At 44.1% G+C, this 288,358-nt stretch overlaps 1 protein-coding gene across 3 annotated transcripts; it reads right to left on the reverse strand.

Annotated features, from left to right (window-relative positions):
* Positions 14,934 to 206,747, reverse strand: ZNF827 (zinc finger protein 827). Of its 3 annotated transcripts, XM_018061582.1 has the most exons (15): positions 206,116 to 206,747; positions 166,579 to 167,634; positions 155,427 to 155,599; positions 149,164 to 149,644; positions 130,609 to 130,842; positions 103,310 to 103,549; positions 100,850 to 100,904; positions 82,531 to 82,634; positions 36,421 to 36,558; positions 32,525 to 32,696; positions 31,513 to 31,679; positions 22,859 to 23,050; positions 22,304 to 22,481; positions 20,288 to 20,320; positions 14,934 to 18,846 (listed from the first exon to the last, which is right to left on the reverse strand). In XM_018061582.1, the coding sequence occupies exons 1-14, from the start codon at positions 206,156 to 206,158 to the stop codon at positions 20,305 to 20,307; spliced, it is 3,249 nt and encodes a 1,082-aa protein (XP_017917071.1). In that variant the 5' UTR covers positions 206,159 to 206,747; the 3' UTR covers positions 14,934 to 18,846; positions 20,288 to 20,304. The 3 variants fall into 3 exon arrangements, with proteins under 3 accessions (XP_017917071.1, XP_017917069.1, XP_017917070.1); XM_018061580.1 differs by lacking the exon at positions 20,288 to 20,320; XM_018061581.1 differs by lacking the exons at positions 20,288 to 20,320; positions 206,116 to 206,747 and having other exon boundaries at positions 166,579 to 166,937; positions 167,092 to 167,208.

The following is a 288,358-nucleotide window of genomic DNA, read 5'->3' on the forward strand; positions in this document are numbered from 1 at the left end:
GGCCTCTCAACAGAAGCCTCTGCAGAGCCCGAGATCTCTCATCAGCAAGCCTCTTGAACGAAGTGGGTTCCGCTGGCTTCATCCTGGCAGCGCGAGGCCTTTAGTCCTCCACCCTCTTAGCCTGGTCTTCTAACGAGCCCCTCTTCAGAGCCTCAGCTGGCCTGAAATGTCAGAGTTCTTACCTCTCTTCAGCTCCTTCCCTACCAATTCGTAGTCTAGTCCAACTCGGCAGACAGAGGAAGGAAAAGCGATCAGGCTGCTAAACCTGACGCTCACCACCCCTTCTCATCATCATCGATGATGAGCCGCTGTCATCATCATCGTGGTGACTGGTACGAGGCAACCAGCTTCCACAGCAAGAAGAGCATTACTACCCCCAGAAAGGGCATTTTCAGATTTTACTAGAATTATCATTTGTTCCAGCATGGTCCATCCTAGAACATATTTTTGTAGGTCCTGTGATTACAGCTACTGATAGTTTATCTGAAAGCATTTTGTAAACTGTAATGACATGTTATACAAAGGTAAAAAGGAATGGATATAAAAGTAAAGAATTAACTTGCATTTCTGATTTTTCTTTATTCCCAACCTTTTAACAAATTACTTTTTAATTACAAAAATAAAAAATGAATGTAGCTCTCCTTTGCCCCCTTGATCACCTTTTGGATTCATTTTTCTTCTTGCTGGAGTACACCCTCTGGTAGGTTTTGCTCTCTCCACCAGAAAGTACCTGTGGATAATAAATTTCCCTGAAGGCTTTTATGTCTGAGACTTCATTTTCATCTCTCTCCAGTGTTAAAAATTTGGCTTATTATGAAGCTCTAAGTTCTTTTTTTTTTTTTTGAACATATCGAAGCCATTTGCCCTATTTTTTTTTTTGAAACTTGATTGATGATTGATCTGACTCATTCTTTTGTAGACTCTTTTAGGACTGTCTTTGTCACCATGATCTTCTGGAGTTTTATTATGATATCTCTGTGTGTTAATTTAGTTTTTAAGCTTATCCTTCTCAATACTGATAGGCTCTTTCAATCTGAGCACTCAAGCCTTTAGTTCTAGGATGTGGGGTGCTGAGGAATAAGCCAGAAAGGTTATATTGACCTATATAATAAAGTTCTGGGGAGAGAGAGGGGTCATGTGGCCTGAACACTGGGGGACTTGTAAGGGGTTCTAAAGAGAGGGAGAAGAGTAAGGTTTGGAAGAATTCATTGCCAGCGAGGTAAGGAAAATGTCGTCAGAGGATCTTTAAGATCTTTGGATATACATCAAGAATGTACTCCCTTCTTCGGTATTTTATGAAGAAGCTGAAGCTCGAATTGTTGTTAATTATATTTTTTTCTGTGAAACTATTTTTCTGTGATTTGATGCTGAAACTGAACCACAAGACTCTCTTGAGTTAGTATGAGTTATAGAAACAATTATTTTTTGTAAAATTTTAAGCAAATATCTTTGTTTCATTCTGTGTCTCTCTCCTCACTGAGCTTCCTCTTCTTTTATATAATGAGGAAACGAAATTAGATGTTTCCAAGTCTTGCGTTTCTCTGTAACTCTCTTTTTCTCTTTTGCTCATCCTTCATCTACCTACCTAAATATTCTTTTTTATGACTAATGGCTTATAAGAAGTGTAGGCAAATAGTTGGTTCACTCATTTCTGTAATCTAATTTGTCACCAAGTGAGCTGTCCTCAGCAGATCATAAATTTGGGTAAAGAAGACGGCACAGTGACCAAGCTTATAGCAGGCCAGGACCCTTGGCTTAAGCTCTGGTGTAGGAAGCTCTGCCAACCCCCACCCCACCCACACCATAGACGCTTACTGTTCTAGCCTGAGGAATTCATTCCATAAATTCTCCTGGGCCACCCATTGGAGCTGATATGTGGCATATAGGAGGGAGACTTGGGAAAGGCTCAACCCCAAAGAGCATCTTTGAGCCAACAAAAGCAGAAGATTCAAACAAAATTAGGTGGTTCTTCCATAAACATAATTGTTGGGTCAGTTTTTATGTATCATGTGCGTGTCTTACCTTTCGGAAAGCACAAAAGATGGTTAGTAAACACTTTAAAATATGAAGAATATAGGTGTTAACATTAGAGGTCCAAATTCTCCTAGGAGGTTTGGCTTATGTGAGGGCTGTTTCTTCCACTTCTAATATACACACTAACGTGGTTGCTGTGAAGAGACAATAAGCATATGCAGCCTGTAAACTGAATTACTCACTCTCCTGACAGAACTGTGATTGGGGCTTGAGTGGACTTCCCTGGTAGCTCAGCTGGTGAAGAATCCACCGGGAATGCAGGAGACCCTGGTTCAATTCCTGGGTCGGGAAGATCCCCTGGAGAAGGCATACGCTACCCCACCCCAGCATTCATGAGTTTCCCTGGTGGCTCAGCGGTAAAGCATCTGTCCACAATATGGGAGACCTGGGTTTGATCCCTGGGTTGGGAAGATCCCTTGGAGGAGGGCATGGCAAGCCACTCCAGTATTCTTGCCTGGAGAATCCCCATAGAGGAGCCTGGCAGGCGACGGTCCATGGGGTCGCAAAGAGTCAGACACGACTGAGCGACTTAGCACACAGCACACAGGGCTTGAGTAGCCCCAACTACCATGCAGCCCCAGTGCTCAGACAGATTCGGACCTCCTTGTTGATAGATGCTAGTGGTACTCTCACTAGCATTTGAGACCTGCCTAAGTAAGTAGAAATGCAGTATATCCTATGAATACCACTTTGGTGTGTCATCCTTTTCAGGTCACTCCAAACATAGTGACTGAACTTTGCAGGTAGATGCCTGCTGGTCTTGGGTTAGCACCAAGATGGGAATGAACTCTCACATGGTAGAAGCCTACCAGGATCAGCTCTGCTGACCTCTGCTCTTCTAGATGGAGGAATTGTTCTTCGGAGATTCTCTAGGACCACCCAGTGATGTTATGTGTGACAAAGGGGAGAGAGATTTGGGAAAGGTACCAACATAGCACTGATTATCATCAGCAGCACCTCAGAGCAAGTGGAGGCGCACAATGTGAGCAAAATTAAGGTCAGAGTCTTCTATTTTTAATGAGAGATCTGTGATGATCTTTTATTTATTTTTTGCCATGCGGCCCTGTGGGATCTTAGTTCCCTGATCAGGGATTGAACTGGCATCCCTTGCATTGGAAGCTCAGAGTCTTAGCCACTGGACCGCTAGGGAAGTCCCTCAGAGTCTTCTGAGAATGTAGGGCACATGGTGAAAACCATTCATGTGGATCCTCAGGGGAATCGGGTGTTTCTTCAAGCTGCCATCAGCATTTCTTCTTTTGTGGAGCGCAAGATTTCCTCCACTTGTGTGTAACCACTGTTCTATCTGTTTCCAGGCAGGGGCGTGTTTTCCAAATTATAGGTCTCTCCTGCCTTCCTACAAAAAAAAAAAAAAAGTGACAGTGTGAGGTTTTTAAAACTGCACTGTACTGAAAAAGAACCATGCATTTGCTTTAAATTTTCAGGATACTATATTTTCAATTTTTCGTTACTCTATAATTGTGTCTTCTCTCTAAATTTCCTACACTTTCCTTCATCTTCCCACCACCGTTTATGTTAAACAGTGAATGCTCTATACTTTTGTAGGTAAAGACGCTTCTGGAATTTGGTCCCCATGAAGAGAATCCAATGTTATTTATCATTATTTTTCAATAACCTAAAAAGTATTTATTTATTTGGCTGCACCAGGTGCAGCATGCAGAATCTTTAGATGCAAACTCTTAGTTGCAGTGTGTGGGATCTAGCTCCCTGACCAGGGATTGAACCCAGGCCCTCTGCATTGAGAGCTCAAGTCTTAGCCACTGAACCAACAAGAACTCCTGAGAATCTAATTTTAAAGGGAGAAATTCTGAAATAATCACCACCCCTTGTCTGGAAAATTCAAGTTTTCATAGAACAGCGTTTGTAAAAGCAGGCCTCCCTCCAGAGAAACACGTGACAAGTATCTGGCAGATGCCGTCACTGTAACGCACTCCCCTTAAAAACCCTTCCGTTTTTACTTGCTCTAATTTACTGCTTTAGTGGAAGAGCCCACCATGGTTACACATACACTCTTGTTTGTCAAAGTGTGAGGCCCTGCCAGATGGTCTTCTTCACAAGAAACGCGTTCAATATGATAATGTTTATATTTGTGTTTCTGGCATGAATTAATAATTTTCTCATGATATTTAATAAGAAACAGATTATTTCATTTCCAACTCATAAAACCCTGTACCTTTCTTTCCATTATGTCTGATGAGAGTTATTTTCTTCCTGTTGGCAAGCTGGCAGCGGGTGCAAGCAGGATTGCTAAGTTGTAGCTCTCTTGCCTCAACTGGAGTGTGTACAGCCCAGAAGGGTTGGAGAGCCACTCTCCGTATAAAGGCGGACTTTGCAATGCATGAAAGCGACAGGTAGCATGAGACCAGGCCTCCAACGCGAACAATCTCTGCTGAGTTTCAAGGTTAGAGCCCCGTGGTGTAGTGTTCTGGATGTTGGTAACTGAGTCTATCCTCTCTGGCCATATCCATCATGTTTTGTTTTGTTTTATTAAAGTTTAAGTCCCTTGGACTGCAAGGAGATCCATCCACTCCAGCCTAAAGGAAATCAACCCTGAATATTCACTGGAAAGACTGATGCTGAAGCTGAAGGTCCAATACTTTGGCCACCTGATGCAAAGAGCTGACTCATTGGAAAAGACCCTGCTGCTGGGAAAGATTGAAGGCGGGAGGGGAAGAGGATGACAGAGGATGAGATGGTTGGATGGCATCACTGACTCAATGGACATGAGTTTGAGCAAACTCCAGGAGATGGTGAAGAACAGGGAAGCCTAGTGTGCTGCAGTCCATGGGGTTGCAAAGAGTCGGACGGGACTGAGGGACTGAACACAACAAAATTTATTTTATTTATTCATTTTTAATTGGAGGATAATTGTTTTACAGCATTGTATTGGTTTGTTGCGGAGAATGCAATGGCACCCCACTCTAGTACTCTTGCCTGGAAAATCCCATGGATGGAGGAGCCTGGTGGGCTGCAGTCCATGGGGTCGCTAAGAGTTGAACACGACTGAGCGACTTCATTTTCACTTTTCACTTTCCTGCATTGGAGAAGGAAATGGTGACCCAGTCCAGTACTCTTGCCTGGCGAATCCCAGGGACAGAGGAGCCTGGTGGGCTGCCGTCTATGGGGTCGCACAGAGTCAGACACGACTGAAGCGACTTAGCAGCAGCAACAACAGCAGCATTGATTGTTTTGTTTTGTTTTGTTTTTTAAATTTAAAAATATTTTTGGCCATGCATCCCTAAGGACCCTCATTACCCAACGAAGAATCGAACCTGTCCCTCCTGCAGTGGATGAACAGAGTCTTAACCACTGGACCCCCAGGGAAGTCCCTCCATCATGTGTTTTAAGAGACCTATCATATTGCCTTCTAACCCTTCAACCTTTCACACTGGAATCCTTGTTTTATCATTCTGGGCGTAGTAGAAGGGTGGGAGCAGGGCTAACTTGACTATTTGTTTTTGCAGTTCTCCAGACTCTCGTGATTTAGTGTGCTGTGTGTCCTTGGTCGCTCTGCTGTGTCCGACTCTCTGTGAGCCCAGGGGCTGTCGCCCGCCAGGCTCCTCTGTCCACGGGATTCTCCAGGCAAGAATACTGCAGCGGGTTGCCAGGCCCTCCTCCAGGGGATCTTACCAACTCAGGGATCGAACCTGGCTTCTCCTTTGCAGGCAGATTCTTTACCGTCTGAGCTGGAGGGCAGTTGTATTTAGAAGTACTACCGACTTTCACCCACGCAGCCCATTTCCTGCGGATGTCTTTGACTGACAGAAACTTGTCCAGGCAGACAGCAAGAGCTGGGCATGAAGACAGACAGGATGCACTTCAAAGGATGAATTATGCCAGAAAATGATGTGGAAAATTGGTGCGGAGTATGGCTGGGATTCTAGATTACTCTTCTCTTCTTCAAAGGACTGTGAAGTGGGGATCAGGAGAGGCTAGGGCTCCCCATGAGGGAAAGGAGGGTTCAGCATCTTCAGGCAAGTATGAGGCACATGTGATTTTTTTCTTTCACTATCAAAGTTAACAGGGCTTCCCTGCTGGCTCAGTGGTAAAGAACTCGCCTGCCAGTGCAGGAGATGCGGGTTCAATCTCTGGGTCGGGACGATCCCTGAAGAAGGAAGTAGCAACTCACCCCAGTATTCTTGATGGGAAACCCCGTGGACAGAGGCACCCGGTGAGCTACAGTCCATGGAGTTGCAAAGAGTTGGACCTGACTTAATTACTAAGCAGCAACAACCGAACTTGATGCAAGAGTAGACGCTTCTCCTTGTCACCAGCTGCTCACCAGCAATTCATTCTGGAACATGTTGGAATTTGGTTTCCACCCTTAGCCTGTCACTGACGCTGCATCCTGAAAGATCACCAAGGGCCGGCAGATCATGGGTCAAGGCTGTGGGATTCAACCTCAGCCGCCTCTTCCTTGGGGATTTTGCTGAGAGGACCCTCTCGCCACAGCTCCCCGGAAGCGCTGTGCTTTGCTGTGACTTCTCTAACTGTTGCTCTTTGGACTCCCGTGGTGCCTCCCCCTCCTTCCCCTGGGCAGTTGGCATCTCCAAGGTTCTGTCTTTGGTGCACTCGCTGCTGTTGCTCTTGCTGCCGTGGCGTTATCACCTGCCTCACTGGCTCCAAAAACCACCTTTGGGCCTACAAGCCTGATCATGAGCTTTGAGCTCCAGAATAACACTTTCCAAAACCTTTACAACCCGAGAATGACCTACTCAGAGAGGAAATTACTTCTAGGCCTTTGGCAAGGATGCTGAGGCCCTGCATCCAGATGTTAAGAGGGGAAAGACAGGAGAGATTCATAAAATACTTGGCAGATAAAATGAACAGGGCTTTGATGCATTAGCTGTCCAAAGAAAGGGAACAAGAGAAAGGAAGAGGAGAGATAGAAGGGGGCAAAGTTGACCCCTATAGCTCAGGTAACTTGGAGGGTGAGTGTCCCTTATTGATCTAGCCCAGTGGTCCCCAACCTTTTCGGCACCGTGGACCGGTTTTGTGGAAGACAGTTTTTCCACTGACTAGGGGCAGGGGGATGGTTTGAGGAAGATTCAAGCGCATTACATTTGTTGTACACTTTACTTAGGACATCAGCTCCACCTTGGGTCATCAGGCATTAGATCACGGAGGCCAGGGACCCCCTGTCTAAAGAGCACGTGGTTAAGCAGCACATCTCAGGGAGACGATGGTGGTTTCAGTTTAGCATATCTGAACCTACCACGTCTCTCTGCCCTTTGCATCCTCCTTCCCTGTAGCATCGCTAGGATTATCTTCCTAAAATACAGGTCAGATCCTGCCATTCTCCTTCTCAATGTTTTTTCTTAGTTCTTGTTAACTAGAGAGTCGTTTAGATGTTCAGACTCCTTAACAAGGGACTCAAAGCCCTACCCAAGCTGGCTTTGTTTGGTTTCATTATCATCTTCTAGCACAACAGAGCCAGCCATGCGGTTTCTCACCTTCTTGCTTTTCCTCAAGCTGTTCTCTCAATCTGGAATGCCCTCCCCACTCTTCCCGCCTCGGAGAATCCTACTCAGTCTTGAGACTGCAGTTGGCTTTCTCCGTTCCCCAGAAAGCCTCCTGTCACCCTGGTTGTAAGTAGTCACTCTTTATTCAATATTTCTATAGCAATATATGCGTATTTTTTTTTCCTGGTATTATAGTGCATTTGTTCAAATGTGCGTTTCTCCTGTGGGTTGGCAGACACTTTAAAAGGGGCTTCCCAGGTGGCTCAGTGGTAAAGAATCTGCCTGTGAATGCAGGAGATGTGGGTTCCATCTCTGGGTCAGGAAGATCCCCTGGAGGAGGAAATGACAACCCACTCCAGTATTCTTGCCTGGAAAATTGCACGGACAGAGGAGCTTGGGGGGCTACAGTCCATAGGGTTGCAAAAGAATTGGACACAACTTAATGACTGAGCACCGCACATCCCAGCAAATGCCTAAATGTTAGGGACTATGTCTCATTTATCCCTGTTTCTTACCAGCTGCCAGCACATAACTTTCCACGTATCGATTGCTCACTAAATAATGAAAGAAAAGGGAGAAATTGGTCAAGATTATAGTGGAAGTGGCAGAGAAGGCAATGGCACCCCACTCCAGTGTTCTTGCCTGGAGAATCCCAGGGACGGAGGAGCCTGGTGGGCTGCAGTCTATGGGGTCACACAGAGTCGGACACGACTGAGGTGACTTAGCAGCAGCAGAGTGGAAGTGGAGTCTGGGGTATGGGGGAAGAAGTGATGGGTTGTACAGGCTTCCTTTAGAACCTAGCAACCGGGATGGGAACTTGGGTTGTGGAGAACAGGTGCAGAGAATCATGATGAGGGAGGCAGTGGATTATGGGTAATGTGAGGGGTTCATATATAAAGACAGGATCCCATGACACCAAATCAGAGTGAAAGTGTTAGTCCCTGAGTCGTGTCCAACTCTGCGACCCCATGGACTGCAGTCTGCCAGGCTCCTCTGTTCATGGGGTTTTCCAAGCGAGACTACTGGAATGGGTTGCTAGTCCCTTCCAAGCGAGAATGCTGGAATGGGTTGCTAGTCCCTTCTCCAGGGGATCTTCCCAACCCAGGGATCAAACCTAGGTCTCCTGCATTGCAGGCAGATTCTTTACCATCTGAGCCACCGGGAAAGCCCCACAAAATCATGGGTGAATACAATGTAGCCTGCCTTATGGGCAGACAGGCCAAATCATAGTGTCCCTTCATCAACAGGGAATTTTTACTCTGCCCATTTAAAAAGATACATAGCCTCGTTGTGTGACCAAAACCCTTGCATATTCAGTGATGGCTGCTGTGTCTTTGTCTGATGCCATAAAGAGATGGGACCTTGACCAATAGTATGATGATGACCCATTGCTATGCCCATTTGTTTAACTGTAGAAAAGATGGTCAAGAGGGTATTCTCTTAACAAGATTTCTTCGCCCCTTAATTATTCTTTCCACATGATACTCTTTCATTAGCCTGTATGTATTTTTAGCAGCACAAAGGAAGAATGAAAAATGTTACCTTTTAATAGTGTGAATCCCAGCATAAAACAATTCTTGGTCTTCCCTCTGGCTGCTCTCACACAAATGCAGCTGTGCATGCTGTCTGCGTGTTCTGTGTAACCATGCCTAGCCCACTCTTCCTTAGTAAAATCACCGCCAGTTGTGGGTTGTTGGCGCTATTTAGTCTCCATCATGTCTGACTCTCTGGCAGCTCCATGGACTGCGGCCCACCAGGCTCCTCTGTTCAAGGGATTCTCCAGGCAAGAATACTGGAGTGGGTTGCCATTTCCCTCTCCAGGGGATCCTGCATTGGCAGACAGGTTCTTTACAGTTGAGCCACCAGGTAAAGCCCAATTGTGGGCTACGGGTGGAAAAAAAAAAAAAGATGAAATACCTTGAATATTTCAATTTTCAACTGGGGGCTTCCCTGGTGGTCCAGTGGTTAAGAATCCACCTTGCAGTTCAAAGGGCATTGGTTCGATCCCTGGTCCAGGAAGATCCCACACGGCGTGGAGCAAGTCAGCCCATGCGCCAGAACTACTGAGCCCACGCACTGCAGCTACTGATGCTGGGGCACCCAGAGCCCATGTTCCGCAGCAAGAGACGCCCACACACCGCAAGGAAGAGCAGTCCCTCCTTCACAATCAGAGAAGGCCCGTGTGCAGGCAGAAGACGAAATAAATCAATACATCTCTACAGAAGTTTTCAATTAGCTATTTTCCATGAGAGCAGACACCTCCCTGTTCAGCCCCACGTTCGTTCCTCCGGGAGGTACAAGCGTAGAGAAAAGTTCATTCACCTGAGTTGCCAGGTGAATGCAACTCCTTTATTCTTCGATGAGTTCTGGCAGCCAGCCCTTTGTTGGACCAGCGTTCGCGATCAGTTAGGACCTCTGAGAGTCACCAGGATGCCTTTTGCTTGGGCTTGAGGCTGCACGAAGCCTGAGGCGTGGCTGCTCTTCCTGGCTTCGTGTGGGCTCTCTCGCGGCTTTCCCAGTCTAGGAGGCTCTCTGAGGTGGGGGACAGCCCATGTCCCTGTCAAGCAATTTCCTCTCAGTCAAGTCCCAGAAGGACTCGGTCTCATTAGAGAAATCAAAAGGGGAACTCCAGAGGAGGGAGGGCTCTAAAGAGATTTTATAGTTTCTCTCTGGCTATCCAGGTGGGAGAGCCTTTACTAATACCTGCTGCTCAGGTCCACCTCTTTCCTTCCGTAGCACCACAAGCCAACACTGTCTCAGTTCTTCCCAGCTCCCAGTGAGGGAAAGGAGAAAGTCTTCAGGCTAACCTAATAACGGGTTGGATGTACAGCCAGCATTGGTTTAGAGGCCAATAAAGGGATGTCAACATTTATGCCAAATATGACTATCTTATTGGATACCGATGGCTCTGCGTCTCACAGACTTATCTGCTTTTTTCCAGCCTTCGCTACAGCAACCACCTCCGGTCAGGTGTGGCTGACAGCACCTCCCCTCGGCTTCACCAGCAGCCTCTTACATGCTGCCCCACTGGCTTCTTTGCCGCCTCTGCGGCTGTCTGTGGGGAACTTCTCAGTCATTCCAAATCATGGGCAAAGCCGGAAGTGCAAGGGAATTGACACACACTGCGGCTGCTCGGGCCCCTTCTCCCTGCTCTCATGTGACTTGTCAATCCTGAGACACTCACATAGCTCCTCAGGAGGTTCCCACAGTGACGCAATGCCAGTTGTTCACTGCAGTGACTATCTTGCCAAAGCGCCCTGGGATTGGCTTTCCCCTCTTACCTGCTTCACTCTTTCTAGTTTCCCACTTTTGTTTCTGGAATTACTTCCAAAAATAAATCTCAGGGCTCAGCTTTTTAGGGGAACCCAGAAAACACCGAGATAAAAGAAGGGGGCAGACTATAAATGCTGATCAAACCCATTGTGTGGAGAATGTTCTAACAGACCTTCTATTTGAAGAGGGACATAAGGGAACGAGGGGGCTTGATTGTCCTTAGTAATACACATTGAGAAGTCTGTGGACCACTATTTGGAAATTGCAGTTAAAAACAGAACTCTAAAGTCAAGTGATGACATTTCCTATCTAGAAATCTTTGCGACTGGAGAGACATCATTCTGGAATTCAGGCTGGAAGATGGCTAGATAAACATCCCTGGTTCTAGCCCTGTGTTTGCTCTTGACTTACTTGTCTGATTAGGGGCATAGGTCAGTAATTTTCCTGTCTCTGGAAAGCACGGGTCATCTTTCCATCCAATGAAAGTGCCTGTAAGCACTGATGATGTGCTTAGAGTCCTTGGGTCCAGAGTCTTTCTAAACAAGTGACAAAATGAGAAGAATATATTCTTTAGGTTAAAACTAAAGTGTCTTTCATTACCTTTTAAAAGAAAACCATTTGCTCTTCTCCAGAAAACACCTGACACGTGGTTGGCAGAGAGCTTAGCAATCACAGCAGCACCAGTCACCTGGTGGAGGCTGGAAGCAAGAGGTGGGAAAGGGAGGGGGTGGAGTGAGAGGCGTGATGATGGCCAGGGCGAAACCTTTCCATCCCACCTGGCCACCCCCAATCATCTAAGCAGATTAAGTACCCATAGTTGGGTGAAGCATTTTGTTGTTGTTGTTTAATTGCTAAGTTGTGTCCGACTCTGCAACCCCACGGACTGCAGCCCACCAAGCTCCTCTGTCCTTGGGATTTTCCAGGCAAGAATACTGGAGTGGGTTGCTATTTCTTTCTCCAAGGGATCGTCCCCACCCAGCGATCTCCTGCTTGGCAGGCAGATTCTGTACCTGAGCCACCTGGGAAGCCCAAGCCACCCTCAAGATGACTGCAGACAATCCAAGCATGATGCCTAATGTTTAATCAGAAGACATACATTCCAAATTCTGAAGTGGGCAAAAATATACTTTTAGGCATTGTTTTCTCCCTTAAGTCTGTTGTGGCTTGAAAATGTTGAGGTGCCATTGTTGCCATAAGTGCTTTGCGAGGGTTCTGTTCGGTGACCACTTTTGCTTCAGACTGACTTCTGCTTGTTCAGCAAGAGTCATGGGCTCATCATACACGTTATCTGTTAGGGTGGGAAGGGATCTAGAGACCATCTAGTTCAGTCTTTTTATAAGGTGCTTCCGAGTCAGACTTCAAACTCAGGTGATCTAACTCCACGGGAATGTTTTATGGTTGGAAAACCTTTTCTGTCATCCAGACATTCTCACTAAAGAGGCTGGAAGACCACCTCTAGGGACTGGTATAGGGGAAAATAATTGGAAGTATGAACTGAGATAGATTCTCTGCTCAAGTTCTATAATTCTGTTAAAAACAAATTAACTTACACTTACCTTAACTCCATCAGAAAGGAATTCCAAGGCAATATAGCAATTGACTTTCCCTTTCTCCTTTGCAGCTCCTATCAACATGAGCAGGATTTACATTTTCCTGTTTTACGGATCCAGCTGGCAAGAATTATGAATGGCAGAACAGCTAACTCATAAAGAAGAGGCCCTGATGGATAACCTCAGACCATTCAGACCTTGGACAAAAGAATGGGCCCCTTGGTCCATACAGCCACACTTTATTTACCCCAGGGCCAGCATTATGGGCATTTGCTTTCTTAGTGAATTTCAATTACTTGCAAAATAAACCTCATTTTGTGTGGGATTTTTCTGTTCTGAGAGTCCTAGATCTAAGAGTGTTGCCTGGGGTCTCTTGAACATCTGAGGTTGGTGACACCTTGGGACGCAGCCTGAATCCCGAGTATTCTCTGATCCTGTGGTTTTTGCTCACAGGTCTTAAGGCACTGTTGGGAAGGATTCCAGCTTTACCTTCTCTTAGTGGGCTTTTCAGGTGGTGCTGGTAGTAAGGAATCTGCCTGCCAATGCGGGAGATGTGGTTTCCATCCCTGGGTTGGGAAGATCCCCCGGGGGAGGGCATGGCAACCCACTCCAGTATTCTTGCCTGGAAACTCCCACAGAGGAATCTGGTGGGCTACAGTCCATGGGATCACAGAATCGGACATGACTGAAGCAACTTGGCACGCATGAATGAAAAAACTGATGAAGTTGTGTGTATTTTGTATGTGCCCCTGGGCCACTTACGAACCCCTGCAAACAGATGAAATCACTCAGCTGCTGTCCCCTCCCACGGCTCCCCCTCCTTCTGTATGAGTTACCCCCAAGGACTGAACGCGCCGAGGTGACTTGATTCTGCGTTTGGGCCACTAAGGAGATGTGCCTTCTGCTGCAAATCCTGAGCCCCATGTGACCTTTGGCAGCAAGGGGCTCTCATGTGACGCTTCTGACTGTGGGTAAGGAGGTACCAGTGGTCATCAAGCCTTGGCATCTCTCCTTGTGCCCGTGACCGGCTCTGTGGCTCTATGAAATGGTCAAGGACAGTTTCTGGGGTCCACCAAACGGGGACAGTCAGCTGTAGATACACTATAGAAAACATGGCCTTGAGTCTTAGCTTACAGTCTAGTTAACATGATGGGAGTAAAAGGATGTATGATCTTGGATGAAATTCCAACAGGGGCCACACAGCTGGGTGGGGGTGCCGGGGTCCCTGAGCATCGATCTGAGTAAATGATGATGGAAGAGGATGAGGCCTGTCCTGTCCTGGATGGCTCCCATCCCATCCACTTTTCAACATTACTGAAAGCTCATTAGCAGGCGAAATGACTACCAAACTGATGATTATTTTCTTTCTATTTCTGGCTTTTCTCAACCAAAGGGAAAATGTGAGGTAGATGTGAAATCTAAGGGGAAAAAATACATACACAAAATGAGAAGTCATGTCTGCCTGTAGTGCTAGCAAAAAGCAAAGAAGTCTGAGTTATTTTAATGTTTTCAATAAATACCAAACACAACTGAGTATTTGGATCGAGGGAGAGATTATTCACTCTCCTAAGACAGTTACTGGATGAAAACACGACGTGTCTGATTAATGATTGGCCGTTTCCAAAGTGGCTTCTCCTACATTATCTCATTTTATAAAAAGTAAATTTCATCTTTTACATGTTAAAGTGAAGCAGTTTGTAATTTCTTGCAAGTAAAGGACATTAATGAGCAAGCTGTGAACCAGCAGAAGATTCTCTTCTGCTGCCTTGCATTTTTCATCAACCATCACCGAGTCACGGGGACGTTCTAACAGAACTTTAAAATGGTGTTTTTAAAAAATTGTTTGCATTGATCAGTGTGTTTGCTCGCCGGATGTCACTCTCGCTCTCTTTCTTTTGGGCTCAGTTTCTTTCTCCAGTACCTTCCTTTGAATGGAGGACTAGTACTTGCATTCAGATAGATTATTATTGAGCTTAGAAAACATACCACTTATTACAGTTCTTATAGTTGCTACACTTCATTAAGACAAATAGAATTACTCATCTGCAGTCCCCTCTTTGGGTATGCGGTCAATAAAATGCTGTCAAGCAGGAGAGGGTAAGGCTGGTGTACACTTTCCAGTGCCACTAAGTATTTTCTGGAAGGAGCCAGCTTGCAGCTGTACTGATGGATGAGAGGGTCTCAATACTAATGGCCTTGAATGATTTACATAGTAGCAGTTTGCATCAGAACCATGGCTGTTCAAATCCTGCATTTTGCAATAGTTGTGACTAGTACTGAGCACTTCCTAGGACTTCCCTGGTGGCTCAGACAGTAGAGAATCTGCCTGCAGTGCAGGAGATTTGAGTTCAGCCCCTGGGTTGGGAAGATCCCCTGGAGAAAGGAATGGAAACCCACTCCAGCGTTCTTGCCTGGAGAATTCATGGACAGAGGAGCCTCGTGGGCTACAGTCTATGGGGTGGCAAAGAATCAGACACGACTTGGAGACTAAACTGACCTAAAACACACTGAAACTGGAATATCAGAACACAGCGAGACAAAACTCAGATTAACAAGTAGCCAAGAATGGCACCCAAGAAAGAAAAAGAAACAAGAGTATAGCCAACCTTTTCTTTTTTTAATTAGAGTATATTATACTTCCAAACTGGATACACTAGAAATTGGCAATGCAACGTAAGATGCAAAGGAATATACCAGTTACTGTCAAAATGACCCTGTACAGCCTTGTAATGCAAAAAGCTTTATACAATACAAATTTTCAGTAATGTACATAAACCTTGACAGTATGATCATCTGAACATAATACGAGGAGTTAAAAAAAGGAGAGAAGAAAGTGCAGAGAACTCTAACTGTATCACTATATGGAAAAATAAGCTAGCTTTCATTGAAGAATGCATAGTGAAAACAGAATCAAAGTTAGTTGGCAGGTGACTATCTCAAAGACGTTAGTGTTTTACACGGAAAGGATATCTATGGAATACATCCTTCCCTGAGTATCAAACTGCAAACCAAATTCAGGGGTATGTATTACCTCAGTGGAATCTGAAAAATGCTGTAGATTTTTCTTTATTAATAACAATAATAATAATATAAAAAGTCAAACAAACTCCAAACACACCTTTTCTCACTCAGAAAACTTTTATAATTTACCAGAAAGATTGATGACTCTTTCCAAAGTGCTAAAAAAGTTGCCCAATTACATTAAGCATCACTAAGTCATTCAAATCCAAGTTCAGTGGCACACGTCTGAGCGGTAACCGTCTCCTTCCAACACCCCTCTTGATCTTGAAAGTTTCACCCTGGGACCTCATATTGCACAAGTGGCATGCTGTAAGATCCTCAGTCCTTCAGGGCCACCCTTCAGGTTTTTAACCTGCCGTTGCTCACGTGGGGCTCGCCCTCCTGCCAGCCTCTGTGGGTTCCCCATGGCCCTCTTTCCTGTAATCACTGAACTTGTAATTGTGAAAAGCACGTGATTAGCCAAGTGTCACATTCTCCATCACATGGGGGTAAAGACGTGACTTGAAAAAAAACACCAACCCACCCATGAGCCCAGTGTTCTTGGAGTGTATCGTCCATACCTGTCTACAATGCCTTTGACTGAAACACTGACAGGGCGACGCTGAATGGCATTTCAAATGTGGCCAAGAACAGGCGTCTCTGCCGGAGAATGAGCCAGGGTGCGGGAGCGTCCTGCCCTCCCTGGCTCAGCCTCCCTGCCCCCCGGCGACAGCTCCTTAGTGTAAACAGGTTTGCCAGGGCTGGACAACTGGCAAGGGGAGCCGAGCACACCTGCTAGGTCTGGGGGAGGAAGGGTGGGTGTGGGGGAGGACCGTGGTGTGGACAGAAGGTACAGATTTCCGGCTTCCTGTAGAACTGTACAAGGGGGAGCTTTCGGGGAAGCAAACCGACTAGAGGAAGAAAATTCGGGATGCTTTTATTTCCCTCCAGATGAAACAGATGGAAAAAAAAAACCCACCTCTAGGGTAACACATGATAGAAACCAGCAACACAGTAAGAAAGCATTCCTCCTGTACACCGGTTCTTCAACAGATAAATAATATATAAACTTTATATTCCAAACTTCCCATTATCATACAAAGCACATTTCTTCCTGCTCTTTTAGCCTGTTTCATACTGGAAATTCTGTTGTCTTAAAAATACAAGCCATTAACATGTTTAGCCAAAGATTCTTTTCTTCTTTTTACATCACCCCTGACTTTTTAAGAATAGCGAGGGGTTGTACAACCAATCCACACCTGCTTCTTGCTGCAATAAAGTGCTGCACATAAGTTGCCATTTTAATGACCACAAAATAAGAGCTTTAAATAAGTATAAAGTTAGCCTCCTAGCAGGTTATATCTACCAGGCGTTAACAAAATGGAATACAGAATTACTAATAACATGGAGAACACCGCTATAGCCAGACAATTTGCAAACACAATGGAAACGTCTCAGGGGCATAAACTGAACGGTACGACTGAACAGCACCTTTTTGTTGGGTTGTTATATGTCAAAGAGGTTATGACAAAAGTTTCAAACATACAGTCTACTCATTCCATAAAAAAGGTACATTTTCTTCCTTTTATGTTACTTTTTTTTGCAGATGAGAAACAAAAGCTAGTGCAAGACCAAAGCACTGTGCAAAACTGCCATTTCTTTTTTTTTTTTTTTTAGTCTGAGCGTTTATACCCAGAATTTATCCAAACCCCTTTTAATCTCCTCGGCTGGATTTATCAACCATAAAAATTTTCACTCATACATTGTTTTTCCTTTTCCTGCAAACAAATGGTAACCACTGACTTAATACATCACATATATATATATATTTAATCTGCCCTTAAAAAATGATGCACTGTGTGTGTACCATACACATTGCATACGTATGGACACACACACAAAACACACTTGAGTTTTGTGATGTTGGCTGCAGTGCTGCAAGCTATTTCTTCCAGGTGGGGCTCTCGATTGCTCTCTTCATAACCAGAGATGCGAGCACAAGATCTCCAGGACTCTGGAGAAATCGCAGGCAGCACTGAGTTGTCTACCATTCCTCCGTCGAGTAAGCACCAGGCCCTACCACTCTGCAGCCACAAAATAGAGAGGGGAAAGGTGATGAAGGAGCTCCGGGAGGGACTGCAGCGCATGAACCACCCAGGAGGGCAAACAACGCTCATCGCTGTCAAAGAAGCCAGTACAAAGAAGGTGCAAACGTCATGGCACACGACACACGGCTGTCTCTTTCCGAATCCACAAACGCCCACATGCCCCATTCGCCCAACGGAAAACAAAACGCACCGGTATGGAAGCTTACAAGTGCTGATTGCTATTAAGGACACTCTCTTTAGGGTTTAACAAGACAGGTTTCCTTTCAAAGTAAGGAGAAGGGCCGAGAGTGGGAGTGGGTGGCTGGGGGGGCATGCCTCTGAAGGTAGGCGGTGCAGTAGGTCACCTCTCTGAAGATTGGATAAAGCAGCTTTCAGGTCAATGCAATAGGTATACACACAGAGCCAATTCTCTATTCCTTACTAAAGATATACAGTACACGTGGTTCAGACCCGAGCGGGCCTGTAGGTTTTTGCAGCAACGTACACCTGCTGGGGTTGTGTTTTAAGTTTCGTGGGTTTTGTCTTTTTTTTTTTGTTTGTCTCTGTCTCTTGGTTTTTGGTACGGAGCCCGGCTGCCCTCAGACAGTCTCGGCTCTCTCTCTCAGTCCCAGATAGGCCAGGAAGGAGTGTTTGGGCGAGGGGATGCTGGGCGGCGCAGTCTGAGGTCGGGGAGGGTGGAATGTGAGATCCAGCTGGTTCTTGGGGTATAACATCGTCAAGGGAATGAGATGGGCGAAATCCGAGTTCCGGTACTTGTCAAAGCGCAGAGGGGAGCCGTTCAAGGGCATGGCCTTGAGTGCCAGGTTGGGCTCGGAGCCGCTGCCGCCGTGGGCGGCCGACAGGGCCACGGTCTGCAGGGCGTGGGAGGCGGACATGACCGACAGCGGAGACAGCAGGTGGCGGGCGCTCCCGACCACCAGCAGCGGGGCCCCGGGGCCGCCGGCTTCCTGGGAGGCCGGGGCTGGGCCCTTCTTGTCCTCCTCCGGGCTGTCCGCGCTCTGATGCTTCTTGACGTGGCGGCTGAAGACGAAGGGGTGAGTGGTCTTGAACAGGCACTCTTCGCAGCTGAAGGTCTGGCGCGGGGCGTGCTTCAGCTTCTTGTGCAGGTTGAGATTGTCCTTGCGTTTGCAGCTGTAGCTGCACTGGTCACAGTGGAAGGGCCGCTCCCCGGTGTGCACGCGCACGTGCTCGATGAGCTTGTTGGCGGTCTTGGACAGGTAGCCGCACTGGTCGCACTTGTAGTGGTTGCCCAGGCGATGCGCTCGGGTGTGCGTCTCCAGCTCCAGCTGGTTGGCCTTCACCGTCTGGCAGATCCGGCACTTGTACTCCATCTTGTAGTGGGTCTTCACGTGGCACTCCATGGCGGCGGGGCGGTTGGTGGAATAACTGCAGAATGGGCACCTGCCGGGGGAGGGGGGGAGGCAAGGACAGGAGAGGGTCAGCCCCGCGGGGTCCAGGGGAGTGCCCTCCCCGGCTGCTCCCCGCCTCGCCAGCCTGCCCTCGGCCACCCTCCCAGCTCCAAAACCCGACCTGGCCCCTGCCCAACCCGGCCCTGCCGCCTCCTGGGGACCCTCGGTGGCTCTGCTGCGGACAGAGCCATCCCTTGGCCTGCTCGGGGACAGGAGTCTCCTGGCTGCACCGGCGGATGCCAGCCCCCAGGAAGGGGAACAGAGCCAGCGCCGGGTTGGGGGGGCGTCCAGCTAAGCTGTTCTCCCCTCCAGTCCCCACCGCCCGGCCCCTCGGAGCCCTCCCCGCCCCCCACTGGCCACGGCCGAGGGCTCACCCTCAAGACCTCCCCTCTAGATGGGAGCAACACAAAGAATCGACTTTTCATGCACCACACCAAGCACACGCAGAAAGGCTAAGAGTTTTGAAGAACAGCTTATAGGGGAGAGCTACCTCCAGCAAACAGAGAGTCGTAGGGGTCAGAATCGTGCTGATTAAAGGGTGGTTAGGATTAAGAAGGCCTGTGTGTGTGTGTGTCTGCATGTGGGAGCAAGTGTGCTGTAGATACAGAGATCTGGACTCCTAAAATCTGTCTCTCCTACAGCACTGGGTCTCCATCGGGGAAGGGAGGTGAGAACCATCGCTGGGGCTTAGGAGAAGACCCACCCACCAGCCTGTCTAGGAATGAGGGATGGGGGAGGGAGACAGCTGCTATCTGGACCTTGAAGACATCATTAATGCATTATTAATGATTAATGTTATTACATCATGGAAATAATAGTCATCCAAAGGGATCATAAGCTCTCAGCGGGCAGGACTCCCCTTCCTTCTGCGTTCTCTGCAGTGCTCGGCAGAGGAGCCCATAGTGGGCACTGATTCCTTACTGGACTGGTCTCTACAAGTCATTTAGGCAGATTCTAGCAGAGCTCCGTCACCTGATGGGCGGACAAAGTCTGGGCCTCTCCATCCTAGGCAGTGAGGCTATGCTGCCCCCAGGCCCCCTGGCTGTCCAGAGGGGCAAGGAGGCTAAGGGAGGGGCAGGTTCACGGATGGTGCTGAGCTTCGCTCTGCAGAAGCTGCCGGGCTCGAGTCGGTGGTTGCTATGATGGCTGTAGCGTGTATGCTCTCTTTACCAAAAGGACGCAAATGCAAAAGTGGCTGCCTCGGCTCTGGACTGGCACCTGCAAGGGCAGGGCCTGGGAGTGAACTGTCCTCGGAGGGTCTGGAGAGGATTTCAGCAGAGCCCAACACACCCAGAGCCCGCGCACTGCTCCTGAGCGCCAAGCCCGCCGTTAGCCTCGGAACCTCAGCTCACAGAAGAGTGCACGCAAGAGAACTATAAAGCCCATTCCCAGGTCAGCTGCACACACAACCCCTACGCCAAGCTGGGCCTTACCTAGAGGAGTCTGAAACTCACCACTGTCCTGAGCTACGGCAAAAGAAAAATAATAGTATAATCTTATTTGATCTGCATTATGAACAGGATATAGAGTACAAGCAGTTCCATCACAGAAAAGCAATTTAGACATCAGCAGTCTGTTTCATGTTAAGGACGTTTCTGTGACCCACGGCTCAATCTTTCTTTCGCTGCTCAGGCAGAGGGAAAGGGTTTTCTATGTTCCCGTTATTTATCGTAAAGACTCTGACAAATTACTTCTCTGAGACGGCAAAGCGAAAACAAAACAAAAATGAAAAAGACTCACTGTATAGCCAGAAGGCATTAGCAATTTTGTCAAAGTATTCTTCTACTTGGTCAGCCTAGAACGTGAACTATTACAAAGGGGACCGTTAGCACTGCAGGGGAAGTGTCTACACCTGCAAAAGCATCAGGTTCACTCGGCATCCTCGCCAGTGGGTCAGAGGCTCGGGAACTCCTTGGGTCCCCGAGGGAAGGGGGTTCTAACTGGCAAAGCCACAACTGGCTGGGGCTGCAGGTAATGGGCGTGACTGGGTTTCTAGGAAGGGCAGTGAGCACTAAACCAACCAAGGAAATACGTGGCTTTCAAAAAAATACGTAAGAGTATGCTAATATTTTGAGGGGGGCAGTGGGAATAAACCAAATCAAATTCCCAAATAAGCACGTGCTAGGCATTTCCCACTTACGTAGTCTTGAATGATCATCGCCCCACTCCCCTTCCTCCTACCCACCCCACCCCACCTAATCGGCCCCAAGAGTGAACCAAAATGGGATCTAATAGTGGGGGCCACTTCCTCTGTCTGGAGGAGTGTTTGAGGAGGGTTGCCCTGACTGGGCAGGAGCCCAGGGGCTCCACCCTGCATTGCCCCCCACACTTGACTCCCGAGCTCCTGCTGGGTCGCTCCACCCCTCGCCCATTCAGGACAGTCATGCCACTTCTCTTGGCAAGCTGTGAGTTTCAAAGATAAACGTGTTTTTAAAAACAAGAGGTGTTCTTGTGTTAAGTAAAATGTCATTTTTCATTCTTTTAATTACACCATCAGTTCAGCTAAACATGAATAATTATGCTTTGAAAATGGTGTGTCTTTCTGTGCCCAGTGACAGATGCTTCTTTCTCTTTCCTAGAACACAAGTGCCTCGTGAACGGGGCCTCTGATTTCAGAAGTGCCAGGAAGATTAAACTCTGGTAGAGCTCGGACGTACATTTCCCGAGGGTGGAATTATGTTTTATTCCTTGTTTGCCCTTTAGCACCTATTATCAAGCCAGACACACAGCATGTTTTGATAATAACGGATGGGTCTCTCTTCTGACCAGAGGCTTGTTGCAAATGTTGGTTAATGATGATGCTCATTGTCTAGGTCTTTGGGGAGCTGCGAAGAACACGTGATCAGAGGTGTCAGATCTCACGAAGGCGACACCAGCGAGATCCCAATTCCAGCTCCTGGGAAGGCGTAAGGCATGTTTGCAGGAAGACACGAGGCATGTGATCTCTGCATGAAAAGTGTTGCCTCTTGCCTGTTCACACTGGCAAGTATCCAATATCTGGAGGCGGGTGTGGTTGGGGTAGTTGTAGTGCTTATTTAAAAGACTTCTGGCAAATCATCTAAAAAATAGGGATGGTGAAGTGCAGTGACAGTGTAGTGATTTGCACGTGTGGACACATTATAACCCCTAAGTCCCTTACCATCAAGTCTGAACGGAACTCGAGTGGTACCGGCTGAGTCTGCTCTTGCATGCCCGTGTTGGGCTGCTTCAGCGAGTTGACCATCTTGGGAAATGGGTCTCGTGCTGACATCTGCTGACCCCCTGGGGGACAGGTCTAATTCCTATCCAGCTACCGGCAGCAGAGGTGTGCCCGACTAATGCCCCCGCCCAGGCCAAGCTCCCCCTCTCCATGACCCCAAAAACCTTCAGGGGAGGGGATGGGGGCAGGGGTGGAGGCAGGGTGTTTAATAAAACAACACAGTAAAAGGTTCTGTACTTGCTTTCCTTACTTGAGCCCACCGGTGGGGACAGTGTGGCATTTCTTATGCTCCAGCAGCTGTTCGGGGGTCTTCATGAACTTGTGGCACACGTCGCACTCAAACATCCGGGTGATGAGGTGGATTTGCAGATGGCGCTCAAACATGTTCTTCGTCTTGCAGACAAAGTTGCAAAAAACGCATTCGAACCCTGCAAGGACCGAGGCTGGGTGTACGGGTGCAGGGGGCAGAGGGAGAGGAGGGCAGGGGTGGGACGGAGACCACCCTCCTCCTTCTCTTTCCCCCCAGCTACACTGTTCCAGGCACCGCTCCCTGCATCTCTGAGCTAAAATGAGTTAAAGACACAGTTTTGGCATCAATGTCACTCCCCATCCTTTCATTCCATTCCATATACTGATGCAAACTAACTCAAAAATCCATCTGCAAATTTTAGAGGCTAAGTGTTATATGGTTCCCAGGCCTAATATCTGCTTCCCAACATCACTCCTCTCCAGGGCTTTATCTCAAGACTGGGTCATCCCTGCAGAGTGGACAGGACTGAGCAGACCAGCCCACCTCCTCCCTTACCTTTCTCTGGCTTTTCCTCACTATTCAGGGAGGGCTGGCTCCCAGGCAGGACAGAGATGACCAGCAGGTTGCTTCCACTCTTGTTCTTCTGAGAGCTGTCTGAATCGTCCTTGCTGTTGGCTGAATCACTCAGAGCTGAGAGGGACGAGGAAGAGGGGCTATTTGATTCACTGGGGGTCTTCCTGTCTTCCCCTGAAAAATTAAAATAAAACAAAACCCAGGTCTGTTATTTAGGAGATGAAAACCCTAGAATAATAGCAATCATGGGTGGGGGAGAGTTGGGGCCTCCTGGCTACACCTTCATTCAGGGAGCACACACGGAGGTTTCCTGCTTTGCTAGTGCTGGGTCCCAGGTCCCAGTCACCTACGGTGATGATGCATATGGTTCTCGGGCCAAGAGTAGATATTCAATTGGCAAGTATTTATTGGGTCTTATAATAATTTAAATCATAGCTAAGATGAACATGTTACCAAGTTCTAGGAACGGTGTCATGCTTTAAATGCATGATCTCGTTTTAGCCTTTCAAAAATCCAATGAGCCATGACTATTATCCTCCCCCTTTTACAGAAAAGGGAAGGGAGACAGAGCCAGGTTAACATGGCCTTGGTCGTGCGGCTAGGAAGTGGTGGACCAGAGCGTCACTTGATCTGATTCTAGTGTCTGTGCTCTTCATCAGGGCACTGGGCTCTCCCTCAGAGCCAGTAGTAAACAAATCAAGAGGCCAAGACAATCTAGAATCAGGAGACTTCTGCTTCTCTTCAAGACAGAGTGTCAGAGACTGGATTTGACCACTGCTACTGAAACAATGAAAAAAAAAAAAAACAGACAAAATTTATCAAACAATAATCTTCACAACACTGGACGTGAGGCAACAAAGGGGAGTGACCCCTGCGAGAAAGGGAAGACAAGAGGCGGGCCCTCGGACTGCCCTGCTTCCCGCCTGGAGAGACTTCACCATCCAGGCTGCGGTGCAGGGATGGGGAACCACTTGGCAGACTCACTGAACTGAGGAGACGGAGCTGAGGCTCCGAGGAGATTAACATGCTGGACTTTGCAGGACAGAGCACCCGAGAGGAAAGAGAAGCACAGAAGAAGAACCCAGAGACCTGCAGATGGCCCCCAAGGACACTCAGAAGAGTCAGGACCAGAGCCCGTGTGTGAGGAAACCACCCAAAGTTAAAGGGGAAAAAGCCATCTGAAAGGCTTCAAGAACAGTGTCTGTTTCCACTAGCCAAATTAGAAAAGCTCATAACTCCCAAGGCACTGAGTAGAAAAAACATTTACTAGTGGCTAATGATTAGCCTCTCAGATGGAGCACTGGTCCAGACCTGCCTAACAAATCAGAAAAGCAAGACCCTCAAAAGATCAAAGTTGCCGAATAATGCCTAAGACAAAAGTCAAGAGTATTAATAGGAATATACAGTATATTATATTTAAAGAGTATAAAGCCCCCAACAAGGTAACCATCACAGTGTCTGACATCAAACAAAGATGATCAGGCATACCAGGAAACAAGAAGACACTACCCCAAACCAGAAAGAATAATCAACCAATCAAATCCACCAGGAACTGACACAGTTGCTAGTATTTACAGAAAAGGACAGAAGAGCACTTATTGTAACTGTATTCTATACGTTCAGAAGTTAAGTGGAGATAGAAACGATATAAAAAAGACCCAATCCAAATTCCAAGAGGTGAAAATCATAGTGTCTGGGATGAAAAACAGACTGGATGGGATTATTAGTGGCTTAGACACGGCAGAAGAAAAGATCAGTGGACTTGAAGATACTCGCAATAGAAACGATCTGAAATGAAACAGAGAGGAAAAAGAGTCACAAACATGAAAAGCGCATCCGTGAGCTGTGGGATGCCTGCTGGTAGCTCAATATAAGTTCAACTGAAGTTTCTAACAGGGTGGGGAGGGCAGAAAAAATATCTGAAAAGACAAAAACTTTTCCAAATTTGAGGAAAACCCATAAATCTACAGATCCAAGAAACATAATGAACTCTAGGCATAAGAAAGATAAAGAAATCCATACCAAGAGACATCATAATTAAACAGCTCTGCTGCTGCTGCTAAGTCACTTCAGTCGTGTCCGACTCTGTGCGACTCCATAGATGGCAGCCCACCAGGCTCCTCCATCCATGGAATTTTCCAGGCAAGAGTACTAGAGTGGGTTGCCATTTTCTTCTCCAATGCATGAAAGTGAAAAGTGAAAGTGAAGTCGCTCAGTCGTATCCAACTCTCAGCGACCCCATGGACTGCAGCTTACCAGGCTCCTCCATCCATAGGATTTTCCAGGCAAGAGTACTGGAGCGGGGTGCCATTGCCTTCTCTGAATCACACAGTTCTAAATGAGTGATAACGAAAAAACCCTAAAAGCAGCCAGAGGAAAAAAGCTACATTATGTGCAGAGGAACAAAAGAGAGAATGATGGCAGATTTCTCACTGGAAGCAATGCAAGGGAGAAGTAGTGGAGTGACCTCTTTAAAGTATGAAAGAAACAACTGTCAACCTGAAACTTTATACCCAGTGAGCATACATCTCAAAAATGCAGGCAAAAGGGACTTTCCTGGTGGATCAGTGGTTAAGGTTCTGTGCCTCCACTTCAGGGGTCATGGGTTCAATCCTTGGTTGGGGAACTAAAGATCCCACATGCTGTGTGGTGCAGCAAAAAAAAAAAAAAAAAGAAAGAAAGAAAGATGAAGAAAAAGCTAAAAGAAATCATTACCACAGACCCAAATTGTAAGAAATGGTAAAAAGAAATTCTTCAGGCAGTCGGAAAATGACATCAAATATAAAAACATGGATCTACACAAAAAGAGTGAAGACTGGAAATTATAACTGCATGGATAGACAGACAACCTTTTCTGACTATTTAACATCTCTTTAAAATATAATAAAAGTAATTTTGTTCAAAAATAATGTATTGTAGCAATTATAACAGGTAAATATATGATGACAGTAACATGAAGGCTGGGAGAGGAGAAATTATTGTGAGGTTCTTATACTAAATGAAGTGGTATAATAGCACTTGAAGGGAAACTGTAATAAATACAAATGAACATTATAAACCCCAAATAACTGTGACTGATACATTGTTCATGTTCAAGAGAGTCAATATTCAGATGTCAATTGTCCCCAAGCCAATTCAATGCAACCTCATAGTCTTAGGTCAGTTTAGCATTGCAACTGTAAGGAGACTGTGCTTCAGTTCCCTTCAGATCAGCCAATTAAGTAATTTGGCGATTGCAAACTCTTAGAAACAAACTTTATTAGGAGATTAAAAAAATAAGTCAGAGTTTGTATATGGGCATAGTGTGTACATCTAGTATATCAAATGATTAGCGTCATGCTTGTTTTTTAAAATTTGGCTTTCAACATTGTTCTGGAGTGGCCATGAATTACTTGTCCAATTAAAACGTGTGTAAAAAGAGGAAGGGAAAATATTTACCAGTATACAATGTTTTCAGTGTTTCTCTTTGAAGAGCTGTACTTATGCCTAGAGCACCCAACTCTTACTTCAGTCAACAATTTAAAAACTTTTGCTTCTGAGCAGAAATGAACTTGGTTCCTGCACAGACAGGAGGTGACCTCACTTACTGACCCACGTGGAGGGATGGAACATGCCTTTAACCCACATCCTTTCCTTGGTACCCGGAAAGCCAGCACCACGATTGCCAGTCTCTCATCTAAATATTGAACCAGTTCAGTCACATTTTGTAGACAAACAGAAGATTTTCAGTGGGGGCCCTGAGTCCCCGGCATTGCCTCACCAAATCCATCCTCTAAGACTGGTCTTACCAACAGAATATTGTGCATGATTAAACTAGCTTTTAGAAATAAACCAGCTAATTTTGGGAACTTTGCTGGTTAAGATTTTGCCCTTCCACTGCAGGGGACTCAGGTTCAATTTCTGCTTGGGGAACTAAGATCCTGCAGGCTGCACAGTGTGGGCTAAATGAATAAAAACAGATAATTTTAATTACCATCTTTAAGAACAGCCTCAAGTACCCTCAGGCTTATGGCACTGGGGAGAGCTACCTAAATTAAGGAATGCGGATTCTCCAGGCAAGAATACTGGAGTGAGTTACCATTTCCTTCCCCAGGTGATCTTCCTAACCCAGGGATCAAACCCAGGCCTCCTGCATCGCAGGCAGATTCTTTACGGACAGAACAGCAAGGGAAGCCGGCTACACGGGAGCCTCGGCAAATCCTCTGGGCTACAGCATGGGGAAGCAAGCCCAGCCCACTCGCTCTGTGATCCTCTGTCTACACGGCTTCCTTTCCCCTTCACACACCCCCCTTCGCTGTGTCCATAGGGTGTGAGCCAGGGTGCCCTTGTCAGCCCAATCCAAGGCTCACTATGATCCCAGCAGTCACTGATCTTCAGCATCGCAAAGATTTCTGGTGGACACCTGTGCACAGGTAATGCAACCTCAAACTCAAGGACGGCCAACTGAAGAGAACTTTACAAACCTAAATATTTTGCAATTTAAAATGACAAAAATTGAGCAACTGAGCCCAGAAAAAAAATACCAACCCTCTTTCTGCCTCAATACAAATACCATTACCTTTTTGGTGTTTTCATTTTTTAAAAAGTCAACATCTCAATTTAAAAATTGTTGCCATTAATTCCATAGTGGTTAAGAATAAGGACTTAAGATCCAGAATACCTGAGTTTGAATGCCATCTGTCCCACTCAGGAGCTGTATGACCTGGGACAAGGTATTCAACTTTGTGCTTCAATTATCTCATCTAAGAAATGGGAATAATATCAGTATCTCATATATTTGTTGTGAGACTCAAGTGGGTTTTTATATGCAAAGCACCAAGAACAATGCCTGGCTCATGGTAAGCATTGCTGAAGACTATATTATTGTATTATAACATACAATATTTATAAAATAATATTAATAACATTTTGTACTTTCCCATGCTGTTGTATATACCTGACATACAGTTGGCTCTCAAAAAATTTATAAAAATAATCATGAACTAACCATTTTTAAGTGACAGCATCATGTCTATGGAGAAAACTTATTCTGCATGCCTGTGTGAACATGCCTGGCTGCTCCAGTCATGTCCGACTCTTTGCAACCCTACTGCCCACAGTCTGCCAGGCTCGTCTGTCCTGGGATTCTCCAGGCAAGAGTCCTGGAGTGGGCTGCCATTTCCTCCTCCAGGGGACCTTCCCGACCCAGGGAGGGAACCCACATCTGTTAGGTCTCCTGCATGGATAGGCGGGTTCTTTACCATTAGTACCACCTGGGAAGCCTTAAACTTATTCTACTCTCCTAAAATATTGCCTTAAGATTAAATTTTAAATGAAAATTAATATTCTACTGGCTGCTTTTATTTTTCCTACAGATAAATTCCCTGAAGTGGGATTACTGGGTCACGGTACATTACATTTTCAAGGCTCCTGGTATATACTAATTAGTTTTCAAAAGTTCTGCCGCCCTGCAAGGCCCTGGCCACAGGAGGATCAGCAGCTTCTGGAAACAGTGGAGAACATTATAAGACATGCTCCTGACTTAATAGGTGACACATAAGCCACTTCTGCGTTTTAGTTTGACTGCTAGCAAGGTTGAATATTTTTCCTGATATTAAGTGATTAGTTTTTATTTCTTTTATTGTGAGTTGACTGTTCATGTCCTTTGCAAATTTTTCAACTGGAGACTAAGTGTTTCTAACCAGTTTATATGAATTTTCCATGCTGTAAATATATTAACCTTTGGTCATTTTTAGAAACACATTTTACAGACGGTGGTTTTTTAACTTTTGCTTTTCTTTTGCAAACAGAAGAAACTTTCCTGTGTCAAATCTCTCAGTTTTTTTTTTTTTTTTCCTTTGTGATTTCGTGTGTCACTCAATCTCTTACAAATCCTTCTCATTCTGGAAGTTTAATAAATATTCTATTTTCTTCAAGCCTTTCTAGGGTTGATTTGTTAACAGGGATGGGGTAAGTTATGTGGAATTATTTTGGTGTCAGCGTGACGTGAAGTACAGATGGTTGTATTTTCCAAAGAGCTGTTCAAATTCCTTAATGCCATTATTGCAACATTTAAAGACTGCAGCAAAATTTGCACTGAGAAAGCACCAGAGGGAATATCTTCCCTTCCTGATGTTCTCTGCGGGGACAAGGAGCCAGAGAGGAAGAAGGTAAGGAAGAGTCAAACACTAACAGCAGACAGTTCCTCAAATTCCTGCTCGGCACTTCATTCACCAGCGAGTCTTGGGTAGGAGGGGCCAATAAGGGAAGTGTGAAGAAGGATGTGGATTCTAGGGAGACTACGTAAAACTCTGCAATCCATGAGAGCTTATCCTGTAGGCCACGACCTCACTTAGGTAACAAGAAAGCACTCCAGCCGTCCCAGGGTACTGACAAATAAGATGCCCATTTTTATGACAGGTAAAGGAAATGACCAGGCTTCCCTGGTGACTCGGTGGTAAAGAATCTTCCTGCAGGCATCTTCCTGATACAGGGATCAAACTTTTACCACTGAGCCACCAGGGAAGCCCCATTATAGTGTATACATACTGTTTATATCACAACTTTGCAATCAGACAGCTTGTTGATTACAGACGCAGACTGACATATTTTGGGGCAAATTCAAACACCCAAAGCAGCACCTAGATACAAGAAACCCTCACTGTGAGACCATTAGCTTATAACTAGGGTTCACAAACTATAACCCTTGGGCCAAATTTAACTTTGTGCTTTTGTAAATCAAGTTTTGGTGGAACACTGCCATGCCCACTCTTTGACATGTTATCTGTGGCTACTGTCCACCCAATGGCAGCACTGAACAGTACGGACAGCAACTGTATGGCCTAAAAGCCTGAGATACTTACTTTCTGGCCCTTAAGAGATATGCTGCTTAGCACTCCTAGCTTATAGAGCAGGATAGAACCTTATTCCCTAATAGCAGCACGAAAGGCTTCTACTGTGGTAAAGGAGAAACGTCTTTAGTGCATTTCACTCTGGGCTCTCTGTGATAATAAACAGGAATCTTCCGCACTATCTCAGAGGGAACAAGATCTCGCCGTGTTCCTTGCGGCAATGAGGAGGTGAGTGAGTCTGCAGCGGTCACTCGGGAAAGTGAGGTTTCCAGTGACGACAATTAGGTGACCAAGTCCAACATTTCTCCAGGCATTAGTTTCTACGGTTTCCTTGGGGTGGTGTAGAGGGGGCGTGGATCGGGGTGGGAGGAAGAAGGTTCTCGGCTGGGTTGAGGCGCACTTTGGGGTGGAGAGGGTTAGAAGAAAGTGTAACAGAAAAGAGAAAAAAAATCTGAAAGCCAGTGGAAATGGAAGCGAGGCTGGCCTTTCCCTCCACTGGCCACTCCAGAAATGCTGAATTTAATTTGTCTTGGATGTGGGTTTCCCAGCTCACCTGCTGCCCACGGTGCTAATGTGGTTACAGTCAGAAAACCGACTGTAAAGACGCACCTCCTCGCTCAGCATAACGGCTCTCTGCAGACCTCCGAGTCAGAGCTGCTCAACTTACTGACAAAAGCAAGCTTTTATTGCTGTTGGCACCACGGAGCCATGGCGATCAGTAAAGCAGAGAGAGACGGTTCTTGTCCGTGCACGCCGCCAGCACAGCTGTCAGGGAAATGCCCCTCCCCAAATCCGTCATGGGCTGAGGACGCAAGGGGCAGATCCACTGCCTGGGGCTGCGGCTGCTGCTGCTGCTGAGTCGCTTCAGTCGTGCCCGACTCTGCGCGACCCCATAGACGGCAGCCCACCAGGCTCCCCTGTCCCTGGGATTCTCCAGGCAAGAACACTGGAGTGGGTTGCCATGTCCTTCTCCCATGGGGCTGGCGGTCAGCAACCTCTGCTAGTGACCTGTAAGCAAAAGGCAGGGGGAGCTCCTCTTCATGGTCACTTAATGACTGCACGCTGGTGTCATTCGTAACCATCAGTTGGGAGCGGGCGAGAGTGCATGGTGGAGTCAAATGTCAACATTATCAAATAGATGGCATTAACCAGCACGGCCTTAAAGGAAAGGAAAGCGTGGGCAAAAGTCTTGGCTGCACCCTTGAGTGGTTTCAGGAGAAGCTGGTTGTCTTTGTGCTTGAACAGAGCTGCCGTTCATCGCTCTGGAGGGTGGGGGGCAGGGCTGCAGTCTGAGGGAAGAGGAGGGGAGCCCACAGAGCTAGGTGCGCTGGGCTCTGACCCCAGAAAATGGAGCGGGGCAGCCCTCTGCCCAGGGTTGCCAGGGGCCATCAGAACAGTGTGGACACAGTGGGCTCCAGCAGGGAAGTGGTCAGGGCTGGCTGTGGACCTTGAAGAGAAGGCCTGACCTCTGTGAAGCCTCAGTGTCTCCCTGTGTGCTATACCCACAATAATATGGAGGGCAGAGGGTGGTTATAAGAGATCCAGGGTGCAAAGGCACAAGCCCAGGGCGTCGTCAAAGCTCCATGACTGTTACCTATGATGGTGATGACTGGGATGAGGAACAAGCAGAGCCTGTGACTATGTCAGACAGGCGAGGCATCAGCCGGGCCAGGCAATGGCCTTGGGGCTACAGGGTAGCATCCTCTCGGAAGGAAATGTCACGGTGACGCGGATGCCCCTGTCAGGCAGGGCGGTGAGGGGTGGAGGCGAGAAGGGAGGGAGGGGCCGACGGTGGGGGGTGGTCACCTGTGTGCTTGGTGCCGATGTGCGCCTTTATCTCCGCCTCCTCCATGGTGACGAAGTCGCAGGCCGTGCAGCAGATGGAGAACATCCACTGCTCCTTGTCCACGTGGAGCGACATGTGGCTGACAAACTGGACGTTGAGCTCCGTCTCAAATCCACACACGTGACAGCTGTACCGGAAGAGAGACGTGTGAGCTTCTAAACGGAGGCTACTCGGGAGCACGCGGTCCCCTCCCAAATCCCGACCTCGATGTGCTTTGGTCCCACCAAAGGGCTAGGCATTAGGAAACTCCTCCGCTTTCTGGGACGGCTCGGAAGCGCCCACCGTGCCAGATGGATTAAATGCCCGCAGAATGTAACAATCCCATCCATGCTATCATGATCATACAGTTAATTCAAAATTACAGATTCCAGATGCTCCACATCATCTAACTGACTCCTTCGGGCAAAGGGGTGCAGGACAGCCTGGCCAAGATATTAACGGAGCTGGTGTGCCGATAAACTCCGCAAGCCTGGCAACTCGGGCTGTAAATAGCAACCACACCAAATACCATCACGGTTGAATATGGAAGAGAAACAGGCAGCTCCAGGTACTAAAGGATAACACTGCGAAGGGAAAGGATGAAATACTTCCAGGGCTATTTCCTCACGGTTCTCAGACTCATTTTTCCCTTAGGATAATTCTCAGGAAGCAGTGAGTTGATCAGTGATAAAGGCGGGAGCTTCCCAGCTGTAGGGACCTCCCAGCTAAAAACCCCAAGCCTTCCTCTCTCCGGACCCCACCCCACAGCGCCACCTCCATGACCATTTCCCTTTTAATTAACTCTTCCCGGCCACCCAAGCCAGCAGAGGAGTCAGCGCCACACAGGGTTCAATCCAAGCAAAGTCAATATTAAAAGGAAGCTCAGCCCTGAGGCTGAAACGAGACACTTTGTCACGTGTGCCCTAGCAGACATGCGGGGGTGTTCAAGAAAGTCTGGGCAGCCCAGCCTGGCGGGCTCCACCGGCGGCTCACCTGTAATAATAAGGGTGCTTCTTCCCATCACTGCCTTCGGACGTGACGGCGCTGACGATGTCCTCGGTGTCCGTGCTCACCAGCTTCACCGAGTGGACGGTCAGGTGCTGGTTCAGGTTCGCACGGCACTTAGCAGCATAGGGGCACAAGTGGCATTTGTATTTTCTTTCCTCTGGGGGAGAAGGGACAGGAGAAAACCCAAACCACGCTCAGAAATGAAAGCCCAACACCTTGCAAAAGGCCACTCAGCGGTATCCAGGACAGGAGGGCGCAAATCTCATTTCCAGTGGGGACGAAGCAGACTCTCTGGAACTGTGAATATCTAGAGTCTTCCGTGATGGAGCAAGTGGTAGAGAATCCGCCTGCCATTGCAGGAGACACAGGAGATGCGGGTTCCATCCCTGGGTTGGGGAAAATCCCCTGGAGGAGGGCATGGCAACACTCCAGTTTTATTGCCTGGGAAAGCCCATGGACAGAGGAGTCTGCTGGGCTACAGTCCATGGGGTTGCAAAGAGACGAACACAGCTGAGCACACACGCACATAAAGCCTTCACCTCGTGGCTCCTACGTTGATACTTTCAAAGATAAAAGAAAATTTCAGGGCGACTGCACCATCTGCTTTTTTCTGGATACCCATAGGCCTCTCTTCCTGATAACGTGAGCCCCATACAGGCTACAAGAATACTGTGTGTGTGTGTATCCAAGCCCGCAGGTGTGTGGGTCCAGGGAGGGTGCTGAGCTGAGGAAGGGCATGGGAATCAGCCTGCCCAGGGCTGGCATGTAAGCGACATACCATCATTTCCCCTAAGCTCCAGGCCTGGGTCAGTCAAGAAATAAACACAAAGAAAATTAAGGTGCGGGGTGGGGGGGGTAATGAATCAGATGAAATAATTGAATTGGAAATTTTCACGGTACATAAATAAAATAAAAAACTTTAATTATATTTCTTAAAAGAATCCCTTTCATAAAACCGACAATGTTTCAGGGCCATTTTCAGAGTGGCATTCTGAATTCATCTGACTAATCAAGTAAATTAAAGTAAAAGGAGCTGCCTTTGCTTTTAGGTACAGCAAAAGATAACAGATGGCAGCAGAGGAAGAAAACAACTTCCTCTTCTGTCCTTAGTTCTGACTTTGTAATGCAGGGCTTGCCTTAAAGAAAATACCTGTCTGTCTTACCTGCATCACGGGGTAGAGTGCAAAGAAAAAAGCTTTTCTGCCACAAAATTTAAGGTATTATTATTATTATAGGTGGTCCCCAACATCTGAGGTGCTGGTGGCTTGGGTTCAGGCAGGGCTGGGGAGCAGCCCTATCATGTAGAGAGAATAGTCTTTTCTTTAGAATTTTTGCATTTCTATTAATAAGCGAGGTTGTTAAGCTTTGATATTAAGATTGTTAAGTTTTGGTATTAAGGTTACAATTGCTCCACAAAGTGAACCATTGAGCTTTCTTTCTCTTTTTTCCTTTTTTTGGCCAAGCCCCTGTGGAATGTGGGAGCTTAGCTCCCCAACTAGGGATCAAACCCTCATCCCCTGCAGTGAAAGCATGGAGTCTTAACCACTGGACCACCAGGAAAGTCGTTATCTTTTTCTATCATTTGGAGTAGTTTAACAACATCAGAATTTTCTAGTCTTGACAGGTTAAAAAAGAACCCAGCTGGAAAAGTTTCTGGACCTGATACTTTGTATTAATACTGTCTCCTCATCTTTCCAAATTCCCCTTTGGCAACCAGTTTATTTGAGGAGGGCATGGCAACCCACTCCAGTATTCTTACCTGGAGAATCCCATGGACAGAGGAGCCTGGCGGGCTACGGTCCAGGTTTCTTCCCACCAGCTTCGGTCAATTTTGGAAATTTTGCTTAAATTATCTATGTCATTTAAAGTTTTCAGCTTTTTTTTTTTCCTTGCCACCGAGTTGCCTTTATTTTCCAGTAATTCTTTAATAACATCTGTATTAGAAATCAGGCTTCCCAACATAAATGTCCATTAATAGATGGGTGGATAAGCAAGATGCGGTAGCTACATCAATGAAATACTGCGTGTATGCATGCCAAGTCACTTCAGTCGTGTCCGACTCTTTGCGACCTCATGGACTGTAGCCCACCAGGCTCCTCTGTCCATGGAATTCTCCAGCCAAGAACACTGGTGTGGGTTGCCATGCCTTCCTCCAGGGGATCTTCCCGACTCAGGGATTGAACCTGCATCTCCGGCACTGCAGGCAGACTCTTTACCACTGAGGAACCCCCAGAGAAATATTACTCAGCCATAAAAATAAATGAAATTTTGCTATCTGCAGCAACATGGATGGACTTGGAGAGTATTATGTTAAGTGAAATAAGCCAGACAAAGACAAATATTGTATAGTATCGATTATATGTGGAATCTAAAAATAAAGCAAAGTTATTTTGTCAAAATAATTTAACAAAAAAAGAAGCAGACTCACAGAAGTAGAGAACAAACTAGTGGTTACTGCTGGAGGGGAGGGGAAGTTAGGGGTGGGGAAGTGGGAGGTACAAACTACTGGTGTGGGACAGACTCAAAGACGCATTGTACAACACGGGGAACATTTTGTAATAACCGTAAATGTATAAAAGAAGAGTTAGGCTTCCTTTCTCATTACTAATTTTGAATACTTTTGCCTCCTTTCTTTTCCTTAAACAGACTTAAGGGGATTTATCCATTTATGATCTTCTTCCTAGAATTTGTTCTTTTACTAATTCTTTATGATGAGTGCTAAGTTACTTTATTTTTGTTTTTCTTCCCTTCTAATTAAAACATTTAAGTCCATAAATGTTCCTCAGTCCAGAGCTGCAGCTGTTTGTCCCAGGTTTAGGTATGAATGTTCCCCTTTCATTCCTCCTAGATGTCTGGAATTTGCGATTTTCTTCATTTCCTTTGATCTGATTAGGTAGGGCATTTTATGGACCCTTGGTTATTTTAAATTTCATTGAAGTATATTCAGAGAATGTGGCACACAGAAATTCTACTTTTTTGAACAAGTGAAAGTTTTCTTTGTGGCTAAGTATATGACTAAATTTAGTCTTTACTGGTTTAATATTTAAGATTCAAAATATTAAAAAATAGATACATAAAGAGAAAATTAGTCTTATACTAATACTGTCTTGCTTTTTTGTTTTGTGTGATATATAAAACTTTTATTTTATCATTTTCTGTTTGCTCTAAACAAGACACATTTGAATTTTTCAACAAGGCTGATCTTCAGTGTAAAAATTCAAACACCTCATTTTCTTATTTCCATCTTGCTTTCTGTTTAATATTGATTTTACCTCACTTCTTTTTGTCCTAGCTTATTAGTGTTGCATTGATTAAGTTACTATTTATTGGGGTTTCCACTTCCCAACACTCAGAATCAACCATAATTCTCTTATTATGCATAAATAAAGACAGACACTATTTCTCCACCAAGGTGCTCTTTCCCCTTCCTCCCACCTACCACAATGAGATGAACCCAATAAGATAGAGTGCAGTCACCCACCCCCTATGCCTTCAAGACAAGAGCAATAAACTCCTTACAGTTGAGAAATTTCACCTGAACACACCTAAATGTGAATCTTTTCTCATCAATCCTCCTTGAATGCAACAGATCCTTTTAGTACATGAAGGCTCCTTTCGAGAGCCTTATCTGAACGTATCCGGTAAAATGACTTGAAAAGGTCAGGATAAAAACATTTATACCACTTCCTGGTTTAATTAAAAAAATTTTTTTTTTTGTCCACACCAAGGGGCGTGTGGGATCCTAGTTCCCTGACCAGGGAGTGAACTGACACCTCGGGACTGGAAGCATTCTTAACCACTGGGCTGCCACAGAAGTTCAGAAACACAGATTCTTGATCATGAAGAAGCCAGTGGTCCAGAGGGGGAAGGCCCCGACTCACCTGTGTGCAGAGACAGGTGTCGGGACAACGTCTGCTGTCGGCCAAATACTTTCCCGCACACGTCACAGGGGAAGAGCTGGTCGTTGAATTTCCAGGAGGGCAACCCGTTTCCTGCCTCGAGGACTATCTTTTCTGTTTCTGGGCCAAAAGAACAAAGCAGTGTGAGGAATAAACAAGGCGACGGAAACACGTTTCAGCCTGGTCAACATTCAAGTTAATGTTCAACATTCAACTTAAGCCAAGGCTTCCTTCTAAAGATGGTGGCTGGTAAACTACAAGCAACCTCTGGTCTTCATGCTCCTCTCCTGTCTCTAAGAAGGCCATTCTTGAAAACTGTGGTGGCAAACAGATCCCTATTTTAGTCAAGTCTCGCATGGTTTCTCTCCTTCCTCACTAAAGGTCTGTGGACCCAGCCCTTCAGCAGGTTGACAGCATGGCTTAGCACTCTGCTCCAGATACAGCAGGCACTCTATAAAAGGTGCTCAATGAGTGAACGGTTGAGTTGCATGTTAAAATTCCAGAAATGCAGACTCTTGCCTGTGAGTGTGTGCTAAGTCACTTCAGTCATGTCTAAATCTTTGCAACTCCATGGATTGTAGCCCGCCAGCCTCCTCCGTCCATAGGATTCTCCAGGCAAGAATACTGGAGTGGATTGCCCTTTCCTCCTCCAGGGGATCTTCCCAACCCAGAGATTGAACCCACATCTCCTGTGTTAGCAGGTGAGTTCTTTACCACTAGCGCCATCTTGGAAGGCTGCAGACTCTTGCCATCAGACAGTAAATCAAGAATGCCAAAGCTCAGATTCTGATGTAAAAACAGATGGTTCCAATCTATTGAAAGGATTACACTTTCATTTTCCTTTACGCCCAAAACGTTTTGCCCTATGTCCTGGGTTGTGCAAAATCCTTAATGAGGAACCAGTGGCACACAGACTCAAGGATGACAACTGCGTACTACTTGCTATGGTTTGAACATGTGAGTCCCCCCAAATTCATACATTGAAACCCTAATGTTCAAAGTGGTGGTTTTTCAGAGGTGGGGTCCCTGGAAGGTGATTAGGTCATGAGGGTGCATTCTCACGAGTGGGATTAGGTCCTTAAAAAAGAGGCCCCACAGGGTTCCCTGCCCGCTCTGCTATATGAGGACTCAGCAGGACGTAGGCAGTCCGTGTCCTGGAAGAGGGCCCTTGCCTGACCATGCCGGCACCCTGCTCTAGGAGGGCTTCTAGCCTCCAGGCCTGTGTGCAGTACATCTTTATTGTTTATAAGCTACCCAGTCTATGGTATTTTGTTACAGCAGCCGGAGTGGAGTCAGACTCTACTCCACATAAAACGCCCTCATGAAAGAGTATACAACCAGAAATTCCTCAAAGGTCTCATGATGCTTGGGAAAATGAGAGCCACAAGTTATCTGTAAGTAATTCAGAGCCATGAATGACCAGCGTGGACCTTAATACCTTCTTTTGACATCTTAAAAAGGGTTTATTTTCTCATCATCATCCATGAGGTTACCTTTAATTTTCTCATCTATCCTCTGTCCATGGGATTCTCCAGTCAAGAACACTGGAGTGGGTTGCCATTTCCTTATCCAGGAGATCTTCCTGACCCAGGGATCAAACCCACCTCTCCTGTACTGCACGTGGATTCTTTACCAGTGAGCCCCCAGGGGAGGCCCATATTGCTTCTCACGGAACTTAAGGATTACATAAACATTCCTTCAACAGTAAGATAAGGGGACAGGTGACAGAGTCACCAAAAGGGGGAAGGGGACACTTTCATGAGGACACTTGTCTGGGCCCACTACAGCTTTCAGCCTCGCCCTGAAGAGCAAGACAAATAGTTTACTGAGTCAGTATCTTGTCCTTCATCTCAGTAAATTACTGTGACTGTTCCTACAGCACGGTGGTGCTTTATACAACCAGATACCACGTGGCCATAATTTTAAATGGTGGAAGGAACTTTCTATAAAATCAAGCAGGTGAAAACATTCAGACCACCGGGCAGAGACAAACATCAGAACAAAGAACCTGATTTCCCCCAGTTTGGTGAAACTGTTTCCTAGATACAAATACAGGCTTCCACCTGCATTTGGGTGAGTCAACTGGATCAATTTTCATTTGAATTCAGACTTGCCAGATAGTGTAATCTCAGGACAGAAGGCAAATATGAATGTATGTTTGGAAGGGGCGGGGGACTGATGGTGAAACTGCAAAAATGTTTGCTGGGAAGCACCTGCCAGCAATCCTAACACTGATAAGGCCCATGTATTGATTGATCCTTGTTTGTTAAATGTGGCTCTTTGGGCCTCAGAGACAAGATTGAGTCTTCTTATTAGAGCGGGAATGTGTGACTACAAACCTCTGCAGGGGAAGAGGCAGAGCTGTGGAGGAAAGAAAGGGCAAAGGGAGCTATGGGCTCTGATATGTGAGGACAAGAACCACCCTCGGATAACTGTCCTTGAGTCCGGGCTGTGAGCATTTCCACACACGGCATGAGAGGGCATTTTAGTAGCTTTGAAGTGTGTAATCATAACAGGGCTTCAAAGGAGGATGGTAGTAATAATTATAAGGAGAGATCAAGAGGGTACAGGGTCTTCCAATACACTCCCAACAAGAATGAACTAATTGGGTCACAGACTGAACAAGCTGATGCAATTATAAAGAGAGAAGTCTCTTAGTAATTCTTTCAAGTATCAGTCACATGCTTGAGAGGTTGAAGCGTCATGAAAAGTCCAATCGCCTCCACTGGTCTAGAAAGCGGTTAGAACCACGAAGGCTGTGCTGTGGGGAAGCAGGACTGCCTGCAGACATGGTGAGGCAGGTGGGGGTGTTCAGCCCGGGTCAGCGCCCCTGCCCGCCCCAGCCTGGGCCCCAAGCCCTGTCCAGGGACCAGCTCCTTCCCTCCTTGCTGTCTTCGTTTGCTTTGGCCACCTGTTGCCATTTCACACACAGGAACAAGGGAAGCAGGCCATCGCACATCCCAGAACATGGGGTGAGGCTGGGGATGGAGGTGCAGGGGCAAGAGGAGAATTAGAACTTTGCCCAAACAAGTACTGGAATCAAAGACTTGCTCTTCTTTCACCAGAGCTGAAATGGAGCCCAAGGGATGCCACGTTCTTCCACGTTTCCTGGGGATGGTGTCACCTGCCTGCTGTGAGAGAAACCTCAGAATCTGTTTTGATTCCTCCCTCCCTCTCTCTGTCTTTTAGCACATCCAAAAGCTGCCCGCCTGGTTCGAGAGCGATAGCTGAATGTGACGGACGCCCTGCAAGGCCACGTTTTAGGACCATTGTCTGCCTTCTGGAAGCAGGGCTGGTTCCAGGACCATGGAGGCCTGGCAGCTGGGGCCACCAGCTCTCCAGGACACATTCTGGAAGAGATCCAAGCACTGCCCTGCAGCTCTTGAGGATCAAAAGTTACCAAAAATACTGTAAACTATTTAAATTGTGAACCCTATAGATAAATGTTTATAGAAATGGATGTGAGGCCTATACAAATTTCTTTGCATTAGTGATACAGACTGTAGCCCTACATTAAGAAAACCACTGTGGGGACAAGTGGCAAGTGCCCCTAGGGTGTGCATCTTTCGGCTCGGTTCATAGTCACAGGTACCGTGCTCCATCATCTCCTCCTCCAGAGACCAAAGGAACTGGCCTGGCTACTGCTTAACTGAGTCATCATCGCTCACCAGGAACACTGCCAAAGCCTCCTAAACAGACTCACGGGTACCATTCCACTAGCCCCTCCTGGAGATTCCCGGATGACCTTTCTGAGGCACAAGGCAGGTCACGTCTCGTCCTGAGTTCCCAGTGGCTACAACAGGCCAAACTCCTCCTGCACAGGGATCCTAAGATCGTCCACACACTGACTCCAGCCACCTCCCCACTTCGCCTTCCCAAAGGCTCAGGGGAGTGAGCGACTCTCCTTTCGGAAACAAGCTAGTCCCTCTGGAGCCTTCTTCAGCGCTTTCGAATCAGCTATGCCTCCACCAGAAGCGACTCCCTGCCTCTGGTGCCTCTTCTGCACACAGACTCCAGCTCATTATCCAGCCCTGTCTCAGACCGCATCTCCCTGGTCAAGCCCTTCCCAGCTCCCCAGGCAATGTGTCCTTCCCCTTCTCTGTCCCAAAGCACTTTTCTTGGATACACGATTGCACCACCTTACCTGTTACATCATGTCTACATATCTGCTGCTGCTGCTGCTGCTGCTGCTGCTAAGTCACTTCAGTCGTGTCCGACTCTGTGCGACCCCATGGACAGCAGCCCACCAGGCTCCCGCGTCCCTTCTGTTAACGTATTATACGCATCATCTTAACACAGAGCACCCAGCGAGTCCAACATGTGACAGTGCTCAGTAATTATATTCTCTGGCTTCCCCTCCCAATTAGAAGGTGAGTCATTGAGGGAGGGGGTTCTGGAGGATTTATTTATTCATCCTGGGCATAGGCACAGACCTGATACATAGCAGGTGGGAAGTAGATGGTTGTTGAAGAAGTGAATGACTGAATGAAAGGACCCAAGTTTGGCAGGAAATAAACATTATTTTATTTTATACTGTGAAAGACTGAGGCTTGGAAACAGCATTAGTTAAAGCTAATGGCCAATTCAGGGTAAAAAAATAAGGCTATTTGCTTTCTGAATGGTGTCTTAACTCAACCCCAAAACCATGATTTAATGATTTTTATTAGAAATGTTTGCAGTCCTGAGCCATATCCCCAGAGGGCCTCTCTCCTTACTTCTTCCCAATAACAAGCTCCAGGATTATTCTCTTCAAGATGCATTCTCTGGCAGACACTGCTTTTGGTTAATCCAACAGTCATTCTCAACTTTCCTCTCCCTAATTCCCACTGTAGAGGCAGCTGGCGGGGGTGGAGGGGTGGTGGTCACGTGCTAAAGTTATGACCAATAAAAAGGCTTTTGCTTTCCTGATAAAGAGAAAGATATACTTGGTGTTGGCCTTCTTCTTTTTCTTTCCTTGAACACAGAGACAATGTCTGGGGTCATGGCAGCCATTTGGGGCATATGAGGCCTGAGGTGAAAGCCAACGTGTTAAGTATGGAGAAACGGAAGGGTCCTGGATGGCATCTTCCAGTAGCTGAATAGATGGCCAAAACCACCCACTCTGGACTTACTTTTTAGATAAGGAAAATAAACCACTATTTGTTCCAGCCACTGTCAGTTGGGTTTTCTTTTACTTACGATGCTCTTAATTGAAACTCCTCCCATGATTACTCTTTAACTGAGGACTTTGGAAGTTAGGTCTGCCTTTGACAAGCTGTATTCCAAAATTCCTGTATCCCGTAAAGAACCCTCCGTATTCACTGTCAACAGCAGTAAGTGTACAGCCAGCTGAGCATATTTCCGTCTTAATGATCTTCTGTTCCCCTCAAAAAAAAAACTTTTTAAATTAAGAAATTTGCTTTTTAAAAACTTTTAATTGAAGCATAACACATAACAGAAAAATTCACATAACACTAACTGCTCTGTAATCAGTGCAAAATTTGGAATACAGATATTATTTTTTAAAATTTGCTCTTATTTCCACATTCCTTAATATTAGTTTCATTATTTTAAGAAGCTGTGAATAATTTTCTTCATTTCCTTTATAGCAAAATAGTTAAAAGATTAAGCCTGGTGTGCTGCAGTCCATGGGGTTGCAAAGAATTGGACATGGCTGAGCGACTGAACTGAACTGATACTTTTTAATACAGTGTCTCAGAGGATTCTGTCTCCTACAAAGCATTTTATTTCCCTTTATCTTCTTATACTCTGGTTCCTGAGATATCCATAAATTGTTCCCATAAATTCCTGGCTACTTGGAACTATTTGAGTGGATGTTTTTCTCTCTACTTTTCCACCCATAATATTCGCTTTGAATTATCATTTGGATCTTTCCCTCTTCCTTAAATACATTTTTGTTTTAAGTGAGGTAATAACTAGGTATACAGGAGCAAGCACTTTTGTCTCCTACAGTATGGTTCAGAATATAGAAAGAGGGTATTTGGAGAGTCACCCCATCTTAGCAGTCCCGGTATAAGGCTCTTAGCTCCTCCGCTTTGTGGTGAACTGAGAACCCTCATTCAAAATGATGAGGCTCAACCGCCAAGAGATAGGATGCCAGACTCGCCTCTTGTGATCTAGTGATCTGAGGGGACAGGTCTCATTTTATGTGCAGGTCCATCAAGTATTTCTCCAAAAATTTCCATGCAATAAACCCATCCGGTACAGACTGGGAGGGAGCTTCATCAAACTCTTTGTGGCAGAACATCGGATCCAGTAGAGGACTCAGCTTTCTTTGACTCCAACTCCTTCATTTCCAGGAGGATGAAACGAAGCATAGAATTCCAGGGCCTCTTCCATCTCACTGCACCTCACAACATGTACAGGTCTGAATAAGAGAATCAAGGTTTCCAGCATAACTAAGGCTCAGGGAAGAACCTTAAGGATCATTTTGTTCAGTTCTCTCTTCTTACATATAAGGAAACCGAGGCCCAGAGGACTGAAGTAATTGTTCAGGTACCTGGCTAGTGACTCTGAGAGTGCAGTGACCAGACTGGGTCTCACTGAAGCTCCTCCAAACCACATGGAATCACAGACAATGTTTACAACAAACAAGGAAGGGATTTTTCTTTCTCCTCCTGTGTTTTGGCTCAGAGTTTAAATTCTTGGTTACAAGTGGACATATGTAATTTAGCAACGATTCACAGAAACTACGATTTATTTCCACCTCTCTCTCTTTTTTTTCAATTGGAATATAGTTGCTTTACAATGTTGTGTTAGGTTCTGCTGTACAGCAAAGTGCATCAGTCATATGTATCCATTTATCCTGCTTTTTATGGGTTTCCTTCCCGTTTAGGTCACCACAGAGCACTGAGTAGAGGTGCTAACCTGTGCTACACAGTAGGATGTGTATACATCAAATCTCTCTTCTTCAAGGTGTCAGCCTAGTCTATTTCCAGCCACAGAGAAGTTAGAGACCAGTATGTCATGAAGGAGAACAAAGAAAGAGCAAGAGGAAGGTCAAATGGGAAAACTCTAAAAGCCAAGCCCCTCTGAGGTACACTACTTCTCTTTGGGCCTTTCATTGACATTTGGGGAACATTTTTGTTAAAAACAAGCAAAACCTCTCAAAGAACAAGAGGGGCAAAGGAAAGGACTTTAGTTTGCTTCTCAGCTTTAACAACATTTAGCTCCCTGCCTGGTGTATCATCAGGCTTGGTTACTGTGTTTGTGTGAGAGGATCCCTGTATCTCCTGCCAAAATAATCCTCTCAAAGAACCATCTCTCAACCTGACTTTGGCAAGAGACACGTGGAGAGAGAAGGCTTTATTTGGTTAAAGTCGTAAGCAAAAGATTGGCCAAAGTGTGACCTCAACACATAAATAACTGTCCAGATTGACTAAATCCGCATCAGCTGCTCAATGTGGAAGAGGCTCTGGGCCCCTTGGGTTTTCCGTGATGACAGATGGTACTGTGATTCTCTCTTTCATCATCAAGCCTGGAGAGTTGCGAGGCATATCTCAAATGAACTTCTGAAACCCTTGGCATTTACAGTCCATACTCTTCTATAGGTTAGAACCTATCCGGTCATTCCCAGGCATGGCACGTGGTTTTTCTGGTAAGTCTTTTCCCTGCTGGTTCTGTCCTTTGGTTTCATGGGCTTAAGACAAGCTGCTTCCTTCTGAGGGTTGCTTGTGAATTAAGGAGGGCCAGTCATGCTTTAGGACTTTTTGGGGGTCAGTAGCTTTGAAGGGCTACAGTCCACAGGGTCACAAAGAGTTGGACACGACTGAAGCGACTTGCACCATGCACACACGCAGCATCTTTGCTATAGTGTTTGCAGTTCTATATTCTTTACAAATTTCTTGTAAGGGTCATTGCAACTTAGGGTAATCTGGCAGGTCCTAACAGATCTTTATTTTGGGGGGCTCCCAAATCACTGCAGATGGTGACTGTAGCCATGGAATTAAAAGATGCTTGCTCCTTGGAAGAAAAGCTATGACCAACCTAGACAGCATATTAAAAAGCAGAGACATTACTTTGCCGATAAAGGTCTGCATAGTCAAAGCAATGGTTTTTCCAGTTGTCATGTATGGATGTGAACGTTGGACTATAAAGAAAGCTGAGCGCTGAAGAATTGATGCTTTTGAACTGTGCTGTTGGAGAAGAATCTTGAGAGTCCCTTGGATGGCAAGGAGATCAAACCAGTCAATCCGAAAGGAAAGCAGTCCTGAATATTCATTAGAAGGACTGATGCTGCAGCTGAAACTCCAATACTTTGGCTACCTGATGCGAAGAACCGACTGACTGGAAAAGACCCTGATGCTGGGAAAGATTGAAGGCAGGAGAAGGGGACAACAGAGGATGAGGTGGTTGGATGGCATCACGAGCTCGATGGACATGAGTTTGAGCAAGGTCCAGGAGTTGGTGAGGGACAGGGAAGCCTGGCATGCTGCAGCCCATGGGGTCGCAAAGAGTCGGACACGACTGAGTGACTGAACTGAACCAAACAGATCTATTAGGTTCCCTACAACCACCTCTCTGCAGGTCTTGGTGCAACCAAATTTCCCTTTAAGACGATTCCAAATACTTTTCCAAATTAAGGGATTTTCTACTCGTCAAGATGTCAGATCAAGGAATAGCTAAGCTAGCAGAATTTAGCAAGAGTCAATCTGCGCTTGATTAAAAATACCGGGCAGAGATTTTCAGGTATAAAAGAGTTCATGGTCTTGATCTCTTTTGGGGGATCATTTCAAACTTCAGTTCAGTTCAGAAGCCCTCACCTCTATATAACCTCACCTTATCAATCAATCCACTAGAAATCTGTACGAATTTGGATGTTGCTTCTACATTTTTCCTCTACTTGTATTTCCAAGATCAGTGGACACTCCATAAATGCTTATTGAATAAATGAGACCATCATACCCCCAACATCATAACAGGTGAACTAAATGGCAACCAAATTTTACATTGCAACATGGAAGCAAACAGACAATATTGACACAGGAGTGACAGCCAAGAGGCTTTGGTTTTTATTCTTTCCAGTTACACAGACCAGTGAATACTTCTCTTCTTAATGATGATGATAAGATTGGAAGTCTTAGCAAATGCTAAGAATGCTCAGAATGTCCCAATGTGGAGAACATTCACAAATCTTTGTTAGAAAACCATCAGGCCTGGGAGCTGTCATTCTTGTGTCTTTGTGGCAGACACTGCTCATTGCTTACTCCATAGCTAGCAGAGCTACAATTTTTTTCTTTAGGGGAGCACTGTGCCTCGTTAAAAAAAAAAAAGCATGCATTTCCCTTCCCAGTTTCCACTGCTGGTAGGGTGTAGCCCTAAAACATGATTCTGGTCAATGAGATTCATACTACTTGGGCAGCTTATCTTCATTATGCAAAAGAGCATCAGAGTTTCTTAAAAGTATATTAGAACCTGCTATATAGCATAGGCTGCTCAGCTCAGTGGTCTGTGGTGACCTAGAGGGGTGGGGTGCGGGTGGAAGGGAGGTCCAAAAGGGAGGGGATATATGTATACACATAGCTGATTCACTTTGCCGTACAGCAGAAATTAACGCAACATTGTAGAGCAAGGATACTCCAATGGGAAAAAAGGTCTGTTCAGAAGATAATGCATAATTAAAGCCATAGGCTTCGTGTGTGGAGGATTTAGCACTGTGCCAGGTACTGTACTATGCATGTATACATATTATATAGGGACTTATAACAGCACTATGGTGAGATACTATTGTTACCATTCCCATTTTACAAAAAAAGAAGCATCAGGCTCAGGGAGGCTGAACAATGAATTCAAGTTCTCCCAGCTGGTAAGTGACAGCCTAGCCCAAACCCAAGTCTATATGGCTCCAAAGCCCAACCCCGCAACCACTCATTACATTACACAGTTATACAAGATCAGTGAAGAAAATTCAAGGGTTCTGATTTATTTCGCCACAGACAAATCTATCTGCTACAATCTCGATTTGTTCCAATTTAAATTTTCCTAAATTCACCAGCCATAAAGAAGAAGCATCAGGACAGCATAAATTTAAAGGGCAGTTTGTTGGGGCAACCCAAATACTGACCCCAGGGGCTAGACGGAGAGAGACTGGTGAAATGTGGAGCCCCCACCTTCCTTCTCTTGCCTGATTCCTCGTGGGTGCCCTTCTAGGTCTTTACTTCTGATGGGTTGCTGGATATCAAAAACCTGAGCACCAATTATGTGAATTTTAACAAAATCCTTTCAGGCTGGCTTTCACTGGCCCCAGAATAAGACCCTACAATGACTGTTCTTTCCACTTTTCTTAGAAACGGGACCGGCATTCAAGTGTGGTGCTACCCTATGACTATATTAGGTGACGGTGAATCTCTCTATCCAGAAGAGTTTTCTTCTACAGATTATCATCAAGTATGGGCACATATGAGAACATCTTGCGGGCAAACGTTACCATTGCTAGGACAAATGGGAGAATCATCTTTTTCCCCCTTGTATATTGCTGAACTCAGTGTTACACATTTATTTATTGAATAAAGGAGAGAATGAATAAGCTAAAAGCAGATCAACATTGTTAAAAAATTTAAACTTTCTAAAATACTCTAACATAGATTTTAGACTTCCTAAAATAAGTTCTAAAATACCAAAGAATTTAATGTTCATTTACTTCTACGTGTGATTGTAGCCAAAAGGCCAAGAAGCGTGTTCATTTACTGCTAATACTATATGATGTGCTATGGATCATGCCTACAGAGCATTTTAAAAATATTCAATGTTTCTTCTTAAATTCAAGTCACAGTCATTTCCAAATAGTATCCAAGTAAGCCCCTAGGGATTCTGCCGTTCCCTTCACTGAGACTGGAATCCGCTGGTCGTCCCAATTATTCTAGCTCTCTTTTCTTATGAACAAGCCTTGATCATATCGTCCGTTCCTTTAAAGATTTCTAAATTTCCTTAAAGCCCTTATCAGTTTCCAGACACTGCAGTATTCTTGCGTGACCACATCCAGTTCCAAATTCTCAGTCTTCTTTTCTCTCTGCTCCCAATCTATTGAATTCTGTATTAACAGAAAATATAACCCTTCAGTTTCTCTTTCTCTTGACCTTGAGTTTTAGCACATTATACAATTTGTGTTACATGACGGTAGATTTAACATTTGAAGGCAACACTCATCACAAATATTTTTCTCCTGGACCAGAAATACTATCTATTTGATTCAGCAAAGTTATATGTTTTTATGTGATGAAGATTTCTGTTTGTTGGGTTTTTTAATTCTTCTTCTTCAGGTAGGGCTTACCAATATGGGATTGGGAAGTACCTCTGTGAATAGTATTTTCCCATGAAAGTATGTTAAAATGATTGGCAGCTTTGACAGTGTGTTACCAATGATAATAAGCAACACTATTGGCAAACATTTTATTTTTAAATAAATAAAACAGGCTATCTCCACAATAATATCACTGTCAATGATTTATTCATGGCCTGTCTTTAATGAGGGAAAAAGCTGTGGATTTAGATGTAGCTGAAAGAGGAACTGGGCTTCCCAGGTGGTGTTAGTGGTAAAGAACCCATCTGCCAATGCAGGAGACATAGAGATACAGGTTTGATCCCTGGGTTGGGAAGATCGCTTGGAGGAGGGCATAGCAATCCACTCCGGTATTCTTCCTGGAGAATCCGCATGGACAGAGGAGCCTAGTGGGCTACAGTCCACGGGGTCACAAAGAGTCAGACACACCTGAAGCAACTGAGCACCTACGCATGCACGAAAGAGGAACTATAAATACAACTAGTTAGGATTTACTTAGCACTTATGTTGGGCTTCCTGGGTGGAGCAGTGATAAAGAATCCACCTGCCAATGCGAGAGATCCAAGAAATCAGGGTTTGATCCCTGGGTTGGGCAGATCTCCCGGAACAGAAAACGGCAACCCACTCCAATATTTCTTGCCTGAAAATTTTCATGGACAGAGGAGCCTGGCAGGCTACAGTCCATGGGGTTGCATGGACTTCACAGTCCATGGGGTTGCAAAGAGTCAGACGCAATGGAGCAACCGAGCACAGCAAACGCATAGCATTTATGTTCTTCCAGGCACTATAGCTACGTCTTTTATTTACATTGTATCATTTAATCCTCAAGGCAACTTGTTCTCACTGTTATCCTCATTGTGTGCAATGCATGTGCAGTCACTTCAGTCGTGTCCGACTCTTTGTGATCCTATGGACTGTATGGACCCACCAGGTTCCTCTGTCCATGGGGTTCTCCAGGCAAGAATACTGGAATGGGTTGCCATGCCCTCCTCCAGGGGACCTTCCGGACCCAGAAACTGAACCTGTATCTCCATTTAGTAGGTGGGTTCTTTACCACTAGCACCACCTCGGAAGCCATATCCTCGCTGTATGGATGGAAAAAAAAAAAATCAAAGCTCAGGATACTTAAGACATCAGCGCATTCTCACACTGCTGCTAAGAGGTGGAGCTAAGATCTGAGCCCAGGACCCCCAGTCTGGGAGAGTGCGTGCTCTGGCTTCCCTTATACTGCACGTTAACATCCAGCATGTTCCTCAGGCACCACCCTGTTTTTGTGAAGGATCTTTAATCTCTGTTTCAAAGCAGAAAAAGGCTGATAGCTGATGACCTTGACTTAGTAGGTTCTAAGGAAGCCAAAGTCATGTGTTTAATTTTTCTCATTCCTAGATGGCAAGTGTCTGCATTTTATGGTTTCAGATGAAAGTACAACCTTATCCAGCTGCCTTAGACACAAACATCCCTGTTAAAGAACAGAATGCAGCTACAGTGTGGAAGGTCTAATGTAAATTTAATCCTCTGCCAAACACATATTTTATCCATAAGGTATCTGAAGAATTGAACTTGTATCTCTGCAACCCCATGGACTATATAGTCCATGAAATTCTCCAGGCCAGAATACTGGAATGGGTAGCTGTTCCCTTCTCCAGGGGATCTTCTCAATCCAGGGACTGGACCCAGGTCTCCCACATTGTAGGCAGATTCTTTACCAGTGGAGCCACCAGGGAAGCCCATTTGAAATGTAGGGCATTACTGTTATTAATATATTCAGTTCAGTTCAGTTGCTCAGTTGTGTCCGACTCTTTGTGACCCCATGAATCGCAGCACGCCAGGCATCCTTGTCCATCACCAACTCCCAGAGTTTACCCAAACTCATGTGCATCGAGTCAGTGATGCCATCCAGCCATCTCATCCTCTGTCGTCCCCTTCTCCTCCTGCCCCCAACCCTCCCAATATCAGGGTCTTTTCCAAAGAGTCAACTCTTCGCATGAGGTGGCCAAAGTACTGGAGCTTCAGCTTCAGCATCTGTCCTTCCAACGAACACCCAGGAGTGGTCTCCTTTAGGATGGACTGGTTGGATGTCCTTGCAGTCCAAGGGACTTGCAAGAGTCTTCTCCAACACCACACTTCAAAAGCATCAATTCTTCGGTGCTCAGCTTTCTTCACAGTCCAACTCTCACATCCATACATGACCACTGGAAAAACCATAGCCTTGACTAGACGGACCTTTGTTGGCAAAGTAACGTCTCTGCTTTTGAATATGCTGTCTAGGTTGATCATAACTTTCCTTCCAAGGAGTAAGCGTCTTTTAATTTCCTGGCTGCAATCACCATCTGCAGTGACTTTGGAGCCCGAAAACACAAAGTCTGACACTGTTTCTACTGTTTCCCCATCTATTTCCCGCGAAGTGATGCGACCAGATGCCATGATCTTAGTTTTCTGAATGTTGAGCTTTAATCCAGCTTAGGTTGGTGCAAAAGTAATTGTGGCTTTGCATTGTTGAAATTTGCTGTTTGATATTGGAATACATTCCTAAATAAATATGGCTTGTTATACATCCTTTTATTTCACATTTCTCATTTTATGTTTTTTTTGCTAATGACTTTTCCTTGCTGTTTATTTTATATTTATTTTAAACTAGGAAAGTAACATTACACAAAAAGTAAATTTGAGTGATTTTCTTATTCAAATTCAAAATGGGTCATAAAGCACTGAAGACAACTCACAACATCAACAATGCATTTGGCATTGGAACTGCTAACACACATACAGCGTAGTGGTGGTTCAAGAAGTTTTACAAAAGAGACGAGAGCTTTGAAATGAGGAACATGGTGGTGGGCCATCGGAAGCTGATAACGACCAATCAGCTTCGATGATCCTCACAGCTACACGAGAAGCTACCAAAGAACTCAACACTGACCATTCTATAGTCATTTGGCATTTGAACAAATTGGGAAGGTGAAAAACCTCGATAAGCGGGTGCCTCGTGAGCTGACCAGAAAAATCACTGGTTTGAAGTGCTGTTCTCTTATTCTTCATGACAGCAACGAACCATTTACTGACCGGATTGCGATGTATGATGAAAAGTGGATTTTTTAAGACAGCTGGTGATGACCAGCTCAGTGGTTGGACTGAGAGGAAGCTCCAAAGCACTTCCCAAAGCCAAACTTGCAGCAAAAAAAAGTCACGGTCACTGTCTGGTGGTCTGCTGCCAGTCTGATCCACTATAGCTTTCTGAATCCCGGCGAAACCCTTACATCTGAGAAGTATGCTCAACAAACCAATGAGATGCCCCGAAACCTGCAACGCCTGCAGCCAATATCGGTCAGCAGAAAGGGCCCAGTTCTTCCCCACAGCAATGCCCAGCTGCACGTCGCACAGCCAGCACTGCAGGAGGTGCGCACGCTGCCCTACCGGCTGCCGTGCTCACCTGCCCTCTCGCCAACTGACAACTGTTTCTTCCAGCATCTCGACAAGTTTTTGCAGGGAAAATGCTTCCACAATCAACAAGAAAATGCTTCTACAACTACAACCAGAAAACGCTTTCCCCTTGTTTGGGAAAGTCATCTTAGGGGTTGGAACGAAGCGAAGTTTAGAAGATGGCTGCTCACCGTTTATGGATCCTGGATTTCGGTTACAACATTTCCAGCCTCTGGCCACCCCAGCTCACTTCAGACTGGCCCCACAATCCAAACGGACTCTGGCCACTCCTATTGCCACTTGCCCTGAATTCAGTGGTTTTATGCACTCACAGACCCCCTCGGTTTGTCTTTCAAGTCTGAAGTCGAGGGTCGAGCCTGTCAGCAACCAATTCTCTGTTCAGTCCTAAATGGTGGGGATTCCCTCCAATTCTAGGGCTTGGCTCCTAAATACATATTACACCACCCTCTAGGTTGTCTGGAGAAGGCAGTGGCACCCCACTCCAGTACTCTTGCCTGGAAAATCCCATGGACGGAGGATCCTGGTGGGCCGCAGTCCATGGGGTTTCTAAGAGTCAGACACAACTGAGCGACTTCACTTTCACTTTTCACTTTCATGCATTGGAGAAGGAAATGGCAACCCACTCCAGTGCTCTTGCCTGGAGAATCCCAGGGACGGGGGAGCCTGGTGGGCTGCCGTCTATGGGGTCGCACGGAGTCGGACACGACTGAAGCGACTTAGCAGCAGCAGCAGCAGCAGCTAGCTTGTCTAGTTGGTTCATACACTGTGCCGTGTTCACTGCATCCTTAAAGATTTGTGCACTTTTAAAATCTTCATTTCAAAAAGCTGAATACAGCTAAGCATATACTCTTTGTGAATTTAAAGTGCTAATGAAATAGTAAAAAAAATAAATAAATAAAGGAAAGAAAAGAAAATACTTTCCAAGAGTTGGCTGAATCCGAAAGCACAGATTTTTATGCTACAGGAATAAGCAAACTTATTTCTGGTTGGCAAAAACGTGTTTATTGTAATGGTTCCTATTTTGATTAGTAAAGATGTGTTTGAGTCTAGTTATCAATATAATGATTTAAAATTCATGATTTGAAACTGCAATTACATTTGCACCAACCTAATCACTAAATGAGCTGAAGCTCCAGTACTTTGGACATCTCATGTGAAGAATTGACTCATTGGAAAAGACTCTGATGCTGGGAGAGATTGGGGGCAGGAGGAGAAGGGGACGACCCAGGATGAGATGGCTGGATGGCATCACGGACTCGATGGACGTGAGTCTGAGTGAACTCCGGGAGATGGTGATGGACAGGGAGGCCTGGCGTGCTGCGATTCATGGGGTTGCAAAGAGTTGGACACAACTGAGTGACTGAACTGAACTGAACTGAATAACTAAATGAAAACTTGAAACCCCTTCTATTTAATCATTTAAGGATAGATCGAGAAAAGGATTTTCAGCTCACAAATCCAAAATGTAAACATCCAATAGCCTAAGGATATGTTAAGGAACAGAAAATACTCAGTAATACAACTCCAAAGTAGCTGAGCAAGAGGAGAAATTAAAAAAAAAAAAAAAAAGGATATTTTCCTTCCATTTCACTTTTCCAACTGAAAAACAAACAAATGAAATACAAAAATATTAACGCACTATTTCAGTTACAAATCAAAATTGTGAAAAATCAAATAATAAATTTGGCAACATGGAGACACAACCCTACTCCATACTGAAAATGAACTATATTTTACTTATGTGCCTTGTATTACTGTAGGTTGGTATATATTTTTTCTCATATATCCTGACTTGGTCCTTTTTGAAAGCATCTCTTCCTAGCCTCTCTTCTGACATCGATCTTAAATACAATAGACAATAAATAAATATTGGCTGATTTGATTAAAATTTCACCAGTTACAGGCAAAAGAGAGAAAATATGCATGACTTGTGTCAATTAATGTAAAGCACCTGCAAACAGATAAGGCTGAGAAGCCCCAGCCTGTCCAGCGCGGCACCACGTCCTAACCCATGACAGAAAGTCACCACCTCAAACTATTGGCTTGGCCAGAACGTTTGCTTGGGTTTTTCCTGCTGTATCTTATGGAAAAACCCAAACGAACTTATTGGCCAACCCAATATGATGACAGAGATTCAACATCCTTTGGAGACACCCTCTGCAGAATCTTGGCCCCACCTTCTGGGAACCAAGTGAAAGCTCCGACTACTGCTTCTAAATTACAGAGAACCTGAGGTGTGGGCCGGCTAATCGCCTGCCTAGAATCCGACAGTAAAATCTGGACTGAGAGTGATCCGGACTGAGAGAGAACCAGTCTTGGCTCACTGCCCTCCTCACCTCATCCCTCTGCCTCCCCAACAGGCTGAAGTTCAGGTTCTTAATCACACTACATACCAAAGGCTTTGCATATCTAATCAGTCTTCAAACCACACACTGTACTACAGAACATGTACATGGTGGAGAACAGATGTCACCATGAGAATCTTGTTTTCTGCTCCTTCCCAATTTTGGCATGTGCACATTCGCAACCTTAATGCTGCAAGAACAAAGAGTCTCGCATTTAATATTAATATGGGAACCCACAAACGCTCCGCGTGTTGGAACACTGCCATATTCCAATTACAACAGTGCACGCCTGCTTTTCTGGCATATGATTTGCCTCAAGGTTCTGTTGGTGTGGTCCGAGCTGAAAATGTGGTCACAATCTCATCTCACAGGAGACAGTGCCAGGTGAACGTCCTGGAGATCTTCATTTCTCATTGAAAAAGCACACCCATACCAAACACCCGTAAAGGCCAGTGGAAAGGCTCTTTACCAGTCAAGACCCAATTCACAGAACTATTTCTACCATTACGGAAGCCAGTAGCATCTTCAGCAGAACAGAACACTGAATAACACCAAGGCCTAAATACTGGTCTGACAGGGGACCACGGGTAAGAAATGAGTCTCCAATGGAACCTATTTCCCCTTCCAAAGCGAAGGTTTAGCCAAAACATTAATAGTAAACTCTGAAACCTAGACTAAGCCTTTCAACCACACAGTTAGAATCACCATCAGCTGCTTACAGAGAGTGACTGTGTCTGTTTCCCTCACTGCATTATTTATAGATAATATTAACCACAGTACTTAGGCACCAGGACCGTCAGAAGTATGCCTTTTTAACCTTGTTTAAAAATTTGTTTATTTTCGGCAGAGTCGGGTCTAAGTTGCGGCATGGGGGCTCTCGAGCTGAGGCACGTGGGCTCAGGAGTTGTGGTGCGCTGGCTTAGCTGCCCTGTGGCATGTGAGATCTTAGTTCCCCAGCCAGGGATCCAACCTGAGTCCCTGCACTGGAAGGAGGATTCTTAACCACTGGGCCACCAGATAAGTCCCAAAGCTAATCATTTTTGCCCTAAGTGACAGAATGTCGAAGAGCTAAATCCGATCTGATCAGGCTCCTGTGTAGGGGGGCAAAGGGAACTTATAAGAAGGGAAGTGAGAGCAACTGTCTTTTCTGAAATTCTTTGCTCTACCTGATCAGCTAGAGTGGGATGAATTACACCAGTGGCTCCTCAACTAAGGCTTCTAAGTCCCCTTCAATTGAATTTGGAGCCTGTCAGCCAACAAAGCATATAAACATATGTGAGAGAGACTTGGTTGTTGATCCTGGGCACCTGTGCGTTTGGCCCACGTGGTGAAATGACCATGTCTGTATATGCAGATGGACTTCCCTGATAGCTCAGATGGTAAAGAATCTGCCTGGGATGCGGGAGACCTGGGTTTGATCCCTGGGTTGGGAAAATCCCCTGGAGGAGGGTATGGTAACCCACTCCAGTAGTCTTGCCTGGAGAATCCCTATGGACAGAGGAACCTGGCAGGCTACAGTCTACAGTCCACAGGGTCACAAAGAGTTGGACACGACTGAGCGACTAAGCACAGCACACTCTATATGCAGATGAAATGACCTGCTCGATGCGGCAATAAACTCCAGTATGAACCATTCCCTGGGTCCCAGTGTCTGTCCATTCAAAAGGGTCCTCTATAGCCAAAGTCTTCTTTATCTTGTTAAATCAAAAAGGAGGCAACAATTTAATTCCACAGGGTTGAAAACTTGCCATCTGTAACCATGGAGGAAAGAGCCTCTTACTTCATTTCCCAGTTTCAGGGATCGGCTTGAAAGGAGATTCTTTATTCTTTGAAGTAGAGGGCTGCTTAAGAATAAATGTTCCAAAAATAAATATGGATACGTGCAGATACACAGATAGGTTTTCACTTGTTTGTGCAAACAGTATCTCTGGAGGGATGCCCATGGAAGTGGTAACACTGGTTGAGTGGCGGATAAGGGGGAAGTGGGGGAAGAGGGGGTATGGTCAGGAGCAGGGAATAGTGAACTGGCGGTGGGGAGAAAGGTGGCGGAGGTAATTATTTAATCACTTTCAAGTTGGATTTCTAACCAACTCTGAACATTTAATATCATGTCTCCCTGTACTCCTTAACACCTGTGCAAGAAATATGGCAGCAGCACCAGTAATAAAATTTACTGCTGAGAGTTAACAATGCATTGGGCACTCTCTGTGAAGTACCTGGAAGACTCATGGGCTCCTCCCAACAACTACTGTGGTAGGTACTGTCCCCCTTTCACAGATGCTAAATCAAGCCACACATACAAAGGGTATCTTCCCAAGGGACGTGCCAAGTCAGAAGCAAGGTCAAAGGCAGGCACCCAGTTATGTGTTATTAAGAATTTTGGTCTTTTAGGGGCATTAGCCCTGAGTCACACAATTCTTTGACCACTTTTGCAATAATTATTAATCAATGGAACCCTTACATAATATTTCAAAATGAAAATCAGAGGTCTTGAAGAGTCTCCCACAAACAAAGCATATGTGGCTCAAGACAGAATGTGCTAGGTAATTATCTCTGTACTAAATAACACAGGCCCCACGGAACAAAGTACAGATCCTGCTCTTACAGGTAAACTCTTTGCCTTTAGGTAAAATTACTGTAGAAAGCTTCACATTTGACCTTTACAGTCATTCCATCTACCGCCTGGATATAATAATAGCCGGAGGATTATCTTCCTATCAAGTTACAACTGTTCGCCTGGTCACTCACATGAGTCTTAGGCTGCTTTCAAGTTGGCGAAAGAGAGGTTTGTGAAGTCCTTGAACTTTAAGAGATTTGCGGCCTGCACGAGCTTTCTGAAACCGCCCTCTCCCCGTCTCGTCAACAAATGCTGCATCCCAGGAAAAGTTACGTGTCCCCCTTTTCTCTGGAGCTTGCCTGCCAGGAATGCTAGCAGCCCGCATTCGCACGAGTTCCCTCTATGATTTTCTGTTTCCTGTTTTCATTAATTTTAAAAAGAAAAAGAGTGGGAGCTTTCTTCTAGGGCTTGCTTCCTTAAGTCCTGAAACATTTTTTAAGCCTTATATTGCAATATATTGATCTTTTAAGAGACCCAAGCTCCTGTGGCAGAAATGGAAATGATTTATTCTGGAAAGTCTCACTGTAGGGCTGTTAAACTCACATGCCCTCAGAATACTTAAAGCTTTAGCCAGCCTAGTAAATATTTTGATATGGGTGAGTCTAAATAACATCCATTTCCATGCGATGGTGCAAAACTGTTTTCTTTATCATTTGGTGGCTAAAACAGTTAAGCATTGCTATAATTAGTCACCATCATTCTCCTTCACTGAGTTTGAGAATAAATGGAGGTAGAATTATCCATTAAATTCTAAACAATCATTTAGTTCCGGTTGTGCCGGGTCTTCGCTGCTGCATGGGCTTTCTGCTAGAAGTGGGCCTGGCCTTCTCAGCACGGTGGGCTTTTTTTGTCATGGAGCATGGGCGCTAGGGCGCTTGGGCGTCAGTATTTGCAGCCTGTGGGCTCAAAAGTTGTTGCAGCTCCCGGACTCTAGAGCAAAAGCTCAATAGTTTGTGGTGCATGGGCTTAGTTGCTTCGAGGACTGTGAGATTTTCCTGGAAAGTGAAGTTGCTCAGTCGTGTCCGGCTCTTTGTGATCCCATGGACTGCAGTTTAGCAGGCTTCTCTGTCCATGGGATTTTCCAGGCAAGAGTACTGGAGTGGGTTGCCATTTCCTTCTCCAGGGGATCTTCCTGACCCAGGGATCAAACCCATGTCTCCTGCACTGGCAAGTGAATTCTTTACCACTGAGCCACCATTAAACTTTCTGTTGTAAGCAACAAAGGGGCTTTGAGAAGAAAATCAAGACAAAGGTTTGTTTCCTGGAATATGGCTGTCCCACCAACTTCATATTCACATTGGAGTTTGTTACAGCCTACAGAAAATATACCCTGTATCCCATATACAATATATATGATGCGCAATTCCCTCATTTCATGGAGAGGTTAAAATATCATCCTACTTTCAAATTTATACTAGTAAAAAGAAATGACCTAACAAAGAATATGTATGGTTTGGGGGCCAAACTATATGATCACTCACACAGGATTTTCTCTAATACCCCCACAGGTAGGTATGTACATTTGCAGCTTTAAAAATGTTCTAACCTTAGTTTTAGCGACCTGTTCAGAATTCAGGGAAGGGTATCTTCTCTAAGATAATGAAATCTGAAATACTGTAGAAAGGATAACAATTACTGCCATGTGTAGATCTCCTGAGCCGCAATGTTTTCACTATGGCTTCTTAACTTCCTTTACTGAAGAGTAAAGAAAGAATAGAGTTTAATGAAATTTGTTGGATCAAAGCAGAAATCTCATATCTGTAGAGAAATCAACAGGCAATTGACAAAGCAGCTGGATCAAAACAACTATACTCCCATAAAAATTAATTGAAAAAAAAAAAAAACACAACTGAAACATCAGTTGTCTAGCCTGAATTTCTAGCTTGTCTACCAACCTGACTTGGACATAAGTGCTGGCAATCCACTGGTTCATGAGTTGGCTCAAGCGCATGTCAATCCTGATTTAGCTTTGTTTTTATTTCAAATCAAACCCCATGTTTTGATAACTTTATTGGGGGTGGGAGCTACAACTCAAAATTAGATCACAGCAATAAATCTTTATTGGGATTTCAAAACCAAATGAAATCGACAGACATGTATGTGTTTATAGTAAGTTAAGGCTCAAATCATTGGATAAGAAATCAGTACAGGAGTCCCCCACAATGATAACAGTGTTTAGCGCTCTTAGTAGGTCACGTTGCTGGGCACTGTGCTGACCGCCTCATGTGTACGACTTCACTAATCTTCACCACAGCCCTATGAGAGCTAAGTCGCTTCAGTCATGTCTGATTCTTTGCGACCTTATGGACTGTAGCCCGCCAGGAATTCTCCAGTCAAGAAGACTGGAGTGACGCCTTCCTCCAGGGGATCTTCCCAACCCAGGGATGGAATTCGAGTCTCTTACGTCTCCTGCATTGGCAGGTGGGTTCTTTACCACTAGCGCCACCCGAGACGAATAAGCCGATGAGTTACATATTATTACCATCAACAACTTACAAAGGAGGAAATCCAGGCTCAGAGAGTGGAAGGAAGCTTGCTAAAATCGACTCAGCCAGCAAGTGGTGGAGCTAAGATCTGAACCCAGGTGGGTCAGCTTCTGAGCTAGAAATGCCCTAAGAGTGATTTAGGATTAACGTAACAGAGTGAAATAACAAGCCACTGTGGACATCATGAGAGTCTGTGCCCTCTGTCCTGACCAAAGGCCAACTGGAATTATTAAACAGTCTTTGGGCTCCTTGACCTTGAATTAACCACAGACAAGACATGTGAGGCAGAGGCTGCTAGTGGCCTCCTACCTGCATGCTTTTCTTCTTCCTTAATCAAGGAGCCCCTGAGGTCTTGCTGGGCACATGTCTGCCCACCAAAAAACACTGTCAGTCTCCCTAACAGCTAGACATAGCCATGTGACCAGGTTCTGGACAGTGGGATGAGCGGAAGTGATATGCACAATCTTTAGGAAATACCCTTACAACGAGGGCCATGCCCTGGGCTTCCTTCTTTCCTCCCTGCTGTTCAGATTGTGGATGTGATGATGGGAGATTGAGCAGCCACCCTGGATGGTAACATGGAAGTTGTATGCTAAGGCTGGTAGAACAAGATAGGAAAAGTCTGGGTACCCTGGGGCCAACACATCAGCCCCAGATGGTTCACACTCTGGCTGCCATGGCTGAGAGAAATACACTTCTACCTTATTTAAGCCACTGCTATTTTGGCCTTTTTTATAGCCATCAAAACTGTATCCTAACTACTATATGTATTTTTTTTTTTTTTAATCATTTAGGCTTCCCAGGTGGTGAGGTTGCTAAAGATGCAAAGGACAAAAGAGACGTGGGTTTGAACCCTGGGATGGAAAAACACCCTGGAGAAGGAAATGGCAACTCCTTCCAGTATTCTTGCCTGGAGAATCCCATGGACCGAAGAGCCTGGCAGGCTACAGTCCATGAGAGTCTGTAGAGTCTCATGGCAGCAAAGAGTCAGACATGAGTGAGCACGCACACACATGCACACACGTGCACACACACAGAGCTACTTTACAGGGAATAATGCACCTTCTCCATTTCCTGGGATTTTAATAATTCATGAGCAAGGTTCTGTTCCTGTTTGACGCTTGTTTTTCAGGCCACTGTTGCACTGAAATAGTGTCGCCTTTGCCTAGTTGTTTATGATGAAACAAGAACAAGTGTTAAGGGAGCTATTAAATAACAAAACTCTAGCTTAGAAACTTGAAAATTTTCCAGAGGTCTGTGTTTATACACAGGTGAAGCAGTATGATTTAATTGGTATATCTGGTCTATGACTTTCAGTTTTCAAAATGCCCTTTAGATACACCTGCCAACACCTAAGGTGGGATTTCTCAACCTCAGCACTATTGACATCTGGCCCAGAAAAATTCTTTGTTGTTGGGTCTGTTCTGTGCATTGCAGGATATTTAATAGCATCCCTGGCTTCTAGCTAATAGGTGCCAGTGGTACCTGCCTTCTAGTCATGGCAATTAAAAATATCACCAGACACCCTTCAATGTCTCCTGAGGGGGCAAATCACCCCCAGTTGAGAGCCACACATCTCATATAGCCTATGTTGCAGATTTTGAGAAAGCAGACTGTGTCTATTTAAATTCTAGCAGGAACACAGGCAGGTAGGTCCTTCACACATCTTCAACGAGAGTGGTGCCCTGGTGATTACCAGGGGCAAGGAGCATGAGCCAATTCTTATTTTTTGAATTAAGAAGTTCAACTGAGCTTTCTAGAAGAAAATTCACAAGGTAGTAAAAAAAAGTCACAGGCATAATTCCAAGCACATTGAACTATTAGTCCAACTTTCTCTATCCAAGGTTAAGATGGAAATAATTGCCTATGTGAAGTTAAAAAAAAATCTTCCAGGTCTGAATAGGATTCTTTTGCAGAAACTCTAATGTTAGAAGAAAATTTGACCCTCTCAGAATAGAGAGTGTTACCCTATTAAACTTTCAGTTCCTTTAGCCTTTCTATATCTCTGGCACTATATTTTCAGACGTTTGGATATTACGTATGTGCAATAAGTGAGAATTATTATCTTCAAATGTGTAAACATTTTAAACCCCATCAGGCAAGTTATTCTACTCTGATAGACTTCACATTACTTAACATTATGAATCTACTTATTTTATTTTTTACTGGGGTATACTTGATTTACAACGTTGTATTAGTTTCAGGTGTACAGCAAAGTAATTCAGATATATACACCTGTATCTATTCTCTTTCAGATTCTTTTCCCTTATAGGTTATTACAAAATTTTGAGTATAGTTCCCGGTGCTACACAATAGATGACAAATGGAAATATTTTATGTTTCACGGGATCAACTCATTCAAAGCAAATACTATCTTCAAAATCTCTTTCCCATTGAAGAGAGTGGGGAAGAAGTACACTGTAGAAAAATACGTCAGGCCCATCACCTTCCTGAGATGGGACTTTAGGGGTGAGGTGAGGAAAAGGCTGTCACCTTACATTTCTTTTCAGATCACTGCACGCACTGGGAAGGTCCCCAGCACCCTTGGCATAACTGATGACCATCGGGGCGTGGGAAGCCGATCAATTTGATGTTCGTTGTCATCAACAGAGCAGAAGTACTACCCCAAGGGTGGGATGAAATTTCCTTGTTTTAATTGAGAGAATTCTCTCTTTGCTGATTCCTGGAGTGGGTAGAATCCAAGACATATCTTTTTCTTCCTTTAATATACATACTTTAAAAAGCTTAGCTGATTATTACAATCCATCATTTTCAGCAACTGAAAAAATGCCATTATTTCAATCTGAGCATTTAAAAATTAACATTAATGGTGGTGGTGGTGCTGGGCGGAGGGATGGTGGAGGGGGAAGGCAGGAAAGGTGATCTTCCATTCATAGGAAGAGATTATTTTTAAAAATGGGAATTAGAAGCATCAAACTGGAAAGATGGGGTTCATTCAACCCCTGTTTAATACACTGACTAAGAATCAAGGTTGGACATTGTCAAAGCTACTTACACCCAAGAAGGCACAAAACTGAAGACTAGTCTCAGATTGCAATGATTCAATTCAGTTAATGGCTAAATGCAGAATTAACTTTTTTCTTCTTTTTCCTCCCATGTGGGTTCACTTTTCCATTATTTAAAAATTTTGGAAAGCAATTTAGAGACATTTGTTCTTCCACAACATTCCCGCAAATGTAAAACATTATTGCTTTCTCATTCCTCTTGAGATACAAAGCCCAAGAGTGCAAGACCACTCTGGGAAAGGTTTGGTTCCTCTTCTGTTTTGTTTTGTTTTTAGTACAGTGGGGCACAGCTTCCGAGGTCTGGTTCAGGGGGATTCAATCATCTCAATAGGATGGCAGTCTGGATCTGCAAAGCGTTTGGCACAAACCAGCCTGCTGAGTCAAGACTAAAGCAATTGGCACCAAGGTGATAGTTCTCGGGTTTGCCAGCAGGGAACTCAAAGGCTACCCTCCAGGTAGGCTTATTGGTTAGCCCAGTGACCATTAGATTGCTGGGTGTGACCTGGCTGATCATGAAATGAACTGGGCTCAAGCAGCACTTTTTTTAAAAGGTGGAATAAAATAGGGTAGACTAGAAAATATCAGACATGGTACATGGTGAAGACTGTTCCATTTACCTCTTAATCAATAAACCAAGCTACCTCTCCATATTTTACACTGTCATTTAACACACACATGTATATACGCAAACACATGACATTTACCTTGGGTTTTTGTCCAAAAGTTTGAACGTCACCGACTCAGTACATGGTTTTACCTACTTCGTTATGATAAGGTATTTTTAAGAGTCCACGTCTATCAAAACCATTACATAAAATGACTGCAAATATCTTTTTCCTAAGTGCAGATTTTTAAATGCTTTTTGGAGGGCTTCCCCGGTGGCTCAGTGGTCAAGAGGCCACTGGCCAGGTGGGAGACACGGGTTCAATCCCTGATCCAGGAAGAACCCACAGGCCGTGGGGCAACTAAGCCCATGAGTCACAACTACTAAGACTGTACTTCAGAGCCTGGGAGCCGAAACAGCTGAAGCTGGCATGCCCTAGAGCCTGTGTTCTGCAACAAGAGGCGTCACCACAATGAGAAGTCCAAGCTCAGCAACTAGCGAGCAGCCCCTGCTTGCCACAACTTAAGAAAAGCCCGAGGAGCAACAGAGACCCAGCACAACCAAAAACGATAAATACAAAAACCCCAAAGGCTTTATTTACAAATCTTTTCCATATTACCCATCTGAGCAATTTGGGGGGGGGGAAGAGCCCAAGCTGGTTGCCATCTTCAAGAGGGTGAGAAAATCACTTCTTTGCTGGCAGGGTAGCAGTGGGATCCCTCTCATTCTTCCATTGAGCAAATAAAGGCGGTCGTGCTGGAATCCAGCTGTTTGCAAAAGGCTTTAGAAAGTGTGATGGCCCTAATCTGAGAGGAGTTAATAGCATCATCGTGAGAATGTCAACCCGCACAAGCTGACTTATGAGACTTCTCTGTCCTCATCTTCCGAGAAGAGAGAAGTTCCTCCAGTTGATTAAAGAATCCTTATGAAACAGTATATATGACTCCCCAAGATTCCAAGACAGTAACAGAGTCAGCAATATCATTTACCTTGAGCCAGTAATGATTTCCCAAAGGTCTTGCTGCAGGTTTATCCCAGCTCCCCGGTAAAATGAAAATGACTTAACTGCATTCACTGTGCTAAGCACACGGGAACATTCTGGTCGGGTTATTGATACCATACCAAAAAAAAAAAAAGAGAAAATCCAGTTTCTCAAAATGGATGTAGATTTCCTCAAATTAATTTTTCTTTGTTATTATTTGTTCTAACACATGATGTGCTACCCTGAAGAGAGGTCACTATTGCTAGGAACAATGAATCAATCAAGGACTTTCTAACTATAAAGTCTCTTAAGTGGACATTTCTATTTAAAATAGCAAAGTCTGCAAGTCATACCGAGAAAGACAAATACTGTATAATTTAACGTTTATGTGGAATCTAAAAAATACAACAAACTAGTGAATATAACATAAAAGAAGCAGACTCACAGATAGAGAGGACAAACTGGTAGTTACCAGCCGCAGAGTGGAGGGGCAATCCAGGTGGAGAAGGGATTAAGAGATATAAACTATTAGGTATAAAATAAGCTTCAAAGAAAACCTAGAAGGGCGCGATGGGGAGGAAGTGGGAGGGACGGTCAAGTGAGAGGGGACATGGGTTAACCCACAGCAGATACATGTTGATGTCTGGCAGAAACCAACACAATACTATAAGGCAATTATCCTTCCATTAAAAATAAATAAAAAATTTTTAAAAGATATATTATAAAACACAGGGAATATACCCAATATTTTATAATAACTATAAACAGAATATAACCTTTAAAACTTGTGAATCTCTATACTGTACACCTGTAAGTTACACATTAATATGGTACAACTATACTTCCATTAAAAAAATGTTAAAAAAAAAAAGCAAAATAGCAAAGCCCTTTTAGAGATTTTTGACCACTTTTGTTCTCACACACCAAAAGAAAATGAACACACACACACTCACGAGTGAAAATGGATGTAAATGGACTGCTTATAAAGGTTTCTCCTTCTCCACCCCCAACCCTTCCCCCAGGGAATTCTGAAGCTTGCATCACCCTGGAGGAAACTAATTCAGACTCACTCTCCAACTTGATATTAAGTAGTCAACCTCACAGCTTGCCAGCAAGGAATGGGCTGCTGCTTTATCACTGAGTCATATTATCTCATTCCCTATCTCAGCAAACGGGCTCTGAATGGCTTGGCTGAAAAATGATACGGTAACAGGTCTAACCTGGAGAACCCTCTGCTTTATTCTGGTGGCTGGAAAGAACTTAAAATAAAAATTTAGCCAAACAATGTATTACAGGATGTGAGTCTTGAAAAGTCTATGAAGAATCTCCATTTCCTCAGATATTACGGATGACATTACAGTATTGTTAAAACGGGATTTCAGCAACTGAGGATTGCTGGAAATTGGGGGGCAGAGGTACATATTTAGCTGGAAGGTCATCTTGAACCTGAGTTTTTGATGGGTAGTACTTGGTTGTATTTCTAATAAATTTCTTATGAAGTGCTATTTCCATGAAAGGGGAAAAGGCACCCTCCCCGACCACACACACCTCATATTAGGAGGACCCCCCTGGTAATCCGGTGGTGAAGAATCCGTCTGCCAATGCTGGGGATGCGGGTTCAATCCCTGGTTGGGGAACTAAGATCCCACATTCCATGGGGTAACTAAGCTTGCATGCCAAAACTACAGTCAGAGTTGCACTATGAGACAGCCCGAGTGCCTCAACAAAGAGCAACTTAAAATCCCACCTACTGCAACGAAGGTCAGATGTGGCAAAAGAGGTGCACAAAATTTTCCAAAAAAAAAAATCATATGATGTACGAGCACATATGACCTCTTCTGATCATCAGTAATGCATGTAGGCTGGCTACCCTCGTAGTTCAGTCGGTAAAGAATCTGCCTGCAATGCGGGAGATCCAGGTTTGATTTCTGGGTCGGGAAGATCCCCTGGAGAAGGGGATGGCAACCCCCTCCAGTATTCGTGCCTGGAGAATCCCATGGACAGAGGAGCCTGGCGGCCTACAGTCCACGGGGTCACAAGAGGCGGACACGACTTGGTGAATAAACCACCACCACCAATGCATGTAGGTAACAAATATTGAGGAGTTCTGTGGTAAATAACGGATGTTATTGTTTTACACAATATAATTTGCTATAACATTTGGAAAGAGCCATCATTAGTGGTTTTACGACTGTAGATCAGGTCTCCAAAGGCAGAACTGGCAAAAAACACATATACAATAGCCTCTAGGCATGCTTTGTGAGCGTCTGTTAGAGTAATTTGCAGTTTTATTGGTGAATTCATAGTTCCCTGACATAGCTCTTTATAAATAATGCTGGAGAAATTCTTGGATGAAGCTACATTCCCTTCTCTTATGAAGGCATTCTCTTGTCTACAATGAATTCTAAATAATATAAACATCTAAATAATAGATTTTTCTTGTCATTTTGTTTTAAAAATTATGGTTTCAAATTCTGTAACTTTCGAAGCTTTTTTATTATTGAATTTTGTAGACTTTTCTCCATAAATACTCAGTTGGCTATCTTGATAGTCAATTTTAACTGATTAAGAAAAAAAAACCCCAAATTGAACTAGGTACAGTAAAAATATTAACCCTCTTTTTTATTTTTTATATTAACATTTAAAATTTTAATTATGACTTTTTATTGAAGTATAGTTGATTTACAACATCATGTTAGTTTCAGGTATACAGTGCAGTGACTCAGTTTTATCCATGTGTGTGCATCAGTACTTCAGATACACATACACACATATATATATTCTTTCCAAGATTCTTTTCCTTACAGGTTATTACAAAATATTACGTACAGTTCCCAGTGTGAAATAATCCCTCTTTCATAACTTAATAGTAAAAAAAATTAAATGAGATAAATATTGGGCAACGCTCAGCACCACTAATTAATTATAACAGCGATATGCACAGACTTCATCCAAAAGGATACCCAGCAAATTAACTTTCTCTGACTCTCCTATCATTATTCAGGGCCTCTCTGTTTCCATTAAGCCTTTCAGGAGACTTTATTAAGCCTTTAAAGATTAAACAAGAGTGAGTCAGATTAACTTTTTAAAATGGAAGTGAGATTCTGTCATTTCTCTGCTCAAAACATTCCCGTGGTTCCTGAGATACTTGCAGGAAAGGCCCAGTCCTAGAGAGTCTCCTCCAGGCTCTGTAGGCTCTCCCCCTGCCTCCCCTCCAGCCGCCTCTCTTCCTGCTACCACTTCCCGGAGCCAAGCCCATCCTCACCTCTGGACCTTGTAGTAACTGATCCCTTTACCCAGAACTGTACCTTCTTAGGGGGAACTTTCTCTGACCATCCTACCTTTGATGGCCTCTTCCCAACCCCCCTTACCTAACGGTTTAGTTTTTTCATGATGTTATTAAATAGTATAGAAATAAAATTATATATTCCATAAAATGTAATACATTTTAATAATGCTATTATACATGTGGGTGTATATATTATAATTATTTGTGTATGACCTGTTTCTCTCTCTAGAATGTAAACCCCGTAATGACAGGGACCTGGTTCTGTTCACTGCTATTCTCTGGACCTAAAAAAGTATTCAGTATATCACAGCTGCTCCATAAGTGTTTGTTGAATGAATAAACTTTATTTTCACCTGAGGGGGTACATAAAACTCCTAATAGCTTCTCAGATGCTCATCAAATACTTAATGCTACTCAGGCCCTTTTATATTTAATCCCCATTTCATAGCATCTCAGCATCCTTTGACACTGATGGAGAAGAATGAAAATAATCTAAGGGCTGGTAAATCTGTCTGCAGCCACAAAAATTGTTTTTCTAATTGACCTCTTCTCTTGGGAAACTAAATAGATGCAACCACAATGTGAATGCTCATTCTACTTCTTGATAAAACTACTGAAAACATTCTCCATCAGCAGCTATTATTTTATTAATTATATCTAAGTGAATCATATTTATTTAGATATAAGTAAAGTACTATTTGCTTAGATATTAGATATTTACTTAGGGACCAATAGTGCAATGTAACAGAACAAAGGGCCATTCCATTACACACTATTTTCAGCAACCCAGTTGAATAAGACTGCTCCAACAGCTGGTGCTCTAAGATAAATTTAATTCATTAACCTCCCTTGCACGGTTAAAAATAAGTAACCATCCTCAAACTTCCAATCATTCCTTAAGTGAGTTTAGTATGTAGCCAAACTGGAATATGTACATATAAAGACTGTGGCCATATTTATATTTCATATGAAGATTTTATAGTTCTTTGTTAATAACTTATAGGATATGTAACTTCAATTTTTTGAAATGACTCTGCCAGTATTTGTTCATTGTAACACAAGATGTTTGGGAACTTTGTATGTGACCATGAGAATATTATGATGCAATTCAAAGTATTATGAATCTTACCTTCCTCCCTTAACAACTTACTCACTCTAATAAATCTGATTTTTTTAATAAGCGTTCCATGCTCATTACAGAAAACTAGAAGAACACAGACAAATGGGGAAAAAAACCCCAAACCATGACAGTTCTCATCATTACCCAAAGACAACTGCTATGAACATTTTGGTGAACTTTCATTTTATTCCCTTTTCATGTCCAAATGCCTTAAAAAAAAAAAAAAGACATTAATTACTATGAAAGGCTTGTAATCCAAGGCAAGTCTTAGTATGACACCAGCGATGATATTTTTAAAATACCACATTTTCGAGTGATAAAAGTAACAGTTGGGAGATAGACCGGAGTGCTTTAAAAATTAACATTTTTCATAAAAATGAAAAACAATTTGGCCAAAAATAGTGTTAAAAATAACTTTCACATACCGAAAGCATGCCTACATGTTAAAAGCATTTGCAAGAGTACACATTTTTTTTTCCTGAGTAAAATTTTCCCCTGCTTTTCTTTTGGCAAGTACCTACACAGTACATACAAAATTAGTGAGCAAAAAAAGTAATTTGTGTGAGTCATCTTGCCTTTAAGACAAAATAGTTACCTAAAATCCACATAACCCATTAATTCTTGCCTCCACACTGTAGCCAAGATTGAGAACCAGAGTTTGGACCTAGTCTTTTTTATTTTTTAAAATCATTCTACCCCTGGGCTACCTGACTCCCAGATTATTCTGTTTCCCATTCCTATTACAGAGCTCATTTCCTTGATAACCTCACCATTTCCTTTCTTGGGACTCACCCATTCACGAATCTTCCAACTAAACATCCCTAAGCCTAATTCCATTCAAGTTAAAAGAGGAGCAACTCATCAGAAGGACTCATCTCTGGATACTTAAGGCGGGAAACTCAAATCTTGAGACGGATGAGTCATTGACTGGAAAGCCCTGGATGGGAAGAAGGTCCCCGAGGGTGCATGTCATAGAAGATGAGAAAATCATGAATACCTAAGGCGCCAATCAGGGCAAGACATGAGACTGGGTGGCATCCCTTTGTCTGAAGTACTCTGACATCTTAAGATAGGTTCTGTGTTCCAAATATCCCAAACATCCCTTACGAGATTTTCCCCAACATTTTCATCTCTTCCAGCTGAAAGTATCTCTGTTCACTTCAGTATATCTGCCATTTTTTTCTGGGATTGCATTTAAATGTGGTTCTGTTGACGCTGATTGCCTTGTCCAAAGCCCCAGGCGTTATCTTCACGATAAAAACTTCCAAGTGGCGTCAAGTGTTCAGTACCAGAACAAACAACATAGATTCACCTTTGTTCAAATGATATGTCTGATGATAAAAATAATGCATGCTTACTGCAAAAACAAAAGTCCATAAAATATAACTAAAAGTCATTTGAAAGTCTAATAACCCTGAGATAACAATGAACATTTCTACATCTATCCTTCCCGAATTTTCCCCTATACACACACGTTTACAAACCATGTATGCACGAAGATTTTTAACCTGATTTATATCTTCATGAACTGTATGAAACGCTCAATTAACTCTGGCATCTTGCTAGGGGAGTTCACCAAGGGAAGATGGCTAAGAATCACTGCTTTATATGTATTTTTCTGAGTTCATTTAATCTAGACAGTATTAGGGATCCAAGCCATCATATATGTAAACAATAAATTCTTAAAAAAAAAGAAAAGTGATTTGAATACATAGGTATCTCTCTTAACTTTTTTAACTTTAAAAATTATATAAAAGTAATGTAAATTAATGCTAAAAAATAGAACAAAAGATATAAATTGAAAAATGAAAGCACCCCTTTCACTATCCCTCTTCTCCCAATCTGAGTTCTTTTCATTCCTCGTGGTAACTCATCACTGTTCAGAGTTCATACGTGGGGAGATTATGTCCACATATGCAAGCATACTATGTGTACATGAAGTGTACCACGTTTTTTTTTAAGAAAAATACAAATGAGACTATGTCAATCATGTTGTCTGTAGCTAGCTTTTTAAAATCTAACAATCTTAGACATCTTTTCAAATTAAATTCTAAAAGATCTCCTTCCTCCTTTTTTAATAGCTGTGGCATTTTCCATCAAATATCCTATGGTTAATTTCACCAGTTCTCTGCCTGTGGACACTTGATTTGTTTTCAGATGTTTATGCCAAAAGCACAGCCTTGTCTGTATACCTTAGTGCTACCTGTTCAAGTCTGTTGGTAGATGAAATTCTTAGAATGGCACATCAGGGTCCAAGTTCGTAAAATAACAGGGAACACTGTATTTCTCTGTAACATACAGAATGCATTTCTTATTAACATAGAGAATGCATTTCTTATTGATGTGTTTAGTAGAGTATTTAATGTAAAACTTGCCTCATGTAAGTTCCACAGTGGCTCATAATAGAAAGAGAGAAGGAAAGATAGGGCTGAGACAGAATGCAAAGCACTTCGCTGTTGTTCAGCTGCTCAGTCACGTCCAGGTGTTTGCAACCCCACGGACTGCAGCACATAGGTTTTCCTGTCCTTCACCATCTCCCGGAACTTGTTAAACTCATGTCCATTGAGTCGATGATGCCATCCAACCATCTCTTCCTCTGCTGGCCCCTTCTCTTCCTGCCTTCGATCTTTCCCAGGATTAGGGTCTTTTCCAATGAGTCAGATCTTCGCATCAGGCAGCCAAGGTATTGGAGCTTCAGCTTCAGCACCAATCCTTCCAATGAATATTCAGGATTGATTTCCTTTAGGATTGAGGGGTTTGATCTCCTTGCAGTCCAATGGACTCTCAAGAGTTTTCTCCAACACCACAGTTCAAAAGCATCAATTCTTCGGTGCTTATTCTTTTTTATGGTCCAACTCTCACATCCATACAGGACCACTGGAAAAACCAGAGCTTTGACTATGTGGACCTTTGTCGGCAGAGTAATGTCTCTGCTTTTTAATACACTGTCTAGAAACTGGAAACGTTTTAGTCGATCAGTTGTGTCTGAGTCTTTGCAACCCCATGGACTATAGCCCACCACGCTCCTCTGTCCATGGAGTTCTTCAGGCAAGAATACTAGAGTAGGTAGCCATTTCCTTCTCCAGGGGATCTTCCTGACCCAGGGATTGAACCTTGGTCTCTTCCATTATAGGCAGATTCTTTACTGTCTGGACCACCAGGGAAGCCTAGGAGGAGAAAAGTAACTGAGGGCAGAAACAGCTGTGGGTGTGTGTGGCAGGGGGAAGTGGGTGAGTGGGTGGGTAGGGGGATCTCCACCTCCAGGGGCCATATCTCTGCTGATTTTTGCAAAGGTGAGGAGGAAGGCGTAAGACTACGGAGGGGTGTAGCCTGACAGTGGTAGAAAGCCGTTTCTCTCTTCAGGTGTAAGAAACAATTGAGGAAACAAGAAAACTTGTAGGACATTTCCTGAGCAAGAGGGAAAAGCCATGGATCACGTTTTAATAATTTGCAAAAAAATATATTTCCTTTCCTTGGAAAAAATATATTTCCACATTCCCAAGGGCTTCAGGCCTGAATTCAAATCTGACTCACACAAAGTTTCCCATCAGTATGAATGAGAGACTCCTATGTGAACTTCTGCCTTATTTGAATCAAAATATAACACTGTCTCTCAATAAAATAATTAACTCGAGAAGAGAGGCTGATCTGATAAAGCACTTGGCACATGGATGAGAAAACAATTCTATTTGAAATAATTTCAAGCTTTGTAAGACTAATGACATAGGGAATTTTATGCCTGGGAAATTTTGTTATTACACATGAAAATCACTATTGGAGTTTCACATTAATTCCAGTGTTAGCCTTTCACATCAAACCACTGAGTGTTCTTGGACCTCCATCTTCCACTCTCTGCTCTCAGAAATGCTGCTCTGGAGCTTCTTTAGTGGCAGTCAGATCTATATCTAAGGTGAAAAAAGGAACACAAAGACCCTACAATCTTTCTCCTGTCAAGCTCAACTGTTTAATTCTAAGAAGAGAATTATGTCAGGGTAGTCACCCACATTAGCAAGAGAAACCAAACAGATTTGGAAAAAAGCTACATTGCACACCTTACATCTATAAAGGGGTCCATTTTAATCTACAGTCAAAAACAGATCTGTGTCATAATCAAAGTCTTATAGGATCTCTCTTTAGAACATTTAACACTGGCTCTACAAACAACAGAATTTTTCAGTGCTGTTTTCATCCAAGATTGATGAGCAGTTACACTTGGTGGTGGCTTCTGGGTGACGTCGTGGTCAACAGGTCAGCCTATGCCCACCAGGGAGTTTACTGCCAAGGGTAGAAGGCTGATGATTACACAGGAAATTCTAAAATATCCAAGGAGACCGAAGGAAGTGGCACCTAATCCAGTTTTGGAGTGGAAGGGAATGATTTCCAAAGGATGCTGCTGCTGCTGCTAAGTTGCTTCAGTCGTGTCCGACTCTGTGTGACCCCATAGACAGCAGCCCACCAGTCTCCCCCGTCCCTGAGATTCTCCAGGCAAGAACCTTCTCCAATGCATGAAAGTGAAAAGTGAAAGTGAAGTCGCTCAGTCGTGTCCGACTCCTAGCGACCCCATGGACTGCAGCCTACCAGGCTCCTCCGCCCATGGGATTTCCAGGCAAGAGTACTGGAGTGGGTCGCCAGTGCCTTCTGAGACTATTAAAAAACAAACAAACAAAAAACAGCCTATAGGGAGAGACTTGCAGGTATCAGTTAGACTTTATCCCGAGAGTCATGGGAAGCCACCAGGGTGGAGAGGGAGATGAAGAGATATGCCTTACAGAAAGATTATGGCCGAAGGATGGGGGGACAGGAAGACCAACCAGAGGCCACTGCTGTAACCCAGAGGGATCATGATGGGAGACGTGAATAAGGTTACTGGCGTTTGGGATAGAAAGGAAAACCCTCATTTAGGAGAAATGGAGGAGGAAGAACCACCGTGGGAACACAGGGTAACTGGGTGGAAATGGAGGGTGGAGAAGAGGCGATAACAGAAGGCGATGCAGCAAGCACTGCCACTCCCGCCTCCCCTCCCCGCCATCACCCCGGCTTTACCACTTCAGCACCCGCGGGGCTTCCTCTGGCCCGGGGAGTCTGCTCTGCCCTCCTGTGTGGTTGAGACCAGGGTGTTGGGGAACTGACTCTCCCTGGAGCAGCATGAATCCCAGCTCTCTCAGCTCCTCAGGCAGAAAAGCCCTGCGGTGTGTCCTCCACAACTTCCCAGAGTCCCCCGGGACAAGAATCTCTGTGTTGTCCACCCAGGAAACCTGTCTGAGAAGGAACCCGGTGCTGGTGTCTTCCTTTCCCTGACTGGCTTCCCCATCCCTCTCCCAGGGTCTCCTGGTCTCGCTGCCTTAAAAAACACTCCTTGCACAAATATCTGTCTCAGGATCTGCTTCTGGAGGAAGCTGAACAAATGGTGTTTAACCTTAAACCTGCCATGGGTGGTGCTGCTACCCTCTAGGCTAGGAAAGAAGACAGAGAAGAGGGTTTTCATCCATTCTCATTATTGGGGAGGGGAGGGACAGAGGGGAGAAAAATGATACATTTAACTAGGGACCTGTTGAGTCTAAAGAACTTGCAAGAACCCCTATGTGGGATGTCTCAACAGAACATGACAGAGAGGCTGTGGGGCCCGGATTTCATGGGGCCAGTGCAAAGACTGCCCATACCTCTGTGCTTCTACCTCACACCTTTCTTTCCTGGATGATACATTGAAAACAGAAATGGTAAGGACTCTGCTAAAGGAAACACACTGCATGAGAGAGAATGGCCCCCAAATAAAGCCCCTGATTGTCATTCCAACAACTGCATGGAGAAATGGCTGTGGTGTGATGCGGGGGGGAGGGGGGGAGGCGGCATCTCTTAGCACGGCGAGGTCCCCATCTGGCCTGCATGTGGGAATATAGAATGGATCAGTTTAAATGAAAAATAGATGGTCTAGTTTGCAAGTGGAATGGCTTTTCTTTTTTTCTACCCTGGTTACTGGAGGGCAGTTGCTGCCATGCAAAGGAATAAACACAAAGAAGAAATTGCGTGAAATGAGAATATGTATTTTTGATAGCAAAGGAATGGAAGAACGTATTGTATATACAGAAAAGGCCTTGTAGATTGAATTAGCCTACCCCAAACTGAAGCCAGGGTCACCACGTGGCAATTTTCAAACAAATACTCTCCATCGTCCATTACACGTACTTGAGGATTTGACCTTTTATAGCACTATTCATTCTCCAAGCATCTCAATAGTCTTTGCAAAAAAGTAAAAACACAACCATGGGCACTGCATAGGTCTTATAAATGGCATGCAGAAAATTCTATGCTCTGCTCACAGGAAGATACGAGGCCAGGGCCAAAGTGTTCACAGCCCCAGGGGAAAAGCTGTACCTGAGAAATAAAGTTCTTAAACTGGGTTCTTTTCTTTCCCATGTAATAAACTTGGAATAGTTTATTATAAGATATTGAATATAACTCCCTGTGCTATATGGTAAGTCCTTGTTGTTTATCTGTTTTATATACAGTAGTTAGTTTCTGCTAATCCCAAGCTCCTAATTTATCCCTCCCCGCCCCTTCCTTCCCTGGTAACCACAAGCTTGTTTACTTAGTCATTAAAAAAAGAAAGGAAGAAAGACATAACGCCATTGGCAGCAAAATGGATGGACCTAGGGATTATCATGGTAAGTGAAGTAGGTCATACAGAGAAAGATAAACGTTGTATGCTATCACTTATATATGAACTCATTTACAAAATGGAAAACTGGGTTTTTAAAAGGGCTTTTGTATGTCACCATTTCCCACAAACACAAAAGTGATGATGAGTATCTTCAATACCAAGTGACTCAACACTAGTGCCCTCTGGGCAGAGATAAAGGGATTTGGCCCCAAAACCACAGTGTTTTTTTTTTTTTCCTCCTCTGTCTTTGTGGCTTCCATGCACAGTTCAGGTGAGGCACTGAAGCTGGAAATAACTTTTTCCTTTGGAAAGGCTACCCCCCTCAAAAAAAGTGAGCCTCCCCTTCAGTATGTGAACACCACAATCGCTGGTCTGCAGAGATTGATTAGTTATATTTTTGAGAAGATTAACGTGGATACACAGCTGACTGTGGTTAAAGCAAGACCTTTCACTGCCAAAAAAATTTCAGTGGAGTCAACAGCTCCTCTTTGCAATTCATCTACACTCTAAGACCAAACTAGGCTAGTGAGGGGCAAATGGGGGCTGGCTGTGAGCACACTGTTCTAAGTCTCAAAAATCTAGACTTCCCAGGTGGTGCTAGTGGTAAAGAACCTGCCTGCCAATGCAGGAGATGTAAGAGACGTGGGTTCGATCCTTGGGGCAGGAAGATCCAAGAGGGAATGGCAACCCGCTTCAGTATTCCTGCCTGGAGAATCCCATGGACAGAGGACCCTGGTGGGCTACAGTGCATAGACTCGCAAAGAGTCAGACACCACTGAAGCGGCTCAGCACACAGGCAACACTATCTGGATCAGGATGTTCCACGACGATGAAAACTTCTCCCTCTAGTAAACAGCTGGACAGGCCACGTAGCCAATATACTGCACGTGCGCCAGTGACATTCTATGAGCCGCACGGAACAGTTTCCCACCTTGAAACACACGTTATGCGACAGAGATATTCCTATAAACTAAAAGTTGTCTGATTGAAGGCAGCTGGCATCATCATCTCTTTCACGTCTCTGAAGTGAAGGCGCACTCCTACTGATGGCGTGGAGGTGGCCACATGGCATCCGGACCCATCTATTTGTGAATAAGCCAGTTAGCCCTAACACACGCAGACACGGTCGTAAGTACACAGCCTGATGAGTTTTCACAAAACTACCTACCATGTAAACAGCAGTCAGATCAATAAAGCAGCCAGCTTCCCAGAAGCTCTTCTCAGCCACTACCACCCCCAATACTGTCTTTCAAGAATTATGTTTAAATTCTTGTTCCTTCCCCAACTCTTAGCAGAAGTGGTAGAATTTCTAGTTGACTAGACTGATGTTCCCTTGGACCAGCATATAGTTTTGGCTCTACAAAGGAAAATAAAGGAACCTGAGCTGAAGTTACAGTACCAAAAAGGGAGACGTGAAAGAAGCTTGAAGCTCCTATATTCTCTTTCTACTGGAACCTTAGTTAGGATTCTGATTCCCAGTTGAGAACTTTTCCTTTTCTGTCCCTGACCAGATCACAACTCATTTCAGTGCTGTGTTTTATTTAACCAGAAGGTTTTAACCCAGTTTCACAAAACTATTTCCTACAGCTCAGACCATCCATGAAAGATTACTGAAAATAAATATTGTTTCTTTAAGTTTCTTGACCAAAAGAAACACTTCAAGTGACACTGATTACCAAAGTATTAAAGGAAGAAAGAAAAGAAGTGGAAGAGAAGAGGACAGAATTAGCATCATTGTAACAAACAGTATATTCTTATCTTGTCACTGCTTTGAAGTATCTTATTTAAAGGACCACTTTTTATTCCTCACTACAAGAGGGCCATCCTTCACATGTCAACTGGGAGTGTGTGTGGGCAAACACTGGAGAGGCGTGCTCCTGTGCTCACTGCTGGGGACGTGTTATCTGACTTAGGAGGCAGTCTGACAGGACAGAAAGAGAGAAGATGTACTGTGGAGTTCTGGGGCTGCCGCTCACCAACTGGATGACCTTGAACACATAATTACAGGTGTATCTTGCTTTACTGTGCTTCACAGATTCCATTAAAAAAAAAAAAAAAACAAATTGAAGGTTTGTGGCAACTTTGCATTGTCACATGATGGCATTTTTTAGCAATGAAGTAATCTTTTAAATAAGGTATGTACACTGTTGTTTTTTTTTTTTTAATGATTTCTCTGGTGGCTTAGACAGTAAAGAATCCATCTGCCAGTGCAGGAGACTCAGGTTCAATCCCTGGGTTGGAAAGATTCCCTGGAGGAGGAAACGGCAACCCACTCCAGTATTTTTGCCTGGAGAATCCCAAGGACAGAGGAACTTGGTGGCCTCAGTCCATGGGGTCACCAGAAGCTGCACACAACTTAGCAACTAAACCACCACTACCCTCATACTATCTTTTAGAAATAATGCTACTGCATATTTAATAGACCACAGTACGCTATAAATGTAACTTTTATACACACCGAGAAACCAAAAAAATTGTGCGACTCACCTTATGGTGCTATCTGCTTTATTGTGGTGGCCTAGAACTGAACCCGCAAAACCCATAATCTCTCCGCAAAAGGGTACAAACTTCCAGTTATAAGATAAACAAGTCCTGGGGATGTATTGTACAACACGGTGACTATAGTTAGCAATACGGTATTGCATATTTGAAAGGTTCTCAGTCACAGGAAAAAAAATTTGTAACAATGAAGTGATGGCTGTTAACTAGGCTTACTGTGGGGTTCATTCTGCTATATATATATATATATATATATATATTTATATAAAATCATTAGGTTGTGCATCTTAACCTGTCAATTACATCTCAATAAAACAGGAGGAATGGTATGACATCTCTCTGAACCTCCATTTAGTTATCTGTAAGTTCAGCTTAATTCCTGCGTCTCAGGGATTCCCAAGTAGTGTAGTTGTAAAGAATCTGCCTGCCAATACAGGAGACACAGGAGACGCAGATTCAGTCCCTGGGTTGGGAAGATCTCTTGGAGAGACGAATGGCAGCCCACTCCAGTATTCCTGCCTGGAGAATCCCATGGGCGGAGGAGCCTGGCGGGCTACAGTCCACGCGGTCACAGAGAGTCAGACACGACTGAGTGCACCGTGCCTATGTCTCCACGGGTTGTTTTCAAAATTAAATGAGATGACACAGATCCTGGGCCTGACAATTTAGCAGGTCCTTGATAACCATCAACTTCCTCCTCTGCACAGGACAAATTTGTTTACTCAAAGAAGGAGCTTAAGCCACAGAATGATACACACCAACAACACCCCATGTTCTACTGTTTGTCCATGACTTAGTGTGAATTTTAAAAGAATCTGCTTTGTTTGAGAAGGGATTGAAGAAAACACATTGCTGTAATCCAGAAAAGCTTGGTATGTCTCTGTCTCGAGAAAGGAGTGGGGAAATCTTAACATACATATCTTTTAACCCACTGCTTGAGAGGTCATTCCTATCTGGCCAGTAGCATGGCAGGCGATCACTTAGCTGCTGGTGGCATTCTAATGCAAGGCACCATTAATTTAGATTTCAGAAAATTATATATGACACGGTACAACTTGTATTAGATTGATGAGCAGAACAGAAAGAGGAAAATGGATCAAGAATTGGCCTGGGGACAAGGCAGACCATTCCAAATGCATCTTTTTATTTAACATCAAACCTGATTGGCATATCCGGTCTTGAACTAGATTTGCCCATGTTCTTTACTGCTTGTTTGGATGACATAACCAATAACCAGAAAAAAAGAGTTTCTTTTTTCAAAGGGAAGTTAGCAAATAGCGGGGGAAGGGATTGACAAATACAATTGCTGATATGTTTGGCAGTGTCTAACTCTAGGCTCCATTCGAAATAACAAACAGAAGCATCGGTGACTCCAAACACATGCAAGAATCCCACGGAGACCTGCGTTTTCCTTTGCACTCGCTCTGCTTGTGTTTTTGTTTTATGGCGTAATACACAGCAAACATACTGTGACTTCAAAATCATAATAAAACGGAACTGAAGCTCCACATTGCTGAAAAGCAGTGCTGGGCTGTCAATCCTTCTTTTCATAGCCTTTGCTTCAGAAAGAGGACGGGAAGGCAGACAGAGCCGCAGATACAGCGGTTCTGGGGCTACTCCTTAAACAGATCTGCCCTTCATACCCCCCCCACAACCCCGGACCTCAGAATCTTTCCTCTATTACTGTAAATCTTTTACAAAGTGAGACAACTATCAATTAGACAAAGTACATTAAATTTTGTGCACAGTCTGTAATTTTATCTCCGTCACAATTGGAAATCTCTTTTATCTCTTTTGTATAATCCCCATCAGCCACAGCACTGCCCAGGGTGCACGCAGTCATCTATTCACAGCCTTCAGGAAGATATTTTGTCCTCCCATCCCTCCAGCAGAAGGGGACAGCAGCTTTTAACTTATTGTTTTATTACGGATTCCTGGTGCTACCTCTGTCTAAGACGTTCGCAGCAAGTAAAAATGTTAGGTCTTGGCTCGTGAGCATTCTTTGGTTCTCAGGAAAGTCAGTCTAGAAATAGTGGCAACAACCAGGGCCAGGACACCATGCAGCTCTGTGTTTATTCTATTTCTCTGGGATGGTGGCAGCTGTGTGTCTCAGAGACCATCTGCCGGAGGCAAATGCCTAGTTAACTGTGCTATTCTCGAGCTCCCCATGATCCACGGTGCTACCATCTCTCCCCACTTTGCTTTCTCCCACATCGCTCGCTTCGTTCTCCACGGAGCTGAAACACAATCACCACTTACTGCTTGCACCCCGTCGGCCGGAGCTGCCAGACCTTAAATGATCCTCTCTCGTGATATACTCCCCTGCCCCATGGTCTCACTCCAAAGGCGTCTGGGAGACGCCTTTTCATTCCATTGATAGAGGTATCTAAATACATGCCAATATATATTGTTGAATGAAGGCCAGGGGTTTCCAGCATTTGCAGAGGGCTTTCTTGGATCTGGACTAGGCACATTAAACCTCATTAATTATGGTCTCCACTAATTGAGAATCTGAGATCATTCTCCAGGCTGATGTTTATCTTTGCATGATCTGTGGCAAGAAGTTTGCTAAGTAAATAAAGAATAGAAATAATATTTTAATGGTGACGTTTAAATTACCCAAGAGAAGGTGTCTAAGGATGCTGAGGCTCTTATTTATATACTGGCAACCAATGATCTTCTGCCTAGTCACTAAAGCAGGCTTTCTCCTTCCTGGCTTCCCCATTTCTGCTCAGTCACCATCAGTGCCTAACTCAACATGCTTACAACAAAGCTAACCAGTCTTCCAAATTAGTTGACTAGCTTACTGCCTGCCTGTCCTATCCCCCTCTTTCTTTTCTCAAATCCAGGCCTTCATTTGACTCTTGAGGGTCCCTTGGACAGCAAGGAGATCAAACCAGTCCATCCTAAAGGAAATCAACCCTGAATATTCATTGGAAGGACTGATGCTGAAGCTGAAGCTCCAACACTTTGACCACCTGATGTGAACAGCCAACTCTTTGGAAAAGACCCTGATGCTGGGAAAGATAAAGGGTAGAAGGGGGCAACAGAGGATGAGATTGTTGGATGGCATCATAGACTCTATGGATATGAGTTTGAGCAAACTCAGGGTGATAGTGAAGGACAGGGAAGCCTGGTGTGCTGCAGTCCATGCGATCGCAGAGCCGGACACAACTGACCGAGTGAACCACCACAACAACAGGCCTTCATTAACAGTGCTAACCTGGTACCAGAGCATCTCCACTGGGTAACTCCTTCTATTTTCTACGGGAATTCATGATTCTTATACCCTAGAATCTTAAGATCTTTAACTGTAGCTTCAAAATGTCTTTGTTGCCAGCACTGCACTTATCAAAGTTCCAGAATAAACGTAGGTTTATGATATCTATCTGAGACCTCTGGGATCTGACACATTTTGGGATCCACACTTCTTCTGATTTCTGGGTGATAATGTGGTACATAAGACATGATTTTATGTTACACTCCACTGGGCCTTCATCATCAAGCACATTGATATTTCTGCAAAAAAATGTATGAATTTCACCCTTGGCATAATATGTAAAGGCTATAAATAGCCTCCCATTAGGTTGTGCCACCAAGCAACTTATTCAAAAAGTTGTTCATTTCAGAACTGTGGGTAAGGGATTGGGGAGCTCACGTAGGTGGCATACAATGGCCATTTATCACTGTCTAGATGTCAAAGACACGTTTTCTTGAACAGTCTCCATACTGCAAAATCCTTTGTTTAGATTGGTTTTCTCCGCAATTAGTCCAAATTATCAAGGTATTTCTTACAAAGCACATCTTCAAAGAGGTATTGCACATACCTCATATGAAGCAAAGCATATCATTCAAAGCAGATACTGAGAACTTTGTGGTCACCAGGCTGTCTTTACCACTTTTAATTTTTCTAATTTTAACTCCATTTCTACAGCATATTTTACAACAGGCCCCCTTTTAATGGTCTGTTTTGGCAAAATTTAACTATAGTCATTTTGCTTATCCTCTGCCTAAAGAAAGGCTTTTCCAAGAGGAGAGATGGGCTATCCCTCAGAATGTGGCTTTGCATTTTAAAAACCCAAGTGCTGCTGATTCTCCCCCTCAAAATAAGAGTTAACTTTTTTAAAGTGTGAATTTTATCTAATTTGTAATAAAAGTCTGTCAAGCAAATCACAGGAAGCTCTCCATTCCCCCCTCAACACAGCACACACAGTTAAACATATTACTCTTTGAGGTCGAGCTGTAACTTGACTAATAAACCCTTCTTAAAATATAGCCAAGCTAAACGTTAAGCCAGCAATGCAGGGCTTGTATATACATCACAGGATGCTGGCTGTATGGGTCACAGCACTCTGACAGGCAATTCCTAGGCAGTTATTTTGACATTAGAAAGTCACAATCCATCAACTTAACAGCAGGGTGATAATTTGGGGACCGGGGAGATAGCTATTCAAAATGACACTGTGGGAAGTAAACAGTAGTTCAAATAGCCCCTGTTTGAGAATGAAGACATCAACTAAGCAGAATTTCTTTCCACCTCTAGAACCAGGTATTATGTAATATGTTTTTGTGTAAGCATGTTATTTATGGCGTTTGAATAGCCCTGAGAGGCTAACAAGCCTGCAGCTACCGGGACCCTTTGGAGATGAGGAGAAATAGATCTGCCACCACAAGACTAAAGAATGACAAAGAGTGGCTTCTTCCCCATGGTTTGTCACGAACCACTTCCAACAACCACAAGCCAGTATCTCAGAAGATGCAACTCGGCTCTTTCTGAAACGAAAAACGCTCAGCTCTGCAGCCGTCTGCGTCCATGACATGGGTCCCTGGCATGTGAGGGGTCCCCTGGACTTTACTCTTGTGGGAATTCCCAGCCAACCACCCTGCTGCGAGCCCTTTCTGCAAACACATGGCCTTGTCTGTTTCTCCTGGACAATTGGATGGATGCAGAGGCCACCGAGAGCTTCTGCAATTCTCTCAGTTTCTGGGAGCTGAAAGTTTCCTGGCTGTTGGTCTGGGGCTGGGATGGTGATGGGGAGTGGGTAGGGAGGGCGGGTTCCAGGACAGGGGTTCTTAAATGTTCTCATTTCATGACAACCCTAAGAGGGCACACAGAAGCCCTGAGGGATTGCCAGGTTGTTGGTAAGAGGAGGGCAAGCACATCTTTCCTTCTGCTATGGAAGGGAGGAATGAAAAAGGAAACTGGGCACTGATGCTGCGGTGGCAAAAGGGAGAGGGAGATGGATCTATGCAGATCCTTTAAGAAGAGAGGTGATATCTGGGTGGCAAGACCGTCTTAACAAGCTGTGTTGCTGCCATGGAAACCAAAGAGGTCTTTGTGGTGGCCCACACTCCCCCGGGGTCATGACCTTCCCTGTCTGCGATTAGCAGTCTTGCCCTCGCCCTCGTCTATCTTCCCGGTTGCCTGCCTAAAATACTGACAACGTTGACAGCAAATTATTTCCAGGTTATACTTCGCTCTTTCAAAGGAATTCACTCTACGAATGAAGCATCAGCTGGTCAAGAACAATAAGCTCCTGCAGCAGAGAAGAATAGCCTTATCACTGTCTGCATTTTCTTTTAACAAACTTTTGTGGCCATTTAAATTGAGTTTCTCCCTCTTTTCAAAAACCAAGCTTCACATGAATACCTTCAAGCTATGAGCTAAACATATCTGAAAATCCACGCATTTCAGAGAAGCAGTTTTCAAGCAACCAATAGTAGAAGCAAAAGCGACAGTCTTTCCATACCTGGAGCTGATATCCTTCCGTGAAGCACAGATTCAGTGGGCAGCAGGTCTTTTGAATTGGAGGTGAATGGTGATTGTCTAAAGGTGTCTTCTGAAAAGAAAGGGCTGGGGGTAGGGGAGGAGGAGGGAAGTTTAGTAAATCAAAGTTATTTAAGATACCCATGCCCCCAATATATATGCACACACACAAACAAATGGGAAATAAAGTTGTTGTTTTTTTTTTTTTAATGGTGTTTAAAGAATACACGATTGTGCTTTAAATGAAGAAAAATAAAATATATTACACCAGACAAGTACCATCTGTATACTCTGCCTACTGGTTTTACACTTAAGGTGAACATATGAAACAGCGTCTCTGAAACACTGTTAGACCCACAGTCAGGACAGCTGAGCAGTATATTGTACTTTTGCACTATATGCTCTGTGAGTGTGCTGTGCCCCAGTGAACACACACCTCCTGGGTCAGGTCAGAAAAGCCCGTTTGAGGTTCTTTCCAGGGAGGAGACAGAGCGGCCCCAGCTCACCCACATTCTGTCCCCTGGTCCCTGGGGGACCAATGGCCTGTCTCAGAAGGGCAGATGGCTGGAGTCAGGGCCCACCGCGCTGATGGAAACGACTCACTGGTCCCCACAGGAACTTGAGTCTGCATCCTATAACTCTTTTGGTGTGGAAGGAGTTATAGCCAGCTAATGGGGCTGCTGGGAAGGACCCCGAGGAGCACTTTCATTTTCCAGGAAACTGAGGCTCTGACCTGAGTGATTCTAAACTCCCTTAGTGACTCAGCTAGAGCTAGACACCAGACACCCCAGGCAGGGTTTTGCCCTAACACCACAGTCACAGTGACCACACTCTGGCTGCTTTAAATCAGAGGATTTTAACCCAATCATATCATTCATCTTCCATGCCTCCAAAACAAACTGCATTGCAATCACGTGTGAGAACACTGGAATATACAACAGAGTCCAACATGGAGAAAGGAAAGCCCTATTTATTTACAACAGAGAACATTTCACTGAAGGAACTGGGTGCACAGGGGTGGAAGGTTCCTAGAGGAAAACAGTACAGCCTGGAGATAGGAGGAGCAGGAAGCCACCACCATCCTAAGGCTGGAGAGACAAAAGGAAGAGGTAAATGGAGCCCAAGGGGACTCGGTCACCTGGTGGAAGCCGGAGGCAAGGTGAGCCTGCCTAGCAGGAAGCTGGAACCACAGCTGCTGCAGGGGGCAGACAGGGAGGGAGGGAAATACCCAGGCTCCTTCTGAAACCCCGCCCCTCACCCCACCAAAGGCTCTGATTGGCTGAAAAGTCAGAGGCACGCAGCCTGCAGGGATCAGGAAGGAATGTATCTGGGGGCACACAAGCCTAGGACCCCCATGACTGATACTGCTTTTCTAAACATGCTCAATGGCCATGGGTAACTTATTAAACGTTAAAAAGGAAACACCAAAATAAAAATGGAAGACATACCTATCTTTTAAAAGTAAAACACAATTAATATAATTTCACGGGACTATTAGGCTAGACTTGATGCAACTTTGTGTGCCACGCTTTTTATTTACATCTTAAACACAAAACAGTTTAAATAGGCTTAGAAAGTGAACTGGCTACAGGCTGGTCAGTGATGGGGAGCAGGAAGACATGCTGCTTTGTGCCAAACATCTCATAACCTGCAAGTGACCCTAAAACCCGAGGAAGGCAAAGCAGCGTGGGAGCTAAGAGCGTGCACTTGAGGGCAAGCAGTTCTAGGTCCAGATTTCAGGTCCTCCACTGATGGCTGTGTGACCCTGCACAAGTTACCTAAGTTTTCTGAGCCTTCGTTTCTCTTCTATAAAGCGGAAAGACAACAGATCTACACGTACTCACAAGGACGAAGCAAACCAGCCCATGGAATGTGTTTCCCACAGTGTCTGGCAAACAGTAAGTGCTCAATCAACATACGCTGTTTGTATCTGTATCTCTGTCTAGCCCCCAGGGGAGCATAAATTAATTACCCTTTCCTTATGAATCAACAAAAAGCATAAAGTTTCCTTGTATAAAATGCATAAAGAAAAGGTTACTCTTATAATGAAGGGTCAGTGGACTGCTGGGATGACTGGTTAATCATCAAAGAACTTCTAAAGAGGTGGAGCCCTTGAAGGACTGTTGGGTCAGACCCAGAGTGTGGGAGTTCACGATTCCCCCCTCCTTAGCTCTGAAGCCTCTAGACAAGGTGAAAATGACATCCTCACATCCAAGTGGACAGGTCACTTGGGAACATCACTTGGGAACAACCACCAGTCGGCCCAAGGGCACAGGGAAAGATCAGGCAATGTGCCCTCGGTTACATTGGAATGAGCCTGGCACTAGAGAGTTCAGGAAGCTCATGCAACTGTCTGGTCTGAAATGTAGACACGTCCTTAGGGGACACCAAGAATCCCAAGAGGGGCCCCTCAGGGTATCCAGCAATATCACCTTTTCTTGCCACAGAGAAAGGCATGCATTGCCTTCTTTCCATCAGGGTCGCTGTAACCATTTATTGAGTGCCTGAGTGTGCCCGGCACTGGAAAGATAACATCAGCAAAACTGGCAAACAGCAGAGGGGCTCGAAGACCTGTGTGGGCACTCCGACCAGACTAAAGCTGTGGAAGAGAGGGCTGTGGGGTCGTACTGGGGGGTCTGGCTTGGCCTGGAAGGACAGGAACAGCTGCAGGAGCCACAGCTGAATGGAGAGTGGCGCTGTTGGGGTTCTGGGGGCGGGGACAGGGCGGGGGACATGTCCCCTGCACAATGAGAGAACAAAGCCAATCTACGAGGGGGGATGAGGCTATAGCCGCGGTGGGGTGGGCACACGGCAAGCAGGGATCACAGCTTCGTCATCCTGCCAGTGTGTTAAGGAAGGGGGCACGAAATGCGATTTCAGTTTCAGGCAGCTCTGTCCGGCGAATTGGAGAACACGAGGCAGGTGGCCAGAGCAGGGGACATGGTGACTCTGGTGGCCGACACTGCAAGGTGGCCTCGACACAGGCAGGCTGAAAACCTGTTTAAGCAGCAGGTCAGGTAAAGACCAAAGGAACGTTTCTGACCAACCCCAAAGGTTCGGGGGTGAACAGAGCAGAGGGTGCCACGCTACATGCTGGGAAGAGCATCTTAGGTTCTGCTAGCCCTGCCTCTTCACGTATTCTCTTAAGAGTTCCAGCCAGGTGTGGAATGAAGCCCTATTACCACCCAGCTGCTCAGAAGAAATTGAGTCAATTGCTGAGGGAAACAACCTTCCAAATAATTTTCTACCCTGGAGGCCAGTTTTATTCTGTATAGAAAAGATTTCTCCTGAGGGAGCGGAGAATTAGAAGGGACTCAGGCTGGATGCTGGAAAAGCACAAAAGGACTGGCAACGTGAGGGGCAAAGAACTGACGGAGAAACTTCGGCAAGTCAAGGTAGCTGAAGCCTAGTGTAAGATCTTATCGAGAAAGAGAAGATACCTCATTAACAGAGCGTCAGTCTCAGTCCAGATCGCTCTGCAAGGCTCGGCGTTCAGATCCATGCACACTGGGAGTGCTGCGGTTCAGCACTGAGTTTGGAATCAGAAGGATCTGAGTCTGAATTCCATACTGGTCACTTAATGGTTAAGTGACTTTGCTAAGTCAACAATCTTTCTCTAGCCTCAGTTACCTGTTTTATTTTTTGGCTCCGTCAAGAGGTTTGTGGGATCTTAGTTTTCCGATCAGGGATTGAGTCCTCAGCAGTGAGAGCGCAGAGTCCAAAACACAGGACCACTAGGGAATTCCCTCACACTCAGTTTCACTATTGGAAAAGAGCTTTCAAAATATCATCTTTATAGGTGAGCTGTAAAGGGTTAAGTAGGAACTTCCCTGGTGGTTCAGATGGTAAAGAGTCTGCCTGCAATGCCAGAGATCTGAGTTCAATCCCTGGGTCAGGAAGATCCCTTGCACAAGAGAAGAGCAACCCACTCCAGTATTCTTGCCTGGAGAATTCCATGGACAGAGGAGCCTGGAGGGCTATATACAGTCCATGGGGTCACAAAGAATCTGACAAGACTGAGTGACTAACACTTTTACTTTCTTTTTACTTTCAAAGGGTTAAGTAAGATTTTTCATCTCAAAGTTCTTAGTGCATGCTCAAGAAAATTGAGCTTAGTACATGCTCAATAAAAAATGGCAACTAACACAACATCACTTACTAAGTATTTGGCACTGGAGGAGCCTGGTAGGCTGCAGTCCATGGGGTTGCTAAGAGTCGGACATGACTGAGCGACTTCACTTTGACTTTTTCACTTTCATGCATTGGAGAAGGAAATGGCAACCCACTCCAGCATCCTTGCCTAGAGAATCCCAGGGATGGGGAGCCTGGTGGGCTGCCGTCTGTGGGGTCGCACAGAGTCGGACACGACTGAAGCGACTTAGCAGCAGCAGCAGCAAAGTGCTTTGTGTGTATTAACTTCCCTGAATCCTCACAAGGACCCTACAGGGTTACGACCATTGTTATTATTATCATCCATATTTTACAGATGAAGAGACTCGGGTACAGAGAAGGTAAGTAGCTGCCCATGCGCATGAGCTGAGATGGGATCTGAACTTAGGCACATGGGCCTTGCATTCTGCATCTTTGCCCATTAAGCTAGGCTACACTGCCTTCTGCTTGATCTCTTAACATCTATGGAACACATGAACAATACAGAATCACGGCTTCTTCTTGGAACAAACAGAACCAAAGGAAGAGACAGCAGAAGGAGGGGGAGTGGAGGGAGAATGGGAGCACCGTTTCAGTAGGCAGGGTCCCAGGGAACCAAAGAATGGCCTTTTCAGTTGAGAAACAGAACACAGGAAAATGATTTTAACATTTACTTCTCTCTAGAAGAGAAGACATGCCCCTTTTCTATAGGAAAGAAAACTTTCTTTTTCTAAAGAAACTTCTGCAAGCCAAGCCTGATCACTTTGCAATCCTAAACACGCCCCACTGCCTATACCCACTGCTTCTCAGGGCATCAGGGCAAGCTCATCTTTGCCATCAGGCCCAAACGAAGAGGCAAGCATAAGAAGGGCATCAGGTGTTCGGAAACCTCTATCTCAGCTCGAGACACGGCCACACTGACGTCGGTATATTCATCTTGCAGTCTCCTAAATTGGCAACCATGTTTCAGGCAGAGGAGAGGGAAGGGAAAACCAAACTTGGGAGTGTGCCTTGTATAATCTGGGCTGGCTTAACGGGACTAGATCTACAACAGCGCTGGTCGTCTACGCTGCCGGTGCTCTGAGGACAGAAGACACTGTACTGGTAGCTTAGCTCTGAGCACTGTCACTCTCAGAATGTGGACATGGTGGTCCTCAAGCCCCTTTTCTCCTTCTGTGCCCCACAGGGTCTGCAAAGTGCAGAAGCCCATCTGCTCTCAGCGGATGCCCAGCTCTGCGGTGGACAAATCGGCCCCTCGCTCAGGCTGCAGGCTCTGTGGATGGTGGGAGAGGCTGGTGGGCAGAGAGGGGAGGCCCAGGAGGTTGCCTAACACGGGATGAACCGGGTCTGCACTTTCCAGGGAGGAAAACAGACAGTGAACTACAGACTTTGCGGTGTACTCGGCTCTGAGGCGCGTGTGCACTGCTGTTCAACCGCTTAGATGGTCACTATTCTCCCAGAAAAAAAGGAGCTGGCTTGTGAATGCCGCACAGTTCTCGCTCCAACTCCGTTTAGCCATTTCACTGTGAAAAAGCCCCTCCAACAGAAAGAGTTTAGGAAGTGGAAAAAAGGCAAAATGTATCCAGAAAATGATGTATTTCTGGTTCATATTTTTGGTAAAAAGTTGGTAGAGGAGCTAATGCCTTGTGGGGGAAGGAATCATCACTTATTCTCAATTAACAACATCACCATCTACCACCTCATCTCCTCTTTGGGCTCACAGAATGACAAGTCACTCCAAGACGAGCTAACTCGTATAGATACGGGATGAATACTGAGACGTTGCATCTGGAAGCTGCTGGTATAGACTTAGAACTGTCCACCTCCTCCACGACTTTTCCTGGCTTATGTCACTTAGCAAAGACAAAACACTGTATCATGTGAACTCCTGGTTGCATCATATGGGATCTAGTCCCTTGACCAGGAATCAAACCCTGGGCCCCCTGCACTGGGCATGCAGAGTCTTAGCCACTGGATTAAGAGTGCGTGTGCTGCAAATAAAGATCACGCATGCTGCCTCGAAGATCCAGTGCAGCTAAATAAATAAATATTTTAATAATACTAATGTTTACAAAAAAGAAAAGAAAAAAACACTTGTCCTATTCAAGTTTCTTTTCTGGACAAAACGAAAAGGGACAGTGAATGCATATTTTGATTTTTCTTCTGCAGAAAACCTAAGAGGTAAACATGAAAGGGCACTGGTGTCCTTTCTGGTGTCCTGTGACTGGACAATTCCAGACATTCAGTGGCACGGGCTGTGACGTCAACAGCCCAGGGCTGCAAAAAGAAAAGATTTAAAACAAATAATAAAAGGGTCCGTAAAATATTGTGGCCCTAAATAGTGATATATTTTGCTAAGTGGCACAAGTATTTCCACCTTTAACATATGAATGCCAACAGGGAACTCAGCTTCATGCAAAACAGAAGACCCAGCTACTTACAAACCAGTCCTCCCCCTGGGCCACCACTGAAACCAACAAGTTAAGGGGAATTCTCACTCCCATTATGATAGCAAAACAAAGCAGAAAGGAACAGGAAAAGAAGGTGGATACAATAGGTAAGACAGCCTTAAGGAAAAAGACTTCACTCTTAGAAATCACAGTATAATTTTAAAGGAGCAACAGAGAAGAAATTAATTTTTTCCTTCTGAAAGAAATAGTAATGACTTTAAGGATTGAGCCTGGGGAGAGCAAATATAAAACAAAGATTAAGCAAGAAAAAAAGACTGCTCTGTAATGAATTTGTCCTCAGAATCTATAAGGATCTACTTATTTCAGGACTGTTTTATAGAATAGAAATCTACTTATTTCTATTAAATGTAAGAGTTTTGGGCAAGTCATCCTGAAGGGATATTCTGCCTTCAGTCCACACATAGACAAACTTTTCTTCAATCAGTATAAAGAGATGATGTATCTTCAAGTGAAAAAGTGAAAATGTTAGGTGCTTAGTTGTGTCTGACTCTTTGTGACCCCACAAACTGTAGCCCACCAGGCTCCTCTGTACATGAGATTTCCCAGGCAAGAGTACTGGAGTGGGTAACCATTTCCTTCTCCAGGGGATCTTCCTGACCCAGAGATCAAACCCAGGTCTCCTGAATTGCAAGCAGATTCTTTACTGCCTGAGGTACCAGGGAAGCCAAGCAACTATTTTCTGGTAAAAGTACTTAATGATCTCTTCAGCTATGTGTCAGGCAACATAACGGGGTTTCTGGATTTTTTTCCCCAAAAGCTGGGTAAAATATGTCCAAAAGAATGTTAGTTAATTTTTATTTTGCTTTATTTTAAGGAAATTTTAAGAACAGATGATCTGACATATATTTTAGAGAAGTTACATATTGTGAAAGAGCCAGAAGTCCCCTTCTGGGGTGGAAAAGTTCTGTGGGAGGCAAACTTCTCTCTCTGCAGCCACGAACTGCCTCCCAGGACACACCTGCCCCGGGGCCACCTCGCCAGATGGCCCAGGCCCCTCCTGGTAACAGGGCTGCCTCAGTCTCCACTCAGCCCCAGCTCTCAAGTCATGACACTGAACTACTAGTTTTCTGTACTGATATATCAGGTTAATTTTTTTAAGAGCTGGAATTCCCTATATTTGTCTACAACCATTGCACTGGTATTTTAAAGATAATCAGATTAATGAATTATTTAATTAATTAGACCTTGAATTATTGGATTACTTAGACCTTGAGACATATATACCCCAGAGTGACTTGCTACATTTACATTCTGAAATGAGCAGGTGGCATTAGGTCAAGGAAACAATCCTCTATGCCTCCGGAAGCCTCAAGCAGAGACAGGCTGATGGGCTAAATTCTTCCCAGAATAAATCTTACTCTTGTTCCAGGACCTTCTGACCATGTGAAATATGAATGTTGCAGACTGAAATGGATCCCAGTAACTTCTATATGGAATCTCCACCTATAGATCATGAAACCAAAGGAAATGAGAACAAACTGGAAACATTTTCTCTCAATAAAACTGAGACCTTGCCAGCAAATAATAGGCTATAGTCACTGACACAGAACACAAAGCATCGTAGTTTCCTTTTTTAAAAAAGCTTTCAAACATATTGAAAAAGGAAGAATTATTTGAAGATAAGGGGAACTATCTGGATTAGTTTTAACTATATTCTCAACATTTCCTCAAATACTTTAAGGTCAGAAGAAAGCCTCTGAGAAGCTGGACTAGCTTGCATGAAACTATGCTCACAACTACAAAAACCCTGCCACACTTTATTTTTACGTACACCATTTAAAAAAATGATCATATGACATTATTTCATTTTCAACTTAATTTTCATGATTAATGCAATTTTCTTTAGGGAGTGCTTATTTTTTTCTCAAATGGTACTGTCCTCGGGCATTTGCTAATAATTTATAATAACGGATGCTTGCTATTTCTTGTGCGTAGGTTTATGTAACTCTATGTTTTGTAACTTATTTATAAAATGATGGTATTTGAAATACATTAACTGCTTAGTTCTAGCGATTTTTGTAAGAGGATTTTGAGCAACCTTGGTAAGGTCCTTTTGCTGCAGTATCGTGATCTATGTGGTCATCCTAATTGCTCCCTTGGACCTTCATTTCATTTTGGATGAGACTGCGTAGCTGCTTCTTCTGAAACGGGCCCAGATATCAACATTTCAGATAGAAAAGTCACTGCCAGTTTCCCTGTTATAACTCCTTTGAGGTCAGTTAAAAAGGTAATATAAAATGAAAGAACACGAGGTTTTAATGGCATTCATGTACATGGTCCCTCTCGAGGACCCTTACTCTTAAGTGATTTTATTTATTTATTTATTTGAGTATAAGAACCCTGGGTGGCAGGTCAGGGGACGCGGGTGGAGCAGAGTGCTTGAGATGAGAAACAACTGCCAGTCTCTGACCTGAGGACAACCCGAACATCTGAAACAGCACGCTCCCTATTCAAGCTGAAAAGGGACGCAACAGAGAAACCCTCTTATGACCCCCATGGGCTAGGCCGAGAAAGCCGGTCATTCATCATGTTGGGTGCACGAATTTTCAAAGAAAGAAGGACTGCAGTGAGTAAAATTCGAAGGAATCACATTTATCTATAGATTGAGACTTGGCACTGCGAACTCAGTGGGTATCTAAAGAGGCTTGTGGGCAGATGGAGAGCCAAGGTCACTCCATCATTTGGCTACCCATACAGACCCCCAATTCCCTTTAATTTTTGGAGGTGATAAGAAAGCCAAGATGTGGTTCCTTTTCCTCCTCATTGACATGGCCGTATACCTGGCTGGTGCCAATCAAATGGAACCTTCTTAATAATTATAAACCAATCAAACGTATTGTCAATTTATAAGGTATGCAATGGTATTGCAGAAAATGCTCTTATTTTTTAGAGATACATATCTCAAAGAATGTGAGAGTGAATGTCATGCCTGGATGTGATCTAAAACATAAGGAGAAAAAGATTGGTGAAAGAAGTGTAACAAATATTTTTTCAACCTGGGTGGTGGGGATATGGTGGTTTATTGTATTATTTCTTTCACTTTGTTTTAAAACTTTTCATAATAAAAAAAGTCAATATCAACAATCAAACAAAAAGTTCAACCCAGACCAACTACCAGACAGAAAAATGTGACAATAAAAAATTGAAAAAAAAAAAAAACCAAAAACAAATAAAAATGCCTCCTCATGAATAAAATGCTTGGTATCACCAGAAATCAATAAATGAAAAGGTCTTAACTATAAGACATAATTTTTAACCTTCCAATTTATAAAAAACAAAAAATTTTAATGATAAATCAAAGACCTTTAAAATATTCTCTCTCTCATTAGTTCAGTTCAGTCGCTCAGTCGTGTCCAACTCTTTGCGACCCCATGAATCGCAGCACGCCAGGCCTCCCTGTCCATCACCAACTCCCGGATTTCACTCAGACTCAAGTCCATCGAGTCAGTGATGCCATCCAGCCATATCATCCTCTGTCGTCCCCTTCTCCTCCTGCCCCCAATCCCTCCCAGCATCAGAGTCATTTCCAATGAGTCAACTCTTCACATGAGGTGGCCAAAGTACTGGAGTTTCAGCTTCAGCATTATTCCCTCCAAAGAAATCCTAGGGCTGATCTCCTTTAGAATGGACTGGTTGGATCTCTTTGCAGTCCAAGGGACTCTCTAGAGTCTTCTCCAACACCACAGTTCAAAACCATCAATTCTTCAGCGCTCAGCTTTCTTCACAGTCCAACTCTCATATCCATACATGACCACTGGAAAAACCACAGCCTTGACTAGTCGGACCTTTGTTGGCAAAGTAATGTCTCTGCTTTTCAATATGCTCTCTAGGTTGGTCATAGCTTTTTTTCCAAGGAGTAAGCGTCTTTTACTTTCATGGCTGCAGTCACCATCTGCAGTGATTTTGGAGCCCCCCAAAATAAAGTCTTAGCTTCTAGTAAAATTGTAAATTCAACCTTTTTGAAAATCAATTAGACAATTCATAGAAAAGCCTGAAAACTGTGCATGTTTCTTGAGTCAATTTATCCTGGCATTGTTTATATTAGCAACAACTTGGGAAAACAAAACTAAGCCCTTAATACTCAATAATTAAGGAGACGTATTAAATAAATTAGGGCACATGCAAATATTAAAAGAATAATATTGGGTTATGTTTACTGATATGAAAAGAAATTCTAAATATATTACTAGGTAAAAGAGAAGATTATAAAACAGTACATATGGTAGGATCCAGTTTTGATAGGAAAGTATACATCTATGAATAGATAAAAATTCAACCAGGATACACACCACCATCCTAGCAGTCAGTGGCTGCCTCTGGGTAGCAGGATTGTTTATAAGTGGTTATTATTTCTTCTTTACGGCCTTCTACATTCTCTAGAAACAAAGGTTATTTTTTAAAACTTAAAAAATGAATACATTTTACAGTTTGGAATTCTTTCTTTTTAAAGAGACTCTTAGTCTTGTAAAGAATAAGCCAAGGATGACATAACTGAAGCAGTTGTAAAAGACATGGGCAAGGGAAATTGTTATCTAAAATCTGATTCCATTAATATCAGTTGATTTCAGCTGCTGAAGGCTGAAGGTCATGGAAGAAAAAGACTGTTTAAAATATTGTAGAAGAAAAGTAGGATATTTTACGAAGAATACATTTTGGTAATGTTTTTAAATTTTCTTCTCTGAAAAGGACTTCTAGTTAAGTGTATCCTAGATGGAGGCTTCTACCCCGTATAACCTAACACCAAGTTTTCAAGGAACAATGCCTGTTGCTGCAACTCGAGCGTTCATCCACGGCTGAGCCAGGAAACTTCTCAGGACGAGGAGCACAATGCCAGGCCTTGTCGACGGTGGCGGAGACAGGGAGGCCAGACCCCGGGGAGCCAGAGCCAGGCACAGCCACGGAAGTGGGCCTGCATGTCCAGATCTGTGAAACGTCAGCTCGTGGAAGGAGCCGGCTCTCCCGCAGGAAGCCGACTGTGTTCGCGAACGAGGACAACGGGCTTCTACCGAGGTGAGCAGAGCACAGATGAACTCAGTCGTCTCTGCAGTGACGCAAGAACCCTTGTCCCATTTCACTGTAATGCCCGCGAAACGTGGAGGGGCCCGGGGCTGCTTTGCTGTCCACCAGGGCTTGCCCCCTCCACAGAGGTCAACCCCAGACTGTTGGAGATATTTCTAGTAACAACTATGGAGAGACCCTTGAGGGAAAACCCCAGGTTAGAAGAGCAGGAGGGAAGGTGGTGCCTGAGCCGCACGGCACATGTGCCCTGTGTATGATCTGTCAAAGAAGGATGTGTACTTAGAGACGCACAGACTTACATCTCGTTCCTGACTGCTCTGAGCTCCACACACAGAACGCCGCTGTAAGCCAGCAGAAATAAAGATGAAAAAGGCCGCGGAAATGGAAGAGAAGAAAGGCACAGCCCTCTTCAGATCCTTGAAAGGAAGACTGAAACTCGCCTCTCCACAGTGACACTGCCTCAGCAGTCTTGGAAGCACAGTGCCTCAACTGGAACGGCTTGATGGAGAGGCCACAGATGGGAGGAAGAATAGCAGAGCGTGGTACCTACAGGACAACGGCGCACAGGCATAGAGAAAAGGACTGAGGACGGTTTGGCGCAGGAAGAAGGGGAAAAATCTCAAAGGGCAGCAAGGCACAAAGTAGTCTGCAGCTCTCTGTATTAAAAACAAAGAACCATTGTTTAAGGATGGATTTTAACTTCTTTGAAAAATGAAAACTCAAAGAAAAGCTGAAAAAGATGGACTGCCAATGGAAAACACTGCAGTCAACATTTATGTCAGGGCAGCTACAGACAGCGGTGCAGGCTGTGCACTGAACAAAGGCACCTTATCTGGGGGTGAAAGTCAAAGTCAAAGTCGCTCAGTCGTGTCCTGCTCTTTGCAAGCCCATGGACTACAGAGTCCACGGAATTCTCCAGGCCACAGTACTGGAGTGTGTAGCCTTCCCCTTCTCCAGGGGATCTTCCTAACCCAGGGATCAAACCCAGGTCTCCCACATGGCAGGTGAACTGTTTACCAGCTGAGCCACAAGGGAAGCCCTACCTGGGGGTGGATCAGTATTCAACATCACAGACATCACAGATTTACATATTTATTAAGACAGCATTCCAGTAGATGGCAGTGTCTCGACGAAGGGTGTTTTCAAAAATTTGCAATGGCCCACCAACAGCCTTGACTTGACCAAAAAAGCACTAAAAGTCTTAACTAGAGGGACCCCGTGAAATTAGCAGCAATTTTCATTTTTCAGAAACAAAGTTCTATGCCTTCAAAGTCAGAAAATATAAAGGGTAAAGCAACTATAGGCAGAGCTACTCAAATATCAATTTCATTTGCTCTGTTTCCTGTTTATTTTCTTAATTGCTTCCACGTAATCCAGTGTTCTTTATTTGTAATCTTTTACTTTTTAAGGTAATGGAACATTGTTCTCTTATGCCTCTTAAAAAACGAAAAGGGGAAATTGTACAAATTGAAGCAGTGCATCGCACTCTAACCAATTTGTGCAGTTTCTTTTACTGACTCATAAATATTTAAGGACAGGCATCCAAACCACCACCCAGGCAAATTCTATATTGGATACTTCCAAGTACATATGTCTTTTAGTAAACACTCTAAGTGCCTTTATCTAAATCACAGAAAAATAGCCCGCATTTCAAACTTTGAAAATTGGGCAAATTAAATATTGGTTGGCACAGCATGATCTGACTCTACCTTTCTGACTTTCCCACTTCTGTTTTTCATCTAGTAATGGAGGGGAAAAAAAAAAAAAAAACTATTCAGGTAAATACTTCCTGGCTCTTGGAGCAGAGCAAGCCAGGTGTGAGAAGGTTTTCTCATAGGCCTGCAATCCGATATCCCCATGGACACTGAATTATTAATGGGGAAGAGAGAACAAATAACCAAGAGAAGGTTCTTGGCAGCCATTATTTGAAGTTCACGGTGTTACGCAACATCAAGCATGTCCAATTCACCTGCCAGGAGCTATCTGATTCTTACTCTGGGGTTCCATTTTCCTACTTCGATCTTATCCAGCATCTGTCTGGGTGATGGTCCATGTCAGAAGATGTAGATCTTCTTTTGATTCCATTAAACTTTGGGATCTGGTTATGCTATCATGCCTCATATGGTTTCATCTACAAATGATCATATTAGCTGGTTATCTGCTCCCGGCAAAACCTAGGCTTGTGCCGGGAAAGGAAATCGAAAAATCAAGATTGTATTAGTCTCGTAAGCCTCCAGTCTTTCTGTTCTCCTGGGTCTGGATGGACCCATCTCATCTGTCAGGCAGAATGGCATTAAGAATGCCACGCGCTATCTCAAAGGGGACGCAGAGACTTCTTTACACTTAGATTGAATTTTCTCCACTCTAAGGTTAAACAGGCAGAAGAGCTGCTGTTTTAGCATTTACTGTGAAGCTCCAACTGAAGGACTGATTCAATGGAGGTGCCCCCAGGAGGGCACAGACGTGGGTGGAAAAAGGGTAAGGTCAAGGCATGGGTAAGCAGGACCACATGATCCAAAATCCCAGCTGCTAAGCAGATTGATTTCGCTGCCTGGCTACATGGGATGCCCTGGTGGACTGTCTTCTCCTTTGCTTTCGGGAAGATGATCCTAATTTAAGCGGCTGAGTCAAGTTATTAGAATGATTTTTTTTTAAGGCATTTTCAATCTAGTTCTTTAAATGATGTCTAGGATTTGCTTCAAAATAATCTAGGGGAAGGAAGAACAAAACGAAGGGATGGACGAGATAACATTTGTGAACTAACATGAACTGCTAATTATTTAAACTCTATCCTGGGGACATTCTCTGCTTTTGCCTATATTTGAAATTTTCCATTGTAAGAGGTTTTGAAAAATGAGACTGAGAGTCAGCGATCTAGAAACCTGCCAGTTACTGGTTTCGACCCTTGTATTTACCTAAAACCTCTTTTATGAAATAGCTAACAAGTAATGTTGTCTAACATGACTTTCTCTTTCCATGTCTCCCATCTTGTAATCGAGATATCGACAAAGAGAATTGCCAATGGACAGCTGTGATGAGGGGGGACTGGATGAGGAGAGGGGTGCAGTCATCAGCCTTTATGGGATGGGCTTCCTGTAGCCTGGGTAAACCAGCACACATCAGAATGCCAAGCTACGGAGTGTCTCACCCTGGCCTGCTACACTTTTCCTCTGTTCTTGTGGTTGCAATTACAGTGAAGATTAATAACGATAATCAACTGTGGTGGAAGTTGTGGGTTGATAAAGGACAGGGAGAGAATTATAGAGAATCAGCTTCTTTCTTCAGCACTGCACATCTCTCTTCCCCTCTGGTTCCCCTGGATCTCCAGACCTCAAGAGCAGACGCCAACGTGTAGAGGGGCTCAGGCAACCACTGGCATTTGGAAGTGCCTGATCCCAGTACTGCACCGAGGCCAGCATCCAGGGCTGCCCTTCGTAAGGAAAGCATCTCAAATGTGTCCAGGAACCCTTAAACATGGACAACTCCGAACTCTGACTTCAATCATTAGCGATCCTTCTGGACGGTCAGCTTCTTCTAGGAAATCAAACATGGGAAATCAGGTAACTAACCAAATATTCCACTTAGTACTTAAAAATATTAGGAGATATGGAAATTTGGAGGCTTGATGCAAATTGTTTTGGAAAGTATCACAAATCATACCTTAAAACATAACCCCCATTAGTTGATCTTGTGCAAACTTCTTATAAAAAAACCACAGTTCTTTCTAAAACAGGAATCAAAAAAGAAGAGATAAAACTAGTATTTTTTTCTTTTTTCTGCTATCAGTAACTCAGGTTATAGAGGATTTCTTGGCACAAGGCCGCTTGATTCTATTCCACCTTAAGTAGCGAGGTGAGAAGGGGAAAAAAAAGAGATCTCTTTGATGAGAGGCTAATTGGGCAAGTTGCCCACTCAAAGGAAAAATAAAAACACACCAAGGATTTTGTCAAAGAACAACAAACCAAGAAATCTGTAACACTGATTTCTGAACGCTACATCATGGGGTGGGGTAGGGGGCCCACAGGAAGCATCTCTTCTTTTGCTTTGGGCAAAAGATCTGATTTGGATTTCTTCTTACTCATAATCTCCCAGCAACAGGAGAATTTAAGGATTGCTTCATATTTGCCAAATGGCTTTAAAAAAATGTCTTTTCTATCCTATAATTATGCTCCAGCTCCAGCCAAGAGAACTGAGGCTATGAGGCATATTTCACTTGTTTTGGGGCTAGTTCAAACCTCCTCTTACCTCTTCCCAGGGAACATCTGAAAAGCATGCCATAACAAAGTCTCTCAGCATACCTTTCCTTTACATAAGTGTCATCATATAGTCTTAAAGAGCCAGCAGGACACCTCCAAGGAGACGCTGCTGGGGTCCTGCCCAGATCACCTTTAATGTACCGGTGCACCCACCCCCACGGTGCTGGGAGTGTTGGCTGCTCACAGCGAGAACCACCCTCATGGTTGGAGTGGCGGGCCATATATTTCCTGCTGAATTAGTAGATAATAAGGGGATACCAAGAGCCGGCTCCTTTACCTCGAGGCAGGATTTACTCTGCGGTGCAATCCGTGTCTCAGAACTCTCCGTGGAAGGAAACTGGAGCTAGAACCCAGCTCACACCCCGTTCTCGTTCAGCTTCCCCCATCTCTCCCAACCCACTGCACCCTGGCAGGTCGTCCTGAGAGCACACACCCATATGAGAATCCCGTCTCAGGCTCTGCGTCTAGGGAACCTGACCTGTGACACTTCAGGAAGCCTATGGAAGCAAATTAAAATTGACACCTATTATCTTTAATCTGCTGTCTTTCGATGTCTACCAATCTGGCCAATTTCATGTGTTTAGACAGATGAACATAGCATAGATACTTAAAAAATAGCCTTAAGATTACATTTTACGCTTTCGAATTGTGATGCTGGAGAAGACTCTTGAGAGCCCCCTAGGACTGCAAGGAGATCAAACCAGTCAATCCTAAGGGAAATCAACCCTGAATATTCACTGAAGGACTGATACTGAAGCTCCCATACTTTGGCCACTTGATGTGAACAGCAGACGCATTGGAAAAGACCCTGATGATGGGAAAGATTGAAGGTAAAAGGAGAAGACAGTGGCAGAGGATGAGATGGTTGGATAGCACCACTGATTCAATGGACTTGAACGTGGGCTAACTCGGGGAGATAGGGAAGGGGCAGGGAGGCCTGGGATGCTACAGTCCATGGGGTCACAAAGAGTCGGACATGCTTAGTGACTGAACAACAAGCTTACATGGCGAAGGCAGTTTGGAATGTCCAGCAGTTCGCACCTCCTATTTGGACATCCAACTGAACAGACAAAAGCACTTCCCTACCCCCCAGTCCAATTTCCCAACACAACGCAGAGGCCAGACCAGGTCGCAAGACTCGTTTCCCATCTGTATACTCACACATGGATCAAGGCCAAGACCATGCCTGGGTTCTGCTAGAGGCAGATTCTGTCCCTAACAGTATACAAACCCTGTGTAAAGCAAGCTGGCTCTCTTTTAATCACTGTTGGATATGTGCCAGCCCCACATTTCAATTCACGGGATTAAAAAAAAGAAAGAGCTCAGGTGAAGGTTCAAAGGAGCACTGTTCCTGTGTACTCTGAGCATCCTATGTGATGCTCAGAGCTTGATTCCTGTCACATCTTCTGCCCCAAGAATTAAAACCCTGAAATCCATCAACAGTTCCCACAAGGAAGAATCTAAGTTTTCTCAGAAAATAAAGTTCCTTGACTTAAAGCCTTCCAAGGGGGAGAAACATCCTTCCCTGGTGGTCCAGCGGTTAGGACTCCGTGCTGCCAATGCAGGGGGGACAGGTTCCATCCCTGGTTGGAGAACTAAGATCCCACATGCCGCATGGCACGTCCAAGAGATAAATAAAACACATTTTTTAAAAAAGCCTTCCAAGGGGTAGATTGTCTCTCCTCAGAGCTCCTTTTCCAGTGATGGTGTCTGCGCTTGTTGGCACTTGCCTGCCAGCTCAGATCTGGGTGGTTATAAGGCTTGGAACGGGTGGCAGACAGGCAGGCAGCCCCTTGGCTAACCTTCTCTTAAAACTCCTCTGGCAAATGGGGAAGCTTCCTTACTTATAGTTGTTAGTGATGTCAGTTTTCCTGCAAGTTTTGAAAGCACTGTCTTTCTTCTACATTTTTGCTCTCCTAACAATGCCATGAGTTAAAAAGGTGGGATGTTCCTGGCAACAAATGATCAGCTCACAGCGCAAAGCTCCTGAAGAACACAGCTGAACTCGGTCTACCAACCGAGCGAGGCTTTCCCCGAGACACAGACCCAGCTCCCAGTCACAGTCCAGCCACCCGCTTCAACCCTCAAGTCAGGAAACTTTAGCCCAAGAGGATAATAAATATCCACTTCACAATATCATTGTAAGGAATTTTTAAAAAAATAGCATAAAGAAGGCTCACAGCACAGTGCCACCCTCAGATGTTTAATAACTATGAATGGTCTTTCCCCTTGGGGTCCTTTGCTTTCCCTACTGTTTCCACCAACCAAAGTTGAACCCAAAACGGTAGAAAGGGGGTGACTTCTGAACTCAGTGAAAGAAAAAGGTTTGAGGAACACTGTTCAAACTCTGATGCAGGCCTGATGACTCCCACAGGGGGTATTCCGAGAGGACCCCACAGTGGCCTACCTGGTGGTCGTCCGGATGGTGTTTTCTTTCTGAGTGTGCTCTTTGCTCACCTTCTCTGTAAAGAGAGAGGATGAAATAGACATCTCTTAGCTTGTTCTGACTCAATCTGTGTGTTTAAGGCTGAAGCAGAAACATCCTCCACACCGCTTTCTCTCTTGTGGTTTTCTTTTGGTTTCTCTTTCAAGCATTCAAACCCTTCCTGTCTTACTGGTAAAGCAGGCAATGGAAGCATGTCAACAGCATCTACCAAAATAGTTTACTAAAAACCAATCAAAGGGAAAGAGTTACTAACAAAGTACAGGCGTGTGTCCGATTTTCATCAGGCGTCAATAAGTATATGTACATACCACACACACACACACACACACATACGTGCACAAAGATAGTTATTTCGATTATATTTTCCCCCAACTGAAAATCTGCTTTTCTCTGATTCAGCATGAAAACTGCAGTTGTTGCAACTGTTCCGCTTCTGACTTTGATGACAACCTTTAAGCATTCCGTATTGTCAGGCCCTTTTGTGAGGCAGGCTATAAAAATAGTCGTAAGACCTCTGGGTGTGAGAGTCATTGAGTGCTTATTCTGATAAATGTCACAGGGGACAAAAAAAATATCATTAGACGAGGGGAGGTAAACTCTCCCTTGCTCCGTCTTGAGGTCTGTATCTACCAGCTGTCAGAAATTATTTAATTAGCTTTCAAGAGCACAAAAGTTGACCTCTGGTCTTCCCTAACCAGTTCAGATGTGAGGCTTCTGACTGTCACAGCTCTCAGTGGCTTCTTTTAAGTCTCCAGAGGAAACCTGGCCACCTCTACAAGGGTTTCAGATTTCAACGGCAGGGCAAGCGAAAAACCCCAATCTCATGGATTCGGGGAGAAAACATAAACAAAGATTAATGCTATCTTTCCCATGCTTTTAAACACTGGTCTGAGGCTGCTGTGTGCATGTTTGCGTGGACGATTCCTTTCTGTCCACTCAACAGTGACAACGAGGGTGAATTTGGATTCACAGGCAGGGTTCTTTGAGAGAACAGGAAATCGGGGCTAAATGACTTGCTTGAGGTCACCGGGGCGGTCAGCGACAGCGCCAGGGTGAGAACTCTCAGACACAAAGTTTTGAGCTGATAGTAGACCATGATAATGTACTGCTGGAGACAGAGACTTTTTGAAAAGAGCCACACTGGCCTCACTTCTGCAAATCTGAACTGCCAAATCACTCACAAAATTACACTGTTTTTTAGAGATGTGTTCAGCCTATTTTGCCTTTTTTTTTTTTTTAAAAGAAAAGCATCTTGCATATTTGGAGCGTCTTTGGAACTTGCCAAGAACTATATGGCCTATTCAGTTTACTGACTTCACTATTTCCACCTCTCTGAGCTCTGCACAAGCGCAGTTCTTGTTTGAGAACCCACCGCCACCATTTTCAGCACCAACCAGTAACTTCACAGCTATGGGTGGTGTCACAAGGCCAACGAGAAAATGAGCTATCAGAGTGGCATGCAGATCCTAGCTTCTTTCCTTTTTCTGGGGTTTTTCTTAGTGGAGAAAAGTTAGCACTTAAATAATGTGGCATTTAAATAATGGTGTTTTAAATCTGCAAGTCATAGCAAAACAGAGTTCATGAAACATCAGTGACAAACACTACTGATGCTTGAATTTCAGTATGTAGGCCAATGCTTGACCAAAGATAAAGTATCTGTGTTTCTATATAAGTCTGAATCTTACATGAGTCGTCTCCATTCATCTCAATCACATTCAAACAGTAACAGCACATTTGATAACAACAAAGAGGATGCTGCTTGAAAAAGGTAATAAAGGGAACAACTTAGATTCTAGGACCCTTACCTATTCTATCAAGACATTTAGCTGAGCTAGCAACTGACTTCTAGACTTTGAATTTTAAGTAGTCAAAGCAGAAAAGGTTGGTTTACAGAAAATGTTCTACCAGGTTATAGCCGGGGAAAGAGTCCCTACAGTTTCATCTTTTACTCTTCCTTTTCCTTGACTTTTTTTTTTGCAGGGGCAAGATATAGTAAAATCTCATTAATTCTGACCACACTACTTTGGAATTCATGGTAATTCAGCCACTGTTAGAGTTAATTGAAGTTAATCTTTTGCACATTAGAAAAAAAAAAGGGCTGTTAATCAGATCAACTGCCTAAACAAAACTAGAGGTGAGATATTTCATCCATGCAACAGGGATCTTTTGCATGGAACTGAATAGAGTTCTAATTTCAAATGATTCTTAACTATTTATTAAAGAAAGTTTGGCAGGAGTTTGACTTGGCAACATCTGATGGACTGTTCATCTGAGTGGCGGAATCCATGTTAAAGTAACAAAATGGATTTCTGTCTAAAAAAGCCTATAATGTAGGTGTTTTTTGTTTTTACTTTGTTAGAGTGGCTTTCCCTCAAATCAGGCCCAACTATTGACTTTTATTTTTCCTGCAGGAAAACGTACCTGACAATTGAAAAAGCAGCTCAGATGCCATCTTCACGGAGATGTCCTGACTGAACAGGTTTCTCTCCGGGGGTACTCTGCCTTCTGGCAGCTTCTGCAAGGGTTCTGTTTTCTCTCGCCCGATTAAAGTGCTGTAGCCAACATTGCAGCTGGGTGATACTGAGACCTGCGAGTCCTGGATGTCAACCTCCATAGGCTCCTCTTTTATCTTCACCATCTGAGTGTCCTTGTAGCTTTCCGCTGCAATGCAAACAGGTGAATGAAGAACAAACATGCTAGAGTTTCTTAATTCTGAACCAAACCCAGTTTTTCATCACAGAGAGAACCACAAGGGAGTGGTTAAGAAGAAAGCACCATGGCACACTGGAACACAGTTTGAAAACCTTCTAGTTTAACCTTATGACCGACCCAGCAATCCTTACTCCTGGGCATATGCCCTGAGAAAAGCGTAATTCAAAAAGACACGTTACCCCAGTGTTCGCTGAAGCATTATTTTTAATAGCTAGGACATGGAAGCAACCTAGATGTCCGCCAGCAGATGAATGGATAAAGAGGTGTATACAATGGAATATTACTCACCATAAAAAAAGGAATGAAACTGGGTCATTTGTAGTGCTGTGGAGTGAACCAAGTGCTTGTATACAATGGAATATTACTCACCATAAAAAAAGGAATGAAACTGGGTCATTTGTAGTGCTTGTTATACGGAGTGAAGCAAGTCAGAAAGAGAAAAACAAGTATCATATAATAATGTATATATGTGGAACCTAGAAAAACGTTACGGATGAACCTATCTATAGGGAAGGAATGGAGATGCAGGCATAGAAGAGAGATAAGAGGACCCAGCAGTGGGGAGGAGGGGGCTGGGTGACCTGGGACAGCAGCAGTAGCATATACACCCTGCCGAGGGTGAGACAGAGAGCTGATGGGAAGCTGCTGTGCGTGCCGGGAGCCCAGCTCCGAGCTCTGTGATGGCCTAGGGGGGCGGGGGGGAGGCTCTCGAGGGAGGGGGTTTATGTATGCATATAGCTGATCCATTTTGTTGTACAGCAGAGATGAACAGAATATGGTAAAGCAATTACACTCCAATTTTTTTAAAAAAACAGAAAACTAGTTTAACTCATCTGACTTCCAGAAAAGGTAGGAAACGGAAGCTCAGAGAGGTCAAGTGACTTGCTCAAGGCCACACAAATGGCAGCAGCAGCAGGGTGGATGTCTCCCAGATCTAGACCAGGTTTCCTGACCGCAGTCTCGTGATCACTTTCACATGCTATTTCTTCTCTGCCATGCTGCTTCTAGAACGTATGGAGAACACGGCAAATATCTGCCCTTGTTTTATATTTATAACATACTCAGCTTCAGGGAATCAAGTAAGAGCGAGCATATTCATACTATGATTTTCTCCCCCTCTTTCGAAAGCTCCAATCAATATTTTTTTTCTTTCTTTTCCAGGGCACCTAAATTAATGAAGAATAAATAGGGTTGATGCAACCGAGACATTTACACCTTGCTGGGAGCTAGTAATCCTCAAGACCACCCAGGAAGTTAATTGCAGCCCAAGAAGTAACACTTAGAAAAACAGCAATCCTACAAGTTATAATAACAGTTCAACCTGCTGACTGCTCTAGCTTTAGGCGTGGCTATTGAACTTCTGGTCTCTAGCTTGAAACATACATTTACTTTGGAAGGCGAGAGTGTCTTTATGGACATGTGGCCCTTAGTGTTAATGAAAGAACACCCTGGAAACAAGGTGGGACAATCAGCCCAGCCATTAATTTGGGTTACTTTAAAAAAAGGCCACACTTTCAAATCAGTAAACATTTGTTAGCTGTTACTGTACACTGTGCACTCAAGCCTTCTGGAAAACCTAAAAAAAATCCAAAAAGGACTAGATAGATAGATGATAGACTGGATTACCTAGGCAGGCCCTGAGTCCAATGGCAAGTGTCCATATCATACACAGATGAGAACAAGGGAGAGACACAGTGGAAAAGGCCACGTGAAGACATACACTGTGCTGCCGACCGAGTGCTGGTATCCCCACCCCAAGTTAGTATGTCGAAGCCTAATCACCAAGGTGACAGTGTTTGGAAGTAGGGCCTTTGGGAGGTGATTAGGTCACGCGGAGCCATCCCCCATCCACTGGGTTGGTGCCCTTGTAAAGAAAACCTCGGAGAGCTCCCGTGCCCCTTCTTCCACGTGAGGACACAGGGCAAAGATGCCTGACAGTGAACCAGGAAGGAGGCTCTCACTTGAGCACGCTGGCACCTGGATCCTCGACTCCCAGACGCCAGATCCCTGAGAAATACATGGCTGTTGTTTATAAGCGAGCCAGTCCATGATGTTCCAGAACAGAAGCCCAAACAGACCAAGACAAACAGAGACTGGAGTTTTGCAGTCACAAGTTAAGGACTGCCTGGAGCCAACACACATTTGGAAGGAGTGCGGAAAGATTCTCCCCTAGAACCTTCAGATATCAGCCTTCTGGCCCCCATTTCTGTTGGTTTCAGCTACCAAGTTGGTGGTCATTTGTGATGGATGGATGGATGGATGGATGGATGGATAGATAGACACATACTGGGTTGGCCAAAAAGTTCATTGGGTTTTTCCTTAAGGTCCTAAGGGAAAACTGGAATGAAATTTTTGGCCAGCCCAGTGGATGAATAAATAGGCAGATAGACAGACAGACATAACAGTAAGGGGCACAAGTAAGCAAGTGCAGATCTGTGGGACAGTTAGGAAATATGACAGGGAAATCTCATTGCTCTAAGCGGGGTAGTCAGAGGAAGCTAGGCTCTCCTTGCCAAGTATGAGGCAGGTGAAAGTCAAGTATATGCAGATTATTGATTTGCAATAAAGAAGATAGAGGAGTATTTTTAATAAAACAAAATTAATAGGGTGCTACCCATAAGATTTCATGTAAGAAGTGTGCTCATCGTGCTTTTTTTCTTCCTGACGTATTACACATGCTTCTCAGAGAAAACGACCTGATTTTTGTCAGCAACTAAACTGCAGGCAACTGTTATATTTAATTTAGATCCCTCTCCCCACATTCCTGTCAAGTTGGGTTTTTTTTTTCTTTTTTCTATGCATGTCTGTGACGCTCATAAAGACCAAGTTCATTGATTTGATCATCCTAAAAAAAATAAAAAAGGAAAAGAAAAGAAGAATATAAAGCTTTCCAAGTTACATGCCTGGCTTCTATGCCTTTACTTCTAGCCCATCTGATTCTTTCTTGAGTCCTGACTGCACCCCCTGACCCCTTAAGGGACTTGGGGACTAGACAGCCATCCTGACCTTCCCTTAGATTACCAATAGGTGCAGTCACCACACACAGTGCCCTCTTTGTGTCCCCTCAAACTACTCAGGATTTGGAAAATAAACAGTGGGGTCAGTGTCACAGGTACATAATGATGTCTCTGAGCCTTGCAAGTCACCCTAAGGCCCGAGGACAAACTCAAAGGGACGCTAGAAAGGGATTCATTTCATTAAACAACAACAACAACAACTTAACAAACATAGAAAGAGCAAAGCTAGAAAGAAGCTCCATTATTTATCTCCCCAAAAGCCCCTTTTCCCCAGCTTTGCTCCTGGATTAAAAATCATCTGTCTGTTTCCACTCCTGGGTTTAATGAAATCAGTTTTGTCCACCAGCTTTCAAATGTTTTATTTTTCAAATTTTTAAACATTTTAATACAACAAGGATAAAAAAATAATATATTAGTTAAATCTGGATTAGCTTAGAGTCAAAATATTTAGTGAAATACAACACCGTGGTTCAAGGTATGGCTAACCACAGGAACTATCACATCTTCAAGTAACACTAACATTACTTGAAACACTAAAGTAACACTTCAAGTTTCTCTGCAGCTTGGGTGACATCTTAAGCAGAATTCTTAGAAGAAAAATGCCCACTATCTGCTGTGTGCTTAGTCGCTCAGTCGTGTCCAACTCTTTGCGACCCCATGGACTGTAGCCCACCACCCTCCTCTGTCCCTGGGGACATTCTAGGCAAGAATACTGGCGTGGGATGCCACGCCTTCCTCCAGGGGATCTTCCCAACCCAGGGATTGAATCCAGGTCTCCAGCATTACAGGCAGATTCTTTACCCACTGAGCCACCAGGGAAGCCCAAGCTAATTTTGCTTCCCCCATTAGGTACCAGTTTCCAAGCCCTTTGTTTCATACCAAAAGTACTTCAATCGTCCTAACGATTCATAGATGCTCTGAATAACAGATGGTTAAATTTAAGCATTTTAAGGATGATATTACTAACTGGTAACATTACTTGGCTAGTTCAGACAACCCAGTAGTTCAGATTGAAACCGACCTGAAATAACAATGAAATTAACATAGCATTCCTTCTCCCTCCATGTCGGGCACAAAGCTTCCTTATGTTTAAGCATGAGTATACTGCATAAACTCCTCTGGCTAATTTAGGGTAGAACATATTCTAAAAAACCAACTTTGGGGGGAGCTGAATTATGACTTATAGATTTCACAGATGTTTTTATTGAACTTAATGCAAAATAATAGGCCACATTTTAGTTACTTGAAACTGGTGGCATTTACTGTGGGGTGAGGAAAAAGGTGAGAGGGGAACCACAGTCATTTCAGTCTTTCAAAACTGCTCAAAGACAGAGATGGAAAATACCTTCAATCTTTTTCCTTTCTCATTGGTCACCTGAAGCAATCTGACTTGTGATGTTACTAACAAATCAGTTTTTTTTTAAAGCTACTTGGGATAATTTCAAGTATGATTTTTCCATGAAGTGCTTTCTTCTCTTTCTTATGACAACTCTTGACCTTTCAAAACTGCACAAAACACCGATGGCTGTTAAAAAACCTTTAGCATTTGTAACCTACCTGACAGACTCCAGATTCACTGAGAAGTTTTCAAACTGACAGCTCAGTGGGCAAGTGAGACATAATTCAATAAATATTTTTATAGTCCTTGCACTTCTATGCAATAGCATCGCTGCCAAGTGTTTCCTTGCCTTTTTTAAAAGGCAGGATTTCTGAACCTATGGACATTTGAAGCCAGATACTTCCCTGCCGTGGGAGGCTGTGCTGTGCATTGCAGGGTGCTCAACAACATCTCTGGTCTCTAACCACTAGACACCAGAAGCACCAGCCCTCTAATTGTGACAACCACAAATAACTCCAGGCATCTCCAAAGTCCTCTGGGGGGCAAAATCTCCCCAGTGGAAAAATACGGCTGTAAAGTTTTGCCACACTCTTTGTTTTTGCCCCTTCTCCTCTGACCCCATTTAATTAGCACCCAAGGCAAAGAAGAAAGAAGCTGCTTCTAAGTTCCAGCTTGGTTCAACAGTATCTCAGCTGGCTGAGGATGCAGGAGGTGGGCTGACTTGCGAACAAAGTTTCTGCTACATTTCTTTCTTGGTCCCCAGCTCGCTCCCTTTTGTGTGGAGCATCCTAACATAGGGGCTTCCCAGGAGGCGCAGTGGTAAAGAATCCCCAAGCACGAGATGCGGGTTTGATCCCTAGCTTGGGAAGATGCCCCGGGGGAGGGCATGGCAACCCACTCCAGCACTCTTGCCTGGGAAATCCCATGGACAGAGGAGCCTGGCGGGCTACAGTCCATGGGGTTGCAAAGAGTCGGACACGACTTAGCGACTAAACAGCAACAGCATTCTAACATAATGAGGGTTGAGTTCATCACTTCACTCACTCTTAGCTTTGACTTCCCCACCCAGGGACGTATCTAGACATTCAGGATTTTATGCTTTCCCAACATCTTCCCCTTTCACACACTTCCGATTCCTCTGCAATCTCTTCCTAAAATGATAAGACAAATGTTAATTTGACTCCAGTGGTCTCTACTGCTATTTCAACAGAGAACTTGGCATATGGGAAAAGATGGGAGAGTGTTAAAAGGAGGTGATGCCTGGGAGGTGGATTGAGGGTGACTGTTTACTGCAATGCTTATTTGTATTTTATAATTTTCTATGATGAATATGGGTATCTTGTCATGTAGTTTGTTTTTTTTTTAATGGAAAACAATTACATGCACTGGTAAAAAGCCACTACTTCCTCTTTAGAGGTGCACAGAACAGCGTGCACGCCTGGAAGCATCAGAAGAGTTGTTTGTGACTCCAACAAACTGCATGCAAACTCTGCCTGGCAACAGAGGAGAAAAAAGCAATGGGAATGCCGTAACACTGTTTTCTTTCCCGCCTTCATAAACACAAATATATATTAGCTATCAAACTGGGTTATTTCATTCATCAGTCACTCGGTCTTTCTATACTCTTTTTTTTTTTTTAATGTCTGCCATGTACTCAGAATCATGACGGCTGATTCATGGTATTCAGAGGTAAATAAGACGTGGTTCTTGCCCTCAAGCAGTTTAAATCCAAATGGACGGATGACCAGACAAGTATCAACAGCCCTCTCACACAAGAAGTAAAATTCAAATGCAGGGTGGGAAGAGGAGTCGTGGAAGGTCAGAAAGCAAAGCACAGAAGTGGAATTGTACTCGGCCAGGAGCATCCAGGGAATATCACATTGTCTGTCTGTCTGGAGCATCAAAGCTGGGAGGTGCAACTGGCTCCCTGACTGAGCAGGATTCAGGGGGCGTCAACGTAAGAGCAACTCTATCTTTGTCTGCCAGTCTTTAAACCTGCCCGGCAGGAAAACGTTCTTCTCTTGTTTCTGGGTGAAAACTCAGGCAGGCTTAAAACCTGATAATGCTTAGATAATGCAAGGCCTAACAACCCTTTAAATGGCAAAAAAAGAAAAAAAGTTCTTGTTTCAGGATATAGCAGGCTCACCCATATGGGTTAATCCACAGCTCAGCTCTTTTGTGAAGGTGATCCCTGCTCCTCCCTGGAAGGGTCCCCAGGATGCCCGAGATGGGGGAAGTGGTGGGGTCAGCTCCCTCTCCCGATCTTGTTGCCTTCTCCCCATCACACTAGCTGTCCTTCCAGACCCCAGAATCAGTGAAGTGAGGAGGTGGTGGGAGAAGAGATGAGGGGAAGGAAAGCTCACAGCCCTGTTCTAGAATGGTTTTACCCTCTTTAGGTTGGCGGACGTCTCTCCTATGGGATCCGCCCATGGGGTCTTCAGAGACCTATGACTTGGCGGTGATTGCCCCCGGCATTTCCTTTACCTGGCTGAACGCCCTCTAGCCTGGGCTCACTGATTTCCCCCACTTCCCCGGGGACACCCCTGCAGGCCTCCATCTCGTGAGTGGGCAAGGGTACCATCAAGTCTCCAGGCAGCTCCTAGACAGCATTTTTGGTAACATCCCTGGTGACCCTCCTCTGGGAATCCGGTCCACGCTGGGGCCACGGGGAACACTTGCCTCTTCATTTGATCAGAGAGAGTGAGTTCAGGCCCCACGCAGACCACACCAAGGCAGTCTGCCATCTCTCAGCCTTGTCAGGTGCCAGGCCACGAGGCTCCCCACTGAGGAAAGCATGTGACCAACTCTGCAGATGATGCCCCTTTCAGATTTGAGGTGAGAGGCTGGAACCCCTCCTCTTGTCCCCATTACCCTGCAGTGGGGGAATCAGCCCAGTTCTCTACAAAATCCCCTCACCCCAACCCTCAATAACCTCTCGCTTTTATAGTCTCTCTATTTGGCTAAGAAGTACAGGGCGTGTGTATGTGTGTGTGTAAAATACATGTAACATAAATGAATCATTGTAACTATTTTCAAGCATACTATTCAGGGGCAGTAAATACATTCACACTGCTGCGCAGCCATCACCCGCCTCCAGCTCCAGAATTTTTCATCTCCCCCCGAAACTTCACCCATAAAACACTAACTCTCCGTCTCTCCCTCCCCTCAGTCTCTGGCAACCATCATTCTACTTTCTGACTCCAGGTCAGGAGTTTTCACAGTTTTAAAAAAAGTTCTTCATGCAGAAACCTTGTTGCTGAAGCCAGATTTTCCATTTAACATCCTGGTCAGCAAAGAGCATCAGGTTATATTCCAGAGAAATTACACTGGAGAGGCAGGTCAGAGCAGAACATGGAATCTTAAAGGCTGAACCGCAAAGCCGGTCCTAAACGGGGAGCCTGCGAGGATCCAGCCTTTAGCGAGGGTTTGCTTGGAGAAGCAGTATGATCAGATGCCATTTCGAAAGGGCAATCGGGCAGGGATGCTTATACGGGACGAAGGGACTGGCAGAAATGGGAATGGGGAGTGGATGGGGACTTTCTGTATTAACAGCAATCCAAGCAAGGAGATGATGAGAGCCTGAACTGCTGTTCACAAGGGGAGAAAAGACTCCCAAGATATTCCAGAGGCTGAGCGCTGAGGCACTGGTGGCGGAGTCTGACTCAAGAATGAAGACACCAACGTGACAGCAATTGTGAAGAAAACTTGCGTACGGTCTGGGTAAGGGGGAGGTGAAATTTTTAAAAGTAACAATTCTATGACTTTTAAGCCTCTGAAATTTGGAAAATGCTACTAATAAGAATGGGCTTCCCTTGTGGTGTAGCTGGTAAAGAATCCGTCTGCAATGAGGGAGACCTGGATTCGATCCCTGGGTTGGGAAAATCTCCTGGAGAAGGGAAAGGCTACCCACTCCAGTATTCTGGCCGAGAGAATTCCATGGACTCTATAGTCCATGGGGTCACAAAGAGTTGGACACAAGTGAGCAACTTTCACCACATTCTTCTTCACACATAAACAAGAATAAGGAAAGCTGGGTTGGGGAGAAATATGAAGGGAGATTTTCAGCTCTATGTTGGCTAAGCATCTGATTCCCACAAGAAGTGGAGGTCGCGATGGCTTAGAGGCAGTAAGAGAGCAGACACACCGGAAGTCATCTGAATCCAAGGGGCTGTGTGAGATCAGAAAGGGAGGGTGAGTACAGAGCAGAGGATGGGGGAGAGCTGTTACCGTCCGCTCCTACAGAGGAGGAAGAGGAAAAGAAGGGGAGGAAGAGGCGGAGAGGGCGGGCCCAGCACAGCGGCCACGTGCACAGAGGTCGGCGGGGAAGGTGGCGATGGTGGCAGTGCAGGGGCGCTGCCCACTCCCTGCCTTTGGGCACCCACACCCTTACAAGCATTCCTTTCCTTAGTGTCTGCCCCATATAAGCCCTCAGCCCCACTCTCCCTGCCACACTGAAATCTGCCACCTGCCCAAACACACCCCACCATTCCTCACCTTGTGCTCAGCTGCTCGGCTGTGTCCAACCGACTCTTTGCGACCCCATGGATTGTAGCCCGCCAGGCTCCTCTGTCCATGGAATTCTCCAAGAATCCTGGAGTGGGTTGCCACTTCCTACTCTAGAGAACCTTTCCAGCCCAGAGATCGAACCGCCCCCCCCCATCTCTTTCATCTACTGCACTGGCAGGCGGCTTCTTCACCACTAGCGCTGCCTGGGGTTCCTCACCTTATTCCCTTCTCTCGATAATAACGTAGACAGCTTTCAAAATGACTTAGACATCCCTCTGTGAGGGCCTTCCTTTATCTCCATCAGATGGCACCCTTCCCTCCTCTGTCCTACCTCTAGACAGTTCAGACCTTGCTAACGTTGCACTGGGCTGTAGTTTTATTATTTACAGATTTGTTTCCCCTGTGGACTGAACGCTTGGCAGGGGCCTCGTTCTGATTCCACTTTCATTCCCAGGACTTTGAAGATATTGGATTAATACCTGTTTGTCGCGTGCATCGCTTGAGGCAGAGCACACAGCCGGTGTGCAACGCTTCTCCCTCCCTGACTCCTCAGTCTGCTGTGGACACTCACGCATGCCACGGACCTGCATACAGAAGGGCCCAGCACCAGCAGTGGTACTGAAGGAGACAAGGACAAGCGGCTGTGCTCCCTCGGGACTGCCACCGTGATCCGGACTCAGTGTTTTTGCATAATAATAAGAGAGCCTCTAGAAGCAACACCAATGACTCCATATGGAAACATTTCACTTTCTAGAGTGATACCCCTGTCGATCGGATGAACTGAAAATCTTTTGTCTTCAACTTGCCATTCTCAAAAAGTTCTGGGCTGGGCACAAAAATGCGGTCCAGGTATGTATGAACGGATTCCCGGAGGTGTCAGGTTTATTACTTAACACTTTGTTTAGAAGTGTGGGTGACAGCTCTCACTGCATTCAAGTGATGCACTTTAGGTAGAGCTGAATCACATTCAAATCCAGCCCCCAACTGGCCCTGAAACCAACAGTACCAAGTGGAGAAAGGGAGGGGAGGGGGCAGATGGGAAGACCCCCCCCCCCCATCTCCCTTCACTCCTCAGATTCAAAAACCAGGGATCCAAGTAACACCGGCCAAATCATCTCTCCGTGGTACAAAGATAAACAACAAGATCAGATGTTCTATCTACTTCTTAACCCATAATCCAGTTAGGATGCTGGGAAGTGATGGCATTCAGTTCAAGTGAAAAGTACACAGGGGCGCCGTCTCTCCTGTTTCTAACCCATGCAGTAAGAATAGAACTTGTCCACCCTACGCGTCCATCAGCAGACGAATGGACAGAGAAGATGTAGCAGGTGCATACGGGCTTTCCAGGTGGCTCGGGGGTGAAGAACCCACATGCAGTGCAGGAGATGCCTGGAGAAGGAAAGGGCAGCCATTCCAGTATTCTTGCCTGTGAAATTCCATGGGCAGAAGAGCCTGGTGCACTACAGCCCATGAGGTCGTGAAAGAGTCAGAAAAATATAAATATATTTATATTATAAAATTTTATATATGTATATACTTACACACATATATATGTTAAAGTCACTCAGTCATGTCTGGCCCAGAATACTGGAGTGGGTAGCCATTCCCTTCTCTAGGGGATCTTCCCAACCCAGGGATCCAAGCCAGGTCTCCCACACTGCAGGCAGATTCTTCACCAACTGAGCCACAAGGGAAGCCCACATATATATACATACATACATATATGGTGGAATACTACTCAGGCATTAAAGAGAATGAAATAATGCCATCTGCAGCAACGTGGATAGACCTAGAGATGATCATACGAAGTGAAGTGAAGTTAGACAGAGAAGTGCAAATACCCTATGATATCACTTGCATGTGGAATCTAAAATATGACCGAAATGAATGTATGAAACAGAACCATGGACACAGGGAACAAACTGGTGGTTGTCAAGGGGGAGGGACGGAGTGGGAGGTTGGGGTTAGCAGATGTAAGCTTTCCTATATAGAAAGGATACACAACAAGGTCCTACTGTACAGCACAGAGAACTATATTCAACATCCAATGATAAACCATGATGGAAAAGAATATAAAAAAAGAAAGTGTATATATATGCATAACTGAATCACTCTGCTGTACAGCCGAAATTAACACAGCACTGTAAATCAACTATACATCAATTAAAAGAATGATAAACGTCATGTGTCTCCACAGTGGTCCTCAGCTGAGTAAAAGCTCCCTAGTCCTGCTCTGAGGAACAAATCTCCTGCCCAGGGCTTACCCACGGCAGCTTCCACATCCCAGGAGAGGAAATTCAGGCTCCTACTGTCCCTACTGGATGTATCGGTCACCCCTTCCCAAGGAAAGAGAGAAGAAATGGTCTCCATGAAAGGGAACACTGGTGCAGCAATCTTTCTCTAGCTCTCATAATACACAAGAACCTTCAAGAACAGCGTTCCACTGCCTCTTCCTGGAACAGCAGAATAGGAGACTTAGTCTCTGCAATGGATAAAATGCATGGTCTCTGGACTTGAGGGTAACAGGCACAGCTGAGGGCAGGGCAGACAAATGGTGTGAGGGAGGGAACTGAATTTCCCCCCTTCAGTTAAAAAAAGGGCAAAATAGCATTTTTCAATAGAAGAGCCTTACAATGACCTCCAGTGCACACACACTCACACAGACACACAGACACACACACAGAGACACACACCCCACCTAGAACTGCATAGGAGTAACTCAGCAAATCAAGAGCAAGCCAGTATCTATGAAGAAGAAACACAAAGCTGTGCACACCTTTAAATAATTCATCAGACAATTAATTGATTGATTAAATGAGACTGGGACTTCCCTGCCAGTCCAGCGACTTTGCCTTTCAATGCAGGGGGTTCGGGTTCAATCCCTGGTCAGGGAGCTAAGATCTCAGGTGCCACATGGCCAAAAAAAACAAAAACATAAAACAGAAACAATACTGCAACAAGTTAAAAAAGAGTTTAAAAATGGTTCATGTCAAAAAAAAATATTAGACATCTTTTCCAGGTGAAAAAGACGCACAATAATCTCAACACTAGGAGAATCTTGTTTAAAGTTATGGGGTTAGGTTTTCTGTATGCCCCCCTTCCTTCTCTCTCTCTCTCTCTCTCTCTCTCTCTGTCTCTCTCTATCACACACCCCCCTCACGTGTTTTATTCCTAAAAAACTTCAAATAGTCAATCAGAACTGGCCCTTTGAATTGGATCACCAAAACCACAAGTGAGGTCGCATTTCCCCTCTCTATCAGTACACTACTTGCTAACTTAGGAAAGAGAATTAATGAAGATCTGAAGAGTGAGCTACGGACACCAGAATTCACAATTAATGGACAGGGTTAAGTAGGAGGTTAGCTCAGAAAGACACCATAAGGAACACCCAGCGTTCCATTTTATTAGTTGTTCTGAATCTACAAGGAAAAATATGCCCTAAAAAAGAACAGAACTCAAACTTTAAAGATCATAAAGAGTGAAATGAGACCTGGAAGTTCCCTTTCAGGGATCCAAGAAACATATCCTTTCTCATCAGAGCAAAGTACTTGAACTTTATTCTTCTGAGCGCTCTTCAATTAGTTTCTGCCTCCCCGGCATCAGCAAGTAACGCAAGAGGTTCCTTCCCGAGATAACTCAGCTGGGCACTTGCCAATGTTTCCAGCCACAAAACTGAGCTCAGAGCAGCAGCTCAAATTCTGGACTCGATTCAGGGCCTGACACTGCCCAGGGTTAAACTATGTAGGGGGCTCCCTGACACAAAGGAAGGTCCCTTAGACCGGCCACGTGGAAGATGATCACAAGTCAGAATACGAGCATCACACACAAGGGCTGCATTCGATTTCACTTCTATCCAGAGGACAAGAATTAAAATCTTTGAGTCACCGAGGGCTCTGGGAGATGAGCTTCTCTGGCCAGCAGAGGCTGTGGAGGGGGCCAGTCATTATCTGTTGAACTCTGAGTGTCCCGGTGTTAATGTAAAACCTCTCCCAATCATCTTGTTTTCATTTGATGATTTCACGAGAAATTAGCTAAAGAGGTGCATTTAAACTGTATGTCTGCCATTTGGTACCATTCCAAATGATCTCATTTTTAAAAAATTAACCTATTTTTCATCTAATGTCCAGAATATACTTTTCTTGTCTCACATTTTAAAAAAAGGGGGGAGAAGGGTCAATTCAAGTATCTGATCTAAACCTAAAGCGATTTAACATCATTATTCTTTGCCACTTAATAAATCTAAGTCCTGTCCACCTCATCTGTTGTGATTAATAGGCCTTTGTATACCCTTCTATGAACCTGAATGCAGGAAGGATGGGGTTGGGGGGGAAACACACAAGTAGATTTTAAACAGAACTCCTGAAAGATTCAGAAGTCCTGCTGACATTAAAAAAAAAAAAAAAAAAGACCAAAATGCAAGGTCCATCTCTGCCTGGTGGTGGGTTGGCCATTGCCTGACCCTCAATGAAGAGACAAAGCAGAGTGGGCCCTTAATGCCCAAGGAGAGGAAGGCAAACACCAAGAGTTTTATTTCAATCACTAAGAGTTTTACCAAACTTTTAAATATTTTCCACTAACAGATGGTAAAAGGGCTTTAGTATATGCAGACAAGTTTAAAATGCTTTTCTTAGGTGGTGCTAAATATTACTGAATCGTGTCCCAAGGATATCTCTGTTGAGAAGCCCTGACGGCTTCTCTTCCATCGGTCAGTGTTTCCAGAAGGCAGGGAAGGGCTGGCGAGATGGTGCAGAAAGCAGAGCACTGCATAACAACATAATAACTGGAATCCAGCGTGAGCAGGAGGACAGGATGGGACGAGAACACAGGGTCACGCAGGAAAGGACACGGTCTTGTTCACCTTGGTAGCCCTAGTGGCCAAAAGGAAGCTTGGAAATTAGTTCAGTTCAGTTCAGTCGTCAGTCATGTCTGACTCTTTGCGACCCCATGAACCGCAGCACGCCAGGGCTCCCTGTCCATCACCAACTCCCGGAGTTCACCCTTCTCGTGAAATCATCCAGCCATCTCATCCTCTGTCGCCCCCTTCTCCTCCTGCCCTCAATCTTTCCCAGCATCAGGGTCTTTTCCAATGAGTCAACTCTTCGCATGAGGTAAGTATTGGAGTTTCAGCTTCAACATCAGTCCTTCCAATGAACACCCAGGACTGATCTCCTTTTGGATGGACTGGTTGGATCTCCTTGCAGTCCAAGGGACTCTCAAGAGTCTTCTCCAGCACCACAGCTCAAAAGCATCAATTCTTCAGATCAATTGAATCAGTAATTAAATTGGAAATTAGTAAGGGCTCAATAAATAGTGCTGAGTGAACGAATAAGGGAAAGAAAACAAACACCACCGTAAGAAGTAATGGAAAGGTGTGATGAGAAGTAGAGAAGAGCTAAGGTACAGAGTTCATCGAATCCTCCAAGAAAACTTTACGAACTTTTGCCAAAAATCAAAGCCTTCATGGCAGATGGTAGGTGAGCCTCTGCTTACGACGGGGCACCAGCCTTGGGACCCAACCTGTGGGGCTCCCTGGAGTGGGGATGGGACCATGAGACAGTGGGACCCGCTCCCTCTGGGCTCTAACTCCCTGTACTTCTAGGAGACGCTGAGTGCACGGATAGTCTCCCAATGCATTCTGGCTGGTTTTCAACATTCTTTCCCACACGTTTTAAAATCAAACCTACTTGCAAGTAGCCTGAGCGACTCATCTTAATGTCCCTTCCTCTCTCTGTTCCCATGTCCTCTCTGGCACAGGTGGTGGAGAATGACACCAGCCCAATGGGGCAGGGGGATGAGGAGGGGGACCCTCAGCTGAGGAGTTGGCCCTCCTGCTTGAGCGGTCCCTGTTACACACAGGGTGAGGACTTCAGCCTCAGGGTCTTCAAGAAAACAGATGGAGTCATACCAGCCTTCTGCTATGAGCATTTTAGGAGAAACTCTTTTAAACAGTATGGTATGGGCAAGCTGTGCATGTTCAGTCACCCAGTAATGTCGCTCCTTTGTGGCCCCATGGTCTGTAGCCTGCCAAGCTCCTCTGTCCATGGAATTCTCCAGGCCAGAATGCTGGAGTGGGTTGTCATTCCCTTCTCCAGGGGATCTTCCCAACCCAGGGATCGGACCCAGGTCTCCTGCATTGCAGGCAGAGTCTTCACCATCTGAGCCACCAGGGATGCCCTTGAACAGTATCCGGGTAGGATAAGCAGGGCTTGAAAGGTTTTAGCACAAGTGATTGAAAGGAGACAACCATTCATTTCATTTTAATTATCCCAAGTCCCCAGTTTTCTTCTTTATTCCACAGCTTTTAAAAAAGTACAAAAAATATTCCCTACATATCACCCAGTAGCTTGGCTACAAGTGCTGGTGAATCCCAAGGGAAGACTGCTACCAATATTTAATTTTTTTATTTTTCAGCTATGCTGCATGATCTTAATTCCCTGACCAGGGACTGAACTCTGGCCTCTGCTTTGGAAGCGTGGAGTCTTAACCACTGGACTACCAGGGAAGTCCCTCCTACCAATATTTAAACGTGGAGGGAGGCACAACAGTTCTGCTCCCAAGATACAGTCCCACAGATCACTGCCATTTCACCTTTAGTCCCAGTAAGGCTTCAGCTTTGCTAAGGGTCTTTCACCCTCTCAACCAGAAGGCTATTAAGTTTACCTTGGGCAACAGGGCCATGGGTCACAGGAACTTCCAGAAAGGCTGTCCTGATGGCTGCGACTCCAAAAGGGCAGGAAAAATCTTGGCAGCAACAGGAGGGAAGTGTGTGTGTGTGTGTGTGTGTGTGTGTGTGTGTGTGTGTGTGTGTGTGTGTGTGTGTGTGTGTGTGTGTGTGTTTAGGTGGGTTTACAGGGCCTAGGCGGCAATAGGAGGAATAAGGAAAGAAGTTCGTGACGTATTCTTTAAACAGTGATGCTCACCGCTCAGTTTTGAAATTACAATAAATGGTGGCAGGTCACATGTATGTTTGTCATTGCCCCCACTTCTCCAGCATGTGGCAACCACAGGAAACCAGGAAACAGGCTTGAATCCAGCTGCTGGCCCATATTCAGAAAACAGGAAGTAAACCGACACACATGCATGAACTCAAGACAGCCTACGCATGGGGAAAACATGTACAACGTCAAAGTGTCAGTCTCTCAGTCGTGTCCTACTCTTGGCGACTGTAGCCCGCCGGGCTCCTCTGTCCATGGGATTTCCTAGGCAAGAATACTGGAGTGGGTAGCCATCCCCTTCTCCAGGGGATCCTCCCAAAACATACACATGTGTAAACAGAAGACTTATTAGGAAGAAGACTGAGCGTGTGCTAGGTCCCCACACTTTGATAATGAGAAAATAGCACTCTTCAAGCCTTCCTAGGAGGGTGACAGAAGCCGTAAGGGAGAAACAGCTCTCTTCGGGAAAGCGTTCCCTTCGTGGGCTAACACGGACACTGCCCTGCTCAGCAGAAACAGCCGCCGTTGCTCTCACCCCGTGTACATCTTCGGTGCTCTCTGTGCGGACCGGCCCGGGTACCACCACCCAGCTGAGCCCCAGCCCAGTGGGATGTGGCCACTTGGCAGCAGACAGAGGAGCCTCCTCTCCAGAGGTAGGTCTGTGATACCAGCCTGTGCCCAGATGGGCACAGAGGACATGGGGTTTAATTATACATGCAAATGTTCCCCTTCTGCGACACGAATAAGTTAAAAGTGAAAGGTTAATGTGGCAACAAGGAGAAAAACCATCATGGAATGAGAATGTTTTAGAGCTCTCATTGAGGAAAATAATAGCTATGCTCTGCCTCACAAGACCACGACTGTACTAACACAGCACTAAAACGTCTGAAGGGGGGAAGCCGGAAGAGGCTAGAGTGGTGTAAGAGATTCAAAGGCATGGACAAGACACACCGTCTCTACCTGGCAGGGAAACTTGTCCTCTCAGTGAAAGACGGAACAGAATGTTTGACTGGTTACTCAAATATTTGCAATCAGCTCCCTCAGGAAGAAGAGTTTCTTCTTAGAGCTGTCACCATCAAATACTATTTACTCATGGCTCCTCCATGCCACTGTTTGTGTCCTGGATAAGATAATGTCTGCAGAAATGGTTTTGTATTTCGATTGAAAAACAGAAATCAGCACAGGAATACAAGAGACCGGCATGCCAGCGGTGAACACGTTTCCTAGGTGTCATCCTCAATTCTTTTGCTCAGTATTGTAAGGGACCTAGAACCCCTTTACCAGTTCCAAATTCACCTGGCACCTCCTAGCCCTCTGGCCCTCTCTCACCCAATCTGGCCAAACAGAAAAGGAATCTGGAATGAAGGTAAAGCCCATGAAACTCCTTTCTGAGCTTTTGCCCGGTTTCTGGAACACAGGCCAATACAAATGTTCATAGCTATATTAATATATGAGCTCTGCACCAGGGGGATGATAATAAAACAAGAGCCCTTTTGAGTCCAGCCTTTCTGAGGCCCAGGTCTCAGTATGGGAGGTGAGGGAGCCGGGATAAGAAAGCTAAAGGGCGGCCCAGGGGTGAGGACTCTAAGGGAAAAAGAAGTTCCCTCTTCTTGCCCTCCCAGAACTGCACGAAGCTCTTTCCCACTCTGTCTTGTCTAAACAGCCAGGTAAATAACACCAAGGTACATCCTCTGAGCTTAACAAGATCTAGACCTTCAAGAAAGGAATTCTCTGGGTACATAAACAGGTCACATTTCTATCTTATTAAAGCAATCTATTCCCTGTTTGTATAAGAGAGCGTTTTTGCACTCCAAACCTCTGCAATTCTCACTGAGCTTTCAAGTGCTTAAAAAAAGAGTCTAATTCCTCATTTAAGATTTAACTTATGGGTTTTCTGTGTATATGTCTTATGCATACACACACAGATGCATATATCCTGAGAGTTGCTTAGGATACACATGGCAATGACAGAGTGCCCTCATTACTGGTAAGACCACCGTTGGTTATATTTATTAAAAGTCATTTAAAAAGCTGACAGAGAAAAGCAAATGTATCATATCACTTATATGATACATTGGAGTACAAAGGAGCACAATGAACTTATCTACAAAACAAACAGAATTACAGGCGTAGAAAACAAACTTATGGTTACCAAGGGGAAAGCAGGGGTAAGGGATAAACAGGCAGATTGGGACTGACATGTATACACTACTATACAGAAAACAGATAACTAGAAAGGACCTGCTGCATGGCACAAGGAACTCTGCTCAATACCCTGTAATGACCTATATGGGAAAAGAATCTTAGAAAGAGTGGATATATGGATATGTATAACTGATACACTTTGCTGTATACCTGAAACTAACACAACATTGGAAACTGACTATATTCCAATAAAAATTAAAAAAAAATAAAGCTGACATATAAATATTCTTTGCTATCAGCTGAAGTACAGAATGTTATAGCAAATACAGAAATCACAGAGGTCAACCCCACTATGGAGGTATTTATTCAATAAATTAGGTTTCATAGTCTTTATATCTGTAAACTAAATATGTTGAAAACACACATAAAGACAGGCTTTCGTGTTAATAGTAAATAAGTCTCCATTTTTTACCCAATTTTTGGAATTATGGAAATGTGATAATTCCCTATCACAAGCAACAAAACAGAGACAAATTGGATGATAAGTAAAACCTTTTGCACCGCAAATAATACCATCAAAATAGTGAAAAGCAGAATGAGAGAAAGTATTTGCAAATCATATATCTGATAAGAGACTTATATCCAGAATATATAAGAAAATTTTACAACTCAAAAATAAAAAGACAAATAATTTAAAACCAGTTAAAGAACTTGAGTAGACATTTCTCCAAAGAAGGTATACAAATGGCCAAAAAGCACATGAAAATATGCTCAACAACATTAGCCATCTGGGAAATGAAAATCAAGACCACAGTGAGATACTAGCTCACACCCAGACGATGGCTATAATAAAATAGACAGACAATAACAACTTTTGGCGAGGATGTGGAAAAACTGAAACTCCCATACGTTGCTGTGGGGATATAAAATGGTGCAGCTGCTTTGGTAAACTGCTTGGCAATTTCTCAAAATGTTAAACATAGAGCTACCATCTGACCCAGGAATTCCACTCTGAGGTATATACCCAAGAGAAACGAAACATATGTCTACACAAAAAGTTGTACATGAATGCTCTTATCAGCAAAAGTTGGGAAGCAACCCAATTGTTCAACAATAGATGAATCAATAAACAAAATGTGGTATATCCATTTTATACCATGTATAAAATTAGTATTATTGGTGTATTCATTCCAATAATATCAATGGAATATTATTCTGCCATAAAAAGGAATAAGGTACGGATGCATGTTACAAGAGAGATGGGCCTTGAAAACATTATGGTAAGTGAGAGAAGACACTTATTGAGTGATTATACTCATATGGAATGTCCACAATAGGAAAAATCTATGGAGAGGCAGTGGATTAGCAGCTGGGAGAATATTGGGAGAAGAAGCAGGTAAGGAGTAACTGGGTACAGAGTTTCTTTCTGGGGTGATAAAAATATTCTGCCACTGGAACTGGTGATGGTTATGCAACTCTGTGCATACACTAAAAGCCACTGAATGGTATATTTTAAATAGGTAACTTTTATGGTATGCAAATTATATCTCAATAAAGATGCTGAGAAAGTAGGATGGTGTTTACAAAAGCAGTTTAGAAGTCCCTTAAACGTAACAATCTAAAATACATACATGATTATGGGACTTCCCTGGTGGGCCAGTGGTTAAGAATCTGACTTGCAATGTGGAAGACACAGATTCCATCCCTGGTCAGGGAGCTAAGGTCCCACATGCCACAGAGCAACTAAGCCAGCATGCCAGAAGTAGAGAGTCTGTGCACTGCAACGAAAGACCCCGCATGCTACAGCTAAGATCCAAAGCAGCCAGATAAACAAATAAACTAAAATAAACAAAATACACGCATTATTAGAAAAGTAGGGTAGCAGCTTCAGCAGGTTTCTCCAGGTGCTTAGAAAAATTTGAAGTTTAAAAAAAAGCATTTTTTCAATTTCAGACTGATTAGACTAGGCCATTTTGACATTTTCATGCTTTCAAATTCCTCAGCATCACAGATTTGACAATGTGCTAAACAGGCAGCATTAATAAAATAAAATACTTTTGTTTTCTTTTACTGACGCTTCTAAATTACTCTTTAGCTCTTTTATAGTTTGCTAGCATGTCCAACGTGTTCACTCTAGGAGTGAGTTCCTTTCCATGGTGTGTAAGCAGGGAGAATCATGGGAACTAGGGAAAACCAGGCCTTCTGGGTTCTCTCCACCATTCAGTGAAATAACTTGTAAGTTTGAAGGAGGGCAATGTGAGATGACATTAATATAAACCAAAAATACCTATTTTCCATCCCTATAGATTATTACTGAAGTCATGAGGAAGTCATAGCTTATAAAGTTTGATACACTACAATTTTCCAAGGGAGAAATACTAAATAGAACAGTGAACAGTTTTGCCCTGAGAACTTACTTAGCTAAAATCTCTACTTTATCTCAATGAATTCTTTAGTCTCGGACATAATCTTTGATTTGTTGGGGTGAGGGTAGGGAGATTCCCCCACCCCCCGCAAAGAATGCACACGTTGCCCAGAAATAATCATGAAATTTCACAGCAAAGAACATGGAAACAAATAGTATTATCTGAGGCTCACTAGCAATGCCTTGATGTATTAGGGACATATGCCCTTCTAAAAAACATTCCCGGCTTCCATTTTTTTCCTAATAAATTAAAAAGAATCTCCACTGAAGAGAGATGATTCTTTTTTAAAAGTGAAATGTGCATTTAAGATAAGGGTGGGATGGGGGTAGGGAAGGGAGGCTCAAAAAGGAGGCAATGTATGTATAATTATGGCTGAAATAAACACAATATTGTAAAACAATTTTCCTCCAATTAAAAAACAAAACAAACAAAATACAGAGCTTTCTTCTCTGTCAGTTCCAAGCTGAGGCACTCTTTTCAGATGAACAAAACTTACATCTCTAATTAACCATTTCCTTGGCACAGAGCTTCTCAAAACTAAGCTTTCAGAATTACTTATAAAAAAACTCAGCGTTTCAACTGGGTCCATAGAAGAACTCAAGAATTTGCATTTCTATTAACTTCCCTAAGGGGCTTCCCCGGTGTCTCAGACAGTAAAGAATCCGTCTGCAATCCAGGAGACCTGGGTTCGATCCCTGGACAGGGAAGATTCCCCTGGAGACTCCAGTATTCTTGCCTGGAGAATTCTATCTTCTCCAGCTCATGCTGATTCTGCTCCTTTGAGGAGCACGGCCTCAGCATACACAGAGTTACTACTGGCTAGGTCAACTCCTGGCTGGGCAGTTTTCTCCAAAACTCCACCAGAAAGGAAAGGCAAACACCACCCAAAAGCCAAACACACTTACATCCAATATTTGAATAACAGCGGTGGCCATTCCCTTTTGGGGGCTCATCCATATTGATTCTCTTTCTGGCCTCACACCACCCTCACTCTTGCCCATCCGAGGTGTGATTCTAGGGATTCTTCTCCTCACTGCCATCCTACAGGACTGTGGCCAGGTCTGTTCAACACGTCTTTCTCCCCAGATACAGGAGGAGTTTCCTCTAGTGGGCCCCCACTGGAGTGGACACAATCAGCTGGAATAAGACATTTCTGTCCAGCTGCTCTTTTGAACAAGAGGTATACTCAAGTTGTTGGCAACTGCCATGTTCTACCATATGGGCTGGGTATCAGAAAAAACCATTTATGAGCAGAGAAGCAGGGATGAGCAAGGACCTCCTGGGCTCCATACAGTCCCCTCCCCAAACCCCTGGCTTCAGTGGAGGCCTGACACCCTGCTGTCCCCCTGCCCTTGGGTTCACTCCATGAGTCAACCCCAAATGTGTTATGTGTGCCTGCTAAGTCATTTCCGTCAGGTCCAACTCTGCGACCCTATGGACTGTAGCCCTCCTGGCTCCTCTGTCCATGGGATTCTCCAGGAAAGAATACTGGAGTGGGTTGCCATGTCCCACTCCAGAGGATCTTCCCAACCCAGGGATCGAACCTGCGTCTCCTGCAGCTCCTGCATTGCAGGCAGATTCTTTACCACTGAGCCACTGGGGAAGCACCTCCCCCCCTGCAAAATGCGCACCCCCTATTAAATCCCCTTTCTTGTCTAAACTGGATGAAAAGGGTTTGTTACTTAAAACCAAAGGGGCCCTAATTAAAACTGTTAACAAAGTCAATCTTTGGGTACCTTTCCTCTCTGTTTCAGCTCACCTCAGAGATTGAATTCACCTTTAAACTTCATCCTACCCAAGTTTACCTGCTTCTCAATATCTCTGCATTGAAGCCCTTTCTTACATAGATGACTCCCTGAACTCTATATCACTATGTATTTCAAATCCAGGGCCTACCTGGATTCCTCTACAAGAGGCAATTATAATTTACATTTCCCTCCAAGACTAGGCAGGGATAAATGAATATAAATCAGAAATGAATATAAATCCATGTGCCTTCCATCTTTGAGCACGGAAAAAAGAAACCCAATATACATGTTTTGAATTAAGATCTAATGGGAGGTTTTATTTACCATGTTCAGTTCAGTTCAGTCGCTTAGTCATGTCCGACTCTTTGCAACCCCATGAATCGCAGCACTCCAGGCCTCCCTATCCATCACCAACTCCTGGAGTTCACCCAAACTCATGTCCATCGAGTCGGTGATGCCATCCAGCCATCTCATCCTCTGTCACCCCTTCTCCTCCTGCCTCCAATCCCTCCCAGCATCAGAGACTTTTCCAATGAGTCAACTCTTTGCCAAAGGATTGGAGTTTCAGCTTCAGCATCAGTCCTTCCAGAGAGCACCCAGTACTGATCTCCTTTAGGATGGACTGGTTGGATCTCCTTGCAGTCCAAGGGACTCTCAAGAGTCTTCTCCAACACCACAGTTTAAAACCACCAGTTCTTCGGTGCTCAGCTTTCTTCACAGTCCAACTCTCACATCCATACGTGACCACTGGAAAAACCATAGCCTTGACTAGACGGACCTTTGTTGGCAAAGTAATGTCTCTGCTTTTGAATATGCTATCTAGGTTGGTCATAACTTTCCTTCCATGTTAGATTAATTTAAATATCTAGTTTTTCATTAATGTCTCTGAATAACTCCAGCTTCCCAGCCACTTATTTTTATGGGATTCATATTTTTAAATGGCATTCTTATCTGCCTACTTCTTGGTTCAACCATAGATGTGGTATATTGTACATATGCATGACCAGGGAAAAGGGGGAATTTCTTTGTTTCTTTGAGTCTAGCCACTGCTCTTTTTTTTCTTTTTTAATTTATTGAAGTATGGTTGATTTACATTACAGCGACTTTTCTTAAAGCACAAAAGAGACAGAGTAGATAAAACTTTGTGTCACTTAGGGCACTACGTCATACCTGGGGTAACACATCTGCTCTTTAAGTTTTCAAAGTCACGAGATGCTGCAAATCCAGAGGTTAACAGTGACTTGATTCTCTTAGTCTCTCTGATGTTATATAGCCTCTGAATTTGATTTCAGGATTTGGGTCTTTTAAAATCAGGACTTCTGGGAATTTTCTTTGGCAACTATATGCAGCAGAAAAGTCTGATTATCTTGGCTACCTCATGTCACATAACAACAGGTAGTCCCAGATACCCAGTGGTTTTCTTAGAGAGGGTTGCTTTCTTTATGGTAATCAATTTACTTGCCCCAGCTGCCAGGCACTTGACTGCCCAACTAACAACTAGAAATAGGACTTTAGCCACAAGGAAGGAAGAAAACTCAGATTTTCCTAAACACACAGTGAATGAAAAATTTTGCCTTGTCACTAACACCTCTGTGTTTTCCTCATGAAACAGAAATGTCAATTTGGAAAACAATATAACTACAGAGGTTTCTCTACCTAGGAAAGTTTCACATGATATCTGACCTGGCCATGAGCCCAACATCCATCATGAAGGACTTAACATAAATTAATTTAAAACCGGAAATGAGGCAGCTGAAATTGTTGACTAGTTTCCCTCTTGTTAGTTCACGGAAAAGATTGAAAGAACCTAAGCTATGGCAGATCATAGTTTTGAAAGTCAAAGATATAAGTAACAGAGAAGAAAAATTCTCTTATTCCACATTTTAGGTATTCCTTGGGTCAAAACTTAAAGAAGGAAAAAAAAAATGTACGGTGATGCATGGGACATACTTTTCTCATCCAACTCTTCTGCACCATATGGATTTTCCCCAGGGGGACAGAAGACTAGAAAAGAAAATTAGCAAGGCAGGGACTCCCACACATAGGAATTCCTGTTGGGATATCAGATGAGAAGCAGCACTGACTACCTGCATAGACGCTACTCCTGTCTATATGGGGACAGGAAATACCACGGGAAAGGGGGCCCTGAGGACCCAGACAGGTCCTCTCCTCAGATGCCTTTCAGGGCATAAACACTGAATTGCTAAAATTATAACTTGAGGAACCACAGCATAGGAGGTTTTCTTCCTAACATCTTCCTTGTCCCAAGAGTACCAATCTGTCCGTGATTAGAAACACCAATGCCCACTTTAAACCTAATAAAAGGTGAGGTCTCTTTACCTTTGTGGCTTAGGAATGAAAAGACACTTATTATTTTCAAGTCACACTCCTATTTTTAGGAATGACTTGGAGACTTCTTCACAGTTTCCTGGCCACAATCTGCTAGACTGTATAAGTACGAAGTTCCAAGTGCAAAGCACTGATTGAATGCATTCCACTGCCCTGGATTACTTCTGACTGGACCACAAGCATCTAGAAGGTAGGGACTGTGGTACATATTTCTTTAACCTAAGTCAAAGCACACAGAATGCTTGGGAAATTTTTTCAGGGCAAAACATACTTATCTTAGTCTTCAAACAAGTTTTCATTTCCACAGCATGGAGCAGAGGAGATGCCTCTGGAAATATGAACGTGTCATCCATTCAACTATTGTCTTTTTTGTTTCCAAAAAGTTTGGTTGCACCCTACGGCTTTCGGGATCTCAGTTCCCAGGCTGGGGATCAAACCAGCAATGAAAGTACTCGGCAATGAAAGCAAGGAGTCCTACCCACTGGACCACCAGGGAATTTCCGATTCAACTATCGTGGAGTCCCACAGCATGTGTATTCACTAACACTCAACATAAGCATTCAGAAGAGCCATTACTGACCACAAATATCATTAAATGTGCATGGCTGCCTAGCTGCATTCTATTTCGGGGATCTCATTACTACCCAGGAAATGATTTCATACTTCATTGTCTCAAATCGCATCATCCAAAAGAATCAGGATAAAACGATTTCCTTAGAGAACGTCTTTCCTTCGATCTTGTGTTTGCATATTATCTTTGGGGGCCACCCCAGCTTTCTCGGCTCACAATGCTGGCTACACAGCAAACTCTGAAACAGAAATATTACACACTAGAATCTTACCATTAGGAGGGGACAGGAGTCACCGTCGGAAGAGAGTTAAAGTCATAATATGCAAGTCCATGTTATGAGAGAAGGAGGAGAGAGCTGTGTGACCTCCCTGAACTGACTGGAAAGCCAATAGATTACTGGATGTCACCAAGACCGTTTGACATAGGAGGGAGGGTTCAAATTATGAAAGCATGTTGGCCTGAACAAGTTTTCTTTTAAACTTGCAGCTTTTAGCAATTAGCACAACCTTTCGAGACCTCCCATTTACATAGGAGAAACCGTACCATCAGTTTAGAAAAATGGGGTGAGAGTAAGGATGTAATCATTGTCTTGTGCTTTATCTGTAACAAAATGTTCCCTAGAAGTTCCAGTGTGTTTTAAATTCACATCAAAGGAAGGAATTCTTAATCTCACCAACTGGCAAATACAGGAATTTCAACTGTTCAGATGCAATAATTTTAAGTAAATAATTATTAATTTCTTACTCTCCAACCTACCGGTCAACCAGACACACACAACTGCTGGTGAAGTGACACTAGGAAGGGGTCTCACTAATACGTTTCTTGCTTTCATCCTCCAAGCCTCGTAAATTACAAACTGAATTTACCAGCCTCCCAGTAGGATCCATGCCAGCATTCTGACTTTCTAAAAATTATCTTTAAGCAGCCATGAACTAAGGATGGGATGTGATTTGGTAAGCATTATTATTAACATAACTTTTCTTTCCCTGTTTTTAAAGTCATACTTTTCAATTTTATACTACACGTGTTTCTTGCTCTGTGCGTGTGCTAAGGCCCTTCAGTTGTGTCTGACTCTTTGCAACCCTAGGGACTATAGCCCGCCAGACTCCCCTGTCCATGGGATTCTCCAGGCAGAATACTGGAGTGGGTTGCCATGCCCTCCTCCAGAGGATCTTCCTGACCCAGGGATTAAACCTGTATCACTTACACCTTCTGCATTAAAGAACCTGCAGGTGGATTCTTTACCACCAGTAACACCTGGGAAGCACATACTTCCAAACACACTAAATTTTCCAAAACACACTAAATTTTTATCTGTTCTGAAGCTCATGGAACAGATAGGAGACTGGGTGGGAAAAGAAATCCAAAATACATGAATTTCAAATTCTAAACCGATCTGCCAAAATTGGATAAGCTGAAATGACATTTAGATACTAATAAAAATATTGTCTCAAGAACTTAGATTAATTACTGTAATATTCCATTATGAGAAATTTCTATTTATAAAATCTCATTGCTACTCTATTGCTAATCACTTCAAGTGCCACCTTAATGGTTTATTAAGTTCAGAAAAATATTTTTAATGGTTCGTAAAGAAAACAGTACGAAAACACCAAACTGCACAAGGTCCTCTATTAGGAAGGAAAGATATTTTGATCAATTAACAGAAGTGCTTTGCATGTCATTAGAACCCATTTAAAATTATGACCTACATCATCTTAGAAAAGCAACAGTGTTTCCCAACAATTTGCAGCCACAATCAGGAAAAGAGGAGCGTATTTAACAAGACAGGTACACCGTTAACATCCACAAACAAACTCATACATGAAACACATGAATTTAAGCCAGTCATTCCTGACTTTACCTGAATAATGCGATTTTGCTGCCAACAGGCTAATGTAACCCATGGGTAGCCCAGTTGGCTTGCAAGTGATGGTATCAGTATGTGAATATTTTAGAAGAAATCAAGTACCTGATAGTTTCATGAGAAGTTCAGATGCTGCTTTAACTGACATATCCTGTCTTAGTACGTTGCCCTTTGCTTCCTGGGGCTTAAGCGTGTCCTCAGAGATGCTCGCGGCTGACACTTCAGACTCGGGGCTGAACACATAGCTGGACCGAGGCAATGTGACGCTTAGGGTCTCCTCGTCCTTAGGCTCCTCTTTTACTTTAAAATTGAGATTCATGGGCTCCTTCTGATTTGCAGCTGTCAAAAGAAGAAAGGGATTACATACATATACATATATGAGAGACCATTCCTGCTCTTAGCTGCTCCCTACTTAATGAAGTTTGGAATGCATGAACACATCAAGCTAGCACCAGAGCGACCACAGCCCCATCAAAACAGGCTGAGCCCTCGGCACAAAAATACAAGACACTCCATGAGAGCAGGACTTAGGAGGGTGTGGGCTTCTGAATCTCCGGAACGTATCCTATTTCAAGAAGTGCTATCTCTACTAAGTGTCTGGGCATTTTCTCTTTGGTTTCCCTCGGTGTCTTCTTTCCAGTATATGTCGCTGCCTCTCTGACCCCTTAGCACTCTCCCTACCTAATCCTGTTATAGAATAATGCATTCCAACAGTTACTCTGCCATAAAACATTGAATAGAAACATGTTAGTCGCTCAGTGTGTCTGACTCTTTGCGACCCCATGGACTGTAGCCCCCCAGGCTCCTCTGTCCACATAATTCTACAGGCAAGAACACCAGAGTGGGTTGTCATTTCCTTTTCCAGGGGGTCTTCCAGACCCAGGGACTGAACCTCGTCTCCCACGTTGCAGGCAGATTCTTCATGGTCTAAGCCACCAGGGGAGACCCTAAACATGAGTTCATGGCAATAATCCAAGCAAAACCCTAGACAGCAGTGGTCAGGTGAGGACGGAGAATCTGTCAAAGAGGAAAGCTCAGCACAGAGATGTGCTACTTTCGCCTTATCATATAAGCTGCTGCTGCTGCTGCTAAGTCGCTTCAGTCGTGTCTGACTCTGTGTGACCCCACAGACGGCAGCCCACCAGGCTCCCCCGTCCCTGGGATTCTCTAGGCAAGAACACTGGAGTGGGTTGCCATTTCCTTCTCCAGTGCATGAAAGTGAAAAGTGAAAGTGAAGTCACTCAGTCGTGTCTGACTCTTAGCAATCCCATGGACTGCAGCCCACCAGGCTCCTCCGTCCATGGGATTTTCCAGGCAAGAGTACTGGAGTGGGGTGCCACTGCCTTCTCTATAAGCTGACGCTACAGCCCCACAAAGAGTGGGGCAGGTATTTGGCTCTTTCTGGCCTATATCTTATAGTCCAAATTATCTCCTAGCCCATAATGGGCATTTTTAAAGGAAAAAAATATATATTATTTTCTAAATGTAATTTTAGTTTTGCAGAGAAGCTGCACAGATGATAGAAAAAGTTCCCACACATCCTTCACCCAGAGTTTCCTAAAGTTAACATCTTACGTAACCATGGGGCATTTGTCAGAACGAAGCAATTCCCATTGCTATGATCTAAGATCCAGATTGTAGTCAGATTTCACCAGTTTTTCCACTGAAGTCCTTTTCCATTTCTAGCATGGTTGGCTGGTGTGGTGTGTGTGGTCAGAGCAAAGCTGACTGGCCTATTATGGGATGGATTCTGCGGCTCGGCTATACCACAGCAAGTCTTCCCCACTGCGCTACATACTACTTCCTGGTCTTCCTGGGGAAAAACCAAGAAGGAAGACAAGCAGCCTCTGGAGCCACTTGCCACTTTCACAGGCATCTCGCTTCCCTTTAAAGGGTCATAGTAGGAAAACTTTAGGTTGGTTGTATTAGGTATACTGGTATTTTGAGAAAGAAGATCTCATCCCAATACAGAAATTTCAGAAATGCTTACTAGAATGAGCCTTAAGCTGACACCTGCTTAACAAAGAAAAATAATAAAAGGATAAATCCCCAACGCAAACACCTATCACCCCCTGCCCACCACCTGCCTCCAGTCAATAGGTAAGCACCAAGTCCTTTCTTTCTGTCTCATGCCCCACTAAGAATATTTATTCTGGAACCAGAAGTTCACACAGACCAGCCTATTTGGAAACTGGACCCCAGAAGGCTAGAGACCTTTGGAAGTTTTACTACCAGAAAGATGAAGTGTGTGTGCATGCTCAATTGTGTCCGACTCTTCGTGACCCCATGGACTGTAGCCCGCCAGGCTTCTTCATCCATGGGATTTTCCAGGCAAGAATATTGCAGTGGGTTGCCATTTCCTTCTCCAGGGGATCTTCCCGGCCCAGGGATAGAACCCACATCTCTCGTGTGTCCTGCACTGGCGGGCAAGTTCTTTACCACCGCGCCACCCGGGAAGTCCAGACAGATAAAGAGCTAGGACTGAAACCCAGGTCTGTGGATTGTCCACTTTGTACCCCTTCCCACTTCCATCACACCATCCCTCCATCTCTGGTCTCTGTGTTACACCAACACTTGAGTGGAACTTGACCTTCACGTCTTTGCTAAAATACCACCCTCTCGATGCCCTGACCATCCTAATCAAGACTGCCACCCCCACCCCCACAGTACCCCCAATCTCTCTTACCCAAATTTAACTTTCCTTTTCACTCCAAAATGTTTATCACCGGAAAACACTTCACTGTGGACTGAGTTTTATCTGCCCACCTCCCCGGATACATATACGGAAGGCCTAACTCCCACTGTGACTGTATTTGGAGACGGGGAGGTAATTGGCTAAATGAGGCCGTTAGGGTTGGGTGTGACCCCGATACAATATGTTCGGTGTCCTGAGAATGAACACGGCACAAAGGATGTGCACACACAGAGTAAAGACCACGAGGGACATGGCAAGAAGGCAGTCATCTCAGAGCCGAGGAGAGAGGCCTCAGGAGAAACCAAACCTGCCCGCACCTTGATCGCGAACCTCCAGAATGATGAGAAATACATTTCTGTTGTGTGAGCCACCGAGGCCGTGGTATTTTGCCAAGACAGCCCCAACAGATGAACCCATACTACACCATTCTCTTGTTTATTATGTTAACAATTTATGGTCTACTTCTCCAATGCCAGTGCAGGACACACAAGAGATGTGGGTTCTATCCCTGGGCCGGGAAGATCCCCTGGAGAAGGAAATGGCAACCCACTCCAGTATTCTTGCCTGGAGAATCCCATGGATGGAGGAGCTTGGTGGGCTACAGTCCACGGGTCACAAAGAGTCGGACACGACTGAGCAACTTCACTTTCTCCAGTTCAAAGATAGGTTTTCATGAAGGCGATGACCTTTACGGGGTTTTATTTCTTTTTATTTTTCTACTTTCTCCCTCAAAAAATTCTTTTTATTGTGAAATAAAATGTCATTAAAAAATGTGCATAAAACTGATATGTAGAGTTTAACAGGTAGTTACAAAGTGAATGACACTGTAAAAATCCTTTTGGGTCAAGAAATAGAAAAGTCCTGTTTACTTAACAAATAGGAAGCTCATGTGTCGGGCTGGTGGGCCTCTGGGCTCCACTTTATGAAGAGAGGTGTGTCTGTCACGGGCACCCTTCCTGAGGTCTGGGGAGTACGTTCACGCTCAGCCGCTGCAGCCGTGTCTGACTCTTTGTGACCCCGTGGACCGCAGTCTGCCAGTTTCCTCTGTCCATGAGATTCTCCAGGCACGTATGCTGGAGTGGGTTGCCATGCCCTCCTCCAGGAGACCTTCCTGACCCAAGGATGGAACCTGCATCTCCTGCATTTCCTGCACTGCAGGTGGGTTCTTTATCCACTGAGCCATCTGGGAAGCCCAGGGAGTATATGAAGCTTTTCAAAAGTGAGCTAGGATGGATAGCGGATGCTCACTGCATCCTGTCTACTTCCCATCATCACAGGCAATGACCTTTTTTTATAAATGCTGATGTACCTTGAACGTGAGGAACAGGGCCTGGAACAACACAGCAGCAGCAGTACCTTGAATGTGTAGAACAGGGCCTGGAACAACACTTAGTAGGTGCTCAACATAGATTTGTTGAATGAATAAAATATGTTGGTCACAAATCAGTGATATCTCTTGGCACTCCATTACAACTCATGGTAAACAAGAACCATGAATCCCAAAATATTTTACCAAAGGCAATCAGAAGTGCTCTCCCAAGGTATCATTAGATCTGGGATACAACTTCCCAGCCCAGAGAAAGCTAAAGGCTCTGCTACTGTACTACAGCTCTCACTGAGGTGTCTCTGAATGATCTTGGACTTCGGTATTACTAAAGGAGGAACCCAGAAGAATCTCCAGAAAACAGTTGAAAATCTAGTCCACTGGGGAGAATGCCATTGGAAACCAAACCCAGGAAAACAAAGCCGTGCCTAGAGCAATGTTCAAGCACGTGTTTTGGACCTCTACAGAAGGTAACTCCTAAGAGAATCCTGTTTGTTTAGCACATTTCTCCCCTTTCAACTACTTCTGGAGGGCTTTTTACCAGCCATCTCCTAAAGTTTCTCTCACCTAAGCCTTTCTTCCAGAATCCTTCATAAAACCTTTTCCAAGAGTATCGTAATTTAGTGGACACAGAGTAATTAAATGGATGCTGTCTATTAAGTCTGTAACTTCAGTTCTTTGGGAAGGAACAATACAAAGTGAGTGGTTATGTATTTTTAAAAATGCTTTCAGTTCAGTTCAGTCGCTTAGTCATGTCCGACTCTTTGCGACCCCATGAATCGCAGCACGCCAGGCATCCCTGTCCATCACCAACTCCCGGAGTTCACTCAAACTCACGTCCATTGAGTCGGTGATGCCATCCAGCCATCTCATCCTCGGTCGTCCCCTTCTCCTCCTGCCCCCAATCCCTCCCAGCATCAGGGTCTTTTCCAATGAGTCAACTCTTCGCATGAGGTGGCCAAAGTACTGGAGTTTCAGCTTTAGCATCAGTCCTTCCAAAGAAAACCCAGGACCAATCTCCTTTAGGATGGACTGGTTAGATCTCCTTGCTGTCCAAGGGACTCTCAAGAGTTTTCTCCAACACCACAGTTCAAAAGCATCAATTCTTCGGTGCTTATTCTTTTTTATGGTCCAACTCTCACACCCATACAGGACCACTGGAAAAACCATAGCCTTGACTAGATGGACCTTTGTTGGCAGTGCTTTAGATTTGCATATTTTATTTTTGAAACTTAAAAAAATTCTAAGGTGAGGCTAGGAAAGAGATAAGAAACTGCTGGAGCCCTAGAAGCAAATCCCAACTATTGGAGAGGACAACCATTGAGCTAATGTTCTGTGAAGGTATAAGGCAGCTTTTGGGAGCGTTAGTCAGAACACATGCTATATAAGATTTAAGTGGAAAAAAAGATATTTGGCATTGGTAGCACAACCCAAATTTAACAGAATTGCAATGACACTTAAAAAAAAATACACAAGCTGTATGTTGCTGTTTTTGTTGCTATTTTATAAATTTGCAAGGTACTTTATACCTGGTTTTCATTCTGACAATGTCAAGAATGGCATAAAATGAGCAATGTGCTAGGGAGATGTAAATGTAGCTAATGACATATCAAAAAATATGTGGGAAACCCTCATTCGTCCAAGTTTAAATTTCCCAAACACTTGGGTCTAAATAGATGATATAAAAATAGCAATATGAAGGCTACACTGCTTTCTTTCAATTACCAGAAATATTTGCACTGAGAATAGTATATAAAGCCTTATATTTTAAAATTAATGACAATAATTGCCATCATTTTTTACTATTGTACTTTAAAAAAACCTATTATCTTTTACAGAGAAAGGTGGAACTAAAGATGTTGTCTTTCTCTTTGGGGAAATTGCTAGAGAAAAGCAGTAATTTATGACTCACTGCCTAGTCTTTGCTTCAGTCTTACCACTAAGAAGATCTGAGCACATACGGAACTCAATTCATAAAGAACTTTCACAGCAACTGCCTTGACTTCTGTTTATGTATCTTAAAGGTTCCAGACACTCGACTTAACACAGCAAGGAAGCCCAACTAACCAAGAGACCCCTGTCTCTCACTGTTCAAGCATTTTGTGACCTGAGAAAATTATAACTAAAAATTATGTATATCTGTTAAGTCAATGCACTCAACAGAGCTGGGTTGCCACTGAAAGGAAATAAATCAGTTTTTTTTCTAAATCAGGATTTAGAAAGGATTCAAGATAAATGCTAATATGGGAAGGGAATGGGGAAGCCACTAGGATAAAATGATTCCAAGTTTCTAATTCTAATAGGCCAGCATTAATGAGTTGTAAAAGGAACCGTCGTTCTAGCAAGGTGTCATCAGTGTCATCAATACACATTGAGATTCCATCCAAGCCCCTCCCATCTCTGACCCCAGTACAATGCTATATAACTTCCTTAAAGACCATTATTTGGAGACTTCCCTGGTGGTACAGTGGCTAAGACTCTATGCTGGGCCTGGGTTCGATCCCTGCTTAGGGAACTAAATCCCACACATCACAACTAAGAGATTGTATGTCACAACTAAAGATCCCATGTACCACGACTAAGACCCAGCACAGCCAAATAAATAAAATATATACATTTTAAAGACCACTACTTGTTTTAATGACGCACACAAATAGCATTTGAATTGTTATACAGGAATCGATCCTTCCATCAACCACAGGAGACAAGTATTATTACCATCTTCATCTTAGAGGCGGAGAAGGCAAATGGCACCCCACTCCAGTACTCTTGCCCAGAAAATCCCATGGATGGAGGAGCCTGGTGGGCTGCAGTCCATGGGGTTGCACAGAGTCGGACATGACTGAAGCAACTTAGCAGCAGCAGAAGCAGCAGCATCTTAGAGGTGAAGGAACCAAGGACCCAAGAGGTTAAGGGCCTGACTCCTTCAAATCAGACACTAGACTTCAGGGTTTCTTGCTGAAAACACACCCAAGCTCTCTCCTTTCTCTCCGACACAGTCCAAGTGCCTTTAAGGATACTGAGCCAAGCAGTTGCACCGTGGGCGTTGGACAGAAGTGATCTGGCGTGAACTAAGCATCGTTAGTGAGAAATGAGGAAAGGGTGGGATGTAACCTGAAAGAAAGGGACATTTTCTGGTAGGGAAGAATTTTCTAAAGATCTAAGAGGGCGGGAGAAGAAGAGTTTGCAACATGACTGCTTCTGTTTCGCCTTGTCCATTCCCTCTGGTGAAGGAAAAGGACACTTTCCTTGAGTTTAATAAGACAGAGCTCGCTTTCAGTTCAGAGTCTGGCAGTTTTGTGACTACTGAGTTGCTCCATGAAAAAGTTAGGCCGTTGAGAATTTTATTTACTACCTCCCCCTAAAGCAGAGCCAAAGACTCCTGGACCAGGAAGGGACCGCAGATTGGTGGTTTTCAAAAAGTATCCCAAGGAACCCTAGGTCAAGCGTCAGGGGTTCCAAAAAATATCAGTTTCAAAGTGAAGCTTTTAAAATTATTTAACTTAAAAGCTCATTTTAAAATGTGGATCCTTAAATAAAGGATTTTATCCTTGGATAAAATGTCCTTTAACAAGTTAATTCGGTCTGGTGTATCACTTGTTCTTCCTGCCTCATAGGAGTGGCAGCATTTTGGTTATATGTGGCTTCCCCAGTGTCTCAGTGGTAAAGAATCCATCTGCAATGCAAGAGACACAGGAAACGCGGGTTTGAGCCCTGGGTCATGAAGATCCCCTGGAGGAGGGCATGGCAACCCACTCCGGTATTCCTTGCCTGGGAAATCCCATGGACAGAGGAGCCTGGCAGGGGACAGTCCATGGGGTCGCAAAGAGTCAGACACGAATCAAGCGACGGAGCACATGCGCTAATCTTTCCAAAAACCCAGGCCTATGCATGTAAGATGCACAGTTATGGCATCAGTAGGGTCTACACGCCTGCCTTAAGTCAGGCTTCCTCAGCCTCAGCAACACTGACATTCTGGGCTGGATAATTTGCTTTGGGGAAATTATCCTATAAACAGAAGGGGGTCCAGGAGCATTCCTAGCCTCTACCCATTATATGCCAACAGCATTTCCCAGCCATGAAAACCATTTCTCTGGACACTGCAACTACCCCCTGAGCATGCCTCTGGTGGAGGAACATTGCCTTAACCTAGGTGTAAGAAAAGTTTCCAGTGCGTCTACTGTGATGAAGCTTCTGACCATGGCTGACAGACGGAAACACGTTCACATATGCAGATATAGTTGGTGCCGTCATTTATAGGGCACTTAGTATGGGCTTCCCTGGTGGCTCAGAGGTTAAAGCGTCTGCCTGCGATGCGGGAGACCCGGGTTCAATCCCTGGGTCGGGAAGATCCCCTGGAGAAGGCAATGGCACCCCACTCCAGTACTCTTGCCTGGAGAATCCCATGGACGGAGGAGCCTGGCGGGCTACAGTCCACAGGGTCACAAAGAGTCGGACACGATTGAGCAACTTCACTTTCACTTAGTATGGGCCAGGGAGTATTTGGATTAATTTATCTGATCCTCTCAACAACTCCTTGAAGTAGTACTACCATTGTTCCCACTGTGTAGATGAAAAAAGAGATTAAATAAACTTTCAAATATCAGTTAAGAGAGTAATGCATGCTCATGTGTGTGCAATTGTGTTTAACTCTTTGCGACCCCATGGACTGTAGCCCACCAGGCTCCTCTGTCCATGGGATTTCCTAGGCAAGAATGCTGGAGCAGGTAAGCATTTCCTTCTTCAGAGAATCTTCCCAACCCAGGGATCAAACCCACATCCCTTGAGTCTCCAGCACTGGCAGGCAAATTCTTTACCACTAGCACCATCGGCAAAGCAACTGAGTAATAACCAAATAGTTAATATAGAATTATAGATGGCTTTAGGGCCTATTGAAAGTTTAGGATGGTTTGTGTCTGCCCTTTATTATGATAAGGAATAAGAGCAGTTGCTAAATGTGTCAACTTAGAAGCAAAAACTTTTTATTATCGTACTCTCCTTTCAAGCAGCTGAACAAATTTAATTAAAGGGATCACAAGATTACAAGGCGAATTGTTAAAAATATTATCTCATTTGTCACAATGCCCTTGTGTAAATGATATTTTTTGAAGCTGCAATCAGCAAAATAAATTTATAGAAACATACTAGATGCTAATACTGCTCATAACACTCATCATAACACTAATTTTATGTTTGGGGCTTATCACTTAGCAACTTTTTTTCTAATTGCTGGACTTTTAGAAGAAATAAATATAATAAATGAGAATGTAAAAGATAAAATTAAATTTTTAAATACATAAATTATGTATTTTTTGTGCTTTATATATTGAGTCTGCACATTAAGATTTTGCTTGATAAAAATGGATTTAATTGTTTAAAAACAAACACACAAAATGAAAATCACTGCTGTTATTCAACCCATTATTTTACAATAAGAAAATACAGTCTCAGAGAATGATACGACCTTTTTAAAGTCATACAGCTCATTCATGATAGAATCAGAGCTCAACTCTCCAGATTACAAATCAGGGCTGTTAAGAGTGACCCAAGTTCCCTTGTAACCATATGTAAGGATGTATGATCTGTTTGGGTATCTGGGATTTTTTTTTTTTTTTGACTACTTGATGCACTTGGTGTGAGAAGAAAATAAATTGCCTCCTGAAGTCATAAGGAAAGCCAAGATTTCATTAAATAATAGCTAATAACAGTGAAGCATATTATATTCAAATAGAAGGTTTCAAACATTAGCTAAATATTTTCAGATCTTGTTCTCTCATAAGGTAAACCACTTAATTGGTCTTAAGTCATTTTATATTTAGTGTTTAGGAAAGTCTTAACCATCTTATATTTCTCATTGTATTTCATTACATTTTTTATCCCCATATGAGCTAATCCTAAGTCACACTTCAGGATCTATGTCCCCAGACCAGGACCACGCAAGTCTCCTGTGAAGCTACTGCGATTATAGACATAGTAACAAAGAGAAAACAAAAGTGCCTCTGGAGCAAGGTCAAGGGTAATAACAATAAGCAACGCCACAGACCTTTAAAATAAATAAATAAAGCTTTTCTCTGTCAACCAAACTATTCCAAGCCACACACAATGAGCAAGCGTGGCTATCTGCAGTCAGCACTTAACAGAGAGGATCTCTCCCTTGTCCAAAGCAGGAAGAGCCAGTACTGAAAAACCAATCAAGCCTCAAGCCAGGAGTAAACGGGAAAGAAAACTGCACTGTAAATTCATGCTATTAACATATCCAAAAAAAAAAGATAAATTGTACAGAAAGCAGTGAAGTGACTTATATGTAGGAACAGCTTGGGGTGACTTGAGACCAGGAAGAAGAAAAACTAATGATTGGATAACAGACTTCCAGCACTTTCCAGGGAAGTCGGTGCCCATCTGCCCTGAATGACATCTCCTCTTGATGGCCCCACCTGTCATTTTAAATGACTATACGTTTGGTTCACACACCGATATTGTAATGTGTTGTTTTTTTTTTTTGTCTTCATGCAACACCCACCCAGAGAGTCTGAAGAACTCCACCAAACGATGATTGTGATTCCTCTCCCTGAAAACCCACCCGTTTTGTCATGTGACTCCACAGCTCCTGCCATTAAGAGATGGAGATTCTCCTGCCCTTTGAATCTGGGCTGCAGTTGTGGTTGGCTTTGGTCACTGGAAGGTGGTGGAAGTGATGCTGGGCCGGTTCTGAGTCCAGCCCCCTGAGGCCAGAAGCACTGCTGCTCTATCCAGCTGCCACATGGGCGAGCTTGGGCAAACCCACTGAAGGATGGAAGACCCTGGGGAACACAGAGAGGCCATCCTGGCCAGAGCCATCAGAGACCAGCCATGCCCCAGCAGCCTGGCAAGGTCCTGTGACCGATGAGTCAGGCCAGGAGAGACCGGAAGAAGCACCCTGGGCAAAGACGCCCGAGCTCATGAGCTAAGTGAACGGCCATTGTGTTGAGCTGCTGAAGTGCAGACAGGCTGTTACTTCACTGTATGCAAGACTCTGGTTCCTAGACTTGGCCCTACCAGCCGAGTTCCTGGTCAACACCAAGGTGCTCACACTGTTGGAGGCTCCCTTTTGCTTTCTTTCCATGGATCATCTTTTCCATCCAGCCTCTTGGCAGCACTACAGAGTTGGTTGTGAATTTGAAAATCTTTCTCTTCCTAAGTGAAGTAGCATCACAACCTCTGAAAACCTGACTTCCAGAATAGATATGACTAATGAAACATCTTTCTTATCATCTACCGCAGAATGCACTGTGGACGATACTGCACAAAGATAAAGACATTAAAAAGGAAATATTATCTCTTCCTGAACCCTGCCCACCCCCCCTCCACCCCGCCCAGCAATCTGAAACAGAGCTGCAGAGGCAAGACTAAGACACAATCAATAATACAACTACCAACCTGGGTCTTAAGACTCAGCGGAGGTGACAGCACAATGAGCAGAACTGGGGCGGGGACAGTAGGGGCAGGTATCGCAGCAAGGAGCCTCAATATCGCTAGGAATTCTCTACACAGATATAGAACCACGGGGGTCAGAGGCGCACTAAACTAGTTTCTTTCTTTCTTCTTTTTTTTGCGAGGATCTTTGTTCCTCAACCAGGGATCAAACATGTGCCCCCTGCAGTGGAAGCACAGATTCCTAACCTCTGGGCCACCAGGGAATCTCCTAGTTATTTTAGTTTTGATAATATTATTAATTCTTTTTAGAACCCACCCCCTCCCTCCGTTTTATCTAACAGGAGAAGGATACATGGAACTCCATGGTTCAAATGACCAGACTCCTGGAACATGAGTGAAGGCAGGTAAATGGAAATGATGGGGTGTGTCTATGAGCTGGTGAAGACTCAGCATTTTTCTTTAGAGGGGATACAGTTGCTCAGTAGAAAGGAGCCAGGCTTGGGCACAACCTGATGTCAGAAGTACTGGAAGGGTCCATTAACGCCTTGGCAGCCTGGAAGGGGGATGCTCCTGGGGTGGCGAGAGGCATCAGGGAGGGAGCCGGAGGGGCAAGCTGATTACACGTGAGGGTGACGGCCCCCAGAGAGGCTGCCCTCCAAAGGACAGACTGTGGGTGTATTTTGAAGACACAAAAAATTTAACCAGATTAGTGACTGAATTAGCATGCATTAAAAAGGATGCCATGGTTTGAAGCCAAGGAAAATAAACAGTAAAGCAGACGGAGGTCAAGACACTTCGCTCAACTGAGAAAAAAAAAAAAATTAGGTAATAGCTCATTAAGTGCTCAGGAGCCAAGCTTTGCCGTTAGGCAGTTTGCTCTATCCCTTGCCCCTGAAACTTTCTAAGCCTCAGCTTCCTGGTCTATAAAATAGGTTTAACATTAATTGGGCTATTGGGAGGGTTAACTGAGAAATTACATCGAGTCGTTGGCACAGCGCCTGGCTCACTGTAAACCCATCTGATCAGTAATAAGGCTCAGGATGATAGTAGAAGCAGCAACAAGAGTAACAACAGCAGTGAGTGGAAGAAAACGCAACTTCTGAGGGAAGGCAGAAAATGACCCGGATTCAGTTGTGCAGAAATACAGACTTTGATCAACTTTCCCAAGTCTATCAAGATACAAAGTTACTCTGTGGACAATTCTAGAACCAGGTAAACCTTATCCAGCACAGTGAGGAAAGAAACGTCTGGATTCCAGTGGCAGAGCCTCTATACTACTGACTTGCTGTCTTGATTTCCTCAACTACATGCTTGTTACAAGATAACTGTATTTGAAGGTACACTGTAACTGGCCTTACCACCACCGCTCTATTTGAACTAAACAATGGGTGAGAAGCCTAAGAGCCTTAGTACAGTTTCTAAGGTATGAGATTCAGAGAAGGGCTCCCTTGCTGGGGCCTCTGACTTTACTACAACAACAAGGACAGAGGACAGAGCCAACTTCTGGTTTCACCACTTCTTACTTAGTGATTTGGCAGAGGGGATGCTGGAGCCTGACTGCCTGGATTGGAACCCCAGTCCCAACTCCTATTAGCTATATAAACATGACCCAGTGTCTTAGCCCCTGTTTCTCAGTTTTCATCTGTACAATGGGAACACTAATAGTGTCTTCCTCTAGGGTTGTTTGAAGTTCATCTGGGTTCACTGGCTTGGAGCAGGCGCTGTGCTAACTAGCATCACTGACTCAATGGACATGAGTTTCAGCAAACTCCAGAAGACAGAGGAGGATGGAGGAGCCTGGCGGGGTCACAAAGAGTCGGATGTGACTTAGCAACTGAACAACAACAATAACAAGGCACTAAGCAACTGATTGTTCAGGAAAAACCATAAACAATTAGTCAGTGTCACAAATCCTCCATCCCTGGAAGCCTGAGCATGTGAGTGTGTGACTCCAGGCCCCATTTTCTTGTAACAACCACCTGCTCCCTTTTGTGACTCAGATCAGCCCCTGTCTCGTGGAGTTGCAAGTCACTGAAAAACAGGAAAGAGCCACATACTCTCTCTCACACGAATCACCCACCAGTTCGGTAAAATCCAGGATTTCAACAAAGAGGGAGGCCCCTTAAAGTGGCTTCTGACACGAGGAATTTTAGTCACATGATCAGTTGAGTGCTCATCATGAGAAAAGCCAGGCAGGGTTAAGAAAGGCCACACTGAAGATGCAAAGGAAGGCTGCCCAAAATAAACCTTTCTGGAAGGCATTCTTAGGCATAGGGAGAGCTCTGCCTAATGGCAGTGAAACCTGAGGTCATGAATGGCAGAAAACTGACTTTTCTTTGGAAGAAAGATGCTAAGATGTTTGACAGCCAATCAGAGTCAGCAGGTAATAAGGATGCCTCGTTTACAGGCATCTCCTGGCTCCCTCCTTCTTCGGCAGCACAAACAAAGGTATCATTGGATAAGGAGCTGCCCTTTACAGACAAATCGTATTGTAACTACAGATGCATAAAATTTGGGGAAATAGATGGAGGTGGCAGAGCAAAGGCCCATGGGAACCCGCAAGATACAACACAAACATTCACCAGCTCCCCGTTGTTGATTCAAGAAAACCTTTGCCATTTTACCGCTGAGCTCCTAACACATTTGAAACAATTCAGCTTGGACTCATTTGCAAGTCAGTGCTTTCTGAAATCCACCTCTCATGGTTAAGATGTTTTCAGCCTCAATTTTATGAAATTAATAGAATGCGGGAGACAGAACATTTTTTTGGCCAGTTTCCAAACTAAAAATAGTTGAAATGACTTGTATCTTTTTATTTTCAAAAAACCCAGTACAAGAAGATTAAAAAGATATTCACAGCCAACAACTGAGGTGCCAAGTTTCTGTCAACTGCTTGGTTCTAATTTGGAGAGTTAGATTTACATGTGATAGCTTGAAAAGTGTGTTTTTTCAGAAAGAGAAGTGATGTAAGGCCACAGCAGGCAACTTTTAATCAGGCATCTAATGATGATCCTCCCAGTTCCTAGATGTTACAGATGAGTCTCAAGATTTTCTAATTCTAACTGCAGAACATCCAGATGCTTGTTTTAATTCTCCTGTCATGTGGCCCCACGAGGGGAAACATGGGGCTCAATGACCATGACCCAGCCAGGCCTCCAGTTCAGGTCAACCTTGACCCAACCCACAGCACCAGGCCCTTTCCAGGGTCTAGGACAGAGAGAGCTGTACTGAAAAAAAACTACAACTATACTGGAAACAAACAAACAAAACAGGTATCAAGTGCAGCTTCCACGTCAGTGGTCCTTAGGCCTTGCTGCATTTTTAGAATCATCTGAGGATTTTAAAGAAAACTCCAATGTTTAGGTCCTACTCGAGACCAACTAAATCATAATTTCTGGCAGTGGGGCTGGACCCTGGCATGAAAAAAACAAAAGCTTCCCAGGTAAGTCTAATGTCAGTCAAGGTGAGCACTGCTGCTAGACTAAGGGGAGATGGCACAGAAATTGTAGGAATTTAACCTCCTCTCCCTTGCAAAGCCCTAGCCATGCGGCTACTGAAGCCCTCGCCCTGACGTGACAGTCTGCCTCTGTCTTCTGGATTCCAAGAGAGATCTGGGCAAACACACAGGCTGCAGCCCTCAAAGGCTTGTCTCCTAGGCTGAAACGCAGAGCAGAGTTTTCAAAATTATCTTTGCCATCATCCCAGAAAGCCATCAGCAAGGGCTGCCCCATCTTCTCCTCTGAGGCAATTACAGTGCTGAGCCTGGGAAGCCTTGGTCCTAGGAAACGTTAATAGCAAAGGACTAAGGAATGTTAAGGGCGGGCTCAGGCAGGAGAAGACTGGATAGCTTGGGGAAGGGGTTTGATTTCACAATCACAGACGCTGGGAAACCTCAAAATGGGGATTGGGATGGGTGGCCTTCGAGTCCCCTTAAAACAGCATTCCACCAGCGATTTTTAATACTCCTGTGTATGTTCAGTTGCACAGCGAGTCTGTGGTTCCATGGACTGTAGCCCGCCAGGCTCCTTTGTCCATGGAATTCTCTAGGCAAGAATACTGGAGTGGGTTGTCACTTCCTACTCCAAAGGGATCTTCCCGAACCAGGGATCAAACCCACTCTCTTGCATCTCCTGCATTGGCAGGCAGATTCTTTACCCCTAGCAACACCTCGGAAGCCCTTTCATCCTCCTGGGTTCTCTTAAAGTCATTTGTGTGTTGAACGTGTGTTGAAGGAGCAAGAAAGACTCCCCTTAGTCACCAAGCAAGAAAGAATCAAGTGTTCTCCATCTCGCTTTTGAAAACAAGACGATACGGACACGCTTGAATTTGTCACTGTGCTCCAGTTCTGCAGTGACGTGGCTGGCAGAGGCTCCCAGCCCCGGTGTCCACAAACAGCTGCACCCAGGGTCCCAGCAGGTGCACACACAGAGCCTGGCTCAAAAATCCAAGATGAGAACAATGGCACCGTTATGAGGCTGGGGGACGAGGCCCAATGCTAACCCGACATCTGATAAGGGAAAGAGCTAGAAGCTCAGCCACAGCTCCCCGGGGTCCGGCCCTTTGGTCCTGGGATCACAGCCACGGACACAGCCAGGTGGAGTACCCTGGCGAGAGCCGCTATCAATTATAGGACTCTGATCAACCAGACAGCAAGTGGAAGAAAAAAATAATAATCGCCCCTTCTCCCCCGAAAATGTATTCCTTTCCTTTCCATGTCTCTTCTCCTCCCGTGGGCTGCGCTGTACCGTCACCAAGTTTACATTTACATCCAAATATGCACACACACAAAAATTACCGATGCATCTCACTCCCCGGTGACTTTCTAACAGGTTGCTAGGTAACAGTGCACACAAGTCAGGTTTCAGGACCTCTAGTAAGCCACCATAAAATAGCTGCACGGGCCTTTTGCATAAACAGCGTGCATTTGTTATCTGTTTTCTTATGCCCGTTGATCAGTCGGTAAATACTGCGACTGCCAAACCCGTAAACAAGTCCCCGTTAATAGCCGACTGAGAAAACAGATCAGAGGAGAAGGCCTGGGCGCATGGCTTTCCACCCCAACCATCCGACTGGCTTTTCCTCTTGTGTTTCTCCTGTTTGCAAGCCTGGCTTGCAGCAGTCACAGGTCTTACCTCACACTCCCTGAGACTGCGTCCGTGGGGCACTCATAGCTAAGCCCACCAGAAGTCGTGTATTATCAAGCCTTCCTCCACCCTCTCTCACCTTCCTCAACATTTAAAAACTTTCTGGAGTCCTGGAGTAAAGAAGGCACCTTTTTCCTACGAGCTACTCACCCCTCCGGTTTCCCCCTTGTCTGCTAAGTAAGAAAATGTCCCATTTAGCCATCCTAGGTGAAAACGTCCACCACGGCATTCCTTCCCTTGAGGAAGCAGTAGAAGAGCCCAGAGAAGGAGCCGCTTTGGCTCTGACATGGGTGGGACATACTATCAAGAAAGAACCAGTGCTCTCCCAGAAGTGAAAATTGAAGGTTCTGCAAAAAGACGAAACCCAGAAGCCTACACTTTCCCCACATCTCCAAAGACGTTTCTATATAAGATGCAGAGTCTTCAGGAGCACATGTTCCCTAGGCTGGGACGGGAGGGAAGAATGCAGGGACCGATCACTGTTTGTTGCCGTGGTCCAGGCACCTGACTTCCTGCCGCTTGGCCATCGCGGTGTAGGGTGTGCTCACCAGTCGCGCTGGGTAGGGTGCCTCCCTGCGACACTCCATCTCAGTTCTTTCTGCGATGCCTCACTTCCATCCCCTGCCTTTCCTTATTTCTTCCAACCAGCCCTGAGCACTCCTGAGGGGCACAGACCTGGGGTGATGGGAACATTCCAGAAGACCTGACTGACGTGTCACTGAGCAAAGGGACTTCAGAGTGAAGCAGAACCTCTAATTCACCTGGCGGTGACATTTAGTGAAATTTGACTCACAGTCCATTTAAAGGAAGGTGGTCACCAATTATTCTCCATTTAAAAGGGTATTGTCAATCTCCAAAGAGCTGAAATGGCATTTGGAAATCATCGTGGGGCCTGCCGTCTTTACTGAGAGACAGAACCAATTCTCAGCCGACCTTTCCCCACCCTCTACAACGCTTTTAAAATTTTAAATCAGACTTTAAAAAAAATAATGAGGAGCCGCACAGGCCCACAATATGTTTTCTCATCACAAAAAAGTCAGGGAAAACAGTGCTCCTTTGCCATCATGACACTCCCTGTTCAGTTCCACAACTTAATCCAAGAAATTGGGGGGGGAGGAGGAGGAAAAAAAAACCTAAATGAAACATCATGTATAATTCGATGGTGAAAGTGGTATCAATTAGTAATACATTTTTATGACATACTACAACTTCTTTCTAAAAAGCATTGAGGCAGCTGCAAAAGAATATTGACAATTTGTTAAACTTCCACTTTACATGAGGTTCCTAGTGTAGTTATGTTCACAGAGACAGAAAGTACAGTAGTGATTACCAGGGCAGAGGGGAGGGAAGAATTCTTGGTTAATGGGTACAAGGCTTCAGTTTGGGAAGATGAAAAAGTTCTGAAGACAGATGGTAGTGATGGTTACAGAGCAATGTAAATGTACTTGATGCTAAGGAACTACATACCTGAAAATGGTTACAATGGCAAATTTCATATTTTTTTTTTACCACAATGAAAAACTTTCCATTAGAAAAAACAAAACCTAAAAATAATTTTATCATCTGCTCAAATTTTAAAACTCTAAAAATTTTCTAATAGTACGCTGCGTATATGTCCTTTAGAATCTTTTACATCAAGACAATCGTGAACTTGAGTATACGCAAAGCAAGATGTCCCGCACAAGCCCTTTTAAAGAACCCAGTCGAGAGACAAGTTAAATATGGTTTAAGGTCAGTGGAGAGACAAGTTAAATAGGGCTCAAGGTCACACAAAGAACTGTCACCAACCTGGCTCCCCTGTGACCTGTCCCCCACAGCAAGGACCCGTAACAGGGGAAAACCAGAAAGAAATCAACAATCTCTGTTGTTTTGAGACCCAAACCATAGCCATGCCTACTTCCACAGGACTGTTAAAAAAAAAATAGTCTCAAGGAGAAAATGTATGAGCGTGCAGACAATTGTCATTTAGAGGGACCTTGAGATCACCTGGTCCTACCAGCTCATTGTAAAGCTACGAATACTGGTAGATAGAGAGAAAATGAGAGAGAGAGAGAGAGAGAGAGGGGACACCCCTCTTCAAGTACCTGACAGCTTCATGAGAAAATCAGACGCCATCTTAACAGAGATGTCCTGGCTGAACAACGCGGACGCACTGTTGGCCGCGAACTCGGAGGGCTCTCTCAGCTTTGTGTGGTTGGCTGGCCTGTCAGTAGCATTCAGAGGAAAGGAGGTTGGCAGGCCGTTATCTTCCTTGGGCTCCTCCTTCACCAGCAAAGGTGAGACGCCAGCCCCACCCTGGCTAGTCCTCTCTGGAGTGCTGGACTTCATCATGGTCCCCACTAGCTCTGTCCCTCCTCCTTCCCTTTGCTGCCCCAGGCAGGCACTGTCACTGAGGTGGGGCGGCCCCTTGACCTCGGGGTCTGGGACCTCCTCCTTCACCTTGGCTTCTGTCCGCAGGAAGTGCTGATGGCAACGCATGTGGAGCTTCAGGCTGAAGTGGCGGGAGGACGTGAAGGGGCAGAGCTGGCACTGAAAGGTCTCTCCCCGGTCCTGGTGCTGATGGACCTGGCGGAGAAGCAACGAGAGTGAGCTGGCCGCCGCGCGCCGACACAGAACGCCCTGCGCTCCCTCCACCCTCTGCACTTCCGTGTCGCTTAGCTGCTCGGTCCCGTCTTCGCGATCCTGTGGACCGCAGCCCGCCAGGCTCCTCTGTCCATGGGATTCTCCACGCAAGGATACTGGAACAGGGCTGCCACCCCCTTCCTGGCCCACGGAGTCGTATCACCAGAGGAGCACTTCCTTGTGTGCCTCAGGTCATGAGGGTCATCCCTAAACACAGAGCGGGGTCCACACAGGTTGAGAGTCCGTTAGCAGATCCACTCAACCGGGGACTCTGTCTGCCCATGGAGGCTGTCTAGGGTAGAATCCTCCTCATGTTCTAGTCATCCCATCTCCGCTGATGTCTCCAAAGAAAACTTTATAAACCCAGCACAATTGGAACTCACATAATTACTAGTTGGGGGGGGTCAAAAGAGGTACCCTGTCAAGTAATTCCTCTCACAATATAATACGCTGCATGGACCCAGTTATTACCACCCGGAGAAGTAGTTATGCTTTGCAAACATAATCTCCACTTTCAAAAATGCTGCTCTAGGTAATTAAGACTGAGGAAAATAACGCCTCCAGGGCATTCCCGTTTCATAGAGAAATCGAGACCCTGGAGCACGTGGCGGGAGCGAAAGGACATATAAAGAAAGCAGAAGGGGAGGGACTTCCCTGGTGGTCAAGGGGCAAAGAATCCGCACTGCCACTGTAGGGGCATGTGTTCGATTTCTGGTCAGGGAACTGAGATCCCGCATGCTGTGCAATGTGGACAAAAATAATAAATAAAAGCAACTCTCTAAGCTTCTAAGACACCCTTCCTTTCTGTATTCCTCCAGCTATCTACAGGCAGCTTCTAAAAAAAAAAAAAAAAAAAGAAGGAGCAGAGGGGGAGAAAAACCAGAGGCTGATGCCCACCAAACCGTCTCAGCAAGATGAAACCAGAGGTGCCAGATACGGTTCTTTCTAGCAGGCTCTAGAAAGGCATGTCTACAGTGAAGGAATGCAGACTTGGAAACCCAGTTCCAGCCTTGCCTGCACAATACCTGTAAAAATGGGAAGAAACTTTTTCCTTTCCTTCCTGTCATGATCAAATTTAGGGCTTGAAAAAGTGAGGAAATCATTGCATTGGCCTGAGCCAGACTTGGAGCTGGCAGGTGCTAGCAAGCTTGTAACTTCCCCATTCAGCTCTGCCAGCGTACTTGAGCACTGACCTGCTCCACCCTGCTATTTCAGGACTGGCCCTCCCTCCAGCAGAAACTGCCAATGGTGTAGATCTGGGCCAAAAGATTTGGGGAGCTGTGTGACTTTTGGAAAAACGAGGGAATGGAATTCAAACCCCGAGTCAAACCAACCTCTCCACTTTGGCGATCTAGGCAGGATTTGAACCCAGGTCGAATGAAGGTTAAAGGTTCCTTAATCCACTGGGCCACCTGGCCCCTCTGCGTGGGCTTCCTTTCTAAGAGAGCAAGTTTTACTACAGCTGTTTATGCATTCTGAGTGCAATCCAAAAGCATTATTCACCAGCCAAAACATACTTTTAAATAATGTTCAGTGACCAACAAAAGCAAAGAAATTAAAAGTTAATGGTGAGATCCTGTCGCTACAGCACCCCACTGTGGCTTTTTGAAAAAAACAACAGAAGAGATTCTGGGTCCCCCAAAGCATGAATTTCTCCAAAGAAATAACCAGATACACTTAAATTCAGTTGCAGCAAAGCCTTGGTCATTAAAAGGTTTTCTGCCTGCCAGGTGGGGAGAGGCTGGAGGATGGCATGCACCCTTTGTTGCCGGCTGAGGACTGCCTCAGCTCTTTCACAACAAAAGGATTTCACTCTGGAGAGGATGGGTTCACTTGCTTTCTCCCTCACACAATCGGGACCATTCCCCACCCTCCCTTCTGCCCAGCTCTCCCCGCGCGGGAGCTGGCACCCTGTGGGGCCTCCGGTCACAGCCCCAGGGAATCCTGACAGGTGCCACCCACGGCTCGCCCCAGAGCCAGGTGGTAAAGGTCACTAGGCAGAAAGCTTCCGCTATCCCCGGGAGCAGGGTGGTGGGATAGATCCCGTTTCAGAAATGTCCTGACATCTATTGCCCTGGCAGAGGACAGGCGCTAATCCAAGAACAAAGCTCCGGAAGCAGCTTCTGGAAAAGAAAAAGGATGGGGTCCAGGTTCTAAAATCCAGCAGGGAGCCCTGGATTCAAGAGTCTGTGCCCAAGCCCCGTGCACAGCTCCTTTTCTACCCAAGCCTGGCTTGGCTATATTTAGTTGCGGGGAAATGAGTGAGTGTGGAGAAGAAAAACAGTGGATATGGTGCTGATGGTCACACTTGGCATTATATTTGGGCTAGACCTGCCCAGAGGGGCGCGAGTTCGCATTTGGCCTTGGAGGGAAGGCTTGTCCCTGCTCTCCTGACAATAAAAGCCCTTTCTGGGATCATCTGTACTCTCTTTAGCCTGACATCGCCTTCAAAATCGCTCTCGGTCGGCTACGGTCAAGAAACACTTGACTAAACGTGTCCTTCTTTCCAGGTCACATAGAGATGGGCTGCCTGCTGGCCGCCCTGCACAGAGAGTGCATGTCACCACCACAAGGAGTTTAAAGACCGCTGCGTCGGTGTGTTCATCTCCTGTGCAGCAGTCGGACAGTTTGGGGAACAACATCTCCTCCACTCACCCTGCTTAGGGGACCAGGCAGGCTGGGAGCGGGCAAGCCCAGCAGTCGCTGCCTTGCCTGGCACACCTGAGTCTGGAAAATGTCGGCGCCCCGACCCCTGCCTGCGTCGGGCCGCTTCTTCACCCGTGTTCCTGTTCTCCGCCCTCCTCACCTTCTCTTATGAATTCCGTATTGAATTCCTGTATGCTCACTCATCCAGGAAAGTTGTAAAAGACTTAATGGAAATCTAAGATAACCCTGAGGAAGCTGGAGGCATTTACAAGCTCCTTCCGAAGCAAGCCATAAAAACATTTGCATGATATATTAAGAAGAGGCAGCCTCTCAGAAAATGTACGGTGCCTAGAACCCAGTAAGTACTACAGTTGAACAAATCCCTTAGAATCCCATTGTTCCTTAAGTAAATCTATATAATAAATACAGAAGGCTACAGATTAGCATGGTAATAATGGTTATTTCTACATGATGGGATTAAGGGCCACTTTCAGATTCTTTTCATCGGTTTTTCTAAATTCTCTTTGTATCACAAAGAGAGAAAAGCAATAAAATTTAGTCATTCTTTTATGCCGTGTCATCGATTTATTTCTAAATGTCAATGTTAATATATATTCACATGGCTTTTGGATAGTAATTACTATAGTAGCCACATTTATTGAGGGCTTCTTCATGCTGGGCATCATATTAAGTGCTTTATATCTATTATTTCATTTAACCCTTATAACAACTCCATGAGATGTATCATACGATTACTATCTCTAAGAACGGAAACAGAGGCTTGGAGAGGTTAAATGATTTGCCCAAAGCTCCACAGCTACTGAGAGTCTAACTAAGGCTTTTTTGTTTTTGTTTTTCTGACCACGGGGTTTGAGATATTAACCTTTAGGCAATACTGCCTCTGCTTCTGAGGCAGGATTCATTCTAGGAAATCTGTTCCTACCATAGCCTCTGGGGAACAGAGCAAAGAATATCTATTCCTAAGGAAACCACTATGATATTTCTCTGTAGACCATGTTTTCAAAATCTAGCAAAATTAAAGTCTATCTCATCAAAATTAAATCATGAATTCTTTGATGAAAGCAAAAACCATGAGCCCGTAAGTGACGTGGAGAACAGAAAAGAAACTGTACACCGTCTGAGGAATTAAACTTGCATGAGCCCTTCTCATACATCTCTCCTCAAAAGCTCAACAGGTTAGGACACCATGCGTTTGAATAAAGTAGTCACTTCCCACAACTGCTTCATTGTACTGGTTATTGATTTGTTCTGAAAGCATTCTAGGACCCCACGACCTGCAGAGCCCTGCCTGCTCTCATCTGTGATGCTGTTGTGGCCGACCGTCTGTATCACCAAGGCACCCCACTCATCTCCCTGCAGTTTCAGGGTCACTAGTTCCTGCTACTGAAAACCCAGCCTTTATTTTTTTTTTTCCCCCATGGGTTTATAAATAGATTGTTTTAAGTGACCATGAGCTGAAACCAGGCTTACAAGGTGTCAGGCCAGATGCAAGTTTTCTGCTCACTGAAGCTTTAAATTTGTCAGGCCTGATTTCTAAACCCGAGTGTAAGGGCATAGTAATGGAAGCAAATTTTAGTTTTAAACGCACTTCTTTGAAAGTCTCCTTCCCCACTTATGCCGGTGTAAAATACAAGATTTTACTTTGGGAGAGGTGACAGAGGATGAAGAGGGTTCAAGTACAAAACCTGAGTCGGCTCATTAAAATTCTACCAACCAGAACCCCTGGTTAAATGGATTCTGATGATGAAGGGCCTGTTATACCCCCTAGAGACAAAGACAAAGGGTAGAAAACAAGTTATATTATGGTTGTTTTTTTTTTTAAACTTTCCAAGTTATTTCCTAATGTCAGTAGAGGTTCTGTCTGATCACACTCTTTTATTTCTACAGTTCTAAACAATGATTCCTGATCTATTTAGAAGTATGAGACTACAAGAATTTGAGAAAAGCAACTAGCTCATTATGTTACACTTTACATTACACATTACACTTCCTACGGCAGGATAGTAAACACTTTACAAATAATGCTGGCAGCCAGGCTACTGCAAATATCAGTAAAGATGATGGTTATTACTATTAAGGTATTCAACAACAGTTGCTAACATCAAACAACTACCACTGCACATTTCTGTGTTGAATACTTTGCCACTATTTCCTTAAATATTAATGATATCCCTTCCAGATGGACATAACTATTCCCATTTAACAGATGAGAAAATTGAGTCTAAAGACGCATTTGCTCACAGCCGGTTAGCCAGTAAGTTGCACAATAAGGTTTAAAGGCAGGTCTGTCAAAATCAAAAGTCCATGCTCTTTTGATCTCTTGCATCTCAGATACTGGATCTCTTTGCGTTTCAGACAAAATTAGCATTAACAGAGTCTGCTAAAAGGACTATCTAGCTGCCTAAGTTTTCCCCCAGCTCACTTAAGAGTGGCATGTAGTCTAGACAATTCCCTACATGCTCGCTACAGGCATAAGCCTCCAACTGTCCCTAATAGAACACTGAAAAAAATATCTTCCATGCTTGCTAACTGTGACCCTGGGAATTATGAAACTCAAACCCTGACACCTCAAAGGGACCCAGTCTTGTCAGGAATGGCCCCCAAGCCTGCCACAGCGTGGAAGTTAAAGCCCAGATGACTTTCAACTTCCTCACACTTCCTGTACGATGTCTCTGGGTGTGCCTCTGGGTTTGAAGCAACAGAAGAGGGCGCTCCGTCTAGGAAGAGGGGCAGGTCCAACAGCTCTTCCTGAACCTCTTTCCCTGCTTTTTACTCCTCCCCAAGTTTTCCTCCGAGTGCCTCCAAAAGCATCACCCTGCAAGGCCAGGTTGGGCTGCTGATCCCCAACAGGAAAGGATGGGTCTACACGACATTTATTATCTGGTTGCTGAAGCTGCTCTCTGCCTTTCAGTTCTGGGCTGTCCAATGGACATGAAGACGCTTATAACGAGATCCTTTTACCCGCATCGAACTCTACCTTAGACCCTGAGCTCAGACCCCGGCTGGTGCGAGGGCCCTGGCTGTGCCTGCCTCGCCTTCCCGTCCGCAGGGGGCTTACCTTCATGTGGGATTTGAGATTGTCCTTGCGAGCACACCGGAATGGACAGAGCGGACACTGATGACTTTTTAAACCTGTGTGAATCACCATGTGCCGCTTCCAGTAACTCTTCCTTTTTATAACCAGACCACAAATGGGACACTGGAAAGGCTTTCCGCTTTCCTCTTCAGAGGCTTGGGAGAAGGAGAAAGACAGGAAAATTAAGGAAAACAAAAAGGCACATTGCATCCAGCACTAATTCACATGCACTGCTCTATAAAGAAAACTAACAAGGAACTGGGGGTTGGGGAGGGTTTTTTGCTTGTCCTTTCATTTTTGTTGTTTTTGGTTTGGGGTTGGGTTTTTGTTTTTTTTTGTTTTGTTTTGTTTTGAGTTTTGGAGGTCTTTTTTGGTTTTCCTTTTTCGTTTGTTAGTTGTTTTTCTCATTCCAAGACTTTATCTGGGAGGAAGCTTTATTCCTGCTTTTCTTCAGGTAGAACGCTATGTTCATCTCATGACTTCCACCTGGGTTCCATTTTTTCAAAATCTGCTCATCCTGCCTTGGGAAAGTCCTGCTTTCAGAGGCCATCCCACCGCACTTCAGAAGGCATCCCACACCTCAGCCCAGAGAAACCCGACTTCAGGGCTTTGCTTTCCCGAAGGAAAGTGCCAGACTCGAGTTCATATCTGAATTACTGAACTTGGAAAATGGCAAGAAATAAAGACAAGTCAAAGGGACTGAGAATAACGCCACGCTGGAAACCAAAGAGCCATCATAAACCTCACACGCCAAACCCTAATGGAGACAAATTTCAGGCTGACTTGTGCTGTGATGGCTTGGGCAGACGCTACTGCCAATTTGGCCATTGGGGGCCTTAGGGTCAGACGCTGTCACTCTCTTATTTTTGACCCTCCACTGGCCACTAAGGTGTGCTGCCCTGCTCTGTGGAGCCTGGGGCCCACCGCCCACTTTGGGAAAAGCTACAATCAGGTGGCAGCAAATGCTTCCATTTTTCAGGAAAGCAAACAAACCAAGTACTTCCTGCAAGGAAAGCAGGGATCACTCCTCCACCAGCCCCAAAAGGGAGGGTGTCTGCTGTGACACTATGTTGCTACACTTCTGGTCTACCAATTTACACTGTACAGGGTCACACAAGCCTCTGCTATTTGGGGATAGAGGAAATAAAAACAGAATTAAGGACTCAGGCTTTCCCTTCATGAGGGATCAGAAACATATCCAAACTGGTTAAATACACTGTAATACACTCATGAAATAAAATGTAAGAAGCCCATTAAAAAAAATAAATTAGATCAATAGATGCTGATACAGAAACATGTCCAAGATAGCAGTTAGTAGATAAAGCAAGATTTAAAACTATAAGTCTAGAAGGATTATATTTTTATTCTCTAGAAAATAGGAACCAATTGCTGCTCAGACCACTAGGTTAAAGGTTGATAGGGGACTTTATAAAGGATGTAACAAGCTGACAACAGCTAGAAAACCATTACTCAATCTCAGCATCACTAAAAATGGATGCACATTGGGTGCCCTTTGATAATCCATGTATGAAATAGTCTTACAAAATATTTAATCAAGCTTCTAGATAACTAGTGAGTTTCCTGGAAATACAGGTGGTTTTAATAAAAAAAAAAAAAAAAAAGTTAAACACACCAAGAGGGATGGAATCAGCCAAATTCAGAATGTGGGACATTCTATAGAACAGATGACCCAGTTTCTTCAACAAGTAACTGGCATTTTAAAAAGGGAAGAGGTTACAGATGAAAAGACACTTAAGAGACAGATCAAGCAAATGCAAGGTGTGAAGCTTATTTCTGCTCCCGATTTGAATGAAACAATTATAAAAGGACACTTTTGAGATAATTAAGAAAATACTGATTATAGCCCGGGTGTTCCATAATATCATATAACAATTGTTGATCCTATTTCATGTAATACCAGTTATTGTGACTACGCATTTTTAAAGTCCTTGGTGGTGGTGGTGGTGGTGGTGGTGGAGGTTTAGTTGCTAAGTCGTGATCAACCTGGGACCCCATAGATTAAAGCCCACTAGGCTCTACTGTCCATGAGATTTCCCAGGCAAGAACACTGGAGTGGGTTGCCATTTCATTCTCCTCTGGGAGATCTTCCTGACCCAGGGATCAAACCAGCATCTCCTGCATAGGCAGGCGTAGGCAAGCAGACTCTTTACCAGGAAAGCTGCCAGGGCAGCCCTTAGAGTCCCTGCGTGCTGTGCTTACTCGCTGAGTCGTGTCTGCCTCTTTTCGACCATGGACTGTAGCCCACCAGGCTCCTCTGTCCATGGGGATTCTCCAGGCAAGACTACTCGAAAGGGTTGCCATGCCCTCCTCCAGGGGGTCTTCCCAACCCAGGGATCAAACCCAGGTCTCCCACAGTGCATGTGGATTCTTTATGCTCTGAGCCACCAAGGAAGCCCCTTAAAGTCCTTATGTATATGTATACTTGCAAGCAAATGAATATGAGGTCTGGGATTTGCTTTTAAATACTTGGGCAAAAAAGAAAAAAGAGAAATAGGAAGAATGCTATGAATAAATGAAACAAAAAATGATCTTTTTATTTGTATGAGAATTATCTAGAAATGTACATAGGAAACCATTAAGCAATTCATTTTAAAGGACTGTGGATTAAAAGGAAGGGATCATGGTGGGAAACTTGTTTTCATTGTATATTACTCTGTACTATTTGAATTTTTTTAAATATATACATTACTTTTATAGTTTTAAAAGGAAATATTCCCAAGTGTAAACTTTTAAATAATCTTATTATTTATTCATGGAGTCAACTGAATCTCCACATGCAAAGAACCACTTAAAATGGATGGAATCAGAAGAGTTCTGGAATAAAGCCAGGGCATTCCAAAGATGCTGTTTTTACATTGCTTATAGGTGTAAGCAATATTGGTTAGCGCAACAGAGGACCTTGAAAAAGAATTCTCCATCTGAAAACATATCCCCCAAGTCTGGAAATTCCCATCACAGAACTCCCTTTTCTGATTGGGGGACAGGGTGGAGACTGAGGATTTCCTTTTACTCTAGGAAAAGCACACTTTGTAGAGGCTTATCAACACGCTTTTTCTTAAACCACTCAAGCTCTCCTCCCATCTTACTGATCGCCTCTGCTGACCTGGACTCCTATCCCTGGTTCAGCCCCTCATTTTCTATCCTTCACCGTCATTCCCTCCACTCTGACAACTGGATCACAAAGACGGCATGTTGAATAACAGATTTGAGAGAGAAGACTGAATCAGGGGCTTCCCTGGTGGCTCAGTGGTAGGGAATCCACCTGCCAATGCAGGAGACACAGGTTCAATCCCTGATCCAGGAAGATCCCACGTGCCACAGAGCAACTAAGCCTGTGCGCCACAACTATTGATGCTGTGCTCTAGGGCCCCGGAGCTGCAACTACTGAGCCCACGAGCCTTAAGTACTGAAGCCAGCACGCCCGTGCTCTGCAACAAGAGAAGCCACTGCAATGAGAAGACTGCGCCCTGCAGCTGGAAAGGAGCCCCAGCTCTCCACAACTAGAGAAAAGCCCACATGCAATAAAAATGCAGCACGGCCAAAAGTAAGTAAGTTAATAAAACTATATATATGAAGACTGAATCAGGCCCCTAGGTGATATTACTGCCATAAGCCAAAGGGGGGAAAATTATGTCCATCTGGGGTTATCAAGAACATCAAAGTAATAAGAAAGAGATACACAAACAGGCTGCCACTAATCCCCATCTTCAGGAAGTACTTTCCACTGTCTAAACCCTAAACTGCCTTTCACACAATTGTCTGGGAGAGGAGGGAAAAGCTGAGATGTCATACCCTGACCTGAGATTTCACAGCACATCACAGGAAGGCAATCAAAAGGCATTTCCTCACAAAAAGAACACCTCTGGCTTTGCCTGGACAACTGGCTTGGCCTAATGACAGGCCTCCTATTTTTCCTGATAGCCTCCACCTCTGCCCTAATCAGCTGTTCCACATTGCATATGGATCAGACGACACTGCATTAAACCCTACATATTCATATTTCATCCACATTTATTTTATTTGGGAGCCATGCTTTCTTAGGTTTAATCAATATCAAAATATACATGCTGCTGCTGCTGCTGCTAAGTCACTTCAGTCGTGTCTGTCTCTGTGTGACCTCACAGATGGCAGCCCACTAGGCTCCTCTGTCTCTGGGATTCTCCAGGCAAGAATACTGGAGTGTGCCCTTGGACTGACTGGGGGGAAAAGTTCAAATAGTCATAATGAAGAGAAACTAACTGGAAGATAAGTAGTCCAATAGCTACACTACTGTAACTATTTGACAATTTTAACTGATCACTGCAGGAAAGGAAGACAGAAGCCAATGTAACTGGAAAACACTGATTGAGTTTAAAAATTGGAATTTCCCCTGGCAATATTTGCATTCTTATTTATTAAAAATTTATATTTTGGTAAGATGCTTTCCATACATATACGATGTTGTTAACTAGTTTTGAGAAAGACAGAAGTAAGGATGGACTCTATTTTGTATGCCAAAATATTTTCAAGGACTGACAGCTGTAAATTTCTCTCAGATTTAGAGTCTAAAGAAATATGACCACTTCCTCAGAATGAACCACAACATGTTTTCAAGGTAACAGGGTCGAAATGTTCATCATTTTACCGAGTTTACAACTTGATGAACAACTTCCCCCCAATAAACCACTAGTTAGTTATCACTGCAAAGAAAACTAAATTCCACCAAGAGCTACTAGAGCTGGTGCTGTGGATAGCTGCTGATTTGCTCCCTTGGAGAAAACGTGTTCTCTTTAGAAGCAATAATATTATTGGAATAAAACATAATAAACATGTATAAAATGCCTGTCATGGAGGCTCTCGGTAGTAGCTATTGTAATGATAGTAGCGACTGTGAACTCTTCCCTCCAAAGCAGAAAACTTACCGTCAAAGCAGGGATGAATCTAAACAACTGACATCACACAATAAACACGTAGCCCAGGGCCTAACCCAACAGGACAGATTACTCCTGGGGCCAAGAGGAAATAAAATTCAGTAGGAATCCACAGTGCTGTTCACGTAGGTCCAGCTCGGCCTATGTCAAGCTCAGCTCAGCAGGGAAAAGAGGAAGATGGAAAGGATGGAAGGGGAGAAGAAGAGCAGGGTGGAGGCAGGAATGGGCTGGGGCAGAGCTGGAAGTCCTTACCGACATGTCTCAGGCACCCAAAACAGGGCCAGGGACCAAGTACAATTCAGTAATTTGTGTTGGACCATAATGAAATTCAGTAGAAAGGGCTGGGTCAAGATAGTATCCCCAAAAATGAAACAAGGACTGGAAATAGAAAAAAAAAAGGTACAGGAATCTGCCAGTAAGTCCCAACAAAAGTAGTATTAACTCAAGAGCACATGCTTTTCACACATTATGCCAACACACATCTTGAAAGAATGAGTAGGTAAACCACGATGATCACACAGAGATGTTCACAGACTCATAGCTCACTTGTTTCCAAAATGAACTCCCAAGCAGCTTATAATCAAAATGCATGCAGTGTGACTACCTCATTTATAAAGTACAATCAGGTATGTCCATCTATTTACAATGGACAGCATCTGTCCAAGGCAGAGAGATCATGCAGGAAGTTTGAGAGTGAATTTTAAGAAGCAACATATATAACCCAAAACTTGGGGAAAAAAAAAAGTTTTGTTTTGAGTGGATAGACAAATAAAGTGAAAGAAAGTAAAAGTAAGGAATTTTAAAGCAGGGAAGAACCTTGAAGATAAATCTTAACTTGCTCAGTGTGCAGTGGAGGCAACTGAATTGGGATGGATGCTTACGATGGTCCCTCTGCTCAGGAGTGGCAGAGAGTAGTGATAACAGATAGTCTCTTCACTTCCGGTTGGTGCTCTGCCCTACTGCCTATATATAAAAATGTCACTGGGCTAAAAAAAAAAAATGGAGGGTTTTAACTGAATCACTGTAGTTCAATGCAGGTATTTTTTAAACAAATGTTAATTGTTTTATAGGTTTTGAAATCAAACCTTGCCTTGCTACATCCTAAGTGGCAATCTGTAGAAAATCAAGATAATTTGCAAGTGCGTAGTTTCTGCAAACAGACCTCTCCATACACACCGAAGGAGTTTAAGATGACAGGTGGCCCTGGGTGTCTGTAATCCATGCACCATCCATCTCGACTCTGGTCCACTAACCTACTACTGCATATCTGCGTAGGATAAGACACCCTCCTTCGTAACAACATACAGGGATTTGATATCTTTCCATGGAATTTATTGGGCAAGTCTTTCAAATCCTATTTCAGGGAAACACAAAACTCTGTTGGTCATGGATGTCACTGGGTTCTTCTGTTGTTACTGACATTGAGATATTGAGATAATTGATGCATATTCTAATAACTGGTAAATATTCAGTAAAACTTACAGAAAAGCTTGATATCTAGAGACAATCTAAGTTTAAGTCCCTAGGGAGATATTATGGAGATGAGCGACAGAGAGTTCTGAGTCTTGATTAAAAAGCGGATTCCTTTTCTAAGAAAGCCCCTGTATGCGATCATCCCCAGATTACGGCTCTAATAATGATGGACCTGAGGGGAGTATCAGAAGAGGTGACCTGTCTTTCTAGACTTTCTCTGCTTTTGCAATAATGTTAATAATATCTCATAAATAGGAATGAAAACAGCAGCCAGAAAACCCTATCTATTGACCCAGGAAATAATCTTAGCTCCCAACTGTATGAGACCAGCTTGCTTCTAAGCATATTTAAATTTTGTTCAGGAAAATAAGATTTTTGGAAGACATTCTCTGGGAAAGGCTCCTCGTGATTTCTTTTAACCAGGAGCCTGGCATCCTGGGAATCTTGGTAGCCTTCTACAAGAAACTTTGTCTTTAAAATAAAAACTATTTATTTTGTTCTGAGCTGCAGCAGAACAGTAGCTTCAAAGAGAATTGAGTCAATGTGTGACATTTATCTTTAGAGCAAACGGACATAATCTTCTCTCTTCCATGTCCCCTTTCAGAAGAGCAGTGTCGAATGTGCCGGGGCGCAGGGTCACATGAAAGAAACCTCCTACTCCAGCATCACCTCTCTTTGCAGGGGGAAAGGCTATCGAGTGATGGGCTCTTTAAGGAATTAAATACACTATGACCTGGCAACAACTGAATCCTGTTCAAAAAAGAAGAATAAGGCCAGACCTAAAAGACACTTTTTTTTTTTTCATGGTTTGGACTTCCCTTGACCTAAAGAAGGTCAAAGAAACGCTAGTGTCTAAATGACTCAACACAAGGCTGGCTTTTCTAGCACATCTCGCTTTGTAACTCCAGAATCAACTTTATATGCCCTTTGTGCAACATTTTGAGAAACAGCTTCGAAATGTAAGCCCTGCTTAGAATCAGGATGGTGTGTATTTTTGTGGACTTTTTCTTGGGGGAGTGGTTATTACTTGTTTCTTTAAGTCAGTGGGCAACAGAAACCCTTTTCCTGTGAGAAGTCAGTCCACCCACCTATTGTGAATTAAACTTAAGATTTCTTCCAAACATAAAAATGAAAGTGGTCATGAGAACTGTTTAGAAGCATGGGCGACAGCTCTCACTGCATCCCCGTAATACTTCTTAGGTAAAATCGAGTCACACCCCAATCCAGCCCGCAGGTGGCTCTGAAACCAACAGTGCCCAGTGGAGAAGGGGAGAGGGGGGAAGGTGGGGAACGGATGGAAAGACCCACCTTCCCTCCCACTCCTCAGATTCAAAAACTGGTGAGGGACCTAAGTAACACCAGCCAAATCATCTCTCCATGGTACAAAGATAAACCACAAAATCAGATATTCTATCCACTTCTTAATCCATAACCCAGTTAGGATCCTGGGAAGTGATAATATTCACTTTAAGTGACAAGTGCGCAGAGGCACCGCCTCTCCTGTTTCCAGCGCATGCAATAAGCGACAGAGCCTGTCCAGCAACCCAAACATCCACCAACAGATGTATGGATAACCAAAGTGTGGTATATACAGATACAGCCATTAAAAAGAATGAAATCATGCCATTTGTAGCGACACGGCATTGCCATATTACCTAGCGATTATCATACTAAGTGAAGTAAGTCAGACAGAGAAAGACAAGTAACACGTGATGCCATTTCCATGCGAAATCTAAAAAAATGATACAATCAACTGATTTACAAAGCAGACACAAATTCACAGCCAGAGAGAACAAACCTATTAACAAAGAGGAAAGGCAGGGAGGGATTAATTAGGAGTACAGGATTTACAGATAAACAACACTGTATATAAAAGAAACACCAAGGGTTTACTGTGTCGCATCTTGTAAGAACCTATAATGGAAAAGAATATGAAGCTATACAACGGAAAATAACACAGTACTGTAAATCAACTATAGTTTAATAAGCAGACTGTAGTTAAATTTAAAAAAAAAATTTTTTTTTTTAGTTTAAAAGAAACAGAACTTGAACTTAGGATGCGCCCACATGGATACACGGGATCATTTTAAGAGCCACCTGCTTTTCTTTGCAGCCATCTTTTCTCTTGTCTGAGTTCTGCAAAATGAATGTTTCTTTTTAAATACAATTACTCTGTCAGCGGAGCTACTTCTTGGAGTGTGAACAGAGGCACATGGGGGTCCCTGTCAATCAGCAAAAGAGGTGGCAGGGTCCCATTTCAAGTTCTTTTCCCTCCCCTTTCAACTGGAACATGGTCATTGATTCAAATAGTAAGTGTTTCAGCAACAGAATAAATTCAGTAAAGAGAAAAGAAAAATCGATATCTTATAGACCTCCATATTCAATCCTGCTGAGAAGCCCGGTGGGCGTGGTTTGTGCTGAGCAGTGCGCTGTGCTTAGTTGCTCAGTCGTGTCTGACTCTTTGCGACCCCATGGACCGTAGCCCCCCAGGCTCCTCTGTCCATGGGGATTCTCCAGGCAAGAATACTGGAGTGAGGTGCCATGCCCTCCTATGGGGGATCTTCCCAACCCAGGGATAGAACCAGGGTCTCCTGCATTGCAGGTGGATTCCCTATCATCTGAGTCACCAGGGAAGCCCGTGGACATTTAAACCAAAACGGGAACCCATCTTGTCCCTGGGTTGTAGATCCTATAACAAAACAGGCAAAAATAGTCTAGCCCACCCTGGAAGCTTGAGACCTCCCCTCCTCACATGCATCTAGTTACCTGAATGAAAAGCTCATACTTCATAACTTGCTGGTTATACCCAAGACTCTTTAAAATAACAAAGCCATTTAGTCTGCCTTCAGGAGACAGTCTTACCAGGTCCTTCTTTCCAAGCCACCAGCAAGCTGAAGTTTATTACTATTTTGTATAAGCTTTTCCAAATAACTAATGTCCAGGTGAATTTATAAGAGAAACACCATTTAATTCAGCTATTTAAGAACCATATGAAGAATACACATAAAGTAACATTTTACATAGATGGCCATACCTCTCTTTCTGCTGCTCCCCATAATGAAATTTTTATAAACCAGGAATGATTAATTCCCTTATAAAAATTACTCTGGTCCCTCTGTTTATCTCCTTGTTCCCTAATTTTAGCCATTTCTCTCTTTACCTCACCAGATGGCAGGTGAGAATTGAGAAGAGAAACTCAGCATTGATAAAATTTTTAGGATTTTATTGACACTTCATAAACCTTGGAGTGAGCGGCCTGGATCACTTGAAGAGTCATAAAAGTTCCTATATCCATTTTCCCAGTTCTATTCTGCTGTTTACACAAGTTTTGAAGCAATTATAATGAGTACATAGAGCTTATTCAGCAAGTTAAATGGAAATTTGTCATAAACGCATCAAACTGATGTTAGCGGTGATTGTTCAGTCAATGATTTGCCATTCTGAGCCCCTCTCATCAATGTGGCTGCAAACAGTCAAAAGCTGGCCAGACACACACAGTGGCAATACTTCTATTGATGATGATACACACGGCCCACTTCCTGTCCAGGTCTGGCAGGATATCCTCCAGAGACATCTGAAACGCCATACATCCATCTCCAGGACCTTGTTTTTCACCACGGGCATGATTTAAAAACAAACCAGTACAAGAAATGATGTTTCCACTGCGAGGACCCAAGTGACTAAGTTTTTCCCTCAGATGAATAACTGTGAACCTCAAGGCTCTAGAAGATTGCAACTTCTCCTTTGAAAAGACCGTCCCCATAAGAAAAACCCATGATTCACATTTCCCACATGCACATTCCTTCAGAATCTGATTGGACTGGAATAAAATAAAGAATTTGCAGGAAATGCTTTGATTACGTCTGAATGACAATATTCTTTAGAGTTCTTATACAATAAGAAATTATATAAGAACAGAGTATGGAAAGGCTTATGTCCCACCAAAATATTAATAAAAATGCTAATGGAGGCTCTACAAAAGGCATGACATGAATTGCGAGATTGGGATTGACATATGTCACTATTGATATAAATAGATAACTAATTAGGACCTACTGCATGGCAAAGCACATTGCTCTGTGTATGACCTAAATGGGAAGAAAATCCAAAAAAAGGGGATATATGTATACGTATAGATGATTCACTTTGCTGTACAGCAGAAAGTAATACACCACTGTAAAGCAACTATACTCCAATAAAAAAAATTATTTTAAAAAGTATATAGTGTGATAAATTAGGGCAGAATAGTTACTGATGACACAAAAGTCCATTTGTGATGGTAGCTGTAGGACAGTAAACTCTCTCTTGTCAACTATTTCAAAAGCAGTGAGGTTTTTTTTTCCCCCCTGTGCAGTGATGCCATGCACTCCCTGACAAAGATACTTTGATCTTCCTCCATTAAATATATCTTGTGTGGACCTAGCCTGAACTCGGTAAGAGAAAAAAAAAAAAATCGTTTCTATGAAAGGGAAGGAGTACTGTATGTGTCTAAGATTATTCATTACCTTTCAAAAATAAAGCTATTGGTGAAGTCTTTGTGTCATCCATACATGAAAGACCCACCCCGAGGCTGCTTACTTATTTTGTCGTTGCTTCTGCTTTTTTATTCCTGCCTCAGATCCGATGGGGAACCCACGCGAAGGAAGAAGGCAATGAATTAGACACTGCAATTGACAGGCAGAAAAAAAAAAAAAAGACTTAGAGGCTGATGGAAATGAAAGCATCCATACCTGAGTTGGAGGGCTTAGACACTCTTCCCTTGGGAACTGGCAGCAACAATAATTCCAAGGACTGTGGTGGTGGCGGCGGCGGCGGTGGCGGTGGCGGAGGAGGAGGCGGGGTTACTTTCTCTTGCTTCTTCTCCGAAGGCGGTGGCGGTAGAGGGTCCTCAGGCACCAGTGACGATTTCTCAGCCAGAAGGGTCCCGGCAGCCCTCGCTGCGACCTCTTTCAGAAGGGCTGCCGAGGAGGTCATGGAAGCCAGGGAAAGGAAAGAGCTGGCCGGGGGCGGGTGTTCCTGGCCAGGAGTCAAGCTTCTCTCGCTGACTTTCTTGGATAAAGCTGCCAAGGTGGAGCTGGCAGACTGGGAGCTGAAAGGGGAGGAAAAGGACTCAAATCGCACGGTCTCCTCCGTCCTGGTCAGCGATTTGTCCTGCAGGACGGCATTGGCTGCAGCTTTCAGTTTGAGGATGGCGGAATCCGGGGACAAGCCGCAGGTGGTGGTTGAGTTTGGCAACCACTTACCTTGATTCCATAGGAAACGGTTACTTGGAGGGTACTGGTCATTCTGTTCCTGCTTCTCGGCCAGCTTCCTGGCCAGCACGCTGAGCTGCTGGGCGTGGTGGGACGGCGGGGAAAAGGAGGAGAGATTCGAGCCCGCGTTGACCGGGGATTCCACCCTGCCGTTGGCCGTGGCCGCGGCATCCAGTTTGAGGGAGCCGGCTTCCAGCAGCCGCCTCAAGTTGCTGCTCAGGGGCTTGGTGGAGCCTGGGTGGTCCTCCTCGCACAGAGAAGACACGCCGGGGGAGAGGTGATCCGGACACTGCAGTGGGTCTCGTAGGACCTCCCCGTCGAGTGCCACTAGCTCCAGCGTGTGGCTGCTGGGGGTCGCGCTTCCCAAGGAGGTGTCGGGGGACGTGGACTGCTCTTGGATCCGGTCCTCCAGGCACAGCTTATAGTTCTCCTGGACTTCTCCATAGGAGGCTTCCGACGGCGTCTCCGAAGAGTTCCCATACCAGTGTTCTCCTTCACTGAGTTCTCCCTCCGCCTCGTCCTGCCTACTAACATCTGGGGGAATTAAGAAGATCAGGTTTACTCCCCAAGCAAGCAACAAGCAAGCCTGAAGTCAGGCAAAAACGGACATGCTTCCTCTGCCGTGCCCGCCCCGCCCCCACCGAAATCACACGGAAGACAGGCACAACCTTCGAGCCGGTCAGGGGCTGGGTCAGAGCCTCTGGACCTAAGCTTGAAAGGATGCTCAACGGGCCATGGCTTAAAGCACAAGCCACCTTCTACACCCGTTCATCCTTTTCTAATTACTCCAAATCAAGGGAAATGGAAAAGGAGGAATGGGAAAAACGGAGCTGGATGCAGAAACTGCTTTTCAGTCAATGGGGGAAGTGGGGAAAAGCTTGTGCCCAAGTAAAAAGTGAGCATGAGATCTTCAAGAATCACTTAATGCAAGTGACAGCCAGACACCGGGGGAAACTGGATGATGAGACCCAAGGCGATGGAAAGCCGGTTCTCGCTTTCTAACTCCACGACCTCAGGGCAGTCACTTAGCTGGCTTGATAGAACATGCAATTCATTTTTTTTTAACTGATCAAAATATGTAAATAAAAACTTGCTTATTAGATATTCTACCAATTTCACAGAGTTGTTCTGAAGCTTCCATCATAATAAACATGCGACCACGTTTTGAAAAAACAGTCGAGTACTATACAAAAATGAGATCTCACTAGCAAACACTATTCACATTCCTGATTTCTTAAAGGGACAATCTCTCCCTGACTTCTTAAAGGGACAACGCAAACTGCTTGTCTGAGATCCCAACCCTCAACATGCCGGCCCTCTCAACACAGGCAGTGATTAGTCATTTGCTCCCTCACTCCACCGAGAATCCCCTTTCCTTATTTTCTATCCATGAGTTTATCTGTCCACTCTTACTGCTCTCACTGGGCCCGGCACCAGTCAGCCGGGACTCTTTGCCTTTCCAGGAGCACAAGCGGGCTCTGCCACTTCTCTACCTTTGCACAAAATATTTCTTCAACCTGCGATGTCTTCCCCCAAAAGGCCTGACTATCCAATTCTGCCCATCCTTCAACACCCAGCTCAAAGGATTCCTCCTCGTTATTCTCCCTAGAACTCAATGTCAGAATTAATTTCTCTTTCTCATTCATTCACTCATTTATTCAACAGCTAAGGAGGGAGTGCCGGCCACATGGCAGGAGTTCAAGACTAAACAATGTTGAACAAAACGAAGATCCTGCCTTCTTAGAGCTTACATTCCGGTGAGGAAAACACATGTTAAACAAAATGAATAAATGAGCAAATCCTAGGGAAAACCAGAGACTGGTAAATGTTATGGAGAAACATCCAGAGCAGGACACAGAGGATGGGGATAATGGGTAGGAGATAAGTTGTCATGTGCAACAGTCACGGTTAGGGTGAGGCTTCACTGAGGTGGTGACATCTGTGCAAAGACTTGAGAGACATCAGCAGTCGGTCATGCAGCCGTCTCTGAGAGAGGGGGCCCAGGCAGAGGAGGGTCACTATAAATGTCCTGATGTGAGAACTTGCCTGGCACATGCGTGGATCATCCGGGAAGCCAGTGAGTGTCAGAGCAGAGGGAAAATCAGAGAAATAGAGAGAGAGATGTAAAGGAAGGAGGCCAAGCCTATCAGAAGGATGCTGTAAGCTACTGAAGGATTTTTGCATCTTTTGCAACTGGAGTGACTAGGAACCACTGGAGGAGCAGCGGCGGGGCAGTGACATGATGTGACTTATGTTTTCCAAGGTCTGTTCTGGCTGCCTGTGGAAAAGAGAATGTAGGTGCAAGGTGGGAACAGGGGGGCTCGAGGGGAGAAGCAGGTAGGTTCTCTACGTATTTTGAATGCAGACCCAACATTCCCATTTTAAAAATATTAAGTCTACTATGGACTTATCTTCTAAAAAATTAAGTGACGGGGTTCCTGGAAGGTAGGGATGGTGGCTTACTATATACAGATTCCACATATGCTTCACACAATGCCTGGTCCCTAGAGAGTTCAATGATGGTTTAGGGACGGAGCCAACATTCCCCACTGTGTCAAGTTTTGCTACGTATATTGTGCTGTTTCTTTCCTGAATAGAAAGAGCTGGAAGTAGTAATGCCCGAACTACAAGCTAATACATCGATCTTCCCATGCTCTTTAGAGAAGAAATGTCACAAATGACAAATTCTCTTTCACTAAGTTACAGTTCGGCAACTCCTTCCTGAGATTCCTTATTAAGTTATCACGAAAATATAAAATATCAAATGGGATTTGCTGGAGAAAAGCAGGCAAAATTGAGTTTTCTCTGTTAAAAACAGTCTGGCTCCTGGTGATTTACCACATTTCCTTCTTCCCATCTGATTTCGACATTTGTCATCTTTCCTGAAACCGGCGGGACCCAGAACCACTCATCTCACCAACGGCTTCTTGAAGAGATGCTCTTTACCAACCACCAAACAGCCAACATCAATTTCACAAACAGGGTTGAGTTTATGTTCCTTTTTGTAAATTATGCTTTTGTCAAACTAGAGTAGCCCTCCGTAGTCAAGATTGGTGTAGAACCTTTCGTGCATGCTAAGTCGCTTCAGTCGTGTCCAAAGGCCCACCCTTTGGCCATGGGATACTCCAGGCAAGAATACTGGAGTGGGTCGTCATTCCTTGCAGTCTGGGGCCATTAACAAGGTACATAAAATCAGGGTTTTGAGAACCACAAAGAATCACAACCACACCCGTGTACAGTCTTGTCATTTTACTGAGACTATTAAATATTCTTAAGGTTACATTGGATCTAAAGCACACACAGAGCTAACCTACTGCTAACACTGGAACCCAAAGCCCAAATCTCTCAACATCTGGCCCAATGCTCCTTTTCAAAGCCCCTGCCAGATGCCCTCTGAGTAGCATCTTCTAGAAAATCTGAGCAGCTGTCCTCCCACCCTCTGGAAAGAGAAATCAGCAAGTGGATTCTCATTGATAAAGATATCATTCACTCTTATTTTCAGATAAACCAATAAGAGCTAAGTATCCATTATTTTTATAATTTCTCCATTCCATCTCTGCCTCTTCTTTGTTGCTGTTCTCAAAAATGGATTCAAATGCCTAAAAAATTTGGCACATCTTTTGGCAAAGTCCCAAAGGCAAAGTTTAATTTCCTGCCTACTCCAGATGTGAGAAGAAAATTCACCCCCTCCAGACGTGCTGAAGTCAGTGAGTGGGTCAAAAACTAAGAAGTTGTCAATTCAGGCTCTAAGCCCATCAAACAGTGATAAGGAGATCCAAACATTCCAGACTGATATAAACAGCTGATAACTGCCTTTAAAGCAACCTCCTCAACCTCACCAAAACACAAGCCCAGAACATGCAAACAAAGCATTTCTTAAACATACCAATTTAAGTCCTCTAAAATACCCAGATATTTCTTAACCATCTACTGCTCTGTGCTTTGCAGATACACTCACTGAGATACATACACTCTTTTCTGTACTGCAAGAAAACTCAAATACCTAAAGAGTATTTTTAAACTCATTTTGGTTTTGTTGTTGTTTAGCTGCTAAGCCATGTCCAACTCTTTAGCGACCCCATAGACTGTAGCCCACCAGGCCTCTCTGTCCATGAGATTTCCCAGGCAAGAATACTGGCTGCTGCTGCTGCTGCCAAGTCACTTCAGTCGTGTCCGACTCTGTATGACCCCATAGACGGCAGCCCACCAGGCTCCCCCGTCCCTGGGATTCTCCAGGCAAGAACACTGGAGTGGGTTGCCATACTGCAGTGGTTGCTATTTCCTTCTCTGTGGGAATCTTCCAGAGTCAGGGATGGAACTTGTGTCTCTTACATTGGCAGGTGGATTCTTTACCACTGAGCCACCAGGGGAGCCCTTTTAAATTCATAATATTCCATTAATCGCTTTTCTGAAGATGCTGCTACTGCAATCGTGGTTATTTAAGTAATAAACCAGCAAATAATTGAAGTGCATGGCCTCGAAGGAGTCAGACCAGAAACCCGAGGAGAAACATCTCTGAAACTATTCTGTCATCAGCTGAGGTCAAGTAAAAGCTGGGGTATGCACTGAGAGAAATGAACACAAGAGAAGTTGGGACCCACAGAGGGTGAGAGAAAAACCCTGAAAGTCTCCAACAAATGTGCTTTCACTTCATAAAAGGGCAGCAACAAGGATTTTCTCCCACACATAAATTAATTTGGTTTCCCTTCTGCTGGGCTGCTGTTTACACATTCAGTTTCATCCAAGAGGTGTTCCTTGTTTCAGTTTTGGGGAGCTCCCCTTCAGCAAGGTCTGTGGGCCACCCCCGCCCCCAGCACCTGTCAGGCTTCAGAATGAGAAAGGCTTCTGTCACTGGGATGCTCAAATAGCATTCCTGCAATCTAAGAGATTAATTTGTTGGACATCGCAAACTTTAGAACAAATGAGGCTTGTCTTTTGACCCTCTTTCACAATTTGAGAACTCACCCCATCCCCACCCCTTCTCCCATCCCCAACCCTCTCCCTCCCAGAGCTGTGAGACTCCTGGAAATGCTGTCTGCACATCCAGCATCCACCATGGATTTCACAGTTTTTCTAACTAAGTCTCCAGGGGAAGGCTCTGAAGGGCCAATGTAAATAACTCCCTTCTAGATGCATTATTTTTAACTTTCTAGAATAGGAAGCTATTTCCATTGCTAATTTTACGACAACCTATGTCTCTGACAGCCAGGTTCACACTCATTCCTGTCAATTTTACACAACAGTCTGTTTCCGTGTTTTTCCCTTTAAATCAGAAACTCAGAAAGAATTAAGAATAGAAGCAGCGCAATTACAGAATGAAAACACGCTGAATATATTTTGTTTCCATGTGGCAAATATTTCTCCTTTGGGGAAAACAAAACAAAATTTCACTACCTAACACATTTATTTACAATTCAGTTCTCAAGCAGAGAAACTGAGTAACTTGAGATCTATCACTCTTGCTGCATTTTTTTCCCAGCTCACTTCATTTTTGGTTTGACAGTTTTAATCAGGTGCATTTAATTGGACTGATATTCAATTCAAAAGGTCCTTGTGCAGAAAGATCAGGAGGCAAGAGAGAAAAAATATATAAGGAGGCACCTATTAATTTTCATGCCTTTTGGCTGAGGTTAAAGCTAGTGGAGACGGAAGCCGAACAGCCTCAGTTCTTAATCTACCCACAAACCATTGCCACCAGTCAATACACACGAATCTCATCGGCAGTTATTGAAGAGCATCAGGATTAGGTTCTTAGGACTCGCCTGGATGGAGCTGACTCACGGTCAGTCCTCTGGCATCCAACACCCTCTTCTTGTGACCACAGGTGTGTTCACCTGATCCCTAACTTTCCAGTTTATTTGCATCTAAAAATATTGCATGTTTTCCATTTCCACCTAATACGCATCCATAGCTCAACAGGCCACTATCAGTATTATCAGTTATACCAGGAATACCCACCTTAAAACATACAATAGATTTTTCCTTGCAACTGTACACGAAAGCAGTCTGTAAAGTTTACACAACAGTGTACAAAAGCTATTAGTAAAACCAATGCTGATAATGGATTTAATTCAACATTTACTGAGCATTTACTATTAACATATTCAGGGAACTGTTCTCTGCAACAGAGAGCCTCAGAGACAGTAACAACGTCTAGGCCAACAGTTTAACAGGGGAGCAAGAATTGCACAAGCCTATGAAACACAGTGGCTGGTGCCATCACAGAGTCCTGTGTGCCTAAGAGAGCAAATCATTCATTCCAATCGTGCAGGTGGCTTTGGAAACGGACCTTGGAGGATGAAGAAGATTTCAACAGATTACCCTGGAAATTCACTTATAAGAGGGCTCCCTCCTCTGCAAACTATCAAACAGGAAATAGCCCAGTTGTGGAGTAAGCTAATATTCTGGAGACCTTGTTAGATAGTTTCACTTAAAGAAAATGTTTTCAGATTCTCCACTCTTCATATTTTAAAAACATCCCATCTATTGACTGGTTAAGGGCAGATTGACCAACTACATTACCCAACTCACTCCTTTTGAAATAAAAAAAAAACCATTAAGTTATACATGCCTGGAGCAGGACAATGAGGCAAGCCAGACCAAAGCAGGGGTAGCTGGGCTCCTGTGGTTGTCAGTGACGAGGACCGCGTACATGAACGTTCTAGGGTCATGTTCTCAGTCCCCCTATCAAACATGGAGAGGGATGCATGTCCCTACCACCAGAGAGGGTGTCCAAAGCACCATCAGGGCTCCCTCCCGTTCGCGTCTAGTCTCTTCTGGGAAATTAGCCTCCTCTCAGGCCACCTTTGCTGTGCTATGCTTAGTCAGTCCAGTCCGACTCTTTGCGACCCCGTGGTCTGCAGCCCTCCAGGCCCCTCCGTCCACGGGGATTCTCCAGGCAAGAGTACTGCAGTAGGTTGTCATGCCCTCCTCCAGGCCACCGTTCCCAGGAGGCTAAAAACCTGGTGCACAGGTTCTGGAGTCCACTCTCAATGACGTATGTATCACAAGAGAAAGGTCTTTCCCCTCTGATTGGCTGCTGGAGGTCATGTGCCACTCCCTGGACCTATCGCTGAAGCCAAGGGATGGGCTCTACAACGGGCTCCACGTGGGTCACAGAAAAGGGAAGAGGCACCCGGAGGACAAAAGCAGTGACCTCGGTAATGCTTAATGAAGGTTTAGCATGCTGCACATCAGGTTGTTCTGAACCAATTTTATGATCCTGAGCATAAAACATATCCTCATTTAGGCCGGTTTACTTGCCAATTTTTCGATCGTCCTTTTGTAGCCTAAAAGCCTCAGCACATCCCCCACACTGGTTCTGCCCTCAGTGAAGGCACCTCTCAGGGCTCTGGGCCTCCAAGTCCACAGTCTAAATGACACGCCCGCAATCGGCTCCGCAGGACCAAGCCGCAGAGACCACGGTTATTGAACCTGACGCCCAGGGGCACCCATCCCTTATCAGCATGGCCAGGAAGAAAATGTAAGAACTGCTAGTTACTTCAAACTGCCAGAGTGGAGAAGACAGCCAGATGCCTGTCACCAGTCCAGCTGGGGAAAAGGTGCCATGAGGGCAGTGGGAAATGAGTGGAAGTCTGGATAGGATAAGAGTCTGCAGACTGAGACAGCAGGGCTGCCTCCTGGGTCAAGACGACCACTTTGCACACAGCAGTGTTTGCAGATTACTGTTGGAAGTGTCCACGAAGAAAACAAAGGTAACACACATTAACACATTGCTCCGTATCTTCAGAGAGAGTTCCAAACAGTATCTAAGCCAGTTTCAATATTCTCATAGAAAGTTGCCAGGTCCTCCAGTAACCCAGGAACAACCCAAGCTCCCCCATCAAGCTGCCCATCTCAACACGAATGGCAACCCCTCCACCCCTACAGTTGCTGGGACCAAAATCCCACGGCCAGTCTCCACTAGCTTCTTTCTCTCACACCCCTCATCTAATTAATTTGTGGATTCTGTTGGTTCTGCTTTCAACATACATTCCAAATCTTGCCACTTTTCAACATTTCCACCACTCCCACCCTCGTATACTGCACTGTACCCCTGGCCTAGACTATGGCAGTAACCTTTTGATTGGTTGACTTACTTCCAATTCTTGCCCCCTCCCCACTATATTCTTAACCAGTAGCCAGAGTAAGCTTTTAAAAATATTATGTCCAATTCCACTGTGTGTGCTAAGTCACTTCAGTCATATCCGACTCTTTGCAACCCTATGGACCATAGCCCACCAGGCTCCTCTGTCCATGGGATTCTCCAGGCAAGAGTGGAGTGGGTTGGGTTGCTGTGCCCTCCTCCAGGGGGTATCTTCCTGACCCAGAGATTGGATTCTTTACCATTAGCACCACCTGGGAAGCCCCTAATTTCACTGCTTCATCCTTAAAGCCTCCACGATGGCTTCTCAGGCTTCTCAGGCTTCTCAGAATAAAATCCAAAACCTTGACCTTGACCTCAAGGCCCTACATAATCTGCATCCCTCTGACCTCATCTCCTACCACTGTGCCTGGTAGGCTGCTACCTCAGGGCCTTTGCACTTGCTATCCCCTTTGCCTGAAATCTTTCTCCCCCAAATAAGCAACATGACCGATTCCCTTACTTCCTGCAGTCTCCCCTCAAATATCATTGTTTATTAGAATAGAAGCCCCCTGAGAGAGAAGATTTTGTTCTGCGTGCCGCTGTATTCTCAGTATTGAGAATGGTACTCCCCGGATCAGGTGCTCAAATATTTGTCACATGTATGAATGAGAAAGAAAAATTGGGCTTAACAATCAGAACAGTGGCCCTTGTCGGTACTAGAAATGAGAACGGTTTTCAAAATTACAAATGACAATTCTATTTGTCTCATGTGATCAAACACAGAATAGGGAAAAGAGCCTGTTTTGCCAACGTTTCCACTAGAACCTCCTTGCTGGCCAACAAAAGACAATAGCAGTCTAGGGGAATGAGTGACTGAAGCTGAAGCCTCCTCTAGGAAGTCCCAAATTTCTTTGAGCTTTAGCTTAACATTTCAAGTGAATTCTGCACTCTATACTATAGATGAGCTTGTCCTTACTTAACAATACAGGGGCATTTCTCACAAACCATCCAAGAACATTATTCTCCTGGAAAGTGCACCATGTCTCTCTGGATACCCATCTTCTTTGGAGAAACATGTACTCTAACAAGAGGAATGAGAATGTATAAAAAGCATGTAGTACAATGTCAAGAGTAAGAAGTGGCTGGCATAGTTACTATCATCAGAAAACAGACAGCATGCAGCCTAGTACCCCCATCTTCCGAGAGCAAAGCGAATGCCCAGAGGGTACTTGCCAGGTTGATCCAACGGATCTGGGGGATATTGAGAACTACAGCTCTATTTGTTGAAGCTGAGTTTTGTTATAGGAATTATTTTAGAGAAGAAAAGCCTTGGAGACCTAGTGCCTATGTCTAGCTTCTAGGCAGAGGCTTAGAGAGGGCTGGTGATCTTTGAGCTCAGATGTCCCAATGCAGAGGTCAGAGCTTCAACTACTATATCATTAAGTGATCATCAGTGAGTAAATGAATGAGTGGTCCCTAGAAAGAGGCCTGGAACATGACAGGTTTCCAACAAACATTTGCTAAATGAGAGAACAATCATCTATAAAGCACCAGAAACATACCTGGTTCTATATTCAGTGTTTTAATAATCACCAGCAAATTTGATCCTCACAATAATTTTAGGCGGGAGACTGTACTCTTTTCCATTTACAGACCAGGAAACCAAGGTTACAAAAGGCTTACTTAATATTCACACTTAGTGACAAAGTAAGGTTTAAACTCAAACCTTCAGAATATGAATAACTTGACAAAAAAAGTAATATTTCAGGTCAAAAAGTAATATTTCAGGTAACCAAAAAGTACCAAAGTACTTTCACACAGTTGACATATTTTTTTATCTTGGTTTGATGAGATTTAAAAATGCATACATACTCAAACATGATGTGTGAAACACGATTATTATGTTTGTAACATGATTATTATTTTCTGAGAAGTGTCTCAGAAACGACTGAGCCTTTGCAGCAGCTTGCCCCCATATCAAATAGCTCCAAGCAGCGGTATTTTAAGTCATCATTCCTATTTTAACAGTTCTTATGAATTCTTTTTGTTTTCTCTATTATGCCTATGCAGAGCACTTTCCTTCTAAATTTGAGGCTTTTTGTTTGCCATAACTGAAACAACAATCACCAGGCTTATTAAAATTCTGAGCAAACTAAGGATGAAAGCCTAGAGTTGTAGGTCGAATTGCTGTTGTTGTTTAGTCACTAAGTCACGTGGGACTCTTTTGCGACCCCATGGCCTGTAGCCCACCAGGCTCCTCCATCCATGGGATTCTGCAGGCAAGAATACTGGAGTGTGTTTCCATTTCTTTCTGCAGGGGATCTTCCGGACCCAGGGACTGAACATGCAGCTCCAGCTTTGGCAGGTGGATTCTTTGGCACTGAGCCACCTGGGAAGCCCCACAGGCCAAACTGCATCCCCCATAAAGATGCTAATGTCCAATTTGCAGTACCCATGAAAGTGACTGATTTTGGAAATAGGATCTTTGTAGGTGATCAAGTTGAGATGAGGTCATTAGGGTGGGCCCTAACCCAGTATGATTGGTGCCCTAATAAAAAGGGGAGATTGCACACAGACAGACAAGCCACGTAAAGACCACAGGTGTACAGCCACAAGTCAAGGAGCTACCAGAAGCTGGCAGAGAGGCTCACAACACACCCTTTCTTAGCCTCTTTGGAAGAAGCATGGAGCTGCTGCCACCTTCATCTTGATCTTGAACTTTTGGCCTCCAGAACAGTGAGACAATACATTTCTTTTCTGACCTTCTTTTGAATCATGGGAATACAATATCTATTTGCTTTGTGTTAAAAAAGACCCAGATGCTGGGAAAAATTGAAGGCAGGAGGAGAAGGGGACAACAGAGGATGAGATGGTTGGATGGCATCACCGACTCGATGGACATGAGTTTGAGCAAGCTCTGGGAGTTGATGATGGACAGGAAGCCTGGCGTGCTGCGGTCCATGGGGTCACAGAGTTGGACATGATTGAGCAACTGGACTAACTGACAGTACATATAATTGTTACAGGATCTTACTGATTAAGAATAACTAAAAAAAATTTTCCCATCATTGAAGCTGTTCAATTGGTGGTACTTTGTAACAGCAGCTCTAGAAAATGAATATATATAAGTTGGAATGAAGAAGGCCTGAGATGCCTGAGACTGTTTTCTGGGGTTTCACCTCTGAATTCTAAACTGTAGACTCAGTTGGTACTGTAGTTTTTGTATAAGCTAGGTTTATTGTACAGAACCGGCCACCCCCACCGCTCAGTGTGAAGTCCCTTGAGGCTACAGAGACTATAAACAGACTAAAAAGCTATTTTTGACTCTCTCTAAACTTTAGCCAAATTTCTGTCCAATGAAAGATTTTGAGAAAAGACATTAATCAAGAGAAGTCTTCTATTACTACAGTAACTTAGAAATCTCCAAATAAATATATGTGTGTGGATATATATGTGGACTTTCCAGGTGGCACTACTGGTAAAGAACCCACCTGCCAATGTGCCAATGCAGGAAACATAAGAGATGCAAGTTCAATCCCTGGGTCAGGAAGATCCCCTGGAGAGAGCATGGCAACCCGCTCCACTATTCTTGCCTGGAGAATCCCATGGACAGAGGAGCCTGACGGGCTACAGTCCATGGGGTCGCAGAGTCAGACATGACTGAAGTGACTTAGCTCACATACACATATACATGTATGTGTACTCATCACCACATATGTTGTGGCCAATTAATAAGAAAGGAATAGTTCCAGATATAGCATGAATTCACTGCCCAATCAAGAGACCAAAACAGCACTGGTTAGCCCACGGATTGATTCCTTGCTGCTTCACCCTTTCAGGCACCTCCATGTTACAAAAAGCATATAGAGTCTGTCCCCTCAAGCAATCAGAAGTAAATTTACCATGGGCTCCATGGCATTATCAGAAAAATTGTCTGCTAAGGCTGATAAATCGGCCGATGATCTGCTTCCTTGACTTTTATTTCCTCTTGTATGAATGTTTTCATCCCAACATTACCAATACCTGTTCTAAGATGAGCGATAACTTATCAAACTGCTGAAATCACCGGGAAATTATTAACAGATCAAGAAAGAACTTAACAACAACAACAAAAAGCCGTAATAACATAATAACGCACTCAGCAGTCTAAGAGCAGCCCTCTATGGAAAGAAAAATGGCTACTTAGTAGAATCTTAGCGTATACATAAAATGGTACATTTCTTTGCGGATACATTTACCAAGTGTTGACAGCACCCACCTTGGAATGAAACATATCACGGTCATAATCCTTCTGCCTGCCAACAGAAAAGTTCACACAGTAAGTCCTTTATTGACTAAAAATATACCTATATCCAGAAGGAGAAGAACCTTAGGGGATAAGAGAATTTAGCAAGGGAGAGGAAATTGCTTTTTATTTAGTGATTAAATACACCTAAAACAAAAGCTGCAGAGGAAGCCACTCCCAAACCCCCTACATGCTCACAGAAGTCGACGGTGCTATGGTGTGAGAATATTTCTTTGGGTTATGCACAAGAATCTATGACACCAAAGAACACCACTTACAAGGACAACCCTAATTCAAAGTCAACTTTAAACACTGATTTAGGTCAACGATTTTAACCTTTACTCGGACCAGGCTTTGTGCCAGAGCTGCTATCTAGTGGTCAAACGTTCACTTATTTGCTGTCTCCTTTCCCTGCTCACCTTCTGGCACACACAAATGAAGTCAATGATAGCAGGCCAAAAGACAGCGGCTACAACAAACACCACACGAAACCAGCAAACAAGGGCGGTTCCAAGGGCCACAATACCCTGCAGTCAGATTAACAGCCCCTGAGCAATTTGGAGTCCACTGGTTTTGTCCACTTCATTCTCTTTCCAGAATTTCAGGGGGGACTTCCCTGGTGGTCCGCAGGTTAAGAATTCACCCGCCAGAGCAGAGGGTTCAATCCCTGGTCTGGGAAGATCCCACAGGCCACGGAGCAACTAAGCCCATTCACCACAACTATTGGGCCTGAGCTCTGCAACAGGAGAAGCCACTGCCGATGCAATGAGAATCCCAGGCCCTGCAACTAGAGCGTGGCCCCTGCTCACTGCAACTAGAGAAAGCCTGCACAAAGCAGCAAAGACCTAGCCCAGCCCCAAAAAAGTTCATTAAAACTGATCCTATTATATACACACTTTTAGAATCTTCTCTCTTACCTCGTAATATGTTTAGAACTTCTTTCCAAGTCAGTCAACAAAAAGAAACAATATTAATTTAAAAAGAAGGCAATGGACATGCCTTCTATCTCTAATCAGCTTTGATTACACTAACCAGGTTCTTGTTCTTAATTCTGTCCCAAGAAGTTGCTGACCTTTGGAGGGCCACTGACAATGAAGACCCAGCACAGCCGAAAAAAAAAGAATTTCAGGGATGATTTCCTCTCTTCCTGGGCTTTCTTCAGGCATGCCCGAAGAAACCTTAGGGTTTCACTAAGAAAGCTTTGCTAAGTCTTTCACCTGAAAGAAACCTGGCACTGTTTTCTAGCTCTCTGTCTCCAGGAGCAATGCTCCAGAGGAGAAAGCATTCATTTCTACTTCCCCAACAAAGCTTGATCCTTCTGGAAACGCATTAAGTAGTAAGGCTGAGGTCAGGGAACATGTCTACTGTTGCTGCAGATGAAGGTTCAACCTCAAGGTAAATGTTCAACAACAAAAAAATCCCTCTGTCATGCAGATGTCTGGCCCCAAAGTGACCCTGGCCATTTCCCGGGATTGACCTCTTACACTATTCATATGTCAGTTCCTCTTGTTAACCTTTTGGGAGTCTATAAAATGCCCCACTTCTCTATTTGAATAACCACGCCACTTCTTTTTCATCTTATAGATCCTATAACTCTCTGCAGCCCTCTAGCTGCAATATTCCCCCACATGTTATAAGAACTTAGTTACCCAGCTGATCCTCCAACCAACAACTAGTATTTGAAAAGGAAGATGAAAGACTGTGGGGCTTCCCCAGTAGCTCAAACAGTAAAGAATCTGCCTGCAATGCAGGACACCCGGGTCAGGTCCCTGGGTTGGGAAGATCCCCTGGAGGAGGGCATGGTAACCCATTCCAGTACTCTTACCTGGAGAATCCCATGGGCAGAGGAGCCTAGTGGGCTACAGTCCATAAGGTCCCGAAGAGCTGGACACAATTGAGCAACTAACACACTTTCACTTTTCATGAAGCGCTACAGGGCCATTTAAAGCTTTCATTGGAAAAGCTTTTTGATATAAATATTCTCAACTGCTCAGGCTTTGTTTTCAATCTACATGGTTTGAAGCTACTTAGAGAAAGTCAAATTCTTTTGGTATTTCCACACTAACGTCAACAGTAGTGAATCCTGTAAAGCAGTGTCGGCAGTCTTTTTCTGTGAACAGTCAGGCAGTAAATATTTTAGGCTTTGTGGTGCACATACATTCTCTGTCCCATGTTCTTTGTTGTTGCTGCTACCATTGCTTATTTTTTTAAACAAATGCTTTAAAATACAAAATCCATTCTCAGCTCAAGGGGCTGCACAGAAATAGGCCATAGTTTGCTGACCCGTGTTCTAAAGAATAGATATATATTATTTTCTTTATCGTCAAAGCTGAATGGCATTTAAAACAATATTGGAAATTTGGAGAGATGGCCACAAGTTTCATCACCATCTTCTTAATCTAGCCATACCTGTGAGTCACTAAGCACCTTGGTACCTCGGTTTCTTCATCTGTAAGAGGGAGTAGAGTAGATCCGTGATTTATAAACCACACTCTCAAAAAACCATAGGTCTCCAGGGAAGGGCTTGGTTGTGTGGATCCATTTACCTCCCACCCTAGCACAGCTAACCTGCAGCCCTGCTTTTTCCTCGTCTATACAGAGGCACTCTCTTTAAAGACAGCAGTTCCACTAATTTTTTTTAAAATATGTATTCATTTATCTATTTGGCTGAGTGGGGGGATTTAGCTGAGCACTCAGGATATTTGATCTTTGTTGCAGCATTCGGGATCTTTAGTCATGACAGGAAAAGCCTTAACTGCAGCATGTGGGATCTAGTTCCCTGACCCGGGATGGAACCTGGGCCCCCTGCACTGGGAGCTTGGAGTCTTAGCCACTGGAACAGCAGGGAAGGCCTTTCTTTTTTGAGTTTTAAAAACACTGTATTCAATGATCTCAGGGATCACCCTAGTGCTCATCCTCCATGAATCCATTACTGGATAATCGGTCCTTTTCCAATTGTACTGGGAAGTGTCAGATAGAGAGGAAATGATTTAAAATCCTATGCTGAAGTTAAAAGCAAGAGATCTTACACATGTGCTTACTTAGATTTGTGGGAATCCACCGGATAGCCATATCATGTGCGTGCAAACCCCAAGCATACTGATAAGAGTTCACACTGGCACCTCTCTGCTTAGGGCTCTGGAAAAGCAGGATGGTTTAGCACTGGACAGGGCAGTGAGCTCAGATCCAGAGACCCAGCTTCCAGGCTGAATTTGGTACTTACAGGTTCCCACTATAATTCCTGGTGTTTATTTAACAAAAAACTGGAGCGTCTACTAAATACCAACCCTTTGACTGGGTGTTAGGACCACAGAGATGAACCAGACAGATGTGAACACTCTGCCCTCCATTACTCAGATCCCTCATCTGTAAAGTAGAACAGTAACACCTGCTCCCTCTTGCCGGCCCTGGGCTCCTGCAGAGATGGCGAAGTTTGTGTCAGCTGCCAAGCACAGACAACATGAAACTAGAAAACTACAGATTCTCCTTCTCTTAAGTGTATAATGTGCATGCAGCTTCAAGAATTTACCCAACTGATGGGACTCCCCTGGTGGCTCAGTAGCTAAGAACCCACCTTCCCATCCAGGAGATGCGGGATCCATCCCTGGTCAGGGAACTAAGATTCCACTTGCTGAAGGGCAACAAATCCCAGCCCGCAACTAGAGGAAGCCCTTGTACCTTGCAATGAAGAGCCTAAGCAGTCAAAAAAATTAAAATTAAAAAATAAAAAAGAATTTACCCAGTTGATAAAATGAGGCCACAACACGTTTTGCCTAACCAAAAAAGCACAGCATTTCTAGAACATGAAGCAGCATGGCAAAACAGAAAGGGCTCAAGCCTTGGCACCAGAAAGTCTCACTCAAATCCCACCCAGACCCCCCTACTAAACCCTCCCAATATCTACAGGCCCACAGTTTCATTTGCAGAACAGGATATTAAGGCCTGCAATTTCACAGGGTCACTGTCAAGGTAAATCAGAATTAGATGAGTAAAGCGTGTGGTACAGTGTTAGCACGGAGTGAATATAGTTTCTCTTCTCCCTCCCTCCCAGGCACCCAGAAATCTCAGATGACGGAACACTGTAGTTTAAATAGTAGAGCTTACCTCCGAATTGTTGCTGTTGCGCCCCAGCTCTATAGCATAATCACCTCAACCAAAGAGAACAGGAAACTTCTGGTTGCTACGACCATGGAATCCAGATGTAGAACATGCCCCGTCATCAGGAAAATCTTACAGTCTTGGCACAGTGTGAGGACACAGAGAGAGAGAGAGCAGAGCCGATGACGGAGGGGAGACTCTGCAGTCTGGAATGTGCCCCAAACTGCCAACCACAAAAGGGCTCACTCGCTCTCAGGCTGCGGTGTCTCTGTGGCGTGGGCCACAGCCTCTGCTCTTCTCGGCAAGTTGCCTCAGAACACATGACTTTCTCCAGTCATCGCTAGGCCACATCCACGGGAATCCTCGTGGCAGTGCATTCCTCCACCCAGCCCAGTGAATCAGTGCAGGCCCATCCTTTCCTCATTTCTGAGAGAGGAAGACAGCAGGAGATATTTCCCCAAGTCCTTTCTCTCCCCAAAACCGTTTGATTATATGACGCATTCTTAACTTCTTCATTCGTTCAGTCATTCAGGCATGTTGATGGAACACCTCCTGTATCCTGTGACCCATTCTTTCATTCATCCATTCAATAGTTTACGGAATAGCTCCTATCTTTAATTCTGTTCTTCTCCCATTCACTTACTCAGCATATTTACCGACCATCTACGATACACCAAGTACTGTTATGTGCAAAAGTATACAAGAGTGAGGAAGAAAGAGTCCATGCCCCAAGCTCACAGTCAATAAGGACAAAGACAAATACGCTATTATAACATAGCACAAAAGGTATTATGAGAGACCCACAGGAACCAGGAGACAGGATGCCTAATTTTGCCCAAGAGGTGGGACAATGGTGGGAGGAGAAGAGGGACGAAAGGCTTCCCTCAAGACTGAGTGTTGAAGGGTAAGAAGAAGGTTATCAGGCCAATCAGATGAGTTGAAGACATCCCAGAAGTAGGAAAAAGAATATGCCAAAGTGAGGCTTCCCTGGTGGCTCAGATGGTACAGAATTTGCCTTCAACACAGGAGATACGGGTTCAATCCCTGGGTCGGGAAGATCTCCTGGAGAAGGGAATGGTTACCCACTCCAGTATTCTTGCCTGGAGAATTTCAAGGACAGAGGAGCCTGGTGGGCTACATAGTTCATGGGGTCATAAAAGAGTCGGACACGACTGAGCAACTAACACACACACAAGGAGATACAAGCATGGCGGTCTGCAAAACAGATCACTCAGTATGACTGAAATAAGCGATTACAGGAGGGCAGGAGAGAGGGGGCTCCGGTGATGAAGCATCTTCTATACTTTGCTAAGAATAACAAACTTTATCTTTTTAGGAAAAGCCTCAGTTCAGTTCAGTTCAGTCGCTCAGTCGTGTCCGACTCTGCGACCGCATGAATCGCAGCACGCCAGGCCTCCCTGTCCATCACTCCCGGAGTTCACTCAAACTCATGTCCATTGAGTCGGTGATGCCATCCGGCCATCTCACCCTCTGTCGTCCCCTTCTCTTCCTGCCCCCAATCCCTCCCAGCATCAGAGTCTTTTCCAATGATCCTAAATAAGGATTATCCAGATTGCAGGCGTGTTTTAGGAAGTCTACAGTGGTAGCAGAGTGAAGACTGGCTTTATAGAGGCTGAGGTAGAGGGAAGGCAGACATGAGACTGAAGCAAAAAAAGTTCTCAACTCTCATGGGAAACACTAAGAACATAAATGAGAGCCGTGGCAAGGAACGTGCGCATGATGAACGCTACAGAGATTTTGAAAGAACAATCAACAGACATGGCGGGCAATTTGACGTGGGAGGAAAGGAAGTGGGTGGCATGTAGGAGTGCACACAGGTGTCTGTCTTAAGTAGGTGGGTTCATGGACGGTGGGGATACCAGCCCAGGGACCGCAAGACCAGAAATCCTCCCAGCTCCCAGGGCCTGAAAACCTCAGGCATCTCTGTACCCAACAATGCACTCTCCACGATAAAGCATGCTGCACCCAGGGTACCCACCAGAGTTCTCCTTCTCTGAGGGGGGTACCCAGGAAGTCACAGGGTGAACATGGAGCATCTTCACAGATCAACATTTTGACATATGTATTTGTGGAGAAGAAAAGCAATTTAGTTGCTTAGTTTATTTATAATATTATCTTAAAACAAACATTATGTTATAGAGCAAAATGCTGATTTTGATCCAAATTTTCAGATCAAACAAAAAGACTTCGAAGATACTTCAAAGAAATCTCATAGAGCCTGAGAATACTTGTGAGGGAAGGGTCCCCTGCCTTTGGGGTTCTTCAGTGCAAACAGCCATAAAGTGCTGCACTGTAACCTCATCAAGCCAAACCAAGGACTCAGGAACCCCAAGCCTTGGCATTTCTACTCCTGTGCAGGCATCTTAGAAAGGTGGTTCTCAAAGTCTGAGCTGTGGACCCCCGGGGATCTCTCTGAGAGCCTCTCAGGGATCCTCAAGATCAGAAGTGTTTTCACAATAAAACTAAGATGCTATCTGCCCTTTTCACTCTGCTGACATTTACACTGATGATGCAAAACCAGTGGTGGGTAAAATGCTGGCACCTTGGCTCCGACTGGGACAGTGGCACCAAACCACCCTTGTAATAAATCACTGTTCTCTTTACACCACACACCCACAGTAAACACACACACAACACAATCTTGCCAGTTTCACTTAAGAATGTCTTCGATGAGGGACTTCTCTCTCGTGGTCCAGCAATTAAGACTCTGCGATTCCAACGCAGGGGACACGGGTTCAATCCCTGGTGGGAGAACTAAGAGCCTGTATGTCAGTCGGCGCAGCCAAAAAGAGCCAAAGAATGTCTCTGATGAAGCAGCAGTAGAAATTATTCATTTTATTAAAGGTTGACCCTTGAGTAAGCTTTTTAAAAATATTCAGTGTGATGAAATATGTGCATAAGGCATTTCTGCTATGACTGAAGTCAGATGGCTGTCTCAAGGGAAAGGACATGTGTGACTGAGCTGGGAACTGGACCACTTTTTTCAATTAAAACTTTATTTTTAAATCAGAGGGTAATTGCTTCACAATGCTGTGTTGGTTTCTGCCATACAACAATGTGAATTACACATAAATATACATATGTCCTCGCTCTCTTGAACCTCACTCCCATCCATGGAACATCACTTTTAATTAATAGAATAATTGACAAATAACTGAATGACTTTGGTCATTCAAATCTGGGTATTTGGCAATTTCTTGGAAATAAATGAAGTAAGGTTACAATTTTAAGGGAAAACTGACAGTATTTGTAGCCAATGATAAAATTCAAACTTTCAAGCCAGTATCAAAATTTTGGAAAATTTGTACTTACACCATGAAGGTAACAGCTTCTCAGTACAGACTTTTCAAATAACGTCAGTGTGGACAATACACTTTTTATACTGTGCAATAAAATGTATCAACATTTGGTAGGTCTACATAACTCAGTGAGCCAATAGTTTCCAAATGACCCATGCATGATGGTACCTACGGGGTGGTCCATTCAAAATGCAACATAACTCAGAGGGAGAGGGTGGGATGATTTGGGAGAATGGCATTATAACATGTATACTATCATGTAAGAATCGAATCTCCAGTCTATCTCCGACGCAGGATACAGCATGCTTGGGGCTGGTGCACGGTGATGACCCAGACAGATGTTATGGGGAGGGAGGCGGGAGGGGGGTTCATGTTTGGGAACGCATGTACACCCGTGGTGGATTCATGTCAATGTATGGCAAAACCAATACAGTATTGTAAAGTAAAAATAAAAATTTTTAAAAATAAATAAATAAATAAAGTTTAAAAAAAAAGTGGACATAGAGAATGCATAAAAGAAAAAATGAATCTGGGTTCTAATAAAACTTTATTTACAAAAAGAAAAAAAAATGCAACATAGACCAGTACATTTTAATGCAACTGAATACAAAAGCCCACTGAAATGGTTTCAGATTCCACATTACAACTAAGCTAAGAGGTGGCTTTAAGAAGCTCCCTCTTTTTGAGTCTTGGCAAAGTATCAAAGAAGAGCCGTAATTATCTGAAAAAGCTGTTACATATCTGTGTGAAGCCAGACAGTCTTCCTCTATTCCATCCAAAACAACATGCTGCAACTGACTGAATGCAGCAGCAGATATTAGCATCTTTCTATTAAGTCAGATGTTAAAGAGATTAGGAAACAATGTCACTTTTCTCCCTAAATTTATTTTTTTGAAAAAAGATATTTTTCATAAAAATATCCTATATAGTTAACAAAAAAATGATCATAACCATTATTTTAATAACAAAAATATAAATTTCTCAATTTTAATATCTAATAAGAGATGGATACAGTGCCTATATACAAAAGCTCTTTGACATCCTCAGTAACTTTGAGAAGGTCCTGAGACCAAACTATTTGAGAACCAGTGTCTTAGAGAAATTTCCCCTCAGGTTCCAGTGATATATACTTGCATGTCCACAACAGCACTGTTCCAACAGCAAAAAGCGGGAACAAACCACACACACACCGTGTCTGTGGGCAGCAGTGAGAATGAATGCCCCACAGCTAAACACACGGACGTGAATACATCTTACAAAGACAACAGTCCAAAGTGCAGAATGCATGAACACACGGACGTGAATACATCTTACAGAGACAACAGTCCAAAGTGCAGAATGCATGTTACTTGCTCCCTCTTTATATTTTTATAAATGGCAAAGATGAGTGGAACTAAATATGGGAAAGCTATAGAGAAAAGGCTTCCCTGGTAGCTCAGACAGTAAAGAATCGGCTCGCGATGAAGGAGATGCGGGTTCGATCCCTGAGTTGGGAAGATCCCCTAGAGAAAGGAATGGCAACCCACTCCAGTATCCTTGCCTGGAGAATGCCATGGACAGAGGAGCCTGGTGGGCCACAGTCCGTGGGGTTGCAAAGAGTCGGACATGACTGAGTGACTAACACTTACATACACTTACTTATAGAGAAAAAGCAAGAAAACAATCAACAGAAAATTTAGGATAATGGGAACAAGTAGCAGGAGAAGGATACAGACGAAATTTGAGAGTGTTGAAATTCATTAGACTGGACAGCAGTTTACTAATGTTCATTTAACCAGAATGCTTCATTATATATGTATGAGTGTTAGATGTATTTTGTAAATGGCACATACGTTAGGACCAGTAAAGGTAGGCACTGCATTAGAGCATTCTTTGGCAAAGAAACCAAAGAAATAAGGGGATGGGGGCCCTAAGCTCTGGCTCAGGGTCTGCAGTACTGGCCCCAGAGAAGCCCTTCACTGGGCAGGTCTCTTCCTCAGACACCTTCAAAGCTCGCATACACTGCCATCCATCTATTGGGTTGGCCAAAAACATTAGTTCAGGTTTTTCCTTAATCTTACAGAACAACCCAAATGAAGTTTTTTGGCCAACCCAATACTTTATAGTTTTTCAACAGCCTTCCCTACTTAAAAAGGCTATTTCTTGCTTCAGGCCATCATCCTCCACCTCCATTTATATAACACAATGAAAAAATGATCAAACTCCACAGTTGATTTTGTGTTGTACCCGAAGGAGTAAACTTCAGTTCAGTTCAGTCGCTCAGTAGTGTCTGACTCTTTGAAACCCCAAGAATCGCAGCACGCCAGGCCTCCCTGTCCATCACCATCTCCCGGAGTTCACTCAGACTCACGTCCATCGAGTCCGTGATGCCATCCAGCCATCTCATCCTCTGTCGTCCCCTTCTCCTCCTGCCATCAGAGTGTTTTTCAATGAGTCAGCTCTTCTCATGAGGTGGCCAAAGTACTGGAGCTTCAGCTTTAGCATCATTCCTTCCAAAGAAATCCCAGGGTTGATCTCCTTCCAAATGGACTGGTTGGATATCCTTGCAGTCCAAGGGACTCTCAGGAGTCTTCTCCAACACCACAGTTCAAAAGCATCAATTCTTCAGCGCTCAGCCTTCTTCACAGTCCAACTCTCACATCCATACATGACCACAGGAAAGACCATAGCCTTGACTAGACGGACCTTAGTCGGCAAAGTAATGTCTCTGCTTTTGAATATACTATCTAGGTTGGTCATAACTTTTCTTCCAAGGAGTAAGCGTCTTTTAATTTCATGGCTGCAGTCACCATCTGCAGTGATTTTGGAGCCCCAAAAAATAAAGTCTGACACTGTTTCCACTGTTTCCCCATCTATTTCCCATGAAGTGATGGGACTGGATGCCATGATCTTCGTTTGCTGAATGTTGAGCTTTAAGCCAACTTTTTCACTCTCCTCTTTCACTTTCATCAAGAGGCTTTTTAGTTCCTCTTCACTTTCTGCCATAAGGGTGGTGTCATCTGCATATCTGAGGTTATTGATATTTCTCCCGGCAATCTTGATTCCAGCTTGTGTTTCTTCCAGTCCAGCGTTTCTCATGATGCACTCTGCCTATAAGTTAAATAAGCAGGGTGACAATATACAGCCTTGATGTACTCCTTTTCCTGTTTGGAACCAGTCTGTTGTTCCATGTCCAGTTCTAACTGCTGCTTCCTGACCTGCATACAGATTTCTCAAGAGGCAGATCAGGTGGTCTGGTATTCCCATCTCTTCCAGAATTTTCCACAGTTTATTGTGATCCACACAGTCAAAGGCTTTGGCATCGTCAATAAAGCAGAAATAGATGTTTTTCTGGAACTCTCTAGCTTTTTCCATGATCCAGAGGATGTTGGCCATTTGATCTCCAGTTCCTCTGCCTTTTCTAAAACCAGCTTGAACATCAGGGAGTTCACGGTTCACGTATTGCTGAAGCCTGGCTTGGAGAATTTTGAGCATTACTTTACTAGCATGTGAGATGAGTGTAACTGTGCGGTAGTTTGAGCATTCTTTGGCATTGCCTTTCTTTGGAATTGGAATGAAAGAGTGCAGTACTTTCACAGCATCATCTTTCAGGATCTGAAACAGCTCCACTGGAATTCCATCACCTCCACTAGCTTTGTTCATAGTGACGCTTTCTAAGGCCCACTTGACTTCACATTCCAAGATGTATGGCTCTAGATGAGTGATCACACCATCATGATTATCTGGGTCGTGAAGATCTTTTTTGTACAGTTCTTCTGTGTATTCTTGCCACCTCTTCTTAATATCTTCTGCTTCTGTTAGGTCCATACCATTTCTGTCCTTTATCGAGCCCATCTTTGCATGAAATGTTCCCTTGGTATCTCTAATTTTCTTGAAGAGATCTCTAGTCTTTCCCATTCTGTTGTTTTCCTCTATTTCTTTGCATTGATCGCTGAAGAAGGCTTTCTTATCTCTTCTTGCTATTCTTTGGAACTCTGCATTCAGATGCCTATATCTTTCCTTTTCTCCTTTGCTTTTCACTTCTCTTGTTTTCACAGCTATTTGTAAGGCCTCCCCAGACAGCCATTTTGCTTTTTTGCATTTCTTTTCCATGGGGATGGTCTTGATCCCTGTCTCCTGTACAATGTCACGAACCTCATTCCATAGTTCATCAGGCACTCTATCAGATCTAGGCCCTTAAATCTATTTCTCACTTCCACTGTATAATCATCACCAATGCGGCCCCTCTGGTTCAACAAAGTTCCTTAGAGTCCCCTGCCTACTTTTGCTTTATTTCGATCTCTTTTGGCTGATTCTATTCATTCTGTTTGGAATGCTTTCCTCTCTTCTCAAGATCTAAATCCATCGTGTCCGTGAGGATGCTATAGGCACCACTCTCCTCCAAGAATCTTCTAGCCATCACTGTTACTCTAAGTTTCCTCAAACATTTACACACCTAATTCACATTATATTGGCTTGCACCTGTTAGCACATTGATTTGTAATTATGCTCTGTGGTTGTTTTGTGTCAACGTTTAAAAGAACTGTCAGCAGAGACTGCATTCCATACAACTTTTATGAGCCAGGTAAATGCTCAAAACTTTTCCTCAATGAACACGCACCAGGTAGGGACTCCAACTCTCAACTAACCAAATCCTCATGGCTCTAACATGTGTCGACATCCAAGTATTATTCTCAAAAGGCTTTCAATTCAGTGTATTGAAAGATGCACCTCATCCCCCCAAGCCCCCTTCCCCGCCCCCAACTAGAGGAGCAGATTTCCCATTTTATAATAGAAACCAAGCAAAGCAGCATTCGCTCAACAGAATTTTCAACATTTCTGCTCCCCATCTCACCCCCTCTTTACTTGCAATCTTTAAAAAAATCACCCCTGACATGCAGTTAAACCAGCTTCTTCATAACACACAAGATCTTCTGTTACACTTGGGGGCAATTTTATTTATTCAACAGATCCTTATCTTAAGAAATCAAAGTAATTTTCCCTCTAACTTTTACCCTATTGGTCCTAGTCTCTGTTTCTTGCTCAGCATTTCAGAAATCTATGGAAATACTTTTCAAGCTGAATTTTAATTATTTGTTTGCATCTTCTCTGCCTGCTTGGTGCTGAGATCCTTGCAAGCTCAGACCATCCTCTATTCAGCTACACAGATCCCTAATCCCTGGTAGAGAAGCACTCAGTTACTGCTGCTTGAATGAATGAATGAATGAGTCAAGTACCAGACACAAGGTTAAGAATTTAGGATGAATGACAATTCAGGGTAAGTCTACTCCCTTTTTCAGCTGACAGGACTTCAAATATTTGACTTTAGTTACCATGCACAACTTTTATCCACTCTCATTCTTTTCTTCATACTGTATGTGTGTGGATGTGTGTGTGTGTGTTACTCAGTCGTATCCGACTCTTTGCCACCCAGTGAACTGTAGCCCACCAGGCTCCTCTGTCCATGGGATTCTCCCAGGCAAGAATACTAGGGTGGGTTGCAATTTCCTTCTTCAGATCTTTCTGACTCAGGGATCAAACCCATGTCTCCTGCATTGCAGGCAGACTCTTTACTGTCTGAGCCACCTCATGTTAAGTACTCCCATGATGTACTTAACATAGGATAACTAATTCTTCACAGATGATTTCAAGAGCCTACAACATGCTAGTTGCCTCTGGCCTGGTGAGTAGTTTATCAATGAAAGTGAAAGTTCCTCAGTCGTATCCGACTCTTGGCGACCCCATTTACTATACAGTCCATGGGATTCTCCAGGACAGAATACTGGAGTGGGTAGCCTTTCCCTTCTCCAGGGGATATTCCCAACCCAGAGATTGAACCCAGGTCTCCTGCATTCCAGGCAGATTCTTTTACCAGCTGAGCCACCAGGGAAGTTCAAGAATACTGGACTGGGTAGCTTATCTCTTCTCCAGCAGATCTTCCTGACCCAGGAATCAAACTGGGGTCTCCTGCATTGCAGGCAGATTCTTTACCAGCTGAGCTACCAGGGAAGCCCCTAGTTTATCAATGTCCCCCATAAAATCAGGGCACCCGATCTGGGATCCACTATTTTGCATGTGATCTATTCAGTTTTTAACGCCTTTGTCCTAAATTCAGTACATACATCAATTCAGCCAACTCTGCTGATATGCATCCATTTTTCAAATGATGGCTGAATTTTAAATACCGCTTGTTGGTTCACAGCAGTTACCTCTGGGGGCGTAAGCTGCGAAAGGGGGCTTTCACATTTACTTTAAATATCCCCATGTGGCTTTAATTATTTATACTAAATATGCATTCTTCTTGTCATTAAAAGCCAATATAGATTTTTAAAACAAATTAATAAACTATTAACTAGTTAATTCCACAATTCCAACCTCATGGAGTATACAAATCATATTTAAAATATGTGTACTCTCTACTATGTATAAAATAGATAACTAATGAGAACCTACTGCAAAGCACAGGGAACTCTTCTCAATGCTCTGTGATGACCTAAATAGGAAGGAAATCTTAAAAAAGAGATTTATGTATACACATACCTGATTCACACTGCTGTACAGCAGAAACTAACACACTGTAAAACAACTATACTCCAATAAAAATTAATAAAAAGAAAGAAAACTAATAGAAAAATAAAACACATATTCTCTTTTTTCCTCTTGTGTATATATTTTCTTATCTATCAACAGGCATTTGAGTAGCCACTGGTACACAGCACTTCTAGGATCTAGTGGTCCAGCCAACCCAAACCTTCTAGATTATGAAACTCCTCTCTTCCTATAAATGTCAGAAAGCGGCAGCTCACTATAATTTGATTTCCCTCTTTCTTAAAGTGAAGTCACTCAGTCGTGTCCGACTCTTAGCGACCCCACGGACTGCAGCCTACCAGGCTTCTCCATCCATGGGATTTTCCAGGCAAGAGTACTGGAGTGGATGGCCAGTGCCTTCTCCGTCCCTCTTTCTTAAGGTCCGATTAAAACCCAGAAGATGTTATTTGAGGTTTGCCTTCCCCTACAAGGGAGAAATCACTCAGCACATTTCAGGAATATTTCTTGAAGCACAGTGTGTCCCACCTTCCCAGGTGGCTTGGTGGTAAAGAACCTGCCTACTAAGGCAGGAAACGATGGAGACTGGGTTCAGTCCCTAGGTTGGGAGTGTCTCCTGGAGGAGGAAATGGCAACCCACTGCAGTATTCTTGCCTGAAGAATTCCATGGACAGAGGAGCCTGGTAGGCTCCAGCCCATAGGGTCACAAAGAGTCGGACACGACTGAGCGACTGTGTGGCCACGCACAGGGTACCCCCACTTTGTTCCCTTCCAAATACAGCTGCATTTCTTGCTCTAGAGAGGTTGGCTGGATTAACAAGTAGGGTCATACAAGCACAGATTAGAAAACAACTCACAATTCTAGGCCATTACATGAAGGCAGTGTTCTCCATGTGGAGGACATAGTTCACACCTCAGAAAGTATCAATGCAAGCGACTCTATTCTGTGACCTTCCGTTTAGTCTAAGGTCAAAATAAATCTTTGAGGAGAGTAATATTCTTGGTGGCACAAGTCTTCCGGAATCACCGGGCAATGCATGTACTCCCTCAGCACCAAGGGGGCGTCCTGCACGGGAGGGTGTGCGCGGAGGTGCAGGTGGTGGAGGCACGTTCTCCAGGTTTGGGACCCCATGAAGCTTTCACAGACCCCTGAGCCCTGCCCACGGACGGCCTGGCCCTTGTTAGTACCCACACTGGTGACATCAAGCCAGCTTCTTCCTCCCTGCAGCCCAGTTTCCCTCTCTCTCTAGTTGGTAAGATGAGGAGCTCTTCCCTGCCTGCCTCACAGGCAGATGATATCAGTGAAAATGTTTTGTGGACAATAAGCATTATATAAAGAGAAGGCATCACCAATGCAACGGACATGAACTTGGGCAAACTTTGGGAAATGGTGAGGGACTGGGAGACCTGGCGTGCTGCAGTCCATGAGGTCGCAAAGAATTGGACACGACTGAGTGACTGAACAACAACAAAGAGAAGGCATGATTAATGTACTACTATCCACATGTATCCATTTACAATATAAAGAAAGCTGAATGCGGAGGAATTGATGCTTTTGAACTGTGATGTTGGAGAAGACTCTTAAGAATCCTTTGGCCAGCCAGGAGATCAAACCAGTCAATCCTAAAGGAAATCAGTCCTGAATATTCATTGGAAGGACTGATGCTCAAGCTCCAATACTTTGGCCACCTGATGCGAAGAACTGACTCATTGGAAAAGACCCTGATGCTCCAAAAGACTGAAGGCACGAGAAGGGGACGACAGAGGATGAGGCGGTAGGATGGCATCACTGACTTGACGGACATGAGTTTGAGCAAGCTTCGGGAGTTGGTGATGGACAGGGAAGCCTGGCGTGCTGCAGTCCATGGGGTTGCAAATAGTCGGACACAACTGAGCAACTGAACTGAACTGATTCATTTTACAAGATGGCACTCTGTAAACACAGAGAGGTCAGGTGACTTACCCAAGGTCACAAAGCTAGTGAGAAACCCTGGTGACTGTCGTGAGAGAAGGTGACAGAGAAGACTGAAATCTGTGCCTTCTGCTTAGTCCGGGTCCTTCCCTGAACCTCTGGTTTCCAATCTGGAGGAGTTGGAGGCGATTACTCAGAACCATGAGCTATTTTTAAAGGTTTAAGGAGTCTAACAGATTCTCATCAATAAGCTACCCAGACTCAAAATCACATGTCTTTATTTTTGGCTAAAATGGCATCAGCCCAGAGTGAGAGTTCTTGTTAGCTCAGGAGTCCTCAACTCTGACTATCCATTTACATCACCAGGGGAGCTTTTTAAGGATGTCCATGCCCAGACCCCACTCTGAACCAATTAAATTTAAACCTCTGGGGGTGTTTGCATTTTCTAAATCTCCCAGGGAATTACAATTGACTGCCAGGATGGAGAACCACTAGGTTGGCTAATGATGATCAGAAACAGACAGGCAGCAATAGATGTCTTTAACTGATTATACAACACAGTTAAAGCAATCTTACCGAGATCCTTAACTGAAAGAAATTCACAAAACAAGAAAGAAATTAACACCTCGAGTGTCTTAATGTAGCCAGTGTTTGCTGTACACATACTATGTCCCAGACATGAATCTAAATAGCTACATGTATGAACTCACTTAGTTCCCATAGACCCTACAATGCTTTCCCAATTTACAGATGAGGAAACAGGCAAACTGCAGTAACTTGCCAAAGTCACAGTTAAAACGTGGTACGGCTGGGATGGAACTCATGCATCTGGGGCTAGGATCTTTTTTTCTCTTATAGTTGCTTCACAATGTTGTGTTAGTTTCTGCTGTACAGCAAAGTCAATCAGCCATATGTACACACAGATCCCCTCCCTCGGGGACACCCCTCCCACCCCACCCCCATCCCATCCCTCTAGGTCATCACAGAGCACCAAGTTGGGCTCCCTGCATTACACAGCAGGTTCCTACTAGCTATCTACCTTACCCAGGGGTCGGGGGAGGGTTGGAGAAGGACATGGCACCCCACTCCAGTATTCTCGCCTGGAAAATCCCACGGACGGAGGAGCCTGGTAGGCTACAGTCCCTGAGGTCACGCAGAGTCAGACACGACTGAAGTGACTTAGCAGCAGCAGCAGCAGGCGGTAGGGTGGGATGAGAACTGGGAAACTGGTACCAGGGTCTTCCTCCCCACCCTAGGCAGCTTCCTGATATTGCCATCGGATGAGGTTTACAGTATCCTAGCCTCGGCGAGGACATAAAAGATTGCACAATACTGGGGAATATAGAACAACTTCTAATCCAAATGCCTGCAGGGGCCAGGACATAAGACACTTTGGCAGGGGCGCGCAGGTGTACTTGCAGGCAGGGACACGGAAGCCCCGGGGTGGGAACTGCGGCAGACTGGTGAGCACATGCCAAGGAAGGGAGACAGCCGCCACCGAGTGAAGCAGATTGCGGCCACGTGGGGAGGTGGCCCGCGCCGCTGACTCGTCCAAGTTTCAAAGGAAGCTGGAAGCCTGGATTTGTATGTGAAACCGCCTATTTCCAAACGCTGTCTTGAGTTTTAGACATACTATACGAGGCAAAACATCCCAGGAGGCCACTAGCTTGTGACCTCTAATGTCACCTGTAACACATACATAAACACACATATAACACACACACACAACACACACACATACCCCAATCTTCTGAAACTTTTGAAAAATAGATACATGTATATGTTTAACTGAATCCGTCTGCTATACACCTGAAACTCATACAACATTGTTCATCAACTATGCTCCAAAAGAAAACTAAAAAAAAAAGTTTAAATAAATAAAATTCATTTAATGTGTTCTCTTGGCTTGGTTCTCTGCAATTAGAAACACCAGACCCTGTCTTTCCTTTGTTTTGTGAAAAATGTGAACTGTTCACTGTGTGACACATGGAAAACCCAGCAGAAATTTCCCCTGGGTAATTTTAATCGGTGGGCTGACTGGTAAGTCAATGGATAAATAAACTTTTATTAAACACCTATTTTCTCATTTGAATCTCAGCCTAAGTCTGGGAACATGGATTTACTATCCTCACTTTATAGAAAAGCTCAGTCATAATTTATATGATTATTATACAATTGAGATATAATTCAGGTCAAATCACACACACAGAAGAAGTTGTTCCCCTAGTAAAAGCTGAAAGTTATATTGTTGGCCTGTGAAACAAACACTTGTCAAGCCCTATTATACAGCCTTATAAAAGAATTTTACCGTGTCATATTATTACTGTACGAGATACATGGAGAATTTTTAAAAAAAGAATAATAAATACAGATATCACCAAAAACTTCTGAGTCAGAAATATCTATAGTCTAATCACAGGCTATGCAAATGAAAACTTATTTCATACACTTAATAATAGCTAATCCTTCTTGAGCTCTTTCTACAAAGCAGCCTTTAATAAGGTATGGTTTCGTGTGTGCACATAATACTGATACTTCGGTATGTATTCAATTATTCATACAATATCCCTGATATAGGAACTGTTGTCACTACTGAAAGAAGAGGAAACCAGGGAACAGGGAAGTTAAGTAATTTGCCCAAGGTCACACAGCTAGCGGGCAGCAGAGGTTGAATCCAAACAAGCTGCTGCCAGAGGCTGTGCACTGGACCACTACTCTGTAACCTTAAAAAGCACGTCCAGTCCCTGTTTGTTTCGGTTTTTCCCTTAGGATGTACAGTATACAGTGGTGGTGGTGGTTTAGTTGCTAAGTCATGTCTGACTCTTTTGCAACCCCATGGACTGTGGCCCTCCAGGCTTCTCTGTACCTGGGGTTTTCCAGGCAAGAATACTGGAGTGGGTTGCCATGCCCTCCTCCAGGGGATCTTCCCAACCCAAGAATCAAACCCACATCTCCTGCGTCCCAGGCAGATTCTTCACTGCTGAGCCACCAGGGAAGCCCACTGTCTACAGGAGACCTAGCGAAAAGAGGGCCAAATCAAATGGTATTTTCTCCCCCTGGTTACAAAACAACAACACAAGCTCTTAAAAATACACCAGCAGACAACCCAAGACACCGGCCCCATGTAACTTTAGAAAAATCTATCGCCCTCCTCAAGTACAGTAGCTTGTTTCAAAAGCACAGATAAGCAGGCTGCTGCTGATCAATCATGGAAAAGATCACCTTCCCTGGCCTTCTCCAGTCCACTTGGAAAGCCAGCTTCTCCAGAGCACTCGAAACAATCCATCGGGAGATATAGATCTCTCTCACCCCTCGTCCTTTCCCCCTCACACCTCACTTCTCATGGGGTCTAACCACTTTTCTGACCCCTGGAGAAATTACAAGGAAGAGAAAGAGACAGACACAGGGATTATTCTGGAGTCTGCTTTTTCAGGCCCCAGCCTCGGAGAAGCCTCCTTCCTTGCCGGGAAACCGAACTTGGCTGAATTTGGACTTTCTTAAAAACAGAAGCAAAGAGCACCTAAGTCTTAGTCATTTCAGAACTTGAGATGGAGAGCTTCAGTAGTGGAGGTTTGTTTTTTAAGAAGAAGGGAATGGCCGGCTGGAAACAATATCCTTTTTAGGCACACAGAATCTGCTGCATTTAATATAACCCTGGGTCAGTCTGTGAAAAACAGGGTGGCTAAAGGCCTCATGCTGATTTCAGACCGTGGGCGTGTATCACTGTACATTTTATAAAATTAGCTACAGTGCAGCCTCTGTGTGTGTGTGTGTGTGTGTGTGTACACGCAGTGAGGCTGACTTTTACAAAGTAAACAGCAGTATGTACCCATGAAGCTGAAGATCAGTATCAAGCCCAAAGTCTGATTTTAATTTATGAAACTACCTTGTAACTACAGTGATTCTATCCCAAGGTGGGTCCTTGGGGAATGATAATAGTCACCTGAGAGGCCCTGCTTCAGCACCTAGTTACATATACTATTCTCTAATATCATAAAAGGGTAATTTACAGATGGAGCATAAAAATACAAAACTTGCTCCTAAACAGAAGAGGGAAAGCGGCTAGAAACTTCAGTCCATCAAGTCTCTCGGCTACTTCCAAGGTCTGTGCTTGGCACATTAGTTTCTTATAAAATATGACAAAAGACATTTTCAGCTACCATGAACCATAAAGTATTTTGTACACATGGCCCTAGATGGCATGCATTACTGAGCTACACCTAGAAAGCAGGAAATAGAAAACAGCCCATCAGAAACGGGGCACAGTGGGACTTCCTCGGGGGTCCAGTGTTTAAGACTCTGCCTTCCACTGCAGAGGGCACCAGTTCAATCTCTGATTGGGGAACTAAGATCCCACGTGCCAGCAAGGTCAAGAAAAAAAAAAGCAACAGGACACAGCAACTTCACTGACAATCTGCATCTCTAAAATGTGATTCTAGAGTGCCTTTACTAGGCCAAAACGGGAACGAAATCTGAGGAAGAAAAGCGAAAACAAAGCCACATGCCTTACCATCACTAGGCCTGGTCTGGATTTCTTTCGGATAAGAGGAAACTCAAAATCCACTCCTTTACCACAAAGCTCACAGTCTTGTAAAAACCTTCCGCTGGAAAGCCTTTCATGCCCCCCCAAAGTCCTATTTTGTAGGTCACACTCTCATTATCTTGTTCTGCGATCAGCCTGATTAAATTATAGAAAATTACTAATACATCACTCAGAATAGAGAGATAAGCTTCCAGCCTGTTGTGTTTGTTTCCCCATCCTCCTCTCCTAAGACTCCAGCGGACAGTCAGAAAGGAAGAGTGGAGGAGAGACAAGGCAACTTGCAAAGGGGACGGCAAAAGGGTGTCTTAACCTCCTCCCAGGACTAAGCTGCCCTTAGCTTTCACAAAGGGCGTTCTTGACCAGTCACAGAAACCAAGGGAGCTTTTTACACTGTGACAATCGGGGCTCCACCATCATTTCCTCTGTGTCTTGTCATCTTTTGAGTCCAAAGACACCACTTTGCATGAAACAACCAGGGTTAGTGCTGCTGGCTGAGTTTTTCTCTTTGGGGAAACAAAATCATTCAGACACAATCTCAACTACTGGGATTACTTAATAAATGGGTTTACCCACCAGCCAGGGTTACCACCCGCGCGCCCCCCCCCCATTTCGAATCCGGTCTTTCCTACATGGATATCTTGACATTAATTAATTAAAGCCAACTTTTAACACCAGGAGAAGCCTGCCTGGTTACTCCACCAACACAACACGATCCCTTGGCTGTCTCTATGGCCTTTGTCCATCTAATTCTATAAGCCTCGAGAGATGAAGATTTTCCACACCTCCCTAGGAACTCTCCTAACAGGCCATTCAAAGACTCTAAAACCTCAAATGCACAGCAAGCTTTAACACTGGCCGAAAGCTGTCCAATTTATACCTCCCCAACGTGATTTATTAACACTTGGTGCAGGAGACTTGTCAATTCACACCAGCTGTGTCATCCCCAGCACGAGATGGCAACACATAGACAAATTAAAAATCAATTTTTTTATTAGAAGCTATTTTGAAGCATTAGAAGGAATGCGATTTTGAGCTATCTTCCTCACTTTAACAGCAAAGCTCAGTGGACCTACTTATCGGATGAGGAATACACATAAGAACAGATGGGCATTTTTGCCCAGAATCAAGCAAGCTTGCTTTGTGGTGTCGCAGAATCACCCACAGTGAAATACTTTACTCTTTCAGATTCAGAAAATTTCCCCATGGCCCTTGTCTAGTCAGGAGGTATTGTTTGGTTACTGAAAAAAATTTAGTAAGAATAAGTAAGGGAAAGAGTCAACCTTTTATCTTTCAATAGACATACAAAGACACATAAAAATAAAAACAATATGAGATCCTGTTGCTTTTCAGTCATTTTGCTTCCCAATTTTACGAGAAAGCAAGAAAGAATTTTCATAAAGTTTTGTTCATGACGAACACAATAACCTGTTCTGGTCTTGACCCACAACTGAGTAAACAGTGAAAATACTGGAATAACAAAACAACTGTTTTATGAACTTTTCCTTTGTGCTCCCCCTTGGGAATAGGCATCGGGCAGCTTTCCAGCAATAAACAGAACAGGGTCTAAACTTGTGCACGTTTAGGGGTAAGTTGAAGCTAATGAGGAAATCTTAAAAGTGCTGATGGCACCAATGGTCAAAGGATTTACAGATGCAACCAACACACCCCTTTCCCTCTCCAGTTCGTGACCCCAAATGGAATAATGTTCACAAAGGGCTGAGCCTCAGGCCTGGCCAACAGTCCCCATGTCAGTTTCCCTCTCTTCTGCTTTCTTAGGTTGACAAACATTTTTAAACTCTGCAGTCTGGGGATTCTGCTAAAGATAAGCACATGGTATAGCTCCAAGGACCTCTAGGACATTTTTTGGAACATGGTATTGGACCCTGTTAATGGAAAGAACTTTTGTAAAAGAGCCATCAATCGCAGCAGTCATATTTAAATCCCCAAACAATAATCACTGCTCTAGGCCAAGAAATAAAGGCTTTATTTTGAATAATAATTTTGAGAGCCACTTCTCAAAAAGAGTTTAACACCCTTGGTTTGGGGTCACCTTTGAAACCTAGCGCAACTCGCCTTTTTTACTCACAGCCAGTAAGATCACCATTCCATTCTATAGGACAGACCATTTGTTTTTCTGCCCATGTATGAGGCCCATCTAACAGAAAAAAAAGAAGCCTCACATACATTTACTTCGGAGGCCCAGGAGGAAGGGACTGTGCAGAATTTTAAATCAGAAATCTAACGCTTAGGTTAGTAGTGTCAGGTTAAAGGCTCACCCATCCCCAAAGCTAATTCGGTTCTGAACGGTCCCATGGGTGTCTAGTTGAACAGAAGCAGCTAGGAAACCTTAGCAGGCCGAAGCCCAGCCTGGGGAATTGCTGGGACTCCGTGCCAGAAGCTGAGGCTCACCCCAGACTTGGTATCAGATAATACCAACTGCTAGTCTGGATTTCCAGGACTAATCTACTCGAGGTTGGAACTTCCAGGTTCCCTGGTGTCTGTGCTATACAGTGGGAGGACTCTGGGCTTTGTAGATTCTTGCTATGGTTGGCTACTATCGTATTTAATAACACACAGAAGGAGTTTATTCCTAGCGATGATTCATGGGGAAGGGGAATAGAAGCATGGTGGTGGTGGTGGGGGGAACCTAAGAGGAAATAGAAAGCAATCTAAATTTTCTAGAGATGCAGTTATCACAAGTTTCTTTCTCTGGTAATTCTAATGTGAGTTTCTTAAATGTGTTTACAGGGTCTCTAAATTTTAAAGACATTCTATCAATAGTAGCTCTTAAGCACCTGTATTTACTCAGAAGGCTCTTTGGTTTCAAAAGCAGTTCCTTCCCATCTCATCCCCCTCTGATCCTTCTCATCCTGAAACTACTCATATCACTCCTTTCTGCTATGGAGAACTGTGAAGTCTGCCTCTACAGAACTTCTTAAAAACTCAGGATGACTTCTATTAGGGCAATCCATCCCCAACTCACTGTATTTTAATTTAGATTCAAAAGGTCCTCCGGGGAAAGAAAAATACTGACACCCTTCCTCCCCCATATACACACAAATAAACAAATAAAGAACTTAGCATTCACACTGGAATTTAGGACTACAATTGTATTCTACACTAAACACAAATGAACACTAATTTTTACCAAAGTCCACCTCACTGCAAGTTCCTGCAAGACTCACTCAGCACTTAAGGCAGTCTGGGGTTACTGTCTGAATTGCAAAATACACCATTTGCCCAGAAACTGCTCTCAGCTCAAATGCAAGCTGCTTACAAAACATGTGTAAACCATGCTTAAAACAGGCTGCACACATCCACAAAAATCCATTCAAAGCAAAGGTAAGTGGAAAAAAAGCATCGCAAATTAGGCTTCTCTTTAAAAACTGGAGGCACTTTTACGGTGTTTCCAAAAGGTAATTGCTTTTTACTTCAGTAAAAGTGGCTTTATGTGACTGGGAGAAGGAGTTGATTTTTTTTTTTTCTTTAAACTGAGTGTATAACAGTATTAAATTAGAGAACTGGGTGGGTGGGAGAGCCCACTGGCAAAATCTAACTCAATCACCAGGCCCCGGCGCCCTGGAGAGGCCCACCCAACACACGAGCTAAAATGGAGCCTGAATTTCCTCTCAGACGGAGAGGGTAGTCGCACGAGGTCAGGGTCAAGGTCACCAGCAGGGCAGGCTGCAGCTGCCCGACTGCACTACCCACAACGGGAGGGAAGGCGTTCCATCTCCGTCACAACTGAACAGATAAATCCCTTCTCCGCTCCTACCCTCCCTCTCACCCCGCCAAGATTTTTTTTTTTTTTTTTTTTTAAGGAGAGAAGAAAGGAAAATGACCAAATAACCTCACCGCCCTGGTTTTCGCACACCAGCTCATCAGCGCCCAAAGTTGCCATCTAAGGGCAAGTTCGCAGAGAACACCGAAGCCCGTTTTGTCCGAGCAGGGCAAGCCTCTCCCGACCGCCGCCCCGCTCCCCAGGATTCCTGCCTCCTGTCCCTGCCCCCAAGCGCCCCCGAAAAGAGCTGGGAAGCGCGGCGGGCCGGCCATGTGCACGCACAGACTTCCACCAACTGCTGCGAGTTTTCTGTGAATCGCGGCGCGGAGCCTCCCAACTCGCCCTTCCCAGACTCCGCCGCCTGCTTCCCTCGCACAAAATTTCCCTACACACGCAGCCGCCTGCGAACGATTTTATGTGCATATATATTACATATGTGATATTATCCTCAGAACCTCTAGCGGGCAGGCGAAGAAAGGACTGCACAGGGGCATTTTTTTTTTTTTTTTTAAAGGAAGGGGAAAAAAAGCACAACCCAAGCTCTGTGCGTCGACTCCTGCGTACCGGGAAGGGGAAAGAAAGAGGAATGTTTGCCGAGCGGGCTGCCTGCAAGTGCCCTTGCTCGCCACTTCGGCCGCGGCCCGGGTGACACGGAGGCGCCGGGGGGCGCCCAGCCCGAGTCACCCGCGCCCCCTGCCCGTCCCCCCGGGCCGGCACCGCCGCGGAGATTTCGCGAGGGGGAGATCGATCGCGCTGCCTGTCTGCAGCGGAAACGCACACGCTCACACAACCCGAGCCCGAGACACCATAACCTTAACCCTTCCCCCACCCTCCGTGAACTTCAGGTGACCGACCACGTCGGCCTAACACCCTGGCGGGCGGGCGCTCCGGCTCCGCTCCCGCCCCCAGCCCGGGTTTTGCAGGATCGGGCTCCGAGCAGCGCCAAACCGCCGAGAGAGGGGAGCAGTACGGGGGGGGCGGGTTGGGGGGATTCGGGGGGAGAGAGAAGAGAAATTGACCCTCCGTCTCCCCCGACCCCTCCCTCCGGCGCCTCCGGCGTCCCCTCCTCCCCGTCACCCCGCCCCACGCCTTCTCCCCTGCCCCCTCCTCCCTGCATTCAAGGAGCCGGGCGGCCCCGGGGGATATTTTTAGTTGCTTCTTTCTCCTTCACTTTTAGCTTTAGCAGCATCTCGGAACACTCAAAGCGGAGAAAGATGGGGGGGGGGGGGGGGGATTGAGCTGGAGAGGGAGTGGGGGAAAAGTTAAGAGACTCGCAAAGAAAAGCCGGAGGGAGGGCGGAGAGGGACCGGGGGCGCGGGTGGAGGAGGGGAAGGGGACCGGGCCGTGCCGGCGGGTGTGTGTCTCCAGTTGGTGTGTGTGGCTGCAGCCGGGGAGGGCTACGATGCACTTTAGTCCTGGACTCTGCTCAGGCTCGCCGGGGAGGGGGGTCTGAGAGCCCGAGTCTCGCCCGGCTCCGTCTGCTCCGACTGACCCCGCATTTTATTGCGGCCAGGAGCCCTGCTCCTCCCTCCCCTCGGCTCTGCAGGGACCTCGCGCGCCGCGAGCCGCCCTGCCTCCTGCCTCCGCCTCGGCGCAGCTCCCGCACCCCACATCCGCCCGCCGCTGCCCGGCCTCGCCCCCCGCCCGGCCGCCCCGCGCCCCGGCGCGCCCCCTCGCCCCGGCGCCGCGGGAGCAGCCGCCCGGCGGCGCGTGTGTACCCGTGTGTTTGTGTGCGGTGCCCCCACACCCTCCTCGCCGCTCCCGCCTCGCCCGCCCCCGACTCCCCTCCTCCGCCGCCGCCTCCTCCACCTCCGCCTCCTCCTGCTCCTGCCGCTGCCGCCGCCGCCGCTGCCGCCGGCGGCTCCGGGGCCGACCAACCCCGGCGCAACCTTTAGCCGGAGACGGACCTCTCCCTGGATCCCGTCCCCGGCAGGCGGCCGCGCGCCCTCGCTCCGACACCCCCAAACGCCATGTCACGGCCCCCCAACCCTCCGTGCGCCCCGACCTCTGCACCCTCGGGCACCGGGGATCCGCAAGGAATTTTTTTTTTTTAAAGATTCCAACCTCTCCCACCTCCCCTCCACCCCCCGTTAAAAAAAAAAAAACCCCGGCATCCACACTACTCCCCTCCTCCCGTCTCTTGCCCCCTCCCCCCAGCCACCCGGAGTGAGGAGGGGGAGGGGGAGGGAAAGGGGAAAAAAGCCCGATCTCAAGGAAAAAAAGAGGGGGGGTGAGAGAAAGAAAGAAAAAGAGAGAGAGAATAGAAAGGGCACGGGGCTGATCATCACCAACATGGCTGCCTCGGCATAGACCTAGACGAGGAGTAACCCGGGCTGTGTCTTTTGTCAGTTTCACCTCTGTAACCCTAAACTAATGCAGAAAACGACGGAGGAGGCTGCGGAGAGGAAAGAGGAGAGGGAGGGCGAGAAAATGGCATGAGAGGAGGTGCAGAAGGGATGACTTACGTGAGGGAAGGCGCTTGGGCTGCTCCTGCTTCCTCCTGGGCATTTTCCCCCTTTTCTCACATTCTCCTCCTTGGTTAATGTGAGATCAAATAAACCCCCGTGGGGGCAGAGAGGCAGACACTGGCAGGAGCGGGGAGGTAGTTGGGGGGCGGGCGAGCGGGCAGGGGGAAACCCCTTCTCTCCGGTGTGTGCAATGGGTTGAAGCTTGTTTCCTGGAGCCAGAAGAGGGGTTTTCTTCTTTTCTTTCCTTTCTTTTTTTTTTTTCCTTTTTTTTTTTTTTTTAATTTTTTGGTCGTGCACCTGGCTTGTCCCCGAGCGTAATATTCTTCAATGGCAACAGATCTAATAGGTGTGAGTGTGTGTGTATGTCCTATGCTCGCGTGTGTGATGGGAGGTATAAATAAATGAGTGCCGGTGCGGCGGTGTCTATGGCCGCGCTCTGTGTCTCCGAGCCCCTAACACTAATGTCGGGATCAAAGGGCAGCGGCGGCGGCAGCACAGCTCACAGCTCGCTCTCTTGCTCTCTCTCTCTCTTTCTCGCTCTCTCTCTCCTCTCGCGCTCTCTCTCCCTCTGTCACACACACACTCACACACACACACACACAGAGGCACAGACTGAAGGAAAGAGCGAGAGCTAGACACACACACACAGAGAGCAAAGAGGAAGGTGCCCTAAGGCTCCCAGGACGGACTCAGCCTGGGATTTGCAACCGCTCTGTCTGGAAAGAATGGGGGGCGCGCGTGCGGGGGTGGCATGGACGTCTTCGAATTTATCCCGCTATTCGCCAGATCTAGGGGGAGAAAAAGTTTTTCCCACTCTTGAAACGAAGATTAGTTCATTATTCTTCTTGATTTTTCAAGAGGAAAAAGGATTTTCTCTTAACTTTCTTTTTGTTGATTAAACTACATTTTGTTCTGTATAAAAATTCTTCAGGCTTTTATCACTCAAAGAACTACTCTCTCATCTCATCACCTGAAGTCTGTGGAGGTGACAGTCTTCCACGCACTCTCCAAAAACGTTCCAATAAAAATAAAGAGAATAAAAAGGTAACATATGGTGAAATCAGTAACTAGGTGGATGGACTAAGCGCCCCGTTTTGAACTGTCCAGTGGAGTTAAAACTGGAAAATGCCTAAATGAAAATTACAGCTCCTTGACAAAGGGGGGATAAATAAGATTAGGTCACCCCGATGGTCGATTTAACTGCTACATGATACTCCTACAGTGCACACAACAATCTTGACTTCTGAAATTTACTTTTTTCCCTGCTATAATGGAGGTGTGTGAAGCTTACCCTAAAGCAATTCCAGTTTGCATTATGAGCTCAATATAGCAGTTTTCATTAACTGAGACATACTTTCATTACTTTACAAATCACAGGTCTTTCCTCAAAGAGAGACATAAAGGGGAAAAAATAGAAAAGGATGGGTCTCACTCCAGCACAAAAGGTATTTGGTGAAAGAGGACTGTTCTCTTTGTGACTTGCAGTCATTTGGATAAAAGTTCACTCAGAGGTTGTTAATGATTTAAACTCCAAAATCTGCTACTATAATTGAAGTAAAAAACGGTCTGAAGAAGAGTTGTTTCATAAAACTCTCTTTGTAAGAGAAAACTTTGAACTTAGCAGAATACATTATATGTCATGAGTCAGATGTAGCGAAAAAATAAAAAAGGTGCATTATTTAACTACATCTTCCCTTTTTAGCTTTTTAAAACCTCTGACTCATCATCTTATTATGTTAAATATTTTCTTACAAATTTTAAAATAGATTTTTTTCATCAAAGAAGGTGGAGGCACGGCAAAGATACAGAACATTAAAATGACACTCCATACGCTTATATGGATAGATAACGCCTCTTTGAGGTTCTGACTGAATTCTCACAACTGGAGTGATGTTCAAGACAGTGATGGGGGTTAATTCTGTAAACATCCCTTCAAAAATAACAATAAGCTTTCATATTGCACACTTTTCTTAGAGAAGCTTAAAAAGTGTTTTATCTCCCAAAAGATGTTTTTCATTGATAGCGAAATCTCAGGATGAAACTCTCATTGCCAACTCCCCCGAAAGATCTAGCTTCCCAGTGACAAGTAATGCTATCTGAAGCAGGTTTTGAAACACCTGCTTGAATTCAATCTAAAACCAAACAGAGAGCAGTCAGCTTTGAAATGGAGCATCAGTGCTTAAACCAACTCTTCCTTGAATATCGGCTTAAGTAAACCGATGGGCTTCTCTGTTGGATCAGTGGTAAAGAATCTGCCTGTCAGTGCAAAAGACTCGGGTTCAGTCCCTGGGTCAGGAAGATCCCCTGGAGAAGGAAATGGCATCCCACGCCAGGATTCTTGCCTGGGAAATCCCATGGCCAGAGGAGCCTGGCAGGCTCCAGTCCATGGTGTTGGGAAGAATTGGACACAACTAAGCGACTAAACAGCAACAAACCAGTAGTTAAGTCTCCTCAAGTTTCAACTTGAAGGAGAACTAGCTTCCAACTCAGATCAAATTCAACTTAGGCCATGATTTTTGACTACCATCGGTAGCATTGGTCATGATATTAGTATATGAATGGTAAATTAGATAAATTTTTACGTAGTCTCATTGCCTTGAACATATAGCATCTCTAAACCTACCACAAGATGAGCAGAGTGGTCACAGCACTTCACCACTGCTCACTCCAAGCCTGTAGCTGGGCTATGGAGGACTATCACTCTGCACAGACACACCATCACCACTTTTTGAATTGCCAGCTCTTTCCAATGCTTCAGTTCAGTTCAGTTCAGTCACTCAGTCGTGTCCGACTCTTTGCGACCCCATGAATCGCAGCACGCCGGGCCTCCCTGTCCATCACCAACTTAAGTACCCTATAAAAGAAAACACACTTTAGGCCTTTCCTCAAAGTAGAGTACATTTCCTGCAACCTTTTAAAGGCATACAGACAAATGCTATCAACATTTAATTATATAGGTGTTCTATCAACAGCCAAAAACATCTTTAATTGAATTTGTCCATACCTCTACCTCTTTCCAAAAATCATTTGAGGTAGCACAGAGCAACAGAAAATGGAAATAAGGTCAGAACGACTTATGTTTTAATCTCAGCTTGGAATCGCTGCTGCAAAGCACCCTTCAAGGGCCCTGCATCTCCCCCTCAAAGCCTAGATGTTTAGGGAACACAAACTGATTTTAACATTTGACTAACCTAAAAATATTAGGAAGATAAATAGCTGGAGGTTACTATAATGGATTTCAAAATCAAGTGGATAAATAATTCGGGAAATATGTATCTTTCGGATGCCTTTTCTCATGAACTTGGATTACTGTCGAGTATGGTCATCAAGTTGTAATATTCTATTTGATTCACCCTTGTGGCCCAAGCTTTTGAAAGCATATTTTATCTTAATAATTAAAGTAGTCTCTCCACCTCCATCTCTATCACCTCTCAAATGTAAGATTAAGATAGATTTTCTCAGAACAGTACATTCTAAGATGATGTTTCATAAACACTCACTCTCCTAGGAGTAATTCTATCCTTCCCCAAATCTTCCTAAGGGTAGTAGACAGGGGAGCACCCTCCCTAGAATAATGTGTGGTCTAGAGAAGTCCTTGAGGTCAAAACTCTTTACAGAATATTATTCGCCCTTTTATCCACGTTGACTGATGCTTTAAAGCAATCGTGATAAAATGCTGGCAACTTAGCAGCTCAAATCAAGACAATGGCACAAAAATGTGTTGTATTAGTAGTCATTCTGTTCGTCACTTAAGAGAAAAAAGAAGAGGTTCATTTAAGAATGTCCTTGATGGAGTAGTAAAAGTTATTAATTTTATTAAATCTCAACCCTTGAGTGCAAGACTTTTAAATATATTCTTTGTGACAAAATGTTAGGTACATATAAAGTACTTGCGCTGCACACTGAAGTACATCGTTATCTCAAGGAAAATCACTCTTACGATGGTTTGATACAGCTGCTTTTTCCATGGAATATTATTTTTACTTGAAAGAATGACTGATAAACTGTGATTATTCAGACTTGAGTATTTCTCCAAAAATGACTGAAGTGAGCCTGTAACTTCAAAGAAAACAATTCATGATATTTTTGGCAATGATAACATTTGTAGTTAGGAGCGAAAAGTAGAATTTTAGACAACTGTTCTATCACTGTGACTTTCAACAGCTTCCTGATATAGACTTTTCTGATGAGATTCATAGTGATATTAATGAATGTGACTTTTTGATATTGTGTCAACCTTTAGGAAGAACTGAAGAACTCAGTATCTTCCAAATGACCAATACATGATGTTACAAAATCATATTGTAGTAAAGATCTATTTAAAGTACAAGATAAACCAAAGGATTTTTAACATAACAGTGTAAAAAGGTCATTGACATGGTTTCAAATTCCACCCTGTCAGTAACTTTTAAGAAACTACCACTCATCAAGTTTTACTGTTACATCAAAGAAAAATATCTACAATCATCTGAAAAAGCTATTAAAATCTTCCTCCCTTCTTCTAACTACATATCTGTGTGAGACTTGATTTTCTTCTTGTGTGTCTTTAACCAAAGCAACATATCACAAGAGATTGAAAGCAAACGCAGATAGGAGAATCCAGCTTGTCTTCTAATAAGTCAGACATAGTAGAGATTTGCAGAAATGTAAACTAATGCCACTCTTTTCACTAATTTTTTTTTTGTTTTGAAAAGTCTATTTTTCATAAGAATGTGTTAACTTGAATTACACTTATTGTTGTCACTATATAGGAATTAATAAATAATTATTTTAGAAATTCCACAGTGGTTATATAGTAAACATCAAGTCATAACCCACATAAACAACAGTTCTTTGGTATCCTTAATAATTTTAAGAGTACAAAAGATCCCTAATTCCAAAAAGTTTGAGAACCACTGCCCTAGAAATAAGTTGAGATACAATTAAGGGACAAAAGAAATTCTACGGGTGTTTTACTTGTCTCCAAATCCAATTGTAAATATGTTACACTTTTCAAAAAAATGAAGCCCTCTTATCTCCAGGAAATGAAAGTTGGTTCTGTATGTCCCAAGACAGGCTTCTCTTATGAGATTTCTTATGAAATGCAGAGAGGATGTATTAGAATTCTCCAGAGAAAAAAACAGTTGAAAGAATTCGCCTGCAATGCAGGAGGCGCATGAGACACAGGTTTGATCCCTGGGTTGGGAAGATCCCCTGGAGGAGGGCATGGAAACCCACTCCGATATTCTTGCCTGGAGAATCCCATGGACAGAGGAGCCTGGAGGGCTGCAATCCACAGGGTTACGCAGAGTGGGACACAACTGAAGCAGCTGAGCACGCACTCTTTCATTCATTCATTTACATATTTATTTATTACAGGATTGACTCATGAGGTTATGGAGGCCAAGAAGTCCCATGACCAGCTGTCAGAGAACAGGAAAGCCAATAGTATAATTCAGAGTCAAATGGCCCCGAGAACTGGGGAAGGCAATCGTATAAGTCCACGTCTGAGTTCGAAAGGCCGAGAACCAGGAGCTGCAGTGTCCAAGCTCGGGAGAAGAGGGATGTTTCAGTTCAAGCAGCAAGAGTGAATTTGCCTTTCCTCTGCCATTTTGTTCTATTCAGGCCCTCTGTGGATTGGACTATGCCTGCCTTTGCGGGTGAGGACAATCTTCTCTACTCAGTCTGTGGATTCAAATGCTCATTTCTTCTGGAAACACCCTCACAAACACACCTAGAGATATTAATAACACCAGCTATCTGGGCATCCCTTAGCCCACCCAGTCTTATGGACATATAAAATGAACTATCATAGAGGGCAGGCTTCCCTGATAGCTCAGTTGGTAAAGAGTCCGCCTATAATGTAGGAGACCCCGGTTTAGCTCCTGGGCCAGGAAGATCTGCTGGCGAAGCGGTAGGCTACCCACTCCAATATTTTTGGGCTTCCCTTGTGGCTCAGCTGGTAAAGAATCCACCTGCAATGTGGGAGACCTGGCTTTGATCCCTGGGTTGGGAAGATCCCCTGGAGAAGGGAAAGGCTATCCACTCCAGTGTTCTGGCCTGGAGAATTCCTGGGATTGCATAGTCCATGAGGTCGCAAAGAGTCAGACTACTTCACGTCACTTCACTTCATAGAGGGCAAGTAGGTGTTCACCAAGTGCTGTCGGTACAGGTTGTTCAGCTGGGTGGAGATGCTGGTTATTCTGAACAGAGGACCCAACCCTCTTCTGATCTCAGACCCTTTAGGACAAGAACACCACCTCTCTCTCTTTCTTAAGGCCTGAGCTATCTGCCTCAAGAGTTAAAACAGGGACTCTCTTAACCCTCAAAGTGCTTCAAGTCTGACATTTTAAATAATGAGTGCCTGTCCCAAGGCAGAGATATGTGTCTGGCGTCTCTCCTGGCCTGAACCTCACATGTTATGAATCAATATCTGGTAATGATGACCAGCCATCACACACAGAGAGGGGGGGGCATTTGTTATCATGTGGGCGTATGTTCTAAAGAGGCCAGGGCCTAGCTAGGATCAGCAAGTTTTGTCACAATTTGGACTCACCGTGTTTTCAAAGGTTGTGGGTGGACAGGCACATGACCTGGCAGAGAAGCTGGCAAAGGTAGCATTTCTGGGCATTTTGGAGGCCTTCCATCCAAATTCTCATGTTTGGGGTCTTTCCCTTAAACTTCTTCCCAATAGTTCTCCAACTCAACACCAACTGGGAGTACAAGTCATATTTAGATTTAGTAAGTTCCTGATCTCTGCCCTCCGTGGCTTCTGTTTCTCTTACCTTCCTAAAATGATTGAGACTCAGTCTTTCCTTATTTATTCCAACCTTGAACCCCAGCTGAATGTTAAGCCCTTGTCTCCCAAGCCTCATTGCTAGGATCCATAACATCTCTACCAGTTTAGCTTCCCTGGGCCTCACTTTTTTTTTTTTAAATCTGCAATGGATGGAAAAACTCCCCTAAGCAACTGCCCCCCACCACCATTTTCATGCATTTTTCCAGCTGATTTGTCTGGTCTCTTAATGTACTTCTTTGCTGCCTGACCCAGTCACCCTCTGACCTGCCTCAAATCATACTGCTGTCTCCTTGCAAGACTTGCCTTGTGGTTTCTCTCAGAGCCCTTCTCTGGCTACAGTCATCTCTGATTCAGTGTCTCTACAATGTCTGTCTTCCTTGAGTTGGTTCTTCTTGCCATCTTCTTCTCCCACCATGGGGCACCCACCCAGGGCCTCTCGGTAAGGTTGTTTACCCAACTCCCAGGTCAAGGAACGCCCTGCTTAGACTATAGGACCGTAGGGCCTAATGCTACAAGAATAACATGGAACAGAATGATAACACTTTCCAGTTCATGATTGTTGGTGATGAGCAAATAAAATGGGAGCAGAAACCAATCAGAAAGTTTTCTGTGGGTTTCCCTATATTCTCTCCTCCATGATTGCTGTCTTTGTAGTCAGTAGTTTTGCCAAATTTTATGTAGTCAGATATCGCATTGACAGAAAGACCAATTTACCTTGAGCTTCAGCCATGTCTTGGTTATTGAAGGATTGGCGATTCCTTTTTTATTGGATTACAAGTCATTTCATACAAAACAGCAAATGATAATGCCATGGGAATCGGCTATTACATGCTCTCTCACTTCCATCACTTAATCTCATACTTTATTATTTTTAATAAAGAGGAAAAATAGAGCTTCGAATTAGAATCACAGAACTTTGTGGCCAGAAGGTACTTGCGGACCACTTGGTTTATCCCTGGTATTTCACAGACAAAGAACTTAGAGGGACTGAAATAGTGGGGGGTGATGCATCTAGCTGAGTTCTCATTAGCGGCTGCCTGCTATTCCAGAAAAGTAGAGCTCAAACATAGGATAATGTGATAGCTTCTTTGTCCAGCCTAATGGATTTAAGTAGACCTACAAGAACTTACAAGCATTTGATGTAGCAACACACAAAATGAGGAAACCGAGTGCCTTTAAATATTGTACCTGGAAAACTCAGCTTAGGTTTATTATTTTACTAGCTTCTAGAAGGTTCTTTTAAATGAATAAAGGACAGCTATGGGGATGACAAGAAACTTTTAAAATTACAAAGAAAAATTCACAAATCGTAGCGGTGGACTCTACATGGAGAATACAGATGCTGTTGATAAAAAATGGAAATCTTCAAAATAAAAGCAGGGGAGAGGAAGTTAACATTCTGAGCAGAAACGTTGCAAACATTTCAAAATAAAATGTTTATACCACCATGAAGAGAGAGTTTATGAAGCCCAGCTTCAGATCCCGTGTTACCCCATGGTACACTTGGCCTTCGCTGATTGTCTTACAGAAGTCTTTCAGTGAGGGTCGTAGGTACTTTGGAAGGATGTCAATGTACCAGTGCAAATCTATTACCCTTAAGGCAGAAACCATGAGTCACCAACCCCGCTCCCTGACAGCAGGTCAAAGGGTCATTTTCATGTTGGAAGAATGGGCCCTCTTACAGCAGCAGCTTTGGAAACCTCATTCTCCCTCCACGTTGCATTCAGGAGTCCCCATTCAAGGGACACCGGGAAAGTGGAACATTGTGAAATGTTCAGGATCCAAAAAAACCCCAATACCTCCTAATTGCTCAAAACAACAGGGAGGAACAGCATGGCTGAACCACAATATACACACTTGTCCTGGCATCTGAAGCCCGACTGGTTCAGCAAGTGTCCTCCTCTTAGTAAACAGACTCTGGTGAAGGGATTAACAAGTTCGTGTGGAGTTACACTCTGACACAGGAGCTGCACCGGGACGTTTTACTGTGGGAAACCAGAGGCCCAGGGGACTGGCCACCATACAGCTCCCGCTGAAGATGTCCTGAAAAACAGACTCCAGGCATCGCAGGAATTACTGAATTTCCAAAGGTCACGCCTCTAGAAATTTGCACACGAGGAGGTGCAAACTCCGTCTGCGCCAGTTGTTTGTTGTTTTAGAGAAAGGTTAGGTTGCTTCAGGCATTTTTCTTTCTTTTCTTCACATATTCCAACTTCTCAGAGACTTTGCCTCTTTGGAGGGTGTCTATGAGAAGCTTTGTTGTGCCTTGGCATAATATAAATGTTTTGTCCAGCAGTATTTCTGTCTGAGATCAACCCAGTGACACGTGGCAAAGCAGGGAAGAGGGAGGGCACACTGCACCGACAAGGGCTGTCTAATTCATCTTCACATCAACTCTTTGAACCTTTTTTTTTTTTTTCCACTTAATGGCTGGGGAAACTGAGGCACACCCATTTAAGACACTACTCGAGGCCACTTTCACTTGCGGCTATAGACATTATAATTTGATGACCAGTGATCTCTCGCCATCAATCAGGCAGAAACCCTAGTGACAGATGGGCCAGGTGTCATGCCCTAGAGGCCAAGAGATTTCAGCTTTTGCTGAAATTGAAGAATAGTTGATTTACTATGTTGTGTTAATTTCTACTGTGTAGCAAAGTGACTCCATTATTCATAATATATACATTTTTTTCACATTGTCTTCTATTATGGGTTATTCCAGGCTATTGAACATAGTTCCCTGTGCTCTATGGTAGGGGCTTGTTGTCTATCCATTCTATATGTAAGACACCCTGACTTTTTGTCTAGGAGGGAAGGGATAAGCCTAGATGCCCTGGTACTCTCTCCAGGAAATGTTTCCGGTTTCCTGAAAGACAAGTCCGAGCTCCCATGTAGACATTGAAGCAAAGAAGCAAAGTCATCTCTGCAAGCAACCAGAACGGTGACCAGCAGAGACGGACATGGACCTCCCTGCGCGCTGTTGAGATCGCATTGTACTGGCTTGTCCATCTTTGTCTCCTCCATTCTCCTCCCTCCCTGCCCGGTTCCGAGCCCTAGGAACTGACCTTTAGTGACTGCATCACCTCTCTGTCTGGCTTGATGTACAGCTGGCTCAGCCAATAGGAGGTACACTTGTGGGAGGGAAAATAGTAGGAGGGCGGAGGGGTAGGCATATTTCTTTTTCTTCCTCCCTGCTTTGATGCCTTGTCTCTGAGTGTAGCTCTGTCTCTTCATGAATACAGCGCAGCTCAGACATCACTGAACTTGTGATAGATTATTTCTTCCCCCTGTTTTTCAGCTTTAGATGTGGTAATGGCTCTCCATCATTGCCAGCCTCTGGATCCCTCATCAGCCCTCATATACTCCCATAACCTCACCCACATCCCGATAAGCAGTCCCTTGGTTAAAGTCTCATCATCTGAATCATCTGAGGTGAATTTCATTCACTGCCCAAATCTGGACTGATCCAAGCTCCTTTCATTCATTCCCCAAATATTTAATAAGCATTGTCTTTAGTCGCTCTGCTAAGTGACTAAAGTCACTTTAGTCGTGTCCGACTCTGTGTGACCCCATAGACGGCAGCCCACCAGGCTCCCCTGTCCCTGGGATTCTCCAGGCAAGAACTCTGGAGTGGGTTGCAATTTCCCTCTCCAATGCACGAAAGTGAAAAGTGAAAGGGAAGTCGCTCAGTCATGTCCGACTCTTCGTGACCCCATGGGCTGCAGCCCACCAGGCTCCTCCGTCGCTCAATCGTGCCCAGCTCTGTACAGCTCATGGACTGTAGCCTCCTCTGTTCATGGCGATTCTCCAGGCAAGAATACTGGAGTGGGTTGCCATTCCTGCCTCCAGCAGATCTTCCCAACCCAGTGGTTGAACCCAGGTCTCCCAAACTGCAGGCAGATTGTTTACTGTCTGACCCACCAGGGAAGCCCTTAATAAGCATTACTCTGTGCCAAACACTGCAGAAACTATTGGGAATACCATGGTGAGTAGATAGGCATTATCCTTGACCCTGAGAATTTACAGAACTCCAGGGCTTATTTTAGTTAACCCTTCTTTGCTATTTCCCATGAAACTAAAAACTCCCTCTTTCTTGTGGTTTTTAAAGTATGGAAATTTTCCAGGTCAGCCAAGAACTCAGAACAGGGAACAAGGCTACATGAGAGGTAACAATAGACTCTGGCCCAGTATTGGCTTCCTGAATGATGCTAGTGGTAAGGAATATGCATGCCAAAGCAGTAGACACAAGAGGCCCAGGTTCAATCCCTGGGTTGGGAAGATCCCCTGGGGAAGGAAATGGTAACCCCCTCCAGTATTCTTGCATGGAAAAATCCCATGGACAAAGCAGCCTGGTGGGCTACAGTCTGTGGGGTTGTAAAGAGTCGGACGCAGCTGACCACTTGTGAGCTCAATTGGCCTGATATTAGGCACATAATTAGTAGAAGCTATGAACTGAATTTTGTCTCCCCCCAAATTTCTATGTTGAAGCCCTCAATGTGATGATATTTAGACATAAGGTCATGAGACTGGGTTACCCAGGTCGGGATTAGTGCCCTTTGAGAAAGACACACCAAAGAGCTCTCACTTTCTCTGCCTCTTTGTCTCTCTCTTCCTCCTTCTCAGGAAAGGCCATGTGAGGGTGCAGCAGTCTGACAGCCATCTGCAAGCCAGGAAGAGAGTCCTCACCAGAACCTGGGCATGCTGGCATCCTCAGCTCAGACCTCCCAGTCTCCAGGACTGTGAGAAAATAGATGTCTATTGTTTGAGCCAGCCAGTATATGGTATGTTGTTATGGCAGCCCCAGCTGACTGATACGGTAGATGAAAAAAAAAGCAAACAGAATCAGTTTCCCAAAGGAAGTCTTCAGTTCAGTTCAGTTCAGTCACTCAGTTGTGTCCGATTCTTTGCAACCCCATGAATCGCAGCACGCCAGGCATCCCTGTCCATCACCACCTCCCGGAATTCACTCAGACTCACGTCCATCAAGTCAGTGATGCCATCCAGCCATCTCATCCTCTGTTGTCCCCTTCTCCTCCTGCCCCCAATCCCTCCCAGCATCAGAGTCTTTTCCAATGAGTCAGCTCTTCGCATGAGGTGGCCAAAGTACTGGAGCGTCAGCTTTAGCATCATTCCTTCCAAAGAACACCCAGGGCTGATCTCCTTCAGAATGGACTGGTTGGATCTCCTTGCAGTTGACCCTCTGCAATCTAGGACCATCTCAGTTCTGAGCTCTGAATAAATTCCAAGTGACCTAAACAGAACTGCCAAGGGGGCCATGTTTGTCTCCAGGACCCATTCCTTACATTTCCTCTGTCCTTTCTCCTACCCCGACTTCCACATATTTGGTGACTTTTTACCCTCTCAGCACTCCTTTTAGCCCAGGAACACCCACTGTGCTGCTCACCAAACCTACCCTCTCCTTTTTTTCTTTTGGCCATGTTTTGAGGTTTGCAAGGTCTTGGTTCCTTGACCAGGGATTGAACCTGTGCTCCCTGCAGTGGAAGTGTGGAGTCTGAACCACTGGATGGCTAGGGAAGTCCCCAAACCTACCCCTTGCTGACAGGAGGAGCTCATAGTCTTTCTTCATCCAGAATACAACTGTTCCCTTGTTACCTGTCTCCCAAGGTAGCATCATGCTTTTATTTCCCCCAAAATGATAGCCAATGGTATAAAGAGGGCTATTCATTTTTTAAAAACTTTTGGCATTATTGAAACATATTGCCATAATTAAAGTTTTTTAATTTAAAAATTGTAAGCAGTTAAGTGTATTAGCTGCTCTATGCCAGCGTCTTCAAAAGTGCAAATAGCTTATACTTTGGTTTCTTCCAATAGGGATACACATAAAGGAGCCCAAAAGTACATCACAGAATAAACATGGCCATCTTTCTGGAATGCTCCTTTCACTCAAATATTTGTTGGCAGAGAGTTATGTAATTTAATGTTCAAATAACTTAAAACATGCTTTAGGTACCTTGGTTTTTCTCCTAGAAAATGGGTAATGACAGCATTGTCTTTTCCCTAGGACACTGGCTTACAGGAATCCAGTGTGTGAAGCTGTGAGCCCAGTAACTGTTCCTTGTGGCACAGACTCTGTCATGACGGCCAAACTCTAAATGCATTTTAAGTTACAGTGCAAGGCCTTGGGACTTCCCTGGCAGTCCAGTGGTTTAGACTCTGGCTTCCAACGCATGGGGTGTGGGTTCAATCCCTGGTTGGGGTGTTAGCATCCTGCATGCTGCAGGGTGCAGCCAAAAATGAACCAACACTGGAGTGGGAAGCCATTCCCTACTCCAAAGGATCTTCCCTACCCAGGGATGGAACCTGGGTCTCCCGGATTGCAGGCAGATTCTTTACTGTCTAAGTCACCAGGGAAGCCCCAAAGACCTACACACAACATTGTAAATCAACTATACTTCAATAAAAAAAAATTTTTAATGCAAGGTCTCAAAGAAATTTTTCCCGGAACTCTCTTCAGTCTCTATCCCTACATTCCCAGAGGATGAGTTTTCATTTTCTTTGGCTACTAGAGGAAAAGTTTGAATATATTACCTCTGCTTTCTAGACTCCCCATGCTTTATCCCAGAGCAGCAACTTTAATAGCAGGAATTTTAGGCATTGTGGCATTCATTCAGTTATAAATTTCACTTATAAAACATTTATTGAGGTTTTCATGATTTGATTTGTTTTAAACCAACCTATTCTCCCTCTTCAACCCCCATTGTTGTGCCCGAAGCAAAATAAATGACCCAGTGTTATTTGGCATTCATCTGACATAAATCATAACCCACGTTGGATTGCTTGCAAGGCTGTCTTACAGTCCTATGGAAAAAGTATAGTTCTCAGAGAGGACAGCTCTTTCCCTTTTAACACTTCTCTTTGTCTAAAATGGGTAGGCAAGCAAAATCTAAAAATATAATAATAATATCAAAAACAAAATTTATTTTATAAACCCGGACTTTCTCTGAATTCAGAGAAGGAATGTTACACCAGAAAACCATATGAAACCCAAACAAAACAAAGCCCACATATACAAATTTGGATAATGTTTAACCAAGTCTTAGGTTGGAATCTTATCCTTGAAAGGACTAAGGTCACGAGACAAGTTCAGTTGTCTCCATGTACTTTCAATGAATGAATGCTTTTAGTTATACAGTATTTCAAGTACCTGTGTCACCCTGTTAGTTACTATATCAGACAACACATTTAACTTGACATGAAACATACTCAATAATTAATAGCAGAAAATGCAGAACAATAACCAATAAACATCCTAGGCCAACTAAGCTTTGGGAATACAGTATAAAAAAGGAAACATGCTTGCTACTGTCGTGAAGCAAATATAATGACAAGTCACCATCTTTTTAGTAAAATGTTTCTAAGGAAAATACCTAAGGATCTAATCCAGTTATTTCTGTTTAAAAATTAACAAAACAAAATAACTAAATGTATGAATTTGGGGAAAAATTATAAACATGATAAAATCTATTTCAGATGCGTTGGTCAAAGAGTTTGTATCTTATTGAAAATTCTTTAGGTACATTAATCACCTAAATTGACAGCTCATTTATAACTGAGTAACTTATCTAAATAGACTGCTAAGGTTGGAGGATGGCAAGTGCGTTGCACACTGTTGAACAGGTCAGTTAGGCCACCTCCTGTTTCTCAACTCCAGGAACTGTGGACCCGTTGTCACATGCCTTCCCATCTTTTAAGAGAAGCAGGAAATCTGAATATTGTTGCAAAATCTCCAAGCAGTGAGACATATATACCAAACAAATTATCAGTACAGTTCAGTTCAGTCACTCAGTTGTGTCAAACTGTTTGTCACCCCATGGACTTCAGCACACCAGGCTTCCCTGTCCATCACCAACTCTGGAGGCTTACTCAAACTCATATCCATCGAGTCAGTGATGCCATCCAACCATCTCATCCTCTGTCATCCCCTTCTCCTCCCACCTTCAATCTTTCCCAGCATCAGGGTCTTTGCCCATGAGTCAGCTCTTCGCAGCAGGTGGCCGAAGTATTGGGAGTTGCAGCTTCAGCATCAGTCCTTCCAATGAATATTCAGGACTGATTTCCTTTAGGATGGACTGGTTGGATCTCCTTGCAGTCCAAGGGACTCTCAAGAGTCTTCTCCAAAACCACAGTTCAAAAGCATCAATTCTTAAGCGCTCAGCTTTCTTTAGAGTCCAACTCTCACATCCATACATGACTACTGGAAAAACCATAGCTTTGACTAGACAGACCTTTGTTGGCAAAGTAATGTCTCTGCTTTTTAATAAGCTGTCTAGGTTGGTCATAGCTTTTCTTCCAAGGAGCAAGTGCCTTTTGATTTCATGGCTGCAATCACCGTCTACAGTGATTTTGGAGCCCAGAAAAATAAATTCAGCCACTGTTTCCACTGTTTCCCCATCTATTTGCCATGAAGTGATGGGACCAGAGGCCATGATCTTCATTTTCTGAATGTTGAGTTTTAAGCCAGCTTTTTCACTCTCCTTTTTCACTTTCATCAAGAGTCTTTTTAGTTCTTCGCTTCCTGCCATAAGGGTGTGTTATCTGCATATCTGAGGTTATTGACATTTCTCCCAGCAATCTTGACTCCAGCTTGTGCTTCATCCAGCCCAGCATTTCTCATGATGTACTCTGCATATAAGTTAAATAAGCAGGCTGACAGTATACAGCCTTGACACACACCTTCCCCAATTTGGAACCAGTGTGTTGTTCCATGTCCACTTCTAACTGTTGCTTCTTGATCTGCATACAGATTTCTCAGGAGGCAGGTCAGGTGGTCTGGTATTCCCATCTCTTTCAGAATTTTCCACAGTTTGGTGTGACCCACACAGTCAAAAGTCAATAAAACAGAAGTAGATGTTTTTCTGGAACTCTCTTGCTTTTTCAATGATCCAACGAATGTTTGCAATTTGATCTCTGGTTCCTCTGCCTTTTCTAAATCCAGCTTGAACAGCTGGAAGTTCATGGTTCACATACTGTTGAAGTCTGGCTTGGAGAATTTTGAACATTACTTTGCTAGTGTGTGAGATGAGTGCAATTGTGTGGTAGTTTGAGCATTCTTTGGCATTGCCTTTCTTTGGGATTAGAATGAAAAGTGACCTTTTCCAGTCCTGTGGCCACTGCTGAGTTTTCCAAATGTGCTGGCATATTGAGTGCAGCACTTTCACAGCATCATCTTTCAGGATTTGAAACAGCTCAACTGGAATTCCTTCACCTCTGCTAGCTTTGTTTGTAGTGATGCTTCCTAAGGCCCACTTGACTTCACATTCCAGGATGTCTAATTCTAGGTGAGTGATCACATCATTGTGGTTATCTGGGTCATGAAGATCTTTTTTGTACAGTTCTTCTGTATATTCTTGCCACCTCTTCTTAACATCTTCTGCTTCTGTTAGAAGCAAATTGTATCATAGGTCAAATCTGTGGACCACCAGTTTTCAATCTCCTCTGTATATTTGCATAGCTCCCAATAAATCATTGTAACTCATACATTGTATTTAACTTATATACATCAGACCAAAAATAAATAAGGCCCTCAAATATCATGGTGTATTACAGATTCATAGACTCTTCACATGAGGAGTTGGTTAATACCTATCTAGGGTAACTATCTAGTCTAACGTCTGGTTTGGTCATCCCAAGTAATGAGGCTGACTGTTTCACTGGACTTCCCAGGTAGTGGTAAAGAACCTGCCTGCCAGTGCAGGAGATGTAAGAAATGCAGGTTCAATCCCTCGGTTGGGAAGATCCCCTGGAGGAGGGCATGGCAACTCACTCCAGTATTCTTGCCTAGAGAATCCTGTGGACAGAAGAGTGTAGTGGGCTACTGTCTATGGGGTTGCAAAGAGTCACGCAGGACTGAGCAACTTAGCACAGCATCACACATCTCATTGGACAGAACTTATTTTGAGATAGTTCTTTTGTAGAGTCAGTCAAAATCTAACACTTCCCTCACACTCATTAGGATGGTCATTATCAAAAAAACAAGATAATAAGTAATGGTGAGGAAAATGGGAAATTAGAACTCTTGTTCATGGCTGGTGTGGAAAGCAATATGGCAGTCTCAAATAATTGGATGTAGATTTACCATTTGGTCCAGCAATCCCACAGGCTTCCCTGGTGGCTTGGTGGTAAAGAACCCACCTGCCAATGCAGAAGGCATCAGTTTGATCCTTGGATTGGGAAGATCCTCTGATCCTCTGAAGAAGGAAATGGCAACCCACTCCAATATTCTTGCCTGGGAAACTCCATGGACAGAGGAGCCTGGGGGGGCTACAGTCCATGGGGTCACAAAAGAGTTGGGCAGGACGGTAACTAAACAACAGCAACAACCCAGCAATCCCACTCCCAAGTATAAACTTGAACAATTGACTACAGGGACTCAAAACAGATATGTGTGTACCTATGTTCATAGCAGCGTGATTCACAGTGGCCAACTTCCATTGATGATTAAATGGTGGTGTACACATACAAGGGCACATTATTCAGCCTTAAAGAGAAAGGAAACTCTGACACATGCTACAACACGGAGGAAGCTAAAAGGCTTTATGTTAAGTGAAATAAGCCTGACACAAAGGGGTGAACGCCATATACTTCTGCTCTTATGAGATACCCAGAGTAATCAGATTCATAGATACAGAGAACAGTGAATGCCAGGGACGGTGGGAAGGACAGAATGGCGAGGTATTATTTTTTCTAATAATTCTATTTATTTATTTATATTGGTTGTGCTGGGTCCTCATTGCTGTGCGGGCCCTTCTCTAGCTGCGGCGATTGGCAGCTACTCTCTGGTTGATATGCTGGCTTCTCACGGCGGTTTCTTCTCTTGTTGCAGAGCATGGGCCCTAGTGTCTGGGGGCTTCGGTAGTCGTGGCATATGGGCTCAGCAGTTCTGGCCCCCGGGCTGTAGAGCACAGGCTCAGTAGCTGTGGTGTATGGGTTTAGTTGCTTCATGGAATGTGAGATCTTCCCGGACCAGGGATCTTTTGCACTGGCAGGGGGATTCTTTACCACTGAGCCACCAGGGAAACCGAGGAGTTAATGTTCTTTTTAATGAGTACAGCCTCTCAGTTTGGGAGGATCTAAAAATTCTGGAGACATATCGTGGTGATGGTTGCACAACAACATGAATATACTATTTAATGCCACTGAACTGTACACCTAAAACTGGTTGAGATGATTGATTTGATGTTATATGTATTTTACTACAATAAAAAATGTAAAAAAGAGATCTAGCATTTCCACCCTCTGCCCTTTCCTCTGCCCTCTGAAGCTACACTGCACAAGTCCCTTTCACTTGACCATTCCTCAAATATTGGCAGAAAGCAGTCCTGGTACCTCACAAACTCCCTTTTTACATCTTTGCAGTTTTCCTCCAGAGCCCGTCCAGTCTCTCTGAGCCCCTGCACCCAGGCCAGAACCTAGTGTGTGTGCAAAAGGTGGGGCAGGAGGATGACCACCCCTACCCTAAAAATAAAGTCTGGGAGGCCGCCTCTCATTGCGGGACTCAAGTGTTTTAGGTTTTATCTCATTTTCTTTGGGGCCTCGGAGGTTGGTTCACTTATTTATTTGCAAATGCTAGCTAACCTCAAAGGGAAGAAGCAGAAAAAAGGAGACATCCAGAACTGTTATTCCCTGATCAAGCAGTTTGAAAGTCCATCTATAAGCAATACTTTAATTTCTTTCTGGATTCTGGAAGTGTGGTTTGAATGGATTTGAATTTCCACTGCAGATTAACCCACAGTTGAAAAAGTCCCTGATAAAGGCTTTCCGGGTCATCTGTGGACTTTACTGTCTAGAAGCTGTGTCCGTCAGTGCCCAGATGAGGCTCAAAGAAGAGCCTGAAAAATGCTAAAACACAACTTTTTTTTTTTCCTCTACACTTTGCCACCCACTTTCCCAGCATGTTCATTACTGAAAGATAAAAGCAGTCTTGTAAGTGTAAAAGTTATAATTTCCAACCGGGCTCCTCCTCCCCGTTGGTATCAATAAAATCAATTGTCCCCCTTCCTGTAGAACCTTCTCTAGTCCTAGAATATAGTGACTTTTTAATCTTATTTCTAATTTGCTATTTGCCCATCTAGGAGAATGTAATAAAAAGTGACTTTCTGAAGACGCTTTGACAAAATCCGTGAGCCCTTTTGACCTGCCGGACTTTAAGGCATCCCAACTAATTTCCTTCTAAGAAGAAAGGCGGAAGAAAAAGCTTCCTTGCTCACACAGCCAGCTATGCAAAGGACCTTGAAAGGTCTGGGGGATGCTGGGAGCTCCCAGCTGGCCGGCTCGGGCTCCGGTTCCACTAGGTCACGTTCAATGTGAGTGTGCACACAAGAGAAGGGAGGTGACCTCAATTGTCTCAACAGGATGTAGGACAGCACAGGGGCGAGGCAGCAAGTGGCCCAGGCCTTCGCTATGAAGAGCTTTAAATATCACCGGTATTAGTAAATGAGCAGCTACAAGCCGTGTCATAAACTTTATGGGTTCACAACACGGTGTGACAAATCCTTCTTGAAATATTGGTTGTGGCTGAGGGATTCCTGAATGTGCTGGGCCTGGACACAAGGCAGACGCGCCAGCAAGAAATGTCATTTGTCTCTCAGCCAAAGTCCATCCCCGGGTAGAGACATTATTACTTCTTCTTGCTCACTACAATGACAACAAGACACGTTTTTATGGCATTTGGATATTGCAAAGTACTTCAACTCTGTTCTAAGTTATTCTACTCCACAGATGAAGCAGGTGGAAGGTCAGAAGGGAAATACCAAGCTTAGACAGAGCAGCTGAGTCTCAAAATTTGGGTGGAGTTGGAAGCCCACAGGAAGTCTTTGTTTCCAAAATGGTATGCATGGCTGCATACTCAGTCGTGGCTGGCTCTGCGATCCTGGGGGACCGTAGCCCGCCAGGCTCCTCTGTCCACGGGATTCTCCAGGCGAGAAGACTGGAGTGGGTTGCCGTGGCCTCCTCCAGGGGATCTTACTGGCCCCTGCATGCGATCGAACTCACATCTCCTGTGTGTTCTGCATCACAGGAGGATTCTTTACGGCTGAGCCACCAGGTATAGATGAATCTATTCACAGGGCAGGAATAGAGACCCAGATGTAGGGAATGGATATGTAGACATCCACCGGAGAAGGAGGGACAAATAGGAAGATTGGGATTTGAGGAATGTGCACTGCCGTGTGTAAAACAGACAGCTAGCAGGTACCTACTGTGTAACACAAGGAGCTCAGTTCGGTGCTCTGTGGAGACCTAGATGGATGGGATGGGAGGATGGGAGGGAAGACCAAGAGGGAGGGGTTATTGTTTCGCTTAGTTGTGGAAGTAACAGCTATGCCTACCCCCCACCCCAAAAGAACTAATTGGTTTCCATTGTTGAAAAGCTAAAAACTCAATAGGAGCCACTTGCTTGAGAACGCCAAGCCCAATGTTGCAATGGCAGACTTCAACGAAGTGTCAAAAAGTTCTGAGCCCTGGAATTTTCGCTCCGTCTCTTCTTTCCTTATTAGCAGTTCATTCCTCAACTCTCAACTTCAAGCCAGGGCTCTAGACTCCACCTGCCTCTATGCTTAACCAGCTTCTCTGAATTGACTGCTGGTCCTCCTCCCTCCACTCAGATGTGCCTGGTCACAAAGTCTTGCTTTTTCCTTCAACAAGATCAGTTCTTTCCTGCATTGTAGGGCCCAAGCCTGCATCATAACAGGTTCTTCCATTAAAAATTTCAAATTAAAATTTATGACTGCATGGGTATAAGGATGAATGGATGAATGTTACATATTAAATTAGTTCCTTTGATCTGAAAATTTATGTTTTCTTTCTGATTGTAAAAGGAACTAAAACATTTTCATCGGCTCCTAAAGGAATTGTGACCCTGTGTCTGCTGGGTCTGGTGCAGAAGTCAGCCTTGAGGTCTTTGCATTTGCTGTTCCCTCTGCTAGAACTGTGGTGTTGGAGAAGACTCCTGAGAGTCCCTTGGACTGCAAGGAGATCCAACCAGTCCATTCTGAAGGAGATCAACCCTGGGATTTCTTTGGAGGGAATGATGCTGAAGCTGAAACTCCAGTACTTTGGCCACCTCATGCAAAGAGTTGACTCATTGGAAAAGACTCTGATGCTGGGAGGGATTGGGGGCAGGAGGAGAAGGGGACGACAGAGGATGAGATGGCTGGATGGCATCACTGACTCAATGGACATGAGTCTGAGTGAACTCCGGGAGTTGGTGATAGACAGGGAGGCCTGGCGTGCTGCGATTCATGGGGTTGCAAAGAGTCGGACACAACTGAGTGAACTGAACTGAACTGAACTGCTAGAAGTGCTCTTCCCCCAGATGATCGCACAACACAAAAACACTTCATGTTCCTGCAGAAATGGCCTTTTTTTTCAGAGAGGCTTTCTCCCATCACCTTATCTAAAACAGGCCCCATACCTCAACTCCTGACAATCACCTCCATCCCTCAATCCTACTCTACTTTTCTTATAAGCATCTGACAGCACTGTAGATATTTACTTACATTTTACTAGTTTGTGGTCTGTCTCTCACTAGGATGTAAGTTGTGTAAGACTAGGTACTCTGTCTCCAGGGCCCAATGTGCCAAGACTCACAGTTGAAGCTCACAAATGTCTGTGCATATTGAATGAATTTGTGCTTTCTTGATTCTAAACCCTTCATTGTCCCACATAGAAAGAAAATTGAAAGAGGGCATTAAAGAAGAAGGAAAAGACTTTATTGATCAAATATCCAACCTTATGGAAGATCTTGGAAAAGCTGGAGACATGCTGGGAGCCCCCAGGTCTTCCTACCGGGCCCTGTGCTCCGGGCTGTCTGTCACCTTGTACGTTCCCCTATCTTGATGCACATCACCCGGTTCTGTAATTACTCACCGTTGCCGAAGCTGGGATTTTCGTCCCTCATGTCTTCCCCTCCTCCTCTTCTTCCCCCTCCCCGCTTACCACCTTCTTTTCCTTCTCACCTTCCTCCTCCTCCTTCTCTTCTTCATCTTCCTCTCCCTCTTCTTCTTCTTTGAAAGTGAGTATTAGTTGATTAGTAGTGTCTGACTCTTTGTGACCCTATGGACTGTGGTCCACCGGGTTCCTCCTCTATCCATGGAATCCTCCAGGCAAGAATATTGGAGTGGCTTTAATTGCATTTTATTGTGGTAAGAATACTTAACATGAGGTGTACCCTCTTAATGATTTTTTTAGGTCTATAATACAATATTGTCCATCAACTATATCCCAATAAATTTTTTTAATGCAGTATTGTTAACTATAGGTACAATGTGGTACAGCAGGTCTCTAGAACTTATTCATCTTTCTTAACTGAAACTTTTTGCTGATGCAGTATTACCTCCCCAATTCTCCCCTCCTCCCCTTTCCCAGATTCTAGCAACCACCATTCCACCAACTCTGCATTGGCCTGTTTAAGATACTACATATAAAAAGGATCATTTAATATGTGTCTTTCTGTGACTGGCTTATTTCACTCAGCATAGTAACCTCAAGATCCACCTATGTTGTGGCATATGGCAGAATCTCCTTTTTTAAGACTGAATAATATTCCGTTGTATGTATAGACCACGTTTTCTTTATTCATTTATCTGCTGATGGACATATGATTTGCTCCCACATCTTGGCTATAGTGAATCATGCTCCAGTGAATAGGAAGGTGTGCAGACAGGTCTTCGAAATTCTTCTTTCAATTATTTGGGGGTATATACTCAGAAATGGGATTTTTGGGTTGCACAGTGGTTCTGTTTTAATTTTTTCTAGAAATGCCATACTATTTGGCATACTGGGAGCACCATTTTACAACCCTACCTCCAACATGCAAGGGTTCCAGTTTCTCTGTGTCCTTGCCAACACTTGTTATATTTAGCTTTATTTATTTATTTTTTTTGATAATAGCCATCCTGAGAGGTGTGAGGTGATACCTCACAGTGACTTTGATTTGCTGATAATTAGTAACATTGATAATGTTTACATATACCTGTTGGCCACTTATGTCTTCATAGCAAAATGTCCATTTAAGTCTTTAGCTTATTTTTTATCTGGGTTATTTACTTATTTATGTTTTTACTCATGAGTTGTAGGAATTCTTTATATATTTTGGACATGAATCCCTTGCCAGAGAGTCATAAAATATTTGCTCCCACTCTGTTGGTTGCTTTTTCTCTTCATTTCTTGCTTCCTTTGCTGTGCACCTCATGACTTCTAAGAACATGTAGTGAGAACTCAATAAATTGCTGCTGAATCAAAAGTGAATGAACTGGAAAGAGAGAAAGATACAAAAGATTCTGTAAAAGTTTAAAGAACTTATACTTCAACATCAGATTGCACAAAATGAATGAGGATGGCTTTAACAAAATGGGGATATATGTTGGCTGAAGCAAGAATCATTTAGTGTGCAAAAAAGAGAGCTTGTAAATATCACAGATGTCTAGAAACAGGTCTCTGGAGTGATCTCCAAGTAGCAGGTATGACTCTTGGTTGCAAAATTCTCTCTTGAGGAAAAAGGAGACTTAATGGCTCTTTGAAAAGTCCAGGGGTAGGTTTACATCAGGCTTCCCAGATTTTGAGCTCTGCCAACTCACTGGCCTGAGTTGCTCCTCCTCCAGTTGAAGTGGTGTCATCTCAGGCTCCACATTGTAGCAACATGGAGGCATTGCTCCATCTGCTTGCCCTCCCAAATCCAGCACCCGAAGTAAGTGAGTCTCTTTCTTAGAAGTTATCTGTGAGGTCTCACTGTATTTCATTGCTTGTAATTTTACCATTTACTACCTTTGGCCAATCACAGTACCTTGGAGGAGTGTGCTGGTGCTCTTAGGGCTGGGTCACCTCATGGAGTGATCCTTGGTGTGGCGAAAGGCAGTGTGAGTGCCCCAGAGCCCTGGGGAGCAGAAATGAGTGTGCTGGGGGGTCCCCAGACCACAGTTACAGGAAGTAGGTGTATGGATGCTGAGTGGCCAAAAAACAGAAGTGCATTATGCTTGGCTCCAGAAAGAGTCATGAACTGTTTCACATCAAAGGCTGAGACTTGAACTAAGAGGTTGCAGGGAAATATGAATAATATTAAACCCCCCAGGGACAACAAGAAACGATCATTAGCAACTGCGGAGGAAAAATAGATTCCTATCCTCACAATTCCAGTGCCCTGTTATGTTAGCAATTCCTATGATCTCAGGAATGAAGAGGGGAGAGCTTCATCTTATTGAAGCATTAAAAATGACACAAGACATTAATTTAGTTTTAATGCAACTTCAGCCTTGAGACATGGGTGTGGGTGTGGGTGTGGGTGGGGAGTGAATTACCTTTCTTCAGGGAAGGGAAGGACTCTTTCACTCAGGAAAGCTGCTGTACAGAAGGAGTAGTTGGTTTTTCTACAGTTGTTTCTGACCAGATAATCTTAAGTAAGTCATTTCTGTGCCTCTGAGAAGTTGGGTCATTGCCAGATAATTTTCTACTTAACCTTACGTGTTAGGCAAGAGAGCTTGATAGATGTCTTATTTTATTTATTTATTTTTTGAAATTGAAATATGGTTGATTTACAATGTTCCAGGTGTACAGCAAAGTGATTTAGTTTTACATATATATATAAATATATATATATCTTTTCCACTATAGGTTATAATAAGATATTGAATATAGTTCCCTGTGCTAAAAGTAGAATCTTGTTGTTTATCTTTTCTATATGTAGCAGTGTGTATATGTTGACCCTAAACTCCTAATTTATCCATCCTCCTGTTTCCCCTTTGCTAACCATAAGTTTGTTTTCTCTATCTATGAGTCTATGTCTGTTTTGTATATTTATTTGTGTCATTTTTTTTTTAGATTCTACATACAAGTGATATCATATGATATTTGTCTTTCTCAGTCTGACTTACTTCACTTAGTATGATAACCTCTAGGTCCATCCCCATAGCTGCAAATGGCATTTCATTCTTTTTAATGGCTGAGTAATATTCCATTATATATATATATATATATATATATATATATATATATATATATATATATATATAACAACTTCTTTGTCCATTCAAATGTCTTATCTTACTGTGTCTTATTTTCTTTAGTGTAGAAAGGAGGCAGAGGCTCACCTAGGCTCCCTGGTAGCCACAGCCCACTCACACGAGCAAACTTTACTTCTTCCAAGTTTATGGTTTGGAATCAGGGGAGCAAGAATGTCCATGTTTGTTTCTAGAAAATCTATTGGTCACAGGCCACACAGAATTGAGAGGTCCACTCACTTCTCTACCTGCTCCAAGGAAGAAGGCCACTGAAGACCAGATCAAGCAGACAGATACTCCCCTGTTTTTCTCTCAACACCATGACTGGTGGTTACCACTGAGTAACAAGTGCTACTGAACCATAATTGCGGTATTTTGCCTGTTGAGAGGAGAAAGAAAAATCACAAAACAAAATAAATCAAACTCAGGGATTGAACCTGGCTCTCCTGCATTGCAGGCAGATTTTTCACCATCTGAGTCACCAGTGAAACCTCTAACCCCCCAGTTCTCCCTCAATTTCATCCCTACTGAACACCTCACCCACCAGGCCTTAGAAGGGTCTTCGGAGGTTACAGTCCAACAGCATGCTACCATATGCAGCCAAGATCCCTGAAATACTTTCATGCTGTAAACCCCCTTTCTCTATAAAGTGCCCTTCCTGAAACTCTATGACATCGTTGTGGTTCCAGTTTATCTCCCCTTGTCCCTCCTCTGCACATTTCTCTAAAGAGCTATTTCCTGATATTATTTTCTCCTCCCTTTTTGTTTCAATCTTTTGCAAATACTTACTGAGCACCTACTTCACACACCCTTTGAGGGATGGAACAGAGAATAAAACAGATAATAGCTCTGCCCCGCCCTGATGAAGATGACATCCTGAAGAGGGAATCACAGGGAGATGGAAAATAACCACAATGAAAGCAATCAAATTTACAAGGTCAGGTGGTGATTTGTGCTTTGGAGGAAAAGTAGGGCTAAGGCAATGAGGTCAGAATTCTGCCTCCCTGGGCCCTGCGCCTGTCTCCTCAGCTCAATGTTTTGCTTGGGTTCCCCTCCGGAACTGGAATCCAGTGAATGCCTCCGGGCAGAAAGCTCGGGCTCCACTGGGCTTACTTCTCCAGTTGCCCATTGTCTGATGTCTGAAGTTGATTCCTATGTTTTTGTCCAGTTTTCTAGTTTTTTTATGGTGGGAGGGCTAGTCTGGTATCAGGATTCCCTGATGGCTCAGACAATAAAGCATCTGCCTGCAATGCAGGAGACCTGGGTTCGATCCCTGGGTCAGGAAGATCCCCTGGAGAAGGAAACAGCAACCCACTCTAATACTCTTGTCTGGAAAATCCCACGCACAGAGGAGGCTGGTGGGCTACAGTCCATGGGGTCGCAAAGAGTCGGACACAACTGAGCGACTGCAGTTTCTAGTCTGGTACCAGTGATTCCTTCATGATCAAAAGCAGAAGTCTTCTGGCTCAAATTTCAGAGGATGGCTCTGGCTGCTGTCCTTGCTACCTGCTGATTTCCACTCTCTCTGGGCTCATTGTTACTTTCTCATCAGTTCTAGCCACCAGGTCCAGTGGACTCTTCTTAAGCCTCCATAGCATTTGATTCTCCTGGCCACCCTCTCCTTCCTGAAATCCTCTTTTCCTGTGGCTATCATGAGACTCAGAGTTACTTTTGTTTTTGTTTTTACAATCACACTTCAGTTCTCATGCTCATTTGAATGCATACCCTCTTCCCCTCTTGACTGCAAGCCCCTCAAAGCAAAGATACAAAGTGTTCATCTTCATGTACCAGGCCTAGTATAGTGCTCTTGACTTCATCAGGGGCTCCATATATGCTTGTTAAGAGAATGTGAAATACAGTCGTAAAAGACAGTGTATGAGAAACACCCTTGGAAGGACACAGACCTGCTTAGAGCTTTCCTAGGGTGGCCAGCTTTACCTGTGGGCCCAAGCGTCGAACTTCCAGTGCTAAAAGCCACAGTGTGCTCAGCTGGTCAGTCATGTCTGACGGTTTGCAAACCCATGAACCCTGTAGCCAGGCTCCCCTGTCCATGGGATTCTCCAGGCAAGAATGCTGGAGTGGGTCGCCATTTCCTCCTCCAGGGAATCTTCTCCAACCGAGGGACTGAACCCGGGTCTCTTGCGTCTCCTGCATTGCAGGCAAGTTCTTTACCCCTATGCCACCTGGGAAGCCCATGAAGCCGGAAGAGGCCTAGGCAAACCAGACTGATGGGTCTTCCAGGAACCTCCTAACCTTGTCAAGTCACAGTACCTGGACAATGGTTATCTTTATGAAGCATCCTGGAGTTGATGGGGAAGACCCACCTTGGAAGAGATGGTCTGGGAGCTCTCCACTCCTCAGTCCTGCAGGGTCCCTGGGAGGGCCACAGGAAATTCCCAGCTGAGCACTTCCCCAGCCCGGCTAGGGAAGCGGGTGTGCTCTCCCCACGTGGGTAGCCCAGCTATTCATAGTTGCAAGAAGGAGGTGGTGGCTGGCAGGCAGGATGGGCCTGAATTTGGAAGGCATGCATTAGAGTCCTCATGCAGGCACTCATCACTTGTGAACATGAGCAAGTCCCCTCATCTCTCGGAGATTAAAAAATGCCAAAACAGGACTTCCTGGTGGTCCAGTGGTTAAGGATCTGCCTGCCAAATGCAGGGGACATGGGTTCTATCCCTGGTCTGGGAAGATTCCACATGACATGGGCAACTAAGCCCAGTTGCTGCAACCACTGAGCCTGCTTTCTAGACCCTGTGCCCTGCAACAAGAGAAGACACTGCAATGTGACACCCTCCCATCGCAACCAGAGAGTAGCCTCCACTCTCTGGAACTAGAGAAAGCCCTCACACAGTAATGGAGACCTAGTGCAGCCAGAAGTAAATATAAATAAATAAATAAATATTTCTAAAAGACTTTAAAAAATTCAAAGTGGGAAAACAATAATACCTGTTTCTTTTGTGTGTGTGTGTGTTTAGGTTGTGGGGATATAAAGGAAGTTATGTATGCAAGAACATTTCCTATCCTAAAAATACCATACAGGTGTTATTTCTTCTTGTTGTTGCTTCTATTACACAATACAAATATTTAGAGAAAAAGGAACTGGTTGAAAGGACAGAGCCACAGAAGAACGCTTCAGGACAAAGAGGCTGGAACTCAGAGGGCAGCATCTTTCCTGGGACAAGAGGGAAAAAAGAAGAGATGAAAACATATTGAGTTGGGGCCAATTAACGGGGGCCGTTTAAATCCAACCGCTTTGAACTTCTCGGGAAAATTAAAAACAATGTCGTTTGCTCAAACATATGTGATGCTGGAGCTGAAGGTCCCTAAAGAGCATTTGAAATTGGCTCTGTTTTTCTTTCGGCCGCACAGCATGCAAGACCTTAGTCCCCCAACCAAAGATCACGCCTACATCCCTCATAGTGGAAACGCAGAGTCTTAACCCCTAGACTGCCAGGGAAGACCCCCAGAATGACTGTTTTATTAACACAAGTGTGGTGGTGGGTGGCAGGGGAGGGAACTGAAGGTGTTTGTGGGATGAGTAGAGAAAGGAGAAGCAAGCCCCGCCCACCCCCAACCACCAGCAGTCCTTCCAGTGGGGCAGAAGTAGCAATGTCTAGGAGGAAAAACCACTGACTGAATATCCTCAACTTATCTTCTTCACTTTCTTTCATTTCCTCATTTTTCTCATGCCCGCCCCCCTGCCCCCGCTTTCTTTCCTTCACTGGCCATAATAGAGGCAGTTTTAAAGACATTAGTCTTGCAACTTATATTTATTGAACACACGATTACTTTAAAAGCTTGGAAGTTGAATGCTTTGTCCTTCTCTCTCTCTCTCAGAAAAAGAAATGAATAATGAGAGTGTTTTCCATGCTGCCAGTAATGACTCTTTTTTTGGTGGATCCTTTATTACCCTTGTGGGGGGAAAAAGAAACCTCCTCATCCTAAGACTATTCCTATAACAGTTAAAACATGGGGCATTAATGGCTCTTCTTTACCATTCATTTACCACATTTTTGACTTTTATTTCCTATGCAACTTTTTTCTGGAGAGACAAAACCTGTCCTTTGACCATTTCCTGCCTGATGCAAAGAACACACAATGGTTGGAGAAGAAGAGAAAATGTTAGTTGCTCATTCGATCTGACTTTTTGCAACCCCATAGACTGTAGCCTGCCAGGCTCTTCTGTTCATGGAATTCTCCAGCAAGAATACTGGAGTGGGTGGCCATTGCCTTCTCCAGGGAATCTTGCCGACTCAGGGACTGAGCCCAGGTTTCCTGCATTGCGGGCGGATTCTTTACCGCTGAGCCACCAGGGAAGCACCAGCCTCCCAGAGATCATCTGCCTTGAAGTCTGTCCCATCAGTGTTGTCCTAGAAAGAGGCGGCTTTAAGGTTCAACAGCTGTTAAATGCCCCTGCCCCAACTCTTGGTATGTTTTGAGTGATTATGATGATTCTTGTATATAATGCTTTGATACTCATACTGTAATTTATTTTTCTTAATTAAAAATTTATTGGAATATTGTTGCTTTACAATATCATGTTAGTTTCTACTGTACAGCTATACACATACATACACATACTATACACATACATGTATCCCCTGTTTTTCGGATTTCCTTCCCATTTAGGTCACCATAGTGCATTGAATAGAGTTCCGTTTGCTGTACAGTAGGCCCTTATTAGTATCTATTTTATGAAGAGTAGTGTATATATGTCAATCCCAATTTTCTTGTTCATCCTACCTCCCGCTTCCCCCTTGATGTCCATACATTTGTTCTCTACATCTGTGTCTCTATTTCTGCTTTGCAAATGGGTTCATCTGTATATCGTGTATTAGCACACATATGTGGAATCTCATGGCTTCCCAGTAAAGAATCTGCCTGCAATGCGGGAGACCTGGATTCAGTCCCTGGTTTGGGAAGATCCTCTGGAAGAGGGCATGGAAACCCACTCCAGTACTCTTGCCTGAAGAATTCCATGGACAGAGGAGCCTGAGGGGCTAGAGTCCATGGGATCGCAAAGAGTTGGACACAACTGAGTGGAATCTCATAGAATCTTATGCTGTGATTAAATTTGTCCCTTTTCTTATAAACATGCCCTCACTATTTATTTATTCCAAATACCTTCACACAAGTATACCTTCTTGGATGCTTTCTCTAACATTCAGGACTACCTTGCTGTCTTTGACCTCCAATAAGCTAAGGATTAACCTACTGCCACCTCTCTGTTGAAATCTGAGCCAAGAGATCATTTCTGAAGTTGAGTTTACTTATTTGGCTTTGCTGTTTGAAGTTAATTTATGCCGTAGCCCAACTAACTTATCTCCTTACCAGTGGTTTAACTTTCAAAGTGGCAAGGGAATATTAATAGTATAAGTATAGAATGGTCTCAAGCTTTCAATTGCTATATTTGTCTTTTTTTCTATGCCTTTAAATATCAACCATCAGTCAATAAGCCACTATTTGGCATTACTGGTCAATATGCAAATATATCTTCATCTGAATGGGCATTTCTGATAGATTGCATTGAACTACTGGGCTATTTGTTGAATTCCACATTTATACAGGAATTGGTTCTAGACATTAATTAGGTGGAGTTTTGAAATATCCAAACTCAGATATTTGCATAGGTCTGCTCAGTTTAATCCATGGTTCTCTATCAAGGTTGAATTCCCTAGGAATCTTACTTGGTATCAAGATGGATGAATGTCAGAAAATCAGACTAAACTTTGGTCATTGCAGTGCATCTAATGTACCATAATATAAACAGGTTTAAAAGTTCTTCCTAAGAATTCAAAAATTCATAAATACATTTATAACAAATTTGCCTCCTCTCCTCATTCTTATTTATTGCAATCTTCCGACCTCCAAGAGAGTTTCCTGCTTATGTAGAGCAATTAGAATCTCTATTTGCTGTTTCGCTCTTCACCCCAATTCTTACCATCAACTTGGGTTACATCAGTGTCCAGATGAGGACCCACTAGTCATCCTACCTCAAGGCTCCTTAACCTCCTGTAGGCCAGTGACCTTGGTTTCTATCTCCCCAAGCCATTACCAAGACCATCTCCTGGACCTTGTTATAGCCAAAAATCACCCCACCTCTGAAACACCTCTGTTCTTTTTTCAAACAACAATTTCCTGTTCTTTCAGCTCTTGTTCTCATTCTATACCTTGAAAGGCTTTTTCCTGTCTTCTTCACCAATGCCACTTTATTTCTTACTATGCTATTCAAAAAGGAAGCTCTTGATTGTAAAATACATCATTATTTTATGTACCACTGGTGAAAATAACCATGTCAATTAAACAACAGCTCAGTGATTTATCATTTCTAATTTTTATATTTACTGAAAAACCTCTTTTAGACTTATGCATTATTTTTATTATGTAGCACTCTCATGCATCTATTAGTAAAGGAACTTGACCACAGTAAGTGTCTGCATTTTCTGAATCACTTTTCAAAGTAGTCGTTGATACCTATGGCTTGCCATGTAAAGTCACCCTCTGGGTTAACCCCAGCATGGGCGATGGAGCAATTTTTAAGACAGTGTCACTACTGTCTCTGCAGCTTTCTCCAAGACGATGACAACCACTCTGCAAGTTTTGATGCTGACATGTTATTGATCATACCAGAAAGTATCAATGGAAGGTTTCTGACAATGTCAAGTGCTCATATTTCTTTCTCAAATGGTCTTCAAATGGTTGAAATGGTTGAAATGTCAAGGAGATGTCATGTCCAGCTGTAACACCAGAAAAAGCCATTGTATCACCATCCTTTCCAGCGAACTTGTCTTTAATTGTTAATATACAAGTCTGTGAAATGGATCAAAAACTACTCATTGCGTGGGTAATGTGAGGTTCATGGAAGCCTATTCCAGGTAACAGTTAGCGACTTCTACTTCTGTTTTTCCTGGTGCTCGTAGGGACACTGTTCTGGCCCAGAGGAATCCACTTCCCTTAAATTTGAGAGGAGTCCTTATGCCTGTGAATTCCTTTCCCCTTTAGGCTAAGCCTGTATTTTACATTCCTCTTTTTCTTTCTCTTCCCCTTGCCCCTGTTCCCTTCTTTTTCTCTGCACAGTTTGGTCCTAAAGCTGTTAAGTGGGGGCCGAACAAGGTAGGTGTCTGAACCTAAGGTGAGGTGGGGGTGGACCCCAGACTGGGCTATGGGAGCTTGAGCAGGGTGTCCACGGGAGGCGGTCCCACAGGAAGTGTTGGAGGACGCCTGTGCAGGGCCGGGGACAAAAGACAGCTGGGGTTTGGGTTACACGGGTGGACTCACCAAAAAGTGACCAGAGAGCCAGTTTCTCCTGTGTTTTGTTTTTTAACTATTGGAGAATGGACTTACAGATACGGAAAAGGAGAAAATTAGAACGAACACTGTGCTATTGGATTGGAATCAGCAGTAACAGTGTGTATCAAAAATGTGAAGAGATGAAAAAAATAGAGACGCGGGGAATTTCCTGGTGGTACAGCGGTTAAGACTTGGCATTTTTATGGCCATGGGCTGGATTCGATCTCTGGTGGGGGAACTAAGAATCCACAAGTTGCATGATATGGTCAAAAATAAATAAATAAAAATATAGATATAAATGTGTGTAAGAATCTCTATTTGTGTGTGTATAGGTCTGTGTGCATACATGCTAAGTCGCTTCAGTCGTGTCCAACTCTGTGCAGCCCCATGGACTGTAGCCCTCCAGGCACCGCTGTCCATGGGATTCTCCAGTCAAGAATCCTAGAGTGGGTTTCCATGCCCTCCTCCAGGGGATCTTCCCAATTCAGGGATCAAACCCACGTTATCCGACATCTCCGGCATCGGCAGGCAGGTCTTTTACCACTTGTGCCACCCAGGAAGCCTGCATAGGTGTAGACACACACATGTATTCCCTAGTTCTGTACATGGAATGGGCTTGGAACCATACATCTGAGCACATCCAGCTCTCAGAATGTACCTCCTAAATGTTCTTTCATCACACGGAACCAAGGATCCTTAGAGAAATGACTAATTTCAGGGCCGGTAGGGAAAGTACAAGATGAGTCTAGAAGATCTTATTTATGCCAGAAAGCAAGGAAGTGTTTCAGGAATGGTAGGTTCATGTCAAAAAAAAGACATGGAAACTAGCCTAAAGGGGCTGCCACTGGCCAAATCTGGGTTAGTTTAAGGACATCCATAAATAATGATAGTAATGGATTATAACCAACTGAGTAAAGAAATCATGAATTCATTCTGATATAAATTAATGAATGAATAAATTGAAAGTTTGATGAGAAATAACAAATTTACTTATTAATTACATAGGGGAGAAGCATCACTTTAAAGTGAAGAAAACTGGCAGATACCACTTTTAATCAAGCAATCAAAGCCAATATCATCAGTAATGGGATAAACTGAAATCACCTGATACATTGCAATGAGAAGCAGGTGATTTTCCTGCCAAAGACACATAAGCTGAATCTCACATCATGAGGAAACAAGAGACAAGCCCAAATCGTGGGGCATATAACAAAATAACAAACTCACAATCTTCAAAAGACTCCAGGACGAGAAAGGCCAGGGAAGACCGTGGCGTGGTCCCAGACAGAAGGAGGCCTGACAATGAAATGGAGCTTGGGATTCTGGACAGGATCCTTTTGCTGAAAATGACTGAAGGGACATTTGGCAAAACTTGACTGAGAGTGGAGGACTAGATGGTGGTAACCTGCCTGCCAATGCAGGAGCCGCAGGAGACATGAGTTCAACCTCTGGGCCAGGAAGACCCCTTGGAGGAGGGCATGGCAACCCACTCCAGTATTCTTGCCTGGAGAATCCCATGGACAGAGGAGCCTGGCGGGCTACAGCCCCATGGTACAGTCCATGGAGTCTCAAAGAGTCGGACATGACTGAGCCCGCGTGCACAGGCACATGGGCAGTGTCTCAAGTTAATTCCCCAATTTTGTGGCTATCTTCTACTTATGTGGGAGAATGTTCCTGTTTCTAGGAAATACATACTACAGAATTTTGTACTCTCTACATACAGTTATGGTCGCAAAGAGTCGGACACGACTTAACTGATGGCCCATCAGGTCTGCAATTTACCTAGACATAATTAATAGGGTTAAAGGGGTAAAAGTTTTATTCTTCCTTTGTACTATAATTACAGCTTTTCTATAAGTTTGGGATGTTTAAAGATTAAAAATATATAAAGAGGGAGAAGAAAAATATTGCCACCTGTTTAAACCTCAGGTACTTATAACTGAATTTACCCCAAATAGAAATGAGCCCACTCCCTTTGTTCCTTTCCTGATTCACAATTTTGATTATTGGTATTTTCACCAAAGCATTTCCTAAAGCTGAAAACCTTAGGCTCATTCCTAATGTCTTCTTCTCTCTCTCCCACCTCTAAACTTTATCTCTTCTCAGAAACATCCCTTAATTTGAACCCATCTTCTCCACCCCAATTGCCGCGATCCCTATTCCTTGTCCCTGACATCACCCACCAGTCTTTCTGCCTCCAACCTCTCTCCTCTACAGCCCTGGTGGCAATTATCTTACTAAATGGGAATGTTTTCATGTCATCCCCCTGCTTAGAGACATGTCTGGCCTGCATATCTGCATGTTTTAGGATAGACTCTAGCATTAGTTACGGTAGTTTTCCAAGGCCTCCCCAATCCCAGCCAACCACTGTCATCTTCTCTCCTGCACCCCCTGAGACACTGCAACCAGCTGCCCACTCTTCTGCACCTTCCTCAGACATACCTGCCCTTCCTTGACTTCGTGTTTTTGTGGATGCTGCCTGATTCCCTAAAATGCCTCCTGTGCCACCTTCCGAGTGGGGGACGCACACTGAAAGACCCACAAACTGAATCTGGTCCCCAGAATATTTTGTCTGTCTCCCCGCTAAAAGGGGGAACATACATCCTTGAGGTGGGGTAACTTTGCTCTGCAGCTCATCATGAAAACATCCAAGATGACTTTGAATAGTCACCTCTTCTGAAGCCTTTCCTGACTTCTCCTCTTCAAGCCTCCACTCATCACCACCCCCCCCAAAAGCACTGACCACAGCATCCTGAGATTTCTGCTGCATGTTGCTCAGTTCTATGGGAATCGCAGCAAGAATCAGCCTAGATTCTGCAGAGCGAAGTCTATTTAGGCAGACGCTGGACTGAGAAACAGTAGCCAGGGATTCAGAAGTGCTTCGGCCCTTACGTGGAACACTGCTGAGCGCCAAAGGTAGACTCTTGAGCCCTCTTTTCCATATGATCCCAGATCATACATTTTTGGGAAGAAAGTCCCAGAGGGAACCTAGTACTTTGAAAGTTTCTTTTATCCTCTTTGGGAAAGTGGTGACCCTAGATATTTGGCCTGGACTGCAGATTTTGTCTAATTATGCCTTTTGGTGGATTGGGAAGCAGAAGGTGAGCTTTTTCTTAATTTGGGGTGCTTTCTCATTCCATTTCTAGTTCAGATCTTCCAGCCTTCAGACAGAGAGCAAGCAGATGAAGAAGCGTTATCTCTGTATATGATCATCCCACCCAACAAAGCAGCAAACGGATTTGTTACAATTAAAAAGCCGATTGGTTGTGTGCGGGGTGTGTGTTAATCACTTTGGTCATTCCTAACTCTTGGCGACCCTGTGAACTGTAGCCTGCCAGGCTCCCCTGTCCAGGAATTCTCCAGGCAAGAATACTGGAGTGGACTGTGTGAATCAACATCAAACTTTGGCTCCCATGGAAATGGGCAAAAGGATTTACATGATTCCACCCATCCCGAATGAATACTTAAGTTTTGCTAAATTTTTTGGATTTGAATTATGTTCTCTTGTGCCACATTTTTAGAGGGTTTGAGAAATTAAGAAGCATAACATAGCAGATGAACGAAATCAGAGCTCATAAATGCCAGTCATCACAGGGATGGCAAACAGATGCCAAACACATGTGGGTCCCCTTAAGAACAGTCTTCCGTGGGGTGTTCCCTGTACTTCCGACAGCCCTCTCTCTGAGTCCCATTCTCAGATTCATCGAAGGATGAAAGCAGGTTCCTTTCCTTCCTGCAGTGGGAAAGAGGGAGGTGGGTTGAAAAAGGAAGGGGGTGTGGCTTTTGTAAGTTATCAGGGAGTGACACCCGATTTCTCAATCAGATCTCTTGTTCATCTACTGAGAAAGCCTCAAATTGCTGAGCCAAATTCTGGGGGTAGTCAAAAGTCAGAAAATTCTGTTTTTTCAGTTTATTGTTTTCTACTGAATAGAGTTGGTAGAAAGTTCCGATTTCTCAAAATCTAGAAACAGGGCTTAAAAAAAATTGGTTATAGGACTTCACTGGTGGTACCATGGGTAAGAACTTGTCTGCCAGCGGAGGGGAGACAGGTTTGATCCCTGGTCTGGGAAGATTCCACTTGCCAAGGAGCCATTAAGCCCATGTGCCACAACTGTTGAGCCTTGTGAGCCTTCAGCTACTGAAGCTCATGCAACTAGAGCTTAGGGCATCAGGAGAAGCCACCACAAGGAGCCTGTCCACCACAAGGAAGAAGGGTCCCCACTCGCCACAGCTAGAGAAAGCCCTCTCCCAGCAGCGAAGACCCAGCACAAGCAACAATAAATAAATAAATAAATAATTTAAAAATTCACTCTACAATTAAGGATGGTGACAGTTAACCCCTAAGAATGTTTCAGATGGGACCATCTGTATAGACTTTTTGGTGACAAGTGGGCTTATTGGTTTAAAATGTTGAGCTCAAATTAATTTAATAAGCCTCAGCTCCCAGTTTTTTCTCATTACCTGGATATTTGTTATATACATATATATGCCATTATAATTATGTATTAACATATATGTAATAAATACATATATAATTCTAGATGTCTCTGCCTGGACCCATCTATTCAGTTCAGTTCAGTCGCTCAGCTGTGTCTGACTCTTTGTGACCCCATGAATTGCAGCATGCCAGGCCTCCCTGTCCATCACCATCTCCCGGAGTTCACTCAGACTCATGTCCATCGAGTCCGTGATGCCATCCAGCCATCCCATCCTCGGTCATCCCCTTCTCCTACTGCCCCCAATCCCTCCCAGCATCAAAGTCTTTTCCAATGAGTCAACTCTTCGCATGAGGTGGCCAAAGTATTGGAGTTTCAGCTTTAGCATCATTCCTTCCAAAGAAATCCCAGGACTGATCTCCTTCAGAATGGACTGGTTGGATCTCCTTGCAGTCCAAGGGACTCTCAAGAGTCTTCTCCAACACCACACTTCAAACGCATCAATTCTTCGGTGCTCAGCTTTCTTCACAGTCCAACTCTCACATCCATACATGACCACAGGAAAAACCACAGCCTTGACTAGATGGACCTTAGTTGGCAAAGTAGTGTCCCTGCTTTTGAATATGCTATCTAGGTTGGTCATAAGTTTTCTTCCAAGGAGTAAGCGTCTTTTAATTTCATGGCTGCAGTCATCATCTGCAGTGATTTTGGAGCCCCCCCCCAAAAAAGTCTGACACTGTTTCCACTGTTTCCCCATCTATTTCCCATGAAGTGATGGGACCGGATGCCATGATCTTCATTTTCTGAAGGTTGAGCTTTTCCAATATGCCAACAAATTTGGAAAACTCAGCAGTGGCCACAGGACTGGAAAAGGTCAGTTTTCATTCCAATCCCCAGAAAAGGACCTATCTATTAGGACCTTTACAACTTGTGATGTGTGTGTATGTGTGTGAGCTCAGCTGTGTCTGACTTTTTGGGACGCCATGGACTGTAGCCCACTAGGCTTTTCTGTCCATGGAATTTTTCAGGCAAGAATGCTGGAATGAGGGTAAATAGCATGCCACTGACCAACCAATCCAGTGGCCTCCATTGGTGTTCTATAGTCTCCAGTTCTGAGATGCCATCACATGAAAGCTATACCTAATAATCTGTCAAGAGGCAACATCTCCATTACTCTGAATATGCATTTGATTTTATGATAAATCCTTATTTTAGAAATTTTGTCAAGTCGCAGGGAGAAGAGGGGAGAGATGCATCTTAAAATGGGAGTAGAAAAACACTTGGAGAGAGTTTGCTCTTATAAAATGGCATCTATTTCAAGGTCATAGAAAGATCTCCCAGAACCCAGTGGCAGGAAGTATAGGAAGACCTCGTAAGAATCAGGCGGTCACTCAGCAGCAGGACTGAAGTGGTGGTGTGGTCTTCTCTCTACCGCTCTTTCCAGTGTATCTTTCTGCCAATCCTTCCATTCACCACTCTGAACTTCTGCCTGCCCATCATTCCAGCTTTGACTTTTCATGGTGCCAAATTTGGGCTCCATTTGACTGATGCCTGCTGCTCAGAGCCTTATTTTTAAAGTGTTCCAAAATTTAACAGGAGGAATCTGATTGGCTCAACTTGGATTAGGTAGTCTCTCCTTGTCCAATCAGGTTTGGTCGTGGAGTTTGGGTCGCCTAATAAAAATTGGGGCACACAGACTCATTTCATCAAGGTATGGGTGGATCTAGGCCTTGGAATACGGGAGGGGAGATAATGGTTACCATTTGTATGAAAATCAAGGATAGGTAGGGAAATTTTCAAGTCCGTGGGTTTTTGGAGTTAAATGAGAGGTGGTCATAAGCACCTTGGCTTATATTTGAAAATGATGGAAACAGTTCTGTTTACTGCTCACTTAACGAGTGCCTGTTGCTTTAAGATGGGAAGCTCCATCCTACAGACTATAAGCTACATCCTCTGCCATCTAAAATGTCAAATAGTTACAGCTACAGGACACTGGGTTTATATAATATGCAATTTGTGTGACACACTCTCTTAAGTTTTTAATTTTAACACAAGACACATAGTGAAACAGTTTTCTTCCATTGCTTGTGGGAGTGCCAATTGTCTGAATCCTTTTAGAAAGCCATTTGGAAATGTGTATGTATCAAGAACTTTAATGGTCCATAACTTCATTTTGAATTTAATTTGAGGCTTCTTTGAGCTGGTTACATAGTTGGCGCTCAATGAAAGCTTGTGGAGAAATTACAGTTGACCCTCTGTATCTACAGATAAACCAACCGGGAAGCAAAAATATTCAAAAGAAGAATTCCAGAATATTCCAAAAAGCAAAACTTGAATTTGCTGTGTGGCCAACTGCCTCTATTGTATTAAGTATTATAAGTAACCTAGAGGTGACTTAAAGTACACAGGAAGATGTGTGTAGGTTATGTGCAAATGCTGTCCCATTTTATATAAGAGAATTGAGCATCTGTGGGTTTTGGTATCCGAGGGAGTCCTGGACCCAGTCCTCCTCAGATACTAAGATGTGACTGTAGTTTACATTTTATTTGCTTTTAACATCCTGTCCTTTCACGCTTTTCTATTTAACTTGCCTTACTGTGTGAGGCATATCACACTTACGTTTGAATGAATAAAACAACATTTTCGAGAGCAGGATAAATGTGTCCATGCAGTTGGGGCAATTGAATCCAAATTGCATGCAAATGGAGCTCTGTGCTAGTTGGCTTGTGAATACAGGTGTCCAATGTGAGCTTTAGGATGTGATGATTGAAGGCAAACTTGGGCAAAGGGCACTGGTGAGAGGTTGAGGTTTCATTATGTCCACTCTTGAGTGAAATTTCTTCGTCCCCGAGTTTTCATGGTCTGGCTCAATTCACTATCTTGGGCAGGCAAAACTCATCACCTCACACAGCTTGCAAAAGGCAGGTCTCCTTCCTTTGACACTGGCTCTTTGTCGGCAGCTGGAGCGAAGACAGTGGAGTAGGCTCTTTCTCCCCTGCTATAGGCCTTTGCTTCCCCTACTCCTGCTCCCACTTTCTTTATGGAATTCTGCTACACCAAGCTGCTTCTGTGGAAGTTTCATTTACAGGGTTGTCCTCCCGTGAGATCACGTGTTGTTCATTCTAGGCTGATATGATAGAAGATCTTCCCCCCGCCCGTTTTATAGAGATAAAATTGACATGAAACATTATATTCCTTTTAAGGGCATGACATGATGACTTGATATATGTATATATTGCAAAATGATCACCACAATAAATTTAGTTAACATCCATCACCATTCATAGTTACAATTTTTTCCTTGGGATAAGAACCTTTGAGATTTACTTTCAGTTCAGTTAAGTAGCTCAGTCGTGTCCGACTCTTTGAGACCCCCAGAATCGCAGCACACCAGGTCCATCACCAACTCCCGGAGTCTACTCAAACTCATATCCCCTAGATGCTATGATGTTTCGGTGATGCCACCCAGCCATCTCATCCTCTGTCGTCCCCTTCTCCTCCTGCCCCCAATCCCTCCCAGCATCAGGGTCTTTTCCAATGAGTCAACTCTTCACATGAGGCGGCCAAAGTATTGGAGTTTCAGCTTTAGCATCATTCCTCCCAAAGAAATCCCAGGGCTGATCTCCTTCAGAATGGACTGGTTGGATCTCCTTGCAGTCCAAGGGACTCTCAAGAGTCTTCTCCAACACCACACTTCAAAAGCATCAATTCTTCGGCGCTCAGCCTTCTTCACAGTCCAACTCTCACATCCATACATGACCACTGGAAAAACCATAGCCTTGACTAGACGGACCTTAGTTGGCAAAGTAATGTCTCTGCTTTTGAATATGCTATCTAGGTTGCTCATAACTTTTCTTCCAAGGAGTAAGCGTCTTCTAATTTTATGGCTGCAGTCACCATCTGCAGTGATTTTGGAGCCCAAAAAAATTAAGTCTGACACTGTTTCCACTGTTTCCCCATCTATTTCCCATGAAGTGATGGGACCGGATGCCATGATCTTTGTTTTCTGAATGTTGAGCTTTAGGCCAACTTTTTTGCTCTCCTCTTTCACTTCCATCAAGAGGCTTTTTAGCTCCTCTTCACTTTCTGCCATAAGGGTGGTGTCAACTGCATATCTGAGGTTATTGATATTTCTCCCAGCAATCTTGATTCCAGCTTGTGCTTCTTCCAGCCCAGCGTTTCTCATGATGTACTCTGCATATAAGTTAAATAAGCAGGGTGACAATATACAACCTTGACATACTCCTTTTCCTATTTGGAACCAGTCTGTTGTTCCATGTCCAGCTCTAACTGCTGCTTCCTGACCTGCATACAGATTTCTCAAGAGGCAGGTCAGGTGGTCTGGTATTCCCATCTCTTTCAGAATTTTCCACAGTTTATTGTGATCCACACAGTCAAAGGCTTTGGCATAGTCAATAAAGCAGAAAGAGATGTTTTTTCTGGAAGTCTCTTGCTTTTTCCATGATCCAGAAGATATTGGCAATTTGATCTCTGGTTCCTCTGCCTTTTCTAAAACCAGCTTGAACATCAGGAAGTTCACGGTTCACATATTGCTGAAGCCTGGCTTGGAGAATTTTGAGCATTACTTTACTAGCATGTGAGATGAGTGCAATTGTGTGGTAGTTTGAGCATTCTTTGGCATTGCCTTTCTTTGGAATTGGAAAGAAAACTGACCTTTTCCAGTCCTGTGGCCACTGCTGAGTTTTCCAAATTGGCTGCCATATTGAGTGCAGCACTTTCACAGCATCATCTTTCAGGATTTGAAACAGCTCAACTGGAATTCCATCATTTCCACTAGATTTGTTCGTAGTGATGCTTTCTAAGGCCCACTTGACTTCACATTCCAGAATGTCTGGCTCTAGATTTGTGATCACGCCATTGTGATTATCTGGGTCATGAAGATCTTTTTTGTACAGTTCTTCTGTGTATTCTTGCCACCTCTTCTTAATATCTCTTGCTTCTGTTAGGTCCAGACCATTTCTGTCCTTTATCAAGCCCATCTTTGCATGAAATGTTCCCTTGGTATCTCTCATTTTCTTGAAGAGATCTCTAGTCTTTCCCATTCTGTTCTTTTCCTCTATTTCTTTGCACTGATTGCTGAAGAAGGCTTTCTTATCTCTTCTTGCTATTCTTTGAAACTCTGCATTTAGATGCTTATATCTTTCCTTTTCTCCTTTGCTTTTCACCTCTCTTCTTTTCACAGCTATTTGTAAGGCCTCCCCAGACAGCCATTTTGCTTTTTTGCATTTCTTTTCCATGGGGATGGTCCTGATCCCTGTCTCCTGCACAATGTCACGAACCTCATTCCATAGTTCATCAGGCACTCTGTCTATCAGATCTAGGCCCTTAAATCTATTTCTCACTTCCACTGTATAATCATAAGGGATTTGATTTAGGTCATACCTGAATGGTCTAGTGGTTTTCCCTACATTCTTCAATTTGAGTCTGAATTTGGCAATAAGGAGTTCATGATCTGAGTCACAGTCAGCTCCTGGTCTTGTTTTTGTTGACTGTATAGAGCTTCTCCATCTTTGGCTGCAAAGAATATAATCAATCTGATTTTGGTGTTGACCATCTGGTGATGTCCATGTGTAGAGTCTTCTCCTGTGTTGTTGGAAGAGGGTGTTTGCTATGACCAGTGCATTTTCTTGGTAAAACTCTATCAGTCTTTGCCCTGCTTCATTCTGCATTCCAAGGCCAAATTTGCTTGTTACCCCAGATGTTTCTTGACTTCCTACTTTTGCATTCCAGTCCCCTAGAATGAAAAGGACATCTTTTGGGGGTGATAGTTCTAAAAGGTCTTGTAGGTCTTCATAGAACCGTTCAATTTTAGCTTCTTTAGCATTACTCGTTGGGGCATAGACTTGAATAACTGTGATATTGAATGGTTTGCCTTGGAGACAAACAGAGATCATTCTGTCGTTTTTGAGATTGCATCCAAGTAGTGCATTTCAGACTCTTTTGTTGATCATGATGGCTACTCCATTTCTTCTGAGGGATTCCTGCCCGCAGTAGTAGATATAATGGTCATCTGAGTTAAATTCACCCATTCCAGTCCAATTTAGTTCACTGATTCCTAGAATGTCGATGTTCACTCTTGCCATCTCTTGTTTGACCACTTCCAATTCGCCTTGATTCATGGACCTGACATTCCAGGTTCCTATGCAATATTGCTCTTTACAGCATCGGACCTTGCTTCTATCACCAGTCACATCCACAACTGGGTATTGTTTTTGCTTTGGCTTCATCCCCTCATTCTTTCTGAAGTTATATCTCCACTGATCTCCAGTAGCATATTGGGCACCTACTGACCTGGGGAGTTCCTCTTTCAGTATCCTATCATTTTGCCTTTTCATACTGTTCATGGGGTTCTCAAGGCAAGAATACTGAAGTGGTTTGCCATTCCCTTCTCCAGGGGACCACATTCTGTCAGACCTCTCCACCATGACCCGCCTGTCTTGGGTTACCCCATGGGCATGGCTTGGTTTCATTGAGTTAGACAAGGCTGTGGTCCTAGTGTGATTAGATTGACTAGTTTTCTGTGAGTATGGTTTCAGTGTGTCTGCCCTCTGATGCCCTCTTGCAACACCTACCATCTTACTTGGGTTTCTCTTACCTTGGGCGTGGGGTATCTCTTCACGGCTGTTCCAGCAAAGCACAGCCGCTGCTCCTTACCTTGGACAAGGGGTATCTCCTTACCGCCGCCCTTCCTGACCTTCAGCATGGGATAGCTCCTCTAGGCCCTCCTGCGCCCGTGCAACCACCGCTCCTCGGGTTGCTCCTCCTGGCCGCCACCCCTGGCACCACCCCTGGCCTCCATCATGGGGCAGCTCTTGTTCGCCGCCGCCCCTGACCTCCGATGCAGGGTGTCTCCTCCCGGCCGCCCTGACCTCGGACTTGGGTAGCTCCTCTCCACCGTTCCTGTGCCGTCGCAGCCTGGCACTCTCGGCCGCTGCCCCTGACTGTGGCAGCTGCGACCCGGCGCACTTAAGCGCGGGCGGCTGTGACCCGGTGCACAGCTACTTTCAAATATATATAGCATTAAAAACTACAGTCACCCTACTGTGCATTACACCCCAAGAACTTATTTATCTGATAACTAGAAGTCTGTACCTTTTGATCACCATCACCAATGTTTCCCATCTCCTACTTCTTGCCTCTGGCCACCACCGATCTGTCAGCAGGAGGTCTTATGATCTGAGTCCAGGCATCCTTTTACAGGGTTGCACAAAGGTTGGTCCCTGACTTTGGAGAGATTTTGTCATCATGCTTTTTTTTTTTTAATTTTTAAAAATATTTAAAAATTTTTTTAATTTTAATTTGGTTGTGCTGGGTCTTTATCGCTTTGTGCAGGCTTTCTCCAGTTACGGAGACCAGGGGCTACTCTCTAATTGTGGTATACAGGGTTAGTTGCCGAGAGGCATGTGGGATCTTCCTGGACCAGGGATTGAACTGGTGACCCCTGCCCTGCAAGGTAGACTCTTAATCATGGACCACCAGGGAAGCCCCATGTCATCATGCATTCTTGTGCACACATCAGCTTGTAGATCATTCCTTGCTTACTTTAGGACGGTTGTTCGTAAGGCAGCAGTGAAGACTGGTGAATGCCAAGGTTCTGCTTCCTCATTGTAGACACGTTCAGCTAGACTGCCATCTTTACCTGCGGTTTGTCAGGAGCAAGACAAATCTACCTTGAGCTCCCCATCCTTTGGGGTATGCAGACATACATATGCATGGTGATAACATTTTCTGCTTGACATATTAAATTTAGATGTTCTTAACATAATGCGGAAAGTCATCACTGAGTAAAAGAACTCAGCATTTGACTGTGAAATTACTTAAACTAACTTAAAATTTCAATATTAATTGAATTCAGAGTTGTTTAGTTATTAGGTTTCCAAGATTCCAATGAAATCTTTAACGACATTGTCATGAGAAATGCCAGCTGCCATTGGCAGGTTTGCATGATCTGATCTGAACTAAAGAATCCTTTATTAAAGGCCACTACAGATCCCATACACGTACTTCTTTTCTCATCAAGATTCCCATGTCTTTATATTACAAAAGAAGCCAGGTAGATTGAGTTTGGGGGTATTGAAGAGAATTTGTGATCTACATTGGTTGTGAAACAAAAGTTCTAAGTGGACCCCTGCCACACATCAGTATAAAGGTGAGTTGCTGTAGTTCAATTTACACATACAATTAATATGCTAAAATTGTAATTCTAACTCCTTTCCTGCTAAAATGTGCAGTGTCTCAGACTTGATGATAGGGTGACAAGATGACCCTCCAGGTCTCCCGTTAGTTCGAGGTCTTAGTGTGGAGAGCCCCTTTCTCCCATGGACAAAGGATAACTGCAGGCTTATCTACCCATTCCAGACTCCTAACATCCCAGGAAGCCTTGACGTTGTGCCCCTTTGTCCTTGAGCTCCCACAGAATGGGAGGCAGAACTGGCTACTGGGTCACCATGCAGAATGTTAGCCTGCCTGGATGCCATGAACAGTTTTATTAAGATTTCTGTCACCTACCTGTTTTTTTTATTTTTAATACATATAACTTTGTTCACTTACTTTAGTCTGCACTGGGTCTTTGTTGCTGCGCGAGGGCTTTCTCTGGTTGCGGCGAGCGGGGACGTCTCTTCGTTGCGATGCGCGGGCTTCTCCTTGCCGTGGCTTCTCTTGCAGAGCACAAGCTCTCTGTCGGCAAACTCAGCAGTGCGGCTCCTGGGCTCCAGAGTGCGGACTCAGTAGTTGTGGCGCAGGGGCGCGGCTGTTTCGGAGCATGCGGAATCCTCCCAGGCCAGGGGTTGAACCAGGGTCCCCTGCATTGGCAGGCGGACTCCCATCCACCGTGCCACCCGGGAGGCTCTTTGCCACCTGTTTCTGCGGTCAGTTCCTAAGTGCAGCAACAGAGGGGAACTCTCACCCTGTCCCTGGACCCACTCCTCCCTGGAAGTGAGAAAGCCATCGGCATTGGCACACACGTTCAGAATGAGAGGAGGCCCCTGCTTCCTGTAGTCTTGTGATCACTGAGGGTTTGAGGGTGAACACAGAGCTTTCCCTGGGGATCACTCTGAGGCCCTGAGACTAGATTTGAAACTAGTCCCGTATTGTTCAAGGTCAGGAGATATGTAAGAGCTGATGTCAACACCAACTGCATGCGTAACATCCTCTCAGCCCCACATTCTGCGTTGAGTCGTATGGAAACAAGTCAGAATCTCAAATTCAGGATGCATTATTTTTCAACCCTGCTTAAGTAAATAGCTTTGGAAAAGGTAAACATTTCGCTCTTCCTGTCAAGTTTAAGGTGCTTCAGTTTCTCCTTTCTGGTGGGTACAGCAAGAAACAGGAAGTGCCCGTATTCAGCCAGGATAAAACATCTGTACTTAAAGCCATTTCTCTGTCACCATGCAAAGTCCTAACAGAGAACAATAGATTTTTATCTTAACTACTTGGTAAGCCACACAAATACTTAAAATCTAAATAAAGATATATTAATATATATGGCTACAGAGGGGTATTTTTGTTGGTTTACTTTGACTTCAACCATTTAAGAAGTTTTTTTAAACATGGATATAAAAACATCTTTTTGGTACGTGAAAGTGTTTAGTCTCCGGAAAATTTTAAAAGAAGGCTTTCCTGAGTTTTACATCTTTAGCAGGTTTTGTTTTTTTTTTTAAGTTTTCTATTTTGTTTAGCAGAGGAGAATTCAACAAAGTTCTGCAAAACATTGCTTTAACTTGCAATTGGCTGTGATTACACTTAACATGCTTACTTGCTCTTCAGTTAAACGCATTAAATACTGTTGTTTCAATGGTCCTTGCTGTGTCAAACTATTATTTCTGGCATTTCAGTATAAGCATGAGGTCAAGAAGAATAGAGAACACCAAATAAATTTCTCAGCAGGAATTTCAGCTTCCCTTCTCCTATATGTTCAGACTTCTGATTTCCAGGAGAAAAAAAAAAGGCAATCTTATAGGCAGATAAAGTTGTCTGAATTTTGCTATCACTTCTGCTCACGGCTTTAAGAACACTAAGTGTATGAGATTGTATGCCATAGTAGATACTTTTATATGGTAGAGACTGATTACAAATCTTCCTAGCTTATACAAGGCCAAACAAAAATCTGAAAATAAAATGGATTTTAAATCCTCAACTCATGCTCTCTCTGAGTCCTTTCTTATGTAATTCTCCTACAGGAAAAAGTACTCCACGACATCTCATTTCCAGAGCTCTCATTGACTGGTGCTTTCCAAACTTCAATGTCCGAATGTCTTTTAAAAATGTTTAATCACCATAATGCGCAAAACAGTGTGGAGCAGTCTGACATTGTATGTCTCTGTGTGGTTGAAAAAAAATGCAAAAATAAATTGTTTGTATGATGCTGAAAATGGAGGTTGGGATTAAATTGACCTCAGGTTAATGATAGGATGAAGATCAACTGTCAAGTAGCAAGAAAGCGTTATAGCCTTGGCAATAATTAATGTTGAACAATGACTGGAGTTCAGATTATTGTAATGAGAGATGATACGCTGCTCTGACTGTCCAGAGGTCAATGTTACTTGGTTTCCTAGGCTGAGGAGTAAATAAGGAGGACTTTCTAGTAAAAACAATGTAACTGGATACAATGAGCCTGGGGTGACCCAAGGTTCATGGGAGACGTTTTTAGTATGTATAAAGAGTTTATAAAATATGTAACAACCAATGTCTTAGGGAAGTTGGTGCCTGATGGGGTGTGGGTGTGGGAGCCTGGGGAGCTAATCTAACTGTAGAAAACAGACCAAGGTTACAGTTTCCAGAGTCCCCATGTGTTGGCAGTTGTCCTATAATTTTAATGAATCTTTTTTTGAATCCTTCATTTTCTGAATGGCACCATTCTTTCCATCATATATCATCACTGTCCTTGCTCTGATAATGTATTACATTAATGTATCATTAAAGCAACAGATGTATTAGAGTAATACATTATCAGAGCAAAGCACTCTCAGTTCAGTTCAGTCGCTCAGCCCTGTCCGACTCTTTGCGACCCCGTGAATTGCAGCACGCCAGGCCTCCCTGTCCATCACCAACTCCCGGAGTCTACTCAAACTCATATCCCCTAGATGCCATGATGTTTCGGTGATGCCATCCAGCCATCTCATCCTCTGTCATCCCCTTCTCCTGCCCCCAAATCCCTCCCAGCATCAGGGTCTTTTCCAATGAGTCAACTCTTCACATCAAGTGGCCAAAGTATTGGAGTTTCAGCTTCAACAGCAGTCCTTCCAATGAACACCCAGGACTGATCTCCTTTAGGATGGACTGGTTGGATCTCCTTGCAGTCCAAGGGACTCTCAAGAGTCTTCCCCAACACCACACTTCAAAAGCATCAATTCTTCGGCGCTCAGCTTTCTTCACAGTCCAACTCTCACATCCATACATGACCACTGGAAAAACCATAGCCTTGACTAGACAGACCTTCGTTGGTAAAGTAATGTCTCTGCTTTTTAATATGCTGTCTAGGTTGGTCATAACTTTCCTTCCAAGGAGTAAGCGTCTTTTAATTTCATGGCTGCAGTCACCATCTGCAGTGATTTTGGAGCCCCCAAAAATAAAGTCTGACACTGTTTCCACTGGTGGTGATGTATTTCACAAAAGATGGTTCCATCTTGGACAGAACAGGTCTGGAAGCTAGAATCAGATCAACAAGACGAAGCTGAGTCCATGGCATGCGTTTGTTGGCACTGAACACATGTCTCCAGTTGTACATTGTGACCCAAGGATAATTCTTAGTCTTGTTTCTATCAGACAGTTGACTCTTCAACAAAATGAAAAGTTTTGTTAAAACTCTTCATCACTTTGGATATGGTGAGTCCCATTTCTGGAGAACAGTGTGGAATGAAAGTCTTCTATGAGAGAGGAGTGTTAGCAGGCAATGGATTGTTCAACACTGTTCCATTTCTGGGAAGTTCATCTGGGAATGCAAACCTAAGTCTCACAGTCAGATTGACAGCTGTGCCATTGGTGACACAGAAAGGCAGCTGTATTTGCCTTCCCTGCCACCTCACTATAAGTGTCATTTTCCCTCAATACTTCATCAAGTCCTTTAACCAGGACAGGTGCTTTCAAAACCAAACATTCGGTCTACATGTAAAGAGAAATTTACAAGATGCTCAAGATCTCCAGGAAAACTAAAATAGAAGATGGGGAAACAGTGTCAGACTTTATTTTTAGGGGGCTCCAAAATCACTGCAGATGGTGACTGCAGCCATGAAATTAAAAGACGCTTACTCCTTGGAAGAAAACTTATGACCAACCTAGATAGCATATTCAAAAGCAGAGACATTACTTTGCTGACTAAGGTCTGTCTAGTCAAGGCTATGGTTTTTCCTGTGGTCATGTATGGATGTGAGAGTTGGACTGTGAAGAAGGCTGAGCGCCGAAGAATTGATGCTTTTGAAGTGTGGTGTTGGAGAAGACTCCTGAGAGTCCCTTGGACTGCAAGGAGATCCAACCAGTCCATCCTAAAGGAGATCAGCCCTGGGTGTTCTTTGGAAGGAATGATGCTAAAGCTGAAACTCCAGTACTTTGGCCACCTCATGCGAAGAGTTGACTCATTGGAAAAGACCCTGATGCTGGGAGGGACTGGGGGAAGGAGGAGAAGGGGACGACAGAGGATGAGATGGCTGGATGGCATCACTGACTCGATGGACGTGAGTCTGAGTGAACTCCGGGAGTTGGTGGTAGACAGGGAGGCCTGGCGTGCTGCAATTCATGGGGTCTCAAAGAGTTGGACATGACTGAGTGACTGAACTGAACTGAACTGAACTGAAAGAGAGAAAACCAATATACTTCATCTAAGATGGGCATATGTGAGTTCTGCCACCAATGACCAGAGAAATGGTATGCAGATTGGAGGAAAGATGAACTTCAGTACTTAGTGCACTTCCAGATAAAGAGGTGTGTCTCTAATAGTTTGTCTTTCATCATCTTCATTCTGTCAAAAGCACATTTAGGAATTCAGGATATGGGGAGGGTTGGACCAGCAGGATCTTGAGATCACAGTGGGTATGGTGACATGTTTATAGGCAGATGGTACCATGATCTGTGCTGGGATTTCTCTGGCAAGACTCCAATCACATTACTGCTATCATGGTGTAGGAATCAGATTTTTCATTCACTGCTACCCTTTGCAGCTGGTTTCCCTGCCATCTCAGTGGTAAAGAATCCGCCTGCCAATTCAGGAGACGTGGATTTGATCCCTGAGTCAGGAAGATCCCTTGGAGAAGGAAATGGCAGCTCAATTCTGTGTTCTTGCCTGGAGAATCCTGTGGACAGAGGACCCTAGTGGGCTACAGCCCATGGGGTCGCAAAGATTTGGGATACGACTTACCAAGTGAGCATGCACATACACGCTTTGCAGCTACTAGACCTGCAAAAAATTCAAGGAAAGGAACCAAATATTTATTTATAATAACTTAAAGGCAAACTTTCTAAAACATGCAATTGATGGGAAGATTTCCATTATTTAGGGTTTGTGTGTTGGGGGAGGGGTAACACTTTCTAAGTAGTGACCTCTTGCATCTAGGTGAGCCTGAGAAAAGGGGGTTTTCATTTTAATTCTTTCTCTTTCAGAATTATCTTGCCCCTCTTTCTCTCTGTTTCATGGGAAAGCAGTAATCACCTCCTACAGAGAGCCTGCAGCAACAGCCAATACCTTGAGAAACTAACCCCAATGTAGAGAATGGCATCGTAAGGGGTTTGCTTAGCATGGGAAAGAAGGATTGGGAATGTCCAAAGCAAGGAGAGTATGTACTTGCTAAAAGAATGATGCTGAAGCTGAAACTCCAGTACTTTGGCCACCTCATGCGAAGAGTTGACTCACTGGAAAGGACTCTGATGCTGGGAGAGATTGGGGGCAGGAGGAGAAGGGGACGACAGAGGATGAGATGGCTGGATGGCATCACCGACTCGATGGATGTGAGTCTGAGTGAACTCCCAGGAGTTGGTGATGGACAGGGAGGCCTGGTGTGCTGCGATTCATGGGGTCGCAAAGAGTCAGACACGACTGAGCGACTGAACTGAACTGAACTGAATGTGATGTTATGGTAGTTGTTGTGACTCTGTCATGAGACTTTTGCCTAGACTCTTGGTATGAGACGTTTGTTAACTCACCGGGCATTTTCTGAGTGGATAACTTAGATGAACAGATGGATCCATCCCTTAATGGGCTGATTAACTCTTGATGCTTCCCTGGTGCCTCAGACAGTAAAGAATCCACTTGCAATGCAGGAGACCTGGGTTTGATCCTTGGGTTGGGAAGATCCCCTGGAAAAGGGAATAGCTACCCACTCCAGTATTCTTGCTTAGAGAATTCCATGGACAGAGGAGCCTGGTGGCTACAGTCCATGGGTTCACAAAGAATCAGACATGACTAAGCAAGTAACACACTTTCTCTCTTGATAGATTGCCGGTCATCCCAGGAGAGAGAAGTAGAGGGAGGAAGTTGTTGTTTTGCTAATTCTAGTTCCTTGCCTAGAAGTTACAAAACAAAATACACACGATTTACATGCCCGAAAGAGAAAGAAGTCTGAGTGGGACTCATTGCAAAATGCCAACCTTAAATATAAGACACAGAAACAGGCTTGTGAGAAGAGACGGTTATCTCCCACATGAACTTGGGTCCCATTGTGTGTGTATTTACCAGTGACCTACCACTGTCGCTTAGTACTGGATGATATGAGAAATAATTGAGTGCCAATTTTTTAGATTTCAGAATAGACTTAGTCCCCACAAGAGGACTGATCTAGTCAGTCCCTGAGGTCCCATAGATTAATTCATTGATTTTAAATATTTTATAAAATGCACCCATCAAAAGGCTAGAAACATATATCCATCATTAAGCAATCAAGGCAAAACAATACACACACACACACACACACTCAGCCATGCCATCCATTACTATGAATAAGCCATCAACAGGAGACCAAGGAGAGACAAATAACTTATATCAAGCCTGTAAGTGAAATACATTTATCAGCCCACTTAATAAATGCTTTTTGACATTTAAGAGCCTGTTCCTATGTGGTCCTATATGAGAGAGATTTACACATGTATACTGCGTGCATTCTCAGAACTTACTGCCTAAGAGAGAAATGAGCAGAGTCCACTGAGGGCTCTCTGGCATGCTCTACTAACAGGAAATTATTTTCAAATGTGACAGGGATTGGCATGTACACACTACTATCTATGAAACAGATAACTAATGCGGACCTACTGTGGAGCACAGGGCTCTCTACTCAGTACTCTGTGATGACCTGCCGGAGAAAAGAAGCAGAAAGAGTGGGTATCAGTTCAGTTGCTCAGTCGTGTCCCACTCGTTGAGACCCCATGGACTGCAGCATGCCAGGCTTCCCTGTCCATCACCTTCCCGAGCTAGCTCCAACTCAAGTTCATTGAGTTGGTGATGCCACCCAACTATCTCACCCTCTGTTGTCCCCTTCTGCTCCTGTCTTCAGCGTTACTCAGCATCAGGGCCTTTTCTAATGAGTCTCAGCTCTCCACATCAGGGGGCCAAAGTATTGTAGCTTCAGCTTCAGTGTCAGTCCTTACAATGAATGTTCAGGACTGATTTCCTTTAGGAATGACTGCTTTGATCTCCTTGTAGTCCAAGGGACTCTTAAGAGTGGATATACGTAGGTGTATAACTGATCCACTTTGTTGTACACCTGAAATTACTAAAACATTGTAAATACTCCAATAAAAAATTTAAAATAAAATATAACAAATTAATATGGTTGCCTTTGGGTTTTTTCTTACATCATAATCTGAATTTGGAAGATAGATGAGTGAGAATAAGATAAATGAATTAGAGGACTCACATCATATGAGTATATAGTGACTCACAGATATTTCTAAGGGGAGTGCAAATTGTTTCCAACTTCCTAGGGCCATTTGGCAGTGTATATTTAAAGCCTTGAAGTTTTTCATTCCCATTGGCCCAGAAATTTTACTTGCAGGAGTTTATTTTAAAGACATAGTTATGGAGTTTGCAAAGATTTAGCAGCAAGAATATTCATTTCAGCATTGTCCACAGGAGTCCCCATTTGTAAACAGTCTAAATGCTGAAAAATATAGTATTTTCTTGATCTATTAGGGGATACCCAAATAGTCAAAGCCTATTAAGTTCCTAAGAAATGATGAAGAACAATTAACGAGATTTTAAGATGAAAGAAGTATGCTGTAGAACAGTATCACTGAATCACCACTTTGTGCTTAAAAAACTACATATACAAATATACATACATACTCTGATTTCTGTGTTCATGCAGACAGTGCAAGACTTCAAGGAAACACAACCAAATATTAGTGATGATTATCTCTGTGTGATGGAATTATTGATGAATTTTATTTTAGGTTTGCTTACTTATCTTCATTTCTAAATTGAACTATTTAAAACTAATAAAAATGTACTGAGGTAGGTGAAAACCAGTTTCAGTATGGCTGGAGAGTGGAGCACCAAGGAGGTAAAGTTGGAGTTGGAGCTAGAAGAGCCTTGAAGCTAAGAAATGAGACATTTTCTTCATGTGGAGGAAAAAGGGGAAAACACACACACACACACACACACATATGATGGGCTCCCCAGGTGGTACTAGTGGTAAAGAACCCATATGCCAAGGCAGAAGACAAGAAACATGGGTTCAGTCCCGGGGTCAGGAAGATCCCCTCGAGGAGGGCATGGCAACCCACTCCAGGATTCTTGCCTGGAGAATCCCTTGGGCAGAGGAGCCTGGCAGGATACAGTCAATAGAGTCTCAAAGAGTTGGATGACCAAAGCAACTTAACATGAATGCATGCATATACATAATATATTGCATATATTACATATATATTATGTATTACATATATAATATAATGCATATATTACCTGGTGGCTCAGATGGTAAAGAGTCCACCTGCAATGCTCGAGACCTGGGTTCGATCCCTGGGTTGGGAAGATCCTCTGGAGGAGGGGATAGCAGCCCACTCCAGTATGCTTGCCTGGATGATTCCATGGATAGAGGAGCCTGGCGGGCTACAGTTCGTTGCAAAGAGTCAGACACAACTGAGCAACTAACACACACCTCCAGGGCGTTTTACTGAAGTTACATAAAATTGAACAAGTGCTGTATAAAACACTGGCAGTCTTGCTTTATATTCAAAATTTAAGCTAATTGGAATCTTCTTCCCCCTTGCCCATTAAAATCCTTCATCAAGAGTCACACGCCATCAGAGCTGGCAGGCTGAGCAGTCTGGAAGCTGTGTTCACTGTGGTCACAGGACGGCAGCACCTTAACCACCATCCTTTGTAAGTGCCCAGTGAGCCGCAGCTCTTTACCTCCGTGGGAATGCCTGCAAGAGACCTTACGGCTTTTCCTCTGTTATTTTAACATTTGCTGCCATTATAATTTAAAATGTTCTTTATATGCAACCTATAATCCTGTAACAAGGTCACCCAAGAGTTCATTAAGTGGTAGAGCTATAAAACACTCAGGAAAGTCAGGAACTTTGGAACAGAACTTGGATGTGCTAAATCTCAATTGAGAAGGCCAGACAACTCCCATGATGCTCTGTGCTGTTAATTTAAGAGAGAGCACTTCAAAATATTAGAGGAAATACAGGGAAAATAAAAAGCAGTCTTAAAGCAAATATACATTGCCACGTTCTCAGATTTATGCACTTCAAGATTCATCTCCCTCCTGCGCGTACTTTCTATTCAATCCTGGGGGAAAAGCAGGCTTGAATTATGTAAGTTTTGAATTATAGGAGGTCTCCAGGAATACATTCTTCGCATGAAATGTAACCATCTTGTGCAGTGGGACTGGAATGGGTTGAGGGTGGTGGTGGAAGGCAGAATGAAAGGCAGAGGGGATGCTGAAAAGAGGGTGACAGGAACACAGGGATTTAGAAGCTCAGAAGGGGAACTCGAGGGAAGAGGAGATGGGGGCTGGGAGGCAACAGGGATGGGGCAAGAAGGAATGAAAAGTGACTCATAGAAGACACGGGAGAAATTTACTACATGGATCACGTAGCTTAACTTTCACGATCAGGAGATGATACTTTTTGACCAGAGAGAAAGACAATGGAGATCCCAAAGAGGCTTGCATGGAAAGACTCCTTTATTTATCCATTTCTTTTTCATTCTTCTGATTGTTCTAAAATGAAACTTTTGATTATAAAAGTAATATTCTATGTGAAGTGAAGTTGCTCAGTTGTGTCCAACTCTGTTCATGGGATATTCCAGGCAAGAATATTGGAGTGGGTTGCCATTTCCTTCTCCAGAGGATCTTCCCCACCCAGGGATCAAAGCCAGATCTCCTGCATTGCAGGCAGACTCCTTACTGGCTGAGCCATGAAAGAAGTCCAAAAGAGTGAAAGTGAGAGTTGCTCAGTCATGTACTCTTTGCGACCCCATGGACTAGTTCATGGAATTCTCCAAGCCAGAATACTGGAGTGGGTAGCCTTTACCCTCTCCAGGGGATGTTCCCAAAACAGGGATTGAATCCAGGTCGTTTGCGTTGCAGGCAGATTCTTTACCAGCTGAGCCACAAGGGAAGCTTAATATTCTATACTTAATCTTTAAAATTTCCAGATGTTCAAGCTGGTTTTAGAAAAGGCAGAGGTGCCAACATTCGTTGGATCATTGAAAAAGGAAGAGAGTTCCAGAAAAACATCTATTTCTATTTTATTGACTATGCCAAAGCCTTTGACTGTGTGGATCATAATAAACTGCGGAAAATTCTGAAAGAGATGGGAATACCAGACCACCTGACCTGCCCCTTGAGAAACCTGTATGCAGGTCAGAAAGCAACAGTTAGAACTGGACATGGAACAACAGACTGGTTCCAAATAGGAAAAGGAGTACGCCAAGGCTGTATATTGTCACCCTGCTTATTTAATTTCTATGCAGAGTACATCATGAGAAACGCTGAGCTGGAAGAAGCACAAGCTGGAATCAAGATTGCTGGGAGAAATATCAATAACCTCAGATATGCAGATGACACCACCCTTATGGCAGAAAGTGAAGAAGAACTAAAGAGCCTCTTGATGAAAGTGAAAGAGGAGAGTGAAAAAGTTGGCTTCAAGCTCAACATTCAGAAAACGAAGATCATGGCATCTGGTCCCATCACTTCATGGCAAATAGGTGGGGAAACAGTGGAAACAGTGGCTGACTTTATTTTTCTGGGCTTCCGAAGTCACTGCAGATGGTGATTGCAGCCATGAAATTAAAAGACGTTTACTCCTTGGAAGAAAAGTTATGACCAACCTAGATAGCATATTGAAAAGCAGAGACATAACTTTGCCAACAAAGGTCCATCTAGTCAAGGCTGTGGTTTTTCCAGTGGTCATGTGTGAATGTGAGAGTTGGACTATAAAGAAAGCTGAGCACTGAAGAATTGATGTTTTTGAACTGTGGTGTTGGAGAAGACTCTTGAGAATCCCTTGGACTGCAAGGAGATCCAACCAGTCCATCCTAAAGGAGATCAGTCCTGGGTGTTCATTGGAAGGACTGCTGTTGAAGCTGAAACTCCAATAATTTGGCCACCTCATGCAAAGAGTTGACTCATTGGCAAAGACCTTGATGCTGGGAAAGACTGAGGGCAGGAAGAGAAGGGGATGACAGAGGATGAGATGGTTGGATGGCATCACCGACTTGATGGACAGAGGGTGGACTCTGGGAGTTGGTGATGGACTGGGAGGCCTGGCGTGCTGCGGTTCATGGGGTTGCAAAGAGTTGGACACGACTGAGCAACTGAACTGAACAGAATCTTTAAAAACCCTTAGAAAAAATTTCATGAAGATAAATACGTCTCAGAATATCAATACAGAAAACCAATAGAAGTAAAGATCCACTAATTGATAGGTAAGACCCTGTTCTCAAACTGCTCCTCTACCACAATGCCCTGAGTTATCTAAAGGGCACCCTTGGCATCTCTGGATCCCTAAAAGGGATTCAGTTCAGTTCAGTTCAGTTCAGTCGCTCAGTCGTATCCGACTCTTTGCAACCCCATGAATCGCAGCATGCCAGGCCTCCCTGTTCATCACCATCTCCCGGAGTTCACTCAGACTCACGTCCATCGAGTCTGTGATGCCATCCAGCCATCTCATCCTCTGTCGTCCCCTTCTCCTACTGCCCCTAATCCTTCCCAGCATCAGAGTCCTTTCCAATGAGTCAACTCTTCGCATGAGGTGGCCAAAGTACTGGAGTTTCAGCTTTAGCATCATTCCTTCCAAAGAAATCCCAGGGCTGATCTCCTTCAGAATGGACTGGTTGGATCTCCTTGCAGTCCAAGGGACTCTCAAGAGTCTTCTCCAACACCACACTTCAAAAGCATCAATTCCTCGGGGCTCAGCCTTCTTCACAGTCCAACTCTCACATCCATACATGACCATAGGAAAAAACATAGCCTTGACTAGATGGACCTTAGTCGGCAAAGTAAGGTCTCTGCTTTTGAATATGCTATCTAGGTTGGTCATAACTTTTCTCCCAAGGAGTAAGCGTCTTTTAATTTCATGGCTGCAAAAATGATATTCAGCAACAGAAATGATTATCTAAACTGCAAAAATAAAAACTAACCTCATTTTAGGGGAAAAAAAGAACATATGCTTTGAAAATATAAGTTTAAATAATGAGAAAGTATTTATTGGGTTGGCCAAAAAGTTTGAGTTTTTCCATACAGCTAAGAACAAACTTTTTGGCCAACCCAATAAAATACAGTGTGGAAGTCCACCATCCAACAACTTCTCTGTCTCCCACAACTGAATTCTCTTCCCTAGAGAGAACCGCTGTTCACCATTGAGTTATGACCTTCTAGACATCTTTACACACACACACAAGGATCATTCTGTATCTACTGTTCTGAAACCTGCTCCCCACCCCCATCCAGTCATAGTTTTGAACACTGAAGATATGAAGCATTTTATCTTTAAAAAAAATCTATTTGGTTGTGTCCTGTCTCAGTTGCAGCATGTGGGACCTTTGGTTGCGGCTCACTCACTCTCTAGTTGTGGGACGTGGTCTTAGTTCCCTGACCAGGGATCGAACCTGTGGCCCCTGCATTGCAAGGTGAATTCTTCACCATTGGGCCACCAGGAAAGTCCCCCTCCTTTTTTTTAAAAAAAATTAATAAACTTAGTCTTTTAGAGAAGTTTTTGGGTCACAGCAGAATTGAGCAGGAAGTACTGTCTGTTTCCCCTTGGCCCCAAGTCCCAGGGACCACAGCACAGCGGTCCCTGTGTTACAGTCCATGAGCCTACACTGACACGTCAGCATCACCCAGAGTCCGCACTTCACATTAGCGCTCATTCTTGGTGTCTGTTGTACTTTTATGGGTTTGGACAAATGTGTAACGACATGTACCCATCATTATATATACATAGCAAAATAATTTTACGTATTTGTTTTTGGCTGTGCTGGGTCTGCGTCGCTGCGTGGGTTTTCTCTAGTTGTGGCGAGTGGAGGCTACTCTCTAGTGCTGTGCGCCGGCTTCTCACTGTGGTATCTTCTCTTGCTGCGGAGCGCGAGTTCTGGAGCCCACAGGCTCCCTAGTCGTGGCCCCAGGTCTCTAGAGTACTGGCTCAAGAGTTGTGGCGCACAGGCTTAGTTGCTCTTCAGCATGCGGGGTCTTCTTGGATCAGGGATTAGCCCTGTGTCTCCTGCGTTGGCAAGTGGATTCTTCACCGCTGAGCCACCAGGGAAGCTCCTATCCACCTTTACATATTACACAGAGCAGATTCACCGCTCTAAAATTTCTCTATATGCTGCCTGTTTATCACTCCCTTCCTAATGGATAATCAATTGAACATTCAGGAGTGAAGAACTCCAGGGACACTGGGTCATCAGGAGGCCCCCACAATATCATGAATTGTATCTCCAGGAGCTTGACCAAATTCCCACAGTAAATATCATAGAAAAATCCCCTCATCCTTCCTGCAGAGGGAGGGGGAAGAGGAACCGTGTTGAAATAACACTGGAGAGCTCTGTTCTTCTTCACAAGATCTGCCCTCAGGTGAAGCTAGTTAACCACAGCCTAATCGCTTGGGGTATTATCAAAGCCTGACTGACCCCAGGAAGGGAAATACCCCAATCCAACCCTCTCTAGCCATCCTGACACACCCAAGTGGGGAGAAAAAACTGACAAATGCTTGTGAAGTTCACAGTCCAGAGGCACAGCCTCACTAAAAGACTAAAATCTAGTGAAAGGATTACGCAATGCTTCTATGTGTAACTTTACTTTTCAAGCGGGTTTCTTGTAGCCCCCATAGAGTTGGGTCTTGCTTTTTGATCGGCTCTGGCAGTTTCTGTCTCTTAACTGGTGTATCTAGACCATTGACATTTGAAGTGATTATTTATAAAGTTGGATTAATATCTGCCACATTATTACTGTTTCTTCTTATTACCCTTGTTCTTTGTTTCATCTTTGTTTTTCAGACTTTTCCTGCCTTTTGTGATTTTAATTGAGCATTTAAAACTATTCTATTTACCTCATTTCTTACTATATTAAAAAGTCCACTTTCAATGTTGTATGTAAGTACCTTGCTTGCTTGCTTTGCTTCAGTCATGTCCAACTCTTTGCGATGCTAAGGACTGCAGCCCACCAGGCTCCTCTGTTCATGGGATTCTCCAGGCAAGAATACTGGAGTGGGTTGCCATTTGCTGCTCCAGGGGATCTTCCTGACTCAGGGATCGAACCCATGTCTCTTGGGTCTCCTACATTGGCAGGCGTGCTCTTTACCACTAGCACCACCCGGGAAGTGCTTTAGCATAACAAAATAATTCCATTTCCTCCCTCTTGTCCCTTGTATCACTTCTGCTATTCATTCACTTATATTTAAGCATACAGAAGCAAATATATATCACATATATATATATATATATACACATAAGACATATACATGCTGCTGCTAAGTTGCTTCAGTCGTGTCCAACTCCCTGCAACCCCATAGACAGCAGTCCACCAGGCTCCCCTGTCCCTTGGATTCTCCAGGCAAGTACACTGGGGTGGTTTGCCATTTCCTTCTCCAATGCATGAAAGTGAAAAGTGAAAGTGAAGTCGCTCAGTCGTGTCCAACACTCAGCGACCCCATGGACTGCACCCTTCCAGGCTCCTCCATTCATGGGATTTCTTGAGGCAAGAGTACTGGAGTGGGGTGCCATTGCCTTCTCCGTAAGACATACACATAAACATAATCAAAGACATAGTGGCTATTACTATTTTAACAAACTTTTCTGTTAGATCAATTAAAAATAAGAAAAACAAAAATTTTATTTTCCTTCCCTTATTTATTCCCTGATGTTCTTCTTTTTCCTATGTAGACCTAAGTTTCTGAGCTATGTCATATTCCTTCTGTCTGATAACATTTCTTGCAAGGCAGGTCTACTTATAAGAAATTCTCTTGGGTTCTGTCTGAGAAAGTCTTTGTTCCTCCCTCATTTTTCCAAGGGTAATTTTGCAAGGTAAAGAATCCTAGGTTGGTGGATTGTTCTCTCAACTCTTTATTTCCCTCAGTTCCTTTATTATCTGTATGGTTTCTGAAGATGTAATTTGGATATGATTTTTATCTTTGCTTCTTGCTTATCCACAGGTAAGGTCTTTTTTCCCTCTGGCCTCCTTAAGACTTTTTTATCTTTGAGTTTTGAGGTCTGATGTTGATATGCCTAGGTGTTTTTGGTTTATCTTGTTTGGGTTTTGTTTGTTTGCCATATCTTCTTTTTGGTGTTCTCCAAACATCTTAGATCATGGTGTGGTGTCTGACATTAATTTGGAGGGAATTCTCAGTCATTACTGCTTCAGTGATTTGGAAGGGCCTAATTCCCAGTTTAAATTCCTTCTGTTTAACACACCTGGGTAGTTTCTATTTCTGGCAACTGACCCTACTAATTCCAAAATCTATAAAGTATTACCTGGTAATACAAGATAGTCAGAGTGTCTGGTTCTAACTCCCCTGGAACAACTATTTAGTGAGATAAGGATTCATAAGCAAGTGCTTTACTAATGAGGTTCTTCCAGGAAGGACCAGAAAAGGTATAGGAGAAGCAGACAGGGGAGGGAAAGACGCCAAGCAAGGCTGCTACTGCTGCTGCTGCTAAGTCACTTCAGTCGTGTCCGACTCTGCGCGACCCCATGGCAGCCCAACAGGCTCCCCTGTCCCTGAGATTCTCCAGGCAAGAACACTGGAGTGGGTTACCATTTCCTTCTCCAAGGCATGAAAATGAAAAGTGAAATTGAAGCCGCTCAGTTGTGTCTGACTCTTAGCGACCCCATGGACTGCAGCCTACCAGGCTCCTCCATCCATGGGATTTCCTAGGCAAGAACACTGGAGTGGGGTGCCATTGCCCTCTCCAAGCAAGGATGGGATCTCAGTAAAGCCAGGCAGAGGGTGGTTTTCACCCAATCCCACCAGGAAATGACTCTAAGCGTGAAAAGTGACAGTGTTATTCGTGTCCTACTCTCTGTGACCCCATGGACTCCTCCCACCAGGCTCCTCTGTCCATGGGGTTCTCCAGGCAAGAATACGTGAGTGGGTTGCCGTTTTCTCCTCCAGGTGACCTTCTCAACTTAGGGATCAAAATGGCATCTCCTGCATTGCAGGAAGATTTGTTTTTGCTCTCTGAGCCACAAGTGATACCTCAGAGTTGTCTTGCCTCAGGGCAAGGGGCTAGGTCTCATATTCCCACCCCTGCCAGTCATGGGTTAAGAGCTGCCCCAAGCGATTGGTGGGAGTTTTCAGGAATTTCCAGCTCTCTGTGAATGAACGCATGCTAAGTTGCTTCAGTCGTGTTCGACTCTTTCCGATGCTATGGAGGGTAGCCCACCAGGCTCCTCTGTCCATGGGGTTCTCCAGGCAAGAATACGCGAGTGGGTTCCCATGCCCTCCTCCAGGGACCTTCCCAGCTTAGGTATGAAGCCTGCGTGTCCCACACTGGCAGGCGGGTTCTTTTGCCACTAGTGCCACCTGGGAAGCCCTCCACTGTCGGTATTTGTGGGCAATGTCATTCTAGCAGAAACGCAAGTCCTGCAAAGGAAAACCGCAGGTGCTGACTGTTGGACGTGATGGTGCATCAAGTTCAGAAGGGTGCACAAACATGGTAGGAAGGGGGCTGAGGAGTCTGGGCAGTGCTCAGGGCCGCACCGGGCTTGCTGATAGAGGAGCTGAGATTCTGGAGCATGGGCAATCCTCAGGCATAGCTGCTTCCCTTTTATCTTGGTATGATTGAGGCTGCTAAGTCACTTCAGTCGTGTCCGACTCTGTGTGACCCCATAGACGGCAGCCCACCAGGCTCCCCCATCCCTGGGATTCTCCAGGCAAGAACACTGGAGTGGATTGCCATTTCCTTCTCCAAGGCAGGAAAGTGGAAAGTGAAAAGTGAAATTGAAGTTGCTCAGTCGTGTCCAACCCTCAGCGACCCCATGGACTGCAGCCTTCCAGGCTCCTCTGTCCACGGGATTTTCCAGGCAGGAGTACTGGAGTGGGGTGCCATTGACTGAGGGGTTAATCATAAAAACAAAATTGATGCCAAGGGGACAACATGAGCCACAAACAAGAAACCTGACTCAATCTTCACTTTTTAATTAGGATTTTCTCAACCATCAAGGCTTGTTTGTCTTCTCTTTTTGTCTCAAGAACCATTAACACTTATTGGGCGTCTGCTTTTATCAAAGTAGTCTTAATGTGCCAGGGATACAAAAAGAGGGAGAACCCAGACTCATTGGCAAGGCCCACAGAAGTCATCCTGCTTCAGCCCTGCCTTCTTCTCCCCCTGTTTCCTATTTCCCTGCTCACATCCAGGCTCCAGGAACATGAACCTGCGTAAACAATTAGAATACATAGCTCCTTCCTAACTCTGTCCTCTCACCCATCATTTCTTTAGCCTGAATACACTTTCTTCTCTCTTTCATACATTCACTAGAATCCAACTTATGGCAGATGCTTGGAATGGACCCAAACGTGTTCCCAGATCCTTCTCCCTTCTTCATTTCCCTGTAAAACAGAGAGATGGTTTCTTTTGCATCCTTCTTTGCTGCTGTGATTGACTGTGCACGCAGTTCTGGCCAATGAAGCCGGGAGAAATCTACATCCATTTGGGACTGTTGGGAAAGCTTTGCTTTCTAATAAAAGGGACAAGTATAAGAGGAGAGCTGCTGGGGTTGCCTCTTCCTCTTTCTTCCTGTCTTGAACATGAGTGGACCCAGTGCTGGAGCTACTGAAGTCATTCTGTGTCATGAGACAACAGGCATGAAGGAAGGCAGAGCTGACAGATGGAAAGAGCCTGGGATCATAATGACAACCAGGAGTTCCCAAGCTAGAACCAATAACTACATATCTCTGAGTCTCTTTATATATATATTGAATTTCTATTTGTTAAAACCAGGGTTTTGCAAATTACGGCCTTGGATATGATTGCCTGCTTTCCCTGTTATTTGCAGCCAAAGAATTCTTAATGGAAACGCTGACTTCAGGATCACCTCTTCCGAGATCTTCCTTCCACTCCTCAACACTATTAATGCATGTGTGTCTTTGCAGATTATTTTATTTTTAAAGATTTTTTTTGGATGTGGTCCATTTTTAAAATCTTTACTGAATTTGTTACAGTATTGCTTCTGTTTTATGTTTTGGTTTTTTGGCCGAGAGGAATGGGGGGGTCTTAGTTCCTGAACCAAGGATCGAACTCACATGCCCTGCACGGGAAGGCGAAGTCTTAACCACTGGGGAAGTCCCTGTAAACTGTTTTATTGTTCTTATCCCATGGAGTTAGAATAGCTGCCTTTCCCCCTCTCCTCTAGATGTTGGGTCTGTGAAGGGGAGAGCCTGTGTGTTATTAATATTTAGCATCATTCCAGCCTCATGCCCTGTTCTCAGAAAAAGACTGTTGAAAGAAGGAAACACGCAGTCTCTCCTCTGCGGCAGACCCTGAGGGCTGCCTCCCTGACAGCCAAGTCACTCCATGCTGCAGTGGTCTTTCCAAGCTCAAGTCTTACTGTGGCCGCTCTCCCTCCTGCTTCACTTTCCCAACACACCACTACCGCCAGGCTGTTGGGTACATCCACACACACCTGGACGTTGAGGGTAATGGATGGTGACCTTAGCACAGCCTAGGACATGAGCCAACTGCCGGTGAAGTTCCACACTAGACATCACCAGCTGAAGCTCGTCAGTGACTGCGCTCTGTGGAACATCACACTGATGGTCTTGCCTTTCTTTCTCTCTTTCGCTTGCCCTGGAGACCTTGTCTTTTTCTCCCTTCTTTCCGCCATTCCAGAGCTCGCTACTGATGACATAAGTGTGTTAACCAGCTTAACTCTCAAGGGCTTTCCCAGTGCTCTGGACTTGCTTTGGGGCATCAGTTGGATCTTGCTAAACAAAAGTGACATGATCTCTGATGACCCTCGGGAGAAGTTCTGAAATTCATTCTTCTACTTCCTTCCATTTCTTAGGCAGGGTTTCCTGCAGCCTATAATCTGTGCACTGGTGGGTGGAATGTAGGTGGGGTGGTCCATATTCTTGAGGCAGTTGGGGAAAAAATGAGATGGCCTATCCTAGAAAGGAGAAAGCTGGAAAACAAGTTAATGGGCTTTAAATACAAATTTTATTCGTATCTTGAGAGAGAAGAGTGGTAGCTCTGATCATCTCAGATTTATGAATAGCATTGAAATGTATATGCTTGCACACTTGATGCAGCTAATTTTATAATGAGTTGGCACTCACCTGCTTTTTGAAAATATACTAGCTGAGTCAGAAAACGAGATCATGCTATGGTAATGTGTGGGATGGAGGGGGAACTTTACCTAGGAGTTTTTTTTTAAAAAAAAATGTCACAAAGTAGATAATTAAGAGCTATCCACAAAGAGATATTATATAACCATTCAACCCTAGGAAGAGAGAAGGGGGATGAGAGAGGGGGAGAGGAGAGGAGGGAAAACACAGGGGCTTGAGCAAGCTGTTCTATTTCTTTCTGCTTGTAGAGCTAGAATTTTCCTGCCATCTCTGCTGAGGGGCTCTGGGAGTAGGGATATTCATTACAACATACTGGGCTTCCCTGGTGGCTCAGCGGTAAGAATCCACCTGCCAGTGCAGGAGAGGAGGGTTCAAACTCCGGGTCAGGAAGATCTCCTGGAGGAGGGCATGGCAACCCACTCCAGTGTTCTTGCCTGGGAAATCCCAAGGACAGAGGAGCCTGGGGGGCTACAGACCATGGGGTTGCAAAGAGTCAGACGTGACTTAGTGGCAACAATACTGCCTCCACCCTGCGTGTCTGCCTGGCATATGAAGGACCCAGAGTCCATCCAAAGTTCAGCTTAGCATGGCCCTGAACTTGCCTCCATCCAAGACGGCAGGTTTTCTAAATTCTAAAGAATTAAAGAGACAAAGCGAAGGCTTCCTTGAGTGAGGGAGGCCAGGGGATTAGGTGGGTGGGTGCAGAGGAGGGAGTGTGGGAGCCACATGACACACTGTGATAAAGGCTATCGCCAAGGCCCTAGCTTTCGTTACATGTAGTGGGCTCCTAGGTGCTTTTGATATTATTGAAAATAGTTAATTCACCAAATAAGCAAAAGCAGGTTATTCCTGACCTCCAAGGATGACAGTGTGTCATGAATCAAGGATTACGATTAATCTGATGCTGAGATTAATTAACAGAAAGAAAGGCGACAATGATAAATACTGGTTCTCTCTCATGGCACTACTCCTGACCCATATCCTCCAATTAAAAATAAATAAAAATTTTAAAAAGTGAATGTACTTTAAAAAAGTGTATAAATAAAAATCACTACTCTAAAAAAAAAGATAAGTATCCTGGAAAAAAAAAAAAACCAGACAAACTTGCAAGCAAACAAAAATCTTCAAATGATTCAAAGGGATTTAGGAGGGAAGGGGGCACTGCTGGGGCTTCCCAGGTGGCACTGGTGGTAAACAAGTCACCTGCCAATGAAGAGACGTAAGAGATGGAGGTTCGATCCCTGGGTCAGGAAGATCCCCTGGAGGAGGTCACGGCAACACACTCCAGTATTCTTGCCTGGAGAATTCCCATGGACAGAGGAGCCCGGTGGGCTGCAGCCCATGGGGTCATAGAGAGTGGGACAGAAGTGGCTTAGTACACGTGCATGTACAGGGCACTGCTGATTTGACAGGTGATATCACAGGGGGTTCTGTGGCTATACATACAGTGTGATCCCACTCAGTTCTGGCAGAGTCCATGCATTTGGTGTGATGCCCGTTTCACAGATGAGAGCACGGGAGCTCTGGGAAATGAGATGGTGTGCTCAAGGTTGCAGCATTAGGAAATGATGTCTTTGGGTTTGTGTCCTGGATGTCACTCCCAGAGCCTGAGCTATCCCTCAGCTGTGCCATGCTGGTGGCCAGGGCCCATAGAGAGCAGGGCTGGGTGGGCAGGAGGGCCTTCACTCTTCTCCCGTGGGTCCCAGCCTGGGCCTGGGCTGGTGAACAGTGTTAGTACTTTGATAAAGATTCTTTTATAAGCACAGTGAAGCATAGAAACACTAATCATCCTGCTTCAAACAGTGGACTGGCTCAACATACCCAGTTTCCCAGAATCATTTATTTTTTGAGTAAACTTACCTGAGAATCACATTTTATCAGTTTCTAATATAAACAATATTAAAATGATGCAATATTATCATCAGCTAACCAAAATGTAAAAACAACAAACAAACAAACAAAAAATAATACCAAAGCCCCAGAGTAGGCAGAAGCCATTCTTAGGACTTGCAAGAAGAAAATATGATAACAAACAAGGCTGTGTGAACAACACAAGTTGTGGACTTCTACCCACAGGACTCACAACGGTGTCTTAAAACAGCCAGTCCTGAGCCCTCAGTGGGGTTTGAAATCTACTTAGGTCTAAGTCAGCATTTTTTTAAAGAAAAAAAATAGAATAGAAAATAGAATTGATCTGTATAGTAAAGGTAAGTATCATTTTATAAGGGCTTTGCTTCAGTCATACAGGTGTGTGTGCGTGCATACATATGTGTGGACCTGTCTGCACACATGTACACTGGGTGGTGGATTTCTTATTGGACATAGTGGTCGAAGATGGCCCTTGGGCATGACCCTCTCAGAGCATTAATGAACGCCTCTGAGGGGTTAACGAGAAGGTTGTGAAGAACATACCCTAATCATGTGTGTGCACAGGGAACGAGTCCTCTACATTCCTGATGTGTTTTGCAGGGTTAGAATTAGATATCGAGGCAAGCCATAAATGCAGGCCACTTTAAAGCAGATGGCACCCGGGTATAATTTAGAACACGAATAGTCAGCAAGAGAGTTGAGCTGGACAGAGCCATTTGGACCAAGTAATGGCCTGAGTTATAAGAGGCTAGAGAATTGCAGGTCTTTAGAAATATTGTGGCCTCCCTGCCAGCTTACTGCCTATAGATATGTTGGGAATGTCTCCTATTATGAGAAAGAATGTCTCCTACTTACTGTGGACAGTAGTTATTTATTACTTCTTTTAAGAGTATAGTGTATATTGGATTTGGGATGCCTGCAGGTACCAAGATCCACTGATGCTCAAGACCCTTATATAAAATGGTGAGGCATTCACATATAACTTGCACACATCTTCCCATATACTTTATTTATTTATTTTAAAAGACTTTTTTTTGATGTGCAACATTTTTTAAAGTCTCTATTGAATTTGTTACAACATTGCTTCTGTTTTTATGCATTTTTTCTTTTTTTTCTGGCTTTTGGCCCTGAGGCATGTGGGAACTTAAGCTTCCCAACCAGGGATGGAATCGCTAACCACTGGACAGCCAGGAAAGTCCCTTCTCATATACTTCAAATCATCTCTAAATTTCTTATAATACCTCATACCATGTAAGTGCCATGTGACTAATCCTAAGTACAATGAAAATGCTAGGTAAATAGTTGCCATCCTGTGACAAATTCAAGGCTTGCTCTTTCCAATTTTCTGATTTTTTTTTTTTTTTTTTTTAGTATTTTTGGTCTGAGCTTGGTTGAATCTGTTGATGTGGAATTCGCAGATAATGGAGGTTGACTGTAATTCAAGACATGTACAGTTATCTCTAAAATGCAAACAAGAACAACAATAACTCCCATATTTATTGTCTACCTGGCATCAGGCATCCTCTTAGGTGCTCGGCCTGTATTACGGTTCATCCTCTCAGTGACCTTACAAGGCTGTCCTTGCAGAAGTTTTACATATAAAAGGACAGCAGCTATTGCTGGTTCTGAGGGTTAACAGGAAGCTAGTTGCTCATGCACCAGTTCACAGGATGCTACTAATTTGGTAGTATTTGCATTTGCTCAGTCCTTGGCTCCACAGGCTCAGATGCCCACTTTCATCAGCGACCTGTCTAAAGCTCACAGAGGAGAGGACAACCAGGGTGCCTGTTGATTAACTTACAATGAGAATAAGTGACCAGCCTGGACCACCAAAGCAAGCAGAAGCAGAAGCATGGAACTCAAAGCCCAATTGAAGCATGCGTGCTGAACACTAAATTACAAAAGGAGATGGGTCCTGTATAGCACAATATTAGGGAACTCTGCTCAATATTAGGTAACGATCTAAACAGGACAAGAATTTTTAAAAAACAGATACATGTATATGTATAACTGAATCACTTTTCTGTACACCTGAAACTAACACAACTTGTTAATCAACTGTACTCCAATATAAAATAAAGCTTAAAAAATAAAAATAAAAAATAAACCAAAACAAAATAAACAGTGAAAATAACAACAACAACAAAAATTGGGGCCAGGGGTAGAGAAGGGGGGCAGTGAGGACCAACGATTGACTGCCCGCAGGTCAAAATGGCCTGAAGCATCTCTTGAAGGTGACCGTTGCTGGCCCTCACCCCGCAGTCAGTGAGAAGAGAACGTTCTAAACGTGGCATGTTCAGGGAGAGAAGCAGTGCTTGTCCCTTGAAGCCCCCAGGCTCCAACTCACCCAAACTGAAGGGCATGGTTAAACGGACTTACCCCCTCACCCTCTACGGCACCTCCCCAGACGCACCCCAAAAAGCTGGAGCAGGAGAAGGCAGAAGGCAGCCTTCTGGGGATGTGAGGTTCACGAGGGTCCCAGTGCTGGGCGGGCGGATCGAAGAGCGCAGAAGTGTTTGAGGTGCAGGAGCGGATCCCTGACTCCATGACCCCGCCTCCTGGAGCATGAGGCCAGGACTTGATAGGCTGTCCCATGTCCGGGTAGCCCCGCCTCTTTCAGGGAGAAAAGAATAAAAGGGTGGAGAGCGCGCGCCCACCTGTTCTCCGCAATAGTCTGCAAGCTGGGTGGATCAGGGTCCTCCATCTATGAGCATCAGCTGATACAGGAAGGGGACTAACATTGGTAGCCACAAATGGGCAAACCCAATGCCTGGGCTACTGGGTGTTCTTGACTAGGTTGCCTCTTTCCCCCCTAATTATTTCTAGATGGATGCTGTGAGCTTGGCATGGGACTCCATGAAGGCAGAGCAGGCCTGATTTCATTCACTACCTTGAGGGCAATGCTTTAGCAAATTTTCAAAATGCAAACAGAGCTCATGAATTTTCCTCTGTTCTCTCCTTTTCCTTCTCCCACAGTATCGATCGCCACTTCAAATTGACCATTTTTCCTCTAGCTGTGTTAATATCTTCATTCAGGTTACTATGTTTAGCATGATGACTCTGCATGTCTCTGCTGCATATAATGCTTATATGTATCGATTTTTAATATTGAAATATAGCTGATTTACAATGTTGTGTTAATTTCTGCTGTGCAGCAAAGTGATTCAATCAGTTATGTCGAATACTTATATGTGTATATATATATTCTTTTAAAAATTAAGAAAAAAATTTTTTCCACTGTGATTTATCACAGGATATGGAGTATAGTTCCCTGAGCTATCCAATAGTTGATTTGGTTGTTTAGCTCTTGAAGGAAATTTTCAGTTTCTTTCATTCCCCATACTAAGTTTTTTTAGAGGGACATTTCCCTGTGGCTGTCCAGGGCTTACCGTCTCTTCCCCATTCTACAGTCACTTAAGAGGAGAGGGAAAGTTGAGGTCCAAGGTCACAGAGGAAAAAAATCCTGGATGCACTGTTTCAACCACTCCCATTAGACATTCATGTTTCAAGAGCTCATGAAAGAACTCATTGGAGAAACCCACGTCTTCACAAGCTCTACATGTATTTCCACCTCCCACAGCAGTTAGCTTGCCCAAGAGAGGAAATTACTTCCAATTTACAGGGCCGATCCACTGGGAAAGACTCTGAAGCTGGGAAAGACTGAGGGCAGGAGAAGGGGGCGACAGAGGATGAGATGGTTGGATGGCATCTCTGACCCAATGGACGTGAGTTTGAGCAAGCTCTGGGAGATGGTGAAGGACTGGAAAACCTGGTATGCTGCAGTCCATGGGGTCACAGAGTCGGATACGACTTAGCAACTAAACAGCAAACAACAGTTGGTAAAGGGCACCTCCCGAAAAGTTTCCTGTGAGGGTCGGACTGTGATCGTGCTATGGGGTTAGTACTTTCACTGGGGAAGCTCTTTGGCGTGAGTTAGTGAGCAACACTTCCTCCAGCACTCCGTTCGTAATCTCTGTGGAAAGAGGCTCTGGTGGTGTTGCAGAGGCAGTCTGGGGGATCCAGTGAAGTTCGACGGGCTGCCTAAAAGCAGGGATGCCCTGTTCCATCCCTGAGTCACCAGATCCGGTCACCAAGGAGCTGAGCAGGGCGAAGGTGGATGTCTTTCTGCCTTTCTCTTCCATTTCCTGTTCTTCCACTGCTCCCATTGCCTCTGCACAACTAACCCAGGCTGCCCTCTTTCTTTCTCTTCTCTTTACAAGTTCTCAAATGATGTGGTAACTTTTAAAACTTTTCTTTCTTTCCTAATTCCTTACACATCTCCTTAGCTATTCAAATGCACAAAGTTCACCGTCCAGCCAAGGAGACAGGGCAAATTGCAAGGCTGAGAAGACAGACTATAAAACCAGACTTCCTGAGGCTGAATCCCAGCTGCCTGGGAGAGTTATTTAGTCTCTTGATTCCTCAGTTTCCACATCTGTGAAATGGGGGCGATCCTAATAGTGCTTTCACCATTGGGTTATTATGAGAATCAAATGAGTTAGTACATGTTTAGAAATGTTGCTTAATACACACAAGAGTGTTTGCTGGGGTGGGGGGACCCAAAACGTGTTGTAGGTGGGGAAGAATGAATAGGAAAGCACAAATGGGTTTTAAAACACAACTCATATTCCACACTTTGTTCCTCTGATTGAGGATGGGGGAGTACACTTATATTTAACTCTGGATCTGTTCTTTTTATGTAAGGTGAATTTAGTCCAGAAGTATTTGCTCTCTCTCTTTTTCTTTTCATTTGCTCTTCTCTTTTGCTCATATTTGTTACCATTTTTTTTTCCTGACAGGGTGAAAAGTCTGGTCCCTTTTGTGAAGAGATATCTCTGGCCAGTTTATTGATGGTGTTAATATTAATGACTGTTTTTTATGTGCATGTGATAGGTAACCTGAATGACTGCCCCTGCATTATATAATTCATGTCCTAGGCATGGAGGTTAAAAATGCCAGGATATTATGGGGAAGAGAGAAGCAAACATCGCCAACCCCCTGGTAAAATCCCCCTCCCCCCATATTCACTCTTTAATTACAGAACTGTATTCATGCACATATTTAGATAATTGCATGTTTACATGTCTTGTCTCCCCTAGATCACAGGCTGGTGTCTGTTCCATATTATGTACTCTCAGTGCTCAGAACAGCGCTATACTTACCTGTGGGGCTATAAGTACGGCTTGCTGACAAGCTGAGGTTTCTGATGCAAATCTATATAAATACACCACACATTAAGCAAGTTTTATAAACATAGAGTGCATCAAATTTATGAGTTTCAAATGACAAATACGAAAGGAAAGAATTAAAATGAGTGTGGCTTGCATTTTTCTAATCACATTCTTTTACAGAAAGATCTGAGAGGCAATGTCAAACATACTTTTGTCCTCATATGTGCATGGAAGGGATATATATTATATATATATATATATATATGCACTGTATCTTGACTTACCTTGTCAATTAAGAAATGTAAATTGAAAGAAAAACCGTTTTGATCCATTTGGTAAAGACTTTTTTTACAATGCTAATATGCATATGGCTTCCCAGGTGGTGCAGTGGTAAGGAATCTGCCTACCAAAGCAGGAGACGAAGAGATGCTGGTTCGATCCCTGGGTCAGGAAGACCTCCTGGAGGAGCAACCCGCTCCAGTATTCTTGCCTGGAAAACCCCATGGACAGAGGAGCCTGGTGGGCTACTGCCCATGGAGTCACGAAGAGTCGGGCATGGCTGAGCACGCACACACTCACTGTTCTGAGGGATGGGACCTCACCGTGCAACAGACATTCTCTTAGCTGGTGGATATAAACCATTTCAATCTTTCAAAAAGCAATCGAGTGTTGTATATCTAGAACCTTAAAATTGTTCAAGGCTTTGGATCTAGCAATCCGAACCCTAGCAAAAATTTCCAAAGGTAACCAGGTATGTGGCCAAAGGACATTACCTGCAGAATTATTTACAATGATGAAACATTGAAAGTCGTATATGTTCCCAAGTAGAATGACTTAATAAATCAGTGTAAACGTACGTGATGTGATACTACACTGCTGTTAAAACAGTATCTTTGAATGTTATTTGATAATTTAGAAAACGTTTATGCTAACTGAAAAAGAGAATCCAAATATATAGAAAATCTGATTCCTATTTTTTTCCCTTTTTTTTTGAAGTCTTTATTGAATTTGTTACAGTATTGTTTCTGCTGTTTATGTTCTGATTTGGGGGCAGTGATGCATGTAGGATCTTAACTCCCCAACCAGGGCTCAAACCTGCACCCTCCGCAATGAAAGGCAAAGTCTTAACCCCTGGACCACCAGAGGAGTCCCTGATTCCTGTTTGATTATCAAAAGGGTATTGAGAAAAAGGGCTAGAAGAAAATCAATTAGAGGCTAAGCTATCTGGTTGGTGAGCTTTGAAACCTGCTGCCCTTCTCATAGTAAGGTGTGCAATTTTGTATACATGTTGCTCAAATAAGCAAATGAATGAATTGTGGGATTATGGATAATTGAAATCTTCTCCATGGTTTTTGAAATTTTCCAGATTTGGTACAATGAGAATACATTCTTTTTACTATTATGAAAATTTACCGTTATAGAAAACTTACAGTGTGTTGACACTGAATGCTGCTACTGCTGCTAGGTCGCTTCAGTCGTGTCCGATTCTATGCAAGTAAGACAGGAAAAAATCGGGGTTTTTTGTTGTTGTTGTTGTTCAGTATCCTCCATTTTTATTGCTTTTCCAAAAAGGAGAATATGAGGACTCAATATTGACTTAGTAACCTTCTCATGGTGAGGCTGGATGAATCCCCTTAAAAATTAGATTGCTGTCCATTCCTACTTAGTGATTCTAGTTGATAGAATTTATTCATTCAAGGTCACCTGAAGACAAATATATAAGATCACTTATATGTGGAATCTAAAAATAATGCAAGTGAACTTATTTATGAAACAGGAATAGACTCACAGAGGCAAACAAACTTATGGTTACCAAAGGGGAAAGGAAAGAGGGGGAGGGATAAGTGAGGAATGTGAGATTAATGGATACAAACTGCTAGACATAAAATAGATAAGCAACAAGGATTTACTGTATAGCACAGTGAACCATAGTTTCAATGTCTTATAGTAACCTAAAATGGAAAATAATCTGAAAAAATATAAAACTGAATCACTTTGCTCTCTGCCTGAAATTAACACAATACTGTAAATCAACTGTACTTCAACTTAAGAAAGACCATCTGCTGAAGAGCACCTTTGTATTAGTCAGGGTTCCTCAAAGAAATAGAACCAGTAGGAGATGATTTAGCTGTAGATATAGTGAACAGTGGTGTTGGAGAAGACTCTTGAGAGTCCCTTGGACTTCAAGGAGATCCAACCAGTCCATTCTAAAGGAGATCAGTCCTGGGTGTTCTTTGGAAGGACCGATACTAAAGCTGAAACTCCAATACTTTGGCCACCTCAGGCGAAGAGTTGACTCATTGGAAAAGACTCTGATGCTGGGAGGGATTGGGGGCAGGAGGCGAAGGGGACGACAGAGGATGAGATGGCTGGATGGCATCACCGACTCGATGGACATGAGCTTGGGTGAACTCCGGGAGTTAGTTGGTCATGGACGGGAGGCCTGGCGTGCTGCGATTCATGGGGTCGCAAAGAGTCGGACACGACTGAGCGACTGAACTGAACTGATAGATGATACAGATATAGCAATTGATTTTTAAATGTTTTATACTGTTTGTAATGATTACTTTCCATTTAGTTATTACAAAATGCTGGCTATATGCCTCCCATTGTACAGTACATCCTTGAGCTCATCATATACTCAATGCTTTGTGCCTCTCACTCCCCTTTTCCTCCCCCACCCCTCCCAATGGAAACCACTAGTTTGTTTTCTATTAGATACAGAGATTTATCGTGAGGGATTGGCTCTCATGATTATGGAGGCTGAGAAGTCCCACAGTCTGCTGTCTGCAAGCTGGAGGCTCAGGGAAGCCAGTGGTGTGGTTCCCATTTCCAAGCCCTCTGGCCCAAGAATGAGAGCAGGGGGCAGGGTGGGGACTGGGGTGACGGCATAGGTCCCAGGCTGAGTCTGCAGATCTGACACCTCAGAGGAGCACGGCTGAGGGTAGAAGACGGATACCCCAGCTCAAGCCAAGAGAGCAAATGTGCCCTTCTCCTGACTTTTGTTCTATTCAGGCCCTCAGCAGGTTGGACGATGCCCACCCGCACTGGTGAGGGCAATTTTTTTCACTCAGTCTATTGATTCAAATGCTAATTTCTCTGGAAACATCCTCACAGACACACTCAGAAATAATGTCTTACCAGCTATCTGGGCATCCTTTAGCCCAGTCCAGTTGACATATAAAATGAGCCAGTGCTGCCAATGGAATTAAAATCATTATAATAAGTTTTTCCAATTTTGCAAAGATTTTTGTTTCATGGCATAACTTTTAGACGTACCCAGCAGCAGCAGCAGCAAGCTTTGTATCATTTCCATATGAACAGAGACGTGTATCGCAGAGGGCAGAAGGTAGCTAGGGCTGTGATCATGCTATGCTGTCTTTATATAAGCCAATTGTCCTGCATGGAAACAGGACTTTTGATATCAGGCTCATTGGCAGTATATATTAACCAAGTGACTTACTGGGTGGTAGAGGTGACAATGGGAACTCTTAGTATAGAGTTATGGATGGCTCAGCTCAACCCATCTCTTGCTTCTGAAAAACAAGTCTAATCTCAAAGCCAAGATCTGGAAGGCAGTTGAGTTACATTCATACAAGAGCAGCCCAATGTCCTTCCATGTTATCATTTCCTTAGAACATCGAAAGTAAGTTGCCATGCATTGTTACAAATGTTGCAGATTGGTGTGGAAATCATAAAAGAACATATCTCTTTAGCAAGATCCATCTCCCATGTATTTTTTATAATTTAGTAATCTTTCATACCCTTTCAGTATTTAGTAGGGCAGAAATTGCCCCCTAAATTACTGGAAAATTATCATTGACTTTCTTGCAAAAGAAAATGAGAAATTTTTACTAAATCTGGGGCTTCAAATTGGGACATTACTGAAGAACCAAGGGGAAACTTTGGACCTGAAAATGATTTTGACATTAAAAAAAAAGAGAGAATCAGTTACACGATTGAATCAGATACATTGAAGTCAAGTAAGACATTCTCATGTCAGCACATAAAGCAAGATTCCATTAGTTCCTACTCTCAAAGAGTCCATTAGAACTTACTGCATATTTTATAAGGAATGGAGCTATTAAGATGATTTTGAACAGTGAGGTTATCTGCCCATTGCATGTTTTTTTTTTTTTTTTTTTTTTTTTTTTTAATCTACATCTGGAACTTCCCTGGTGGTCCAGTGTTTAAGAATACACCTTCCAATGCAGGCAACGAGGGTTCAGTCCTGATCAGGAAACTAAGACCTCACATGCTGTGGGGCAGCTTGAGAGCCTGATCTCCAAACCTGCTGAGTCCCTGCACCACAACTGGAGAAGCCCAGTCATTGCAACTGTAAAAACACTTGTGTTGCAACTAGAGAGAAGCCCTCAGGCAGCAACGAAGACTCAGGGTAGCCTAAACATTTTTTCAATTTTTAATTAAAAAAATTTTAAACTTTTAATTAAAAAATTTTTTAACTTTAAATTAAAAAAAATTTTTTAACTTACATCTCTATATAAATTAGCTAAAGGTGATATTGACTTTGTTTTTTATGATCATCCATGTAAGAGTCAGGCTGAGAGTAATATCGAATTATTGCACTTCCCAGGTGGCACTAGTGGTAAAGAATCCACCTGCTGATGTAGGAGACACATGAGTTGGGAAGATCCCCTGGAGTAGGAAATGGCAACTCACTCCATTCTTCTTACCTGGAAAACGCCATGAACAGAGGAGCCTGATGGGGTTGTAAAGAGTCAAACAGGACTGAATGACTGAACACACACACACACAGTCATATAAAATGGAAACACATGGGATTTCCCTAGAGGTTCAGTGGTTAAGACTTCAGGCTTCCACTGCAGGGGTACCGATTCAATCCCTAGTGTCAGGGAACTAAGATCCCACATGGGTTAGGCATCTCCAAGCCACAAACGGTAGCCAAATATATTGCTTTTTTATTTCTGAGCAGAAGTGAGCAGTCTTTGGCATAAACATTTACCTATATGATCAGAGGATGAAAAAAATTCCTGCTGATGGAAGAGTCCTCACTCCCAGCAAGACTCGGTGCAGAGTGGTTTACCTCAATAACTTGTCAAATAATGAAATTGCCTGCTGTGATCCTTGGTCCTAAAGGCCTTCTAGACACTTACTCATTTTCTCTTAACTTCCAAATAAATTTTTGATGAGCGCCTCCTATGTGCTAAGTGCTAGGGGAAATAAATACTGAAGTAATCAATGAAATGATTCAAACCCAAATTCTGTCCACAGTTTACTTTTTTTCAAGTCCATAGGAGTACCACTCATCTGCTCAAGTAATTGTAATCCAAAAAGAAAATAAGTGTAATTAGTAGAAATCACAGTGCAGTTATCTTCGAGTTATAGCTGTGGGAGTTTAAAGGAAGGCAAGATCATATTTTAATTTGGTTAAAGCATCAAGTCATCCAGGAAGATTGCTAAACTGATAGGGATTAGATTATTTTATGAGTAAATTGCAACTACCCTCTATCATCTTCAACAATGATTTCTAAACACTTTTGATTGCACAGGCTAATAGTAAATAACATTTTGAGTAGTAACCTCCAAAGATGTCTATTTATATTTTGTTCTATATATGTATTGCTGTATTAGTATATGTGTATATCATAGCGTACACAAAATAGATATTTTTAAAGGATGAGCTAAGTTGGAAATGAACAATGTTTGAAAACATTTATTTTTGTTTGTGACAAATTTTTTTCTTGAAAATGTTATTTTTAATCAGTGCAATGTGTTTGAATATGCTTCATTATTTTGGGGAATTGTGGTTTGACATTTTGTTATGTAGCAATTCAAAGGTCTGCTTCTAAGTTCAGTTTGCTTTGTCATTGGTTTTAACAGCTGTCACAGTCGAAAAAGACATTTCACAATTGCACTATAAGCTCAGTAGGTACACCCAAAGTAAAATTTAGGTGCTTGAAGGTTGAAGGTAGGTAGCCTTCCATAGTTTGGGTAGTCGTCTGGATATTTTCAGTTTGGTGGGAACCACTTTTCCAATCCAACTAGTTCGTCCTTATTTTTCCTGTGTAATGTGACTGAATAAACCTGGTTTTAGGACCACAAATGTCAGCTCTGTCATTATCTGGTTTGATTTTTGTCTTAGTCAAATCTTCAATCAGCAGGTTTTTTTTTTTTTTTCCTGTAATCTTTTAAAGTCCTTTGTATATATTGTGAGGCTAGTTTACATAAAATTAGGTACTATGATCTGTGCGTATGTACTAAGTTGCTTCAGTTGTGTCTAACTCTTTGTGACCCTCTGGACTGTAGCCCACCAGGCTCCTCTGTCCATGGGACTCTCCAGGCAAGAGTACTGGAGTAGGTTGCTATGCCCTTCTCAGGGGGATCTTCCAGACCCAGGGGCTGAATCCACGTCTCTTGCATCTCTTGCATTGGCAGGCCGGTTCTTTACCACTCGTGCCACCTGAGAAGCCCACTATGCTCTGTAAATCCACTTAACCTAACACAAATAGAGGTCTGTGCCAGACACTGGAAGCTGTGGGATGCCGCAGTCAGTGCCTCCAAGCTGTGAAGTCCCTACTTTTCCGTAGACACACCCCCTATAGTGAGCGAGGGCTGACAATCACACGTCTCTACCAAGGGCTGAGTGTTGGTGCTGCTGTCAGTCCATATATTGAATATTCATAATGCTTATTTCCCCTTTTGTGCAGGGGGCACGTCACACAGCGTGGCTTATAGAATTTTAGCTCCCTGACCAGGGATAAGACCTGTGCCCCCTGCAGTGGAAGCACAGCATCCTAACCCCTGGACCACCAGGGAAGGCCCTCCCTTCTTTCTAAGATGATCAGTTTTGAAAAGTTCTAACATTTTCTTCTCACCATGCAATGACTACACTGAGAATCCCAGGAGGGCAGGCTCACAGCCTACTTTGGAGACCTTCCAACTGGTTGACAGCCTCTCCCCTCTCCCCGGCTTCCCTGGTGGCTCAGTGGCAAAGAACCCACCTGCAGTGCAGGAAACAGACAGAGGTTCGATCCCTGGGTGGAGAAGATCCCTTGGAGGAGGAAATGGCAACCCACTCCAGTATTCTTACCTTGGAAATCTCATGGACAAAGGAGCCTGGCGGGCTGCAGTCCATGGACTCACAAAGAGTTGGACGCAATTTAGTGACTAAACACTGGCAGCAACAACCCTTCCGCAGGAGAGACAGGGGCCTGGTGTGCTAGATACACCGGGATGGAGCCCCAAAGCAGCGCCCCTTCCCAATAAAATTCCAGGTGTTTACACAGCCAGATAACCATGATGTTGTAAATACACTACATTTTTGTTTGCTTGTTTGTTTGAGGGGGATCCCTTTTGATTAAATTAGCAAATTACCTCTGTCCTAATCCTCAAGGCTCTCGAAGTCTTAAACCTGTGTGGGTTGATTCACTAGACAGATGGATTAGAGCTCTCCTCCCCTCCGGGGATCACTTGGGCAGCACAGAACATGAGGCTTCTACTTGTTCATCATCAGCATTGGGAGCTTGATCAACAGTTTTAATACTAAATGCCAAATATCTGTGTTTGTAGATCTATCAAACAGATGGTCTGTGTTGTTCTTTTCTTATTTCTCAGACTCAAAACGAAACACTGCCCTCTCTAGGATGTCACTTATTCTGAGGATGCCCCCTTGGCTGTCTCCTGGGGCCTGAGACCCGGTTCCTTCCTTCTCGCTTCTTCAAAGGCCGCAGAGCCTTTTGCTGTGTAATGCTGGTCTCTGATCACCCCCTGGCCTCCAGCTGTGTCCCCAGCCCTCTTAACTCCATCAGGTAGTTTTTGTTTGGCCTGAGAATGGTTGTATGACACTCAATTCAAATTCAGTTAGCTAAGTTGTTCTGGTGGTGGTGGTGGTTTAGTTGCTGAGTCGTGTCTGACTTTGTGCGAGCCCGCCAGGCACCTCTGCCCATGGGCTTTTTCAGGCAAGAATGCTGGAACAGGTTGCCATTTCCTCCTCCAGGGGATCTTCCCAACTCATGGACTGAACTTGCATCTCCTGCAGTGGCAGGCGGATTCTTTCCCACTGAGTGCCCACGAAAGCCCAGGTAAGTGTTTGCATCTTCCAAATGCGCACAACACAGTTATTAGTCTGTTTGGGGCATCAATGCCTTTGAGGGTTTATGCAACATTTAATCAGAAAAAAATGCTCAAACACAAACATTTTGCGTAGAATTTCAAAGGCGGATATTTTATATTCCTTCTGAAATTCGTCTTAAACTAGAACTATTTTTTAAATTGTTTTTAAAAATTGAAATGCAGTTAACTTACAGTGTTGTGGTAATTTCAGTTGTACAGCAATATATATGCATAAATATATATTCTTTTTCATTTTCTTTTCCATCTTAGGTTACTACAAGACATTGAATTGCCTGCGCTACACAGTAGACTAGCTCCCCAGGTGGCGCTAGTGGTAAAGAACTCGCCTGACAACACAGGAGACTTAAGAGACACGGGGTTCCATCCCTGGGTTGGGATGATCCCCTGGAGGAGGAAATGGCAACCTGCTCCCGCATTCTTGCCTGGGGAAGTCCATTGACAGAGGAGCCTGGTGGGCTATGGCCCATTGGGTCACAAAGAGTCAGACATGAGTGCAGCAACTTAGCACACATACAGTAGATCCCTGTTGGTTATCTATTTTAAATATGGCAGTGTGTACATGTCAATCCCAAACTCCCAGTCTATCCCCCTCACCTTTCCTCCCTGGTAAACGTAAGTTCATTCTCTAAGTCTGGGTGGGGGTCTGTTTCTGTTTTGTAAATAAGTTCATTTGTATTAGTTTTTAAGATTCCGCATATAAATATTATGTTTATCTTACTCTGTTTGACTTACTTCATTTAATATAATAATCTTTAGGTCCTTCCATGTTGTAACAAATGGCATCATTTCATTCTTTTTCATGCTACTGTTGCTCATTTGCTAGGTTGTGTCCAAGTTTGTGACCCTATGGATTGCAGCAGGCCAGGTTTCCTTGTCCTTCAGTACCTCCCAGAATTTGCTCAAACTCGTGTCTATTGAGTCAGTGATTCCATCCAACCGTCTCATCCTCTGTTGCCCCCTTCTCTTCCTGCCCTCAGTCTTTCCCAGCGTCAGAGTCTTTACCAGTGAGTCAGCTCTTTGCATCAGGTGGTCAAGTATTGGAGCTTCAGCACCAGTCCTTTCAATGAACATTCAGGATTGGTTTTCTTTAGGATTGACTGCTTTGATCTCCTTGAGGTCAAAGGGACTCTCAAGAGTCCTTTCCAGCACCAATTCCTTGGTGCTCAGCCTTCTTTATGGTCCAGCTCTCATGGTCCAATTCTTTTGTGTGGCTCACTAATATTCCATTGTATGTATGTAACACATCTTCTTTACCCGTTCATCTGTCCATGGATATTTAGGTTGCTTCTGAGTCTTGGTTAGTGTAAATAGTGCTGCTGTGAACACTGGGGTACATTTTAAAAACTATTTTTAGTATGTTTTTAGGGCTACTTATCAGGGAAGGCAATGACACCCCCACTCCAGTACTCTTGCTTGGAAAATCCCATGGACGGAGGAGCCTGGTGGGCTGCAGTCCATGGGGTTGCTGAGGGTTGGACACGACTGAGTGACTTCACTTTCACTTTTCACTTTCATGCATTGGAAAAGGAAATGGCAACCCACTCCAGTGTTCTTGCCTGGAGATTCCCAGGGACGGGGGAGCCTGGTGGGCTGCCGTCTATGGGGTCGCAGAGTCGGACACGACTGAGGTGACTTAGCAGTAGCAGCAGCAGCAGGGCTGCTTATAAACCTAAATATACTGAGTTGATGTCCTATAAATCAATTCAGAGTAGAACTAATTGTTTTAGGTTTTAAATGTTTATTGCCAGTTCTACAAAGAGGTTAGCTTTGAACAGATAAGATGTTTATGATACGTCTATTTACATTGCCTTAAATGGTTAAGGACTGTTCATTATGGCATAACATTTATCCTTCAAGACATAGCTACAAAGGCCTGTGCTTTATAATTTGATTGTTACTGAAGCCGGAACACAGGTACAGGTGTTAATTATTTACCCCAAATCTCTCTCTCTCCTTTCTCCTTCACTAAGAGAACCTTGATTTTGTTGGATGTCCACCTACCCAGCTGAAAACCTACATTTCCCAACCTCCCTTGTAGACAGAGGTAGCCACAAGACTAGCTTATTGTCAGCACCAATTTAAAGAATGATTCATGTCAATGTATGGCAAAACCAATACAGTATTGTAAAGTAAAATAAAGTAAAAATAAAAATTAAAGAAAAAGGTAAATGACAAAGAAAAAAAATAAAGATGATCCTTAAAAGGGGAAAACTCAGCAGGAATGTGTTCTTTTGCCTCCTGCCTCCCACCCTATCCTTTATTTTTCTTGCCAAGAATACAGATGTCATGAGCTCCTGTGGCCATTTTATAGCTACATGGCAACTTTGGGAATGAGAGCCATGCTTTCTGCAGATGGCAGAACAAGAGAGAGAGGAGGAGACGGAGAAACTTATCATCTTGACGCCTCTAACTGGCCCTGGACCCCTTCCCTTTGGACTTCTTGTCTTCAAGTTACACGAGGAAAAAAGAAACCCTCACCTTCATCAAATAAATAGGTATGTGCGCGCACACACACACACACACACACACACACACACACATCCATACAGCTTAGCACATTCTTTGACTAATACAAGCCATACACACACACACATATATATAACATATATATACATACACACTTCATAAAAGTCTATGAACATTAAGTAGCAAATTTTCTCTCCTTAAGAAAACAAAGAATTTTGGCAAATTCTTTTAAAAACGAGTTATTAACCTATTTGCAAAGTATCATCAGAAGTATGTATTAGTAGTTAGCATACAGATGATAAATTCTTGCAAAAATTCCCAGTTTAGGAGTTTTAATGTCCTTTGATATTTCCTTTCACTTCCCTCTCCTGC

Source organism: Capra hircus, chromosome 17 (assembly GCF_001704415.2).
Source record: "Capra hircus breed San Clemente chromosome 17, ASM170441v1, whole genome shotgun sequence".
Classification (NCBI taxonomy): Eukaryota; Metazoa; Chordata; class Mammalia; order Artiodactyla; family Bovidae; genus Capra; species Capra hircus.

Bases quoted from the DNA above. Each gene is read 5' to 3' on its own strand.
- ZNF827 (XM_018061580.1), bottom strand. From the start codon at position 206,158: ATGCCCAGGAGGAAGCAGGAGCAGCCCAAGCGCCTTCCCTCAC. The intron at 103,550-130,608 runs GTACTTGATTTC...TTTGCATTGCAG, and splicing joins ACTTCTCATGAAACTATCAG to CGGAAAGCTACAAGGACACT. The intron at 100,905-103,309 runs GTACGTTTTCCT...CTCTCTTTACAG, and splicing joins GCTGCTTTTTCAATTGTCAG to AGAAGGTGAGCAAAGAGCAC.